Source organism: Streptopelia decaocto (assembly GCF_964273445.1).
Source record: "Streptopelia decaocto genome assembly, chromosome: 11".
In the NCBI taxonomy this organism is placed as follows: Eukaryota; Metazoa; Chordata; class Aves; order Columbiformes; family Columbidae; genus Streptopelia; species Streptopelia decaocto.
The window spans coordinates 7,303,236-7,587,094 of record NC_138666.1 but is presented as its reverse complement, the minus strand read 5'-3'; the positions used below and the strand labels follow the sequence as shown (position 1 = coordinate 7,587,094).

Sequence of the window (283,859 nt, the reverse complement as noted above, 5' to 3'; positions counted from 1 at the left end):
ATCCTGTGTGCCCTTAATTAACCACATACATCTTTAATGAATTATGCACCTTTTTTTTTTTTTTTCCCCAGCTTTTCCTCTCCTTGCCCACTTCAGGCTGCATCGATCCCTTGGCTCATTTTACAGCAACGACCTGGGGTGAAGTGGCAGCTTTGGCATGTTGGTCCCAAGTAAGGGGGTGACAGAGAAGGTGCTAAAATTTACCTGTACATCCCCCTGCCCTCCCCCACCACCGCTGGAAACAGCTGGGCTGCGACATCTCCCAAAACACAGAGGGAATATTAATACCATATGGGTAACCATGGGAGGTATTTTGAGGCCTGGAGATGCTTCCTTGAGATTCATGGTATCTTCCCCATTTCCCTGCATCTATTTCTAAAAAAGGAAATGCTAAACCCTAACAGAAAGCCCTCTGGTCATACTTTTTGGGTCATTTCCCTTGCTGCTTTCTTGGCTCTTTCTCTGCTTCATTTTACCCTAAATTCACCCTATTCTTCAAGCTCCTACACACGGTGGGAATTGACCTCACCCAAACCTCCCAAAAGGTGTCTTTCCCTTCTTTAGCAGGTATTTTTCATCCCGCTTAACCACCATTTGTGATACCTGGGATCTTCCTGAAAAGCCCACCACATTAACTTGCAAGCCCTACTCATCCTGACACCCTCAGTCATCCTAGAAATACAGCAGAGAGCTCATTTCTAACACTAGTTTCAATCAGTGTTGCACAATATTTTATAAAAAGGCACTTTTTCCTGTACGTGGTCGCACTGGGGTAGCAACAGCACCCTCCAAGAGACAAGTTATGCAGTCAGATATTTTATCAAACTGAATCTGGTAGATGCTGAACAAAACTCAAATGGCTTTAAGGTTCAGGGTCCCTTCAAACTCCTTTATTTTTTCTCTAGTCAAGGCAGAGAAAAAGAGCCATTTGTTAGAAAAACAGTGTCAGGGAAGTTATATATGACATTTGCCAACGTTACATCATCAAAGCTAAATCTCTGACAGATCTGTAAACAATAACTTTTCATATAAATGTCTACAGAGCCCAGAGTATGTGCCTTTCAGCACGGTGTTTCCACATTTGCAATGGGGAGAAAATGCGTGTAACTAGATTAGGTCTCCTCACATTGTTGCTGGTTTCAAACCTACATGACTTTTCATAGAAAACCCTAAATGGAGGGGCTGAGATTGTTCTTTGCAGGTTTTGAACTTGCATTGTGAAACTGAGGCTTTCCTTTAAAATCGGAATAAAATATTCCAGGCTAGGGCACATTTCCATAGGATGTTGAGAACATTCATGCTCCTCAATTCCAGATCTTGGGCAGTAAGGCAGGATTTGGCTGTGAAAGGCAATTTCCCTTCCGAAATAGGGTGGGGAGGTGTCCTGCGAACAACACTTTTGGGATGTCAGGGAGCACCCATGAGTTTTGCGGTGAAACAGTCACATTTTTGGCCGACACTCTGATGGGTCTCAGGGGCAGAGGCTGCAGCACAGGGCTGCAAAGCAGGGCTGGGGGGTGCAAAAGTGGGTTAAATCACCCATCACCTCCCACAGGACCCTCCCAACCCTTCACTGAAATGGGACCCAAACCAGGTCCCTTCTCTGCACATGCCAGTCGTGCTGCCAAGGGCAGGGACTTGGCTTGTTCTACCTAACCAAGGATCAGGTACATTTTAATTTGAATAAACAAGAGCTTAAGATATTACAAAAGTCTTCCAGCAAGCTGAGTGCAAGCAGCTTAACTTTATTTTCCATTTTTGCTTTCCTAACAGTCTACTTTTCCTACTTATCTCCTGTGTTCTCAGCTTATTTAAATACCGGCTAAGAAAAATACTCCCAGTCAAAGCTCTTACACCAGAGCAAATACCCAAATGCATTGCACATGAACCTGTACTGTAATTAAATGGATGTTGAAGAAAACACAGCCCTGTGTCCTCTTTCTGATTTTTTTGCTGCTTTTTTTTCCTTCTCTGCAGGATGCGCAGTCTCAGTCTGCTCTGAGGAAGAGGTGAGATTTTATTCTAATTTTTTTTTGTCCAAGGCAAAGTAACTTTATGCTCCCACTGCTTTGCAGAAGCGTCAAAAACTTGGGCCCAGTATCCCCAGAATGATTTTCCATGGGGTGGAGAGAACGTATGAGAAATCCTGCTAAACTGCTGTTGAAGTGACAAGCCCTCCACAACAGCAGATTTTCACTTCATCTATATTTATAGCAAAATGGAAACAAAATGTGCTTTAAAGTAAACAATAGTATTTCCAGAGTCGGGGTGATTTTCTTGCTTTGGTGAGCTCCCAACCAAAGCTTTTCATGTTGCAGGCAATGATGAAAAGCTAAAGCAGGGAGAGTGAAATCCCAGCCTGACTGAAGTCAGTGGGAAGGTTGCCACTGATTTTAACAGGGCCAAGTTTTACCCAAAAAACCTCTATAAATTGAGGCAGGGATCATTTGGGAACTGCAAAAGCAAGGAAAGCTGGTTGCTAAGATCTCTGCTCTTCGCTTTTCCATCTCAGCTGGTGGCATAATCACCGAGGAGCCTGGGGATAAAAACCACATCAGCTCTATTAAACATTGCAAAAACTTAAAACCCTAAAAACACTGGATTATAGAAGGAAACTTGATGACAAGAGGAACCACATACTTGCACGGTTTGTAGTCTGGTGTTTGCATCCTTCTGCTATTTGCACAGACTTAAGAAGGGACAATTTGCCCTGGCGAGCGTTAAGCCGTAGAACATATTTACCAAGAATCAATTAAAACAACAACGTCTGACGTCATTGTAGGGGGTTGTTGGGTTTTTTCCCTGTGTCGTATGAGGAAGGTGACAAAGCGCCTGTGACCACAAACCATGTCACGGGGATTATTTGGTTAGCACGCATTTTGGTTGCAGCAATACGGCGAGCATGCTGAGGGCAAGAGAGAGGTCAATGCCTGCACCGTGGGACCAGCTCGTAGAAGAAGAGTCTGGTGAAGAGACGAACTGAGAAGAAGGGACAAAGCAGAGATGATGGCCTCTTGACGTATGGAATAGCCCCCCTGGCCACCAGCAGAAACACAGGAGGCTGAACACGATGGATGGTTACAATGGAAGCTCTTTCCCCAGCTAACAGAAAACAGGGTCTGCATTTGCTGGGTTTGATTAATAGTATTGATAATACCTTCAGCTTCCATGAGAGGCTCTTTACAGGCTTCACAAACATTTATCTGCTGGTGCTACTCAACCACAAGGACAGACAGATATCCATCCCATGTCTTAGAGAGGCAGGAACCTCTGTAAGCAGTTCAGTGCTACAAACAATGATCTAAGCAAGATTTAGTTCCTGCAGACCTGCATTTAAATCCTAGAAACCATCAGGATTTACCAGAATTGCTTCAAAATTCAGTTGTCACCCTAGGATGAGCATGCAGTTGGTGTGACTGTGCCAGTAAGTCAGGTTATGGAGCACCCCTGTGGCCAACAGGACTCACCAGCCCATGCTGAGCATGTGGTGGTGTGTGACCTAGACACTTCAACATATCATTTTGGAAGAGATTTTGGTGGCTTCTTGATATCAGAACATTTTGAAGAAACAGATTCTTGCTAGAAAATCCTCAGTAGCAGGAAGAACCCAGAACACCTCTTTGGTTTCGAATCTCGTTTGGACCGAGAGAGTCTTCTTCCTTGTCCTGGTCAGGAGGCAGAAATTTCCGTGGGAAAAACCCTGTCTGTATAGATGCCAAGGAAATCAAGAAGGAAAAAAAAATAGTAGTGATAATAAAGGAAATGAGCAAATAAGCAAAGCCACCCGCAGCACCTGGAGAAGAAGGATGCCACCCCAAACTAGGGATAGGCTCTGCAGTCACCCATCTGCTTCATGGTGTCCCCTCCTTACTCATCTCTCTGATGCTTCAATGTGTCCTGTCCCTGGGCTTTCCAACGTGGCTTCAGGTGGCATGTAGGTTGGGGTACGGGGCGCAGCATCACTGACATGACCCCAAATATCATCTCCCCTGAGAGGATTTTGGGGAGACATGACCAAGGCCATGGTGGACAACATGAGAAAGCAGCAGAGCCGCTGGCTGGTGCCTGGTTTCGCATGCAGGGGAAGAGCAGCCTCAAGCAATTTGGGTTTTCCGGCCCAAAAGAGACATGTTCATCCCCCCCACATCCCAAACTCCTCAGCCCTCCCTCTCCAGCAGCAACCTTGCTCGATGAACCATCAGCCTGGCCTCACTTTTTGCCTTCCACTTCAGCCAGCCAGGCTTCAGGGCATGCTAAATTCAGATATGCATTTATTATCTTAAAAAATGTGGGAAATAGGAAGGGTTGTAATTTCCCAAATTACTTTTCTTCTTGCTAACAGAAGCTGGCAGCAAATATATTTAAAATGTAAATATTTAAATGCTTACTTGCAAGCACAATTACCTTCTTTTTTTTGTTCGTGACTTGATTCATTCAGAAGCTATAAATACCTACTCAGGAAGCAAATGTCTATGCTGGGTTTTGGGGAGCAATTTAAAAACCCTCGTCCACCGACTGGCTTTATAATTATAACAAGTAGGTGTATTGAGCGTGCATATGTGCAGGTTTTCCCCTGCATATTTTCAATCTGACAATACACATGGATATGAAATAAAGTGCATTGTTTTGTGACACACAAAAATATTGCTGTGTCCAAAAAGGACGGTACTTGTTTATAACACACAGATTAGCACGGCAAGGTTCCTTTAGCCTTTAGCTTTCCTTTTGGCTTATTCCGAGTGTGAAATAATTCCCCTGAATGCCTGAGAAACGAACAGGCTGCAGCATTTTTATTTATTTTGATGAGCAAAAAGCAAGGAAAAAAAGGTTCCTGCCTGCTATCGAGGCAGAGAAATCGCTGTTGCTTCTTTTCCCCACGCTGGCCGTAAAATGTACAGAAATGTAAAGCAATAAAAATTTTATTAGGGGTTGTTTTTATAATGTTTACCAACCTCATGCCTCTATGACGCTTTCCAGAAGATAGCATTTTAATAGGGCTTCTTTCAGTCAACTGAGATAACCATAAGGGAAAAAAAAAAAACAATTTTAGTTTCTTCAGTGCAGCAAAACATGGAGCCCAGTCCTACCTTTTTTTCCCTTTGCAATGCCTCTTTTTTTCAGTAATCTGCTCTCAAAATTTCTTCCTCCGTCCCTTTTGCTTCACTGCAAGGCTTTGGACATGTGTATGTAAAATATAATGGAGATGTAAAGTATAATGGAGATGTAAAATATAACCTTGGCATCTTATAGATAATTAAAAAGCTTAAGGGGGAAAATGAATGCCTGAAAAATAATTATAAGAAAATAGCTAAATTATTGATAACATTATTAGTTTAGCTCCTAATTTAAACAAAGCACAAAACAAGACGAGCTTGATTTTGAGAGTTCCTCTTAGCAGCAATTTTTTTTTTTTTTTTTTTAAATCTCTTTATTGGAAACGACCTCCTGTATTTTTCTAAATGCAACAAATTCATCTTTTCCTGGTTCGCCGTTAGGCTGCAGGGGCAGAGAATATCTCCTTTTCATAAAAGAACTGTTTATTAGTCTAAGGTTCATCCCCTGATTTATCGATTGGGCTTTGCAGAGCTGGGTGCACAGCAACCCAGTGTGCCTGTCGTATGTTCCCATCTGACGTGTTTACAATATTTTTGATTTACACCTTCCAGGTGTTCTTTTGGAAAATATCACTGCCTTTGGTTTACACATTTTTACAATATATTTGTGGTCATCAGCAACCTTCCACATTTGTTAGCGGGGATGTGCCAAGAAAGGGTTTTTTTTCTTTAACTTGCTAGTGTGATACGGATTTTTGGCTTTTAGTAAAAAACAAAACACAACAGGTAATTGATTGACTGAATTACCAAAATTCCCAAAATACGTATTTGAGATTAAAAGAGGTTATTCTCTTGGAGAACCGAGTGTCAGGCTTGTGCGCCTCCCTCAATTTTGATGCAAAGCAGCCACTTTACCCTAAAACGGGAGCTAAACATCTGTAGTTCTGCATCTTCATCTTTTTTTGAAGAACACAAATTACCGTCACACAGAAAATTTATGCTTCATATGCGGACTGAAAGTAATTTATTTATGCGACTGTATTTTGCAATACAAGGCTTTTCATGTAACCAAGTTAAAATTAAACAGATAGGGTGTATTTTGTGGTTGCTGAAATGGTGCAAATAAAAATATTTTATTTGAATTTAGTTTTTTAATACCATGTATGTTTAGTATAGATTTTTAACAGTGGCTTGACACTGCCTTTTAATTTCAGGTCAGAAGCCAGGCTTTGTTTCTAGAAGGCTTAGAAAGAAAAACTATCATTAATTAGATGGTACAAAGTAACTCTGAAAGTTATTTTTTTATTCAGAAGGAAAAATATTTTCTGGGGCTCAGTTTGCACTCACTAGCGTAGCACAATCTTACCCTTTAGCACGCAGATCACTTCTCTTTCAGCATAGTCAGTAAATTTTACACATTTTCTCCCTGTTTGTCTTTTACCTACATCGTAGTAAAACATTATTAACATGCCACACACGCTATTCAGCAGTATTCTCAAAAATAACAGGTTTCAATAGAAAATTACTGTGATCCTTCAGTGTTTTTTTCAGATAAATCTGCATGACAGTTCACAGGATTTACCTGCAGCAGATGACTCAGAGATTTTATCTGTTACTTTCATCGTTTTTGTTAAGGAAACACTTCACTAATTAAATTTTATTCACATGCACATAAAACATCGCAAACTTGGTTTGGGTTCCATGTGATGTACAAAAATCCAGCGCATATTAGAGGTGAGAAATGGGAAGAATGCGCATATCAGAAATGTGAATAACGTGGGATGAGCTGTGGGGAAAAACCACATTGTGGGTGCTGCCGTGACAAACCCATCCCAGAAATGAGGGGCAGTGCAGAACCCACATTGCTCAGAATCTTCAGCATCTTCTGTGGTGCCCATCGGGATATTCCTGTTCTCAAGAATATTACTGGGATTTTATCAGTCTTTTCTGCATGGGCTAAAATGAAGGAAATAAAAATAGCAATTATTCGAACCTCTTTCTAAGCGTGCAGTGCTGACAGGAGGAGGAAAACCTAGAAATACAGATTAATTTATCTTTATTTATCAGCAGTCAATCGCAAGTTAGACGTTGTTGCTTTTTGAGTGCATGTTGCATCTTGCAGACACAAACGCCATCTGCAAACGCCAACAAAGCTGCAGTTCAAAGTTTTATTCAAAATACCAGGCTGGGAGGGTTCATCTCAATAAGGGGTTTGCTGTATGGTAAACGCCGAGCTACTCTTTCCAAGGCAGCTTTGCTTGGTGTTAGCCCAGAAAATGAGCTAGTGCATAATAGCGGTTATTTTGCTGATTAAAATATATGTATATATATCTAGATAGATAGATATTAAGTAAATACCTAACTCAGCTCAAAATCCAGTAATGTACAGAGAAAAGCTTTGACAGTTGTCAGTGCCTGTTAAATGGGTAGGCAGATTAGCAGCCTTACTTTTTAACATATAAACATCTGAAAACCGTTTCCTGTTTAAAAAAAAAGAAGTCTAGGTGGATGACCTCAGGCAGATTTTTTTTTTTTTATTAACAAATGCGAATTGTACATCATCGTGAAAAAAAAAAGAGGCCACTCTTGGTGGTCTTGATACATTTTGTATATGGGAGAGTGAGCGAGAGAAAGGAGAGGAAAAAAATAGAAAAAATAAACTTTACCTTCTCACTTTCAGGGTGGGCAATGCCATTCCAACGGAGGGGTCCTCGGCTCTGGGAAGTGTTAACGCTGTCACTGCAGCCCTGGTCCCACCGTCCAAGGAAAAACATTCCCCAAATTCCTCCCCCGTGCTCCGATCTCCGCGGCGGATCCCGCGCTGCAGGTTCACGTCGCTACTGTCAAACTGCATGGGACGTGGTTAATCTAAACCAGTGCCGATCCAGAGTCCGGCTCGGCAGCAAGGAAAAACATTGACAAATTTGCTGTTTCAAACCCTTTCTACTCTTTCCAGTGTGTGTTGGCTGTTGTGTTTTGTTTCTTCTATTTTTTTTTTCTTAAGCTATAAATACACAGCACCAGCTGCAACATGTTGCCGAAACGCGCTTTTATAGATTGAGCCATATTCTGACATAACACGTTTTACTGGCTTTGGGTTCAAATTTGATATTGGAAGTGAGCGTTCTGATTTTTATGGCTTTAAAGGTGATGATGCAAGCTGGCTGCCGTGAGCTGCATGTTGCTCTCCTCCGGTAAGGATGCTCTAAAAGATCATAAAAAGCATCATATAAAGGTAACACAGGCTCAAACATCCATTTAGTTATTATATCATGAAAAAAATAAAAAACAGCTATCTTTATAAAGCAGTGTGTATTTCACTGAATTAACGCAATTAATGCAAGGTCCCTGGCAAACCACATAATCATTAAATTTGCCCTTTTTTTACTATCTCTGGAAGGGGGGGGTTATAAGTTTTCATTGAGCTGGGACATGTTCAGAACGCTAAGTTTCCTACTGTAATTTTGTCGTAAGGTCTGAGGGCTTTGCATTGAAGAAAAAGGCAGACCTCGACCTCAAAAAGAGGGAATACAGGGTAGATATGATCTAGTTAGAGCTGGCAAAATCCAACATTTTTTCCAGCTAAGCCTGTACCCACCAGTTTTTCTGTGAAATTGCAAGTCTGAAAAGTGCACCAGTGTAGGTTCATAATTTAATATGTTATTAAAAAGTGTAAATAAAAGGTCCACTTGGACTTGATGATCCTTGTGGGTCCCTTCCAACTCAGGACATTCTATGACTCACCCACTGGTGTCACTGGGCTGTGGATCAAAAACAGAATTTATAATAACACACTGATAATTTTATGTTGTTATAAATAATTTTCCCTTTATAATAATAAACTGCCCTTCTTCACCCAAAAAAACCCTTTCTAGGACACCACTTGGAGAGGGCATTCTGGTGTGCCCTGACACCCATTCCCCACAAATACCAGCAGTGATTTTTCTAATGAGTGATTACTCTCACATTAAGTAAATTAATCTTCTGTGCGCTCTTGCAAATGAATCCTCATATTATCTGTATACGCCGTCAGCCAGGATAGTTTAGAAAATACCAGCTCCTATCTTATCTTGTCAGCTCATACACTGATGTGGAGGGAAAAATAATGGCTGAAGGAGCCCCGGGTTGGGATAATTAGTAAAATCAAGTGACTTGCTGTTTGTTTGCTTTGCAAAATGAACTTTTACCCCTCCACTGCCACTCCTCCCCTCAATTTTCGCCGTCTTATCGTACAGCATTTGACATGACAGGTTAATGAGAAAACCCCCAAATTGGGCTTCTGCAGCTAATTGTAGCAGTGGTGGCTCTTTGCTGGGATGGCTCAATGATCCGGTGTCTTCCCCCGGGAAATCTGAGCTCTTGTGGGGCTGCAAAGGTTGCGATTGCAAACATATAGAAGCGCTCACGTATAGACAGTAAGTTTCTCTTATCCCCCTCATTTCAACTTCTAGGGGAGCAAAGTCTGCAGATTTTGCAAGATAGTGTCTTGCACAGTATGAGTCAGTTTTAACTTCTTTTTTTTTCATGCATTTGATAATTATTTTTTAATGTAACCTGCTATTACGGTGACATAAGCATCCCCTCAACCTCCCCCGCTGTGTGCTCCTTCAAAAAGAGCCATTTTCAGACTGCCACGAACTGAAAACTTCGGACAAGGGCAGACAAACAATTGCCATTTGGTATGAGTGGAAAAAGAACCACATGGTGTGTTTTTGTAATTAATAATCCAATGTCAGCATCAAGATCTGTCTGTGCCATCACATGCTGCGACCTCCCAGCTTCTCCCGTCGCTCGGGCTCTTTGCTATCGATTGATTTTTCCAGGGAGGGTGTTTTGGGGGAGTTTGTCTTTTTTAGGGCTGAGTATGGATAGTGCAAAATTTGGGGCTTTTTTGAGCAGAAAAGCCCTTTTGCTGGTCGTGTTTAAAAGTGAAACAGTAGTTATGGGTGAGCTGCGGGCACTCTGGACCCACCAAGCATCCTGTCCCGACCCCCTCCTCTCTGCAGGTCATCCCCCACTTGCAACTCCACAGCAGCTGTTTTTTCCCCAAATGATTTATTTCTTCTCTTTATCTGCTTTCCTCCCCAGCACCTCTGTATGCTGAAATTGCCACAAAATTGACATTTTTCCATCTCATGCCAGGAGGAAAATCAGCTTCATGTCCCACGGGTAAATGCTTGAAGCCCTCAGTGACTCCAGGACATGGAGGTGAGTGGAGATAAATCCCCTCCTGCAGCTGCCTTTTCTCCTTTAAAACCTTGATACCATTAAATGGCCACTCTTTGGTGATAGCCCATTTAAAAAGCTACTGCCTAGCCTTTTTTTCCACAAATAATTTCTGTTATACCATATGAGGCTCCTTAACGGCGTCCACTGCAATCCCATGACCAATGCACATGGTCAAACTCTCAAGAACAAACCACTCAGGCCCCCTTATGCATCAAATTTCATTTCCAGTTGCTGGATTTATTGACATTATAATGGCCAGCCCACACAAACTGCAGCCATACAGCCAATTAACAGGACAGACAACAATGGACATTTGAGAAGTTGCTAAACTTGATCTCAAAAATAAGCTTGCTTTCTCCCTGTAAAAGGATCTCGGTCTGTCATTGTGTATTAAAGTGGAAAGCTTCACATTGGAGAGCAGCACAAAATCACAGCCTGATAAGGCCTCACATAATATTTCGACAGATCACATCTTCTGCAGCTTAATTTCATAACTGCAATGTGAACACGAGGGTGATTTGCTGAGACAAAAGTTTCTGCTATCTATTTCTCGTGCATCGTATTTAAGAGAGTTTTCTGCCAATAACCCTGGGTCTCCTATCCAGGGTTGCAGGAGAAGACCCATCTCAAGGATGGTCTGAAATGGGACCTTTGAGCTTGTTTCAACCACCAGCTTGGAGATGATGTGCGTTTAAAAGCAATATTATGATCGCCTTCCCAAATGAGATACCAGTGTACACGTGTATCTGGAGATAAATTGGTCTATCATTAGCATGAAGACCACCCTGGCAAACCCATGACCTGTGTTTTCATAAACATAACAGCAAAACCACTTTAACCATGTCTTTTTTTTTTTTTTTGCCCCGAATTGAAATGCAGAGATTCAAATTGACCTAAACATTTCAAAAAAATTGTGTTGATTTCACTGAATTGTTCTCGCCATCAAAAGACTTTTGAAGGTCACCATCTTTCTTTTTGACATTAGATGAAACATTGCAAATAATGCAATGTATTTCTTTATTTTAAAAAGTTCAAAGGTCCATTAAGGCCTTCCATGCTGTACAAAAGGCTTAATTCACCGGAAACCATTTTTCTCTCCCGATTGTTTGGAGCGGCAAGTGAACCAAACAATCTGTTATTCACACAGATCTACCCAGAAACATGTTTCCCGTGCCCAAGACCTCTATGCTTTGACTTAACCAAAATAACTTTTAGCGGGACTGCTTTAAAACATTAAATTTGTCCATAAAGAAGAGTTTTGTGGGACGATCTGGGTAACATTTACAGGTACTTGCATATGTGGGAACTCAATCAAGACAAGGGGATGCAGAAGGAAGTAATGTTGAATCTCCGTATTTTGTACCTTAAGCTCATATCTCCAAGGTGACGCTATCAAAAGACAGAGCAAAATAACAGAATCAGTGTGAGCTGACCATTTTCTGGTGCAGTTGTCCATTTTTAAGCAAAATCTCAACTTTCCCACCATTGCTTTGGAAAATAACAGCTTTTGGCACTTTTGAAGAGACCTGCTTGCTATTCCTACATCCAGGCTGTCCAAGTTGCCCTGTGTAATACCAATGTTATTTCCTTTATATTATAAATAGGATTTGGGTTGAATATGAATAAACTCATACCCATTGGTATGCTTTGTAACTCTAATCAGCGCTTTCCTGAAAAAAAAAAAAAGAAAAAAGAAAAAAAAAGAGGAATGTTTATCTGAAAAATAAAGAGGTGCTAATTTTATCTTGTGAAAGTGGATATCTCCTTACGTCCCTCCAACTTGTAGGAAGATAACCAGAATGTATTATATCATCTAAATCCAGCATCCTATGAGATCAAACAGAATAATGTACACATATGCCAAAGCTGATTGAAGTATTGCTGGTGCTCACTTCCGCTTCACTAAGTATGTGTTTCATTGATATACGTAATTTGCCACCGCCATGAAAGAAATTCAAAGTCCTCTGTTTGTGCCAGTTGATTTCTATGATATCTGGAGGCTTTTAAAATAGGGATCCAAAATAGATGTGCCCTTGTCACCCCTGTGTTTAAGCTCTCTCCAACAGGAAATGGCACGGGTTCAAATTTTTTTATACTGGAAGCCACATGTAGCCAGATAAGAATCATGTCTTGTCTATGACTAAGCATTGACATTTAAATGTTTAAAATACAGTCAAAATGATCCATGGTGAACCCACCTGAGACTATTTTTCTTTGTCTAAAGTCCCACTTTCTAGCCTCTTGAAAGGGAAGGTGGAGCTCTCGGGGTTGTGACATGACGATGTTATGGTAAGGAAATGGAAGTTTGCTTTATTGTTGGTCTTCAAAGACCAGAGGAGGTTTTGCTACCGGGCAACGCGTCGTCTCCACCAGGAGAGAGCTTTATCTGTATCTTCTCCATCCTCACCAACAGGTTTAAAAGGCAGGATGGAGGAAAAAAATTCCACCTTTGCCAAATCACGGATGTCAGATTCAACACGCATGAAAAAAAAAATTATAAAAAAATGAGTGGTATTTCCTTCAAACGGCCGTTTCTCCTCGAGGAAGGGGGCAGCTGGAGGGGTGAGGAGGGCTGGGATGTTTATGAAGTGTGCGGGGACTTTTGAAGGAAGCTCACTGAAGGAGGACAGATGGTTTGGGGGGAACTGGCAATGTGATACTGAGCCTTTCACTTCTAGGTCGCCCGGTTCAAACGCAGCCGAGGTCAAGGATGGCACCGAGCCATCTCCAGCAAACAGCTATTTTGGTGCTGCATGAGAAAAATGACTGGTGGAGCTCAGCTCCTCGACAGCCAGAGGACAAAACAGGCTTTTTTCTTCCTTGTCCATTAGTGTAGACATATGGGAAAACATGGAGGGATGTGCAGAGACTTGTTCGGTGGCCTGGGTTTGGTGACATTGTCCAGGCATGTGGCATCAGTTTTCCAAGCTAAGGGATCACCATAGGATGCAGGTGTTGCTGTGGCCAAGAAGCAACATCCACCAAAGAGGAGGGATGTGCATCCCCCCCCAGCACCAACCCCAGATCAGGGAAAATCTCCTTTTATGCAGGTTAAATTTCTGATAATGTTCCCATTTACTCTAAGCAAATGAATGGACCAGTATCTTATTTCTGTTTCTAGCAAACAAGGAGAAAAATCACATTTGGTCACTCAGACATGAGCTCATCGGACCTGTGGCCTTTACAGAAATATTCGTTGCATGTTGGGAAATTACTCTGCGTTTTAGCCTCACTTTACTTTTACTGTTCACTTTCAGTCTAAATTATCCAGGGTTTTGAGTAGTTTGTTTGTTTGGGCTTTTTAAAATTGCAAAATAACTTTCCTTATTTCCCTTTGGTTCTGGATTTTATTGAGTCAATGTGAGAAACTATTTTGTTAGCAATATTGTTGCAGGGAAGGACCATAAATGAAAGGAAAGAAGATTTCCTTGAACAAAGAGAAAAAAACCTAACAACCTATCCGAGTTTGTAAGGTGGTTCATCCCAAATTAATTTTCTATAGGACAGCCAAAGGTAATTTTACACAGGGCTTGGTGATTTGTAATGGAAGGGATGCTGCTGGGCTTCCCCAGCTAAGGGACTGTGTTTTGGCTATTGAATGTAGAAAATACCAAGCTAATCACAAGTTTATAGCACAGCTGACAGCTGGATGATGTCTGATATGAACTGATCTTCTCTCAGACATGGCTGGTGCCTAAAGCATTCAGGAATGTCTACACCCCTGAGCATAACTAGGCAGATATATCTAAGAAATTAGGCTGCCAGGGATCTATGTTTTTCCAAGTCTTGCCTAGGCTGAAACCATTGACAAAAGTATCTGGTAGGACAAGGAGTGATCGTCCAACAAAATGCAAGCAGAAAGATAGAGTTGATTCTGAAATAATGGGCAAGAAACTCAAAACGTGACTTCTCACAGTTCTGGACTCCATCATTTTCACTTGCAGTGTCAGGCTCAACACCAAAACCACTGAAATCTAGAAAAGATTCAGTCAGCTTCGAAGTGAGCCACAGAGCTCGAACACATCTGTGATAACAAGCTATGGGTGACAGACACATGCCAATCTTAACACTAAGCATATATGTTTTTATTAGGGTCATCTCTTTGTTGGGAAGAAGTCCATATAGAAAGAAGAAAAAAGAAGAGAGAGATGTGTGACCTTGCAGGGGAATTTTTCTGTGCTAAGGGATCATCCCGCCAGCAGAAGGAGCTCCAGTTGAAATCCTGGCACTGCTCATTTGATACTGATGAAACACATAATCCTCACGAAAATATGAAGGAAAAAGGTGAAACGGCCAAGGTGAGGAGGAGAGAAAGGTGGAACAAAGCTCCAGGCAGAAGCAGGACAGATGATCACAGTATCACACATTATCACCAGTTGGCATCTCCTTGTCCACAGGAGCCATGACCTTTTGGAATGAGTTTTCCTTTTCCAAAGCAGAGGCTAAACTTGTTGGTAGGAGTTGAGCAGGATGGTATCATTCAAGGTGGGTCCTGCCAGAGCTGACTGGTGGGATCCTGCACTCTAGCAAGGATGAAGACCCAAGGTCTTGGTTTCCATGCGCTTTGGGGATGGATTCCAAAGTGGCACGAGGGCAGCATCACTCTCTTTTTGGTGGAAGGGATTATCTGAAACATCTCTGCTGGCTTTAACATTTGATATTAAACAATAGAGGAAAGATTAAAATTAAAAAAGAAAAGTATAGAGCTCAGGGGAAATGTTCCTCGGTATAAGCTCACAATTGTCATTACAGAGAAGTTCTCAGGTTTAAGGAGAAAAAATAAAGCCACAGGATTCCAAGCCAAAAACACAAAAATGCCTCCAGCAGGTCTTAACAATTAGCCAACCTTTATGCTTGAACAAAACTGAGTAATAGGATATGGGAAATACAAAATGTTGTTAAACAAAGAAACAAGAGTGCCTGCAGTGCTGAATTCCATAAATAAAATACACCCTTTAGTTTAAAGCAGATAAAGATGATCTCCTGCCACAAGCTGTTTTACAGGCTGCATTTTCCTGCAGAAAGTTAACCACACAAGGAATTAGCTTTCTTATCCTTTGTTTATATGTATTGATGATAGTGTAAAGGCACTAAAGAGCTTTGATAAGAGATTGTTACTTCTGGGTCACAGAGACACTGCAAAAATCTCCCCTAGAAGATGAGAAAACTCCATGAATTGCACAGTATTTTTTCTGCAAGTTCACACAGATTTGCTATTGCAATATTCTTGCCTTCTTCAGCTACAAAATGCTCTGAAGCATCTTTAAAGAGATTTTTTTTTTGTTAGAACTATTTAAAGAAGATAATAAATATATGTTCAAAATAAATAAATTTAAAAGGCAGGAGGAATATTCTTAATTATGTTACTAATTTATGATACCAGAATCCTTCTCTCCCTTATGGTAATGATGAACAGGAAAAATGAAAAATAAGGTACACATGAAAAGAAGCAATAATTTTGTAGTGTTTTGCTGATTTAAATACATCTCATTTAAAAAATATATAATATACATATATATTATATATATGCACATATCCGGAAAAGGGAAAATATCTGCTGGCTCTTGTGTAGGAAAAAGAAGCAATTGGAAGAAGCAAGTCTTGCTGCTATTACCCTCTCTGCAACACTTCTAAGGTTAAAGGAATAAAAATCCATCAATTTGTACAGCCTGACCTTGCAGTGCTGGTTTTTAGCTGGATTCAGATGTGCAGGATTAACCCAGCAAAGTTTACATGACACTGATTTAAAAGCTGTGTTACAGGACCTTCCAGCAAGTTACATTAATCGGAATCTTTAATCGGGCCTTGGGATGAAGAAAAAAATTGCTTATCAGACGTGCAACATATGATAAACAGATGTCTCTGTGCATCAGATAAATACAAATGCATTAGCATGCATTGCTAATCACTGCAAACCACAGCATGAGCAGCACTGAGGATGGGGCAGTGAGCAATTCTTTAGCCACGGTTTTGCTAAAATGAAGACAGGATGGGCATGTCTACATTGGAAATGTGATTTTTCACTTCGTGGTACATCCTCAGGAGTCGCCCAACGACACCAGTTTGAGCGATAGACTTCAGGTACCAACCCGGTTGCCATTCAGCAGCAGGTTTGAAGAAATGTTCATGTGCATGATTGGAGCTCTCAAAATAAGACAGTGGCTGGGATAGACCAGCAGAGACCCTGGAAGGTCCCCCAAACAGGGACTATGTTCCTGTGGCTGGTGGTTATGGCACTAAAGCAGAAGTGGAGGTGGCTTTGACCCCAGTGTGGGGTTCATTGATGCATTTTTCATTGAGCGGTTCTCCAGGAAAACACATTGGACTGAAACTTCATTCCAATTCTGGATTTTTAGTTTTATTTTTGACATTGGCTGCTCTCACCCGTATCTCATATCCTCTTCAGTCTGCAATCAAATTTAAAAGCCCTTTTTTGTTGTTTGTTTGTTTGTTTGTTTGTTTATTTGTTTGTTTGTTTTGCCTATCCACTTTTAGCCTGTATTTTGTTCCGATGCAGTTCCTCCTTTTTCTTACACCTTTTACACACCAGCCAGGCCATCTCCTTTACTAGGGTGCCTGGGGCCATACAAGACACTGTCCTTGATTTTGAGTCTCGCACCCGTGTCCTTGGTCTCCTGGAAACTTCCATCCAAACTCCCATGACCCCGGCTGGAGCACACCCAGCACAAACCAGTATCTCCGGGGAAATTAGCCGTCAAATCCTAGCAGATCTCCTATGCAAAACACAATTTTTCTACTGCTTATCATCTTGTTCTGCTGGGGCAGCTCTCGGCACGGACAGGAAAAGGGCAAACAGCCGCTAGGAAAGCCAACGGCTGCCAAATTCTTGATCATTTCCACAGCGTGGCGGTGCCAGGATTTCACACAGAAAAGCCAGCCATGGTTTTCAGAGGTGAATTTGAAGACTCATTTCCTGAGTTGTTAGGATTGAAATTTCCCAAAGGAGAATAAGAATATTAAATCAGGCTGAGGTAAGAGACATGTCTATGGAAGGATGTCACCCAAGGAGGTAAAGTTTCAACCAACTTCTGAATAACCTGATAAAAGGTCTTACAACAGGAGTTGTTATCAACTTAATCCACCTGGGTTATATGCAACCCCACTAATTTTATGGGTTTCTCTCTGAAAATCTCCATTTTCTGTCCACAGATCTCTCTTGGATTCACCCCGAGCAGTGCTCCAGGGTCCATATCGCAAAGGTTTACACATGGGAGCCAACTTGCAGCTCTGAATTTGGCCTATTTCTTTGGAGGATATGGCAGGAGTAGCCTGTGATGTTGTTTGGTCTCTGGAGGCAGCCCAAATGAGAGCCGAACAAAGCTTTGATGCAAATGAAAACCTACCAGTTAGTGCAGCTAAATAAAGAAAAAATGATTATTTGTTATGGAAACCAGTGGAGGAAATCTTGAATTAGTCAGTGCATCTTGACCTCCCTCTGCCCCCCTGAAAAATGTGTGTCTTAAAGCATTTAGACTTTCAACTGCCAAAAAGCAGAAATTGTGTGAGATTTCCAGCTGCCTGGTGCAAACTTCAAACACTATTTAGCAGGAAAAAAACATCCCTATTGTACAATATGTATTTTTAAAAATTAGTAGAAAGCATGACTTCTGCAAAGCTAGATAATTTTCAGTGGCTAAGTCAAATCACAGCACAGACAGGAAAAGCTCGAGTTGATATTGTGAATGAACCATGTGGTAATTGTTTCCGTACATCCTTGTTAAGATGAAAAGCTATACAAATAAACAACAACAAAAGCTGCTATGCGCCAATCAGTATGTTATCCTAAAAAAGAAAAAGGAAAAAAAAAAAAAAACTAAAGTGAAAAATCTGGCTCCAAATATTCCTTTCCATGTTTCCTACCAGGAGTATCAGACTGAACCGGGGCTACCCGAGGTGACATTGCACATTTTGCCTTGCTCCCTGGGTCACATTTAGGTAGCGACCGTCTGGCATAAGTCTTGGTTGCATATGAGTAAGCGGAAGGTGAGGAAGGACATGGAGAGAACCAGAAGTTAAGGGGAAACACGACAATTAACACCAGAGAAACTGCCCTTGAGGGACTCAACAGAGTCATAACATAGAGGAACCTTCTCTGTAGAGGTGGGTAATCATAGAATCATTTTGGTTGGAAGAGACCCTTAAGATCATCGAGTCCAAGCATAACCCAAATCTAGCACTAAACCATGTCCCTAAAAGCCTCATCTATAGGTCTCTTAAACCCCTCCAGGGATGGTGACTCCACCACTTCCCTGGGCAGCCTGTTCCACCACTTCATGACCCTTTCCATGTAGAAATGTTTCCTAATATCCAATCTGGACCTTCCCTGACACAAGTTGTGGCCATTTCCTCTTGTCCTATCACTTGCTACTTGGGAGAAGAGACCAACACCATAAAGATGTTGCCACCCACTGTGTTTTACCGGCATGACGATGATGGGGCTTATCAGAAAGGTCTTTTTGAACTTTTGCAAGGGACAAGGCAAGGGTGACCTCCATCTGAGAGCAGGATGAGCACCAGGATCCCTTAATGAAGAATCACAAGAGCTCTGTGGCACATTCCTCAATGTGACCTTGCCCCTGGCATGGAGACAGCTCTAATTTGGAGCTGGAGACCATCCACAGCTGACACCCAGTATACCCAGCCTGCTCTACTGGCCAAGGGCTACACAGAAGAGTGGTGTATTCCCCATAATTGTCCTGCTTATCAGTGTTGCAGTAGTCTAAATCACACAACTGTGACACTGCACATGGCTGAGCAGGAAGAGCCCACTTGGCCTGCGCTAGATTAGTCTAATCCCACCTCCCTTCTTCTGTCATAATACCCCTCCGTCCCTTCACTCCCTATAAAAATATCCAGCTGTTGATTAAAATTAGTGAGCTGTTGGCTTTAGCAATAGGGTTGGCAGATTGCACTGTGTATTTCCTAGATATCTCTGGATGAATTCCCTACTCAGTGGCCCGATCCTGTGAACAGACCAGGCAGGATCAACCCTTCGCTCTTGTATAAATCAGGGGTGAAATGTTTCTTCCTGTTTGTCCCCATCAACCTGCTCTCAGCATTCACATCTCCCCTCCATGGGTGTCAAGCTGCCTTTATAAAGAGAAAAACAAACTCTTTCCCGTCAGCTGGTTGCTCTCAATAGTCCAGTTTCTTTGAAAAGGTGACTCAAACAAGCTGCTGTGAAAGCCTGTAGGATGCTGGAGCAAGCACAGGACTCTGCAGCAATTCAGCTCCTTGGAGCTGTAAAGCTCGCCTGTGCTTGTAAGTCCTGATCAGCAATCCCAAGCAGGTTGCAGAAGAGCAGGATTTTGAGCAAGCTGCTGGGAAATGCTAAATATTTCTGTATCTCAGCCCAGATTTATATTGCAGAGCCTTTGCTGCAACAGTGACACTTGTAAAAAAATAAAAAAAAAAAAAAGGGGGGGGGGGAATAACCCGTGCAGAAAGAAAACAGATAAAATCATGGGTATAGTTGGAGGAATGTTTTGAAGATGAGCATTCATTTTTTAATGGTTTTTCTTTCTGCAGATTCTTTCTGGAGGGCCTGGAGAAATTTGAGGAATCCTCGTCTGGTGTGTGCTGTTGTGTGGCTTTAGTGCTGCTGGATTTATTTTCTACCAGCAAAGGATCTGCCCCCACCTCTGCACCCCAGGAGCCCTGGGACAGCCGGCAGGAGCATCTGACTGTTCCTGCAGGGTGGTGGGACTGGGGACACTACCACCAGCTGTAGAGCTGAACCCAAAAGTAGAACAAATCACGCATTTACCAGCCATTTGTGTCTCAAATCTAGTGTGCAGTGGGCATATAATCAATCTCATCCAGTCCTGAATGTGAGCACTTGAGTTGCACAAAGGCAAAGCAAACAGGCACTGCCCCACAGTTCCTCAAAAGCAATGCATCTCAATAAAAAACCACTGGTAGGACCATCTTCCCTTCATGCTTCACCCAACCTGAACAAAGACTAATTGTTCCGGGAAATTGTTGTTGTATTTAAATATGACTTTCGCATTTATACCACTTTCCATTAAAAAGGACCTTCTAGCTCTGGTTTATCAGCAGCAGCATTTGAAGCAAAGGTTTGCTCACTGGATGTAGCTGGATCCTCACCTACAGAGCCGGAGCTACAACTGGAGTGCAAGGTGGACCAAGAAGCATTTCACAGGTCTGACCAGTGGTCAGTTTTCCTATCATTGAGCCATGAAATCTTTATTAAAATTTTAAGAAGGGCACAAATTCTGCCATGGTCTTTGCAGAAATAAAATTGATCTTCAAGAGAAGTATTTTATTATTTCTTTGGATATATTTATTAGTTTAACCTGTTAAAAGCACAGAGCAGGAGTAATTTACAAAAAAAAAAAAAAAAAATTATTGGAGATGTTCTTCCCCAACTTTCCACTTCATTCAGTTTTAGGTGCCTCAGCCATGCAGAACAGATAGGAACGATGAGTCACAGTGGAGCTGGATTCAACCCACCTGGAGATATTTGTGTGGTTTGGTGCACTCCTTAGGTTCTCTAAGAAGCTTCTCTTTCCTCATTCCTCTATTTCTGACCTCATGGGGTTATTGCCAGGACAAATCCATGGCAGAACAGCAATTGCTCAGTCTGGTAGAGAGGTGTAGGATACCAGAGATATACTCATTTGCCAAAAGAAAATTGGCATCATACTTTGTTTGTGAAGGAGAGCAGGTGTGAGGAAGATGGGAATGGGTTTGAAAAGGAAGTCGTGTAAATTACGTCACAAAAGAGAAACACCAAAAAAAGAGACAGGAGACAGTCAAACAATCTTCTGAGTGAACGTGTGGATGCAAGTTCTCCCAGGACAATGAAGACATGAGCTAAGGGGAGTCAAGAGAAAAGACCCAGCGGTGCAGATGGACAAGGGAAGGACACATATTGGAGAAATCACTCAAGGAGAATTGGAGACTTTCAGACATGACTGGGTGAAGAAGCCTAAAAAAGAGATTTTGACGGGATGCTGCTAGCCATGTCCCTGCTGTGCATGACCGCGGCAGCTCCCTCCTTCCCGAAGGGAGCACACAACGTCAAAGCATTCCGTCCTTTGTCAGGATTCCAGTATTCTACTCGTTGGCTGCTTATTCTTTTAGTCCTCAAGCAATCTGGTTTTGGTATGTCATTAACTTATCAGCTAAGCCTCTATTTATCTGCATTCACCAAGATCTGAAGTTGTGATGTTTATTCCCACCACTCCGTGGGCGGAGGGAGATCCGCTGTGAAGATTTTCCAGTAATTTCCTTTTTTGTTCCTTTTTAACAAAAGCATTTGATGCAGCTGCACGACTGTCATCTGGTCTCTGGGTAGGAGAGGAGGGACAGCCGATAGCCCGAGTCCCAGCATGAATCACATTCAAGCATTAAAACAATCTGATGGGCACTGAAATAGTCATCGTTTCCAAAGGTCTCATGGAATTCGGTGCCGACGTACTTTAGCCTCAAGCATGAGACATGCATGGAAAATTGAACAGGCTTCTACTTCACACCCTTTCAAACCTGGTGAGAGCCCTGGAAAGTGGACATTGTCTCAAATACTTGCTGTGATGTTATGTAGTATTTAAAAAGAAAGTCTCCTAGAAACAGAAGAGCGCAATGAAAGTGTGGTTTCCACGATTTAGTGGGCATTTCAAAAGATGGAGGTGGTCATTTTGCAAGGAAAGGGTGTCCAATAGTTTGCTAATCAAGTAATAAAGGTGTGAAGGGAATGAGAAGCGATGCCTTGGGGTAGTGATGATTGACAGGAGATGGGGATGAAAAGAAAACTCTATAGCCCATGGCGGAGATATTTTTCCTTTATTTCCCATTCAACCCAGCATGCACAGTCCTCTCAACCTTTCTGAATTTGGTGAAATCAGCTGAAATTTCTGCTTGCATCCAGTGAGTGCAGCATGACCCACAATATTCCTGGCAAATGACAGCGAGCTGTGCTGGGTAAGAGGAATGCAGCAAGGATTTGCAGAGTAAATGCATCCTGCTGCCTCCAGATCCTATGGGTGGTTCAAGTCCAACACAAAACCCACAAAAATAAAAGCAGAATATGCAAAAAAGATAATTATTTAAACTCAGGCCCATTTTAACATAGACACTCATCTCTTTGTTCATCTCCTAACTTGCAGCAGGCTGAAGAAAGGGAGACTACGGGTGGCATGTGCAAGGGGAAGGATAAAAACTTTGCAGAGCGAAGGATAAGAGCTTTGCAATGCAATTCTGAGCTCAGGGTGGATTTGAAATGCCGTCATTGTTGCTCCCCTTGAGATCTGCACAAGCAGAAATGCATGAAGGAGCTGCAAAATTTCACTGAACAGACACAAGGGTGTGCAATGCCCATTGCTTTCCATCGCTTCTGGAGTTTCTTTGTTCCTCCATTTTGGATGCAAAATGCCAAATGTAGCAACCGTGTTACCGTAAACTGCCATGTTTGTCCCAAAACTTTCCTTTGGTGATCACCACTGGGGAGAATATAGACTGTTTTGAGACTTTTTTTTGGCCAAGAAAATGTGGATATTCAGCCTGGATTGGACAACGGTATGCAAGAGCAAGTCTAGAGTCGATTTAGACAGAGGGGGACAATCTAAACAGCTTGTACTCTATTACTCTGAGAGGTTTAACTTTTTTCCACCCTTTTTTAAAGACTGGAACTATAAGATTTGCCCTTTGCAGCTGTATGAACTATATGTTAAGAGTAACGGAGCAGTCTCAAATCCCTTTGTATTCTGGGGACATTTTTCCAAGGCATTTTGTCTTCGTAACAATACCCAGAGCTCCCTAAATTTTGGGAAGGTCATTTGTTTCCTAGCAGATAGATTCCCTTATCCAGAGCTTACTAGAGCCCAAACAACAATTTATAAACTCTAAGCTCCTTTCTCCTTCAAGATGAAGTGCTTTAGTGTTGAAGCCAAACTAAATCTTTAAATGGTATAAGAGGCATTTGGATTTTTTTTTTTCTACCCAGCTGACAGTAGGTTTACAGTTTATAATCTGGCCTTTGTAAAGGCATTTGTCAGCCTGTATATTTCATTTTAAAACGCGACCACCCATGAGGACGGACAGACAGGAAGCGTTTGTTCACTTGCACCAACATTTGAAGGTTGGCTGCAAAATGACAGAATTTAGTCAGAGCGGCAAACTTTTTTTAAACTTTTTTTTTGTTTTTTACTGTTTTTTGGCATTATATTGCTAGCATCTCATTTTAAAAAGCCTTTGTTTACGGGAAACTAGTCCTCCGCTCTAAATTTGGAAATTCTACGTATTCTCCTAATCCTCGCGGCCCAATGGGGATGCTGGCGATGCATCTTTGGCCTCACAAAAGACAGATCCGCTTTTATCTTCTCTCTCAGGGTCCCCAGTTTAACTGCCCCACCAAAGGAAGAAGCGTCTTAGCACTCAAGGGGCAGAGGGGAAATGTTCAACATAAGTTAACGATTTAGCAGGACGAGCCCAATTGGAAAACGCTGCATAGTCTTGCTTGCCGTGGTTTTTTTCGTGTGGGTTGCCATGTTTAGTGGCGATTTGGAACCAGTGGTTGTGCCAAATGTTGGTTGCTTTTGCAATTTGAGAGAAACCTGTCCAATCTGAAAAAAAGAAAGCCAAAAAATAGGATTGCACGCTAAAAATGAGTGGCCTCCACCTCTGAAGTAGATGCGTGTGTGTGTCTCCATGCTTGGAGAGTGGAGAAAGCAAGGCCGGAGGATGGGGGCTCTTCCAGGCAGGAACAGATAGAATATTGCATTCTTTCTCCCAGTATCACAAGTAACACTCACTTTTTATCTCTATTGCTCAAAGGTTTAAAGGGAGGAAATAGCACAGTTCCAGCAAATGATAAAGCTTTCAGGATTTTTTTTTCTTCAGTTGCAAAATATAACAATAAATAATGATTACCTAAAACACTCATGGCCTGGGATTTAGCACTGCAACACTATGGCTTGGGTAGACTCCCTTGCTACATCAGAAGCAGAGATTTTATGAGTATTCTCAGCCTTTAGGCCCCCCAAATTATTTACAATCCTCTTTTCTCCCTACTCTGCCCTTCTTACAGGGTCCCATCATTTGTTCATCACCCCAGAAAGTCTTTGCAACCCCCTTTTTTATTCCTTGGCTGCTGCTACTGACTTGGGTGCTCTAGAAATCTGCGTACATGGGGCAACCATAATGCAAATGGGCAAGGCAGCCAGTTTTCACCAAATTCCCTTAATTTCTCAAGCTAAGTCATAATAAATTGGTCACTCACCTCCATGGGGCACCAGCCCATTCTGGTAGGCTGAGTTGCATGGGAATTTGTAGGAGAACAACATTACACACAAGAAAAGTTGTATAAGTCACTGAAAGCACAAAGAACCACCTATATGCTACGAACATAGCGCAAGGAAACCCTTGGGATTGATAAAGGAGACAGAAAACATGAGATTCAGGCACTGGGATATGCTCGGTTATGTTAAATGCATAAGGTATAAGAGCCTTGAGGAGTCTCAAGGAACGACTATGAAGATAATTAAATTAATGTTCTGGGTCTAACTTTACTTTTTCGGACTCTTTTGGTCAGTGGAAGACAGGGCGTCCTCTCCTAGACTCAAGTCCCCAGGCTTTTGTATGCACAGAGCACCATCAGCCATGTGTTATACGGTTCAGAAGAGAACTGCAAAAATTGGCGATACCATTAGCAAATATTTGTACAAAGAGGTTTTTAAGTGAACTTTAAGGTTTGTAGGGAGACACTCAAAGAGAAGATTGAGAAAAATAATGGAACAACATTAAAAAGGCACAAGGAGAACACGTGCACCATGGGAGGGGAAAAAATGCATCAGCCGGGATATTTTAAGTCCTTCACAAGAGCAAATGTCACCATTGTTTTGCCCCAGGACTGCAGGTTTGTAGCATCGTGCTGCTACCAACCCCCTCGGATGCCAAGGCTAAACCTGCTCTGTGTCCATCTGTCCTCCCACTGAAAGCCTGGCTTTATTCTGCATGGATCTGGCAGTCCAGATCATTTTTTTGATGCATCCAGGCCTCAGTTTCTTGGCTGGCAGTGGCAGGATTCAGAGGGCAGGACTGCACGGCATGCCTGTGGTGCTAATGCTGTTTCTGGCCATACCTGATCCCCGTTCTCCTCCAAACTTGGGCTGCAAGCGTCCGCGGTCACCAGGTTGACTCTCTCACTGAGCATAAGTCTTTCCAGGCATCCTAGAGAACAAACATGCTTTCCAAAACAGGCATCAGGTTTCTGGTGGTGGCTAATGGCTTAAGCTATGCTTTTAGCAGTGGGGCTGCATAATGTAACATCAGCAGGAGGAAAATTGCCATATTCCTTTCTCATTTGGACATGTTGTGCTGATTTGCATTGTGCAGTGAGGGCAAAAATCACCCCTTGGTATTTTCAAAGTAAGTGTCAAGGTCTACAGATGGTTTACCTGGGCTTTTGCAAGGGAGGCAGGATCTGATGCTGCTACTGGAGATGCTCTCTTGGCCTGCAGTGCCCAGCCCAAATACCGAAGCCAAAGGAAAAATTTCCCCTAGATATCACACATATGCCTGTAAGTGAAATAAACCCTTGCTGAAACACTGAACCCAGCTCCAAATCTAGGAAAGGACTCAACTTGAGAAATATAGATAGGATTTCTTGGATGGTGGTCATATCCACACCTGCAAATATATTCCCACAAAAAACAGAGTATAACCTACGTATTAACTTCTCTTCACAGATTTCCGGGCTCTTTGCATCCTTGCTTTTGATTTTGTTTCAAGCTCTCTTGCATACCCCACAATGCCATGAATTTACGCAGCACCAGGACAGTGATGAATGTGGAACTTAGAAAGATGAGAAGGTTAAAGTTAGCCTGGCCCAGTAACCAGAGAGCTAAGTCATTCCCTGACCTCCCTGAGATCACAAAAGAAGTCCACAGCTGCATTTCTTCCTGGTACATAGATTCCATAATCAATAACCTACACAAACTTTGGAGATAGCTCAATATTTAAGTATTTCTTCCTTTTTCTGAAGACTCATACAAAGACAGTACATTTTGCTTTCTGTATCCCTCACTGAATTTGAATGTGAAACATTATTTTGCATTACCATGGAAGTACAACAACACCATAAGGCAGGATAATTGTATTTTTCTGCACCTGAAGATGATGCAAGCAGTTATTTTAGAGGCCGTGCTATTAATTGGGAGCATGTATCTGGGCTTGCCAGTGAGGATTTAAGGCCATGACCTGCTAAGCCTGGGAACATGCTGGGAAACCTGAGGAATATCTCTTGCTGCACGAGATGCACCCGCTGTCCCTCTCAGCCCCTCGTTTAACAGCTCCAGATGCGCTGCCTGACTTACTCTGAACTGGGACTTATTTTAGGGCAGGTCTGGACACATGAATTCAAACCTGGCAGACCAGAGAGGGCCAGTTCATCAGCTTGCATTTTCACCATTTGCTGTGTTTTGCAGGAATCTGAATTTCTCTTAGCCTTGCTGGAGACGTGATGAGCTGTCTGGACCTCACTGTGACTAACTTTTAGGACTGCGTTTAAGTTTTCTAGGAAACCTGGAACAGCCCCACTGACCCACATCTTCAGCATAAACGATAGAAATGATTTTATAACAACATCTAAACTGCTCTACAGTGTTTTAGTAAACAGTAAATTTATTTTGGGATTTCATCCCAGTCATAAGACTGCTTAATTTTCCTCAATAAAAACTATTACGTTATTAGTTTTAGCCTTATGAATCCTATTCCTGACACTCAACCTTTATTTATTATTTGTAAGGGACATATATCATCCTGCCTTACAACTGTAAATATTCTACTTACACAGAGCACAGCCCATCCTCTTTGTTTAAAATCTAAGCTGTGATGTTTTACATAAATTTGTTTCCTTTCCAAGTTGAAAGGTCCAAAAGATAAACCCACGAGTATCCTAATGCCACGAGCCTCAGCCTGAGCCCAGCCTGCACCCCAGCCCACCCGAGGGATCCCCTGCCAGCTCAGCCCATCGCAGTGTTAACACCCAGAGACAAATAATAATCAGGGGAAAAAAATATTGCCTTGAAGGCAGGCGGTTACTGACCCTAACTGCAGCCAGGGAGTGAGGAAAGAAGGGACTCCTGGAATACATTCTTGGGAAAAATCATTTCATTGACTTTCATGAAGGATCAGAAGGCTACAAAGTGTTTTATTATAGGGCTGTAATGTAGGGTTCAATATAGCATGGGTAAAATGGTAGGAGTGCATCACCCACAGGCATATAAAATGATTAATTCAAATAATTTGAAGGTGCAGGCTGGTAAAACAAAGGCAATGGAGTAGCTTTAAATGGTACCTGCACCATTTCTGTGTGAACAAATAAGCAAAATAGACTCATCGGGTAGTTTTTATACAAGCACAGCTTTGCGGCATGAGAATCACCTGCTTCCTCGGTCTGCAAAACCCCATCTACAGGCACCACAACACATGGATTCCATGCCAGTATTTCAGCTTTTGAAGCTTAATTTGTTTTTATTTGCTTCGTTTCCAGTAGAATGAAAAATGGGATCCTGCTGGCAAGCCTGGAGGAGGCTGATTTATTTTTCATTAGTTAAAAATTAGCCCAGCAATGAGACATCTTTTCAAAAGGAGAAGTTTGAAAGCGGTTCCTTTCAAAAGGAAGTTGGAATGAAGCACTTTGTGGTTTGTTTGGTTTGTTAATGGTTTCTGTCCCCTCACTGCCATCCCTCTGGAAGCTCAACACAAATTCGTGATTCATTTTAATCCAGCCAAAGGTGCATCTGAACTATTAATTTATGTAAAGCAAGAGACCACAAAGGTCTCCTCAACACTGGCATTTGCTGCGGTGATGGTAAAATGGTATTTTTACCTGGCTGGAGCTTTATTCAGTTTTCAGTAAGGATGGACAACAGGGGATGTGAATGCCTTCCCTGGAGCCCTGCCCCAGCCCTGGAGCAATGGTCCAGCTCCCAGATCCATAAGAAAAGAACTTGTCACCCTGATGATTATTTCTTCTCGCAGTAGTCCCAGTCCCAGTCCCAGTCCTTGCTGGAGCTGGTTTTAGCTGTTGTGTCCTCACCTGCTCCGCAAAGGGCTTTGGCATCCCTGAGTTGTAACAGCCCATCCCGCACTATCCATGATCCGTGACTGGCAATGGGGTTAACGTCGTCATCCCGACCGACAGGAAAGGCTTCGTCATGAACAGATCTGTGGCAAAACTGAGTCACCAGCCATTGGAGGTCACACCGGTGCGGTGGCCTGGCTGGTGGCCAACGAAGAGCAACCAAGGTTACATTGCCCTATTCAAGGTACTACCAAAACCCCGTAGGGAGGAGGTGGCCCCAACCAGGTCCTCTAAGCCACCGCCAGCCATGTGTTTTGTTTGGACCCCAAAAATGTGGGGGGTTTTTTTGTGTGTTTTCCCCATGTTTTCTTTCTTTTTGACACAACAGTGAGCATTGCTCAGTCCACACAGATGGAAAAGAGACAGGGCGAGAGGAATGCTTCACCAGTGATATCACTGGCGCTGAGTAAATTCTCGGACCAAAAGTTAAGACCAACAGAACAATTTGTGCTGCGTCCTTTAAATGCCAGATCTCCATTTGCTAGCAGCATTACAGGAACAATCAAGGCACTTAATAGCCAGCTGCTAAGTCATCAGGTATAAATATTTACAGAGACCTATTGCAACACGGACATTCCTCCCGAAGCAAGAGGATCCCAGTCATTTCGTGGCATTTTCACCTTATACAAAAGAATCCCATTTTAGACACACTCTGCCTCATCAGCCATAAAACTCCAGAAATAGCATTTTATGGAAAACACACACACACACAGGCACCCGCTCTTTAGTAGCCATTCCCTCTCTTGTCCTCTTACAGTAATTGTCAAATATCTCTGTATTTGTGTACCCAAAGAAGATATTGCAAAGCAAACACAGAGCTGGCCATTCGATACGTAGAGAGGCAGCATCCTGTGGCGGGGAGGTAATTGCCGAGAGCAACACAAAGGGATTAAATTAGTAGTAATGGTGGGGAATTGAGCAAAGGAAAATCCCTCTCTTATGGCAAAGCCTATCCAAGCTTGTCCCAGCCTGAGAGAAGGGATTGAAACCTTATCAATTAAGATACCTAATGCTCTACAAATCACAGCATTGGCAGAAGGGACAGAGGACCTAATGGGTAATTTTTGTGGTTACCAATAGACCCGAGGACATACAGTCCAAACACAGCGGAGACTTTCAGCAAGTAAAAAATAGACCTCCAACATGTTTTCTGCATGTATTTCCTTTCCTCGCTGCTGTTATTAAAACTACGCTTCCTTTTCTCTTCACCTTAATTGCCTTTTTCCTTATTCCACCAAAAGTCCAGATGCAAATATTCATTCAATAAAAGATTGTGGCTAAGATGCCGAGAATTACAGCTGAAGACTCAAGGTCTTTAAGGCCATTCCCTCTGCGTGTGTAAGGTACAATCAGTGAGGATGAAATTTTTACACTGAGGGTGGTGAGAGCCTGGCCCAGGTTGGCCAGAGAGGTGGTGGATGAACCATCCCTGGAGACATCCCAGGCCAGGCTGGACGGGGCTCTGAGCAACCTGAGCTGGTGAAGATGTCCCTGCTCATGGCAGGGGTGGCACTGGGGGAGCTTTGAAAGTCCCTTCCAATCCCTTTGAAGGTCTCTTCCAACCCAAACCATTCTATGATGATAAAGCAGCTTCAAGGAGGAGATTTTCCTTGATGGGGAAACATGGTCTTGGGAGCATGATGATGCTTCAACCTAGAGAGATTGACCATGGCCAAAAAGGACTCCACAGCTTTCCTAGTTGTGTTTTTTTTCTCCCCAGACACATATTTTCACCCAATTTGTAGGACTTTGGTTATCTCCTGTGCTTTTATCAGCCAAAACAGGCTGCAAGGTTCTGAGGTGGAAGGTTTACACCTGATTTCCCCAGGGAGCCAGGCTGAAGATGAGACAATTCAGGAGGCAGCAGGACAGCAGCTCACATCACCATTAGTAACAATTGCTAAGATAGCTTGCTAGGACCTAATACAGAGCAAACCCCAGTTTAAAAACAGCCAGTTTCTTAACTTCTCAGGGCCACCCTGCTCTTCTCCACCACACACTGACTGCATTCCTTCGGCATCAGCTGTTGATGCTCCGGTTTGTATTGGCAAGCCGGGCTGGCCATTTCTGCTGAAGCACTGATGTTTCCTCCTTTTCTATGTTCAGAAATTCCCCCCTTCGACTTTGGTGTGAAATGATTACAACGCAGTTCAGGCTGGAGCCAAGATCCAGGAAATATGGCAAGTTTTCAATGAAAATCCTATCGGTCGGTTTACAAAAAAATAATAAAAGGTGCCGATTTTGTGCTGGAAAGGGAACAGAAGTTAACTTGCAATATGCCTGACTGTCTCCTTTTACTGATTCCAGACGCCAGGCCAGGCAGGATCTGGCTATTTTCACTATCGTGTTATCACTCCGCAATATGTCAGCAAATTCTTGTACAAACATGATTTTTTTAAAAGCCACGTTTTATCACTTCTTTTACATAATCATGAATGATAGTGAATCTAATCTGAATTGGGCTTAGAGGAGGCACAAGAACAATGAAGTGCCGTTAGCAGTACGGTGGAGCACATCCCATCATTTTATTTTTTAAAGCCATGCATCACTTCATAACAGATTCCCCTTGATGGTGAAACAAGTGATAGGTTGGAGAGCAAAACACACATCTCTTTAAGCACCTGAAATCTTCAATAAATCACCTCTGTGCCATGCAGGGAAGTCAACAAGCAGTATTATAATTTTATATAGGAGTAAGCAGCCTATTGGAGCCTCCTGTACTGTTTCATTTGAGCAGAAATTATGGAGGTTAAACTTGAAGCATAGCACATTATGGATGGAATTAATGTGGAAAACATGGGGCTGGTCTGTAAAGTGATGAGTTTATCAACTCATCCTCTTAATCTGATCAGCATTTAAATGTTTCTTTCCTTTTCTCTCTCTTTTTTTTTTTTTTTTGATCCCTTCATTTATGTATTTTTGTGCTTTATTTAAAGAATAGTATTTTCATTCTGCAGCATTCCCTCCCACTTCATGTTTAGTTTTTAATTGGCTTGCTTTCTTAGGCTGAACAGGACAGAAATGTAAAAACTGTGGGGTTGCTTTATTTCAGAGGGAGCCAGCATTTGATAGATGGCAAAAGACAAACCTGTTGCATGCATCATCCCAGAAGTTTACATTTTCTTTTGAAAACTAAATGCTAAAGAAAATCAAAGTTCTTCTAGGCTATATCCACGGAACACAGGGCAACAACCCCGCTCTGTTGAATCCAGGGGCAGCCTCACTGATTACTCCAATAGTTTTGAACCTTGCGTTTCATTCCACAAATACTATTTTTTGAGCCCAGGCTTTGACAGCCAAGAAACGTGACCTTTTCTCCCTCAAATACCATCCACTTGTAACGACAGCTTCCCTAATTAAGAGAGATGACACCTCTCCAGGACTGAAGCCCAAACCAGCCCTCGGCAATCTGATTTTTGCCATATCCACCGTGTCAACACGGGTGCAAACAAACCTCATGTAAACGCTCGGTGAGCACAGCAGGCAGTTTCCTTCACCAGAGATTCAAATTTTCTGACAATGTTGCAGGGTAAAGGTGGAGAAAAAGCAGCATTTTGACAAACACAAACCTCTCCAGGCTGTCAAGCAAAATTAACCCCTCTCTCAATTTTTTTCAGGCTCTGCCCCAACCCTCCAAGTGGAACAAAGGTCTTTGAAAGGGGAATGAGCTTCGTGCTGTCACACTTGGGAGCAACTGAGACTTTTGAATGGCTGATCTGACTTAATCTTTCAAAAATGTGTCCAAATTGCACAAGCAAGGAAAACCCCATCCATCCCTGCCCTCTCACCAAATGGAGACGTTCGCTGGGGAGATTCTTCCAAGTGATGCCTGCATACCAGAGGTAATAACCTCCAATACCTTAAGTCAAAAAGCCAAGTAAAACTCGCTAGGTAATGCATTTGGGATTAAGTTTAAATAGGCTGCCGTCACTAATAACGCATCTGCTAGCGATGGAGAGATTGGGTAGGACTAACGCCAGCGTTGAGGGATGGAGGTCTTGCAGGGCTCACCAAACACAGCTCAGGGGTGCAAGAGGAGCACCCCAAACCCTTGTATACCCGCTGTCCCCTTCTCGGCTCCCACCCTGGCTCTGCAGGAGGGCAGAAAGGGGAAAAAAAACAAAAAAAAAAAACAGCTGGACTCGGTCCATTTTTAACTCACTAGATGTGTCTGGGATGTAGACAGATGCTGTTTAGACAGGCTGGTGCGGTGGGTGGCCGGGCGAGGAGACCATGGCTGTACAGTTTATAGAAAGCTCCCGGCATAAATGAACTGTTGAAGACCATTGGAAGCCTCAGTGAAATCACAACATGCAGAAACATGGGGGAGAGAGGGGAGAGAGAAAAAAAAAAAAAAAAAAAGGCTCTTTTTTGAAAAGGCAGAGTGAGAAAGGGATGCTTGGAGGGAGTTCGTGAAAATTACAATGAGGTGGGTTTCACTAAAGCCTGCATTCATTAGTCTCCTGAATCCCCCCAAATAAAGTAAACACTCCTATGTGGTACTGAAGAAAAAAAAAAAAAATTACCAGATTTAAATAGTTTCACTGCATCAAGGATAAGAAACAGACGTGGCTTTTCCCTGCTCCTGTCTAGTCCTGCTAGGTGGAAAGCTAATATTTGAGTTCATGCTTCAGTGAGGAACATTTGTATATTAAAAAAAAAAAAAAAAGAAAAAAAGCCATCCACACTGGTTTTCCCACTCACCACCCTGTGCAGGACAAAAAAAAAGGAGCCAATTTTAAGTTCCCTGGGTTTATTTAGAGATAAGCTCAAGATGACCTCACACTCCCACACACACACCATTTGCATTCGATCCCCAAGTCCTGTATCCAGAAAACTCCATAGTTTAATATGACAATTGTCCCAGAATCCTTAAATTCTGAGACTGATGGAGTCTGGGACTGGAAAAAAAGTCACCGAGACTGAACTCCAGCCTGTACTCCCCACTTATGTAATAGTGGTCTGTGTAAGCTGCTTGTTAAACCACAAACACCACAAGTCAAGTCATCATTTTGCTTCTATATGTCACTTCTACATTTCAAGACAAGGGCCAAGGACAGAAAAAAATTGCCCAGTATGTCCCAGCTCCTCTCCCCTTTCACTCCTTTGCTCTTAAAGAAAAGGGACATCCCAAAACCTTGACATTCAGGAAAGATCAGATAATTTTGCATGGATGCTAAGCATCCCTGTGAATATTTTTCCCTTCCTCACCGCAGGCTGGAACTGGACATTAAACTGCTGAAAATCCCATGGGAAAGGAACCTCCTGGTTTTATTCCTAAACTGAGCAGTGAAAGGTGGTGAGTGTTGGGGCTCCGTGGAGCATCTGCTCCCCTTGAGCAGGAGCATTTGGACACTCAGCTGAGCCCAGCCCTCAACCCCAGCCTGGCATTAGCATCGTCAAAGACTTTTCCTTATCCCCTGCATCCACCCCTTGCAGATGTCAACAACGTAGAGCAGCTAATAAATTCCTTTACAAAGCTTTTTGAGAGACTAAAGATGTTTTCTTCCCTTCCAATACAACCTCCTACCTCCTTCAGTTGCCTGTGACCAAATGTCCCCAACTCAATGTGAACATCTGGGTGGGCTGTGCTGCGGGTGACACTCAATGCAGGGAAGGGAACAAAATGCTTGGACCATAGTGGAGAGAAGGACAAGGGGATGCAAGCTCCTGGAGATCAACCCAAGAGCCAAGCAACAGCATTGTTGGCCAGACTTGATCTCAGTAGGCTGCGAGAAGAAGACTTCTGGAGCTCTGTCTTTATGACTCTGTGGTAGGACAAAACCCCAAAAGATTAAACAATTTTGATGTATAATATGTTAAACAAAATGCATAAATCACTGATTTTTGAGGGATTTCTCTGGCTTTGGGACTTTTCCATCAGCATAATGTTCAGAGATGTACTCCCAACATGGAGAGGAGAACTTGGAGAAGGCTCAGAGAACCATCCATAGGTCTAGATCCTGAACAAGCTCTGGCAGAAACCCAGATGCTCGTCTCACCAAAATGGACTGAAATGGCACTTCTTAACAGGCACAGCTTCTTGATGGTGGCTTCTTGACAAAAAGACAACAAAAGGACAAAAAACAGTTGAAAAATCTCAATATGATGAGAACCTGTACCTAAACCATTGCCTGTCCTGGAAGTGAAAAGTTTACAGGCCAGAAAAGACAAGCTAAAATTGATCTAAAAATAATTTACTTTTCTGAACCAAGTCATGACAAATTTATCTCTAGAGTTTGGAGGATTTCGCTCCCTTTATTACCATTTCAAGTGCTATGATGAAAAATACAGGCATAAAAAATAAACCCTGCTACTTTATGTTTAAATCCACATGCTTCTCCATACCCTGGACTTTCTGGACCTTTGAAAGAATTCATTTGCTTCCCAAGGTCACAAAATAAAACTGTCCAGCTACTAAAAAATGTGCAGCCTCATACTAATTAGTGACTGATAAAGCAATGGAAACTGTATTTCTCCCAGCTTTGGCCAAACAAAACTAAGATTAGAACATTTAACCATAAAAACTCCTTTTCGTAGTTAAAAGAGAAGAAAAAGAAATCAGAGCATATTTCATCTGGTAAAGGTCGACTTAGTTTAATTACATGTGCCACTGAGTATCAGAACCTAGAATATTAAATGATATTAACGCTGAAGAGGTATCTTCAAGGCCATGTATTATGCACAGAAACAACAGCTCAAACATGGTCTCATTTAATTGTCCTTATGTTTGAATTATCTCCAGCTCCCACCTTTCCCACCCCCAAAAAAAAGAAGAAAATCTGATTCATCATCCTGGGACCAATCCTGCTCTCATTTGTGCAACGGGAAAAGTTGCCCGCCTGCTCTGATCTCCGTTGCCTCGTTTAAATTGCTTGCAAGAAAAAAAGAGGCATATCATCAGCGATTTTTCTTCTGTCTCGCCCCTGCTGCTGGTACGATAAGGAGAGCACTCTCCTTGCGGGTGACTCCACATTTAATTAGCTCCAGATGCAGCCTAATTAGTCAGTCTGCAGGGTGAGCATTGTTCTGTTGTCACTTGAGCTTTCCCTCACGGCGAAGTAGAAGAGATGAGATTGAACATGAAAACCAGATGCCGTGTGTGCGCCTGGCTCTGGGCTGTCCATTGGAGGGATCCCCCTAATCTGGGGGGCGAAGGATAATAAATGTTGTGTTTAAAAGCCACGGGCACGGACGGAGCTTCGCATGGTTCAAGTGAGACGGTAGCATGTGCCGAGCGAAGGGGTCATAGCTTAAAACAACTGATTTCCACTAATTCTCCTTTTGAGGAAGGACTGTGCATCCTCCAGGAGGACCCGTTTGGGGTTTTGGTACAAATTGCTTTGACATCTCGCACAATTTTGCACATCAGGCTTTCAGATTGTACCTTTCTTCACCAGATTAAACACATTAATGCCTCTGCAATACCACGGAGATACCTACAATTGTAATGCAGAGGTTTTCCATTCCTTTTTCTAATGGAAAAGGCAGGAGGTTTCCTTGCTGGATCGGCATTTCACAGCTGGAGTGAGGGATATGGTGAAAGTAGCGGCATGCAGAAAAATTGGATAGGCAAAGGGGTTTACCATAATGCCATCTGACACACTCATAAGATTTACATGATTTGTACAAATCAGGAGTATGAAACTCTACCAGCAGCCTTGTTTGTGCTGTGGGAGTGAGAGGATGCGGGAGGGAGGGAATTTATGTCGATGCGGTTATAAAATTTGCATTGTCTTAGAGCATCGACTGAGCAAAGCTGGAAACGGTTACTCCAATCACTGCCAGGTCTGCTTGCTGGTCTCTACCTAGTTTTATTTTTCATATATCAGATTAAAATGAAGAAGAAAACAGTCTTGCTGGATGATAGGTGTTTCAGCACCTATCAGCATGGCCTTCTGCCAGATTCAAGGCTGCTCAAATATAACTTTAATACCACAAGAAAAAGCAATTTTCCCATATTCTGGGGACACCCAGAGGATATAATCAAAGGAAAAAATGGCAGCTCTGACTCATGAACCTTGGTGGCTTTGTTCTGCCTGGGCTTGCATTTCGCAATGTGCCCATGGACGTATGAATTGGAGGATTATGTAGGAGGTACAGTCAAGGTAATGACCCCAAAGTGAAGCAGTAGATGGATGAATTATTGAAGAAGAGAGACTGAATGAAGGTTGCTCGAGCCCAGCAGAACAGCTATGTGGTATGCATTGCCTGTTTATTATGATTTTGGATGAGGAACTAGCCTGACTCTCAGTAAATGACATGAAAGTCCGAATTGCTTCACCAGAAACCTCATCCAAACACCACAACTGTGTTATCACCCAAGCTGGAGAAAAAGCTATTTCTGTAAAAACAATATTTAGTTTAATTTGAAGTCAAAATTACTCAATCGACAAATCCCATAGCTCAAAGGGGTATGGTTGCAGAACAGGGTCCTTTCATTTCTCAGACCTTTTGAAAGCAGGTAAATAAAATAAATAGGAAATATTCCAGCTCCTCTCCACCCTCTTCCATACCTGCTGACCATGCCAATGAGATGTCTCTGCAGACCCCACCGCTCCACCTCACCCATGACTCACGCCACCTCAGCCTTGTCCTGTGCCACCACCATCCCTACGGACACAATGATGATCCCAGGAGAATCTTCTACCACCACAGTTCCTCCTGTGCCAGGGCTGACAATGAGAAGTGAGATCCATGTCTTGCAACCACTGACCCATCTCTGTAGACCTCATGGACTCATCTCTGTAAACCTCATAGACCTCAGCCTTTTCAATGGCTGTCTGTCCCTCCTCTCGCATTGGCAGCAGACTTGGTGCAGGTAACTCAATCCCAAGCAGAGTTTTTAAGCGTGATTACGTTTTTTTCATGCTTTCCATGTGCCTAATTATGGTGGAGCAGTGAAGTAGTCAGATATACATTTCGGCCTTTAAATAGCTTAATGTGGCAGAGGGATCGGGTCCTCGTTTTGCAGGGAGTTCAATGGAGATTGTCAGCTGCATTCGAGCACCAAGGGACTAGAGATAAAGCATCTTGTGGTCTTCAGTCCCCTGTCACAGAAAGTCTGTCTTGCAATTCGGCTGAACTCACACAAAAGGAAAAGGAAATTACAGAAAATGACAGAGCTGCTTTTTTTTTTTTTTTTTTTTTTAATTTTGGCTCCAGTCTTGCCCAGCACCGCAGCCTTCAAACCACAAAGCTGTTTAAGCTCTGAACTATTGCTGAGATCAATCAATGAGTATCAGGCACCAAATCCTCTCTGTGGCTCCAGTCCTGGATGACTTCTTCTCCCATGCAACCAAGGGAGCTGGAAGACACAGGCTGTCTAGGAAGCTTTTTGAGGACAAAAACTCTTACTTAGCAGCTTTGGAGAATACCTTTACGTGCTTTTGAATTGAAATCACTCAATCATTAGCCACCTCCTTGAGTCCGGAGAGACCCTCCCTGCTTCAAAGCCACTCACAGCACAGAACAGGAGATGGAGAGAGGAAGGTTGGTTCTCCCCCAGCTGAGACCTGCATCCATATGTTATCAGGTTTTTCCGTTTTAATATATTTCCAAATTTCTTCTCATTAGATTCTGCAATGAGTTCACCAGAGGAAACAAAATCACTTTCATAAAGTCTGGAAAAAAGAATCCATTGAACCTCTATAGTACGTCAGGTTAAGGAAGAGACATCTGGCTTTTATTATGTTCTGTAAGGTTGATAGCAAATAAGGGTATTAGAGTTAATTTACTTATTTAGAGAGAAACGACTCAATCACAGAAGCCGTGATTGGACTGCATGTTAAAAGAGCTCCAAAATCCTCTCCAGTCTCCTCCAGGAGTGAAACAGTGCCAATGGTAAAGCAACATTTATTTTCCACAGAGGTATTCCCAAAGGGATGCAAAGATTAGAGTAAAACCACCAAGGATAAGTCCTCCCAGACAGCCTGGCTGTGTAGGAAGACAAACCAAAGTATTATTTAGTGGTGTAGGTGTAGGTGTAGCTGGAGGCTGAAAACAAGATCCAGTTGTGGTAGTGCCATAATTAATGCAAATGGGGATCTCCTGCTGAAGAGGCTGAGATGTTAATTGGTGAGACAGAGGAAAAAGGGAAGAGACACAATTGATTTGAATGAGTCATAGACTCAGACATGTTACTTGGAAGTGATCTGGGGGGTCTCTAGTCCAAAGACAAACGATCACCTTCATGAGGTCACATCCACCTCTGAGGACAGAGCTTTCTTGACCTCTCAGAGACCTGTTCCAGGGCTGCACCACATTCCTGGTGAAGAATTTGTTTCTAAAGCACATCCTGAATCCAGGGCAACTATCCTTTATTGTTCTGCTATTTCCAAGTGGAGCTTGGCTCCATCATCTTCATAACTCCTCTTCAAGCTGCTGCAGGTTAGGAGCAGCTGGTCATGGCACTGCTCCCTCTCCAGGTTTTGGCACACTGTTTTGCTCCCTGCCTTTGGCTTTTTTGGAGGGCTGCTGCCTCTGGGATGGGTCCATGGGGCACGTCTCCATCAACCACAGCCAATAGCCTGGGAGGAGTATGATCCCTGCTCCCAGTACATGATTTACTCCCTGTGAGCCTGTTGAGCTGTGTGGTTTGGTAAGGATTGTGAGGTGGGATTGCACACTTCCCCAGAAAGATAGTGTTTCAATTACATAATTCATTACTATTTGTTCAGGGCCAGCTGCAGAATTCACAAAAATAAAGGCATCGTCTTCTCCGGGGTGGATTTTCAGCCTAAAAAGAGCTAAGCTGTGTGCCACAAAAGTGCAGAAAGGCAGCAGTGATTTATTTCGGTGTTAGGAGTTAGCAAATCACTGTCACTGTCAACCCAACATAAAAAAGAAAACAAAGGGAAAACCCCAAAATCTTTAAGGATATCGACGTGGGAAGCAAAACACGTGCCCAGAGGCCACTCTTGAGAGCCCCCAGGTCCTCGGCAGAGCCGGGTTTATCCCAGGATGCTGGAGCCCACATCTGAGCATCCTCACTTGGAAACGTCCCCCACAGAGCTGGCACCTTGACAGCCGATTAGCACCAATGTGCTTTTCTCCATGTCCTAACTAACCTAGGAAAAAAAAAAAAAAAAAGTTTATTCTACTCATAGAAGGGGTTTTAGAGTATTAGAGCACCAGGAAGATGTGAGCTACCCTGGAAATCTGGGCCCCTTGGGGGTCATTACATCCCTAATGGCACCTGATAGCTCCAAGGAAGATTTCAAGAGCCCTTTCAGCTCCTCTCCATCCATCCCCAGGCACTCTGTCATCAGGTCTCTCTGCTGTTAGTTTCAATGCAGAGGGGATTATTTTTTTTTCCTCATTTTAAGGAAGCAATAAATATTTTTAATCTCATTTTGGAGCAACACACCTGAGATTTCCAGAACATTGCTTATAGATACCATTCACGGGGATTTTTTTTTTTTTTTTTCCCTTTTACTTTTCTGTTTTACTTTTGGTGGAAAAAAAAATACTGCTGCCACCAGCTGGAGATTTTTGGAAATAGCATTTAAAAGTTTTGCATCCCACAGGCACACTTGCAGACGCTCGTACTTTATTCCTGCTCCTTGCAGTTAGCTGAAAACCAATTTAAACCCAGCTTACTTCTTGGAGGTAGAGAACAAAATTATATGAGATCTCATGAGTTTTGCTTGAGCTGGATTGTTCCGTGTCAGTAACTTACCCAGAAGTTAAGTAATATCCATTCTCAGCCATAATTTTACCAGTTAAAACAGGAGCTGTGAGCAGGGGGAAGTTTAGAGAGTCAAAAGTGGCTTGAGGAATTTTCTCCTATCCATAATTTTAAAAACAAAACAAAACCAAACCACAAACAAACAAACATACAACAACAAAACAAACAAACAAGAAAACCCAAACAAACCAAACCACACGAAACAAAAAAACCATGGAGAAATAGGTTAAATAAAATGCAGGGCTGTCTCTTCCATGATTAATGTACAGATTGAAACGGAAAAGCTGTGAATTTGAGAGCTATCAGCAATGTAGCTGGGGGTGACAGAGGTTGAAATTCCTTTTCACAGAGCTGAGCAAGAGATTTCTGGGTTTTTAAAGCCTTGCTTCCAGGCGCAGCCAGCGATGCCTCCGAAAAACCCGACCCAGCCAAAAAAATCAAGTTTTCCCCTTATTCAGTGAATCTCACTCGGATTTTCTACGATGGATTTACGACACCAATGACTGCGGAAGGTGCTGGAAGAGGCGATTTTTTCCCTAAAACCCAACCCCAGCTCCAAGCAAGGTGATTTATGCCCGGAGCGGCTGAGCTTTCAGATGGATATTCTGGGCTAGTTTGTGGTCCTGCCACTCACAGATAATTTTTGATTCAATCCATGCCACGGGAGGCCGTGATGGTGCTGACCCTTGGCTTTTAACCCCAAGACCTTCACTGTTCTGGCTGAAGGAACTACTGTCTGCCCCCTGATAACCCCCCTGACAGAACTCAGCTGGGTTTAATATCTTCTGAGCCTGTTTATTGATAAAGATGCCAAATCGACAGGTCATGTTAGCTGCTAGAAATGAGCACCCATGCAATATATTGTATTTAAACCCCGTGCAAGGTTTCCTCACTGTCTTTTTGGCCTTGAAAACATTCAGTTTGGAAAGACCCATAAATTTCAGCACAGCATATTTAAAGGTTGTCCCTGGAGGAGCATTTCTGCTGTTCCTCCTATAATGTTGCATTACCTGAGGCTTTTCAAACATCCTGGGGTTGTCTCTGAAAATACTCCTGTGCCACAAACCCCTTTCCTGAACCACAACATGCATATATCTTATTTGACTCTGTCCCAGTGCTGGCATAGGCTGGATTTTGCTAGGCTGGGATTTAAGAGAAGAACTTATCTTTTAAAATATGTTTCTCTTCCTACCAGCTCACAGCAAATTCGACTTTTTCAAGGCAGAAACATCACTGCCTCCTGCACCGGGAGGGTTTGCTGTGCCCACTTCCCCCATTAGCCAAAGTTTCTTGAAATAATCCTTTCTTTTAAGTATTGCTAAAGAAAACTACAGCCCCAGTAGTCTGATTTCTGCCCTATAAAACCTTTATCTGTTTGAGATTCATCTTGGCTACTAAACTGCAGTGTTGCAAGGAGCCTTGCCCAGCTTAACTGGAGAGGGGAGAGAAGCACTCAAAAGCTTAATAGGCACATAGATATGCGAAACAAAAAGGGTGAAAAAAATAAGATTAAATGATGGTCAGAAAGACTAGAAATCCCTTGTGACAGAGAAATACTTCCTGGGAGAGGAGGTGAACATGCATTACCTAGAGAAGAATTCGGGTCTCACCTACCCCTCGCCCCAGCAGGATTTACCGCTGAGACTGATGGATTCTCTGCGCTGCCTGGAAACCAGTAACGCTCCCACTGCAAATAGGAATGGCTGGAGCCTGCAAAGAGCCAGGACCATGTGGGGGCTGGATGTGTTTGCTGATAAAGGACTGGGTTTTTATCTTCAACAGAATTTTAGACTAATCTGGGCTTTTAACGAGAAACGTGTTTGGGAGAAGGCTGGCGAGCACACAGGTGGCTGCGGGGAGGGGAATGCTCGGCAGAGGGATGCTCGGCATTTTTCAGGGAGGTGGGTTTGGTGCCGGGGTCAGTGTTGCTGGTCGCAGGGTGGTCCTAGCGGGTGGCCGGGAAGGCAACCATGGGGATATAGAAGGTTCTGCCATACCTGGCAGCAGATAATGCCCAACAGGAGACATCTGTGAGCAGAGCTACCCTGCTCTGAGCAGGGATGCATGTCTGGGAGCAGACGGACAGGAGGGAGATAAGGTCCCTTTTGAAAGGGAGTACAGGCAAGGTTTTCCAAAGATCAGGTTTGCCCAAGCCCACAAAGAACTGTCTTTCTCCAAGAACTATGATGGTTTGAAGTCCACTGTCGCCCCATCCCTTCCCACCTCTCTTACTCCGGCTCAGCCAACAAAAGGAGGAACAGAGAGGAATGAAAGTGATTAAAAGTTACTATAAAGTGATAAATATCTATAAATCAAGTCTACAACTTCAGCACCGCTGTTTGCCTTTCCCTTGCAAAGATGACACTTAACAGTCATGTAAGAAAATAACATGCAACCTCAGCTGTCCTGATTGCAATCAATAAGATCAGCAATTAATTCTGGAACTTAGCAGGCTTAGCTACACTTGAAGCAGGCAGGCAAGAGGCATTCCAGCTTTAAACAAAAAAATGAGCCTGAACTCAGTCACAGAAGACAATGTACTTATTTATCCTTCCCACCCTCGCAGGTATAAATAAAACCATCAGTAAAAATAGGTCAGATCCCTGGATCTCAGGCAGTGAAATGATAAGGAGATCTGCAACTGACAAGGGGACCTGGGCTATGGAAGCTTTCCAACATCCAAGAAAAGACGGCCAGGCAGCTTACGTCTTCACGTATCTCCTGGCTGTTGTGGGAACTATTGTACTGAGGTCTATAAACATCCCGGGTTTTATCTGGGGCTGTGGAGGGGAAGGTGGAGGAAGGTGGAGGACTGAGAGAGCCACAGGCAGCAACTGCCCTCAGCTCCACATGGGATGCTCGATGCCAGACGTGAGAGTGCTCATTCCCTTTGGGATCAGCCTCCTCCTGCTCTCACTGTTCTCTGTGGCTTTGCACAAGTTCCCAAATTAAGATTTTGCCTTTTGACATGGACGTTCTTTCCAGCTGGAGCTTTAGACAAGCAAAAAAATTGTCAAGGATTGAACAAACCCTTGCTTCCATGCTGTTTCTCCAACCAGTCCTGGTAGCAAGGAACTGCCTTTTCTCCAGCTCATGGAATCATAGAATAATAGAATCATTCTGGTTGGAAGAGATCCTCAAGATCATTGAGTCCAACCATAACCTAACTCTGGCACTAACCCATGCCCCTGAGAACCTCATCTCTCCGTCTGTTCAACCCCTCCAGGGATGGTGACTCCACCACTGCCCTGGGCAGCCTGTTCCAATGCCCAACAGCCCTTTGGGGAAGAAATTGTTCCCAAGATCCAACCTCAACCTCCCCTAGCACAACTTGAGGCCATTTTCTCTCATCCTGGCACTTGTTCCTTGGGAGCAGAGCCTGACCCACCCTGGCTCCAACCCCCTTTCAGGCAGTTGCAGAGGGTGAGAAGGTCTCCCATCAGCTCCTGTTCTCCAGGTTGAAGAGCTCAAGGTCCCTCAACCACTCATCATCCCTTTGTCTTCCCCTCCCTGGGATGCTTTCCTCCAGGGTCCCACTCCGACAGATGCCAACATGATTCCCAGTTACCATCTTACATTGACAGAGAAGCGAGGAAGCTACAGTTGCCTTTTGCCTTTGCATCCCCCTGTGGGGGACCTTCAGGCTTTAATAGTAGCTCTTCACTCCATCTTTTCCATCCACACCCAGCACAGTGGAGTCTGGAGTCTGGATTTGAGCTCCCAGATGCAACAGCAAGATATACAAGTGCCCCAAGATAACAACAGGAACTTGGATGCAGCTGCTGTGCCCAGCACTTGCCAAGTATTTATATATACATATTAAAAAAAAAAAAAAAAAAAAAAGCCTTTTTCTTTTGTAAAGGTAAGCACAGAAGAAAAATACAAGGGAAACAGTTAGCAAAACATGGTGGCTGAGTTTTGTTGCTACACTGGAGGATGCCAAGGAAAATCAAAACAATAGTCTGGGAGGGACAAGGGCAGGGGCGGAAGATAAGGCTGTGGTTCCCCATGCCACGAGAAAGCTTTGGATTAACTCGAGAGGGGATCTTTTGGAGATGAACCCATAACTCCACTTTTGTGAAGGCCTCTGAAGCTCAAGCATGACCCTTTGGCATCAGTCCATGGCCCCTCACGTTGTGGGTAATGTAGGAGACCTGACCCAAAGTCTCCCTCTACAGACCAATTCCCACCCCTTCCACCATCTCAGGTTTTCGCTTGTTGGGATTTTTGTTGTGTTTTTGGATCTCTGACAATGTGAAGTTTGCATGTCAGTTTGCCTGTGCAAGTCTTTACTTGGGAACCATCCATCACATTCCTAGTTAAAACAGAGCTGCTTGTCGAGGGGAAGTCATTTGTCTCTCACGAAAGAGTCACCCTCCCACCCCCACCAACCCCTCTGTTGCGGTGCAAGCAAATCCATTAGCTTCCCTGGAAAATGCATCATCTGACATTGGGACTAAACTTTAGACTAACAAACCCCTCAAGAGGACATGAAGGAGCCATCTCTGTCACCCTGCTCAGTGGCCAGGTCAAAGCCTGACCTCTCTTTCCATTAAATCTTCAGCGTCTACATTTTAAGGGAAAATGTCGCAAATTGGCAACGACTCTACATTTGGCAGTCAGAGTCAGCGCCCGGATTTCCAGCCTCCCAGGTGGGCTCCTGGCTCTTTTTGAAGCCCATCTCCGGAGCCGCTGCCTCTCCTCGCTCCTCTCTTCATCCTCCCAAGTGAAACAGGGAGGAAATGTCTCTTTGAGGTGGATGGCTGAAACAACCCAGAAATAAACTCTCCACACAGGAGGGAGCCTAAGGGAGGAAACAGCCACTCATGCCTTGGTGGCCAGCAGCTCTGCAAGCTCTGCACTGTGCAGGAGCTTCATAGAAAACACCTCAAACTCATGTTCAAGTTCACTTTGCCCATGCTTAAGCCAATCTTCTGATATTAACCCTTCTCCCACAGTCAGAGTGGACTCAAACCCTCCCTATCCCAGACTCCCAAGCCTGCGAGAAGCACAGAAGATGCCCAAGGAGGACCCAGGATGATATTTGCTCCAATGAGCCCAGCCACAATATTTATAAATGTCTCCAATATCTTCCATTCGAGCAGGTGAGATGGGATATCTGTGGGTCCCATGGATCAGGCTAAGACCAGTCTTGGCTGAGAAGAGGAATGGCAGCAATGATCCCTTCTAAGAGGGTTCCTCCATCCACAACCTCTTCATTGCTGGACCATCGGCTTTCTCAGTTGTGTATGAAAAATAGAAGGAGCTACTAAGGGCTGCCCCTAATAAAATAGGTGTTTTGCTCACCAGACTATTTGGGGTTTTTTTTCCACTTTTTTTTTTTTTGGCTCAAGCAGCATACCCCAAAAGGGATTATTCCTATATGTCTAAATTCAAGAGGAGAAAGGGAAATTTTTCCCCTCTATCTGACTGGGAAGTGAATGGGCTTTTTATTATATGTATAGGGAAAAAAAAATCAAAAATGAAAGAAAAATAAAGAAGTGAAATGAAAAATAAAGAAGATAACTGTATCTCTAGCTAGTGTACTATGAGGCAATATAATGAGTTTCTAAATCCCTGATGAAAAATTAAGCATCTTTGAAAGTTCATTCCTGGACTTTCTGGGATAGAGCTGTGAAAGCGAATACAGCCAAACTCCAGTGAGGCAGAGAATATCACTGCTTTGAGACAGAGACTGTAACAGACTCCAGTTTAAAGACAATGGTTTTATTTTGCTATGGCCTTGAAAGGATAAAGACAGGAGAGGAGTCCTGCCTCGCCAGTGGAGATATAAATCCTGGAGGGTCACTACGTAGCAATCCGTCAAGCGAGAGGAAGGGAGGAGGCAGAGTAATTTTCAGTAGTAAATTTTGGTAAGAACAAGCACTAATGGCCTAAAATTAAGAAAGAAAAACATTGGGCTAAATAGTAGGAAATGCTTTATAATGGTGAGGTCAGGCAGACAATGGGGAAACCTGCCAGGGGAGGTCAGGGGCTCACCAATAACAGAGATGCTCAAGGATGGACCGAGGAGCCACAGAACAGGGGTTTTGCTGAAACCATTGTCTCTCAGGCCCCTCGGACAGGGGGATGGTGTGTGTGTCCCCCCCAAATTTGAGCTGATCCCCCAGAGAAATGGGGCTTTTGGGAAGAAATACAAGGTTTCTCGCAAGCTTTCTCACTCTCTCCTGCCCAGGAGCAACGTGCAGGGGGGCTCTGTCACATCCCATTCCCCTTGGAGCTGCAGAGATCTACCCCAGCTGTTCACCTTCCCGAAGGAAAAAGAGCAGCTGCCCCAAGAGGTGGGATCATCTGGACACAGAAGGAAGGGAGAAGCCTTTTAGCAGAGCCCTCCCAGCAGCAAACTGGGAGATGATGGGGCAAGACAAGCCCGGGGTCCGTGTGGATGCCAGCACAAGCCGCTTTCTTAAAGTTGTCAGGTTGATTTTGCTCCCGGCTTCTCACACGGACACCTGTGCTCTGTTACATGACACATCATTAGATTTTTTTGCAACTTCTGGTGTCCATCATCGCCCCCAGGCAATCACTGCGCAGCCTTGATAAATGATATACGGGCAGCTTAATATACACACTAAATCCTCTTCACTTGGTGGTCCAAAGGTTTACCTAATACATTTTATTCCTTTTCTGCTTAGATTTGTATCAAGGATCCATTTGATACCTTATAGCAAATGCTGAATAGGTGTTAGAAAACATGCACTCCACCAAGCATAATTATTTCCTATCATCTCCCATCCGGTAAGAATCCAGTTAGGGCTCTAATTTTTCTGCATTTTTAGAAAATCCGACCATGTTAGAAATATTAACTAGCAGAAGTGGGGAATGCCACTCTGACAGCCCGAATGTCTCAGTAGAAAGTTGCTGGAGATCTGGCAGCGACTGGATGGGAAGGAAAGGAGAAGAGGCTGTGACAGCCATTTGGGACTGTAGGTGGCATTTAGGGAAAGCCAAAACAACTCACTGCTATTGGAATATGACCCTGGGTTTGGTTTTTGTTGTTTTTTTTTTTTTTTTTAAAAAAAAAAAAAAGTACAGATAATTAACTTCCTTAAGAAATTAAATTTCCAACTACGTGTCTGGCCTGAAAGACAGCCCAGGAACACCCATCCATGTCCCCATGTCCGCCCTCTCCCCCGAGAGTCCTTCCTGCTTTGACGTGTTGTCCGAAACACCTCCCGAAGTGGACTGTTGAGGGCAAGGGAGTGTTTCTAATTTATAAGGTGTAATTAAGTGTCAGTAACAGATAGCAGAGGGCACAACACAAAGCAGCATGGATGCCTTCTTCCAAGTGCATCCTCCAGCACCATCAGAGCAGGTTTCCACCAGCCCACTGGAGACAGCATCCCACAAACTTGTCCCTCCTTGCCCACATGTGAACAGAAAAGATTTTTCCATGGCGCTGCTGTCACTTAGGCATTTGGAGAAGCTGTTCCCAAATTTCCCCATCCAGTACCATGTCCTTGCAGTCGGGCTGATCCCAGACAAATCCTGTGAGAAGATGCCTGGTTGTGGTTTCTTGGCTGGTGAAGGCAGTGGTACGATGGAGGATTTTGAAGGACGAGGAATGCAGAACTATCGCAGGAGGTCAAGGGAAGCCAGCGAGGGGAACCTGAGGAGGGTTGGACAGGATGTCAGAGAGAATTTGTGCAGCTGTGTTTGGACAAACCAAGAGCACAGAGGGGTGTCAGGGCACCGGTGCCTTCAGCTCAGGTGTAGGCATGGAAATGGATGGGTTTGCAGATGATAGGAGGTGAAAAACGAGCAGGGAGGGCATTAACCAGGAGAAGGGAAGAACTTCAGAGGAATGGCAGAGTTTGCTGGAATAAAGAGCAACTCTTTCCTCTCCCAGAGCTTTGTTTCTGTCCTGCTCTGGGGGGAGGAGAGCTGGCCTACAGCTCCAGCAGTAACTTTGAGTAACTCCTCAGGAAACAGCTTATTTAGATAGCACTGCCTGTTCTTCAGAGGAGAGGATAGAAGAACATATTGCCTGTTACTAATGAATGGCTGTTCCACAACTAACGATGTTTATGGGGATGAAAACTCTACAGTCTCCACAGTATCTCCACTAATAGGATGGATTTTGGCGCCAAGAAAGCACGGCTTTTTCACACACACCTCCTGGTAGGAGAGAGTTAAATATCTTCTCTGGTTCTAACGGAAAATTAAGCAGGCATGACGCATCTGTTTAGAAGACTTTTTTCCTTATCTCCAGGATCGAAAAAAATTCCAGAGCTCGAAGACCAGAAACTGAGAGCAGTTCATCCACTGCCAATGCATGCAGGCTGGAGGAGTTCAGGTTGAACACAAGGGTTGGAGTCTCTATCCACTGCAATAAATAGATTGTTTCCCCTCTCTGCATTTGGAGCAACTTTGAACCTTGATTTCTCTACTTGAGTTTACAGTAAATATAATAAAAGCTTAAAGCAAAACCCATTAAAGTTGTTTCCATTTCCAAGCTCCAGTCTTTCCAAAAGTTAGCTCTTATAAAATTAAATGTACACAAAAGCTGTTCGGGTGGTAGAAGGATTCAAATCATCAGATGTTCATTGTAACCTTCTAGGTCAAGGATGTCCTGCTAATGGGGGTCTGTGAATTTGCCGCCCAGTCAGGAAAAGGCTTAAGCAAAGTATTCCCAGAGACAATAAAGATTTTAAGGGAGAAAAAAAGTATATATATATGTTTTCAAGAACTTTGCCAAATTGTGGTGTCCAGGTCCTGCTCAATTTTTGCACAACAGCAACATAAGGAACTGATGCTCAGCCTTGCACCACAGTCTCCTTCGCAGTCTCATGCTCTTTAGGAGCCCATCTCATATAAGTCAAACCACAGATTCTGTGTTTTTAGGTGTGAACTGAGTTCAAACCACAAATTCTGATCTATGAAGGACCTGAGGGCTCTGGGTTAGGCTTCTCCTTTTGAGTGCATAGCTGCAAAGCAGAATTTAAGTTACCAATGTTAAGTTATCCCTGCAAACATGCCTTTGGCAGAGTCCAGCCACTGCTGCTGCTCTCACAGTCCTGCTCAGGAAGCATCTCTCTGCTCGGTATTTTTATGCACAGCAATACTCAGCCAAGCTTCTTTTTACAAAGCACAGTCCCCCTGAAAGAAAGCAAACAAAACTTAATAGCTACTACCTTGAAGCAGTTGACTCCATGTTCCAAGACAGGGTAGGTCCATAACTCAAAATTTTTGCTGCATTTGGTTGAGCAAGTTTTTATAATGTCATTTCTGATCAAGGTAGTTTTCAGTAACAACTTTCAGCAGATTACAGGTCAAGGTTAAGAGGGAAAGGGAAATTGCGAAGGGGAGGTGCTCCTGCTGCTCTTTGAGGTGGTAAGGGCTTGTTCAGAAACTAAAGGCGTTATTGTAATTCAGAGGAGCTGTTAGATAGAAAGGAAAAAAAACCAGCATTTGTGACACTGTTAGCAAATTACAACAATGTGCAGCTGCCTGGAAATGAACTGAACGCCGGCTTTAAAACCATCCATGGCGAATTGATTTCAAATCATCAGCTATTTGGTCCAGCCTATTACAGCAAAGGCTGGTTGTCTTGCGGAAACACACTGTGCTTATGGAAAGCAGTTTAACTGAGTCTGGAAAATGTCTCGCAGACCAGGACCGGTCTCCCAGCAGAGTCAAAACTTATTCAAACTTTTTTGCTCATGCTGGGCAGGTTGAGAGCAGTCCTGACGCGTCAAATAGTAACTTGAACCACGCTCATAGCACAATTCTGCAACATTGTCCTCTCCAAATTCAGGAAATCTGGGGGAAGAAGTTGTGTTTGTAGCTACTTATCATGGTGCCGGGGTGGGGCGGGTAAAAGGGATGACATAGGCTTTGCAAAACAAAAAGCCGCCTCCGATTTACTCATCCACAATGATATGGAACAAATGGATCAGCTGTCTGAGCTAGATCCCCAGGCTAAGCCAGTGTGGTGCATTTAGCTGCATCCAACAATTCCTTGCCCTGTAACCCTGCAATGCTTAAGAAACCAAACAGACAGCATTCCTCTAATTAATTTTCCTGTTACAAATTAGAAATTGCCTTTTGGCCAGGCAGAGGCAGGATCTCATGATTCCCCAAGCTTGTGCTCACAAGGCTGGAAACAGAGATTTAAAAAATCTGAAGGGTGAAAAGCATCCTCTGTTTTTAGGTTCTGGTTTATTGAGTTTCTTATTCAGGACACCTTGAACTTCATTTTTGAAGATGTCAAGGACTTTCAGCTCCTATTCATTTGATGCTGAGTTGTCACTGCTCGTCACTTTGGAGAAAGATGATGGTCAGGGGAGGCATTCATGGGAGTTTGTGGGAGTTTTGCCATTATCTTCAATGTAACCAGGACTTTGTCCTAAAACTCAGCTCTTCAAAATCAGCAAATTTTGATGCAGGACAGTGTTGCAGGGCAAAAATATCATAATGTAAACCTATGTTCAATCAGCTCAACTTTCTCAGAGGTGTGGGATGGAATTAGCTGTTGAATTTAGAGCTGTAAAGTAAATTCAGCAATGGAGTATTTTGTCTGGTGGGTATTCTCAAGCAGATTACTTTATATGTGCTATGCTTATGACTCCATTTTTTCCACATCCCGTCTTCCATGCACTTTGAGATATGCCCAATACTAAGCAGTGAAAAAGGATTTCATTAACATTTTTATATTTCCTTACTTTTATGCATCTGATTTCATCCAGAATCCCCAAAACATCCCAGAAATGGAGAAAACTCCCAAGGCAGAAGTGCCAGAAGCAGAAGTATACAAACCCCACACTTAATGGTGACATTTTTATGAATTACAATAAAGAATCGATTAATCCCCTTTGCAATTAGAACGGAGAAGTCGTTCAAGACAAAGCCTTTGCCCTGGCAGATGTGCTGCCATCAGCTTCTCTCTAAAGAGAAGTGGAGGAACTTTGGTACCCACAGCACAGGTTATTTCTCCTTAATTTGGACACTTTGCCAGTGGATTATTTGCATTAAGAGGAAATTATCAGTTAAACCTATTGAACATATAAAGAGACAGTAATTGAAACAGAAAAGCTATCATAGGAATAAAGGAATGCGATTTAGCAAAATAACAGATACAGCCCAAAGGAGGCAAACCAGTAAGTTATCAGAGTAGTTGATGTAATTTTATATAGCTATTATATATAATATTTAGAGATTATATTAGATATATAGATCTAGTTATATAATATTATATAATCTTATAGGTATATAATCTCTAGGGAGATACCTAGTATATAATAATCTATAGTATTTACATAAATTACATAAAACCATATATTTTTATGTACATATACATAACAAAATAGATAATTAGAGCAGAAGACATTGGATTATTTCAAGGTGAGACACCAGTCTGGACAGACCACAATAGGTTACAACAGAAAAATTCCCATTTCAGCACCTGGTGTCTACATTTCCAATAGGCTGGTCAGCACCCAGTGCACATCGCTCACAACTCAGTCCATGCAGAGATGCTAAAATCCTCATCCCTGCTTAGCAAATGAACCCTGAAAATCATTTGGGCCTCAGTAACCAAGATGCCTTCCTTAACAGTCTGCTATTTGTGCACTGCCTTACAGTCATAATCTTTCAGTTTCTGGGATCACCTTACAACCACAATTGGATTTCAGAAATGCTCTGCAACAGTCTGACTCCCAGCATTGTAGTGAGATGTTTTCTTAGCTGTATTTTCTGTTTAGTCTGAGTGCCACATAGTTTAGGGCTTAGGGGGGAAAAAAAAAAAAAAAAAAGGCAAAAATAAAATTAAAAAATCCTCAGGTAGTTCAAATAACCTCAAATTTGGAGGGGTTTTCATCTCTGTTGGCCAGCCGGCATGATGTTAGCATCACAGGCTGCTGTGCTCAGGGTATCGCAGAGCCCTGGAAACCTCCACCATGTTCCCAGGGGTCACCAGTACCCACCAGCAGATCCCAGGAACTTCTTAGCCAGACCAGAAATCTTTGAGACAGCCAGAAAAGTAGCACCTCTGCCCAAATATAACCCCCAAGGCATCCTCAGTGCCTCGGAGGATGCTCTTTCTGTATCAGAGGCCAGAGCATTGACCTGGCCCTGAACGATGTCCCTTGGATGCCAAATGACCCTGGGGCAACGTCCCCGCTCCTGCTCAGTGACCTGGTTTCCCCGGGTGTAAAAGGCAGAGCTGACATTTAACCTTCTGTAAAGTACTTGAAATTCTGCTGCAGGAAAAAAAAAAAAAAAAAAAAAACAAAAAAAAAACCAACAAAACAAAACAAAAAAAAAAACACAACAAAACAAAATCAAAAACATACAACGCTGCCTCATTGCTTTAGCACCACATTGCAAACTGGGGGCACGGCTGCCCATCTTCTCAGTCCCCCCGCATCCTCAGCCATGGCCATGGATGCTGCTGCCAGCCCAAAGCAAGATGGAACCAAGCGTTTCATCACCAACCGAGAGGTATTATACACACATGGGTTCACGCAACAGAGTTGATAAAAGATACAGAACAAGGGTCTTGCACAGGGAAGCACTTCAGATACCAGTTGGTGTGAATTTTTTGTGCACTCCTGAAAATTAATCTTTAATGCCTTCTGCTGCCTGCAGCAGCTCTGATTTTTAAGAGAAAAAGTAAGCCCAGAATTTAAACTCCTCTCCAACAGCTCACAGGTATGTGGAGGATTTCCAGGCAGCGGGCTGGAAATAACACACACTGAGCACAAAATGGCCATTTCTGTCACCAAGGCAGAAATCCCACAGCCAGACCCCTGTGGAAAACCCCAACTCAGGCTAATTAATCCCTACCCCAATCAGCCAAGGAAGACATTACCTCTTCAGGCTGCCAGGGAATTGCTGGAAGCTGGGAATGCCGGCACCAGCTATAAAGACTGATTGAGAACGACAGCAAAATTTGATGATATCCTTTCAAATTCTCCCTGTCAGCCCTGATGTGATTTAGGGATCCCCAAAGGGCTCAGGACGAGCTCCCTCTGCTGCAGCTCCGGCCTATGGGATGTGGAAGGCAGGGTTGTCCCCAACCAAGGGAACAGATCTCCTTCCCTGACAGCATCTCCAGCTCCATCCTTACATAGGCATCTTCCATTTGGCAAGGCTGAGCTGGAACAGAGAAAGACTTGAAAGACCACGAATATGTGGTCTGGTCCAAAGAGCTTCCACTGGTGGAAAATTCAGCTGCTGCCAGAGAAAACAGTCCAAAAGCATTGGAATACAGTGGAGGTGATGGGGAGAAAAGGCACTTTTAAGAGCAGAAGGGACAGGCAAGAGGGAGGATTCAGCTAGGAAGGGATGACTGACCCAGCTGCCACCTCTGGCTTCGACTTGGGATTGGTATCACCTTGCTGCCACCCACTGCTTTACCTCATCCCCATGTGCCACAAGCTCTTGGACCATGGTGATGACCAGACACCTTCAGCATCCCTAACGTGCCCCCCCATGCTTCCAAGCAGCATCCTACAGGACTGGGGGAAAAGCTCTGAACAACTATGGGAGGTGGTTTGGAGGCTGGTTTCAATCCATGACCCTGATTTCATGCCTCCTCACCTTCCCTTCAGCTGTTGCCTAGATCAAGCCTGTTGACAAAGCTGAGATGTTCAGAGCATGGGCTGCATCTCCAGGCACTTACGCAGCTAAAGCTCCTTCTGCGTCATCTCCCCCTTCCTCACCCATCCTCCCCAATGCCCCCTGCTTTTCTTTTCTCTCCCACAACCCTGAAAATGCCTTTTTTTTCCTTCTTGTTTTTAAGAGCTGTCTCATTGTTCCTGGCAGGATGGGCAGAGCATCAGACCGCACAATGCAAATGCCCTTTTCTCAGGATGTACGTTGGTCATCCCAGGGCAGGAAAATGCTTACAGTGGGGTTTCCTCAGCAAGCTGCCTTGTGCTCCTCACATTCCCTCCCCCTTCCCAGCAGACTCTCATGCTGAACCTGGTTGTCTGATTACCAACCACCTTTGGTAGGAACTCACCTTGGGCAACCGAAATGTTGTGCATCGTGTACAGCTTCGTGTGAGATCCCAAGAATGGTCAACACACACCAAGATCTATCACTTCTCTTCCTAGACCTGCATCCTACCCGGTGCTGGAAGAGTAACTCCATCACATCAAAAATGCTGTGTCCATCTCTTCTGATGACAGAAGCCTCCATCCTCAATGACATAACATGTGTAGACGCTGGGGCAGTAAACGAGTGCAGGAGTCCTTTCATCGCTTGCCAGCCTTTGTCCTTGGGTATGCATGGAACTCCTGGGCATCCTGAGCTTGGGGCCAGAACTGGTTTCCATCTGCCCAGCAGCCTGTGGAACAAAGGGATCTCTGGGTGTGCAACCCCCACGCCCTCGCTGAGCTCTGCAATTGACATTAAGTGGACATATATAATTAGTTATTAGTACCCCATGGCTCAGAACAGCATGTACCATTGCTGAGAGCCGCACCAGATGTCATAGACATCCTCCCTGGGGGCTTGTACAATGCAAGGCCCTCATCCTCCTCCCAGACATCAGTGCCCCTCATGAACCCGGATCCAAAGTGGCTTTTTGCATGTCAGCTGCTTTTTGCATCTTGATTTCCCATCCTAAAATGGCTCCTGGTTAATCAGGTACCTGCAGCCATGATCCCAATGCCCAACCGACACTTCATGGTGGGCTTCTGCTGTCACAAACCGATGTAAATCCCAGACACTGGGTTTCTACTAAGCTGAGTAAACTTCGCACCCTGAGCAGCTCAGGGTAAACCACAGGACATGCTGGGACAGTCAATTTTGCTTTGCAGCTAAAGACTTCTTCAAGAACTAGCTGCCAATGCACGTCACACCAGCCTTTCCAGAGGCCAAAAGCACCTTCATGGCCAGGACCCCGTGGTGAGTAGTGCTGGTGTGTAGTAATGTGAATTGCAAGATCCTGTGGAGCTTGGCTTCGAGCATTCAGACAGAGTCTGTCATGAAGATACCACAAAAATGCAGTGACTGCCTCACCACAGACTTTCTTCACGCCTTTGCTGCTCTTCTCCACACTCATCTAGGATGCATTTCCTGAGGAGGATTCATTTCCACATCAGGATTCATCCTCTTTCCCCCAAACCATCGATCTTTTGTTCACACCTCACCTTCATCGCAGTGTCACTACTGCTGCTGATGGCCACATGGGAATCCCATGAGCAGATCAAGGCATGATCCTCATTTGTGGTAGGGAATGCAAGCACAGATGAGACCACACAGTTCCCAGAAGTTCTCATTGACTTTATGTAATCGAGTATCTTCTATGGATCTTTGCAGGGGCTCAGCATCCTACACCTTCCTTCACTTCAAATCAAGTTACAGACCAGAAGACCAACAGGGGTGATGTCTCAGCAGAATATCTAAGCCTGCCCCCACCATTGGGAAAGAATCAGTTAAAAATACCAAAGCGGTTTGAATCCTTTTTCCTCTGAGGCCTGAATGAGCCGTCCAGAGGAAAGTGCTTCTCAGTGTCCTGACATCTGAATGTGTGGTTGAGGAAGAGGTGTGTATCACAACCGCAGTAATTCATTTGGGTTTGAAAGCTACAAGTGGCCTTTTGAATGACAATTTACTTGCAGAGTCCATAAATACATGACATGATTTATCAGGCTTTGGTTAACATGGGAAACAACCCAAGAAAGGGATTTTGTAATTGTGGCTTTGCATTACGCATTTAATAGATGTTCTGGCCAATTCATAAGCCTGAGGAAGAAAAGGTGTTTGGGCAGGGGGGAGCATATGTCTCAGCGGTGAAAAGTAAGAAAACGTTTGGAGTGCAATTAGTAACTTAACTTGCCTTCTGTGCTTACTTTTATTTGATTGAGTGGGTGCAATTGCCTTGGTGGAGTTCCCAGATTTTGGGGAGGAAAAGATGTTGGAGAGATGGGAGAAGGAAATAGGGAAGGGAGTTCATTATCTTGGGTATGTTCGAAGCCTTAAGTAACCCAGAGAAGCCCTGTTTCACTGGAGGGTGCAGGAGGCACGTTCACGAGAAGGTGCACCTAACTGGGGATGGAAGTTACTGGCCCGGTAGTGTCCAGGATGTTCCTCAGTTTTCCCTGAATAAATTGCTTTGAAAATATCCACTCAGATGAAATAATTCATGGCAAGAGTTGGTGGAAAGCTCTTAGCCAGGTCCCTAAACCAGGGGAGATTTTCCAGTGATGTCCATGCACCAGTCTGGTTAGACAGGCTGGAGAAACCTTCTCCCACACAGAAGAAAGGGAGCTCACCAGGTAACTCCTCCTTTTCACTGTAGCCTTGAACCTCAAGCTTTTGAACACCAGCTAAACACAGTTTGCTTGCAAAGCTACCAAAAAGGCAGAGGAGAAATCAAATGGCCACCGACTGAAATAATTTAAAAAAAATCCAAAAGGAAGTTTCAGATCCCTCCTCATGACTCATGCCTGCAGCATTATTCACCAGAAATGATTCAAAACGACTCTCCTGGCCCGCACCGCTCTTCCCCGCCTCTGGAGTTCCTGTGTGTCCTGCCTGATGGAGCAGCTGGACCCCCCAGCACCCACTTTGCTTCTGCCTCCTGCACAGCACCAACCCCTCCAAATACAAAATAACCCGGGGGAAAAAAAAAACCAAAACTCTCTGCCAGCTCTATAAGGAGAAAAACAGGGTACCCTTGTTTTTAGTATCTATTCAGCTGCTTAAAAGAGCAGGAAATTTGGGCCATTTGCTTTAACCATTGTATCTTCTGTTATTCATCAATTTTGGAAAACAGCCTCTAAAATTGTTTCCGGCTCCCCTTTCCCATGTAAATCACTCCAAGGTTTTGTGTTTTTGTTTAAAATAAATAAATAAATATAAAAAGGCTAGACATTCTGTTGTTCGCAGCAATATTTTTTTCACTTCTTTCTAATTTAGCAACTCGGCGGAGCTCTCCTTGCCCTACGAGCCTGCGAACACAGGAAGCAGTTCCTGCCTGCGCCTGCACGCAACCAGCAAATGCCACAGCTGAATGTTTTTTTCCTGTCCCCTTTTTAATGTTCCGAAGGGGCATCAGTCAGTCCAGGGTATAACTCAGGGAATAAACCCCCCCTCCTGGAGAGTTTTCCAAGTGCTGACTATGCGTCAGATGCTTTGGAGGGTGATGGAAAAGGCTCTTTGCAGCCAGCGAGTGGTTTTGCACTTTGAAAGTTGCAAGGGAGGTATTGCAGTGCTCAGGTTTGAGTTTGGGGAGAAAATCTGGATTTTTAATATTTTTAATATTTGTAATATTTTTGTTTTTAATTTATTTATCCATTTATATATGTTTATATCTGTATACTATGTATTTATATTATTATGTATATTTATATATTTTAATATAGATCTATAGTTTAATATTTTTTATTTGTACATATTTTTAAGATTTTTTTTTCCAGACTTCTCTAGGTTTTGGGGGGAGATGTGCAAAGGCAAACGAAACTGCAATATGACTACAACCATCCCTGACAGTGTGATAAGCTCATGAGACCCTGTTTCAGATGCTTGCCAAAGGGAAAAGCCAAGGTCGGTGTCAATCCGGTTTAACAGAGAATCCCTTTGTATTTACACCAGGCTCCTGCCCAGTTGATCTCAGACCAGGGTCTACACACAGCATGTAGATATTTCTCTAGACATTTCATGTGTCGTTTCCCTTGAAGCTCCAACCACAAGAGTCATCTGAAAACATAAAAAATTTTGTTGTTGAGGAGTTTTTTTAAGCTCCATTTAACTGGATACCTATTGATTCTCCCTCATTTCTCTTGCCCAAGGTGCAAGAAGACACCACGTACATCCATGAGGTACAGTGACCTCCTCTAGCCTTTCCCAGAAGGAGCAGAAGGAGGCTGGAATAACCCAGCTGAAGCGCTGCCAGGCTGTGCAGAGTCGTGCCAGATGGTTTTCAGAGGGTTCACACACAGGGAAAAAACAAAAATAAAACTGAATTGAATTTTAAAAAAAAAAAAAAAAGGCAAAAAGAAATATTCATGTTGCAGCTTTTGCTTCTGGAAATCCCCAGTTTGGTCCTAAGTGAGTCAACCGAAATTATGACCTTGGAAGTACGATGGGAATGTTGTCGGACATAAAAGGCACGTGGAGGAGCCCAGCTGCAGCATGGAGCAGCATGATGAGGCAGGAGATGATGAGCACAAAAGTCCAACCAGGCTGTAAATGCAATATCAGTGGCTCCCATATGAGAGAACTGCTGTTTTCCAGCAGGAAGGTGCAGACAAGGAAAACAGTTCCTCTGTGGATGCAACATGTATGAAAGCAGGTCATCAAACCCAGAATCCACAGGGATGGATAAGAAGCAGGTTGACTGAATGTTTTGGGATAGTATTCTGATTTTAAGTGGAATTTTTCAAGGTTTTGGGAAAGAAAAGCTAGTCAATTCTTTTTTTTTTTTTTTTCCAGAAAAATTTTATCAGAAAAATGTCCTGGCAAAACAGAGCTCATTTTTGGATCAGCTCCACCCGTAGGTGTGTAAGCATGTTAATAACAAATTCATATCAGAGTTTTTCCCAAAGGGAGAAGATAGGTAGGAAAAGGAGGTGAACCTTAGTCACTGTTGAGAGAGAAAGGTCAGACCCTGCAAACACCCATCCTAAGCTGGCCACTCACACAGAGCCCAGTTGTTGAAATATGGGCTGGTTAGGTCCACATTACCTCCAGGTTTGCAAGCCTTTGCTAGGCGATGACCTGTTGATGGCAGGTTACCCTTCTTTCCTTTTAGACTGAAAACTTCCCTTCTTTCTCAGAAGAGAGAGCAAGAATGGGGGTCCAGGAGCATGCAGAAATTGGGAGGAAATTGCAATGACTTTTTTTCCTTAAAAGATTTCTTTGTTTGTATGGGGAAAATCCAAAGAAAACATCCAAGTCAAACCTTGGTCAACACAAAAAAATTACATTATGGATGAACCCTCAAAGTTATCACCATCATATCTGATGTCAGCACTTCCCTGACCACACTACAGAGCGTGACTTCTTGCTGGAAAACCCCACAGACTCCAGTGACATTGGAGTACAGCATTGAGCATCTCCAGGGCTGAGCATTGAGGGATGAGGCCAGTCTCCAGCTGAGGACACTGCAAGAGAACACCGGTTTCAGCACGTTTACCCCACTTTGTCAATACACATTTTTATGTTTGACTCCTGATTTCCCAGGAAAGCAGAGGCCAGCAGCATATTCCATAGAATCACAGAATCATAGAACCGTTGTGGTTGGAAGAGACCCTCAAGATCATAGAGTCGAGCCATTAACTCAACATTGCCACCAAACCATGTTCCTAAGAACCTCATCTCTGTGTCTGTTCAACCCCTCCAGGGATGGTGACTCCACCACTGCCCTGGGCAGCCTGTTCCAATGCCTGACAGCTCTTTGGGGAAGAAATTGTTCCCAAGATTCAACCTCAACCTCCCCTGGTGCAACTTGAGGCCATTTCCTCTGGTCCTGGCACTTGTTCCTTGGGAGCAGAGCCTGATGCCCCCTGGCTCCAACCACCTTCCAGGCAGTTCAGAGATCAGAAGGTCTCCCCTCAGCTCCTGTTCTCCAGCTGAACCCCCCAGGTGCCTCAGCCGCTCCCATCACACTTGTGCTCCAGCCCCTTCCCCAGCTCCGTTCCCTTCTCTGAACTCACTCCAGCACCTCAAGGGCTTTCTTGTTGTGAGGGGCCCAAAACTGATGCCAGGATTCAAGGTATCAGGGCAGTATTTCAGAGAGATAAGGGCAAAAATGAGTCCCTAAAATCTCATACTGACCTCAGCAGCAGCGTCTCACTTATACCTTCTCTTTAAAGGATATATAGATGTTGCAACTGGCCGTCTGCTCTGCTCCGTACCTCCTCCGCTCCAGCTCTGTCTTCCTTAAGAGCAGGAGATAAGTGTTTAATGAATTAGCAGAGCACATAGTTTTCCTGCAAGAAGCATCTCACCGGGTTCCTGCCAGATGCCGCAGCTCTCCTCCGCGCAGACCGCCCTGGGAGCCAGCCCTGAATTATCGGGGGATTCCAGAGACTTCCCACGGCGGCACCAGCCCTGCAGACAAGGAACCTGCAACCTCCCCACCTCCCAAACGTGGCTGCAGTTTCTCACCCCTATTTGCAAGGAGAAGTGATAGAGGTTTGAAGGGAAAAGCTCCAGAAAAAGGGTTCTATTAAGTTTAGAGCCCTAATGAGGAGCCGGGTTCATTAACGCTGTGAGCAGAGGAAGGCATTGGCCTGTATTTCTTAGGTCACGGTGACAGCAGAGGAAGTCTGGCAGGGCCATGATGTGGGATGGAGATTGCTCTCCAGGGTGACTCCAAAAGCCAATAAAAAATAAAAGACAATAAGGAATGCCAGGCTTTTTAGGAAGGCCTAAAGTTTGCCTACAGATTTACTATTCCCCTGGCACAGGGTACAAAGGTGCAGCTGATGTTACTTGGCAGCTCCTGCAAAGGGCTGTGGAGCCATGATCGACCCAGCAGCGAGGACCAGCCAAGGCAGCTTTGCCATCGAGCTGGTCCAAAATTGGCCACTTGGTAGGAACAAGGTTAGAAATGTCCTTTACCTGAAGAGCCCTAAGAAAGGATCAGCTCACACAACGACCTTAAATCAAAATTATTCTGGCTGGTGGCTGCTTTTTGTCCCTACAACAACCACCAACTTGTTCTGCTGGGAATAGGAAGAGACCTGGACAATGTCACAACCTTGGGACATCCAGCTGGCATATCACTGAGCATCCTCAGGATGATAAAAGGTGTGGCTGGCTTCTCCAGAGTCCACAAACAGCTCCAGATGTTCTCCCTAGTCTCAACCACATCAGAGCCTCCAGTCCTTGATGCACCCACCACCCAGCCCTCAGCTCTGTCCCACAAGGTCACACTGAGCGCAAATAGAGGGTAAAAAGCTCAAATCCCAATCCAGCACGGAGGAGGATGGCTGATACACCTCACTTGATGACCATCACTCCTTGGAGGTCTTGGCTGGTCCCACAATGATCCCATTCACTGGGAGCCAGGGCAGCAGGACCTGATTTTCAGGGCTACTCCACAGGCCAAACCTTTGCAAAACAAACCTGTGGGTGAGCAGGGATGGCAACAAAACCCTCCCGAGGAAGTATCCTTAAACACCCCCACAGCTCCCACAGAGGTGACAGACCCGTCGAGCCACTGTGATGACAATAACTGCAGCAGCTCCTCTGTCAGCATGTTGAATTAATAGTGTTTGAACCAGCCTTAGCTATTGCGTCTCCTGGCAGGACCCACGACACTCAGCATAATTTATTATTTCTGTTGCATGCTCGTTTGTGTTCCCAAGCAGCCCTGGGGAGTCATTTCTCAACGAGTGGACAACTGCCAGAGGAGAGGAGCTGAGCTGGAGACTGAGACCCAGAGAAGGCGCAGGAAGCTTCAGCAGGACCCACAGACACAGAGAAGCCATGGGAAGGAGCCCCAGGAGCATTATGACACAAGACGCTATTGAGCAGCCAAATCTTCAGTGGTGGCATGCACCCAATTGCTTGAAGCTTTGTCTCTTTGCCAGGTCCACCCGGCTTTCATGGGACAACAGGGTCCACCAAGTAGAAACCCCCAAAAATAGGCAGAAGCTGAACTGGGTGAGACCATACAGGCCAATATTGTATTCAACAAAGTAGGGAATAGGAATAATACTGTCCGAGCCTCCAACTATCTCAGCCCACTTGAGATGGAGCATCTTGGTGGTTCAGAAACCATACTGGCTCTGGGAGTCAGGAAGCCAACAAAGCCTGATCTCATGGTTGGCTTCTCTGGTGGCCAGCATGATGCATATTTTGGACAGTCTTTTCCATGCTGGGCTGTTCACAATTCTCCTTTTCCTGCAGGGTCTCTGATATCTCGTGGGGCTTGTGGATCCCTGTACAGAAGGTGAAGGTGATGGTCTTTCTCTGTCCTTCCACTAAACGCCACTCAAATTGGGTACCAGATCTGAAGTGGTGAGGGAGGGTGGTAGGGTTGAGTCAAGCCTGGACACCAGGGCTGCACCAGGACAACTACTTTCTCTCATCTTTCCAAGCCCAGGCTGTTCAAATCTGGGTGCTGCACATTCGCACAGGGTGCTCCTGGAGGAGAACCAAGCTTGTGGGTCCAACCATTTGGTGATGCTGCTGCTCTGAGTCCAGCAACATGGAGGGGTGTTTTGGGGTGTGTGATGCAGAAAAAGCAAAAAACGTCTTCTGAGAGGAGTTTATGAGTTCTGTTTTCACCCTGAGGCAGTCTGAACAGTTGGCACTTCACTTTCTTCTCTTTTCTGCCTTGCAACAAGAATGCCTAAATATATATATTTGGAAACATTGGAATGTTTTGTTCCAGGGCAACTGAAATATTATGCTAATATTAGAGGTACTGTGTGCTTATAGAATTACATGAACATCCATATGAAATGAGAAGGCTCAAACACGTCTCTTTTTCATGTTCTTCTCTCGACTTTTTTCAGTGAAACGAAGGCATTTCCTGCAAAGGATTCAATTGCAACAAAACTATTTCCAATGGAAAGCTGCTCTGTCTGGCCGGCTCCAGAGACAGGGAAACACAGAATTAGGTAAATAATGGCCAATATCATGACAGCTGGTGAAAACACGGCACGTGGACTATCCAAGCTGGGCATTACTGATTGCTGTGGAGGAAACCCCTCAAACAGCTAAAAAGCAAACATTTGTCCTCACTCAAGACAAAAAGAATAATTCCTGGGTTTATTGTCCTCTATTGGATTTTTGGGGGATTATTTTGGTTGGGTTGTTTTGTTGGTGCTCTCCAACTAGCAACCATCTAATCAGAAAACAAAAATTCTTCTCCACCTTTCTTGCAAAGTGTGAGACACTTTGATCATTTTTGCTGGATGTCCCGTGACAAGATGCCTACACCGTGCCAGAAATGGCCTCATTACCGCACTCCAGAAATGCTGCCAAAAATCCTGCATAGCAGCAATTATTCAGAAATTGCTAAAAGACACCCAAGAAAAAAAAATAAAAAGCAATCCCTTTTAGCTAGATGGTTCTGTCTGCAGTTGAAAAACACATTAATCTTGCAGAACATGGCCAGCAGACAGGAGCCAAAAGGTTGACACTGGGGTGTGGTGGAGGGGAGACATATTTACATGCTATTGCTCAGCAGGTCACAGCAACAGGATGCTGATAACATCCTGCAAACTTCCTCCCCCAAACTTGCATGGAAAAAAAAAAAAAGAAAGAATAAAATGATGGCCCCGAGGCACATAATGACCAGCCAGCCATTCACAAATTCACCTTCTGGGAACCTCGCATTTCAGAGCAGACTGGCCGACACGGCGCTTTTCTCTGGTTATAAAAAAAGGCAACTCGAAAGCAAAGAAAACGGGACAGAGGCAGCGAAACAGGCGGGATGATGGGGTGATGGCTCAGGGAGCACAGAATTGGTACAGTCACTCCTTTTATTGTTCCTGATGTATTTTAAATTGAGCAGCACTAGAAAAGAGGGTTTTTTAATAGCTGAGTTTACACACTTTCCTTGACAACAGAGTTCAAAGAGGTTCAGCGTCACATTATGCTCTCAATGACACCGATATAAATTCAGATTAAATCAAAGCAACAGGCTTAGCAGGAGAAGCACTGTGGACATCTACAAAGGGAGAGGAGCAGGTTCTCACCACTTCCAATGACTTTAGAATCCATAAAATTAATTTAATTTAGACTATGACAGGAGATGCGCAGGATTTCTGCAATGCAGTCGGGCTTGAGGTAGAGGGCAGCAAGAGGAAAATTGTTTGCCAGCAGTACCAGGGGGATTTTTTTTTTTCCCTTTCCAAATGAAAACACAGAGACATGCTCAGAAAAAAAGAAACAAAACCTGCCTGCAAAGAAAAATGGCTGAGAACAAAAAATCTAAATTTATCTCAGATTGAGCAAAATTATTTCCTCTGACAAAGTCACCAAATCACAATTCACCCCAGTCATGACACTTGCTTGGTTGTCAGACCAAGGAAGGATGCAACAAGGATCCCTGAGAGATGCCAAGGACATTTGCAGACCCCAGGGAAGAGGCTTTTGCCTCTGACCGTGATTCATTTCCCCCAGAGCATGCACAGCCTGTTTCCAACCATTTATTCTCTGTATTTAACTCTCCCTTCAAAAAAAACCCAAAATTCTAAAGATCAGTTACAAGACATTTCCAGTTGCAAGAGCCCCTATTCAAATAAATAATCTGTCTTCTGGGCAGGTAGGAAAGCCAGAGCTGGTACTATGGATATTTTCGTTTTACTCCCACTAATTTTAATCCAGCCCTGCTGAGCCAGTTTGGTTACACCTGTATCATGGGCTCTGCTTTCATTTATTTGCTCTGATGACATGATTACGGAGGTGGGATGGAGTGGGATGGTGAGGTGGCCCTTCAGCTTCAGCTCACTCGTCTTCACTGAGACCCAGCAAACGTCTGCTCCCTACAGCAAAATAAAAGCTCGTTTGCAAATATGCATTCCCAGAGTCTCATTCCCAATTCTGGTCTGCTTTGCCAAATTCCAGAGAAATTAAACAGAACCACACCTCTTCATTATACACACAGACGCACATAATACACCTATATGTGTATATATATTTCCTTTCAACAGTAAAGTTGCATTTTGAAGCAGATCCAGGATGCCACCCCCAACCTCTACATTTTTGGAGGGGATGCCTGCAGCATCTCACAAAGCCCACTCTGTCATTTTTACTTGTTCCTCCCCAAAACTTCTGTGAAAGCGAAACTTGCCCTGGAGCAAATCTACCTTTTGCTTGGCCACTCAGAAGAAATGGTTTTTTCTTTGTAGGAAGCATGACTGTTCATCTTGGCAGGGTCTCCATCGCCAGCCTAGCAAACAACCTCTGCAAAATGATCCCTCGCTGCAGTCACACACACACAGTGGGGCCGTTTCGCCCATGGAGGGTTTCCAGTTCCACCTATGCTCCTGTATTTATCAATTTATCACCACCCATCTCCTGGGTGCTTCTGGTGCAGGTGCTAAAAAAACACAACACAACACAACACAACCAAACCCATAAGCCAAGGTTTGCAAGGAGAGAGGATTTTCATCCAAGTCAGAACTGGGTGGTGATACTGCACTTTTTCTTACCTTTGCAGTATCTTTTGTGTCCTCACACATCAGTTTTGGGGTTCAGGCAGCAGCTCCGCAGTGACAACCGTGCAGTAGGTAGAATAAACCCACCAACACATTCCCACATCTTCCTCCTCCCACCCATCAGTCCACATTGAGAACATCTCCCCTTGAGCTTATCACAGAGAATAAAAGACCAAATAAGGCTGATACCATCCTCTGAAGCCCCAAGAGATGTCACAATTTGCCCTGTTTCATTTTCAGGTCATCGTTCCTGGAGTAAAAAGAGGAAAGTGGAGCCCCAGGGCAGTCAGATCCTTTCACACAGACGCAAGCATGAGCCCTGGGGCACATGGGAACTGAGGTGACATCACAGGCTGTGGCCCCAGCAGCAACTGGCTCCCATCACAAGCCTGCGATGCAAATCCACCGAACACGGATTTTGTGCAAGCTGAATGTGAAGGTAACCAAATGCTTTCTCTGAACCCACACCAGTTTTTGATGTATTTCTGGTCACCAGCTTCCAACCATAGGGATTTTTGGAAGGACTTTTGTCCTGGATTCCTGCTCTTTAAAGGGCAGATCCTCCTGGATGCTGCATGCAATGAGATGGGAGCATCCAGCAGCAGGAGCAAGGAGAGCTATGGAGTGTGTTTTCTTGTTGTGGAAACTGGATTTAATAAAAATAAATGGCTTTGGCAGCTCAAACATCCCCCACTTGCTGCTTTAATGCCAAAGAAGGTGACATAAACAGTAATTTCATCTGCCTCCTCTCCCTGCACACACACCTACCCAGACTAAACGCAGCCAGAGAGGAAAAAAGTCTCAGTGCTGAGAAATCAGCTCAGATGAAAAAAAAAAGAAACATGGGTTTCCTTCTGATTTGGCCAAGAGGAAAGAAAATCCAGGAGAACAGAAAGTTCTCAGGGGTGGAGACTGGGATCTGCCTCCTCCCAGGTTTGAAATGGCCAAGAAAGGTCCATGCTGAGGGGTGAGATGTAATAATACGTGAGTGTTGGGGAGCTCAGGACCCTGGGGAGGTACAGGTCCTGGGGACTCTGCTCTGATACACCCTATAGGTGCCGTATAGGGGCAAAGCATCCCCAGTAATGCACAGGGGTAACTGCAGCACCAGGAGCTCCCAACCATGAGTTGGATTCCTGCCTTCACACTTTCCTCATGGAGAAGATGCTCGTGGGGTCCTCTGGCTTCACTGCATGCAGGTCTGGGTTTCCAGGTAGAATCAGAGCTTGGAAATCTCTGGCCACTGGCAAAATAACTGTCAAGAAAGGGCTTTTTTAGACGTCCGATGTTTGTGGACATGGTCATTCCAAAAGTAAAAATAAGGCTCTTATAGCACATCTATCCCTTGGGTATGTCTTTTTCAAGCACAGATGGAGAGAAAGGGAAGGTGGAGCCTTGAAGGGAGAACATGCCAAAGAAACCAGTCTGTGGACAAGAAAATTAGAATTAAAGGAGAGTAGAATAAAACAAAAGAGGAAGGTGGAATAAAAGGAGAAGGAACTTCTCAACCATCCTCTTTCTTTCCTGACCCAACTCTATCTTGTTTCCCTGGATCCAGACTCAAGAGGCAGAACCAGAAGATGCTCGTAAGCGCTGGTGTGGCTGACAGGAGCAGGGCAAGGGCTGCAGAGCAACCAGCCCTGGGCCAGGACGTGGGGAACACGGAAACCCTGCTTCACCCTGGCACTTCCAGCACATCAACGCAGTGAGGAAACGTGCAGCTCCTTGGGCTCGTTTCTGCTCTGGGTGAAGCAGGGTGAGAGTTTTGAAACCCCAGCAGAGAGTTCATCAGTCCTGCCCATCTGGTCCACTGTGCAGAGAAAGTTGCAGGGAAGGGCCATTTCCATCCACCTTCGCCTTTCCTCGTCCGGCTGGCAGCAGAGCAACGCTGCTCAGCTCGGTTAGGATTAAAACCCAGCTGATTAAAACAAAATAATAATAATAGTCTCTTGCACAACAACACAGTGCCCCAGTCCCTGCATGCACCAAAGGCGTTAGGTCTCTACAGCTGAACTTCAAGCTCCAGGAATGCGATTGTCACCGAAAGGGGAAACGGTTGGGGACAGTGTCCCGATTGCTATCTGGCTGCCCTAATTAACGCCTTTGAGCGGCAGCCAGCCGCTCGCCGAAAAGTGAACTTTGCTCTGAACTCCATTCCTCGCGCCAGAGGGAGCTTCTCAGCCCCTGCATCACATCCCTGTGCCCCTTATCTCCCCCCCCACCGGAGCTTTCCTGTTTACATTTCCCATTAGATTACTGTAATTAATGCAATAACAGAAGATACTGTTTGGGAACGCGGCCGGCTGTCCCTCAGCGGAGGAGGGTTCGGTGCTGCTCTGTGAGGATGACGCTCCTGCAACACTTCTCTGTGATGGGATTTGCAGCTGCTCACTCCTGCACCTGGAGATGCTCCCTGAGCTGCACCAGTGCATTTCTGGCCCCAGAAATTCAGAGTGACAACCCCTTAGAAAACTTCTGAGGGACTTAGGTGAAAATTTACTTCCAGTGGGAAGAAAGCAAGCAACCCAAAATGCAACCGAGCCCACCTCTGATGCACCTGGAGGGGTCTGGGTGGGCGGCAGGGGAACAGATGCAAACAGCCCCTTTGCTGGGGGTGCCTTTTTGGGTGCACACCCCAAAACCAGCACCAGGGCTGAGGTTAGCCTTGGCACTAGGGGAGCACCCTCAGGCAAGGCGGTGAGTGCCGTAAATCATGGCAAACAGAGGCTCCCTGCCCCCAGCCCATTAATCCTTCAGGACATGTAGTTAACATCCAGTGCATAAAATAGCACTGCAGATGTTTGCACCGCTGCATGGCATAACGCTACCTTTTCTCAGAAAAATGGCCAATTTCTCCCTATTTATCCCCTATCCCAATTTTGCCCTGCAGGCACTGGATATAGCTGCTGGGGTCTGTCCAGTCCAAGGGCAGGGGAGGGAGGACAGGAGGTATCGGATATTCGTATACAGCCTTTACACATTTTCTTCCACTCGTATTTACCCGACTACCTCTAATTTAAGCCAAATGGGTCTAGGAGTGGACCAGGCTTAATTACCCCCAGTAATTTTCTTGGAAAGACAAAGAAGAAAAAGAAACCTGCCTTGATTTCCCTGCACCCCTCATTTTCCTCCCTTCCAGGAGAAGACCCCGTCATTCCGTACGACTTCTGTGGGTCCCGATAACAGCCGATCCCATTCCCTCTGATGCCGAGGGGCAATTGTCTGGAGGAAAATGGAGTCATAAACCCTGTCCCTTGCCTTTAATTGAAGGCAAGCCGTGTGCAGATCACTATCTGAATCAAAGTCCCCCAGCTGATGTATGTGCTGGGCTGTGTGTCAGGGACCCTTTGGTGGAAACAGCCCCCTTGCTGTTATATGGCACCCAGGAGAACTGTCGCTATCAGCTTTCCAGACCTCTCAAATCCTGGGGAATTTAGTGGGGGGGTGGTCAGAGGGAGCTGCAGCACATCTGTGCTCCCCCTCATCAACACGTAGGTAGCAGGCTAATGAGTGCTATAGAATAGCCCAAAAAAGCAAGGGGTGGGAGATATGTATCTCCAAGGAGGGAGGAAATTTAGCAGGAGGGCAAAGTAGAACAAGCAGAAAAGGAGAAGGGGGGAAAAGAAAGAAAAGAAAAAAAAAAAGCAGACTTTGAAATCAAAGCTCTGGTTGGTGCCATCTCGGGGCTGGGAAGTGGCCTGGGGAGCAGATGAGGGGGAGAGGTGGGCTGGGTGGGGGGGAAACCTGCCCCTGGGATGGGGATGTGGTTATTATTAATACATCTTTTTGGTGGGGAACACCCAGAAATCAAGGCAGGATGGCTCCCGTGCCCTGACAGAGACAGAATTGTCTGCCTTGGTGACTTCCCAGCAGGTCTCCTTAAGGAAAATCCATTTGGTCCCAGCGTTTGTGAGCTCTTCTGCTCAACTAATTACCCCCAAAGTATTGATATTTGGTCTTTGTCAGCACAGGGCAGAAGCAAGACACAAATAGGCCCAAATCTGTAAAGAAAAGGAGAACACCTCATGCTTCAAAATCCAGAAGAGAGCAAAACTTCCATCTGTCCTTGGCCCACACTATTGATTTTCTCAGTAACTGGCCAAAGTATGCACATATACCCTGCAACACTACTGCTTGGCATGTGCTTCTCTCCAGACTCCATTTTTCTAGCACATTCAGCTCATTTATTTTTTGCCTTCCGTGGAATAAATCCTGCTCGTTCTCTAGGTGTGATCAAAGCAGATGCTGCAGCTGCCGCCGCTCCCCAGATCTCTTGTCTGTGGGTGATCTCTCGCTCCTCAATCACTCGGGGACCTTTTGCAGCCACTGCCACTCTCACCCCCTGCCGTAAACCTGCCGCCTTTCACTTCAGGCATTGAAAACAACATTTCCTTTTTGAAACCTCATCAGCTGCCAAGGCAAAAGGGCTTGGAAATACTGTGTATAATAACCCCTCTGGCTGCTGGCGTTTGCAGATGTTCCCCAGCTGGAAGATTTGCAGTTTGTATGTCAGCAGTGCCGACCCCGCTGCAGCTCCTGACTGAGCCCCCGCCGCCGGCGTGATTTGTGGCACATCGGCTGTTGTGTGGGAAGGGAATTAACCTATTTGCAAGGATGAGCAAGGGAATTGCTGATCATGGTTTCCCCTCAGGGTATGTGAGCAACACGCCTTCCCGAGAGCTCTGCCGCAGCCTTAACTCCTCTGGCTGAAAGAAGCATAAACCATGATCCTGGCTGCTGGGGCAATAAATATAATATTCCACCTTCCGTCCACCAGCACAGCAGGGTCAAGAACCTGCAGGTCAGTCCAGACGAGCTGAGGATGCTCGTAGCTCCCTGCCCTGCTTGTCCCCACAGCTCACATAGCATTTCTCCTGAACATTCCCCTGCCAGAGCCTGCTGCTGATTTCGAACAACATTCAAATCCTCTGGAGCCAACAGCTATGGCTGTGCCAGGAGCAGAGGAATTGCTGTAACAAGGGAGAGGGCAAAGGACCACGGGTGCAATGTGCTCATGTGCTGCCCGTGCCCTGCCCATCGCTCCGGGGAGATGTTCTTTCGGTTACAAGGTGTCATAGCTCGGTTTTGCCTTTGCTAGAGGAGCAGGAGCTGCAGGGAAGCCCTTGAGGATGCAGGGAAATTATCCAGCTCGTTTGATGAAATCACAGCCTTGCTGGCAAATGAAAAATCCAGCAGCACAACAAATCCTGCCCGGGGGCTCTAGGAGGAGATGAAAAACACAGCAGGCACTTGACGCAAAGCGCCAATTCAATATAAAGTCAGGCTGCTGGTTCACAGCTGCCCGCTCAGCTGCGCACTTGCAGATCTCCTGCCAGATCAGAATTGTCGGTACCACTCTGCCATCCTGTCTCGGGCATCACCGCTGCTCCCCGGGCGGCATCACGCCGCACGAAGCTGCCACACACTCAGGTCAGGGACTGCGGTTAGCCCAGCACCCGTGACGTGCACAGCACCTGCGGCCTGGGCAATATCACAGACATGCACCTGAGACACACGCAGCAGCCGAGACCTGCACAGCACCCAGGATGAGCACAGCACCGTTGATGTGTAGTGCAGCACCCTGAATGCATGCAGCACAGCACCCTTGATGTGTGCAGCATCCTCAGTGTGTGCGGCACAGCATCTGAGACATGCACAGCACCTGCAACATACACAGCACCCAAACTGCATGCGGCACCCTCTGGGTGCAGCACAGCACCCATACCATGCACAGAAACCTCAATGCGTGCAGCACAGCACCTGTAACATACACAAGCACCCTTGATGCACATAGCACAGCATCTGGGACATGCACAGCACCCTTGGTGTGTGCAGCACAGCACCCATAACATGTACAGCACCCTCGATGCGTGCAGCACAGCATCTGTAGCATGAACAGCAACTAATGTGTGTGCAGTACACTCGAAGCAGGCAGGCCAGCACCCGTAACATGCACAGCACCCTTAAAGTGTGCACCACACCATCCGAGACATGCACAGCACTGAAGACACATGCAGCACCCTCAATGTATGCAGCACAGCACCGAGAGGAGGCCGAGGCCAGCGTGCGATGGCTCTGGCTCTCACTAGAGGGAAGCAGTCTCCAAGAGAAGGAGTCACCGATAGAAGGAGTCTCCAGAAGCTGGACAAGCTGGACTAGGTTCTCTCTGGGTAGCCGGAGCTTTCCCGGTTACCTGGAGAGTGTCCACAGAGCAGCGCTGGAGTAGTCTGTGCCACCATCCCTGTGCAGAGACATTTCCCTCGGGTCTGCATCTCCCCAGCACTCACCAGGATGGAGAGAGTCCAGGATGGCATGAGTCCTGTAGAATCTCTGGGAGAGCTGGGCTTGGGTTGGCACAATTTTGGGTAGCTTGGTAGCCCACACCTCCCCAGATCTCCCTCAAGTCCCCTAATTCCTCCCATCCTCAAGGGCTGGTTTGTGCCAGCATCACTCACTCAGGGACCTTTCTCCAGATGCTGTGGACCTGCCATGGAGAAATACAGGTTTAGCTGAATCCAGGTTTAGCTGAGTCCTGTCTGAGTCCAATCTCATACCACTGCTCCCTTCCATTCCCTATTGCTCCGAGAAAAGTCACCAAGAACCAGTCCTATGTGAATTAAAGCAGAGAAGTGCGTTGAGATCCAGACCACGCTAACTATCGCTCAGATATGGTTTATACCAGCACAGAAAATAGCAACTCTCCTAAATTTATTACCAAGTGATGCACCCATTACAATCCGGCGATAAAACTGCAAATCCCATTGTTAATGGCAAACCAGGGCACGTGGGAACAGAGGAATTGCATTGAATAATGCAGCTTCCCACTGCATTGAGACTTTCTATAGGAAAACAGAACTGTGGAGCAGCTGAGAAATGTGTAAAAGACCATTTAAATACAGCAGCACAGGCACAAAAGCAGATAATTCAAGCTTTTGCCTTCATTTCTTCTCCAAATCAATTTAATTTGGGGCATGAATGTTTTAAAAGCTTCACATATTTATGAAGAGTATTTTTCATACCAACTATACAGATGTGCAGAACATGTACAAAATACAATATAGTTATAGCTAGAAATGGAATATAAATGCAACCATTTAAAATAAGTTTTTTAAATTGTTCCCTTGATTTTGGAAAGACAATATAACCTCTATATTAAGGTATAAGGTCAACTAGTTATATAGTCATTTAATAACTGTATGATAGAGAGATCAGCCAGAGAGATAGAGTATAAAAAGGTACAAAGACCTGATCCAAAAGCCCTTTCTTAAAGCAACCAGTTTTGCATCTAAATCCTGTGTTTTTCTGAAGCTTTGTAAAATAGTCTGAAATAAAACCAGGTACTTTAAAAATCAATATGGGTAGATGGTTCCACTTCCCCACTCGCCTTAGGGAAAGAAAGAGCCTGGTGAAGGAATAAGTTCAATTTTTAAGGAAGTTTGAGAAAAGGTTCGATTTTGAAACCCTGGAGTGCCTTCTCTGGGCTGATTTAGGGGAAAAAGTTGAGTTTCTGTTTTCTCATTTGCACTCAGGGTGACATTTTTGCTGCTCAGCTGCCAGGACAGTGATGTCTGTGCAAAATCCCTCCCAGCACAGCAGCCTCAGATGAGCTGCTATTAATAATTCGGGTGCCCCATTTGTGATACCCAGTGCCTTCAAACAGCTCCCGACGTGCTCCATGTGCTTCGGCAGCTGCATTTTGCTGAAAAACTGAGATGCTAAAATACACTAAAATACACCCAAAAGAATGCAGAAATAGCTGAATTAACACAGCCCTGAGAGAGGTCATTAGGAGGTGACTTTATGTCATGACAACTATTTATCTATCGAGACAGGAGATTGCCCAAAGCTGAACTCCTGGCAAAGGGCTCGGCACAGCTCCAAACTGGTGGTTGCCTAAAGGTATCACTTGGTGCATATTAAACATCCTTAATATCATGGTGCTAATCGGCAACAAGAAGTGGGAGAACAGGATTTAATCTCGACAAGGAACTCCCACAGAAACTGTGTTTTCTGACTCCCAAGGCGTTCACATACAATATTCCCCTAAATCACCGTGTTTAGGCATCCATCTGTTATGAGCACAGCTTAATATAAATGGCTCAGAAAATTCAAAGGGGGATTCGGATTCACATTCTCCCAGCTGTAAAGGGATTTCTCTCTCTCTCTGTGAAGGTCTAGTTTAATTTGAGGCTAAAAGGCAGAAGATTTGTTCCAAAAGGGACTCAAGCAGGTGACCCAAAGCAGGGCTTGCTCCATGGCTGCCTTCTCACCTAGAGAGTCTAGTCTCTACCCAGCTGTAAGTATGGACCTAAAAGAGGTTTTTGGAGCAAAACTCATCAAAAGAGGAAAGCCGGCTTCTTCAGATGCATTTTCTTGGCAGCTTAAGGCTTTTTGGTTGAATCTGGGCTGCAACAGAGCCTTTCTGCAGCACATCCACACCTTGTGCCTGCTCTGAGCCACACTGGGGATTCGATTCAGCCAAAAAAATAGTCATTGGTCTTTTCAGAAAGGTTATTTTCGGCAGGATTGGCTCCCTGAACCAGTTGACATCCTGTCCCCTGGAGCACCAGGGTCTGCAGGATCATGTCCCCAGGGAGAGACAGTGGCCCAGGACTCCTAATGCGACCCCGTGGCCACGGTCACTTCCCCCTGTCGCAGATTTCCCTCGTGACCTGCGGGGTTTTCGGGAAGCTGTGCCCCTGCTGTGGCCACAGAGGAGCTCTCCAGCTCCAACCCTGCCCCAAAATCCCCCTTGGAGAGCCCAGTCAGCTTTCGGGGCTCTCCCCACCTCAAACCCCTTCTTCTCCACTACTTGCATCCCACATCTTGCTTCATAAGGCTGAGGATGCCCACATTGCAAAGCTTTTGCTGCAGTAGCAATGATTGTGTGAGAATCTAACCTAGCAAGCTTGCACGTAGCTTGCACATAGCTTGCATGGAGCTTACACCAAGCTTGCACAAAGCTTGCACCTTGCACACAGCTCCCAGCAGAGCAGCAGGGATTTGCTTCCCAGGCTCGACTTGCTCCTGGGGAAAGGAGAAACCACAGGGGTTGGCATTGAGCATGCACTGGCCCTAGCAGTTGGTGAGGAGTGGGATGTTGTCCCTGCAGGAGGGGAAATCGAGTAATGGGGCCAGGATGCCACATCCTCACCCTCTTGCATACAACATGCAAGGCTGCCCTCCAGGTTACAAGCATCAGAAAATATCATCTGAGGTGCCTGGTTCATCCTGCTTTCAGCCAGCATCGTGCCTAAAAATCTTTTGGCAGCTTTTCTTGGAAGATACACACCAAGATACATGCTCAAGCTGAGTTTGGTACCTTCACTACCTTCTCCCTCTGCTTTTCTCATCCAGCTTTGGCCACAACTCTCTGCTTTAAGCACTACTGTGTTTGCTTTGGCACAGAGGTTTCATGAAGGAGCTCCCTTTCATGACAATGATGGGTTGCATCTCCTGCACCTTGTCCTGGGGAGATCTAACCTTTCTCCAGGTGAGATCTAACCTTTCTCCAGACTAAGGGTTCCACCGAAGTTTCTCTGTGGCCACATGTGTGTGCACAGACCAGGTTTTACCTGCTACAGTCATGATTTTTGTCCTTCCCCTTCATCTCTCCTAGCTATGGACCCAGCAGCTGAGATTTGTCACACCTACCCTACAGCCACCCTGGGAGCCACCAAAGAGCATTCACATCCCTGGGAAAACAAAACCCATAATAGATGCTCATAGGAAGGTCCTTGACCCCACTAACCCCCCCAGGAAAGCCCAGGGAATATTTCCCCCACAGGCTCTTACCTTCCCCACTGCTGCTCTGCCTTTCAGCACAGCAGGATTTATAGCAGCCCCAAGATATTCTATAGTAAAAAAAGAGCTGATTTCACCCCCCACTAAACCAGCCTAAAGAAGATGCACGGTCAGAGTTTGTCAAACCCCACAAGCTGTGTTTGTCCCCTGGCTCAGCAACGCGTTTTGCAGAAAGAGGAAATGGTTTGGAGGTCGCTAATTTTTTTTTTCTTTTTTAAATGAACCAAGTGTAAACTAAATGCTGACATGAAGGAGCAACAGGAAAGAAGTTTTGCATCAAGAGAAAGTGGCCAAGTAGTTCCCACGAATGCTCTCCTACAGGGGACAGGGCTTTATGTATTAAATATCAATATATACGTTCTGCAGCGGTGCCTGCAGTTACCAAAGCAGCTTCAGAGCCAGCCTGCAACTAGTGCTGGAACAACCAACACTGAGATTTTTATTTTTGCAAAAGCACCAGATGATTCCTTCAAGCAGGCACCCAAGAAGAGATTTTAGGTTAAGCCCTGTGCCTCAGGAGCACGATTTTAAAAAGTGATTTATTTTTAACCAGGGGTTTGCCCAGATCTCTCCCCACAAGACTGATGTTGCACAACTGACACCAGGGTTTGGTCTGGGGGCTCAGAGCAGAGCTGAGCTCAGCTCTTCTGGCTCTGGACACCCAGTATAAACCTACAGAAAGCACCTGGATCCTCCCAAAATTTCCCCTGATAAATAAACAGTCCTGGTCCTTTTCCAAAGTTTGCTTTGAAAAGAAAGATGTTACTGGGAAACAGCACCTGGAGGGAGTTGCTGGGTGATGGAGCAGCCAGATCCAGCAGCTGCCAGGACATAAAGACACCCCCCCCCCAAAAAAAAAAAAAAAAAAGAAAAAAAAACAGAGCAAAAGAGAGGGCACATCCATGCTCCCCCATGATGGGGAGGAACCCGCTGAAAATTAATTTAAAATGAAAATCTGGGAATACACTGCCCTAACAGCTCCAGCAGGAGCTATAAGAAAGAAAAGAACAAGCAAGTAGCTCAACCCCTTCATCTCCCTTCAGTAAACATATACAACCCAAGCATACAGGTTATATTGCCTACAACGAACATAATAACCTGTTTCAACCACTAACACAGCAGAAAGGAGAAGAAAGGAAAAAAAAAAAAAAAAGGCGGAGGGAGAAGGAGAGAAAAAGAGGGGAAAAAAAGCTGCAGCAAGAGCACTTCCTTTTCTTCTGCTCCCAATTAGCCTCATTAGCCGTAGCAAGGTCCGCCCTGCTGAATTTAAAGGGACAATGGTCAAATAAGCATCTTGGGGTGGTGTTTATATGAAGGTGAGGTTTGTTTGCTTGGTAGGTGATGGAAATATGGTTAAGAAAGCTTGAGGTTTGGGCAGCACTAGTTCTGCTGTAGGCAATAAGAGTAATTATCTTTATTGACTATGCCTTCTGTAAGTAATGTTAATGCAAAAAATATTAAATATACCTGGAAAAGATCAGTAGGAGAGCTCAAGCAGGGGAATGGAATTGCTGTAGGTGTTCTGCTGTTTATATTCACAGCAGAAAGTAAGAACAGAAAATGAGCTATGCCTTGGGAAGGATTAGCTGGAAACCAGCTTAAGCCCAGGACCTTGGTGACTGAGCTGTCTCTGACCATCTTCTCTGTGCTGAAAATTTGCAGCAGCCACAGGTTTAGGAATCACCTCTAGACTTACTGTTTGCCATGAGCTGAGCTGAGGAGCAAGCTCAGGGTTAAAAAAAAAAAAACCAAAAAACAACAAAAAGGGCTGTGGGGATATGAAGATGTTTGTCCCATGTCCCTGTTATGCTGATGCTGAAGGGTTTGAGGATGGGATCTGCAACCTGCGGTGGTGTCTCAGTCAGGATATAGCCTGAGATGTATCAAAAAGATTTTTTTCTGCTGTGCCAGAGCTGCAGAGTTTCCATGAGTGCCAGACTCAGCTAACCCAGCTGCTCAGCAGCACTAAAAAAGAGCTGATTTGTATCTCCCACACATATTCAAACCACCCTGCCTGTGAAACAGGAGCTCGGAGCACAGCAGGACTGTGCCATGGGCTTTGCTATTTGCTAACGACGATAAAAGCAACAGCTTCAGCTGCCGAAAGACCTGCATTTGCAGACACAACACTTTATTTTTAGGAAGATTGCAAGGTGGAAAGGCAGCACGATGCACACAGCCACTGGGTGGCAATCGCCATCTGGCTGCAGCACCGAGCCGGCGCCCTTGGGACACACTGAGCATCCCTTCCCTTCACCCCACATGCAAATGCGAGAACATCTGGCAGCTAGGACTTGTAAAGATAGCCCTCGGCTAGGCAAATACAGGAACAGGGGCTTAACCAAGCTGTCATGTAGTTAAAGCTTGCCTATTTTTTTTAATTATTATTTTTTTCAATGATCATTCGCCTGTTGTAGTTCACCCTGCTGCATCTTGCTTGGTTTTATCATCTGCCTGCAGGCTCCATGCAGTGTGTGGCACAGTGACACTGTCCCCATCCTGCTGGGGTAAAGTGACCCTTTGAGAAGGAATACTGTCCCTGAAGGGCCTGTGTTATCCTTAAAATCCTTAAAAGCTTCTTTTTCACTCTCCTTGGTTGCTTTTGAGCAGGACCAGGTATCTCTTGCAGAGGATCTGGGTTGTGCCTGGGATTCAGGCTTGCCAGCATCCCTGGGGCACCCAGACAATATTGGGGGCGTTTGTCTGAAATGCAGCCGAGGCATTTGTGCAATTCCCTCTTGCTCTCTGCAGGCTGGTTTGGGGTTAGGACTGAAGGGCTGGGGAGGAAACCTGTGGTCTGGGAGACTAGAGCCTGCTTGGGGTGGGAGCTGGAGACGATTCGATGTGCTTCTGCCACAGACTTCCTTTGCAGCCTTGGGTAAATCCCCATGTGTCCCCTGCCCTCCATTTGCTGTCTGTGCCATGGGAGATCAGCACAGCTATGCCCCGGGGAGGTATTCTGAGGACAAGGTTACATCTGAAATACCCAAAGTGCTTAAGCTGGACCTGCAGCAAGTTTTTTTCATGTGTACTGCAGAACAGCGTCACTCAGACCCAAAGACCTGATGATTCAACTCTACGTACCAAAACGTACTACGCAGCAAACCACCACACAGACCTTTGGCTGGGTTTGCTCTACCCAGGTTCCCACTGCAATTTTCAGAGCTGCTTACCACCAGCATTACCGTGAACCACACTGATAACAAACCTTCAAACAGCACCTTCATCCCTGCCCTGTAAAAGATGCTTTAGCCAGATGTTGGCTTTTGTAGCCCAGGTTGGTTTTGGAGAGCCCCGAGATGTTGGGTTGATGCCCATGGACAAGACCAACCCCCCAGAGCAGGGATTCTGCCCCAAAAGGAGCACAGCCGCCTCTTCCCCCTTTCCCCAAACCACTGCCCAGAGGGAAGGAGGCGATGGGGTGGCATTGCTCCAGTGCCAATGAGTAAGATACTGTGGTTCTCCTCTGGTTTTGTGGGGCCAAGCACCATGGCTTGCGATGCTGCGATAGGTCCCAGGGCTTGCCACTGCGGTTGCCACTGAAGAAATAGCTGCAGTGGCAACGGGGAGAGGAATTGTAACGGGTGGTGAATCAAGGAGAACCAGGGCACTGCTACAACGGGAGAGCAAAAGGTACCTGAGACTGGGGCAAGAGCAAAGGAAGGGGTCTGATGGAGAGGGAAAGGTCAGGTGATGTTGCAGGACCATCTACAGTGTTCCTGGTACTTATCTGAGATTAGCTGCCTGGGGGAAAAGGAGAGACTTGAAGGGAAGGGTTGATGCAGGGGGGAAGTTGAAGAAAGGGATGAAGCCACCTGCAAGGTGCATCTCTCCTGGACTTGGACAGACTCACCAAAGGAGCGGATAGTCAACCTGATGCCACCAGGAGCAGCCAGCGATGGAGGGACCAACACCCCATTTCAGTTTAAGGAAGGAACCAAAGGAACCAGAGCCACTTCTTCTGGGAGGTGAGTGATGCAAACATCCTCCAGCGCGATGGCCAGGCTGCTGGCTCATTCTGCAGGTGGTTGGGTTCGTCCTCCAGAAGAGATGCTCCCCATCACAGATGACCCCATTGCCACCCTGAGCATGCAAGGCAAGGCAGAAGATTGCCATTGGCTCAGTGACAAGAGCCTCTTTCCGACTCCAAGAACAGCAATAACCTTAAAACCATCTTGTTCTTATTGGATGAAGGCAACGAATGAAGAATTCACCTGGGCGCGGCCTTCCCAGAAGGGGTGAAACTGATACCTCCATGCCCCTGAACACAAATACCCTAATTCAGCCATCAGATTGCTCAGGCTAATCATTAAACAGGAAAATGCCTTTACAGCTTACAAGAACTTTGCTTGCCGCCAACATCTGCTTCCAACTCAAGGCTGCCAAAGTTTCCAGGAAACCCTCTCAGCCTTTTTTTTATCATATTTGTTAAATGTTGTAACTCAGTGCTGGTGGCACATTTTGGGTGAGTGTCTTGGGAGATTAAAGTCCCGGTTTTAACCATGCAAATGGTCTAATAAGTGTTGGCTGGAAAATATTTTCAGGCATGATGGGCCTTTGTTCTGCTGGTTTTCAGACATGGATATGCAGAAACTCAACCACAAGAAGCTGGTTCTTGGGCTTTCCCAACTCAGAAGGCCACCAGGTTGAGAGGAGGTATCTGCAGTTTTGGTTGCTGGCCAGCCTGGCCACCAGATCCTTCCAGGTCACCTCCAGGAGACGTTATCCTAGATGGCATCAGCTGGTCATGGCTGTAGAGATGTATTATGGGTTGAGAGGAGGTGGTTGCAGCTCTGGTTCCTGGCCAATCTGGCCACCAGATCTTTCCAGGTCACCTCCAGGAGATGTTACCCTAGCTGGCATCAGCTGGTCGTGTCTGCAGAGAAGTTTTACGGGAAGCAGGAGCTTGTGCGGCTGAGCCGCAGTGCCCACGCAGAAGTGAGGGCCCTGCTGCAGTTTCACGCAGGTGGAACCAAGAACAACAGGAGGCACCGACACCGAAAGTCCTGCCTTGGTTTCAATGGTGAACCACATGGTCTTCTTGTATTGTTTTTATTCTCGGCCCAAAAATTACTCCGACCTGGTTATTTCCCCCGAAACCATCGCAAATCGGCACTCAGCCAATCAGGGCAGGGCTCTTGGCCCAATATTCCATTCTTCCCTTTTATGGTCATAATCTGGGCTCTGCAAGGGGGAAAAAAAAAAAAAAAAAAAACAAAAAAAAGGTGAGAAGAGACCTGACCAAAATGCGGTTGGTTGGTTCCATGTGTCAGGTTGTCCCATGATCTGCGCCCGTCAACACACCACAGGGCCAGAAAAGGGGAAAAAGCCATTGAGCGGAAGGTGATGATGCTTGTGGGCTCAAAAAACCCAAGTCCCAGCAGGCACCTGAGATGATGAGACATGGAGAGCACTGGCGGATGTGCTGGCAGACACCCTGACCACCTGTGCTAATGACAATCAACTAATTGGAGCTCAGGAAAACGGTATTGGGCAGCATGAGTGGTACTGGTTGTGGTTCTGGGAAGACATCCAAGGCTTAACCTTGAGTTGGACCCTTGTTGCTCTTGTTGTTCAACTAACATGGGAGAAAAGCTAAACATTGCCCCAAAGAGACCCCACTCAAAGTGAAGGAAGGTCTTCCTTCTCCCACCTGTGGTGATGGAAGCAGATAGAAGTGGATTTCTGTTCGTGTGTACCAAATGATGTTTACAGATCTTGGCCTCAAAGCCTTTGGCATGGCAACACCTCAAGCTCCTCCATGGACCAAAATAAATCCAAGTCCCTGATACAGCAGCTTGATGGTTTCCACCACTCACAAATGTGATTGAACCTTGATCTGAGGGACAGGGTCTGCTTGAAAATTCACGCTGCAGAATTCAAACCCCACCAGCAAGTACCAACCCAGAGCTTCCCAAAACTGGAGATGTTTGGATCTTCAGCACTTTTTTCTGGGCATCTTCTGGTTCCCAACCAAGTAATCACACATTACTCTTTGCTCATTTTATGCTGCAATAGAGACGAGGTGGATAAAGCAGATAACTAACAAGCCATAAAGAAACTACTTTCCCACTCTCACCTAGAGCATGCTCTTGGGGGACCGTGGGCTTTTGTTCTCACCACCACCAAGATTTGCAATTACTGGGGTTATTTTGAGCGGGACAAGCTAGCAGAAGCGGTCATGAAGAATCACCCAAACCCTGATCTCTGACCACTGCAACCCCACCAGATCCCGGCGTGGGTGCAAATGTCTCGATCCACCCAGCACTTAACATGCAGCTGCCGGCTCTTGCCGAACATGCACAATATTTCACAAGTGGAATCTCTAGTCGTTATTTGTGACTCTTCTAATTCCATTCTCAGACGAAAAGAGAAACAAATTACTGGAAGAGGAAAAAAAAAAAGGTTGCTTGAAACTGCCTTAAAGCAACATTTGGCTCTCATCTCATCTGATCCTTAATCTGGAGCAGCCCTGTAAAATAAATAAGCTCACAGGGAACATGTTTATTCCCAGCACCCCAATGTATTTCCTCATACTGATCATATTAAGACTTCTCTCCTGACAAGAGCGCATTCAAGTATTTGGTTAGAAGGCATATTCCTCTGCCAAGCAAGAAAATGAGGTGGCTCACTTAAAGAGGATTTAACAAGCGTCATGTTGGACCCAGTTTGAGTCTTTTTCACGTAAAACCCCTGGAGCCAAGGTAGGAAATTTGGTGTTAATGCACAGGGGAACAGGCTCTGAGTTTCATCGCCCCTTCTACAGCAGCACCGTCACCCCAAAGCTGCGGAGGAGATCTTGTTTCCCTTGTGCGCCGCTTCTGACAGCCCCATCATGTAAAATTAGAACATGGGAAGTTTCGGGAACAAATTCTCAAATGTGCTTCAGTTGTAAGAGAAGAAATTAGTACCATGGGGAAAATTTCCTCCCAGGCTGAAACTCTTGTCTTGACAAATGATGAGAGAAATGCCCTGCCGAGTCAGAGGTGTAGAGAGTGGGGAAGGATGGAGGAGACCAAGCGTTTAGTCTCCAAAAATCTTGAACCAGCCTTTCATGACTTTTTATACCAAGTAAACAGCTTGTGCGATTTCTACTTTCTAATTTCTGCGTGTCTGCTCATTAAAAGGACGCAGCGACAGGAGAGGCAGGAACAGAAGAAGCATTTCTGGGCATCCGAATCAGCCCCAAGACTCATCTGAAAAGCCCGTGTAATGTCGCTGTATAAATTCATGAGCCTCTTCCTCTGGGGAGCTGTGCTTTAGTGCCAAAAGAATTACAGCAATCAGAAAACAATAAAGAGCTTGGGAAAACGCTGATGGGAGAAACTGGAAAAATTAGGGTAGTTAGAAAGACAAATGAGAAGGAATAAAATCCAGGTACTAAATAATTGGTGGGAGGCAGGAGGTAGATTAAGAGCTGTTTTCATGTCTTGTACTCCAAGCACAAGGAGCCATTAGATGAAAGGAATAGATGGGAAATTAACCCCCCCCAAAAGGCAGCACTTTCACTAGGCAGAGGTAATTAGAGCGGGGAGCTCACTGCCACATCCCCCTGCAGCTGAAGCCACCATCTGAAGAGGTTCACGTGAACGACAAGAATACCATGTGTTCTGCCATTACAGGAATAAAATCAGTGCTAGAAGGGCTTTCAGAAACCCAGCCTTCCCCCCCACCTCTCTTACTTGTTTTTCTTTTTCTTTTTTTTTTTTTCCTTTAAACACCTGGAGGGAAGCAGCCACTGGACCACAAAACTGAAGCAAGAAGTCTCGTCAAGTCTTGACATTGACCAAGAGAGACCTCAACCATGCTTGGGGCTGCTGATGCCCACATCTTTCCCCCTGAGGCTTGAACCAGCATATTCCAGGGATAATTAAAATAAACCTAATTATTCATATCATTCATCCCTTAAGGATGACCTTAGCTCACCAGATTTCTGGTAATCCAGCATCATGACAGCTCATTAATGTTTAACTCCAGATTGGGGGGTTGCTGCTATCAGTGCACAACGAGACCCATGTTCCCGTGAGCCCTGATAAGAGATACCACATCCTGCTATAGGGTTTAAATAATCAGATATTAAATAATCAGAGGTTAAATACTCAGAGATTAAATAACAGCAAAATGCTGTAGCTGATGGAGGTTTATGGCCTGAATTGCACACTCCAGATAGTTATAATAGTTATAATCTTATAAACCAAATCACATTCAAGAAGCAAACTGATTGTACCTTCTTGCAGAGCTGGTTTAACAAGACTGGAGGGAAGCACAGGTGGTTTCTCACCATTTTATGATGAGATGTATAATATTTGTTATTTTTTCCCCTATAAGTCTCCAGCTCCCAGAGTCCTGTCATTACATCAGGATCGTTCTTCCTTTTTTTGAAAAACAAGAACTGTGAAGAGTCTCCAAATGGAGAGATGAAGACACAAGAGTAGTTTTGCAAAGATTGTGCTTTTTAAAACAAGTTTCCTGGGTTCTGTGGGGTCTAACTTGTGGCGTTTTGCAATATTTTTATTTTTTTCAAAATTACTGACCCGGGCAAAAGCAAGATGACATGGTGACCAGAAAGATAAAATCACTGGGAGGATTAATTTTGCCGAGCTTTATAAACTGCTTGACCTCTGCAAGGCAAGAGCTCAAAAGTGAAAATAAAAGACAAGACAAAGGTCACTTATTTAATGCTGGATGGGGCACAGAATGTGCTTTGCTTTCACAAATATCCTTGCAGAAGTTTTATGAATGTCTTGTCAGACTTCTCGGCAACTCCCATGTCCCCAGAAGGCCTCCAGTATCTGGGACAAGTCCAGATCCAGCACCCAGGGATGTCAAACTGGGAAGGCAGCTGTGGGGTGTCCCCATCCCTGCGCCACTGGTTGAAAAAGAGATTTCCTTTCCATTTCCAGATGAACAAGTATTTCTTAGGGGAAAAGGAGGTGGCTGCAATCTTTCACTTTCCAGTCCTTAGACCTCCCCGGTGTCAGGGGGTGACATCTGAAGGAGAACAGCCCAAACACTCAGGACTTTGACATTCAAAGCTGCACTGCAGATGTCCTTCTCTAAACAGTATTTTTAGTTCAGAAGCAGCATCTCTGTCTGGTTCTTCCTCCTTTCCTATAAGTTAAAAAAAAACCACCACCAAAATTCCTGGAATCTCAGCTCCTGGTTCATTTAAGTGACTTGCTAGAAAAAGTGTCGAAACACGTAAGCAACAGCTGCCTTGCAAGTGGCCATGGGCCAGTTTTAGATCTCACCATGTTTTGAGTTTTCCTTCACATTGGTCTCATCAGTTTAACAGTAAGGACCAATTTTCTAGCAGCCAGAAGTACCTTAGAATTTAAGATCAATTTTTCCCCTCTCTCCAGTCAGCAAAGCTTTTTCTCCTCTGGGCTACGGGCAAATGTTACACAGCTGCATGGTTTCCATCCCAGCCTTGCAGGCACGGTGGCCAAAGGATACAGCTGAAGCAAGGTTTTCTAAGCAGGATGATATTTTTTCTTAGCTCATAACCGATTAAAAAAAAAGCCACAAGCATCATTAGATGCCCCTGATAGTCACAACATCTGATCCATCTCCTGGAGGGTGTCACCAGGTCTGGCTTGGAGATGGGTTTGTGTGGAAGATGTGCCTTTCTGTCACCTGATCCAAAGCGAGGCCACCTGATAAGCTTCACCTTCATTTTCAGTGGGTCTTTTTTCTGCCATTTAGAAGGTTTCAGACAGACCTGGTATGTCCTCAAGCTCAAAATGGGCTTTAAAATCTCCTTGTCTACATGCCTTGACTTCAGGATGCACGCAAAGAACTGTGTATCAAAGACACGTCCTCCCATCACCCCGGCACTGGCTTGGGTCAGCAAGTGAAAATGTCAATAAATCCGGGAAAAAGAAGAAATGGGTTGGAATAGGAGCCCAAAAACTGTCGTGCACCTTGGTGTAGCTGCTCTTAGTGAGTGACTAACTGGCAAGATGCTGATTTTGAATTAATTTGCCCTACTGTTGTTTTGAGCTGTGTGAGCATCCTTTGATAGGAAGCAGAGACACTCCTTCCAATTCCCTTCCCAGACCCTCTTTAATGGGATTCAGCCTGTTTTTTTGCAGCCTCACTCACTATTTTCACAAGAGCATCACTCAAGTGAAGCCCCCAAGCAGAGCAGAGCCCCAGCAGAGCCGTTTGCTCCTTTGCCAAGGACCTTTACGCATCGGTGGGGTTGTGTTTCCTTTCCCAGGGAGGGGAGATCAGCAATGGGGCAAGCCGATGCCAAATGCACAGCAAACGGTATTGCACAACACCGGGACAATGCCGGCTTCCAACCGTCAGGGCTGCGAGGCGGCGGCGGGAGGAGAGAACGTGCAAGCCGATGCTTTTGCGGCCCCCAGGGTCTTTTTATACTTTTAGAGAAGTTGGGCTCATCCTAAGTTCCTCTCCCACAGATTGTTCCTGTTGTTGTTGCTGCTCCGGCCCCACAGATCATGTGGCTCGGTGTGACCTGGGCGCAGCGGAGTTGGGTGCCAGGAGCTCCGAGTGCCACCCCAGTGCTGGGGAACAGCAGGGACAGTGTGGACAGGGATCCCTCTGGCTCCAGCAGCTGGGTGCTTTTGCCTATTTGTCATCCTTCTCACTCTCGGTCCATCCCTTTAGGGAACTCACTCCTCCTGTATCTTCCTAAATACGAAGCTCTCTCTGTTCCTCCACCTTGGCAGCTCTGCCAGGAGGTGGCTTCAGCTCCAGGACCCCACAAAACTGTGTGCAAGCAGAGAAAAGGGATCACCTTCCTAGGGAGCATCCCTTGAACATGAAGGTCAAGGTCATGTCTAAAGGTGAAGCTTTCCTACCCAGCTGCTGGGTCTCCTTTAGCTTTTGTCTGCTGCATCATGGCTGAGTCCAGACTCTGCATTGTTTGGATACAAAAAAGCCATCATTTATATGTGGAACTGGGTTTGCTCAAGGATTCGGCCAGGAAAGTGAGCTGTAGCCCTGATTTAGGCCACGCCTGGAAACGGCCACCCAACCAAAGTTTTTGGCCCTGAGGTGGCTGCTGCAGGGGACACCAAGTTGGGGACAGAAAGGACAGCACCCATGTCCCTTGCTCCCAGGAGCATACCCAGCTGGCACAGAGAGCTTTAAAACCCAGTGCCAGCACAGCTGGAGGCATCACTGTAAACCGGGTCATTAAACCAGCAATTAGGCAGCTTGTTGGGAAGGGGCTGCAGCAGCAGCTCCCCAGGGTGCTCTGGTTGGGTCTGTGCTCAGATGCTTCCCCTGAGGCTGCTGGCACCAAGGAGCAGCATTGGGTCCCATTCCCAGGAGCAACGGGGGGATTTTAGTCCAAAAATCAATTTTTCTAAGAGGGAATAACCCACGCAGCAGCGCAACAAAAGCCCTTGGCAGAGAACAGCTCAAGGCTGTGCCCTACAGATACAGGTGCAAACCAGCCCACTCCAGAGAATATTTTAAATTATTTGTGCCAGTGACTAGTTTCTGAATTAACCGTATTGATTCACTGCACAGTTCCTGCTGCAAACCCTCTGCAGAGGGAGCAGCCGGTGAGTCAAAAGAGCAAACAGCTTGTTTGGTTGTATAAGAAACAGAATGGTGAATAATAGTGAGACTCTGACCATGTCATTGCATTTATGGCTGGAGCATGTGAGGAAGGGGATCAAGGTGTGCAGGAAGGAGGGAAGAGCAGGGACAGAGCCACATCAGCCCTAAACCATATAAAAAAAACACAGCAAGAGGTGAGGGCAGCTTGTTTTCTCTGTCTCCCAGCCCTTGGTTGAGCCCCTTGGTGATGGAGGTGCTCTTGCCCAGCGTGTGCTCCAGCTCCGTTTCCATCTCTGCAAAGGGCAGCAGACACCACAAGCCCCAGCCAGGATCGTGCACCTATCTCACTAGCAAGGTTGTGAAAGCCATATTAATTTATGACAGAAAAAAAAAAAAAAGTCATGAAAACATAATTTTCAGGGTTCAGTGTAAGGGGTCTGGGGTACCAGCCTCTCCTTGCAGACCAGGGGTTGCACTGAGTGCTCGGGGCTCTCCATCCTCTGATTGTGCAAAAAACACGATCCAAAGCCACACAGAGCTGCATTCCAGGCTGCAGAAATCCCCCCTCTCTCAAGCTTTGCCTCTGCTTTTGCCATATTCCCCCCCAGTAAAACACGATGTGCCTGTCCATTTATTTTTTGCAGGGCCTCCAGCCCCTCCGAAGCCAAAAGAGCAGTGATGTTTTTGGGGAAGTGGTTTTTCACGGCCCCAAAACTTTCTCTGGAGTGAGGAGCAACCCAAGCAGGGCTGTCACCATGCACCACCGGTGAGGTTGGATCCAGCACAGGAGCTCTGCCCCAGGGATGGAGGAGGAGAGCTGCCAGCTGCTTTGTTTTACACCTTTTGAGGACAAGGGCTCCACAAGGAGTGAGGCCTTTCCACCCGTGTTCCTGTCTCCACATCTCTTGGGATGCAGGGACACGAGGGCTCACTTGCTCCACTCTGCAGAGCATCCATCATCCCTCTCCCCGGCTGCAAAACAGCTCGGTGCTGGGGACCAGGTGACACCAGCTCTGTTAATCACTCAGGGACATGGAAAATCCCACCTGCTAATATATTTATACATATATATATATACATATATATTTGTTTGTTTGTTTATTTGTTTAGCTCTAACAACTTCACACACGGCTTTCACAGTGACTCAGTCCAGGCCCCAAGGAGCCCCAGTGAGCAGAGCCGAGCTCAGGTCAGACTCTGTTTTTAGTCAATCAACCCTAATTAACACTGACTGTAATGGTTTTCAGTCGCTGTGGATTCTTCCTGTTCATACGTAAGAATATTTCCACTGTTCATTTTCCAGGCTGCCGTTGTTATTTCTAGTGAGATATTTTCCCCCATGATCCTCATGCACATTTTTCCAGAAGAATTCGAAACTCATAATTTCAGGGGCTGCCTTTACTTGCTTAAAAGTCATCTTTTCTTTCTGTGAGCCACACTATTGTATTTATTACAAACAGAAAAGCACGGTTTTCAATGGCAGCCACTAAGAATAAGAGGCTAAAAAGAAATCCATACACTGAATAAGCCATTTTATCTTCACATTTTTAGTAACATTAGGATTAAGATATTTGAATTTTGATAAAACATCTGAAAAAATTGTAGTTGTAAAATAATTCCCAGGCTCTCTGTAGGATTCTTGGTACAAACATTCACACTTCCAATGATTCAGAGCATTGTTTTGGGGGTGGAATTTAAAAGAATCCACAAAGAGAAATGTTTTCAGTCCCTTGAAGGGCAGAGGAAATATTGAATATAAGCAGAGGCAGTGGCTCGACTTGGTAAGTGCATAGCCCCAGGGAAATTGGATTGTCCGTGTGCCTTAATGGTTCATATAAATAGATGAAACTCCACTGGATTTGTTATTGGGGAGCCTCATCTTGTCTCAAGGAGCATTTGGTGTCTATAGGAGGTTTATGTGTATCGTCTATTGGAGCACAAGATTTAACAAGCTGATCATAACCTAGAAAAGGTTGTCGGGCATTGGAACAGGCTGCCCAGGGCAGTGGTGGAGTCACCATCCCTGGAGGGGTTTAAAAGGCATTTAGACGAGGTTCCTAGGGACATGGTTTAGTGCTAGAGTTAGGTTATGGTTGAACTCAATGACCCTGAGGATCTCTTCCAACTTAAATTATTCTATGATTTTTAAAAGGGTGTTATTTTATAAGTGATGCTGTGCTATTGCTGAGTATGCAGTCCCACTGTGCAGCTCTGCCCCAAAAAGACCTGGCAAAGCAAACTTAAACCAGAGCTCAGCAGCACTTGGTACCAAATGAACTCACCCCCTGGCCCTCGAACCAGCCCTCATGTGTGTCCCAGCCAGGAAACCGCTCGGAAAATGAAAATTAAGTTGCCTCAACCAGCAAAAATACTGCAGCGAGGCTGATTATTTTGGGTGATCGCTCCAGCCAAGCAGAACCAGGACAGGGCTGGTCCCCGCCTGCAAGCAGCACCCGCTGCTCGCTCACCCCTCTCTAGCGTGTTTCCTGCCCTCACCCAGCCTGGCCACTGCTGGGATGGTTTTTGTGATTAATCCCCAGCTGGGTGGGATGAGAAAACAGCCAACATGGTACCCAGACCTCCCACAAACACCCAACATCGTGCCCAAACCCCCCCAACAGCACCAGGAGGGAAGGGGGGTGATAGCTACAAGACTCTGACTGCAAGCGTAGCTAGAAATGGGCTTTATTTTCTTATAAACACCATTATTTCATTGCAAAGCTTTTTCTTTGCCCTGCTGTGGCTTTCTCGCACGCAAGAAGCCGCGGCAAAGACGTTTCTTGGGAAAGCCGCCCCTCTGGGGGAATTTTGCAGGGCGGGCAGAGTCCTCCCCGCAGAGGGGGGAATGGGGAAACACTCCCAAGATGCTGCACTGAAAGGTTGAACTGTTTTTTAATATATATATAGATACATTTATATGTTTTTCGTTTTTGCACTACCTTGTGGCTTTATGGGAACTCGTGGGAGTCTTGCGCTGCAGAGCATTTTCATTAAGGAACAAGAATCCAGTTTTCTTACAGATCTTCCTCATCACCAAAACCCAAAGGGAAGAAAGAACATTATTATTACCCAGAAGACAGCGAAAGGTCTTCCTAAATATGTGTTTCTCAGCTTTCTGCTCCTTGCAAAAGCTGCAAACAGCAGGGACGAGCCCCTGGGTCCTTTGCAGAAAAGATGGGGGAAAAGCTCCGGTGCTGGAGTCCAGCCGGGATCTGCTGCCCAGAACAGCATCTTCAGCTCCACCTGAGCCAGAAAAATCAGGTTTTGCACATGGTGCAAGGTCCACAATCTCTGTAAGCCATCCCTACAGCGCGCTTCTTCACATTTCCTAATTGCCTTTTTGCAGAGGTCATTATTGAGTAATGCCCATTTTGTTGAAAAATTGCAGTATAAACAGCCAACAGGGAAGGAAATAAATAATTGCTAATAAATGTCAAAGTAGGTTAGCAAACCAGAAAGGCCAGGGCAGAACAGCTTTTTTTCCTTTTTTTTTTTTTTTTTTTTTTTGTTGGGGGCGCTTGGAAAATAACTGTGGGGTTCTTGCAGAGATTGTATTTAATGGAAAATATTCCAGTACCTTGCAGGGGAGTTAATGCTTTGTCCTGTCCTCAGACTGGGTTAAAATGCTGTAGCAAGCCTGGAAAAGAGCCTTTTCTACTGTAAGACAGGGAAAAGAAGTAAAAAAACTGATGGGTTTCTTCTGAGCACATCGGGAGCTCAGAGTAGCTGGTACAAAGGGCTCTACGAGGCTCCAGTATTGGGAAAATTGGGGGCTTTATTAGATCTCCCGACTATGAAATGATATAAGATAATGTGCTTACAGATATTCAGCAAAAAATATGTTTCCAGGTCCCTTCAAAGCAAAGCAAAGCTGGGGAAAATAGAATTTAAAGCCTTGAATAAAGTCTAGAATTATACATAAATAAAGATCAACATAAGAAAAAAATCAAGTAATAAAGATGATTAAACTATTACGTCACAGAGGGTCAGTGTTTGGGAGTTTTCTGTATCTCTGTGCACCCCCAGCCCGTTCTGGAAGGAAACATGATGTTGGGTTTGGACACCACAGCCCTTCAGCCATCACTTTGATTTAAAGACTCATTAACATCGGGGCAAAGCTGCACTTTCCCAGATGGCTGCTGAGAGTTGTAAAAGTGACTTATGGAGAAGCAGAAAGGGGGAAAGAGAGGAGAAAACCCCCCTTGGTTCTGCTCGTGGAGCTGCCATCACAACCCCACTCCCTTTCCAGAGTGTTGTCCTTGCTGAGAAAAAGCTGTTGCCTCCGGTTTCTGCAATGACCTCGGCTTTCAAAGTTCAGAAAGCTGCTTTTTTTTTGACATTATGCAAAAAAAACGGCCCAATATGAACTACTTCAGCACAAATCCTGGGCAATTTTTTTTCCATTTTCTGCTCTTTACTCAGCAGAAACCCGTATTTCCTCGCTCTCATATTGAAGAAATAAAAACCTCAAGAGTGTAGAGGATGCAGAAATTAATCGCTAACCCTTCTCTTATTCCTCGCGGCTCCCCTAACTCCTGCCAGCTCAACTTGTGGTTGAGATTACAGCGATAAATCACAAGCTGCTCTTTGAAATAACAGCTCTGATTTCACCCAGCTCAAGGAAGGAGAAGGACCAGCAGGTTGTGCAAGGTTTGGGGGACGGGGACGCGATGGGTTCCATTGGCTCAGTGACAGGCTGAGGGGATCTGGGCAGGACCTCAGACCTTCAGACATGGCACTAGCTCGTGGTTCGTGTCTAGAAACATCAGAGAGAGATTTTTTTTCCCCTGCTCCAGATGGGGAAAATATGAAAGGCGGGAGGGCTTGAGCATCCTCTCAAAGCAGGATGGGGTTCAGTGGTTTGCACAGATGCTGTCAGGTTTGTGTGCAAGTACAGGGGAATGTTGGGCTGGATGCAAGACTTGAGACGAGGGGGCCAAAGCCCCAGGGTTTTCATCCTAAACAGAAGATTTTTTGGTTCAACTTGGCTTTAGCACCTTTGGTCCCCAAGAAGGCAGCCCCTTGGTGACCCCAAAGTGCAAACACGGGTGATACAAGGAGATGATGGTGATGCACCACTAAATCCAGACACAAGAGCTACCAGGCTCCCATATTTCTCCTGCTGAGCCACTTCGAGCAAAAATACACACTCAGCTCTTCCGTTAATCCCGACTGAGTTTCACCTTATGTTTCAAGATCTGCTGAAACTAGCACCACACCCGTATTTTTAGCCCGTCCTCTCTCTCCCAGCTGCTCTGGCTGCGAGACCTTTGTAGGACGCCTGCGGCCAGGCAGTAGTTTTGGGGTATTTTTAGCCATGTCCATCTGCAATGGGCCGGGCTGGGCAAAGGCGCGTGTGGTTTGAGCATCTGCAAGTGAGAGCAGTCGGGCAGGAGGAGGAGGTGAAACAGCTCCTGGGCTTTTTGGCCATGGCCGGCAGAAAATGTGGAAGTGGGTCCTCGGTCCTGGGGTCAGGGAGGGTTAAATAAAGAAAAGAGCCGCTATGGCCGGTGTGCGTTTTTGGGTGCAGCTGAGACCGAGCTCAGTGGTGGGATGTGTCTGTGCAGGATGGGGAGAGAAGGAGCAGCCTAAAACCACCCCTGCAAAGCCCAAAAGGGGCAGAGGGTGAGCATAAGGGAGGTTTCTCCTCTTCTGTATCATCATGCACATCCTGGTTCTGCCACAGAAACCTCAGCATCACTGTTGTGTTGCCCAAGCCCTGGTGCAACCCGGGGTTCTGGGGCTCAACCCCCATCTTTGCTGTCCTGAGGGGCACCCATGTGAGATGCACAACCCTGATGAGCCAAATGCTTCCCCTTTCTTAGAATAAAGAACAATGCTTCTCCAAAAACAACAACAACAAAAAAGCAATGCTGGAACTTTTACTTTTTTTTGGTGCCTTTTTAGGTGAATTTTGCTACTTTTCGGGTGGGATTTGGGAAGTTGCCACAGGTTTGGTAGCTTTCAACTTCATGTTTTCACTTTTTAAAGTCTGCTGCGGTGAATAATATCTGCCTGCGCATATCGCAGTACCTTGCCCTGGAAATACCCACTGATACATGGAAAATTAATAAAACACATCTCCAAAGGGGTCTCTGATTTCCCTGAAGATCTCACCAGAGTCCCTGGGGTGGGTGCGAGGCAGCTCCTGATGTTGGCCAGGACCTGAGCAGCTTCTCCAGAGCTGGTGGCCGAAGCCAGTGGTGATGCCTCCAGACATGGACCTGAGCAGTGGCCAGCTGACCTCACCAATGCCTGCTTCCCCGTCACCCAAACCTCCATGGAGACATGGAACCACCTGAGACTTCAGCTCCCACTGGGTGATGTGGGTTTGCAGCCCAGCATCACCTTCACCACCGTTGACCCAGGGGATGCCCATGAGATCTTTGGTGGAGTCTCCACCCCAAGAGTGATCACACAGAGCTGCCCAGCCCCAGCCCTGGTATTTGCACCATCTCTGCTGGCCATCACACCATGGACATCACCCTGTGCTATGATGTCCAAGCCTACTGTGACCCCACAACGCACTTTGATATGGCCACTCCATGCCACGACGGCTGCTCTTCCCCTTGCCCTCTCCTGCACACTTCCCACCCCAACAAGAGCGTGGGCTTGTCTTCAAAGCACAAGGCTCAGTATTTATAAATAAAAGAAATAAATAAAGTCTTTTCTTTCTGTTCAAAATTAGCCCCCCAGCAGACAACATGTACGCGCAGCGCAAGACTCGGTTTCCTGTCTGTTTGTCGAGGCTCCTCACAAGCTTCCTCTGTATAACAAACCCGGCTGGAGGGCGGAAAGGGTAAGGACAAAACTGAAAAGTGTAGGGTGGGATTGCACAACCTCCCTGGCCACCAGCAGGCTCTGGGGTTCATAATCCCAGGGGGGATACAGGTGGTTGGGGTTGCAATGTCCCTTCTGCACCCACCAGTCCATGATGGTTTAAAATCCCCAGCAAGACATTGCCTGCAAGCATGGCCTCGGGACTGCACCAACGAGGCGCACACTCTATCCCAAAATAGCTCTTCAGATCCACAAATGAGTCATTTGATTTCTTGGCCAAAAATATCTTCCTTTCTCGACGCACGGGTCTTAATAGGAAGAAGAGCCGGACGCTGTCTGCACCATTTGGCGATGCTGTAGCCGGTACCGGCGGATCTGGAGCCCGGAGGATTTTTGGGAAGACAAATCCCTGCTGGGAGTGTGGGAAGAGCAAAGTCAACATTGAGAGTGATGATGCAGCGTTGTTCTTGTGGTATTTCTGGCCCAGCCAGAAGTGGGAAGTATCAGAAATCTCATGAGATGCAGCTCGGCCTTGTGAGATTTCCAGCTATTTTGCAAACCTCCCCCAAGACCCGGATTCATCTCTGACCCAGTTTTCTCCCTCTTTTCATTGTTTCTCCCTGTAAAATGCCCTTTTGCCCTAAGGGGACACCCAGCTCTGCCTCACCACCCCTGTGCAGATAGAAGGGTGAAACAGGAGCAGAGGGGATAATTTGCCATCGCATCCTGCAACCTCCTGCACTAAAAAAATGTGAAAAAAAAAAAAAAAAAACAGGACAAGGAGTCCAATGACATTAGTAACAGCAGCAAAAAGGAAATATCTCTCTCATTCAATACAACAGAAAAAAACCTCCTCAGCCCTGCAGCATGGCTGGTGCAGTATTTATTAGATGAGCAAAGTGTGGGATGCAAGAGAAGCTCCTTCATTAACTGCTAAAGCTGTTAGGGACATAGATGGGTCCTGCTGTCCCCAAGCTCATTTCCCACACTCGTGCCTGGCAAGTTGGGGCTGCAGGAACATGGGACACAACCGCCTGCAGCACCCCAGGGTCAGGCCAGGGGAACCCACCTCCCAGCAAGCAGCAGCACAGCTGGAATATTTTCTCCCCTCCATCAGAGCACTTTTACTTCCTTCAGGCCCCAAAGATCAGCATTTGGGCAAACTGCTTTTTAGAGTTTTGCTGGGGATGGGCAGAGTTTGAGAACTGCGGAATTGAAGAGAAATCAGAGGGGAAAGTTATCTTCACTTTATATTCTGAATTTCAAGTGGATGAAGATGCACAGACTTTTTGATCGCTCTTAGCCTGCATCTGATGGGAGCATGTGTCCTAGAGACAATGCCCTGTTTTCCTTTTAATATCTCCTCTGCCTCTCATCTCCCTCATGCAAACAGGAATCTTATGCATGTAGATGGACGGATGAGACTGCAAACCCTCTATTTCCTCTCCAGCTATGTTTTTGCCACTGCTGAGCAACCCAGCCATGACAAAAAAGCAGCCCTAATCTCTGCAGTGTTAAGCAACCAGCCTGCTCAGGGTGTAATGCAATTATTTTGCAGGTGTCCCCACCAGGGAATGGCACAGAGCGAGCTACAACGCTGCCTCGAAACTGGGGACACACTGGGGACACAAGGAGCTTTGCAGCAAGACGATGTGTTACAACACCGATGACCGGGCTGAACTACTCAGAGCTTCTCTAACTAATAGAATCACAGTATGGCTTGGCTTGAAGGGAACTTCAAAGCTCCCCCAGTGCCATCCCTGCCATGAGCAGGGACATCTTCACCAGCTCAGGTTGCTCAGAGCCCCGTCCAGCCTGGCCTGGGATGTCTCCAGGGATGGGACATCAACCACCTCTCTGGACAATCAGAATATACTTGGAAACCTCCTGGAAATAGCAAAGATAACAGTAGAGGTGAAGAAGAGGCCGAAGAACATGCTCAACCCCATTAATAGACACCAGAGAATCCACCCATGAGAAAAAGAGGCTTAACAGCTCCTGCAGCTTTTTGGCCCCCGAGGTCTCGCTGACAGCCCTGAGAAAGATGAAGCAAACAGGGGGTTTTGGGTCGAGCTGGGCGCTGACAGGAAAGCGGCTCACGCCCGACTTCTCGCTCAGTGAGATGTAAATGAGCCCCGAGGCCACCAGCCCGGGACCAGCCCCATCACCATCAGTCACAAGGTCTCATCGAGTCACTTTTTCTGCCAGAATTTTCAGGAGGAAATTCAAATTTCTTTAAAGCAGGGGTATCCCCGCGCTCAGCATCCCATGGAGGGAAATCTAAGAGCTGAAATCTCCGTAAGAGCAGCGTGACACAGATTAATTAATTCCTGGCAGAGGTCAGGGCTAAAATTCAGACCCAAGGCTCAGTTTGCCATCAGAAATCAGATCTCATCCCAGGGTTGTGGCTCATCCCAGCAGGAAAACTCTTCCCTGTCTCTTTTGGCAGCTTCAGTCAAGCAAAATAAATATTTATCTGGTGAATTTGCCTTTTTGAGACACACAGTTTTTGTGCACTGGAGCTCATTTGTTTAATTTTTATCTATTTACTTTTCCAAATTTTGTCATAAGCCAGAATCTGTCTTTAAGTCAAGATACAGGAGCAGGCTGTAACAAAAGCACACGATAAATAGCTGCAAAAAGGGCAGAGGTTATGGGATGTGGAGGCTTTTTCACAGCTCCTTTCAGTGAAACTCCAGGTTTTGCCAGTGTATAAAACTGAGAGCAGCTCTCGGTGTCAGGGGAAAGGGGCTGGGGCTTTTTTTTTGGTTGCAGTTTTGTGGATTTTCAGAGCTCAAACTCTCGTCTGTCACAGGCAGTGGGGCTATTTCAGAGACAGCTGAAATAGCGGCACCTGAAGCCTCGGAAGCTGAAGCGTGTGACGGGAAGATGCTGGTTTTGGGGAGAATTGGGTCTGTCCCAAATCCACCCTGAGAAAAGCTGGTTGAACACACAGGGCAGCAGGGCTGGGTGAAAGCAGCTCTGACCCCACCAGCCTCCTGGCCCCCCAAAAATAACAAAATGGCCAAAATTGTGGAAGAGAAAGAAATAAGAGACGTACGATCAACTCACAAATATTTCTCATCTCAAGAAAAAACAGAGGTGTGCTAAAGCCAACTCAGATTGGGGTGATAGGTAGGTCCATGGGCCACCATGGACACAATTCCCCAAAAAAACAGAATTACCACATCATGCCCAGCTATCGGCTCATGAACATTTACAGCATGCCAAAAAACCAAAATATTGTGATTAATTCCCGTCGTCCTGTTTTAAGATCTGGCCCTGCCCTGAATATCAGATCACCTTCAGCATCCATCAGTGCTGACCACGCAAACCAAGAGCGACTTACTAAATTCCCGGGGCTCATTTCCAGCCTTACCTCCTCCAGGGATGATAAGCAAGCGATATCTCGAGGTCGTGATGCATCAGCTCCTGCTCCTGGTTGTTCGGAGATGAATGGAATCCTGGTGGTGCTGGAGATAACCAGCAGCCCCGGATGATTCAGCCTTCAGCAAATAAACCTTCATCTATTAAACCTTCAGCACAGGGAAGGTTTTTATCAGTCTGAACTGATCACCAGAAAAATGGTCCCTCAGCTGTAGTGATCATTGCTCTCATCTCTGTCCTTTCTCACTTTAGAAATAGATGGCTATAAACTACATCAGTTTCATAAAAATTAGGGTGAAATCCTCGTTTTCCACTGTTGTGCTTAAGTGTTTGAACTACTCAAGTTTACTACTATTTGAGTCCTCTGAACTCCCAAGTTCAGAGAGAGGACAGAAAAGACACAGCAGTCCATGAATATATCAACCTCCTTCCCTCCAGCAGCTCTAACTGATGCTATCCTTTTACTGCAAATATGAAATAACTTCTGAACAAGGCAAAAAAAAAAAAAAGGACAGGCACTAGCAAACCAGCCCAGATACCTGCCTGCTGCTCAAAACCTCTTGGTTTTTTTGTTCATCCTTGGGGTAAGAAGAAGCTTCCCCCACTTCATTGTTTCCCAGATGCTTGAAAGGGATTTGAAAATATTCTCTATTAATGTAAAATACTTGCCCTTCACAGTTTTCACAGGCATATTTGGGTTTTTGTGAAGATTATTAGGCTACTTCCCCCTCTAGGATTTTACACTAATTGTTTTCAACTCAGGGAATCTAGACTTTTCAACTCAGTTGCAAAAGGAAAGGAAAAATCTTGTCCTGGGTAAAATAAGCAACAAACTTTATCCCTATTCAGACAAAAACCTAAACCCATACTGAGGGTACTTCCAGATTTTTTTATTATGACTATTATATATATTTTAATTATTATTATTGTGTAGCATGCTTCTGTAAGTAAGCTGCAAACTGCCAGCCAAATAACTTTGTAAGAGAGAGAAGTAGGTAAAGGAGGTAAAAAATACAAGAAAAAGAAGAAAGGAAACCGAAAGAAAGAGGTTTCCAGGGGTGTAGTCGCATCGATCCTGCCCTTCTCCATGCCACATCTCAGTCGAGGTTCAATGTTTCTCCTGGGGGAGTTGCACACCGTGACTTTGACTGCCCGGCACAGCAACCTGTAAAGCCCCTTGGTTTCTCACAACCCACAGCGAGGTTATAATTATACCAGAATTTCCAGCCTCTTGTAAAGACTGAGAGTTTCCCACATACACCGTGAGGGCAGAGTCACACAGGTTGGGCACAATGAGTTCGTTTTCTCCCCCAACCTGGGCCTGACACTGGTCTCCTGCCTCATCTCGGCATCATGAAAAGAGACTCAGCATCATCGCTTGCTGTGGCCTGAAAGAGGAACCAAGCAGCACCATGCACCAAAGATGCTCTCAGGCTCATGGAGGAGAATCCAGGAGATTCCTCCTGGAAGTGACTGGTGCCGTATCATGCTGGACAGAGATAACCCCCTCTCTCTTCTCTCCTCCCCTCTCTGCATAGCCCACCTCTCGGCCATCATTTCTTAGGGCCTGTCCACCAGAGCCATGAGCAGATTAAAGGCATTAAAGATGTCCGTGGAGAAGAGCTGTGGTGGCAGCTATGACCCACCCCATTGTGGGCACAACCTATGGTCCGGGTTGTCACTCAGGTACTGGTTTTGGGGTTCAGCAAGCAAGATCCATCTGCCAGGCTTGCTCTATCATCTCCCAGGCTTGCTCTTTCATGTCCCAGAGATCTATTGACTGATGGTGGGTGTAGGACCTGGCCGGGGTGGACATTTGTCAAACCTTGATATGGCAGATGTTCACTCTTCTATGTTGTTGTCCTTCCACCAGCTCCTCCTTCACTGTATCAGTGATGAATCTTTCACTCCATCTGTCCTTATCCCTCACTTTCCCCCACGTTTTCTATCTCCTGCTTGGTGGTGAACACAACAGCCCATCTTCCCCAGCTTCCCAACCATGAGACCCTTCCTTCCTCCAGGCTCTCCTTGCCCTTACTGAGACATCTCCTGTTGCCTTTTCCTTCCTTGCATGAAGTGCATTAAGGTTTAGATTGTACATTAGGAAAAAATTTCTTCCTGAAAAAGGCTGTGGGGCATTGGAACAGGCTGCCCAGGGCAGTGGTGGAGTCACCATCCCTGGAGGGGTTGAACAGATGGAGATGAGGTTCTCAGGGACATGGGGTAGTGCCAGGGTTGGGTTAATGGTTGGATTCGATGATCTTGAGGATCTCTCCCAACCAAAATGATTCTATGATTCTAAGTGCAACCAAGTCATCCCTTCCCATCTCTACCTGAGAATTCACTGCTCCAGGAGACAGCGCTACAAGGCTTTGCTCATCTCTTTGTGGAGCGGGTCTCCTCCAGATCTCAACAGCCCTGAGGAGAAATGAGAAGGTTGCAGTGCTGGTGAGCATTTAGGAGCAAACAGAGAAAAACCCAGAGCAGAAACCTAGCTAGAAGCAGTAAAGCAAACCGGCAAATTCTAAATATTCAGGATTTTTATGGAAAATGTGTCCAGACCTTCCTCCAAAATAAAAACAAACTATATTTCTGGGGCAGGGGTCTGAAAACACTTCCCAGACTGATCCCTCTCTCTATTTTCTAGCTATTCTTGCTGGGAAGACCAACCTGCAGACGCGCTGCCATTTGTGCCCTGCGGACGTGTCCATAAGCCAGATTTATCTTGGGGAGAAGTGGTTACTTCTCAAGAGAAATACAGAACAGAAAGATCCAGGCAAGGGAATCACTTGTTTCGAACCACCGTGCTGCTTCCACATCCTTCGGTCCCCCCACCCCATGCCTCCCCCAGGGGCTGCAGCACTTGGCTGGTGGAGACCCAGCTCTGACAACACTCTGCAAAAAATGGGGAAACGCTGATTTTGGTAGGAACTTCATCAGGAGCCTCAAGAAGTTTCGGGTCCCAGGGTGGATTAGCATGGCGCTGTCCAAAAGTGCAAGGCTGGGTGGGGAATTGGGCTGTTTGGTGTAGGAGGAGACCAGGGTTGAACGAGGACAAGGACATTCTTGGATTAACCAGTGGAGATGGCATGGAGAGTCCAAGGTGATGGATAGTGGCCTCTGGACACATCCACTGCAGCGTGGCATGGATGAAAACCCACCTCTGGTGCACCAAGGCATCTGATGTCAAGGAAACGTGTTTCCTTTATGGTCTTGCTGAGCAAAAATGTTATTGTTGAATTAAAGCTCCAATTTTTGCATTATTACAAGCAAATCGCATGTACCAAAAATAGGCTCAAGAGCAGGACAGAAGATCTGGGCGCATGCAAACTTGGAGGAAGGGAGGGGATTTCAGCCTGGACTTTGGTTTCACAGACTTGGTCTCATAATAAAACCAAGGGTTTGACAAAACAGAACAAGTATCGCAGTATTTCTTCTTGTCCCAGTGTATTTTTGCAGCTGTGGCTTGGGTGACGCCTGTTTTCATCACCTTGTATTTGTTGTTATGGTGAAGACTCACTAGAGGAAGAGGTCATCTGTCAGAAAACGATTCTGAACAACAAGAGGTTGTCGTGTTTGCTGGAGTTTGGGATCTCCTTTCCTCAGCGTGAGACCTTTCTGCAGCCAAGTCTTGCCTGAGGAAACTGGGATGCTGGCTGTCTCCCCGAGCTCAGATCCTGCAGCTTCATCCTCCTCACCCTTGGCTCTTCCCACCACCTCCTCTCCCTTCTTCTCGGCCAGGCTTGATGGAGCTGGGATGCCCAAAGCTGATGAGATGCCTTCAGACCAATTCTCCTCTCCCATTCCCTGCACAGATCTGACTTCATGAAAAGTGTGGTTTGCAAGAACCACGTCCCACCAGCCACGTAGGGTGACCATCCAAAGCAACTGTGAGTTGGAAGTGCCACATAACACCAGTTTGTCACACCTTGAACAACAGTGTCAGTCCTTTGACCTCCACCAAAGACAACCCTAGGGGGGTTGTTCTGCCAGGCTTCCTTCACAAGGCATCACTGAGGTGTCCTTGGTGTTAAGATCAGCCAAGGGGGTACAAACTCCTTGGAGAGGGAGGTACAAGCCCCCATGTAGCTCTTCTGCCTTCCTGAGGGCAGGGAGGAGATGTCCTGCTGCGGGTGACCATGCGAAGGAGGCTGCTTCCCATATTACAACACGCTGGCAGGAAAAGCCCAGAGATGCTCGTCGTGGACAGGCTGCTATGCTGAAACAGGGCATTGAGCAATCAAACCAGTTGGAAACCCTGGTGTCTAGAAATAAAAAGTGACTGTTTGTTTTCTAACGCCCATAGGGGCCGGTGGGGGCCCAGGCCAAGCAACAGCAGGTTGGAGGAAGCAGCTGGAGCTGGTTTGTGTTGTGTCCCTGAGCAGTTCAACTGTGAGCTGGGACCTGCGACTGAATCGTGGTTGTCTCTCTGCAGAGCACTTGTCCTCCAGAGCTGGATGGAGATGGCTGCAGAGCTTTTCCTCTTTCTTCAAGATGACATGAGCTAAATCTCAGGAGCTTTAGATGGACCAAACCTCACCTTCCTTCTCCCCAGTCCTACAAACCTGGAGATTTGTCACCAGGTAACTCCTCACTCTGTATTTCAAACACGTAGCGAAGATGAGTAGAAGTTGGTTATCTTCGCAGACACTGAGTTCTGCTCCTTTTTGCATTTGTTGAAGGGCACATCATGGGAAACTACCAAAGCACATTAAGAAACAAAACTAGTAATGCTGCAGGATATAACCAAGCTCATTTTCTCTCAAGGAAAATGCTTCCCAGTGGCACAACTGCCTTCCAGCCATGACAAATCTCAGGACTAAGGTTGACTTTGAACCCAAATAATACCCCAAGCCAGTGAGCAAAACATCAGATGGGAGCTGCAGTGTTTATCACGTCCTTTGCAGCTCCTAGAAAGAAATCAAAGTGTTCCAGTGTACACCATGGAGTAGATGTCTTTATGTTGGAAGATCTTAGAGAAGGTGTCAGCAGAAAATTTCCCCACATTGTGTGCCCTGGCCAATATGAGGATTGGGTAAGAACAGTGATCCTTCCCAAACATGCCTGAGGAGAACTGTGTATCTCCTGCAATGAAAAGTCAGTCTTCCTCCATGGAAACCAAGCTCCTTCCCATGTGAAATCTTCACTCTGCCCTTCTGCTCATGAAGGCAGGACTTTAGCATGGATATCTCCCAGAAAATAACTTCCCATATCTGCAGGAGTTACAGCCTTCTCCAGGGGAGCAGCAGGACCTGGTACCTGGGTTGACTTCCTGAGAAGCGTAGAAATATTTCCACATCAGTTGGGAGCTTGAAGGCATACTGCTCCAACACAAGCACATGCTCAAAATGTAGGAAAGCACCTTTGGACAAGCAGCAGGCATTTTGGGGAGGACAACCTTTGAGCTTCTTGTTTAAAGAACTGCAGAATCATAGAAATATTTAGGTTGGAAAAGACGTTTAAGCTCATCAAGTCCAACAGTTAACCCAACACTGCCAAGTCCACCTCTAACCCATGTCCCTGAGAACCTTATCTCCACCTGTTCAACCCCTCCAGGGATGGTGACTCCACCACCGCCCTGGGCAGCCTGTTCCAATGCCTGACAGCCCTTTCCAGGAAGAAATTGTTCCCCAGATCCAACCTCAACCTCCCCTGGTGCAACTTGAGGCTGTTTCCTCTGGTCCTGGCGCTTGTTCCTTGGGAGCAGAGCCCGACATCCCTGGCTCCAACCTCCTTTCAGGCAGTTCAGAGATCAGAAAGTCTTCCCTCAGCTCTTGTTCTCCAGGCTGAACCCCCCAGGTCCCTCAGCCGCTCCCATTACACTTGTGCCCAGCCCCTTTCCCAGCTCTGTTCCCTTCTCTGAATTCGCTCCAGCACCTCAAGGGCTTTCTTGTCATGAGGGACCCAAAACTGACCCCAGGATTTGAGGCATTACCTGTGATCCTGCTACACCAGTGAGGATCACTCAGTGGCATGGATGCAGCCTGTGCCACAGATGCCATATGCAGTGCGGACTGCATGCCCAGGATTTAGGGACAGGACTCTCAGCTGAAGACATGGCACTGAGGTTTCACTTCATTGAGGACATAGAGAAGAACCCAAGTGAACAGAAACCAACGAAAGTATTTGAGTCCCCAGTTGCCAAAAACCACTAAAATTCAGTGCAGCTGCAACCACTAGCTCAACAGAGCTGCCTAGGGCCAGCAAGGTGCAGGGATGGGTGCCCTGGATGCAGGGATGGGTACCCAGGATGCAGGGAGGGGTACCTGGGGTGCAGAGATGGGTACCTGGGATGCAGGGATGGATACCCGGAGTGCAGGAATGGGTGCCCGGGGTGCAGGGATGGGTACCTGGGGTGGGTACCTGGGGTGCAGGCACAGCCCCGGTGTCAGGATGTTCCTGGACATCACCAGCACAGCCTGGCCAGGAGGCTTGCAGGAAAAAAAATGGGATGTGCAGAAATTCCTTCTGTTTTTTACAAAGGCCACTGTGAATCTGGGGCAGTTTAATGGGTAATGGTTTTAAACTAAAGGAGGGGAGATTCAGGCTGAACATAAGGAAGAAATTGTTGCCCCTGAGGGTGGTGAGAGCCTGGCCCAGGCTGGCCAGAGAGGTGGTGGACAAACCATCTCTGGAGACATCCCAGGCCAGGCTGGATGGGGCTCTGAGCAACCTGAGCTGGTGAAGATGTCCCTGCTCATGGCAGAGATGGGACTGGATGAGCTTTGAAGGTCCCTTCCAACCCAAACTATTCAATGATTCTGTGATCCCTTAGTGCAGTCTGGTGCAGCAACCTCAAAACCTGCTCCCATCTGCTGGAGCATCTGGTCCTTTGTGAGAGATCGTCAGCCTTGGAGGTTTCTCTTGTGTTGAATTTTGGGGTGGGACAGAGCCAGGGAGTCCAGCTTGGGCCTGGCATTAGGCGCAAACCCAACTGCAAGCCTTACAAGGGCCCTGAGCAAAAAAAGGGGCCACTGCCCACAGTCACACACATCACCACATTATCCCTCTTGCATCCCACCTCTGCCATAAGACCCTGTCCCACAGTTTCCCTCCCAGTACCTCCACACCCACTACTTGTCCCCTCTTGGACACAGCCATTCACAACATGAGCTTCGCTGCTGCTTTGATGGAGCAGGTGCAGCACAGTCCCAAACCAAGCTCTGAGGTACAATGGTAACACTAAAAATAAACAGTTCTGTTGAGTCCAACAAAAGGGACCTCTGCTCCCCCCCGCAATTCCGTGGTCTTGGGGTGGAAATTGAAAGAGCTCTGAAACAGGTGGCTCCAGGCGAACACAAGATGGTGGTTTCTGAGGAAGGACTTGCACCAGGACATCTGCAAGTGGTGTTTCTGGTGGCCCAGCCCACAGCCCATCATGTGTTTCACAAATGGGCACGTGTTGTTCCAGAGCAGACCGCAGCTTTTCTCTCATCTCCCCTCACCAGGCACCTCACCCATGAGGACATGAGTCTTCCTCACACTCTGAGCAAGCACCCAGGGCCGGAACAGGATTAAACCTCAAGGAGGACACCATGATGGTCCTCAGAAGGAGCGGGGAAAGGCTGGAGGTGAATGTTGATGATGCATCTGCAAGGTGCCATCCCCACTTCCATGACCAAATATCCTATAAGAGCTTAGAAGAATTGGGGACTTCATGGTACTTGGGATTCTGGTGCATCCCCAAAGCTCTTGGTCTTCAGCCATCTCCGCTTGCAATCACCAAAGCCACGAGCTGTCATGCCTGCAAGGGATGTGCACAAGGACACCCCACCAACATAGTTGGGACATTGAGAACAACTGGGCCATGGAGTGGGGTGCTCAGAGCATAAGAAGCTTGGGATACAGGTCCACCCTTAATACTAATGCAAAACCACAAAGTTTCAGCTGAGTCTCTCATCTCAGAGCACTTTTTGGGTGCTATAGGTTGTGTGTTCTCCACTGTGCAACTACTGCTCTTTGGGACAGATGCGGTAACTTCTCACCCTGGAGGGATGCAGAGGGATTAGCTTCAAGTGTCCCAAGAGCTGAACACTTTATTTTAGGGAGGCTTCACTGGGAAGCCTGAACTTCTCACCCCAAAACAACCAGTAATCCTGCAGACAGAACAATCTCCTGGCAGAGGTGAACTGTGGTCAACTCATCCCAGGTCAGGGTCCTCACCTCTGAACAGTGCCAACCACACACTCCCACTCGGGAACATCTCCATCATTGCTAAAAAAAAAAAAAAAAAAAAAAAAAAAAAAAAAAAGAAAGAAAGAAAAGGCAGAGCAACAAAGAAGAGGCTGATCTGCTTTGATACCCAAGCAGGGAACTGAGCTTTGCATCCATCACCTCAGCATCTCCCAAGGATACTCTCAGCCTCCAGCTGTCTGGATCTCCAGATATCCCCTCCACAAGTGCCCACAGCCCCTGTGGTACCAGGGTCACCCCACCAAGGCTGGTGCTCCCCTGCCTGCACCCCTGAGCCACTACACAGGGCAAGGAAGGAACTGGTGGCATTTGTCCTTCACAGAAGATAAGGTGACAGATCAAACATGGTCCTCGCAGCCTTCCAGAGCCTCTTGAGGTGTTGCCCCAAGACACAGGCTTGAGGGTGCAGATCCTCAGCCTCCCCTGCTGCAACATTGACCTCATTGTTTACCAAGGCAGATGTCCCCTTTTTGCTCACGGTTCTCCCCAAACACCACCCACCTCCACTAGACTGGGCCCCAGGACAAAGGTAGATGGAGAAGACAGTGGGGAAGGACTCCACCAGGCAATGAAGGGGAAAGGTACTACATCTTGGAGCAGGACCATAAATAACTGTCTCCTCCCATCCCATCACCTTGGGCATCACAGCCCATGTCAGTGCTGGGGCAGCTAAGCAGAGACTTATCTTCATGCTCCCTCACATAAAGGTCCTACAAGGTCCTCCATCACGTGAAAGCATTTTCACTCATTTATTTCCTGCCTCAGAGATGAAGCCAGTTGTGGGGCAGGAGGGAGGTGACAGGAAAGATTTAACACCCAACCTCACCACAGGGATGACCAGGAACAAGTCAGATACCAGAATCTCCCCATCAAATTTAAAACCCCACTCAACACAACCATTAAAAAAAACACATTGCAAGAGAAATACAAAATATAGCACTTTAATTGCAGGAAGATAAAATTACCAAAAAAATAGAACTCGGGCATAAAATAAATAGGCAGATCAGTAGCACACACACACGTGCAGTCCTGGTTTGGCAGCTGCAAAGCACAAGCCCTGTGGCCAAGAGCTCCCCAGTGCTGGGTGCACATGCAAGCCTGTTAATGAGGATTTACACGTGGATGCTGCTGCCTGGTCACGCCTGGGAGAGCCCAACACGTGCATTTGGGAGGATAAAGCCAACCTAAGTCACGCTATGCAACAATCTTTAAAATTAAAGATACAATATTTATATAAACTCTGTCTCTAGTTAGGAAAAATTAAGATTCCTAAGTTCTTATATTGAACATTTACATACATAATCTCTGCATTGTTTTCCAAGTTTCAAAATACTTTGGTAGATACTGATAAACTTTATAGCAAAAATAAAGAGGAATTTGAAAAAGTTCTCCTTGAAAGGTATATACTATCCTTCATCAACAGGACACTTTAGGGAAAAAATAATTCTGGAAAAAAATTCCTATATTTGAGCATTTTAAGGCTTTTCCAAAAGTCACTGCCTACCAAATCATTATTCTGAGCAAGGTCCAAGTTGCAGAGTGCTGGGACAGGTCGTTATAGCTGTAGATTTTGGGTTCTGATTGACTGGCCATTAACAATGGCAACAAAGCGCTCCCAGCCCTGAGCTTTCCACACAGCTCAGACGCTCCTCCTTCCAACATCAGCTACAGACACCAGCACATGGACTCCCTGCTCGGTAATAAAGTCTTTTTTATCAGTAAAGTGCCTGCAGGACAGACACTAAGCATCCAACCTACTTTCTCATGGCAATTTACTGCTGTATTTATACAAACTCTGGGCTGGAAACAGCAAAGAACAAAAACTGACTTTCCAAAACATGGGAATTCAGACACTAATAAAACCAAACTTGGTCTGAATCAACCCAAACCACCAGGCTGTATCTACAAAGGAGGCTCAAACAGCAATCTGTTGGTTTTCCCTGAACAGCGGCCGCTGGTGTGTCCCACAGATGTCCTGGAAGATCCTGTACACCTGGTCATGCTGGGTCTCATCAGCGATGGGGAGCATGGGGCTGCTGCTGCATGTCTTGCGAGCCTCCTCCACCACCTGCCTGACACACAGCTGCTCCACCTGTGCAAAAATTACAAACCATGAAGACACCAAATTAAGAGAAACATCTTGGTGTGTCTCTCACTGCTGCCATCCACCTCACCAGCAGTGTATGGGGGTGGGAGATACCACAGAGTGGTTGTGCCCAGCAGACCCAGGTGGCCACCACCAGGCAGGCCAACAGGTCCAACTCCACAAGTTGGCACATCTGAAAAAGGAGCAGTCACAAGAGCTCCTCTCCCAGCAAAGCTGGAGGTGAGGACCAGCTGGAGGATGTCCCAGCACATGCAGAGTGATCCTCTGGTATAGACACCCAAGGCAAGAAGATGTGACCAGGTCACAAAGTTGTTCCTGTCCCTCCCCACACAATCTCCAAACTTGTAAAATCCCCCCCAGGACCTCACAGCCTTGGTTGGTCTCTTTTTGCTCAAGGGTGGATGCAACACCCTCCCTGTACCCTCCATGCCATGTCTCTGCTGACCCAAGGGTGTCCCACACTGGATGCAGGCTCCAGAAACACCCTGCGCATTGCCCCAAAGCTTTGAGATCCCAGAATTGCTTCAGATTCTCCAGGAAGATGCTTCTGGTCAGAGCCCTGGGAACTGCCCCTCTCACCCCATCCCCTCCTTCACCCTCTGGAAGATTTCCCAACCCCATCATTGTCCACCACAGTGGTCCAGCACCTCTGCTGGCTGTTCATCTTGAGGCTGTCCCTTAACCATTCCAGGGATTTATTCCCTCATTTCCCACAGGAGAGAGCAAAGATTTTAGTGCCAAGGAGCCAGAGGAGGCAAACAGATTTTCTATAGGTTTAGAAAAAGCTTTTGCCATTTGGGAGCTTTGTTTGCAAACATGGTCTACTCACATCAAGGAGCCTCTAACAAGCAATAGCCCAAGCACCTCTCAGGAGGCTGTAGATAAGCAGATACTCATGCCACACCTGCCACCCCACCAATTCAGGCACCCAGATGGTCTGTGGCTCCAGGAATTGGAGCTAGAACCCCACTCTTTGGCATAAAGAAAAGAAATAAGGGGAAATATATGGTCCAGAAAAGGGGGGAAAATGTAGCAGCAGAGCTCTGAAGGGCAGCCGTCCATACCTGGACAAGGATGAGCTTGCACCGCAGTGGCACGGCGTCCGGGAACTCCTCTCCGAAGCACAACACAACTCTGCTGTCTGGGAAGTGGCCCTGGTTGTTGTAAAACTGCAGGTCTGCAAGGAGAAGGGAACAGTTGGAAGGTGCCAGACTTTGCTCCACAGCTTCAGGAACAAGCACCCTGCTGGGGGAAAGCTGTGGGCTCAGGAGAAGCCAGCTCTGATGTGCAAAGCCTCCAGCCAGGAGGAATTTGCTGATGACACAAGACACCAGGTTATTCCTTCCTAGATCTAGTAGCATCAGCTGCTCATCCACAGCATTTGGTGATAAGGACTGATGACTTCAAAGTGCTCCAAGACAAAGGGCTCCACCCTTCCAACCCCACAACACCACTCAGGCTCCACATGAGGAAGAATTTTTTTTTTTTTTTTAATACACAATGAGGGTCATGAAACACTGTCCCAGGTTCCCAGAGAGGTGGTGGATGAACCACTCCTGGAGACATCCCAGGCCAGGCTGGACAGGGCTCTGAGCAACCTGAGCTGGTGAAGATGTCCCTCCTCATGGCAGGGGTGGCACTGGGGGAGCTGGGAAGGTCCCTCCAACCCAAACTGTTCTGTGATTCTAAACAGACAAAGGGACAGAGGGGAACATTCCTACAAACCTCTAAAGAACAAGTTGGTGTCAAATATCTTCACCACCTCATCCCGATCCAGTTTGTTGGGCCTGTCCTTGTAGACCATGGTGTTCCCACTCCAGAAGACCCTCCCCTGGCACAGCCTCTTGATGAAGATGCCCTGCTTGTTGCTATGCAGCAGGACACCCCTCTCCAGGTGCCCAAAGAGCTTCCTGGTGATCTGCTTCTGACGGTCGTTCTGGATGGCGTCAGCCGAGGGGAACCGCACGTGCTCCAGGGCTTCTGGGGCATAGAGCTTCTCGCCATGGCTGGAAGGCTGGCCAACTGAGATGCGGCAGCCCTCGGTGCATGAGGTGGTGATGTGTCCCACCAGCCTCCCACTGTAGTAGAAGCTGATCACCATCTGAGAGTAACCTGGGAGTGGGTGGACACATACAGCACCCATCAGAAGATAAACCCTGTGTGCTCTTTCCTGCAGTGCCCAAACCCCATGAGAGCAGCAAGATTTCCTGGGAGCAAGTCTCATTTGATGAATATTAAGAACAATTTCTTCCTGGAAAGGGCTGTCGGGCACTGGAACAGGCTGCCCAGGGCAGTGGTGGAATCACCATCCCTGGAGGGGTTGAACAGATGTGGAGATGAGGTTCTCAGGGACATGGGTTAGAGGTAGACTTGGTAGTGTTTGGCTAATGGTTGGACTTGATGATCTTAAATCTCTGTTCCAACCAAAATGATTCTATTATTAGACCTCCTGCTCGCTAGAGGATATCTCTTTCAGCACTCAGCCTGGTAGCAGAGCTGATCAGCAAGCAAAAGCTCTTGGTTCTGACCCCATTTCTCCTGCCCCTGCTCCACACATCCCTTGCTGCAGGCAGATCTTCCCACCCAAAGCCATGGCTGATCCCAGCACCCCAGAGCAAGCCCCATGTGCTCGGGACTCATCCCCTCTCAGCGTACAAACCCCATGGACACTCAAGAGGGTGGCACCACCTCCCAAACCCAGAGCAAAACCTCCCCAAGACCAGGAGCAGAGTCAGAGCCACCTTCTGCCACCTCACATGCAAGGCCAAACCCCAGAGAGGCATTCGGTGGCCACAGCCAAGCAGAGGAGCTGCCTTACCCGAGTGATGCTGCTCGTAGCTGGAGTATCCATTCATCAGTGGCAACGCTGTGGGCAGAGAGAACACAGAGCTGTGCCTGGGTGCTCAGCTCCCAAGCCCCAAATTCCCCCTCTCCCCACCACAAGCACCCCAGGTTTTCTCTCCCAGGCACATCAGGCTTCCCAGCAAATGCTCCCAGGTGGATTTAATCTTATGCAATGCATTGTTGGGTGCCTGATACCAAGCACAGTGTCCATAATTAGTATTTTAAGCAGTTTTAATGTTAGGGAATAGTCTGCCATAGCTTATTCACTTAATAAAGATTATAAAATACAACTCTTGTTCATTATCCACTGCTGTACAGCAAGATTTTTTTCCTGCCCCCAAAAATCTCAGCACCATTAAACACCCCATGTGCTGTCAGCTTCTTACCAGGGCTGGGCTGCTGCACCCACCAGTCGGGTATCAGGGGGTTTCTGCAGGTCTCCTGAGGGGGTGAGGGGCTTCTCTTGATGATCCCCAAGTATTCATCTACGCAGGGGGGCTGTGCAAGACCAGACATAGAGATCAGAGCAGGTTTGATGCCTCAGGCAGTTGCTGCCCTGCACTGAGATGCTTACAGCACTCAGAGGGTCCAAATTGCAATGTCAACAGGATGAATGGATTTATTTTTTTTTTTTTGTTAGAAATAGCAAATTGGGCATTGCCCAGACTGTATGCTTGAGTAACACCTTTAAGAGCTACCAAGCAGAAGCAGCCCAAGGTGACACAGCCGAGAAGGGAAATAGAGCTGCAAAACCACCTCAGTCCCTCAGCGAAGGTCTCGCCTGCCCAGATGCAAATCAAAAGCACGAGCCATTCACCAGCAACCAGCTCACTGAATGAGCTGCAAAACACAGCATTGCTCACCAGGCCAGTTCCCAAAGCTTCACAAACTGAATTTTAGAAAGGCGACATCCACACCATCAGTCCACAGTGAGTGCTCACCTCTTTCATGAGGTCATCGATGGCCGAGGAGCTGCAGTCCATCTCCACCACATCAGTGAGGCTGCTCCCGTTGGCAATGCCTGCTTTGCCTGGAAGAAGAGGTCAGGATGCAGTGAGGACACCCACCCCTCCACAGCTCATCTCTGGGCTTTAGAAACCCTTTGCCTTGTGAAAGTTCTGAAACTGAGAACCACAGCCATGTAACAGCACCTCAGGGGGGCTCAGAGCCCCCTCCAGCTCCATGTAGAGCAGCTTTTTGGGACCAAAACCCCAGTTTGCAACCTGTTTCCCCAGTGCATAGTGAGCAGCAGCAAGATGAAGCAAAAATCCAGCTGGTCACAGAGACGGAGCTAGAGCAGAGGATTGTTTCTTGGGGTTTTTTTTTTTTTCCTTTTTTCTCTGAGCACCCCAGAGACCGGGACTGCTGCTGCTGCTTCTCCTTTTTCCACCGACCACCCCGCACACAGTCACGCTGCCGGTGGGAACCTGCAGCACCATTTGCATAGCAGCAGCGTGCCCCCTGTGTGAACGTGGATGGGGGAGACTGAGATGCTAAAGGCAGATTTCCTGACAGCAGGGTTGTTTTTTTTTGTTTTTACAAGTTTTTAACTTTAAAAAAAAAAAAAAGAAAAAGTACACATAGACCTAACCACAAACAGATATAATTAGTGCAACCTGCGCCGCAGCGGACATCGCAACAGCAACTGCTCTCCGTGAAATTACTGCTGCTCTAAACAGCGCTGGCAGGAGAAAAGGAATTTACTGGAGCTCCAGCCATCTGCCCAGGGCACATGTTGGGAGGACAAGGGGTTAGGGCTCAAACACACCCCTTAAAGGGGGAAGAATTTTAGATTTGCCCCTACGACATCCTTACAGGATGGCAGCTTACACTGTGCTGCTGTTATCTCCTGTTTCCTAAGCAGCTGTTTCAGGGAGTAGAAAAAAGCCCTGTCCTTCCCCTCCCCACCACCACAGTGACACAGGGGACATCTTCTGCAAAGCCAGACAAGTGAAGCATCACAGTGCAAGAGCAGCATCTGGCCAGGAAACTCTTCTCAGATGTGGGTCAGCAGCACAAATCGTGGTTTCTCACAGGACCAGGGGGTCAGCCCCTTCTCAGAACACTCACATTTCTGTTCCTCCTCTGGCACAATCCTGTAGACCTTGTAGGGCTCAGAGATGTCCAGCTGGGACCTGTCTGTCACCTCCTCAAAGTCAGGGCTTTTGTTCAGGGCACAGCGCAGGCGCGTCTTCCATGTAGCCGGTTCCGCTTTATCACCTTCTTTGAATTTGCCTTTGAAAACAGCCCAGGCCTAAAACAAACCAAAACAAAAAAATAAAATAATCCTCCACATCAGCTCTGCAAATGCCCCAAATCGCAGGGGTGAAGGAGATGGGGTTGCAAATAGCATTTCGCTCTCCTCGCCTCTCTGAACCCTCTCAACCATCCTGGGTGTATTTGCCATCTCGCTCCTCGACTGCAGACACATGTGCAGCTACCACACGTGGGGACAGAGCAGCAGCACCTGCCCCAGCCGTGCTCCTGGGCGCAGGAAGGGCTCCAGCACCCAGGTTTTAAAAAAGGAGATGTCAGGATGATAATACACAGCTTCATCTCCACACCAAGTGGTCAGGAGCTGCTGAGGACATGAGGAATCACTACTGAAGCAGCGATGTTCCTAATGACCTGCTAACACCTCAGTTAAAAATTCAAAATAATCATTTGCCATCCCCTGACTAATAAGTGAGAGCTTGTTTCTTTTTAAAATCAGAACATCATTTGTACTTTTGATAGGAAAATACATTTTACCACTGAATGGAGACTGCAAAAATACATATAATTTTTAAATATTTTTTTTTTATTTTGTAAGTGTTTATATATTTCCAGATGGCTGAACTCAATGCCATTCTCATAACTTAGTGCTCCCAAACCAGCCACTAACGAGCTGTCACTGATTTGAGAGTGAACTCACTCATCGGTACAGAGAATTGGAAGCAGAGAGAAGGGAACTCCTGAGGAAGAGCCTGACCTTTTTGGTTTAGGATGGAATTCTACAGTTTTTTCCCAAAACTGGAAATCCCCCCAATCAGTGAAATCTAAGACTTCCCTCCTGCGAAGTCCTTGGGGTTTTTTTTGTTTTGTTTTTTTTTGTTTGTTTGTTTTTTGGTAAATCCAGACTTTTATCAAGAACAAGTTTAGAGCAGGTCAAAAGTAACACATCAAGCTGTTTCTTATGTTAGGCCAGGATTCAAACATGCTGAAAACAAACCTAAACCTGGCACCAGCATTTAGCAAAGAAGGAAAAACACCTCCAAAAGAGCTTCGGAGACCAGTTGTGGGGTGAAGCATCTGCTGCAGGGGTTAAGGATGCAAAACCCACAGATGGCATGGACACCTCCCACCAGAAAGAAAAAAAAACACACAGAATTTCTGAGTCCAGGAACCATCAAGAAAGGGCATTAAGCAACTGTCCCTACCTTGAAAATAGAAGCATCCACCTCCTGGTTGTAGTCCTGCTTCCCAGCGTGTTTCCAGGGAATGCGGAACATGGTTTTCTCCTCATTCTCCCAGATGAGCCCAGGGTACAAGTCACTGTCGATCTGCTCAATCAGCCACTGCCGGAGCCGCCGTCCACCGTTACGGTCACACATCCTGAATGGAGGGAAAGATCCAAGTGCCGTGAGCTCCCCCGGCACCATCCCACCACAACTGGGGCACAAGGGGGCATTAAAATCCGCCCCCCCGCTTCTTTTATAATGAAAAAAAAAAAATGAAGGCAATTTGCTCTGAATTACTTCAAATTCTTCCTCCAGCTCTATCAAAGCTCCAGTCACAGAAACAGGCTGACCCGGAGCTCTGTTTCCTCCTTCTTTTTTTGCTAAGTCACATTGGAAGCAGATGGACGGGGATTAAAGCGCCTGGTTGTACTGTCACCTGAGCAAGTGACACTGGACAGGCCACCCCAGGGCAGACACCCTTTAGTGTCTGCAGGAGATGGAGCCAAGTGCTGTCCCCAGCTGGTGGTGGCACAAGGGTCTGTCCCAGGGGAGGTGACAACCTGCACAATCCATCCCCTCAAGCAGAAGGCTGACAGATGCCAAGCCATCCTTGCTGGGGACCTCAGGTCATTTTTAGCCAAAACTGCTGGGCGATTTCATAGAAGAGCCAGGAGAAACCTTCTCCCACCCAACAAAGGGCTCAACACCAACACCACCAGCCAGTGCTGGTACAGCTCTGGGTCCTGCTGCCCCAAATCACATACCACAGCTCATGCCCAGCAGGATGGGGACACACAGCCCCTCTGAGGGCCCCTGCACCAAACACCTTGCACCCAAGTCATGTCAATATGAAGAGCCTCAGAAACACTTGCTGAAATGAGACTCTCCTAAATCAGACCACTTTCTAGAAAGTTTGTTCCCATCAGTTTGGTGGGTTGGACTAAATGATCTCCAGAGGTCCCTTCCATCCCCAACCATTCTGTGATCACTGGCAGAAGCCAGGGCTCCAGTTCCCCTCCACAAAAGGCTGGGCAAGCCCTTCAAGCTGCCACTGGTGACATGAGCCAGCACACACAGGACACGTCCAAGAAGCCCATCCCATGCAGCATACTGCACATCCACCCCACATCAGGAGGGACAAACTGCCCTAAAATTGGGCTGGCAGAGGCAGCACCACACCATACAATCATACTGGTTGGAAGAGACCCTGAATCTAGTACTAAACCACACCCCTAAGAGCCTTATCTCCACATCTGTTCAACCCCTCTGGGGATGGTGACTCCACCACTGCCCTGGGCAGCTCCACCATGCAGCACATCACGCTCCCCACCCCAGCTCCAAGACACCACCAAGCCCACCCCACCCGGGAGTCACGGACATCACCTCCCGCAGCCCCAGCACCGCTCAGCATCAACCGAGCTCAGCCCTTGCGCTCCCGCACGCACGGGGCCGGGGGTACCGGGCTGGGTAGATGGTGGATCCCGCAGGCCCAGGGTCCCCCGTACCTCCAGCACCCCCTTCTCCCCGCACCCATGTCCCGGTTGCCCGAGGAAAAACCCTATGCCCATACCTGGCTCGATTCCACCCCACGCCACCAACCCGCCGCGCCCTGCCTTTTATAGCAGCATGGGGAGGTGGGCCCGCTAGCGCCCCCGCCCCCGCGCCTCTCTGCCAATAGCTATCCGCCCCCCGTGCCCGCCTACCCAATGGGAAGCTGCCCCTGTCTTCGGCTGTCCAATGGGGAGGCGACCTGTGAGGAGCGCGCGGCCGGCGCCGCTTTCTCCGCAGAGCGCGCGTTTCCGAGAAATCAGCCGGAGGGAGCAGGGCCGGGGGCGGGGGCGGGAGGCGGGGGCGGGGCCTGGAATGGGCGGGGCGGGGGCTCCCAGGTAGGGTCCTGCTGGGCCGGTGGGTCCCGGGTAGGTCCCGTGTCCCCCAGAGAGTCCATCCACGGGCAGAGCTCAGTCTCCCCCAGACCAGTCTCCCCAGTCCCCGATCGACACATCCCCAGTCCCAGACTGGTCCCTCCCCAATCCCAGACCAGTCTCCCCAGTGGCAGACCAATCTCTGCAGTCCCAGATCGACCAATCCCCGGTCCCAAACCATCTCCCCAGTCCCCAGTCGGTCTCTTCCCAGTCCCAGACCAATCTCCTCAAACCCAAACTGATCCATCCCCTGTCCCAGACCAGTCTCCCTGGTCCCAGATCGGTCCATCTCCAATCCCACACCAGTGTCCCCAATCCCAAATCGTCCCATCCCCAGTTCCAGACCAGTTTCCCCAATCCCAAATCGTCCCATCCCCAGTTCCAGACCAGTTTCCCCAGTCCCAGGTTATTCCATCCCCGCTCCCAGCCCAGCCCATCCCCAGGCAGTTCCCAGTTCCCTCCCAGTTGAACCCCTGGTGCTGGATTGGTCCCTCCCCTGCTGTCCCCAGCAGCCCCAACCCAGCCCTGACGTCCCCAGCTGGGGCCAGTGGCCACCACAGAGCATCAAGGACCATATGCAGCTCAATTTTAGAGGGTATTTTTTGGGATTACCAGATTACACACGCATTTCTTGGAAGAAAACCATAATTACTCCCATGTGGGTAATAGAGAAATGGGAAATGTATGGAGCTGCACAGATGGTAGAGTAAAAATAATGATCTAAGGTACACAACCTTTACTGCCATTTAAGATAAATAACGGCTGTAATAACCCTTGTTTTTAAACACCCAACTGATCCAAATCAGATCCCCCCTGTGAGATTTGGAGGGAGCCAAAAACATCTTTTGCAATCAGATGCGGTTAGAAGGATTCTTGCTTTTTTAGGTTTTTTTATAACCGAGAAACAAGCGTTGCAGAGGGAGTTTGCATCACTGTCCTGCCTCCCCACATCCTCCACTAAAAAAACTGTTTGTTTTGCAAAAGTTCTGGCAAATTTGGGGTATTTCCAAGGGGCTTCATATAATCAAACGTCTCCATCCCCTCTGGAGCCCAAGGAGCTGAAAACTAATTGCAACCCGGCTACCAGTGGGGTGATTCCATCACCTCTGGTTTCGTTTTGGCTCCACAACTTCATGGAAGGCAGCCTGGAAAGGCAAAAATCTCAATTTTGAGGTGCTAAGGGAATCCCAGAAGGAGAAGGATAAAATAATAGGATAATAACCCCCTTAAAATGGGGTTTTCAGCTGCTGACAGTGCTGGCGGCAGCCTCAGGGCTTGTTTTCCCATACCCAGAAGTCCAAAAGACACCACAGGTCCCACTGATGTAGGCCAGAGTGGAAAAATATATATATTCACCTGGGACACCCCTCCACTTCAGGGAAAAATGGGTTTAGGAGTTGTTATTTGAGAAATGGTTGCTGCTGTGATGCCAGGTGCAGGTGATGCTGCAGTTTATGGGGAGCATCCCTTGCAATTCTCAAAATCGGGGATTTTTCCAGCAGCTTTGGTGCTGCGGTTCCTCAGGGAATGTTTGAGTCTCAGGATGGCTGGCTGTGGGACAGAAGGGTCACGGCCATCCCAGCCGGCACAGCTCTCTGGAGAGGTTATCGCACCTCCTGCAAACTAATCTCTGCTTATCACACATCTCCAATGACTTCCTATTCATACCAGAAACCAACTTTCTTCGCTTTTTTTTTTTTTTTTCCGTGTGCGCAAGTTCCATTTTTTTGCTTCCTAAAATGATAACGGGGCATTAAACCCAAAACCGACACAGCTTACTTGACTTCACTTCAGTCCACTCCATCAACAGCATTTATGGTCCTTGATCTCATTAATTGCTGGGGACACATTCCCACGGACCTTTTCTCAACCTAAAAACATGGGGAAAAGCCTTCATATTTTTTTCCCAGTATCTTATGCATTATGGCTAGACATTGAGCCTTTAAAACTTTTAATTTTGTTGGTGGTTTTTACAAAGAAAACAGGAAACAGGGCACAGCAGCGGAGCAGTCACGTCAGTCCATCCCTCCATCTCCACCAGGAACACTGCAAATCAAGACCAGCCATCCTCATGGTTTTAATCACTCTTGCTTTATTAAGAGTTGGGCAAGTCACCCCAGCACTGTCAGACTTGGAGTACTCAGAAATTTTCATTAAGAGAATTCCTAGAAATACTCTAGGCACCTTTTTTTTTTTTTTTTTTTTCTCAGAATGGATTGCAGAGCAGATATTACTGAGAAGCCAGGCAAAGCATTTGTAGCAAAAGGCCAAGTTGGCATGGAAGAGTCAAAGGTTTAAATGTAGAAGGGTTGAGTTGATGAGCTGGGACCCCCCGCCCTTGTAGGAAGATGTGGGGAGCCCTAGCAAAGTAACCCACACCTGGAAGGCACGGTATGAGTTTGGGATGAAAAAAGGGATATGGTAATGGTCTTTTCATGTTAAAAAGGCTGTTGGAGAAAGACAGTGTTAAAATTGGTCTGTGGGTCCAACTGAGCTTCCTTTGCAACCGGGGACATTCAGGTTGGGCGCTGGTGGAAACTCAAAACTGCTCCAGCTCCGGGGATGGGGAGGTGATGAGGTCGGGCAGCCTTGAGCACCGCTGGATTTCCCCCTTCCCCGGGGGTTGGGTTAAGAAAAATGCCAGATGGACATTTGCCAAGGACAGGCTGAACCAGAAAAGTCCGAACATGGTGCCCAGGAGCAGCTCAGCCTCTGTCCCTTCTCCCATCCCATGAGAGACAGCAGCACACCCACCCCCGGGGACTGTCCCTCTCTCCTCAGGACATCCTCACAGGCTGCACCAGCCTCCAGCTTCACTGCAAAGGAGGCAGCAAGGTGTCTTTTCCCCATTTTATCCCACCGTGACTTTTCTCTCCATATCAGCATCCCCCTGTCCTACTTGGGGAGCACCCGGGTACTACATCACCAGGGAGAGGGACGGGGCTGGTGGCTGCTCCAGGTGATGGCAAAGGGGCTGTGATCCCCTGGAGAATGAGGGAACAGGACAGAGCAAGACCCTGTAATCAATTAACCAGCTTCCCAGAGGTTTAGACAGATCCAGCAGCCCAGAGGAGGGTCTGCAGGTCCTGACACCCCTGCTCCACCCCTGAGCCCACAGCCGAGCCCATCGCTGGCTGTTTTCTGCCCCAGACACAAACCCATGCCGGTGCTTGGCAAAGGGAAGAGGGAGTTTTCCAAGCCCAAGGGTCTGCAAGCAGCCAGCTGCTTATCTGTTCATCCATCTGCTTCTGCCGGTGCCACCTGTGCAGTTGGGGAGTGGGAAGGTGGGAGTCGGGGATCGGAGCCAGGACTGATCCCTGCTCCCCAGCTGCTGCTCCTGCCCAGCCAGCAAGCCCTGCAGCTCCTCTTGGTCTCGAAACGGGTTCCTGCCATAGTCACGACGGATCCAGGCACGATACTGCCAGGAAAAAGCCAAAAGAGGTTGTCAGGGCCACCAGGGGGCTGAGACACCCCCAGTTTGAGAACAGGGATTTGCAATGACTCTGGTGCACAATGCTCACTGCATCCCAGCCGCAGGCTCAGACAAAGCTGGGGAACCCCCAGCCACAGCCAGCAGAAAAGTCCCAGTTTCACAGGAGCTCCCACACCACACGACCCAACCGTGTCGTATGAAAGATGCAATAGTTCCCCCCGCCTGAGTGCTCCCACATCCCCAGCCTGGCAGAGACGCCGCCAGCTTGGCTGCCAGCCGGACCCGAGTGCTGGCAGCATCCTCAGCCTCCCGCTCCGGCTGCAGTCAGGATGGCAGCCTGGTTTATTTTTCATTGCCAAGAAGCTGCTGTTGTTCCTTGTGTGCACAAATTTCTGTAAGAAAACCTTCCCCACGCTTTCTCCCCACCACCATGGCAGTGCTGGAATGGGCTGGACTTGATGTCACAAGCTGCATGGTCAAGTTGGTTCTTGCACACTGGGCCAGGTTTGTTTGCAGAGCATCATGATCGCTGCCAGTGGTTTGAGGGTGCATCTTGTCCCCCCCATCGCTGTACAAGCTGCTCCAGTGGTAGGAACTTATCCAGCAATACCAAACACCTAAGGATGGAGGGCACAGAGTTGGGAATGCAAAATCTGCGGATGTGAAGGGTCCAGAGAGGGATGGACAGCATGACGGTGGACCACAAACCACAAAAGCATAAAGTCTGAGACTGACCCTGGTGGCATCTCCACCTTCTGAATGAGGGAAAGTCTGCTTGGGCAGAGGGGATTTCCACTGGGAATGTCTGGATTTCCCAAATCCACTCCCTCAGGCAGCAGGATTCACACAGCTGCTGTGTTTGCTGCCTGTGAGCTAGGACAGCTCTGGCTTGGGGTGGACCCCAAGAGCCAGACCTTATTTCTGTGCTAGAATACAACTGCTGGCAATGAGTCCCAAAGGATTTGGGATGGGATTTGGGATGGGATTTTGGGACAAGCATCCCTGCTAGCTTCTCATGGGGAGAACATCCCTCCCATGTGGAGGGATGAAGCTCCATGGGGAGACCAGCCTGACCACTGAGACTCAGCACCCATCAATGCTCAGCACCCATGGCCCAGCACTGCAGCTGCTTCCACCACCCAGCAGAGAAGGGCAGGAGCTGGTGGGAGGCCGGGGAAGCACCCAGCTGCTGCTGACAGGCATTTCCCTTTAAAGCCAGAGCAAGAAGTGGTTACAGCCCGTTTCCTCCAGCGCTGACCACCAACCCACTGCTTTCCTCCTCTCTCCGGGGGCCCGGAGCCTCCGTCCCATCAGGGACAGCACCCAGCAGCCTGGTCACGGTGTGCCAGCACCTTGGGGGATGGCTCCATCACCTGAATGTCCATCTGTACCCTCCCTCTCATCCACACTGCCTTCTCCACACTCGCTTACTTCCTTTTCTGATCTTCCCCATCATCCTGCTCTCAGTGCCTTCCTTCCTTCTTTATCCATCTCGCCCAGATAAGCACCATTTGCCAGCTGGAAACCACAGCTGCACACTCGAGGAGCCGGCTGGCTGGGACCAGAGAGCATCTTCCCCATTTCAACCTCCCTGAGTCTCATCTGAGGTCCCTGCTTCAGATCGAGGAAACTGAGGCACCGAGGGATGCTTGCCCACAGAGAGGAGATCCCAGGAGGTCCCAGGATGTTCCAGGAGGTCCAACCTGTTCCTCACAGCTTTTAACCAAGGAGAAATGAGGTATTTCCTCCCAAGCAGCCTGTCCATGGCTGCTGCCAACACTGTGTTTCCAAATTGCTGCTTACCAGGATGACAGTTGGGCTAAATGGGGAAATTTAAACTCTTTTGCATCCTCAGCAAGAGGATGCTCCTGCATCCTACCTGCACACATGGAAAACCACCCCAAAGTCACAAATGGAAAGACAGTGTGACCTCCCACAGCCAAGGTAAGTAAGCCAGATGCTGCTTGGCATGAAACAAGACACGGGACTCATGTGGCACCGGGTCCCAGGGAATCCTGGCCATGCAGGTGACACCAACCACCCCACGGGACCCTCAGCCACCCGCCTGGGCTGACCTGCCTGTAAATCCCTTCTTCTTGCAAAGGCCACAGGTGCAAGTGGGAGAAGAGCATCCCCAGAGGGGTTGGAACATCCATTCCGGCTCTTCCTCTTCTTCAAACGCAGCTGGGGGTGAGTAATGCTGGAGCATCCCCCGCTCCAGCACCCAGCTGTGTCCCCCAGGGCTATCCCCAGCTTCCTTTCCAGATGCTGCAAGCACCAGGAACGTGGGGTTTTTCAAGGAAAAGGCGGCTCTTGCTAAACCACAGGGCTCAGAACAATAAAAAAACACATCCGAGTGCCTCCAGCCTGGCTCTGCCTTTGATAATTTAAGAGAAACACTTGCAAAGCTGCCGGCAAAATTTTGAGGTGATGAAAAGGCAGCATCTAAGTGAAAGGGAGGCAAGTCCAGTGTCTGCTGAGCCCAGCTTGGATTTGGGGGAGCAGGAGGAATAGGGTGGGTGGAGGAGGGGGCACAGCAAACCACCCATCACAATCTGAGCATGGGAAGGGCTGGGGAGAGCCACCCAGCCGAGGGAAGCCCCGCAGGGAATCTCCAGTGCCAGGGAGGGTTTTGTAACCTCTTGGACCATTTTCCACCCTCCTCCGCAGGCGTTTTTGCAAGGACAGGGAAGGGTCACATCCCTCATGTGACAGCGCCTGCCCGCTGTCTCCGGCAAAGGGAACTCAGCAGCGGGAAAGGGGCTGACATTTGGGCCGATGTCACATGCTGTCCCTGCCTCACTCCTGGAAGGACAGAAATCCCCCTTTAGGGCTCGGCACGGCCAGCTCTCCGTCGCTCTTTGCCGTGGGGACGTCGCATGATGCTGGCGGAGGTTTCACTTGGCGCTTTGCCTCCAGGGATGGGACCGAGTTTAGGGGTGACGTGGGCTGCAAGATTCCTTGTAAAGGAATTGTGGGTTTCTCTTGCCTCACAGAGGTCCAGCTCTGTCCCATGTGCCCTCCTGGGGCAGTTTTGGACCCTGGTCCTTCTCTGCAGAGCCCAGGGCTGAGCAGAGGAGTGGGGAGGCTGGGGGACAGCTGACAGCTCTGGTGCTTTTAAAAGTTTTTCTCTTTGGTTTTGAAAGCTTTTTGGGTCAAAAGTGCAGCTCTGATCTCTGCAATTTGTGCTCTCCCTATTAAATGTGCCACTGTCACTCCCAGCATCCAGCTCAGCTACAACGACATAAGGACAGGAACCCACCCAGCCAGGTCTTCTGCTGTCCTAAAACTTGCTGTTCTGTGCCATTTGGGGAAGGAAAGAGAATAATTTCTCCACCAATGCTTGCTCTTGGCTGTCACCTGCTTTGAAAAGCAGAGGATTTGCTGTCAGAGAGAGCCCAGGCAGCTCCAAGCACGCCCAGACATCCCTAAGCCTTTCACAAGAGCCTTCCTCCCTCTCTTCTCCCTCTTTCCGCCTCCGGCTCTGCTGTGCTGCATTCCCTGGAACCAGCCCAGATCCTTCCCAGGGATCCCGGAGACTTGCTGCTCACCTGTCCCTCCCACTGTGTCCTAGAAAAGCACTGTGGTTTTATAGAACCTTTTTAAGTGCATTCGCATCATGTCTAGGCACTTCTTTTTTTTTTAATGCAAAACCCAAAATCCCCAGGCAATAAATAGCACATGCAGAGGTGAGCTCGAGCAAACAGCTGGTGCCCTGCAGCGAGCTGCATGCAAAAGAGCCGTGCATGTTTGCAAACCCCATAGCCACCTGTAGAAAGGGACGCCGGGTTGGGACGTACCTCCTGCAGCAAGGTGGCCTCGTACTCCTGCAGCTGCTGCTGGAAGCCAAAGTTGGGGCTGACGTAGGACCGGACAGCCTTGGTGGCAGCCAGGCAGCCCTCCCAGCCAAGCTCTGTCACCGTCATCAGATAAGCCACCAGGATGGTGGTGCTGCGGGAGACCCCAGCCAGGCTGGGAAGGAGCAAGGGAGCAGTGTCAGGGACAGGGACTCCCATCAGGGAGGTGAGGGACACCTATGGGATGCAGCTTCCCATGGACACCCCATTTGCTGGGTGCTGGCAGGGATCCTTGGACATGGGTGGGGTGGGGGTAAGGACAGGGAGCGGCTGACGGTGGCTCCAGGCTGGTGGCTTCACTGTGTCCCCCTGCTCCAGCCTGTCCCACCTCTGGGGAAGGGGCTGGAGCACAAGTGTGATGGGAGCGGCTGAGGGACCTGGGGGGGTCAGCTGGAGAACAGGAGCTGAGGGGAGACCTTCTGATCTCTGAACTGCCTGAAAGGAGCTTGGAGCCAGGGGGGGTCAGGCTGTGCTCCCAAGGAACAAGCACCAGGACCAGAGGAAACAGCCTCAAGTTGCACCAGGGGAGGTTCAGTTTGGATCTGGGGAACAATTTCTTCCTGGAAAGGGCTGTCAGGCATTGGAACAGGCTGCCCAGGGCAGTGGTGGAGTCACCATCTTTGGAGGGGTTGAACAGACATGGAGATGAGGTTCTCAGGGACATGGGGTAGTGCCAGGGGTGGGGTAACGGTTGGACTTGAGGATCTTGAGGGTCTTTGCCAACTAAAATGATTCTGTGATTCTTTGGATGCTCAGGGTTTCAGTGCATGGACCACCCATCCCCGCAGCTCTGAGTACTGGACACCTTCCCCTGTCTCCCTCCCGTTGCTCCTTGTCCTCTCCTCTTCTTCCTCCCCGCTGCAGGTGACACTTGATGCCAAGGACACTTTTTGGGGACCCCACCCCCACCTCCCAGAGGACCGATGTGACACAGGGACACGAGGTGGTGCCAGCATCTCTCACCAATGGACGAGGCAGCCTCCCCCCGCAAGCCGGCACTCATGGATGAACTTGATGCACTCCTTGAAATGCTGCAGCCTGTGAGGAGAGAGGCAGGAGGTGAGGATGGGGGAGTGACTGTGACTTCCTGGGGAAACTTCCTGCTTTCCAAAGCATCAAGATGGGAAGAGGGTGATGCTTGTGATGGAGTCACCATCCCTGGAGGGGTTGAACAGACACAGAGATGAGGTTCTTGGGGACATGGGTTAGTGCCAGGGTTAGGTTATGGTTGGACTCGGTGGTCTTAAGGATCTATTCCAACCAAAATGGTTCTGTGATAAAACAGGGCAGGTTAGAGAGCCACTGCTTGCTGGCAGCTCAGAAAGCTTCTCTCCTTCTGACTTGGATGCTCAGCAATATGAGCAGCACCATCTTTTTGAAGGCATGGGGACCTAGGAAATAGGATAAATAACTCTGTATGTACTCATAGGTGTTAGCAGGGGGATTACAGAGGCTCTGGTGAGACACATCTCTCCTGCCCATCGCTGCACAGGATGCTGGAAGCCACAGCTGGTCCCTCTCAAAGTCAGCAGCATCTCCAAGAGCTCACACCACAGTGGATATTCAGCTCCTCAGGACATCAAGGCTGCCCATCCCTGCTCACCCTCGAGGTCCCACCAAGCCCTGGGGGAGTTTTGAGTCAAAAAACCTGGTCCTGGGTAACTTGAGCTGCTGGTGGACTCGCTGACCACACAGTCCTGGCCTTTTCAGGAGGAGGAGAAGAGGGTTCCTGCCACCCGGCAGCAATTGCTGGAGCCAGCAGTTCCTCTGCCTCCACGTGATGGGGTGGGCGAGTGCCCGCACAACCTTCCTGATTTCTCAGAAGCCAAGGACGAGCTGCTGCAGGGTTATTCACCCTGTGTCCCTCACCAAGGGCTTGCTCCCAGCAAGGTTATCCTCCTCCAAGACCCCTGTGGGACTCAGAGCTGCCTTCCATCTGGGGACAAGGCAGAACCCTCCAAAATCTCCCCCACCCCTGTTGGCCCATCAAAGGAGATGCTCTTCACCCTATCCTGGCTAGAGGAATCGAAGGGATGATGTGCCTCATTCCTTCCTGGATGTGAAAAGCTCAAGTGCCTTCCAAGAAACCAGCCAAGGACAAATCCAGGCTCCACATGAGGAAGAAATATTTTACGCTGAGGGTGGTGTGAGCCTGGCCCAGGTTGGCCAGAGAGGTGGTGGATGAACCATCCCTGGAGACATCCCAGGCCAGGCTGGACGGGGCTCTGAGCAACCTGAGCTGGTGAAGATGTCCCTGCTCATGGCAGGGGTGGCAGCAGGTGAGCTTTGAAGGTCCCTTCCCATCCCAACTGTTCTGTGATTCTATACAATTCAAAAATAACAGGGGGTTCTGCTGCCCAAGAAGAGGAGAGGTGGAAGAGTCTCTGAAAATATAAAACCCTGGAAGATGTCAGCCCATCGCTCCTTGTGGGATACAGATGTGCCTCCTCCTTGACCACCATAGCAAATGGATCATCACACTTTGGGAAGCCTTTCCCTGCTTAAACCTTGTCCTACTTATCCTCTCAGAGCAACCAACATCCCACAGGACCTACACGTGGTGCCGACACAGCTCCAAGCTCTCCAGATCCCAGTTTTCCCCTTCAGCCCCCAGGCTGGGACCAGCAGGGATGCACCTTGCTTGTCAGCACACGATGCTTTTGCCTCCAGGAGCGATGCCTCTGCAGGACATGAAGCTCACCAGGATTGTGAAATCCAAGGCACAAACTAACAAGCAGAAAATAGTTCCTTGAATAAGTCTTCCTTCCGGCAGTCAGTCTTTTCTTCTTTTTTTTTCCCTTTCGGTGGACATGCCACAAATGCAAAGAAATGAGAGAGAAAAAAGACAGCCAAAAAAAGGCAGTTCTTGCTGAGGCAGAGTTTTCTTGTAAAGCTTCTCTTTCCGCTCAGCAGGAGGGTGAGTGAGCAGAATCACAGCCCCAGGCACGGCGTCTCCCAAAGATGTGGGAAAACCAGCAGCTCCACAAACCAGCTTCATTTTTAGGGTTTTATTGGTGAAAAAAATCCATCGGAGTCACCCATTTTCTGGTTGGAATGGGTGGTTTACAGATGTCTGATGCCCAAGCAGCAGCAGGTACCGGGACCCTCCCAGGGCCACCCCAGCACTGTGTTCCACCAAAACTGGGGCAGCATCTCTCACCAGCTTTGAGGACATTATTAAAGGATTTACAAGTACCTAAGCTTTGTGTGGGTAAAAAAACATTGATTTTAATAAATATGTTGTTATTCTTCTCCAGGAGAATGTCTGGAAGACTGACACAAATCATTGTCTTTCTAAACCAATTAAAAATGCTCAAATTTGCAACCTTGCCCAGTAGAATAATTCTGACACTTGATGGAAAATTAAATTTACTGACTGCAAACACACACAGGAACAGATTTTAAGCCCTACAAATGCTATTTACAACCTGAGAATGAGCTAAAACTTCGGCCAAGTACAGCGATGCTACAAAATTTCCATAGCACCAATGAACTGAACCTTCATCCTGCAGAATCTGAACTTTTACTGACCCACAACTACCAACACGCGCTGCTGGGAGGCGGAAGGACAGCAAACGACTTACAGGTTTTGACTGGATGAATCCGAAGCTGAGATGCAGAGATAAGTCATGTCCTGCAATACAAAAGATGGTTGCAGTAATAAGATACCTCCGAGAAACACAAAATCCACCTTTTTTTATTCTGTTCCTCACCCCAGATGACCCTGAGGTGAGGGGGAAACCTCAATCCACTTTCAGTGCCATCGTCCCGCTCCATGACATGTCACATCCATCCCACCCCAGGCTATTTCCCCCCATTTCAGCCCAGAGAACTGTGGGGAACCACCACAATGCTCAGGACCCCCCCAAAACTGAGCCACCCCTTTCCCGGGGCCCCAACCGGTGAATCCCATCAGGAAGACGTGTGCGAACACGCACCGATGAAGTCACTCATCAATGAGTTATTTCCTCCCCGTCCTTTTCATACGCAATAAATCATCCCGCCGCATGTTGGCGTAGGTCAGATTACTTTCTTTAAAATGTCGCTTCCTCGATCCTCCCTGTTCTGAGCTAAAATTAGATACTTTTCATCTGAGTTTTGGTTTGTTGTATTTTTTTTTTCTTTTCTTAGCAAAATGGGTGGAAATCCTGCCAGCCAGAGCTGAAGCGGTTGAGCACCTGGGATTGCCCTGTCTCCATCAGCTGCTGGAAGGAGCCCCCTTCGTTGATAAAGACCAACCCCCCAAATGATCCTCACTTTCCTCCAGCCCAGGGCAAACCAGGAGGCTGGAAAAAACTGATTATTTAAGGAAGGAAGGAGCAGAGTGGGATGGGCACGGGGATAACAGAATGTCTCCAGGGAAGGAGACTCCACACTCACTCTGGGCAGCCTGGTCCAGGGCTCTGGAACCTCAAAGTGAAGAAGTTTCTCTTGATATTCAGATGGAACCTCCTGTGTTTCAGTCTGTGCCCGTTGCCCCTCACTTTGTCAGTGGACACCACTGGAAAGAGTCTGGTCTATCCTCTGACACCCACCCTGAGATATTAGGATCGTAGAATCATTTTGGTTGGAAAAGGCCTTTAAGATCATCAAGTCCAGCCATTACCCCAACCCTGGCACTGCCCCATGTCCATGAGAACCTCATCTCCGCATCCGTTCAACCCCTCCAGGGATGGTGACTCCACCACTGCCCTGGACAGCCTGTTTTAATGCCCGACAGCCCTTTTGGGAAGAAATTGTTCCTAATATCCAATCTGAACCTTATATAACATAAATATATATATATAACATAAATAAGTTCTCAACTTTCTCTTCTCCAGCTGAACAGCCCCAACTCTCTCAGTCTCTCCTCATCAGAAAGATGCTCCAGACCCCTCAGCATCTTTGTAGCCCTTGCTGGACTCTCCAATAATTCCTTGTCCTTCTCAAACTGGGGAGCCCAGAACTGGACACAGGACTCCAGATGTGGCACCAGCCTGATGTCCCCATACCAACAAAACCACCATGCCAGCAAAGCCATCATGCCTAGCAGTGAAACAGTCGAAGTGACCCCACACCTCTCCAAAATGCAACCCGCACCCCAATCCTGGATTAACTGCCGGGCTCCCAGCAGCTTCCCCTTCCCCTGGTGCCTCCATTCCGCATCGGCCGCGCATGGGAACGGTGCTGGGCTTTGCGGTTCCCAACCCAGGGCTGTGATTGACACATTGCTCAACCCACCATGCTCTTCCTGTTCCTCTTTTCCACCAGCCTGCTGGCTTCGCTCCATGTTGTAAGCTCGCCGTGTGGTTAGCTCCCCATCTGGCCATGTCCCAAGCCCCATCAGCCCCGGATGCTGCCCCTTCTCCAACCACCAGCCATTTCTCTGCACCAATTTTCTGCAGTGTCCTCCTCTCCTCTCCTCTCCTCTCCTCTCCTCTCCTCTCCTCTCCTCTCCTCTCCTCTCCTCTCCTCTCCTCTCCTCTCCTCTCCTCTCCTCTCCTCTCCTCTCCTCTCCTCTCCTCTCCTCTCCTCTCCTCTCCTCTCCTCTCCTCTCCTCTCTCACATTAGTCAGTGCCTTTGTGGTGAAAATCATAGAATCATAGAATGCTCTAGATTGGAAGAGACCCTCAAGATCATTGAGTCTAACTGTTAACCCACCCCTGGCACTACCCCATGTTCCTGAGAACCTCATCTCCACATCTGTTCAACCCCTCCAGGGATGGTGACTCCACCACTGCCCTGGGCAGCCTGTTCCAATGCCCGACAGCCCTTTCCAGGAAGAAATTGTTCCCAATGTCCAACCTAAAAACCCCCTGGAGAAACTTTAGGCCATTTTCTCTCATCCTAGATGCTTGAGCTGGTGTTTTCCTGGGGCTCCCAGCCCATCATGGCCCCAAAGGATGAAGGGTCCATGCCATCCCCTTTGCCTTCTGCAGCATCCCAGGATTTGGGAGCCAGCAGTGGGTCCAACGCTGGGATGAAGTTGGACTCAGGCATTGGAACAGGCTGCCCAGGGCAGTGATGGAGTCACCACCCCTGGAGGGGTTGAACAAATGGACATGAGGTTCTCAGGGACATTGGTCAGTGCCAAGGGTGGGGTAAGGGTTGGATTTGATGATCTTGAGGGTCTCTTCCAAACAAAATGTTTCTATGATTCTATGAAACCTCCCCCTGTTTGCTAAGACAATATTTCCAGCAGCCAACACCTGGTTTTCTTACCAGAGCCCTGTGGGGAGTGGCGTGAAGCTTGGGTTTCCCCAACTAGCAAGGACACACCAGCCTTTACCAAATTAGCAGTAGAATTCCTGATTCTGGGAGTGTTTTTAGTAGTATGCAACCACGAGATGGGCAGCATGGCCGAGCATTCCCCTCCTCCTGCTGCAGCTCCACCCGCCCCACGGCTCCGTGGATTCGCCCACAAAAGACCCGACCGGTACCTCCAGCATCAACCCACAGGGCAGCTCCCCCTGCCTCAGTTTCCCGACTCACAGCCCGAGGGTTCCGCAGCTCTCCGGGGACCATCAGGTAGGGGGAACCGGGCAGGCGAAGCCAGGGCGGCCCAGGAGCCCTGTCCTGGGGGTGAGGGGTTGCTCGGGGTCCCACTGTCCCCCCTGCCCCCGGTCGGGGTGGCCGCGGCCCGGTGTCCCCATCCGCGGGTCACCGCCGCCCTCTCGCGGTTCTCCCCGCCGCAGCGCCGGCCACCCCCCCGGCTCCCGGCCCCGCCAGCCCCGCGGCGGCACAACTTCACCCGAACACCGTCGTTTGGGGTGGCCATGCCCCCCAAAAACACCAATCCCCCCTCCAAAGATCCAGCGCTGAGCCCCTTCGGGTGCAGATCACATACTGCATGGTGCAAACCGGTGCGAATGCGTGCAAATTCGTGCAAATCCAGCATTGCTTCTCCCCTCTCTGCCCCACACCAGGAGAAAATGGTGTGTCCCAGATGCACCTTCCCAAATGCTTCTACCCCGGAGTGAGCCCCCAGATGCCCCCAACCCAGGCACCCACCTCCAGCACCGGCTCAGCGCGGTTGTGGACGGAGAGGATGTGTGTAACCCCATTCCTCTGCAGGTTCTCCCGGTCCTCAGAGTCTGGAAACAGCAGCAGCACATGAATCACCTGCTCTCCTGGAAGATCTACTGGATCACGCACACCCCAGCATCCCTCATCCATCACCCCCGATCCCCGCGCCAGCCCCTTCTCACTGCCGCTCCCCCCGCATGGTGCAGAAAGGGAAACCAAAGCATCAGAATGCACCTCCTGCAAAGCAAAATCCCCCTTGGATGCACTGGGTATTCAACAGGCTCCTAAAAGCACCCCCAGAATCAGGAATTCTACTGCTAATTTGGTAAAGGCCAGTGTGTTCTTGCTGGTGGGTGAAACCCAAGCTCCACCCCGCTCCCCACCAAGCTTCAGTAAGAAAACCAGGAGGTGACCACTGGAAATAATTGTCTTAGCAAACATGGGGAGATTTCATAGAATCACAATCCTTTTGGTTGGGAGAGACCCTCAAGATCGCCGAGTCCAACTTTTAACCCACCCCAGGGGCTCCTCCAGCCCCCTCAGCTGCTGGGGGATCCCACAGATGCGTGGAGGCGGAGCAGGGAAAGGCACTCACCGCGGATGTTCCCGAGGTAGAGACCTTTGACAACCTGGGAGGTGATGAAAAAGAAAAATATTTCAGACAGTGCCAGGTGCAACGTGCATCCAATGTGGCAGGAGTATCAACGTGAACGTGTGGCACCAGCAGGACCAGGGCACCCAGCACCGAACTCCCCAGGCAGTGATAAACTGAACACCTAATCAATACAAACTTGAACTAAAACAAACACCAACTTAATTAGCAAACAGCAAAGGCTAAGCTCACTCAAACCACCAGCCCAAACCTCTCCAGGAGCGCAGAGCTCAGGAAAACTGATCACATAAAGCACAGAATAGTTTTGTTTGGAAGAGACCCTCAAGATCATTGAGTTCAACTATTAACTCAACTCTGCCACTACCCCATGTCCCTGAGAACCTTATCTCCACCTGTTCAACCCCTCCAGGGATGGTGACTCCACCACTGCCCTGGCCAGCCTGTTCCAATGCCCGACAGCCCTTTGGGGAAGAAATTGTTCCCCAGATCCAACCTCAATCTCCCCTGATATAACTTGAGGCCATAAACGAAGGGGTTTGCATTTCCTCCTGTTGCTATTGGAAAGGCAGTGCTGGGGGCTGGATTGCCCAAACATCTCAGCCCCCCCAGGCTCCTCCTTCAAGCAGGGGCTCCAACAGGGACGCCCCAAGGCCCCAGCTCCTGGAGGCAGCTCCGGTTTGTTTTGCTGTTCTATAGCAACCACCTCCCGCAAATACTTTCAAAGGTTTCCTGTGCCAGCTGGGCAGAGACAGGCAAACGCACGGGCTATTTATAACGCTTTTCTGGCCAGGATGTTGCAGTAAATGCCATCAAATATGCAAATATGGTCTCCAACTGGCTGCCACAGGTTTATGAAGGAGAGAAAGGGGGAGCTCAGCATATTTACGGGGTGTAATAACCCACCAGAGCAGTTTCCAGGGGCACAGAAAAGAAGAGCTGGTTCCTAATCAGCCTCGTTTGCACCCATCTGGCAGAAGATACGCAGTTTGGGAGGCTGCAGGGAGGGTTTCCAGCAGCTCTGGGTCACATCCAGCCCAACATGTTCCATCCAGCTGAACCCCAGCCCACTCCTGGGGTGCAAACACCTGGGCTCAGCAAATGGCTGTGCCCAGCACAAGCTGTTGCCATGGGAAGGGGGATTTCAAGTCCTGCGCCTCACGAAATCAAGGCAAGATCCTGGTGTCTGCACCAACCCAACCCCCAGCAAAGGCAACTCTGGCTCCCCAAAAGGTTTTGGTGGCACCAGGGAGGCTGTAAAAGCCACTTTGCAGGTCAGGCTGAGTCTGCAGGGGGTGAAATCCCAGTGTTGTACCACACCAGAGCCACGCAGAGAGAGTTTTGCCCTGATCTGATCTCTCTGCTGTTGTCCCAGAGTCTAATTTTAAACCAGAGAACACACATACCAAGTGGTTATTTAAGGATAACAACAGAAATCCATCCCCTGGGCCAGCCCGGGGGTTCAGCTGAGCAACAAGCACCAGTAAAACCCCAGTTCCTGCTTTGCAGCCCAGGGCTGTGGGGCACAGACATGACCCAGGGGGGAAATTTCCCTGCAGCCACCTCCATCAACCCTGAGGATTTAAATGCCATGGCCTCATCACCCAAGCGACGGGCACCCAAACCCAGCTGTCACTTCTCTAACACCCACAGACACTCAGCTCTTCGCCTCAGATACAAATCCAGGATCAGCGTTTGCTTTCTTAATTAATTCCCCTTCTTAAGTGCTCAAAGTTTCAAAGGGGAATGAGAAAAGGAAGAAGCAAATTGTTGTATTTAGGGCATCGGGTCAGTCTGGGACAAGCTGGGTTGCAGAAGGTCCTGCCCAAGGAGGACACACTGGCCACCACCCCCAATCCCCCCAGTACCTTGCTCATCCCATTCCCCATGGCTTTTCTCTCTCCAGGGTCAGAATTCTGGTATCCTCTTGTTCTCCGAGTCTGTCTGCAAATAAACACCAAAAAATCCCAGCTGGAGAGATCTGCCCCCTCCAACAATGCTGTGAGCAGGAGGAACGGGAACATGTGTCAGAAGGGGAGTGGGCAGAGCCCTGGCAAACTCAGCGCACTCACCACAGCGAGCTGCTCCGGCAGGCAAAGGGGAGCGAGGAGAGCGGCTGGTGCTGGGCAGGGGAGGATGAAATATGGATCTGGTGCCGTGGTGAGGCTCAGGTTTCTCTCCCCGGGGTTGTCACAGCCTTTTGGGGAGGGTGAAGAGGGGGACGGCTGGGCAGAATGACTCGCTCACCCCAGTGATGCTCGCCGGGCTTTGGTTGGGGTGCTACGGGCTGGTACAAGGCCCGCAACTCAGCTGGATTTCTCTTCCAGCCACGTTAATTCCTCCCAGTCACAAGAGTGGAATTGTGGAATTGAAAAGCCGAGCGTGGCAGGAGCGGCATGCAGCTGAGGGAGCGCTGAGAATAAATAGCCCAGGAAGGGAGATGAGAGGAGCTGCAAAGCAGTGCTGCAATTCCAGCATGTGCTTCAAATCCATCCATTTTCAAAGCAGATATAGCTCACCAGCCCCCTCCCAGATGAATACTATCAGCCTATGAGCTCTATGAAGAGCAGAGAAAAGAAAACCACAAGTAGGACTCAATGAGCTTATAGGTCTTTTCGAACCAAAATGATTCTACCAGAGTGAAAACTCCGCAGCCATCGCCTGGCTGCAACTCTGTCATCCTCCTAACACCCTGCTCAGCACCCCAGAGACAAACATTTCACACCAGGGATCTTCCAGATGCAGAAACCTCATCACTTAATTCCCACCAAATCATCCCGCCTTAAAAACCTCCCCTGAATTTCTCTGACTGGAAGGTCAGGTCATCATAAGCGTCTGAGACCCCCCGACCTTTCCACTAAGGCTGCTGAACACAAACGTAGATTTAAAACTGTGATGGTCTTGTAATCAGGACAGGAGCAAACTGAAGTCAAAGCTTGTTTTAGTTTTCAGAGGGGCGGTTTTAACCGAAGGCAGAAGTTTGCCTGCAGAAAGCCCAGGGGCTGATTAGCCAAAGGGAGAAATTTGGCAGCTACAGGCGGAGCAAAGCAAACACACCAGCCTGGGCTGTGAACAACATTAAATCACCAACCAGAACTTGTTCAGCCCACTGCATTTCATAAAAGCACCAAGATACTACCACTAAATGCAGCTTTTCTTTCCCTCCCCCAGCTGCAGCGATCCCCTCTGAACCCCGTCACCTCAAGGCATGAAACATGCTTCAGGGTTTCACTTAAAACCTATTCTTGGCTGAACTAGGCTTAAAAATTCTCTCCCTCGCTCGCTGGAGTCTGCAGGGGACACTGGAGCGAGGTGCAGCCTTCACAAGGAGGACAGAGCTCCCTTGGCGAGGACAGACAGACGGAGCAGCGTTGATCCCCACTGCATAATCTGTGCGGTTTGACTCACACCGCTGCCTTTTGGGGCACCAAGGTGCTATTTTTGGAGCACAGAGATGCTATTTTTGGAGCAGTTACGAGACTCGGAGCCTGCGCAGGAGTTGGGATCTGCTCACCTTATGTGGAGCTCACACCTTGGTGCAGCCAAACTGCCAGCTGTGACCCAAAAACACTAATTTTAACTGATTATACGCTAACCATGACAAGAATATTTTGGAAAAGCGCTGTCCCTCGACCTGCACTACACATTACCATCACAAAAAAATGCATCTAAAGACCAAGAGAAAAGGAAATTTTCAAGTTAACCAGACATTTATTAGCATCTTTGTAGGTGGAGAGGTCGTTCCAGTACATTAGCAACGAGGTCACACACAGGTGATGGAATCATTTCACGTTCAAGCCGAGCAGGTTCCGCTCAGTTGCTTCATTTCTTCCACTCGTTCTTCTCAAAATCCCACTGGGAAGAGATGCCCTCCACAGGGTTCATCCGCATGTCCAGCATTCTCTTGGTCTGCGACGCCACCCACTCGTCCGAAAAGGTGTGCGGGATGGGGCCATACACTGCAAGCCAAATGCGGGCAGAATTACATCGCGAGACAAAACTAGGTGAAAGTTTTGCTAATTAAAACCTTTTTTCCCCCCAAAGCGATCACGCACAGCCCGTCACTTCTTCAAACCTACACTTCCTAATTCCCATTTTGAAGAATTTAGCTGGGAGCAGATTCCTGCATTGGTTCTCTGGCAGTTTTGTGCGTCAGGAAAGGTTTGTACTGAGACAACTGCCTTCTCCTCGGCTTTAACAGCGGCCCAAGGGCTTCCCCAAGAAAGAATCACAGCTGGGAAGGAAGCCAAATGTGGCAGAAACCCAAATGTTTCCCTACAAAACAGCAATAAGCTTTTCCGACAGAGAGAGGAAGCTCTGGGATTTTTTTTTTTTTTTTACGGCCTGGACCCGCTGATCTCCATGAAGTTACAACTTCAGGATCGAATTTTCAGGGACTAAAACAGCAACTGCCAGGAATTCACTGCAACAGCTGTTGAATAAACTATTTTGAACCCCCCCGGAGCAGTTTACAGAGAATTCTCTGATTTCCCATCAGATATAGACTGATCTGGCTCATAATTTCACAGTTAAGGCTGTAAGGAGTTTGCTCACTGTAATGTTTCTGCCAAATGAGGATGAGCCCAGTTACGCCAAGGAAGAACAGAACTCCGCCCAGGACCGTCTTCCACTCATTTGAACCTTTGTTCATTTCTGCGTAGGTCTCATTAAATTTGATACGATATACTAAAAAAAAAAAAAAAAAAAAAAGTTAAAAAGCATCAAATCCTTTCTTTTACTTTTCCTGCAACTTGTGTTTCACCCTCCCACCAGGTCAGTGTCAGTGTGAACCTGTGCAAAAGTTGGTTTATAGATGGAGAAATGTCACTTTTCCTTCCTCCCCTCCCATCCCCAGGATGGTTATTGACCATAAAGCTCCCTAGCACAAATAATTCCAACAGGAATGCTTGTATCTCAAAAAGCTTCTCTCAGCTTTGCCACAAAGGTCCCCAAGATTTTGAAGATGCAAAGACAATGAGATTGGGAAAGTTCCTGTGCAGATTTGAGCAGTTCCTAAGAGAGTTTTACCCCTTCTCGCTGTGACATGGGTGCACACAGCGCTGCTCACAGAGCAGGTTCTCACCTGCACACCGTGATGGCAGAGAAAAAATGATGCAATTTTATTTGCAAGTCAAAATACTTTAATTACCTGAAATGGGTCATGCAAAGGTCAGTGCTCATTAACATTCAAATAAACTGCGTTCATTGTACTCAGCTGCACTAACAATCACATATTGTTATAACAAAAAGATTTTTTCTGGCTTGTTGAAAGCAGATGGGAAACAAGAAACAAATATAATTATTATTCATTTCCTGGAAGAGGACGAAATCTCTCAACTTTGACCTCGGGTATGTAACAGGCACAACAGGTGCTTCTGATCTTTTGAAACAGCACCAAAGATCCCCAGAACACAAACCACGAACCTCTGCTTGTGTACACACAAGGAGCTCCATCCAGCATAATTACAAAGTAATTACATCGTAATTACAAAGCTCCCTCACAGTTCCTGTTGAGGAGGCCATTAAATCCGTGGAGCCATTGGGAAGAGCAGGATTTAACGGCTGCCTCAACAGGAACCGCCTGTGGCTACTGTTTAGTGAAAGTCGTCAGTAACATACGTGTGAGGGATTAATTGTGTGGCTGTGAAGTTATTTATAGCCCCTGCTACCTACGTTCAACCTTCTCATCGACGGACAGAGCGGTCCAAGAGGCTTTTTCCTTCTCTTTCAGCGCCTTCTGCTGAGCAGAGAGATCCCTGACAAAGGCGACTTCAGGCAAGGGGACGTCTCTCCGGTCCACATAGGCTGGGAGGCTGAAATCTTCGGCTTTGACAACACCAGCTGCACAGGGGAACAGAAGGGACATGTTCCAACTCCTGCGCAAACGGCTCTTACTGGTTATGATATGAAAAAAACCCAACACTCAATGAGAAAGGTGATGACGGATCAGGAATCCAGGAGGGAAAAGATTTAGAGATGGAACATTCATCAGAAGAGGGAAGAGACAGAACCTCAAGCAGGTGCTATTTTAAGAATAAAGCAGAAAGGAATCTACAAAAGAGGTAATATCCAAAATGGCTTTACTAATGTCTCAGATATCTTTGTGTCCAGCTGGCACATGAATCCCCTCCCCTACTGACACCTTGGAGTCCCCCACACCTTTTCCATCCTAATTTCTGCCTGGCCCTCAGCTCCTGCCCATCTGCAACAGTATCTGCTCGCACAACCTGCTCAGATCTCCTGCCCGCAGGGAAGGCACCTGCCTCACCAGCCCCCCTCAATCCCAATTCCTTCCTCACCCAAACCCCAGCAGCAGTTTTTTGTGTTCTTTCACCTACCATGTCCGTGCGCTCTCAAGCAGATGGAGGTGGAAATGGTTCTCTTCCCAATGAGGCTGAAGACCCTCGAAGCCAACATCCTGTCAGGAGAAAACAACAGCAAGTAAATCAGTATCAGGTGAAGATGGTGAAAAAACATCATTTTCTATTTGTCTAGAAAAAGAAAAAGGCAGCCTAGAGGTTTCCTGCCCCTTGTCTGCAGAGCAGCACATCACACCCAAGCGTTGCAGGCTTTTCCGGGACACTCGCCCGCTAGAGCAACTCAGATGAGTATCCTTCTCCTCCTCCTTTTTCCCAGCAGCCTCCTGAATTTAGAATCATTTTGGTTGGAAAAGACCCTCAAGATCATCAAGTCCAACCACATCCCAATGCTAGCACTAACCCATATCCCTGAGAACCTCATCTCTGCGTCTGTTCAGCCCCTCCAGGGATGGTGACTCCACCACTGCCCTGGGCAGCCTGTTCCAATGCCCGACAGCGCTTTGGGGAAGAAATCATTCCCAAGACCCAACCTCAACCTCCCCTGGCACATCTTGAGGCCATTTGAACCCACAGGTGTTCCCTTGTTCGTGTCTCCCTTCAGAGATGCTTTCGCTCGGTAACAAATCATTACTGGGCACCAGCCTAGAGCTGCAGAGTCTAAACACATCTAAGTCTAAACACATCTAAGCCTAAACACATCTCACACCCATGCAACAAACACCTCAGCACAAATAACAGCACCACATCCAAGGGATGGGCAGACACCCAGGTAATGGCAAGGAAATGTGTCTTCCCAGAACGGGCTGCTGGGCATTGGAACAGGCTGCCCCGGGCGGTGGTGGAGTCACCATCCCTGGAGGGGTTGAACAGATGCAGAAATGAGGTTCTCAGGAACATGGGGTAGTGCCAGGGGTGGGTAATGGTTGGACTCGCTGATCCTGAGGGTCTTTTCCAACCAAAATGATTCTGTGATTCTCCTGCAGACCCGCTGCCCACACAAGGACTCACCGGCAGCGCCGCCCCCAGTCCCACAAACCCCCGATCTCCCCCTAAACCCCCCGACCCTCCCGCGGGGCGACCGCGGAGCCGACGGCCCCGCCTGACCTTGGCCTGGGGCTCAGAGAAGCGCCTCCACCCAGCCCTCACCGTGTCCCTCTCGGCGGTGACACCTCCCCCCGGCCCCACACGCCGCGACACCGGCGCGATGTCACCACAAACAGGCCCCGCCGGGGGGCGACCGCACTGCCCCCGCCCTCCACTTCCACCCCCCAACCCGCGCTGCCCCGGCCGCCCCCCATGGCGAGTGGAGGTAACGGAGAAGGTCGCCCTGCCAGCAGCGGGGGTCGAGAACCCCCGAGACCCCCCCATCCCGGCCCCACCGCCCAACGACCTGCCGACCGTCCTCTACCGGGCTGCGACCGGAAGGAGCCGCCGAGCGGAAGCGCGGGGCACGCTGGGAGGGTGAGAGAGACGCCTCAACAGAGCGTCCCCCAGCCGCGGGGACTGATGGGATGCGGGCGGATCGTCCTCATCCGTCCCACACACACACTTTTTAAAAAATTTATTTATTTTTTTTACGACAGCGCTTGGCGGCGTTTGGCGACACTTGGCGGCGGGCGGGCCGAGGGGAGCGGGCCCGGTGTGGCGGCGGGATGAAGCTGACCACCCAGGCCTACTGCAAGATGCTGCTGCACGGCGCCAAGTACCCGCACTGCGCCGTGAACGGGCTGCTGGTGGCCGAGCGGCCGCCGGGGGCCCCGCGCCGCGACCAGCCCGCTTCCCCCTCGCTCTTCGTCGATTGTATCCCGCTGTTCCACGGCACCCTGGCCCTGGCGCCCATGCTGGAGGTGGCGCTCACCCTGGTAAGGCCCTGGGGCTGTTCTTAGGCCTGGGAGAGAGAGACGGGGAGTCGTGTCCGGGCCCTGTCAGAGCTCGGGGGGCGCGGCCGGGGGTGCTGAGGGGATTTGGGGGGTTCTGAGGTGACTTCACAGAATCTCACAGAATGTCAGGGATTGGAAGGGACCTCGAAAGCTCATCCAGTGCAATCCCCCGCGCGAGCAGGAACACCCAGATGAGGTTACACAGGAAGGTGTCCAGGCGGCTTGGAATGTCTGCAGAGAAGGAGACTCCACAACCCCCCTGGGCAGCCTGGGCCAGGCTCTGGCAACCTCACCAGGAAGAAGTTTCTTCTCATATTTAAGTGGAACCTCCTGTGTTCCAGTTTGAACCCATTACCCCTTGTCCTGTCATTGGTTGTCACCAAGAAGAGCCTGGCTCCATCCTCCTGACACTTACCCTTTCCATATTGATCACCATGAATGAGGTCGCCCCTCAGTCTCCTCTTCCCCAAGCTAAAGAGCTCCAGCTCCCTCAGCCTTTCCTCATAAGGGAGATGCTCCACTCCCTTAATCATATTAGTATTTTATAACTTCTAATAGATTCAGATGGAACAAATCAGGTGCTTATCATAGCCCCAGTGTTTTTCTCCAGGGAACTACTTCATTTTCCTGGATTATATTGGATTTTTATTTTTGAAAAAACCTTCAGTGCTGACACATCTTAACACATCAAGGCACTTAGCATCATCCGTATCTTTTAAAATGTCTAGTAAAAGTATTCCTATCCTGTATATGAACTACATTATTTCAGACTTGAGAAAAAAGATATTTTATTTTTTTTCTCTACAGTGATCACATAAGAGTATCTACCTTCAAGTTCTCTTCTATCTAATTTCTAACATAATAAAGCTATTCAGTTCCTTCTGAGATCTCAGCTCCCTTAACCATTTCCTCAGATGGGAGATGCTCCACTCCCTTCATCATCTTTGTTGCCCTGTGCTGGACTCTCTCCAGCAGTTCCCTGTCCTTCTGGAACTGAGGGGCCCAGAACTGGACACAATATTCCAGATGCAGTCTCAAAGTTCTGAGATGACTTGGGGTGCTAAGGGGTTTGGGGGGCTTCAGAGGTGACTTGGGATGCTGAGGGAACTTGGGGGGCTTCTAAGCTGACTTGGGGAGAGGTTCTGAGGGGACTCAGGGTGCTGAAGTACCTCCCCCAGCCCTGTGCCAAATCTACAGGGTGAGCTGAGCATTTCTAATATGGAACCACCCCCAGGCCCATGTGCTGTACACATTTTTGCTGAGGACGCAGTAGAAAACTACAGAGCTTGATAGTTTCATATTACTTTATTTTTCAGCACGCAGAAACTGCTGTTTATATTGGTGTCATTATCCCCAAATAACTCCCAGAGGGAATGTCCTTATTCTATAGCAGAAAAAGCTTTTCCCAACTTCCCTTTAAGGCACTTTGAAGCAGTATCAGATAATTGGAAAAAGGCACACTCGTCTCCCAAGTACAAGTGTATAGACGCATATAAACATATTGCTTAATTCATTTTGGTGTACTTTCCCCATTTATTAGCCTAAATAGGAACAAAAAAATGAAGTTTCTTTGCACTGCAGGTCTGACTTGGGTGTGAAATCTCACTGGGTACATTGCAGTAACTGCAGGGCGGTCGAGGGCAGCTGAGTGCTCCCCAGTATGATATCATCATGGGATAATCTGGTTTTCTCCCTTTCGTGACATGAGCAGGACAAGAACAATGTCAGGATTGTAGGGCTGGTGCTTTCTGGTCTCGGCCCCCAGGACATGAAGAATATCTGTTGGGTCACAGCTCCTTTGTGCCTGACCTTTGGTCAAAACCAGGAGATGGAGGGAGCAAAACAGCCCTAAATTTTATCGTTATCAGGGAATTAGGGTGGACTGGAGCAAATCTGGAGGCAAAGAAGTGTTTGGGCACCTTCAGGGCAGATGTAGCCACCTCTGAAGTGGGATTTGGGTGTGTTGTGAGATCAGGACTTGCCGTTATTAGTAGGAGAAAATCCGTCCCCTTTTGGTACCTGTAAAAAGCAACTCGTTTCTGATTCTTGTAGGCTTCCTGCCCTTAGTGTTTTCCTGAGTTTAATCGATTGCTTCCTCAAAAAATAATTATTATTAAATAAATGCTGGTTTTCTCCAGTTGAGGTGACACCAGGGGAACACTGAGATCTTTCTGAGGCCGGGGTGTGATTAAACGCAGCCAGAGATGTAGGAACAGGGGCCTTGGCCTTTTAGATTTCCCATATTGCTGTGGAACACCCAAAATTTGTCACTCTTAAATATAATTACAGAAGCATAACAGCACAGGAGTGACACAGAAATATGTGTTGCTGCGGTAAATGTTTTCTGCTTATGGTTTTCTCATATTGCTGCTTGGGAAAATGTAATAATTCTGTTTGATAGTGCTTTAATGTTGGTAGGTTATTGACTTTACCTTTTTGAACCATAGTAATTAGTTTTTTTCTTTAGGAATGAGTAAGTAGAAGTCACTTGTGATGCGTAGAATATCACATACAATGTATTTAAAGTATCTAGAGGGTTTGTCTTTAAATCAGGATTTGACGTCTTTCTACAGGGTTGGTATTTTGATGAACTTTCAGCCTCTAGTGGAGTTTTCTGATGCAGATCTTGCTACGGGATCAGGTGATTAGGAGATAAACCCTGTTTCTTGCAACATCTGAAACATCTTATGGCATCAACAGTAAGCGAATCATTATGGAACCGAAGAAATGGCCCCGTCTTACGCATTTACTCTTGGTTTTTGATACAAAAATTAAAGATTGGAAACCCCTGGTGTTTCCCACATTAAGTCGGACTTGCAAAGAGATATTGTGGTTTGCAGTCACACTTGATGACTCCTGTGATACTTGGCAGCTTTAAAACAGCATTTGACAGGAGCCCAAAGCCTTTTGCTCTCATTTTTTTTTGTTGAAACAAAGGCAAAGGTGTCAATAAATACCAGCACAGCTAAGAAAATAGGATTTTCTTGTTAGAAGGTTTAACAGGAGAGCGCTCTCGCCTGCCCCACACAACGTAATATGCAGTTACTGAATAAATCAACAAAATTAGCGTGATTGAAACTCCACGTTTGTAGTGAAGCGCCTGTTTCTGAAGGATTTTGAAGGTTTGGTGCGTTTTGATGGAATTTGTTTCTCTTCCAGTTCAATCGCTGCTGATTCTGGGTCAAGAGAGGGTTTTCTAGAGCCAACCCCATGAGTTTCGCCTCCTCTTCTTTGACCTGAGTTATCCCAGAACATCAAACAGGAGCGATAGGCTCCAGATTTCATCTGAAAATAGAGGATACGCTTGCAAACGGGCTTGTCCATGTGGTAACTTCTAAAAATTGTGAGCAGAGTCAGCAAGATGAGGTTTTATTAAATACTCAGCTGTGCTTGAGGGTTTGTAACTCGTGCATTTAATTTGCACTTGGCTTGTTGGTTTGAAATCCCTTTCAAAAATGGAGTCATTAAAGAAAAAGTGAATTAAGTTTCACTTTGTTTTTTTTTCTTGACACACTTGAATTTCTCAGCTAATTGATGTGGTTTTGAAACCTCAAAAAAAACCCGAAAATACAAACGGAGCAGCTCTGCTGTGTGGGATCAAGACACGATTTGTCCCCCATCGGTGTCCCCTCGTCAGGGCTGGACGTGACTAAAAATATCAGGGGTTAATTGATACAAACATGATTGGCGGTGACAGAGCCACAGTTCGAGAGTGCTTGGAAATCGCAGGTGGAAACAGCTTTCATTCTAAAAACATTTTTATTTTTTTCCAGAAATAAATTTTAATCACCACCAGGCAGCTGAGAACTTAAAAATCACGCTCTTATTTTAAATTAAGACAATTTTCGGTACGCAAAGAAAATGATTTAGAGCTAAGGGTTTTAATTTTAAAATTAATGGACTTCTATTAATAATAATAATAATAATAATTTTAGTGTCTAGGCTTCTGGCTTTAATGCCAGGCTTTCAAGCCACTAACAAATCCTGGTTTTAAGCCCTCAAAATGGGTTTGTAATTGAAACAGCAGTTGGCCCTCAGCTGTAGCGGGGCCACGCAGCTTGTTGTTGTTTTATCACGTAAATCCATGTCATCCCTTGTAGAGGAAGGATTATTCACATGGCTTTGTTTGTTGATGCAGCCTAATACTATAATTACTGCGAAAAATGAGATTGGTTTGACTTACAGGATGCGACAGGTCAGCATCAGATGTATTTTTAGACTCGGTTTTAATGTCGCTGTTGAGGTTTTTTTGCTGCGTACTCTCTAGGGACTGTGAAGGAAAATTCCAGCTGCTTTCTTCACTTGTGTCTTTCAGGGCTCTCTATTGTGCTGACTTGATATCCTCAATTATAAGAAGAAACGTGGGATATATATAGATAGATATATAGATATCTTCAAAGCAAGACAGGCTGAGCAGGAGGAATTGAGACCCGGGATAAAGCAGAAAAAACGGCAGTATGTGGAGGCTGAAACTGCGCCTATAAAAAAACCAAACTACATAAACTAAACTATTGTAAATTACATGCAAATAAATGCATATGTTTAAGTATTTACATACAGGCGGTCAATAGGAGCTGCCTGGACTGACCATGTCTATAACAGAGAGGAGAGAATTTATTCCAGTCATCGTTTTAAAATAGTGTTCACTTTTGATTGAAAGTTGTTAAAATTAGTGGAGAATCCATCCACATTTTTTAATAAGTTCCTCCATTGATTGTTTGGCCTTGCAGATGAACTCTCAAAGTCAGTTTTATGGCAAAAGCCTTTTTGTAACAGAGTGGGTTAAAAAAAATAGTGGTAAATGGGACAAACTTTTTCTTCCTCACGTTTACCTTTTGCATCAAGCTTTATTTGCTAATAAAGGTAAAAATTGCTTCCGCTTTAAGCTAGAAATGTTACATTACAAATAAAATCAACAAACTCTTTTTGAAATGATGTACATCCACGTCTGTGTCAAATAAGCACCAACAGAAAATACCCACAAATGGCTTTAGTAGGTGAAACCCAAATTCCTGTCCTGGGCAGCGTTTCCAAAGCTGGTTTCAAGTCCTGTCACTGGGATTTAGGCCAGGCTTTGACTGAGATCACTTCTTGCTCTTTTGCTCCATTTGGTTCACATTTTCCATCATTTTCCAAATGCTCAATTTGTTTAATCTCTTCTAGCTAAATTAACCAAACTCTGTGTGTGAGTAAGTGCATAAATATATATAAATGTGTATATATTTAAGGAAGCGATTGCCAAAGATATTGTAATGCCTCAACTGCTGTTTTATTTGCAGGACACACACAAGATTTCCTTAATTTTGTGGGGGTTGTTTTTTTTTTCTTTTTTGTTTTTTTTTTTTTTTCCCTGGGCTTAATTGTTCCAATTACTTTTCCAGATTGACTCTTGGTGCAAAGAGAACAGCTACGTGATCGCTGGATATTACCAGGCGAATGAACGCGTGAAAGACGCCAGGTGCGTTGGGGCAAATATTTCCTTCAGTTTGCTCTTTTCTCTTGGACTTCGTCTTCTGCCAACAGAAATCAGCGACGGAAATGGTGCCTGTTGATTCACTTTGCCACCTGTCATCTGGTTTCTCATTGTCTGGGTGGCACTGGGGGATGTGGCCTTTGTTCAGGTGCAGAAAACCCTGACTTTCCAGAATTTCTCCTGTCGCGGATACTATAAAAGGCCAATATTTGAACACCTGCCAAGCGGTTTAATTACAGTTGCCAGGGAAATAGCCAAAATTTACAGCGTGTGTTTGCTTGTGTGGTGCAGTTCTTGTAAACTCAAGTGACTCCCAGTATCTTTTGGAAAATCTTTCAGAAGCGACCTAATTCATACTAAATTACTAAATTGTCTCTGAGTTTTATCGAGGCATTTTCATACGTGGTAAAGGGACACTCTTGAGATGGAAGATGATGTCAGTCAAGCAGAGATATCTTTTTTTTTCACTTATATTCCCCAGGATTAGTAATTTTTTTTCCCGCTAGCTAACTCAAATTATTGAATAAGCAATAAGGGAAACTTCCTGTGGAGCCACAATATATTTTAAATACATTTATCAAAATATTTTCAACCCATATCTTTTCAACAAATCCAGTATTGGAACTAATGAGAGTACCTCATACTTGCATTTAAAAATATGAACAGTTTGTTTAAAGTATTAAGCCATGTCCCAGTTATTTTGTTAATGTATATCCTTCAGTCACAAGTGCGTCCTTTAAGTAATGTGACTGTTAAATGTTTCTAACAGGAATAAGGACATTATTTGTCCATTTCTTATGAGGGAAATCAGTGTTTTAAAGGAAGAAATACAGTTTGTGTGTTTAAGGTTTGAAAGAATACCACAGGCTTGGGTATTTCTTTAAACTCCGGTTTCATTTGTGGAGATAACTGGCACCATGTAGAGATTGTCATCTTTGAAACACAGTAAAGGTTTTCCCTTCTAAGATACCTGATATTTTGGTAGAGAAACTGGGCAACGAGTGGGTTCAAGTGCAGACTGGGGAGCAAACTGGGTAGTTGGGTTTTTTTTAATACCTGTTAGGGCAAATGTGTCTGCAGCCTCTGGTCTGCTGGAAGAAGGTAGGAGGCCTAAAAATATTAAAAAATCAGCAGTGAGCATTTTGCTGTTCAAAAAAACTGTTGCCTAAACGTAGCTGAGATCCTGATCTTGTGCTGAAGAGGGTCGCTGGGTTTTCTTGGCCTCCTGACTTCAATCAAGTGTAGCATCAGCTTGCTATCTTGTTCCTGTTTGTAAGTGCGGCGTAATTTTCACATCTCTTTAAGCATATTTCCTGCCGCTTTCAGCCAAAATGTCACGGTTCAGATAACTCAGTTGACTTGTACCTTCTGCTCCAGTCCCAACCAGGTTGCGGAAAAAGTGGCCTCCAGGATCGCAGAGGGCTTTAACGATACAGCACTCATCATGGTAATTACTCTTTCTTTTTTTTTTTCCCTCCTTCTTTAGTGTTGTTACTATTATGACCATTTAAATGCCATTCTCTAGAATCTTTAATAGTGAAGTAACTAATTTTCTCTTTCCTTCCAAATGCTCTGGGGAAGAGATGCAATGAGCAACCAAAATTATTTAATGATGTGTAGCCAGTGAAGGTCTTTCTAAGTCTACAGAGAGACTCTGGTTGGGTCTCTGCCATCTCAAAGGATGTGGAGGCCTCTCCACTCATGAGGTTTGAGCAACTTTGTGACTTCAACTCTTGTTTTACATGAAGCAAACGATGCTTTGCCTCCTTGCTGCGGTGACAAAGGATGTTGGATGTAAAATTTGGCTCGTTTGAAGGTAGAACAGTGGACAAGTTAGTGTAAGGTGCCCTGTTTGTAAAAACTGACTTTTTAATTTCGTCTCTTTACTTGGGATCTTGAGGAGGGGACTAAGGTGGTGGTTTTGTGTTATGTGACAGGTTGACAACGCCAAGTTTTCGATGGAGTGCCTAGAACCTGCCATCCACGTGTACGAGCTTCATGAGAACAAGTGGAGGTGCAAGGACCCGCACATGTGAGTAAACTTCAGAGTTTTATTTCTATAACGGAAAAACAAGTTGCCCTGTTAAGGACAAAACTTGAATTGTGCTGAGTGACGCTATAAGGGTGGTGGGTGTAGCTGACGGTGCATTTAAAGCTCCACGTTGCAGAGTGTGTGGCTTAATTTCCAGAGCAGAGGAGGTGGTGGTGGTGATTTTCTTTGTGATGACTTTTAATTCCCGGTTCATTTTCCGTCCTAGTGATTTTTGCGAAGATTGGAGTGAAGCCCAGAGAATCGCCGCATCTCTCTTGGACAGCAAGTCCTACGAGACGCTGGTGGATTTTGATAATCACCTGGATGATATCCGCAACGACTGGACGAACCCAGAAATCAACAAGGCCGTTCTCCACCTGTGTTAGAGGGGTTTCTACTGACTGATTGATGGGCATTCCCGCTACGTACTGAAGAGAGAAAAAAAATGCTATTTTTGAATGTAAATAGAATAATATTCAGTACCTTGTGTGGAAACCCAGCTGATTAAAAAGGAGTGGCGCATCACACTGCTGAGAGCGATGTGTCCGTAAACCGGTGAATCTTTTTTGTGAGATTCCCTGGAAGAACTGTTGCTTCCAGCTGTCCTCGTGGGCGCCTTCCCAGTTCTAGCGAATGTTGCTGTTCCTTCGAAACCAGAACTACTTCTGCTTGTCCCTGCTGTTCCTATTACAAAGTTTTGACTAAGCTTTTCTAATCTTTAGAGAGATTACTTTTTAATGATTTATGGAAATACCTTTAAAAAAAAAGTCATTCTTGTCCTCGGATGAGAAATTTTAAGGTTAAATACATAAAATACAAGGTTAACGGTTTCTTTTGGCCTGGTTTGGAAATGTCATTCTGTCGGCGCAGTAAAATGCGAACTGCTGTATGTACAGTGCCCATGTGTCGCCTGTTTTGCAGTGGTTTAGTGTGACACAGCTACTGAGAACGTGTTGAAATGATAATCCCAAGCGCGACAGTGATTCCTGCTCTCCGTGGGCATCCAACCACAGTTCTTGCTCGAAAACGTTAAACCCAAGGTCAAAACAAATATTAATGTAATGATTTGTCACAGGGACTGGAAGCACGCTAATGAGTTTGAACAACAGTTCTAAAACAGTTTGAGTCTACAAAAGAAGAGGAGAGTGAAATACCTTATTAATTTTATGCAATCTTTTGGGGGTTTATAAACAAATCTGATTTTCAGCTGGTCCGTGTGTGTCCATTTAAGCAGGTCTAAAATGTGTCTCTCTGAGCTGAAGGCAAGTGATCTGAGTACATCAAATCAAGGAGCCTGGGTATAGTCTAGTTCAACTTCTGCCTGTCCTTCTAATTAATTTTTGTTTCTAATATTTAAGTTTATTAGGCAATGAAGCTTTAGATCAGACAAGTGCAGTTCTTAGAGAGTCTGGTTACTTTTCGTCAAACTCTAGTTAAACATGGTCTCAACCTGCAGTGGTTTCTCGAGATTTCCTTCTTTTCCTACCCAAAAATATCTTTATGAGGATCCAAATGTCTTTACAAGGAAGATCTGAATGTCCAGCAAGTGACCTGCCTCTGTCCAAGTTTTCCTTAAGTGTTCTTATTTTAAAACATGAGCGGTGGGATTGTCAAAATCTCTGTTTCTGTTTAAATAAGCACAAGTTTTCCTCTTGGTCTTAGTGAGAGATGGGACAAGACTCAAATCCCGTTCTGAACTGGTGAATAAAGCCGAGATACCTGGATGTGGATTTCCCTGCAGTTCAGGTTCGCAGAGGCGCGAGGTCTGATGTTCTGCTCCCTTTCCCGAGGAGGAGAGGAGGGTTTGAACGCTGGGTTTGTCTCTCTGCTGCGCAGGCGTGAGGTGTGATAGGCGTTACAGAGGGTTTGGCACTTAGTCAATAACCTTTCCTAACCATGAGTCAGATACCTGTGCAGGAAAGGAAAATGTTTTCACTTGTTGAACAAAAAAAACTTACCTGGCTCACAAGCAGCGAGATAAACACCTTCCAGTGGCTGTTTTACTGCACATCCACAGCTGCATGAAAAAAATATCCTGGAAACGAGAACGCTCTGGTAACATATGGAGCAAAATCACAGACGCTGCGGGAGGAGGGTTGTTGTCTTTGTACAAACACCTCCTGCAATCCAACCTCTTGTTCCCAAGGCAGATGTTATCGTAGAGAGACGCGTTCAGTGTGGTTGTCAGCCAGTGTAAGCTGCTGTATCTCCTGAGCCACAGGAAATGTTATTCTTTGTAACTTGGTGTCATAATCAAGCTTTGATCCTATATATGCTTATAATAAGCAGAATGTATCTCATCAGTCTGTAACCTGATGGAACCGCTCCCTGCTCCCCGTGACCAACCCTTGCTGGAACAGGAGCAGCTTTTAATGCTTTGTCTTTCCATTTCCTTATCTCCTCTTTGCTTTTCAATGAGGTCCTTTGAGTGTTTTGCCATCAGCAGAACCCTGGGCTGGCTTGGAGCAAAAAGGATAAGCCCTGCACTGCTCAGATCTTATCTCACCTGCCCTATTTGCATTGAAGGCTGGACAAAAGGCAGCAATTTCATAAAACATGGGCTCTTGTGAAAGAACGAGGAAGCTGCCGAGAAACACAGCCTGACCACAGGAGCAAATGCTGGTGGGATTCATCAGGGGCATTCAAGGTAACTCCTTTTAAAACTTCTGGGGGAAGAAATTGTGGGGAAGGCACCTGTGTCTCCATTGCTGGAGTCCTTATGATTGTTGCAAAGATGGTACTGGGCATGGATGTGGTTTTTTTTGTTTGTTTTATTAACAATTATTGACATGCAAGGTTATTATTTTTGCCCTGTTCACCGATATTTGGCATTTTCCTGCCCAGATGTTCAACTCCCAGCTCTTTACCTCATCCGTAGGACCTCAGGCTCTAGGAAATGCAGAATTATTATCCATGTAGGATGATTTTTTTTCCACTCTCAGCCCTGATGTTTCAAAATGGTGATAAACAGACCCTGCAGGTATCTGAAAATACCAGTACCAAGAGCTCAGGTTTGAGTGGGAGGATGCAAACTACTTGACAGTATCCATGTGTGTGTTCACCTTGAATCCTTTACTCACGGCAGAGAATGAGGAACCTTGAGCCTGTGTTGCTTCAGGCACCAGTTTGGTTTGAAATTGAAGGTCGGGGTGACTTGAGAGCCTGGCAGCTACGAGATATGTCCCCAGCGGTGCCACCAGCCCCTGGCAACTTCCAGCTGTGCTCAAAATCCCTGTACAGATCCAGCTTGAGAAACCCAGAGGGGAACAGAGAGTTGGGGGGGACTTGTAGGCATTATTTTAACTGAGAAATGAATCTGCCTTATAATTCGGAGAATCAGTGGCTGTTTGGGGCTGGATGGATGTCGGGAAGGGTCTCTGCTCCTCCTGCCTTGTGTGGCGTCACAAGTGGGAAGAGCAGATGGTGACAAGACCCAAGGGATGTTTTTGATCAGCTGCTCACAAGTGAGATTCCTGTTCCTGGGGAACACATTGGTGCCGTATTCTCTCTGAGCTCATTGCTCCATATGTATTATGAAGGTTTGGGTTTTTCCTTTATTTGGCAAGTGGAGCAGCCTACTGCTGGAGTTTCTCCTCCTTCCCCCTCCCGGCTGAGCTGCTCACGGGATGTTGTTCGCTGGCCTGTGTTAGCATGACAACGAGCCAAGACAGCTCGTTACCTGTTCAGCTCATTAGCGCTGACGCGGGTGCGCAAAGCGGTTGAGCTGTCAGGATGGAGGAGCCGCAACCTCTTCACCCAGCACAGCTGGAGGCCGGGCCAGACAGATGTGCAGAGCCCAGCCCCGCTGTGCATGGCCCTGTGGAGTTGCACCCTGAGAGATGACTCCCTTTCCCCCACAGAATTTCTTATTTAAGTGGCAGAAGTGCCCACGGAGGTTGACAGTGACAGATGCAGGAAGCAGAGCCGGGTCTCTTTGCTCCCTGGCTGGAGGCCTAATCGCTGCACTCTGCTGCTCTTTGTGAAACGTCTGGAGATGGCGGGGCGGAGGGCATCGCCGCTACGGAAAGAGCACGCCCGTGCTAATGGAAGAGGCTGTTAGCAGCATGGACTTGCGGTCGACTGCAGCTTGGAAAATGGCCTCGAGGGGAAATGCGCTCATTTGTGAGCTGCGCTTCTCAGCTGGGGTTGAATTCAGCTCCTGGAGCGGAGCTGGGTCGCCCGCGGGTGCCCGTAGGAGCTGTGGGGAGCTGGTCGGTGTCGGACAGTGGGCTGGACAAGCTGCTTATTTCCCATCCTACTCGGGCTACGTTACTCCCAACTGCAAACATCTCAACCTTGCAAACTCCTCTTTTTCTTCACCCATCACCCTTCAGCCAGCCCTCCCGCAGCCGCCAGTGATTTTGCTCTGCTGAAGTATCTGCCGAGGACTTTATTGATTTTTTTTCTTTTTTTTTTTTACTGTTGCTTTTAGACCACATTTTCACCCAGCCTTCTCCTCCAAAAGTCCACCCTTGCTGCACATTTTCCTCTCCGACTGTCGCCCTGCGAAAGGGCGGTTTAGCAGAGGATGGAGGCTGGTGGCTGCTGCGGGGTTTCCGATAACGGGACCGCAGGAAAGGTGGAATCGGTCCGTACCCCTGCGTGATGAGCTTTGCAACCTGTGATGAGGGAGGCAGGGAACTCTGCTCTTAAAAGTACCCGGTAGGTGGGCTGGGGGGAACTGGGGAACTCCGTGAGCGGTTCCAGGCAGCGCCGCACTGGCTGCAGCAGCACTTTGGCTGGATGCGGGCAGGACCGGTGCCAGGGATGTCCCGATCTGCGCAGCGTCAACCCACGAGGGCCATGAGAAACGACGCAGCCCTTCCTAGAAATGCGCTCCAGAGCTTAAAAGATGGATCTAATTGAAAAAAAAAAAAAAAATGTATCGAGGTTGTAGCAGGGGATAAAAGCTGGGCTGAGATTAACCTGGAGCTCGGCGAAGCGAGGAGCACGGCAGTTGTGTCCAGGTCCCTAAGCCGGTTCCTGCTGAGTTCCTGCCTGGCAGGGAGGGGTTTGCTCTGGATGCAGCTCCAGCAGGAGAGCCCAGCACCCACTGGTTTTGTGCTTCAGGTACGTCCTCTCTTCCCACTTTGCTTCCTTCCCTTCCCGCCACAGCCACAGCAGCTCCCGCTTTGCTTGTCGGAGCCACTGCCACGACCCGCTGGATTTTCTACGGGGGTGTTTTCTGCCCAAACTGTTCCTGCCAAGAGCCTGCGCCTGGGGAGGGCTGGAGCTGCTCCAGTTTGCCCAACGCCTGCATCTCCAGCTGCTTCCTCGTGACTTCTTCCTCCCTGCCCACGCCTGGCGTCCCCTCCGCGTCCCACTCTGTCTGGGGCGGCTGCGAGCCTGGAATGGGGGGTTCTGTCCCCCTCCCAGCACCTCCAGCTTACCCCAGGCAGTGTCCCCATGGCCCCTTCTAGGACAATTCCTGAGCCAAACTGGGATCAGTCTTTTCCTCTGTGTGGCCTCATCCCTCTGTGAGCGCAGAACTGGGGTGACGTGTCACATGCATTACCCTGGGACTCTGTGACCCACCAAGCCGCTTCCCCTCGTTCCTTTTCTCCACCAAGACCAGCTGGTGTTTGCAGGAGCCACTCTGATCTGTCAGTATCTCCAGCTGAAGCTTTTCTTTGTGGCTGGTGTTTGCTAAACACATCCCTCTCCCTGCGGTTCCTCTGGCAGCTGGGGAGCTGTGAGCTCACCCTTCCAGAGAAATTAGGAGGTTTCCGTCCATCTTCACCCACTTTTTGGTGATTCAGCCCCCTCCACCCTCCTCTGCACCCGGGCAGGATGGGGCTGATGGGTTGGGATGTGCTGAGCCCAGGGAGAGGGTGGTTGCCTGGGCTGGAGGGACAAATCCTCACCCACAGAGGTCATCCAGCTCCGCACCAACCCACCAAGGCAGATTTATGAGCCCATCTTCCCGCTGGCTTCTGGGGGGGTTGGCTGGTTGCCCTGATGTGATGCTCAGCATTTCGTAGTCCTGGCCCCACCACGGGCATCAGGAGCTCCTGGGAGGGATGTGGAGCAGGGATGAGGCTGCTCAAGGGTCTCACGGTGCCCGTGGTAAGGAAGTGGCTGCCCTGTGGGGCTGCTCGGGACTCAGATCTGCCCAACACTGTTTGTCCAGGGTTTTTTTCCACTAGTTAACGGGGCTCTGGGCTGTAACAGCCACCTCGAGGTGACTGACCCCCACCCTATGAACTTGCCCACGGGTCTTTGTGGCCCAGCCCATGGGGACAAGAGGAAATGAGGTGCGATGCCTCTCGGGTGTCCGCACACCAGCCGGAGCCGTGCTGCAGCCCGCAGAGCTCACCACAGGTATTTTAGCGGCTGATGTTGATATTTACTCCCTGCAGCAAGCCACGGCTTTCCACCGCTCACAGTTTTAACAGTAAATGCTGCTGCCAGGCGAATTCCAGCCCTTTTGGGTTCAGGGCTGTTTGTTCTCACCCAAGAGCAGCAAACAGTTTTGGAGAGAGGCATCACAAGAGCCGATGCTGCCGGTCCCGGGATGCTGCATCCACTGAGCTTGGGATGGGGTCTGGAAAGACCAGGCTCTGGCTCAGACCTTGTCCTCTGGCTCCTGGACTTTGCAGCCGTGAACAAGTTAATTTTTCTGTATTTTTCTGGGGCAAAACTGAAGCCACAGGTTGCAAATGTCCCTGCCCTGGCCTCTGTATCCAGGACTGGTGCCTGCAGCTGGGGCTGCAGCCTTTCCCCCGTGCTCAGCTCTTGAGCTCGAAGCTTTCCAATAACTCAGCTATTTTATTAAATCAGAGGAAACAGATTGGGAAGGAAATCAGCCCTTTCCACCTTGGTGATTTTTCACCAAATGTGGCAGAATCAGGCCAGCAGAAACTGGAGCAAAACCACCCGTTTCCACTCCCCACTCCCCTTTACGCAAGGTTCGGTGTCACACGTGGGGCTCTGATCTCCCTGAGACCTCCCAAGCTCCTGGGATCAGCTCAGTGCCATCTCTGGGTGAAGTTCAAAGCTTTTTCCCTTCGTTCCTCCCTGCAGCCGCAGGGTATTCAACACACAGTCGGCGCCCTGGATGTGAACCCCCTGCTTTTCAGCGCTCTCTGTAAAGGAGCCGTCTCAGGGCTTCACCTCTTAATTGCGGAGGAGGTGAACATGGGGAAAAAAAGCTTCTAGCCACTTTTAACACAGGAAAAGGTGGATGCTCTGGAGGCAGAGGGTGGTACCTGACCTGGAGCTCTTATCCTGGTGATACCCAACATTTTATGGTATCGCTTGGGGGGGGTGTGTGTGAAACCCTCTGCCTGGTGCTGCTTCTGCTGCCAGGCTGGTTTGAGGGCTGGGGGGTCAGATGGGAAGGGGAAAAGCCCCTTTCTGGAGACTGGAGGAGGTGAAGATGCTCTGGGAGCATCTCTGCACTCTAGAAATCAGGGATGCTGATGGGTCATGCCAAAGCTGGGTGTGGTACCCTCGTACCAAATCCCTTCTTGCCTTTCTAGGCGCTTGGTGGCCCATTTGACCACTTGTAGGGATGCTTGGTGATCCAGTGGCTTCACTTCCAGGCGAGGGGCCCTCCTGCCCCTCTCTGTCTCAGCACCGGGCTGGATTGTGCAGCCAGATGAGAGAAAAGCAGTGTTTTTCTCATCCCTCATCACCCCAGGGCTTGGATGGGGCTGGAGGGGGGAGGGTGGGTGGGAGGACCCAGGACTCCACTAACCTGATTCACCAGGTTAGAAACCAACCTTGCAAATAAAATCCTCCCACCCTCCCAGGGTTTGGTCCTGAGTGGGAATTCCACCCCCCAAACATCACGTCCCTGCTCCCCCTGCATCCCAGAGCAGCCAGGGAGGTGGGATGCGACGGGGGGTACCGTGTCACCGCCACCGGGTAAGCGTCACACCCTGGGCCCTGCTCCCCCTCCCCGGTGCACCCCCAGCCGAGCATCCCCCTCCAGTGACACTTTTGATGAGCGTCTGGGGGTTTTTGGAGCGTGAACTCGTTGGGAACGCAAGCGCTTCTCAGGCTGGTGCCAGCACAGGGGCAAAGTTGAAGCCCCAGCACCTGAAATCCTGCTGGAAATGCTGGGGGGAAGGGATTTTTCACCCAAGCATCTTCCAGCGCCACAAGCAAGGGATTTCTTGATATTTGGGCAGCTGTCATGATAGCTGCAAAGTGGGGGTCTTGGGGGGCTCTGTTCCCAGCCCTGGCACAGCTCCCCAGCCGTGGGGGTGTCACAGTTTGGGCACATTCTAAAAAATGCAGAATTAAAGCCAGTGACAGCAGTTCCCCCCTCCCCTTGCCAGCCGCTTGGAAAGGTGAAGTGAAGCGGTGGTGGAGGGGGAGCGGGGGTTTGCTCGGCTCTTTGCAGACCCCAGAGCTTGGAAAAGCCAGAATAAGTCACTGACTCTCATCCCAATAAGCTTTTCCCGGCAGCTGTGGACAAGAGGGATACAGATTTCCCAGTAAAGGGATTTTTTTCTTAGGATAATTTTAAAAAGTGACGTCTCATCTGAGCGTTCATCCCCCAAAAGCTCTTGGGGTGTCGGGGATGCCCAAATGGAGCAGGATGAGGGATGCAGCACTGGGTGCAATGCTGCAGCCAAGCATCCCTCAATTTCTCAGCGTTTTCTCTGAAATCACCCATTTCCTTCATAAATAACAACCTGTTTCCTCCTGCTCGGCACCTTCTCACCTGCAAATATTTCCAGCGTCGACCCCAGGAGCCGAGAAAGCGGCATGGGACCCCCCACCCGCTAACCAGCGCCTTCTCTGCTCTCCCAGAAAGTTCCTCCTGAAACTCAAGTGCCTGAGATTGAGTCACTAAAACGCTGTGACATCACCAGCGGTTTTCGCTACTGAGCAGCTGAGTTTCCTGTTATGCCCGCGCGCCTATAGATATAGATATACATACGCATAGGTGCACACTGTTAGCGATCGAGTTCACTCTCCTTCCTCCCCGCGCTGCTGCCCGCAAACATTTGCTTCTCTCTTCATTTTTTGCAGTGGTTGGGGCTGGAGATCTTGGTCCTGCTAAGAGGATGAAAACATGGGGCTCAAGTTTTCCTGCCTGAAAGGTAAGTTTTGGGGTGGATATCGTGTTTTCTTGGGTTTTTTTGGGGGTGGTTGGTTTTTTTCCTGCTCCGTGAAGGCATCTGGGGGATGGTTGTACATAGAGGAGCTTTAGTTATTTCTGCTGTGGGTGAGATTTGCCATCCTGGTGGCATTTAAATAAGTCCCACAGCTGACCCCGTGCATCACTCCGGAGGCGATCTCCCCATCTTTATAAAAATAAAAGGGTTTGGTCCTGCATCCTTCACTCCGGAGCATCTCAGGGGTGCTTGGGGCCAGCCCGGAGGCCAGGGTACCCTCCATCGCTCTCCAGAAGAATATTCCACCCCAGGAGCTGCTTATTTTCCCTCTAACTTTAATTTCTTAATGGTTTTAGGCTGGGGCTGGCGGCAGCGATGTCTGCAGGGAGATGGAAGTGGGAGCTTTTAGTGCTCCCGGCCCCGATGCGCTGGGGCGAAGGCTGGAGATCACATCTCCCATTAGCTCTGCACCCTTGGGCGGCTCCAATTAATCATCCTTCAGATCGTTAGGGGTGGGAGCTAATGAGCATCCCTCTCTAAGAGGCAGAGCTTCTGTTTCTCAGGCTTTTCCTGGCTATGATGGACACAGCTTTGGATGCGTCACCTAAAAATGAACCTGTCCCCATGTGTCACCTCCCCATATCAGGGATTTGGGGGTCCCACAGAACTCTCCCCAGCCCAACCCAGGGACATGTGGTGACCAAAGAGGGGAAACTGAGGCAGCCAGGGAGTCCCTGTCCTGCCTTCCATCCTCCCCAAAGCCAGGGCAGAGCCCCAAAATATCCCCCCCACTGCTCCAGAGCCCTCTGATGAGCTTCAAATCTGCAATATAATAAAAAGGGCTCCCCCCTTCCCCTTTATTCTGTCTCCCTTACATAAGGCAAAGCTTTACCCTTAATTAAAAAGAGATTAAAAATATCAGTGTCTGTCCCCTCTGGGCATTTTCCTGCTTGGGAAGAGCCGAAACCTCCCTGGCTGCTCTTCTCCCGATTAAAAAAGCAGATTAAAGAGATTTGCTCCCCACAGAGGGGGTGACTATGGTTTCTGCCTCTATCAGACACCCCAAAATTTAAGGTGGGGAGGGGGTGTGAGGCTGCACCTGGTTGCTGGGGCGGGGGAGCTGGTGTGTGGGTTCTCTAGTGGCTCATAAGGGGTTGAGCTGGGCGGGGAGGGGATTGATGCTGCACCCCCCACACCTGATTGTGTTTTTGTGTCCCCCAAATTTCCACAGGCTTGAAGACATGTGTGAGCAGCGGGAATGGCAGTGACAGGACCCCGGCGGCACCCGGTGACAAACACCTGCACGTCCCTTCCATCATCGTCACGCCACCCACACCCACAGGGACCGCGCTGGCCCGTGACGCCCGGCGAGGAGGGGACACACCATCCTGCAGCCAGTGCTGAGCATGGGGACCCGGGGGGGGACACGCCGGGATGCGAATCGGCTGGATCCTGAACCCTGGGGACATGCGGGGTGTTTTGGACATCGGTGACTGTTTTTTCTCTTTTCTTCCCAAAACCACCCCAACGCTGACCGTGTGACAATGGCGGGACAAAAGCAGGGGGGGTCACCCCACTGGCCCCCACCTCTCTGCTCGGATTGGAGAAGCAGGTTGAAAACAGCAGTGGAAAAATGAACTCGGCATCACCCAAAACCCACTGGATCATCCGCAGCCTGGAGCGGGGGGAACCGGGGGCGACGCTTCGCGGGAAGCAGCGGCACCGGGAGAGGCAGGGGTGTGAAAACAGATGGAAATTTAATTTTTTAACGACGGCAGCAGATGGCAAAAGACACGCGAGTGGAGTGGCAGCGTGGCGGGTGCTGGCGGCACCGGGGGGTGTGTGGCTGATGATGGAGGGGGGTGGTGGGACCCCCTGGTGTGGGATGGACGTGGGTCCCTGGAGTTGGGTGTCCCTGGGGTGATGCTCACCCCAAGGGTTGGGGTGAGCCTGAAGGGGCTGGGGAGGGGGTTTGGGGGGAGTTGACATCATTTGGGTCTTCCTGTTTCCATGGTGACTTGCAAAACGGGGTGCAGCCCCCTGAATTGCCCAGGGGGGTGGGTGCTGGTGTTTTCGGCTGCTCCACTGGGTTAAGGGGGTGGAGGGAGGGAGGGAGGGAGGGATGAGGAGACCTTCTGATCTCTGAACTGCCTGAAAGGAGCTTGGAGCCAGGGGGGGTCGGGCTCTGCTCCCCAGGAAGAAGCACCAGGACCAGAGGAAACGGCCTCAAGTTGCGCCAGGGGAGGTTGAGGTTGGATCTGGGGAACAATTTCTTCCCCAAAGGGCTGTCGGGCATTGGAACAGGCTGCCCAGGGCAGTGGTGGAGTCACCATCCCTGGAGGGGCTGGACAGATGCAGAGATGAGGTTCTCAGGGACATGGAATAGTGCTGGGGTGGGTTATGGTTGGACTCGATAATCTTGAGGGTCTTTTCCAACCAAAATGATTGTGATTCTATGGATGGAGGCATGGATGACGTGGTGCATGAACAGCCAGAGGAGGGCTGATCACTGCTCTAAGGCATGGATGAGCGGGTAGAGGATGGATGGAGCCATGGATGGACAGGTCAGTAGATGGGTGGGTGGGTGGATGAAGGTGTGGATGAATGATGAAGGTACAGATGAATGGGTGGATGGATAGATGGATGGATGGATGGAGGTGTGCATGGATGGATAGGTGGATGGATGGACGGACAGATGGATGGACGGACAGATGGATGGACGGATGGATGGATGGATGGATGGATAGGCAGATGGATGAATGAATGGATGGACAGATGGACGGGCAAGCCAATGAATGGCAGGAAGGAAGAGACAGGCAATGGCGGGTTCCTGAGTGTAGAAGGCTGCACAGGGACACCAGCACTGATGGACAGACAGGCAGACGGCTGCCGCAGGTCCGTGTCCAGGAGGGAAGGTGCCCAGCTGGGGCTGGGGGGAGCCCGGCCGGGCTCGGCGCCGCCCCGGGGACACGAACCGAGGCCACCGGGTCCCCACGGGCGACCCCGCGGGGCGCTGCTGCCTCCCGGCCGCCAGGGGGCGGCAGCCTCGGGCGCCGCGCACATGCGCAGAGGGTGAGGGCGGGGCCATTGAGGGTCCCGCGGCTCCCCGGCAGCTTGCTGAGCGCTGATTGGTCGAGCGCCGCTCGGGGAGCACCGGGATTGGTCCCTCTGCGACCGACCAGGCTTCTGGCCGCGGGGCAGAGCCGGAGCGTGGCGCGAGTAAGTCAGCCAATCAGAAAAGGATGCGCCCATGGTAACCAATGGCCGGCCAGTACCGCCCCTGGGAAACCAATCAGAGTGCTCCGAGCTGCGCCAGACCCCGCCCCCATGCGGAGACCGCGAAAACGCGCCCGGCGGCGGGAAGCGGCGCGCTGTGGGCGGGGCTTCATCGCCGCGCAGCCAACGGGGAGGGCGAGCCGGCTCCTGGTTCCGGTGGGTACCGGTTCGGGGCCGGCCCGCGGCCCCTCAGCGCCGCCGCCGTCATGGAGCCGGCAGAGGCGGAGTTCCTGGCCGAGAAGGAGCTGGTGACGATCGTGCCCAACTTCAGCCTCGACCGGATCCACCTCATCGGGGTTCGGCGGGGCCGGGCGCTGGGGAGCGGCTCGGGAGGGACGGGCCCTGGAGGGGCTGTGGGGCGGGGGCGGAGGGCGGGGGGGGGGCTGGAGGGCAGGATTTGGGGGCAGGAGCTGAGGGTTTGGGGAGATAAGGCGGATTGGGGACGGGGCTGGGAGGTGTATGGAGAGGGTTTGGGTGCAGGGGTGGGGGGGACAGGGATTGAGGGGCAGGAGCTGGGGGGAATTGGGGAGCAGGTACTGAGGGACGGGGCTGTGGCGGTTGGGAAGAGGGACAGGGACTGGGGGGCAGGATTTGGGGGTCAGGGGCCGGGGGTTTTGGGGAAGAGCCTGGGGAGCTTGAGGACAGGGGCTGGGGGGTTTATGGACACGGGTGGAGGGGCAGGAACTGGGGGGTTGGGGGTCCGGGCTGAGGGGGATTTGGGATGGGCTGGGGTGTTTGGGAAGAGGAAGAGGGGCGGGGGGAAGGAGCTGGAGGGCTTGGGGGCATTAAGGGATAGGGGGGTGGCCTGAGATGGGGAGGAGAGGGGGTAGTGGGTGGGGAGGGGGGCAGGACAGCACAGCCCCCCAGGAGGTTTGGGAGGGGACAATGCTGTCCCCAACCCCTCTGACACCTTCAGCCCTCACACCGAGCCAGGGCTGGGGGGTCACCTGGGTGCTGAGCCCTCAGTTCCGGCAGCAGGTGCTGGGATCCACTGTGCTTTTCAAACTCCCTTGGAAACTTGCTGAGATGGCTGAGGCCACATTAGCAGAGGAATTCTGCAGTGCCTGAGCGCTTGCTGTTGCTTTACTCTCACCTTCAACTAATTTTGCAGGGGGATTTGGGTCCCTTTAATCCTGGGTTGCCAGTGGAAGTGCCCGTTTGGTTGGCCATTAACCTGAAGCAGAGGCAGAAGTGTCGGCTGATCCCTCCAGAATGGATGGATGTTGGTAAGAATGGCAGGTTCCTCTTGAGCTTCAGTGGATGTAGGAGAAACATGTAAAAAAAAAAAAAAATCTGGTTTCCACCAGTAGTCAGAAGCTTAATTCAAGCAAAGTAACTCTGAGAGAAGGATCTGGTGTTCTGCTACTGGGATTCTTTATATTTACAGATGTAATCGCCCTGGTTAATTGGGTATTTAACTTCTGTTCCTCTACTGAGGCGGAAGAAGAAGGGTGAGATGGAATCCCCAGTCCTGACATTCATATTCAGCGCTGGTCTGTCTGAGCAGCACGTGCCTCTCAAGGCTTGTTCAGAAGGAGCTTTAGAGTCCTTGGGTGACACTTGTGAGGAGGGAAACCTTGGAGAGGGTATTTGTGTGTTAAACACCAGTTTATTTGCTCCATGGAATCATTTTCCTCAAGGCCATTGGAAGTGGGAGGTCATCTCGCTCTCTATGGGTGAGAATCGTGGCACCTTCCCTTTCATCATCTCAGGGGAAACTGAAAAAGAGCAGAAATAAATAGTAATGGAGCTGTGGGAAGGGGGAGGCTCGCACCAGGCGTTCCTGCTTGATTCAGCCAAGGGCACAGACACAAATTAGTGCAAGAGCTTTGTGGGTGAAGAGACCATCTAGATCAACAAGTGTCATGGGAGCAGCTGAGGGACCTGGGGGGTTCAGCCTGGAGAACAGGAGCTGGGGGGAGACCTTTTGATCTCTGAACTGCCTGAAAGGAGCTTGGAGCCAGGGGGGGTCGGGCTCTGCTCCCAAGGAACAAGCACCAGGATGAGAGGAAACGGCCTCAAGTTGCACCAGGGGAGGTTGAGGTTGGATCTTGGGATCAATTTCTTCCCCAAAGGGCTGTCGGGCATTGGAACAGGCTGCCCAGGGCAGTGGTGGAGTCACCATCCCTGGAGGGGTTGAACAGATGCGGAGATGAGGTTCTCAGGGACACGGGGTAGTGCCAGGGGTGGGGTAACGGTTGGACTTGATCTTAAAGGTATCTTCCAAACAAAATGATTCTATGATATCATTTGGGGGTCAAGCTGGTGCAGGTCCAGCCTCCTGGCACAATGTGACCTCTGTCATCACCTTCATGTGCTGCGTTACCAAAACCTTTTTCTCTCCACACATTGATTCGTGCTCGGGCATAGAGTTGGTCCCACAGAACCAGCGCGTGGCTTTTCCTGGGGGGTAAAAATGTGTCCAGAGCGTTGAAGTTCTGGCAGTGCCTGAGCCTTCCTGGTTGTATTTTAGCAAAACTGGAGGAAATCCGTGAGCAGGAACGTAAAGAGGACACCTTCACCCCGATGCCCAGCCCCTATTACATGGAACTCACAAAGCTGCTGTTAAACTAGTAAGTAGGAAATGAATTGTCACACTTTCCGCCTGAGTACATGCTCACGTAGACGATTTTTCAAGCTTTTGTTGGCAGCAGCCCCAGAGTGCAGCGGGAAAGGGAGAGTTAATGGAGGTTTATTTCACAGCGTGCCAAGAATCTCGCTGCAGCGGTTTTCTCATGGTAACTTTGCATTTCGGTTAACTCGGGGATTGCTTGTTCTGCTGCCTGATAATAGGGGCTGCGCCGCTTTATTGAGTGGCTGCTGAGCATGGAGGCCTCGAGGATCAGCAGCGTGTTCCCTGGCTGCGATCTGTTCAGCCCAAACCCCCCAGGCTTCTTCCTTGGCTCTCCTTCAGGAGGAAAGCTCTTCTTTCCTTGGCCAGAGAAGCAGGAGACGGGATATTCCATGTCTGAACTCCTGCCTGCTGAGGCATTTCACTTGTAAAATGTGCTGGCTGGTGTTTTTCTTTGCGCAGTCTGACTCGAAGCCCTTGGTCGGTCTTTTTAGTGCCGGCTTTTCCTCTGGAGGTGCCGCTCTTGGCGTGTGGCTCCTTCCCTTGCGCTGCAATGAGCCCGACAGCTCCATCCCTGTGAATTGATCTGATCCCTCGAGCTTCAGGCGGCGCTGAATCGCCGTAATGGGAGGATGTGGTACAGCTCGTACGGTCCTTTCAACTTAATTCTCTGTGAAAGAACCACGAGAGTGCAGAGCCAGGGCTCTAATTCCTTCCAGTTCCCTGCCCACCCAGGACTTTGGCCGGGTTATTGTTCCTCCATGTCGCTCGGACCAGCTGGGCAATTAAAGAGCAGAAGGATTCGAGTGCGAACCAGCTGCTGCGTCAGAGCTGAGCATTCCTGGGTAAATAAACCAACCCAGAAATCCCAGCAGTGCAAGCACCAGCCTGGATTTCCATGTCAAATTGCATTTTATTTATTTTTTTTTCCTCTCTAGCAAACTGTTCTGCTTACGCCTCAGAGGGCTGAATTGCTGCCAGCATCGCTTACGCTGCTGACACAACATACGCGTCCCCCGCAGCCTGTTCTGATCCTCTTCTCTCCTCTCCCAGCGCCTCGGACAACATCCCCAAAGCCGACGAGATCCGGACGCTGGTGAAGGACACGTGGGACACGCGCGTCGCCAAACTGCGCCTCTCGGCCGACAGCTTCGTGCGGCAGCAGGAGGCTCACGCCAAGGTGCCGTGGGGAGGACTTTCCCAGACGTGTGGGCTGGGGGCTGATGGAAATGCTGGTTGGGGCTTGTTTGTTGTTTCTTTTTTTTTCCTTGTCTTGGGAACTAAAGCCAAATGCTGAAAAGTCGTTTTATGGGCCGGTCGCAGCTCCCCGTGCCTGGTGGAAATAGCATTGTTGTTCCTCGTGTGCGTCTCCTGAGCGGGGCTGGCAGCTGGGCTGGTCCCTTGGGTGTCATCGAAGGAAATGCGTGGGCAGCCGAGCTGCTTTTGAGCTTCTAGTCCACGTCACCATCCTCATGTGCTGCGTTACCAAAACCTTTTTCTCTCCATGCACTGATTCAAGCTCAGGTGTAGAGTTGGTCCCACAGAACCAGCACGTGGGGCTTTTTTAGGGGGTAAAAATGCGCCTGGAGCATTGAAGTTCTGGCAGTGTCTGACCCTTCTGGTTGTATTTTAGCAAAACTGGAGGAAATCTGTGAGCAGGAACGTAGGGGACACCTTCACCCTGACACCCAGCCCCTGTCACACAGAACTCACAAAGCTGCGCCAGGGCCGTGTCCCCACATTCTCTTATTTTATCTTTTTTTATTTTTTTAGCTGGATAACTTAACCTTGATGGAGATCAACACAACTGGCACTTTCCTCACCCAAGCCTTAGATCGCATGTACAAGCTCCGGACCAACCTCCAGCCTGGTGAAAGCTCCCACTCCCAGGATTTCTGAGGCAGAAACACCCCCGGACCTTCACCTCCCAACATCCACCCCCCTGCACGCATCTCCTGAGGCCGCCCCGTGTTCCTCGCTGTGCGTCACCCCTCCCGGCAGCTCCTTTTTCGCAGAGGTGGGATTGTTCCTTGGCTCCAGGGATGTGGTTTTGGGACAGGGGGATGTTTTCCAGCGCTGGGCTGATGATCTCAGGCTGATCTCTCTGCCTGTACTTCACCGAGGGAACTTCTGAGGGCAGCACAGGCCGCACGCTGCCTCCAGAAGCCAGAAATTCTGAAGCGTTGCTGCTTCGCTGTGAATTTTATTCTCGGAGCCTTGAAAAAAAAGGAGGGAGAGGAAGATGTGGCAGTGATGGGAGATCAGATCCATCTGCGCTTTGCAGAAAGGACAAAAGAAAATGGGTTTTCCTCCCCAAAGCCAGGTTGGGTTGGTGTTGTCTTATATCTGCCTTTTAGGTTTTTTTAATCTGAAACTGTGTGTATAAAACGTAATAAGAAGAAAATATATAATTGCAGTTGAGTGAGCAGCATTAAACAAGTCCCTGTATTTTGTTGCACACGTACGTGGGTTAAACGCTGCTTGGAAAAACCCACAGCAGCGGTGTCACCCCTGGGACACGGTGACAATGTCCCCAGCCAGGCTGGGGGACGCTCAGAGCTGGAGCCGCTTCCCCATCACCCGGCGGGGAGAAAGAACCTTTTGCTGTCATTGTGGAAGAGTTTATTATTATTATTCTTATCCTTTTTTTTTTTCGATGTTTTCAGAAATTACATCAATATATTCATAAATAACTAATTACTACATTCAACAAATAATATATTACATTACAATTAATTCAACCAAGTACACTTAGAATATGCGTAGGGTTTGTTTGGTTTGATTTTTAATTTTTTTTTTCTCTTTTATTTTTTTTTTTCCAAAGTTTGTTTTCCTTCCCAGCACCGCGGGCTCTGCTTTGCATTTCCCCCCTCACAGCCCCCCTGGGCTCAACCGCAGCGATTCTGCACGGGGTACGTACAGACACAACCCCTCAGAATAATTCTGAGAAATTGGTCAAAAAAACCCCCTGATTATGGGGCTGGTGAGGGGGCAAAAATCTCAGCACAGGCTCAGGCAACATCCCAGCATCATCACGGCGAGGGATAAATTGTTAAAGTAGCTGATTTTCCACCCCTGGCTCCTTTCCCCCCACCCCAGCAGATGGGAAGGAAAACGCGACTCGAGCAGCGACCAAGGGTTTTATTTTTTGCCGCGTTAAAATTCACAGCGCAGGCCGGAGTTGGCAGCGCTGAGGCCAGAGGCTGGCGCTGCAATCAGGGATTTAAAAAAAGATTAAACTAATTTCTGTCACAAGGGCATTTTCCTTTTAATCTTGCACAGCTTTTTTTTTTGGGGGGGTGGAAGCCAATGGGAGATGGAAGGTGGAGCTTGGGGGGGGGTAATTCTTTCTTTGTGAGAGCAACAAGGGAATTTAAAGCACAAAGCAGAGGTCACCTTTCCCCATAGACATCAGCTTGTCTCGTGGCAAATTAAATTATTTATTTTATTTTTTTTTAATTAGGAAGTGGCCGGAGATGCCCAATCTGAACCTGTTCCCACATATGGGCAGGGAGAGCTTGGCCCCCCCCAGCTTGTCCCCGTGGTGCCACCAACCCCATGATTGTCTCGTTATTTCGGGGGGGACAAGGACACCTCTGTGTCACCCATCCCTGAACCCACAACCCCACTCGGAGCAATCGCTTCGTATTTTTTTTAATATTTTTAATTTGGCAGATAGAACCAGAACAAGGTGCCCGGCCCCACAACACCCACAACTGCACCGCTGGGGCAGAAAAAGGTAAAAAAAACAAACCCCAAAAGAAACTAAAAACCAGGAGAGAGGGTGTTGGGAAAGCAAGTGCCCCGCTGGAAAAGGGGATTTATTTTTTTCCTGGTTTTCAATTCTTTTAAAACACTTCAATGTGTTTAAAACAGTTCTCTGTCCTGACCAGCAGCAGTAGACACACCAAGAGCAAGTTAATCCTTTTGCCAAAAAAATAAAAGGGGGAGGGGGGGAGAAAGGAAAAAATAATAGTAATAAAAAAGCAAAAAAAAAAAAAGCAGAAACATATTAAAAAAAAAAAAGGGCAAACTTTTTATGACAAGAATTAAAGTAATAAAAACATACAAAACTTTTTTTGTTGTTTAATATATATACACAGTACAAGGCTGAAGCACCTTTTGACTCTTGAATCGCAAAAACCCTCGTGAGCGGCTCCGAGGGGGTGACACCCCCCCCACGTGTCTGTGCCCCGTCCCCCCAAACAGGCACAAATAGGGACCTTCAACCAGTTTATTGACTTTATTGGTTTCCAGCGAAGTGCATTTCCAGTGGGAAACCCCGGTGGGGGGGACACAGGGGGGCTCCTGGTGCTGTCCCAGCTCCCCCGGCTTTAGTGTTGTCCGTGGAGTCTTTAATTGTAATTTTAAAAAAAAAGAGAACAACAAAAAAATGAGGCTATAAAGTGTGGGTGGGTGGCGGGGGGGGCACAGCGCCCTGTCCCCCCCGGGGGCTGCTGGCCATGGGGTGGGCACCCGGCTCCCCCCACTCCTTTGCTTCATGCATGGCACATTCTCCATTTTATTTTCTTCCTTTTATTCTTATTATTTTTTTTCCTTTTTTTTCTTTTTTTTTCTTTTTTTTTTTTTTGTAGCTTCAAACCTTCCCGAGTGAAAAATATTAAATATTCAAGGTAATAAAATAGATTATTATTTCTAGACTATATGTTCGGCCTCAGCCCAAGGGGGCGTCACCTGGGGTACCCCTTGAAATAGCCCCTGGCCCATGGGGTGGGGGGCACCGCAAGGCACTTCCGCAGGTGCTCCAGCTCCGCCTGCAGCCGCTCGCGCTCCGACGCCAAATGCTGCTTCTGGCTCCGCAGCTCCTGCCGTGGGGAGGGGGAGAAAACAAAATAAACCAGGGGTTGGGATCCCTCGGGGGTGCTGGGGTTTTAGGGGTACCCCATGTTGGGGGACTGCAGGGGGATGGGGTTTTGCAAGAGGATGAGGCGCCGAAGGGAACAGGCACCGTGAGGACGGGATTTTGCGGGGAAAGGATTTAGTAAGGATGGAGTTTAGGAGGGGATAGGTTTTTGCAGGGGATGGAGTTTTGCAGGGACAGGGTTTAACTGGGGATTGGTTTTAGCAGGGGACAAGGTTTAGAAGGGACAAAGTTTAGCAGGGACAGGGTTTAGAAGGGACAAGGTTTACTGGGGATGGGGTTTAGAAGGGACAAGGTTTAGCAGCAACAGGTTTTAGCAGGGGATGGGGTTTAGTGGGGACAGGGTTTAAAGAGACAAGGCTTAAGCGAGGACAGGGTTTAGCGAGGATGGGGTTTTACAGGGGATGGGGTTTTGCAGGTGGCAGCACTTAATAGGGACAGGGTTTTGCAGGGCTGGGGGTTTAACGGGACAGGTATAGAAGGGACAAGGCTTAGTGGGGACGGGGTGAAGGGGACGGAGCTTAGTGGGGCTGGCCTTTAGTGGGAATGAGGTACAGTGGGGGACAGAGTTTTGCAGAGTTTAACAGGGACTGGGTTTGGCAGGGACAGGTTTTTGCAGCGGATGTGGTTTAGCAGTGACGGGGCTTAGCAAGGGATGTGGTTTAGTGGGGATGGGGTTTTGCAGGGACTGAGCTTAGCAGGGATGGGGTTTTGCAGGGATGGGTCCCTGGGGGTGTTGGGTGCAGTGGGTGCCCGGGGGTCGAGGAGCTGAGGGTCGGGGTCCCCACTCACCGCCACGCTGTGCGACAGCTGCTCGGCCGTCAGGCTCAGGCTGTAGTGCTGGGCCTCCAGCCGCCGGCACTGGCTCTGCAGCACTTGCCGCTCCAGGTTTTGTTCTGCAAAGACCAAAGGACAGGGGCTGAGTGCCGGCACCGCAGCGACATCAGCACCGCGCCGGCTCCAGCATCCCCAGGGAACCTCCCGCTGCTGCCGGGAATGCATGAATTTTTCACATATGCATCAATTTTTCACATATACACCAATTCATTTCCCCAGCGCCTGTTGCTTTTATGCCCTCGCCGCAGTGCTGGGAGAGCCACTGGTGCTTCCCCAGCTCATCCCTGGTGCCTGGTCAAGGCACAGAGCGGTTTCACCCAGGGGAAACTGAGGCACAAAGCAAGCGGAGGCTCACCCCCCCCCCCATCCCCTTACCTTCTATATGTTCCTGGTAAGCTTCAAAAATTGCCTCGATCCCTTGCCACTTGGGCCTGGGGTACTCCTCCTCCTCCTCCTCCTCTTCCTCCTCCTCTTCCTCAGAGGTCGAGTCGCAGGGCAGGGGGGGCAGCGTCCGGGGGGGCCCCTCAGCCGTTCCGTTGTGCGGGGGGGGGCCCAGGCGGCTGGACGCCTGCAGCTCAGGGATGTTGTAGTGGATGGAGGCATCGAGCTTGTGGTTCTGCTCCGCTGTCCCTGCTGTGGACACCAAGCATGAGCCCCTGGTCTCCTCCCTGTGTCCCCCACCCCACCCCTGAGGCTGCATCAGGAAAGATGCTCCCCTCAAAATATTAATTTCCATCCCGCCCCAAGCCACTTTTGAGGGGCTGCAACATCTTCTGTGGGTTTCCATCACCCTGCCCCGAAACTGGAGTAACTTTATTTTCCTCACTCATTGAAATAAATGAGTTGGGGGGGGGAACAGAGATGTATTTCCCAATGTATTTTCCTATGCATTTTCCCAACACCTTAAGTTTTATCTTCACCCCTGAACTCCTGAGATGTTCCAGCAACAAGGCTGCTGGTGGATTTTGTGCCCTCAGTGGTGCCAAACCCGAACAGGGAAACGAAGGGGTGTCCCACCCCCCAGCGATGGTCCCCAGCCCCCTCCCTGCGTCCCTGCCCTCACCTTTGTGCTTCTGCAACGCTTTCTGAGTGGACTGCAGCACTGACTCGTGGAACTGGTGGGCGAACTCCTCAGCGATGAAGGGCTCCCAGGGTTTGCTCTTGCCGTTCACGCTGTGGGAAAGTGGCACCGGGATGTCCTTGGCCAGGGGACCCCTGACATAGCTGAGGATGCTCAGCGCCTTCTTCCCAGGGTGCCCGTCACTCAGCCGGGGTTTCTCCACCGGTGCAGTGGCCGATTCCTTGGCCCTTGGGAGCTCCGGGGGTCTCAGCTGGTCCAACCTGCTGGGATCTGCTGTTTTCTGTGCCTCCGGCACGGACATGGCGATGCCCATGGGTTTATCAGGATCCAGCAGCAGTGGCGGCACCGGTGGCTCTTTGGGCAGAGGAAAAGAGTTGGTTGCAGATGGGGCTCGGTGTCCCCGCCAAAGCAAGCTGTGCTCCCCCATGTCCCCAAAAGGCAATGCTGTGTCCCCCGTCCCACTGGGCAGGGGATGCTCCTGGCTGAGAGCTAGGGAATCATAAAATCAGAGAATCGCAGAACGGTTTGTGTTGAAGGGGCGTTCCCAGCTCCCCCAGTGTCACCCCTGCCATGAGCAGGGACATCTTCACCAGCTCAGGTTGCTCAGAGCCCCGTCCAGCCTGGCCTGGGATGTCTCCAGGGATGGTTCCTCCACCACCTCTCTGGGAACCTGGGCCAGGCTCTCACCACCCTCAGGGGCAACAATTTCTTCCTCATATCCAGCCTGAATCTCCCTCCTTTAGTTTAAAACCATCAACCCGTGCCCTATCGCAATAGACCCTGCTAAAAAATTCTGTCTCCATCTTTCTTATTGGCCACTTTTAAGCACTTGAAGGACCAGGGGGGTTATTTTAGGACCAGAGGGGATGTTTTAGGACTGGGGAGACATTTACCAGTGCCGGGCCCGCTGGGGCTGTCCCGCGGAGAGCTCTTCACCACCACGGCAGCCGGTGTCGTCTTCTGCTTCATGGCCTGGAGCATCTCCACCAGCTTCTCCTTGTCTGTGGCATGGGAAGCTGAGCTTTAGTGTAGCCTCAGCTCAGCAGAGCAAGCTCACAGCCCCAGGCAGGACCCCCTCCACGACACCCCCAAACCACAAACCCTCACAGAGCACGGGGCATGGTTGTTACCTTTTCTCTTCTCAGCGCTGATGTGGGTGAGGTTGAAGATGGTGAGGAAGCGTTTCTTCTCCTCGAAGTTGGGGCTATTGTTCATCTCGTCGGGGCTGTAGCGGGTGGAGAGCGGGAGGCGCGGGGAAGGCGTGCGGCGCTTGTTCTGCACAGTGGGCGGCGAGGGGCTCCTCTCCCGCAGCATTCGCCGGCGTTTGCGGCGTTTCTGGCTCAGCAATTCTTCCTTTTGCTGCTGCGTGGTGAGGCCGAAGAGCTGCAGGAACTCCAGCTTCTGGGGCGCCGACGGGGAGAGCAGAGCAGGGTCACCCCCAGACCGCTCCCCAACCCCACCCTCACGTCCGTCTCCATTCCCCATCCTCATGTCCATCCTTATCCTGTCTCCACCCTCACCTCAATCCCCATCTTCATCTCTATCCTCCAATCACCTTCATCTCCAACCTCATCCTTGTCTCCCCATGCTCATCCTGATCCCCATCTTCATCTCCATCCCCATCCTTATCCTCATCTCCATCCTCACGCCCCATCCCGATCTTCATCTCCAGCCTCCTCCTCCTCTCCATCCTGATTCCCATCCCCATCTCCATTTCCATCCTCATCCTCACCCCTCTCCCGATCTTCATCTACATCCTCCTCCCCCTCTCCATCTCCATCTCATCTCCATTTCCATCCTCATCTCCATTTCCATTCCCATTGTGGCTGCCCCACCGTGCCAGGAGCAGGTGCCCAAGGTGGGGCTGCTCCCCAGGGGACAGAGGACATTGAGTTCCAGCTGTACCTCTGAGGACGTATCCAGCTTCAGCGGGGGCTGCTCGGCCACGCAGCGGAGATGTGCCCGCACCTCCTCCTCATCGCTGTCGTCGCAGGAGTCGTCCAGGTCATAGTAGTAACCTGGGGATGAGGAGAGACTGGTGTGAGACTGGGGAGATCCCTCTGGGACAGAGGGGCAGCAGGGTACAGGTGCAGTGGGGTGACATGCCCCTGGGGAGCATCACCTGCCCTGTGTCCCCACTCAGCATCACTTTGGGCTGGGTGACAGGGGCTCACAGCTGCGGCTGAACCCCCCCATCCCTGCTGTAGGGGGAACATTGACACCTGCCCCCCCATGGTGCTCCATCTCCTCCCCGACACTGTTCTTATCCCCACTTGCACAGCCTCATTAATATTTAAAAACCGCTTATTAGCCTCAGTTCATCATTTATTAATTGGCCACGTCTAGAGCGGAGGATTTACCGAGCTGCTTGGCTTTGTGGGCTGCTGGCATCCCCAGGGAGACCCCCCCGGCCACCCCCAGCACTGCCAGGTACCGCTGGGGGTGTCCCCGGTGCGGTGCCACCGCGGTGTCCCACCTTTCTCGCGCGCCTCGCGCCGCCGGCGCTCCTCCAGGTCCAGTTTGCTGATCAACCTGCGATGCTGCTGCACGAACTCGTCGTAGATGTACATGGGGTCCTGGGCGCGGGGCTGGGGGGTGCGGTACGGCGAGCTGGGCTTGGTGGCCTCGCCGAATGGGGTGGCCGGGGGTCTCTGCTGGCTCAGGATGCTTTGCGTGGATTTCTCCAGCTCGGCGAGGAAGGGGGTGTGGGGGAAGCCCCCGTGCTCCAGGGTGCTGGGTTCCCGTCCTGGGGGGTATTTCTCCAGCGCATCCCTCTTCCTCACCCCCTCCTCCAGCTTCTCGGGGCAGAAGCCCCTCTCCACCTTCACCAGCGGGATGCTCTGCCGGCCGGGCTCAAAGGGGGACGGGTGGCCGTGGAGGGTGTGGGGCTCTGGGAGGCGGCGAGGGGGCTCAGAGGGGCTTTCTATCAGCGAGATGGGGTTCCAGAGGGACGTGGTGACGGGGTGGTGCTGGGGTTTGGGGGAGATGAGGGGTGGGGGACCCCCGAAGTGCTGCCCCGGCTCCCGGCCACTTGGCTCGTGGCGGCTCGATCCTGACCTGTGGGGAGAGAAGAGGGGAGGTAATGCCAGAGAGACACCCCACACCGGGCTGCTTTTGGGGGAGAAATGTACCAGTTTGGGCCACCTGGAGCAGTTTGTGCATGTGGGGCCACCACATTCATACTCTCCCATGTCACCACCCCAAGGGATGAGGGGGCAGAGTTAGAGCTTGAGCAAGGACATGGCTGCATCCCCAGGCAGGGGACCCCAGGCTTGACACCCCCCAGCTGCCCACCATAGGGACAAAAGCCACAGCCCTGCTGTCCCCACCTTGGTGCCACCCTCCGGCAGCCGGGGACGGAGCCAGCCTGTTCACAAGATAAATATTTCATGCGCCCAAGCTGTACGTTTAACGCTTTTCCGCTCCAGCGCCCCGAAGCTCCGCGCACAAAGCAGCAAGTTCAGCTCAGACACCGCCCCGGTGTCACCAATGATGGGAAGTGTCACCTGCCCTGCTGGGGACTGGTCCTGGATGGATGAGAGCAGCCCCAAGATGAGGATGGGGATAGAGATGAGGATAAGGATGGAGATGTGGATGAGGATGGGGGAGAGGATGAGGATGCTGATGGGGATGCGGTATCCCCCCACTGCAGGTGTTTTGGGGTGACCTTGCTCTCTCCTCTCTAGTTTGGCACAGAAGGAGCGGATGGGGAAGGGAGCCTGCGGCAGGGACTCGCCTTTGTGCCGTCAAGCGATCTGTTCCTTATTATCCTTGATGAGCTGCGCTAATCCCCTGGATACCCAAAAATAACAAAGGGAGCTGGTGGCAGAGCTGGCTGGATGAGCCCAGGCTGTTTCAGCACTCAGCAGCAAGCCTCTGTCAATCCGGGGGTGCAGACATGCTCCTCTGCCCCCCCAAAACTGGGCATCCCACCGCCTGGCTCTGCTGCACGGCGGGGAGCTGCAATTAGCAGTGCCGGGTGCCTGGGCAGCCACCTGCCCGCTGGCCCTCGGCCACCTCCCGGGCTCGGCGCCTGCCGCCGCGCAGATGTCGGGCACCGGCAACGCCCGGCGCTGCCAGCGCAGCCGGGGCTGGCACCGTGTGACAGGGACCTGCTGGCACCGTCTGCTGCACACGGGGATGTGCAGGGAGTGAGGGGCACGGATGTGGTTCTATAGTGACAAGCGATAGGATGAGAGGAAACGGCCTCAAGTTGCACCAGAGGAGGTTTGGGTGGATTTTGGGGAGAATTTCTTCCCGGAAAGGGCTGTCAGGCATTGGAACAGGCTGCCCAGGGCAGTGGTGGAGTCACCACCCCTGGAGGGGTTGAACAGACGTGGAGATGAGGTTCTCAGGGACATGGGGTAGTGCCAGGGATGGGTTAACAGTTGGACTCAATGATCCTGAGGGTCCCTCCCAACCAAAATGATTCTACGTGAGATGCCGGCTCCCTAACGCGGGTGCAAAGCTGCAGGGAAATGGGAAAATCCTATGGATATTGCAGCAGGGCTGGCTGTGACACAGGAAAACGTAATTAAGATTTTAGGAGGATGCTCCGTGCCCAGATCAACATCCTTACCTGGGGTGCTCTGGCCGATGCTCTGGCTCGGGCTGGCTCGGGGTGCGCCCCATGTCCAAGTGCTGCTCCAGCACTTGCTGCCGGAATTCTGAGACTTGGGATTGTCGATCTTCCTTCTCCTGGCGCAGCCGGCGCTGCCGGGCCAGCCACTTCTCCTCCTCGTTGGTGCGGTGGATGAGTAGCGCCGTGGCCGCACTGCTCCCCGGCAGCGGGAACACGCTGTGGTTGGGGATCAGGCTGGGCACCGGGTGGTGGGCGCCGGGCGGCGGGTGCAGCGGGTGCTGGATGGGCTTCGGTGTCGGCAGCACCGAGTCCTTGAGTTTCTCTGGAGTGGAAAAGGGGGTGCCGGAGAGTTAGGGTACAGAAAGTGGGGGGCTACCCATGGTTATAACTGATTATTAGGGTGCTTTGGGGTGCACACGGTCCCTCCGAGCATGCCTGCATTTGGGAGCCATGGGGCAGAGCCAGATCCCGGCCCCCGTCCCGATGTGCTACGGCACTGGGTGCACTGCCACCATGGATGGAGTCAGATATCACTGTCACCACAGCATCTGGGCGTCTAGCAGAACCAGGCTCCATCCTCGCCCTGCTCCCAGGGCGACCGACCCTTCTGCTTTGCCATCTCAAGTGGAAAGGGGATGGTGACAAGCTGCACCAAAGGTGGCAGCACCCCTGCAGTATGACCCATGGGGACATTACCTGGCCTGGCGGGTGGCAGCGGCTCGGCCGGCTTGCCCCGCTCTTCGGCCGCGTGTCCCCGCAGCCCGTGCAGCTCAGCCACAGGGAGGAAGGGCCCCCCCTCCATGGCTTTCACCATGCTCAGCTCCTTCTCCCGGGCGCGTTCCCGCTGCCTCTCTAGCTCCCGTTCCCGCTCCTTCTCCCGCTCTCGCTCCAGCTCCTTCTCACGCTCCCGTTCCTTCTCGCGCTCCCGGTCAGCTTCTCGCTCCCGTTCCTTTTCCCGCTCCCGCTCGCGCTCCCGCTCCCTCTGCCGCAGCTCCTCGTCCATTTGCAGCCTGCAAAGAGAAACCAAAAAGACTCCGAAATTACCCCAAAAATGGCTGTTAGCATCCCCTGTGTCCCCCCACCCAGCCGTCGTCCCCCCAGTACCTCTCGGCGGCGAGACTGGAGATGCGCTCGGACTGCAGGGCGGAGAGGGAGGAGTGTGAGAGCTCGGGGGGGTACCGGACCCCGGAGAGGTGCAGGTGCATGGCCGAGGGGTGCAGGGGGGGCAGTGAGCCCGGCGCCGGCAGTGGGTAGAAGGGGGAACGCAGCGCCGACAGGCAGTACGACTCGTCCATCCTGGGGAGACGGGGATGCTCAGTGGGATGTGAAAGAAAACCCCTAATTTCCCAGACTGGATGGGGGCTGCTTTTCACATGGAGAGCCCCCAAACTCCCCAGTGCAACCCAGACATCTTCCTGATATTGGAGTCCTACCTCCCCAGCCCCCAAAGCTCTTCCTCTAGCCACTGGCATCCCCAAGGACCCCCCAATTCTCCCCCAGGAGTGACCCCAGGGGATTGCCTTCTGCTAAGAGAGGGTGGGTTTGGAGAGCCCCAAAATGCCCCAATGTGGCTCAACCATCCTCCCCAGATCGGGGTCCCCGATCCCCCTCCCCAGCTCCCAAGACTCATCCTGCACGTGCTGGCATCCCTCGGGGACCCCATAACTCTCCCTACAAAGAGCGATCTCAGGCTGCACGGGGGCTGCTTTCCACTAGAAGAGGGGTTGAAGAGCCCCAAAATGCCCCCGGTGCAGCTCAACCATCCACCCCAGACCCAGCTCCCACCTCCCCAGCCCCCAAAGCTGATTCCCCAGCCCCACGGACCCGCCCAGGCCATGCCCACCTGAAGGCCGGGTGTGGGAAGGGGTGGTGGGTCAGGTAGCCGGGGTGGTAGTAGGCGGCGGCGGTGGCGGGGTCAAGGCCGAGGGGGGGCAGCGAGGACATGCGGAGCTCCTCGGCGGTGTGGTAGGGACGGAAGCTGCGCAGGTAATCCTCAGTGACGGCGCTGGGAGGCACCACGTGGTGAACCGGCCGCTGCAGGCTTTTGGGGAGCGGGGGAAACAAGGAGACGGTCACCATCCCACCCTGTGCCCATGGGGAGGTGTCACCCACTGCCCCAGGATGCTCAGCAGGACCAGACTTTGCATCCTGTAACCCCCCCCATCACCCATTGCCCCAGGACTCACTTGAGCGGAGGGAAGCGGGAGTCCTGGACCACAGAGCTGGGGGGCAGCCCGAAGGAATAGGGTGTTCCCAGGAGGTGGGAGGGAACTGTGGGGGCCCCCGCTTTCTCCTGGGGAAGGGGGGGCTCCGAGATGAGGCGCTCGCGGGCACTGCTGCTGCTGCTGCCTCGTGACCCTGCTTCTTGCTGCAAAGCAAAGAGGCAGAAACATTGAGCTGGGCGTTAGGGACCCTGCAAAGGACAAGGAGGGTCCCTGCTGGCACCCCACCCCAAGACCTTCAGGGGGTTCCCAGTGTCCCTGCAGGGTCCCCAGCTGGCATGCAGTACCCAGAGGATGCATCCACTGGAGCATCCTCCTCCATCCAGGCTGTGGAAGGGAGGCTGGAGGGGTCTGAGGGCCGAGGTAGGAGAGGGGGTGCCGAAGCCAGACAGGTTACCTTCCTGGAGATTTACGGGCTGCTTTGTTCTCCAGAGCTATTAATCATGTGGGGAGGACACAGTCACAGACGGGGAAACTCAACAGCCTTTGATAGTGGCCATAAACTGGGCATCAACCCAGCATCCCCCCAAAAACAGCATCAGCACCCCCACCCCCTCGCAACACTTCAGTCAGCCCCAGGATGAAGGTCGCTCCCTCCATGTCCCCACAGTGGCTGGGGACAGACCCCCGGGCAAGAGGGGACCCATTGGGGTGACAAGGGACCCTGCAGGGTCCAGACATGGCACGGGTAACCCCCAGTAAGACCCGGCTGGGTTTAAAAATGATGACTTTTCACAGCACCTTCGCCATTCAGCAGCTGGAGGAGAAGAATGGCAGCTGCCCCCAGTGTCTCCCCCCACCCAGCCCTGGGCAGGTCACAGGTCCCTGGCCTTTGGGGACGGTCCCAAGGTCACCGTGGTGGCACAAAGGGCGTCCCCCCACTCCTCCCGCCTGCATCAAGGCTCATTGTGCAGTGCCAGGCTCTGCTCTAATTACCTCCCGTCCCGCTGCGAGCGGCTCCGCCAGACAATAACCCACGCTCGGTTAACCCCACACCGGGGGGGAGGTGACGTGGGGTGGGGGGGTGACACAGCACTGGGGAGCACCCAGACAACCCACACATCCCTCCGAGTGCCTGGGGGATCGCAGTTCTATTTATTTCTTTATTTATTTATTATTTTTCTCCTCTCCCCCCGCTCCCAGCCCTCAAGGTTTCGCATCCCCTCCCATCGCCTCTCCGCTCCGTGGTTTAATTAGCCTTTCCAAGTGGCATAATCCCCCCGGGAATCTGCTCCTAGCATGCGGAGGAGAGGAGAACCATTAACGATGCTTCTTAATTAGCTACTCTACCTCCCCCCTCCTCCTTCTTCTTCTTTGCGCTCCCCTCTGGACAGCAGCCTGGGGACGATGGCATCATGTCTCCCAGCCCCAGAGAAGAGAAGGGACAAAACAGGGAGCATCTCCTGGCGCCACAATCAGTGCTGTGCATGGCATCCCATGCTCTCCATCCTTTTTTTTGAGGTGGACAGGGAAATGGGCAGCCCCAAAACACAGCCATACCTGTCTGCCCTCGCTCCTCCAGACCCCGTTGACTGTTTTGGTGGGGGCGATGGTGACGACGGGCGGCGTGCTGGGCACGCTGTGCCCCCCCGGGGGGACGATGATGGGACCCATGGGGCCTCGCTTGGGCGTGCTGGCAGGGGAGCTGTGGTTGGTGGCTGGCGAGGAGACCGGGGACGACTCGCTGCTTATCGAGGACCCTGAAATTCAATTTGAAAATTGAAGTAAATTGGGGAAAAGGCGGCTATTAACAAGGTAAAACCACGCTCTGAACAACATGAAGCCATTCTGGGGGGATGCTCCACTGCAGGGCCCAGGGATGCAGGCAGGGCACTCAGCATCATTCCAGCGCCCACAGCTGGACCCACATCCTCCTATCCCATGGAGCCCCATCCCAAGGGAGGTTCCTTCTGGTGCTAAAAGGCTTTGCCCCATGGGACGGGCACCCGCTTGCTCCCATCTAACAGGGACTGAAACATCATCCCCACCTCCCATAAAGCCCTTTCTGGGCTCATCACACCCTGCCTGTGCCCTGGCACAAGTGACACCAACACGATGCCAACCCCAGGCAGCTGCATCTGCTCAAATTGAACTCGCAGAGTCCTTAATCCGGCTGCAAAAGTCACAGCACATGAGCTGGGACACTTGGAGATGTTGGGATGAAGCAGTCGCTCCCTGTAACCCTTGGGCAAGGCTTTGGCTTTATTTGCATAATATGTCTGTATTTTAAATTCTACCCACCCCGGGGATGCTGGCGATATTTGCAAGGGAAACATAAAAACGGAATTAAAGCAGAGAGTGGAAAGCAGAGCTGGGGCAGAAACACAAATTCTGCGTTAACTGAGGCAGACGGTGCCTGGTGTCAGCTCCTCTGGTACGTCATACCCTCCCAAAATCCGCCCAGGCAGTGGGAGGGGTCCTGCCCCCCAAAACCCTGTTCCCACCAGCCCAGAGTCTCATTTCCCACATGCCAGCAGGGATGGGCTACTGGTCACCAAGGGGTGGTCCGTGGCCACTGCAGGATGTCAGCCGAGAGGTGATGATGCCCCATGTCCTGAAACTGCACCTGGCACCCAGGGGGACCTTGTCTACCCCACGTGTGCAGCTCCCCTAAGCATGCACACCAACTCCTTGTCCTGCAAGTGCGTAATTTGGCTTTTCTGTGCGTTCAAGCTGGCTCCTCTAAGTGTGCAAATCAGTTCCTCACTCTACAAGCATGCAAGCTGGCTCCCCTGAGTGTGCAAGGTGTCTCCTTGCCCTCTGAGTGTGCAAACCAGCTCCCCTGAGCATTCAAGCTGGCTCCTTGCCATGAAACTGTGGAATGTGGCTCTTCTGTGTGTGCAAGCCAGCTCCCCGTGCTGCAAGCGTGCAAAGCTGCTCCCCTGAGTGTGCAAGCTGGCTCCTTGCCCTGCAAAGAACACAAGTCAGCTCCCCTGAGCATGCAAGCTGGCTCTTTGCTGTGCAAGCATGCAATTTGTCTCTTCCATGTGTACAAGCCAGGCCTTTGCCTGCAGGTGTGCAACCTGGGTCCCCTGAGTGTGCAAGTCAGTTCCTCACCCTGCAAACCTGCTATTTGGCTCCCCTGAGAAGGTAGGCCAGCTCCTTGCCCTGCAAGCACGCAAAACAGTTCCCCTGAGCGTGCAAGGCAGCTCCCCCAAGCATGCAGGCTGGCTCCTTGCTGCTCAAGAGTGCAATTTGGCTCTTCTGTGTGTGCAAACCAGCTCCTCTGAGTGTGCAAAGTGTCTCCTTGCCCTTCAAGTGTGCAAGGTAGCTCCTCACCCTGCAACCCATCTCCAGCCCCTCTCCAAAAGCCCCATGCACCCCTCACCACACCCCCAGCACCCTGGGTACCACCGGGAGGGAGTTGGGAATGCCAAAGGGAAGCAGGAGCATCCCCAGTGGGAAGGATGCTCGCTGGAGCAGAGAGGCCAAGCAGAACCCGCTGCCGGCCGCGCAGCTTTATTAATTATTCCCGAGTCGCTTCGAATCGCTTTCATTTCAAGACTCAGGAAAAAGAGAAAGGCTGGCCACCACAAAAGGAGGCCGCCGATACGGATTTGACACCCACTGAAGTCTATCTTGTCAGCGCAAGGCCAACAACAATTAGCAGCCTAATCCCCTCTGAGCTGGGAAGCCATTACTCACCACGCGATAGCGTTAACAATCAATACCATCACAATGAGCCCGGCAATTAATGAAGCTAAAGTCTTACTTCAGAACCTTAATTCTCGCTGTGTGGCTTTAAACGGGAGGGTTTGTGATCGTTATAATTAACTGGTGGTATTCAGCCAGGAGTTAGTCAATGAAACTAATCTGGATTGGAGATGACAAGAGGCACAGTGTGATGGTGTCACCTTTGTTTTCTGACCTCCCCGCTTTCTGCTCGGCGATAGCAGATTAGCAGCCTGGGCTGACAGGCAAATGTAATTAACAGCTGAGACCCTGAAGGAGGAGGGGGGGGAAAAGAAAGGAAGAGCAAAGGGAGGAATAAAACCCACCCTGCAGACAGCCCAGGGTAGGACAGGAGGAGCCCCCAGCCAGGCAATGCCTTTGGTGGCTTCTTGGGGCTTTGCTGGGATGGAGTATGAGGATGAGCTCCTGCAGCTGGGGATGCTGGGGGGGGCAGGACATCCCACATCCCCACAGCTGCTGGTTCATAAAGCTGGTAAAAAAGCCAGAGATGCTGGGGGGACACACTGGACATCAGCCCATCAGCTGCATCTGCACCTCCCATCACAGGAAGGGATGCGGGGTGAGGATTTGGGGACAAAGCAATTCATCTCCCAGAGCTAAAAACCATGGTGTGGAGAGAAAGCCCCTTCCTGACACGCACCCAAACCCACACCTATTACAAACCTCCGGGATGAGCCACTTCGAGCACCCAGATGGGCGTGTGGTTTTGTCTTGTCTTTTTGCAAACGAACTCTACAGTTGCTAAGGGGAAATCCAAGAGTAACGTGGCTGCTTCTCTCCAACACCATGAAACCCATGTCAAAACCCACTGCTGTCCCTTTGGGTGGGCTGAACAGCATGGTGGGGGCACAAGTCATGGGGTGCAGGGGAAAGAAAAGGCAAAATAATCCCCCAAACCAAACCGACTGGCCCGACAGAAGCAGATGGTCTCTGGAGGAGGCAGCCACGGAGAACCAGGGGCTCCCAGTGAGGCTGAAGCATCACTGAGAGCTGGTCCCCTCAGTGTCATGGAGACCCAGTGTCCCCGTGGGCTTCCTGAGAAGCAGCTGATGCTGGAGACTTTGGGTCTCAGCTGGGACCGAGCATTTTGTGGCTGGTGGGGTCTTGCAGAAAAGGTCTTCCAAAAAGAGCCTTGCAAAAGCACCTTGCAGAAAGGGTCTTCTAAAAACGGCCTTCCAAAAGTGACCTTGCAAAAAAGTCTTCTAAAAAGGGCCTTCAAAAAGCACCTTGCAAAAACCATCTGGGAAAAAGGGTCTTGTATCCTCCCCAAGGACAAAACTGCCCCGGCAGTGGGCAACAACCCAAGGGGGAGCACCCACCAGTGGAAACAGCAGGGATAAACGCTATTTTGGTGCAAATTGATGATGCCAACAGTCTCCTGCTGAAACGCTTTGCAGCCCAGGGAGAGGCTGCCTCCCTGCACACGTGGGATGGCCACACATCCCACAGGACACACTCCCCGTGGCAGTGGGGACCTTGGGGTGCTCCAGCACCCCAGCAGAGACGGGAGGTGAGATGGAGGATGCGGTGGCTGGGCCATCGCAGGGTGATGAGGGATGGGGACATCCCGGGGGCACACAAATGTGGCCAAGCAATTTGGGTGGGAAAGGAACAGATTTGAGGAACCTCCAGAGGAAAAGCGTGGAGAACAGGAGGCTGAGGGGAGACCTTATCGCTGTCTACAACTACCTGAACAGAGGTTGGAGCATGGAAGGTGTTGGTCTCTTCTCCCAAGTAGCAAGTGACAGGACAAGAGGAAATGGCCTCAAGTCGTGCCAGGGGAGGTTTAGATTGGATATTAAGAAAAATTCTTCCCAGAAAGGGTTGTCGGGCATTGGAACAGGCTGCCCAGGGCAGTGGTGGAGTCACCATCCCTGGAGGGATTTAAAAGGTGTTTAGACAAGGTTCTTAGGGACATGATTTAGTGCTAGAGTGAGGTTACAGTTGGACTCAATGATCCTGAGGGTCTCTTCCAACCAAACCGATTCTATGACAAAGAAAAACAAACAAAAAAACCACCAGCATTTCGGTGAAGCGTGGCAGGAATTGGAGGGGGGCAGGGAGGGACAGACCCCCCCTGTATCGCAGATTTTCTCCCAGGGTACAGCAAATGATACAACATTTGGATTACTCCAGATGAATTGAATTTCTAAACTGCCCACTCAAGCCATGACGCTGGGGAAAGACATTAACTAGGAGAACGGTGAGAAAACGCCGTCCACCGGCTCCGGGGCGGGGAAGGCCCTGATGCTCAGCACCTCCTGGTCCCTGTCCCCGTCATTGTCCCTACCTCTGGGCTCCTCGGCTTGCTTGGCGAGCTTGCGGAGAGCGGCGGCGAAGCTGGAGGAAGGTGCTGCCTGGACGGACAAAGTGCTGCTGGCGGCCGGGCTGCCATTGGGGACGATAGAGCCGTTGAGCGGGGAGGGGGTGAGGGGGCTGACGGTGGCGGTGGTGCGGGTGGCGGTGGACAGCATTCCTAGGGACGGCGACTTCGGCTCATGGCTCATGCCTGTCAAGGAGAGCAGCCCGCGTTAGATGGGGAGAGGGATCCCCAAATCCACATCCCCCTCCCCAGAACAGGAACATCAGGACAAGCAAAACTCTGGTTCATCACCCCAAAATGCACCCCCAGTGCATGCAACTGGGGTGAGAGGGTGTTTTGGAGGGACTTCAGCATCCTGATGGAGGTGATGGGAGGCTGTCCCCTGACTCGTGTGGTGCTGCCTAATTGCCACCATCGCACCCCCAAATCCCCAATATGGCATCTCTGGTCACCAGTACTGCAGCCCCAAATCCCCACCATTGCACCTTCAATCCACACTGTGGAACTTTCAAATTGCCACCACTGCACCCTGAAATCCCCCATAGTGCACCCCCAGTGCCCCCCACTTCACACCCAAGTCCCCACCATTGCACCTCCAAATCCACACCATTGCACCCCAAATCCCCACCACAGCACCTCCAGCTCCTCATCATTGCACCTTCAAACCCCCATCATTGCACCCCCAAATCCCCACCACTGCACCTTTAAATCCCCACCACTGCACTGCCAAATCTGCACGATTGCAGCCCCACTGCACCCCCAAATCCCCACCAAACACCCCACAGGTCCCTTCCCATTGCACCTTCCACTCCCCACCACTGCACCCCCAGTCTTCCCCACTTCACACTCAAACTCTCCCCATTACACCCCCAAATCTCCCACCACAGCACCTTCAAATCCTTCAGCATGGCACCCCCAAGTCCCCATCGCTGCACCCCAAAGAAGAGGTGCCACAAGGCACCGCAGCCCCTAAGGGTTTGGGTGCTGCTGGGCGGGAGGGTGCAGCTCACCCCATGCCCCCCACCACCACTCCAGGGCTCTCCAGCTCCCAAAACAGCAACTGCTGATGTCAGGGCCCTTAAAATAGATTTCCAAACGAGCAGCTTCATTAACACCTGCCTAAAATTAGCCCTGCTCCCAGGTGGGTGGGGGGGGTGAGGGGCAGCCCCCCAGCTTGGCTGGAGATACTGGAGGCCCCAGAGCCTCCCGCGGCCAAGGGCAGCCAGGCAGAGCGGTGGGGACGGGGGGGCCGCCAGTGCCACTCAGCGTTGATTAATCTTTGCCCCCCCGGGCCCCAGGAGAGGCGGCAGGCGCTCCCCTCTGCCCTCATTATCCAGCGTTTATTAACTCCGGTGCTCTCAGCCATTGACTGCCGCCGTGTCGACACGCTCGCCTCATGTAAATTCATTACCAGAACAGCTGGGAAGCCAACGCACCGCATCGGCCGGGCCCTGCACCCCCGGGCTCTGCACCAGACCCCAAATGAGTGTCTGGGTGCACCCCCCCGGAGACGGGGACACCAGGATCTGCCTGAGGCACTGAGCACCGTTCCAGGGGCTGCTGCAGCCCAGGTACAGCCCTGCACTCCCAAACACAGTCATGAACCCCCTGAGCACAGCCCCACATCCTCCAGACACAGCCCCACATCCCCCAGGCACTACCCCCTATCTCCTGGGCACAGATCTGTACCCCAAAACACAGCTGTGAACACCCCTTGGGCACTGCCCAACATCCCTCAGGCACAGCCCTGCATCCCCAAACACAGCCATGAACCCCCAAACACAGCCATGAACTCGCTGGGCACAGCTCCATGTTCCCCAGTCACTGCCCCACATCCCCTTGGCACAGCCCTGCACCCCCCAGGCACCTCCCCGTGCACCCCAGCTTCTCCCCAGCCATTAACCCAAACATAACACCCCCCCAGCCCCAACGCAAGGCTGGAAACGCGTTGCTAACCAGCCGCCGGGGTCGAGCACTCTGGCGCACGCTGGTGCACGCCGGCGGGGCACAAGGGCTGGCGGGGCATGAGGGCTGGCGGCGCAGCATTGCCCGTGTGATGCTCAGCTGATCTCCGCGGCCCCAAACGCCTCCCGACAAACTCATGATCCCGCCAGGATTTAGCGGGGCAGCTCCGAGCCAGCAGCTCGCCGGGCGTCCCCCCCCGGGGCTGGCTCGCTAATGCCGTGCCGCTGCCCCAGCCGGGCTCCAAACCAGTTCTGCCGCTCCTGCCCGGTGATAAAATCGGCGCCTCCACCTCGGCTGGGGCCTGAGCAGCGCCGCTCACCCGCCTTGCCCCGACCGAGGTGGCGTCCGTCTGTCCGGGCATCCCTGAGCTGCTGGGCAGGAGAACTGCCAGATGGGGAAACTGAGGCACGCCGCGGTGGAGAGCTGGCCAGGTGGGAGTGGGCGCAAGGGGATGTGGGACCATGCTGCATCCCCCTGTCACTGCAGCATCCTCTATGGGTGTCACTGTCCCCGCAGGGGCTGGGGACGCTGTGCCACCCCACAGTGAGGTGGGGCCTCCCCCCGTCTCTCTCTCCTCCCACCCCTCCCCAGTGCAGAAAAACAGGTCAAGTTCAGGGCCTGGCAGCAGCCTGGGGTCACACCAGCAGCTGCCTTGCTGGGGTGGGAAGCTGAGCCCCAAAACAGGGTGCTGCCTGTGCACCTCCCGCCAAGCCAAGGGTGGGGGTGCAGGGGCTGCTGGACCCCTGGGTCCCCTGCTGAGGTTGGGGACCAGGCGATGTGTCACCCTGTTCTATGTGGGGTTGGCATCCCCAACAGGGCAGGACCCCAAGCCCCTGGGGGGATGTCCCTGCGCTCCCAGCCCCTCCTCACCCCCTTGTCCCCCCGCGTCCCCGGCGCAGGGCTGGGAGCTGGGCCGGTGCCATCTTCTCTCCATCTGCTCCTGATGACGCTGGCGGGTTTTTTGGCAGCGAGGAGCCTCCTCCGGCAGCGAGAGCAGAACCAGTCTGGCTGCCTGCTGGGGCTGCAGACAAACCAACGCGCCCGCAGCCGCCGCCAGGGCAGGGACGGGGCCCCCCCAGCACCCCAAAAATCCTTCCCGGAATCGCGCTGGTGATGGGGGTTCGGTACCGCTGCCTCCCTGCCGCAGGCAGCTGCCGGGAAACGCGGCACAGGCAGGTTTAGCACCTTGGGTTCAGCTCCCCCCCCTTTCACCCCCCCAGCACCTTGAAAGGTCCCTAATGAGCATGAAGTGCCCTTCAGAGCAGATTGCCATTGAACTCAACCTGCACCAGCCGCCTGCTTTTAAAAGCAGCTATTTTGAGCTCCCGAGCGCTGGAACTAATAATTTATTACCAAATACGATCAGGCAGCAGCAGCTCCAGCCCCTGGCAAATGGAGTGGAAAAAAACCCCAGCGCGGCGGGAGGCCGAGGGAGCGGGGAGAGACGAGCATCCCTCAGCATCCCTGAGCATCCTGCATCCCCCCCGGGATGGAGCCGCATCCACCGCACAGGACCCCGGCTCCGGATGGATCCCCGAGGAATTTGGGGTGATGCTCCATGGCAGGAGGTCCTCCAGCATTTTTCACCACCCCCATCTCTCGTCTCCCGCTCCGGAGCCGCATCCAGCTGCACGCTCCGAGCGGGAACAGCTGCTTTGCATGGATTTTCCATGCTAATGGCATCGCATTGTCAAGTCCCCCCCACCGGCTCCTCGCTCTGCCTGATGGCTGCCTGTGCGGGCAGGAGGGAGGGCAGGCAGCCAGGGGCAGCACGTGCCCATCGTGTCCCCCCACCGCCATGCACCCCAGCAGGCGGGGGACAGGCAGGGAACAGGCAGCATCCCCACCTCCTCTCCCGCTGAGCCGCCACCACACATTTTCCACCCCTCATTACAACAAGCTCTGCCACAGCACCATCAGCACGCTCCATTAATTAATTAATTGATCGATTGGAGCCCGCGCTCCTGCCCTCCCTTCCCGCAGCCCGGCACACACAGCCGAAACGAAAGGAGGTGGCGGGGTTTGGTGTCCCCAAGTGTCCCTGGGGGCACATCCTCTGCTCATTTTTAGGGTCCTCAGGGCAGAGCCCGGCACCCATGCCGGGAACCCCCACCTTGGCTGGCTCCCCAGCACCCCTGGAGGGGTCTGGATGGGGTTCCCAGGGTGGAGACCACCTCTCTGGCCAGGGATGAGATTTGGGGCTCCCCGGGGAGCCCGGCACAGCACCGAGTGTCCAAGCGCACGGCGCTATTAGCTGTCTGGGTCTCCATCATCGATCTCTCCTCCATGGACCATTGATCTGGCAAATGACAACAAGCAAACTAATAAGAGCTCGTTTGGAGGGCACAGCGCCGGAGAGGGACCCGGCCAGCGTGAGGCGGGATTGTTTTTCTCCTTTCCTTACCTTCCCATGCCCCATGAAACCAGCCCTGAGTGCTTTTTAAACCTGTAGGAAATCAGACTGGGGAAAAAGATTCACTTCAAAGCAACTTTCTTCCCTGTTTCTGCCCTGGCAGAGCGAGCTAGGGGCTTCGAAAATAAAATGCCTGTGCTCCAAGGATACTGCTTGGCCCCAAGTACCTCTCTGCAACATCCAGGCTGGGACGGCGGCTGTGGATCTGGGTACCAGCTGCCTCTGGAGGCCCCCCCTGCTTTGGGGAAAGTGGGGTACAGCCTCCACCCCTCCTCTTTGCATCAGCTGCTGCTGAGGGCTGAATAGGGTGACAGAGGGTGCGCGAGTGGGTGCCAGGGATCACACAGCACCACTGGGCACAGCACGGGGCTGCCAGGTGTTGTTTGGTGCTGTGGGGCACCACATGGTGCTACTGGGCATTGAACAACGCTGTTGGACATTGCACAGTGCTGCCAGGCACTGTACAGTGCCGATGGGCTTTGCATGGTGCTCTTAGCCATTGCATGTGCTGATGAGCATTGCACGGTGCTGCTGCGCTTTGCACAGTGCCGCTGGGCATTGCATGGTGCCATTTGGCACTGCATGGTGCTGCTGGGCGTTGTATGGTGCTGCTGGGCATTGCACAGTGCCATCGAGCACCGCATGGTGCTGCTGGGCATTGCATGGTGCCATCGGCCATTGCACGGTGCCACTGAGCACTGCACGGTGCCATAGGCCATTGCACGGTGCTGCCAGGCATTGCACGGTGCCGTCGGGCACTGCCCGGTGCTGCTGTGCAAGGCGTGGATCAGTGCCAAGCATCGCACGGCGCTGCCAAACCCTGTGCGGCGCTACCAGGCATCGCAGGGGCCAGGAGCGGGCAATGCCGGTGCAGCCAGGCCACCCTCCCATCCGCGTCCCCCGTCCCTGTCCCCGTCCCCATGCCAGCAGCTCGGCAGCCCCGCCGTGGGCAGCCCAGGCTTTGCCGGCAGCGCCGCATTGTTCTCGGCGCGAGAAGCCCTTGCCCAGCAGATGGCAGGTATAACAAAGCAGCTTGCTGCGGCCAAGCCAATTATTTATCTAATTATGATTTACCACTTAACCACATGATCTTTCTGCAGAGTTGTGGGCAATTAAAACCGGGGTGATTATGTGGATTATGCAAATCGGCTGGAGCCGAGCGAATAAAATTGGGAGATTAGAGTTTCACGCAGGCTGGATCTTGCACAGGGGCAGGTCCTGGCAGGGCAGGGGGTGCACATAGGGGTGGGGGGGCAGGACCCAGCCGAGCCAGGGGCTCTAGGTCAGAGTTAGGGGGTGTCAGGGCCAGGCTGCTTTTGGGGTGCTGCCATCCCCCTCTGGCAAACCCAAGGGGGGGTCCATAGCCAAAACCTGCCCCCCCACCACGGGGATGGGTGCCCCCAAGTGACCCCACAACCCAAATAATGGGGATTTCCCAGTGCACATCCCAGCTGCACCCCAGAAAGGTGGTAGGGGGGTGCGCAACCCCCTCGCCCCATCCATGGGCAGCTAACGAAGGGCTCTGGCACCGGGGATTAATAATGAGTATTAATAACAGGTATTAATAACGCCGCCTGGCAGATTACTCTGCCCACCCGGCTTGATATGAGATTTATGCATGGCGCAAACTCCGGAAATACAGAAGTATTAATGGTAATACCTCGTGTCCTAGCAAAGGTCATGGGCAATCTCCATCAATCCCACCATGCCGCCTGTAAAGCTGGGGGGCCGGGCAGGGATGGGGGGGTCCCCCTCACACTCCTGGGGTCCCCACACACACACCCCACGGCGGTTTATGATGTTGCAGATGGCCCGGCACGGGCCAGAGGGAAGGTTTTACCTTGGGATAAGAAATTAAAGCTGGCAAACAGCAAATTTACTGCGTGTATTTTCATTTTCCTAATGCCGGCACCATCTGGTAGCAATCGGTGCCCCACATCACCAGCTTTTTAGTTACAAGATGCTGCGGAGGTCTCGGTGAAACCTTGGTTTCTCACCAGAGAGTCCCCTCGCAATGTCCCCATGGGGTCCCCAGGGGACATGCCAGGGTCCCACCACCACCTCAGTGGGTCTCACCATTTCCATGATGCCTCCAAGGGGAGGTGAACCCCCTTCCCACGCCATGATTTCGGGCGATTAATGCCGGCAATCCCATATGCCGGTGCCCCCACGCACGGAGCATTTTCCCCTTTCGCCTACAGTAATCCTCAGCCTTTCGAGCAAATTATTAAAATTCACTTATATTTAATCTGCCTGCTGGAATTAATTGAATTTTTACGCTCGGCAAATGTCAGTGGGTGCACGCTGCCTCCCAACGGGGACCCGGCTGCAGGTGCAGCGGGTGCAGCTCCAGGGTTTTACCCCTCTCTGGGGACAAAAGCCACCCCAGGGCAAGGGACAGGGCGTCCACAGCACCCATAGCTGCCATTGGCAGCAGGTGGTGGGATGTATGGGATGTATAGGTGCACATGGACCCCCAAACCTGCCTCCATGGGGTGCGCATTAAACACTCCCCAAACCCCATGGGATTCCCATGGTCGTGGCTTTGGAGGGGACATGAGGATGAGGGATCCCATTGCTTCTCATAGCAGAGAGCACCAGCACCCTGCCTGGTGGTGCAGTCCCTACCAGTGATGAGAACCTTCCTCCCTTCCCCATCATTCTCCTCCAAAATTGCCAAGGTGTCTAATTTTCCCCCCGGGAAGGCCAAGGGAAAAGAGCTGCTTTTTGCTGGTAATAAGCCCTTCAGACAAAGGCAGGATGAGCCTTTCAGTGGTGGGAAGGGGGAAGGGTCCAGCCCCACGCTGGAGAGATGCCAAGGGCTCATGGGATGGGAAAGGGTCCCTCCTGCCTGGGGGAGCTGGCACTGGGACATGGAACCAGGACACGGAACCGGGACATGGAACCGGGACACAGCACAGTAACCCAACGTCACCCCGGGATGTGCCAAGCCCACACACCCATGGGACACCAAACTCCTGGATGTGTGGTGGGATGCACAGCATCACCGGCCATCGCGCTGGGGACACTCCTGTCATCACAGCGGTGCGAGTCGTGACCGGTACCCAACTCCCCGTTACCCTGGTCCCCGCTTGGCGACACTCTCCCCATCCCCATCACCCACCTCCCACGTCCCTATCGCTGGCATTGCACCGGGACAGAGAAGTTCATGGGCGGGACGAGCCCCACGGGACCCTGGCGGGCAACTTCCAAACTTGCCTGGCGCTCGCCCCCCTCCACCGCCCGCCTGGGATTATCATAAATTAAGACATAATTACTCCATGGAAATTTACAGCACAAAGCTGCGGCGCTAACAAGTGTGTTTGGCGGCACTGGGGGCCAGGGTGCGGGGAGATACAAAGCGCTATTGTCTGGCGGGCGCCAAAAAATCTGCTCTGGCCCCAAAATGCCACGTCCCGGCGATGGGAAGGGGGACAGGCATGGGGACAGGGACAGGGATGGACCAACTACATGGTGAGCCACATGTGTGCCCCCTGCGCCGTGGGGTTGGAGAGTGGGACAGTGCTCAACAAGGAGGGTCCCAAGCTGCAGGGATGGGTGACAGTGGGTGACCCTGGCAGGATGGGCATCCCCCCACCCCACAAAAAACAGGGTCGTGGCTTTGCTCCCCGCCGGTAGGGGATGGCACAGAGCTGCAAACAAAGACATCTCATTTATCCCCTCGAAAAAACTCTGCACCCCATCAGTTCCCACCCATGGGTGCTCCCACCCACCTCCCACCCATGGGTGCTGCGCCCAGCCAAACCCCCACGGACCCCACCTCTGAGACCCCACTTCAGCACTCACGGGGTTAAAAATAAATCCCCTGAGGACCTGGGAGAGGGGGGACATGTGTGTGTGTCCCCCTCCCTGCTCCCGGCGCTGCCGCGCTCCCCCAGCTGCCACGCACATTAAAAAATAATAATCAATGTGGTTAAAAAAAAAAAAACAACAAAACAACACAACAGGAAAAAATTCAGGCGGCTAAAACAAATCCAGCAATAAAGGAGCCGGGGATCCTCGCAAAGCTGGCTGTGCAATTAAGCAGTTTTCTGCTGTACGCCGATAATCACCTAATTATACTATTAATGACAGTTCAACCTGCTCGGAAATAAAAGGACATTCTTCCATAACAGGATGCCAGCTGTTTGTTACAGATGTCAAACATCTTTAAAGTGTTATTATTAAAAGAAGGGGGGAAGGAGAAAGCTTGATGATGCAGAAATGCAGCCGCCTTCCCCTAAAAAGCCCCTTGCCGAGGGGGGGAGTTGGGGTGTCACCCCCACTTTTTAATGCTGGTGAAATAACCCATTGGAGGGGTGTTTTGGTGGGGGAGGATCCTTCCCATCAACATTTGGTGTAATAAATCCCCCGCGCTGGCTCGCAGCAAGAGGCGGCGGTGTTTAATTAAGCACGGCATTGGGAAATAAAGTTAAAAATTAATAATAAAATGGGGGGGGCCAGGGGGAGATATGCACCCCACTGCCAGCCTTGGGGCAGGGTTGGCCCCGTTCCCCACTCCCGGGCTGCCGGCGGTGCCTCGAGCGTGGCTGCTGCCAGCGGTGCCGGCACACGTGCCGCCGTGCCGTGCCAAGGAGGAGCGTCCCTGGCAGGTGCCACCAGCCGGTGCCAAGGGAAGGGAAAGAGGGGAGGGACACACCATATAGAAAAGAAGCACCTGCTCCCCCCCAAAAAGCCAGTGTGAGTTTGAAGGTGAGCGATGCCACAGCACCCCATTGACCCGCGGCCATCGGGATGCGGGATGCTGGGGGGGATGAGAAGGCGGTGGCAGGGGGGTGGAAGCTGTATCCCGCTTTCACCGCGGGCCAAACTCCTGCTGGGGTAATTACACCTCGCCTGCTCTCCCCCCCCAGCAGCACCGCGGTCCTGGGGGTACCCGGACACCCCCCACCCACTGTGGGGTTCTAACCCAGACAGCTTTCCATCCCGTCCTATATAGTGACAGGCAAAGCTGCCTTTAAAACCACCAGGAACCAGGCTTAGCCCAGGAATAAAGAGATTACAGAGCAGGGGGGGTGGGAAGAACAGAGGGAAAAAAAGGGGGTGCTTGGGAATAATTCAACCCCTCCAAGCCACGTGGCTCCTGATGTCCTGGGTCCCAGCGGGGCCCTGCCATGAGCAGGGTGGCTGCAGACAGGTATTGAATTTCGGGGGTACCTGCTCAGAGCTGGGGGGCTGCAATCGAGCCCCCTCTCCAGGGCAGGGCCCCCCAGCCTGCCCTCTTGGCACAGACCAGGCTGGCACCGCCGCTGCTCACCAGCCAGGGAAATAAAACCACGTGGGAAGTGTCACCCCTGCCCCCGATCCAGGAGCAATGTCCCCAGTCCCCCCGTCCCGCCCTCACCCGCCACCCCCTTCCCCTGGCTCCCTTTTTCCCCCCTCCCCTCTCCTCCTGAAACCATCACGGGGAAGCTGGAAAGTGGTTGACATGGTTGCCATGGCGACCGAATTTAGGACTGGCGAGAGGAAGAGGAGGAGGATGGCGGGGTGGGCGAGGGAGGAAGGCAGGACAACCCAGACGCCCCAGCACCCTGTGAGCATCACCCCCGAGCACTGCCAACCTCCCACCCAGTCAGGATGAGGACGGGCACCCCCAGCACCCAGCCCAGGGGGTGCTGAGCCCCCAGCACCCCAAACCCAGCCCGGGGGTGGCGTGTCCCCACCCCAGCGCTGCCGAAAGCCGCCAGTGACTCATGCCTCGCGCCAGCGGCACCCGCCGAGCGGGTGTTTACGCAGCATCACCCAGCGCCCTCCATCTGCTTTGATCCATGGGCTAAATATTCCCAGCCCTGGAGTAAAAATAGGAACCATTTGGGAAGGTCCTGAGTCAGCAGCATCCACCGCCGGCACCCACCGCCGTCCTCCCCAGCACGCCGAGGCACCCGGGGTCCCATCCCGCCTTGCTGGGGAGCCACAAGGTCCCTCCAGAATTTGGAGACACCCAAGGAAAGGGGACCCCACAAGGCTGTGTGCATTTGGGTGTCAGCCTCACACTTGCCGGAGCAGACAGACAGGCTTTCCGGGGATGCTCTGTGTCCCCAAGGGGTGCCGCTGTCCCCTAAGGATGCTGCTGTTCCCGAGGGATGCTGGCACCAGCCATAGGGTGACAACAGCACCCACGTATCTCCAGGCAAGGCAGCCTGAGCATGGCTCTCATATGTTGCCACGAGGAATGGGGTCCTCTCCCCGGCCCCCCCATTCTCAGCTGTGCTTTTGCCGGGTCCCCAGCACGCCTGGTGTCCCCTCAGAGCTGGCTGAGCCCCATTGCTCATCTCCAGCCCATGACCAGAGGGACAGAGGGGACAGAAGCATTGGTGACCAGAGGGACAGAGGGGACAGAAGCATCAGTGACCACAGGGATGCAGGGACAGAAGCATCGGTGACCAGAGGGACTGAGAGGACACGGGAGTCAGCTGGATCCCGTGCCAGCCGAGCTGGGAGAGCGAGCCACCAAGGAGCGTGTGACACGGGCCACGGCCGGGTGGTCCCCGAGGCGGTGACAGTCCCCAGCAGGACTCCGCTGAGTCACCGCCACCAGCCCAGCACTGCTGAAGCCCCCGCCAGCCCACGGGGGAAGGTTCACGGCTCCATCTGCTCCCACCCGCCCTGGCCCACCAGCATCTCCCAACGCCCCGGCAGCTGCCGCCGGTGATTTCTCTGCTTGCCAGCGCCTCCAACATAATTTCCCTTAATTGCTTTAAATCTCACAGCCTGACACTTCCATGCTCCTCTCTCTGTCTTGCTTTTCTCCTCCAATTTTTCTTTTTTGATTCCTCTCTGAGGTGGCTGGAAAGCCAAAGAGCCGGTCGGAACAGGGTTTGCCAGGGCGCAGGAATTAAGTGCATTAGCAACAATGGCAACGCCAGAAGTTTCACGCAACAGGAGCCGCCGGCGGGAACCCCCGCTCGACCAGAGTGTGCTAAATATGGAATTTAAGGGGAAAAACAAAATAACGTAAAACAACCCCCAACTCATCTCCCTGCACCTGCAGCCCTTGGAGGAGTCCCTGCCACAGGAGACAGTCACACATGTTCCTGCCGTGGAACAGCCCTGGGCGGGGGGGGGGGGATGTCACACCACAACCCCTCCCAGTGGGGGGGCCCCCCAAGTTCAACCCCAGCACCCCTCGGCCGCCCTTCCCGGCTCGCCTTCGCGCGCCCCGGCGCAGGCGCGTTCGCTCCTGTAACAACTGCCACATGCAAAAGCCATTTCCTGAAACAAACAACCTTCCGCGGGGAAACCGCCGTGTGGGGGTATGGCCCCCGCAGGAGAGGGGCCCCCGATACCCCCCGCCTCTCCAAGCACACCCCGAGCTCACAGCCAGAGCATGCACCCCAAGACTGCACCCCCAGAGCACCCTGAGCTCGCAGACAGAGAGTACACCCCAACTGTGCACCCCAAACATGCACCCCAAGACTGCACCCCCAGAGCAACCCAAGCTTGCAGCCAGAGCGTGCACCCCAAACATGCGCCAAGTGTGCGCCCTGAGTGTGCACCCCCAGAGCACCCTGAGCTCTTGGCTCGAGTTCACAGCCAGAGTGTGCACTCCAAGTCTGCACCCCAAACGTGCACCCCAAGAGCTCAGAGCCTCAGCTCACAGCCCGAGGCCGCACCCCAAAAGTACCTCGAGCTCCCAGACTGAGACTCCTGAGTGTACAACCCAAATGTACAGCCCAAGCCTGCACCCCAAACATGCACCCCAAGAGCATCTCAAGCTCCCACGCTGAGCACATATCCTACGTGTGCACCCTGAGTGCGTACCCCAAACATGCACCCCCAGCTCGCCCCCCAGCCCCCTTCACCACTGACACTCTCAAAATACCCCAAACCCCCCCAGAGGGAGAGTCCCCCTTCCTCTCCAGCCACCGCGGGGTCAGTGCTGCTGGCTGGGGGGTCACAGAAAACTTTGGTGCCCCAAGTCCCCACGCCCCAGCAGCAGCGGGGCCGCGAGTGGGGACCCCCACTCCAAAACACGGCGCACCCGGCGTTTCTCCGCGTCCCTTCTCAGTCAGAACCCCCGCGGCTCCTCGGGGAGGGGAGAACCCCCCAGGGTGAGGGAGCGGCAGCAGGAGCAGAGAGGGGGGTTCCAAGCACCCCAAAACCCTCGCAGTGCCGCGTCGGGACTGCCGGCTCTCCCCGCTAAAGCTCGCCGGACCCCAAAACCCCTCTTAGGTGTTGGGAGAAAGTAACTTCACCCCCAAATGAGCTACGGATGACGCTGACGGGGACAGAGAAAGGGGTGTCCCCGAGGTGGGGGGGACCCCGTAGGGAGACCCCGGAGGGGGGACAGGGACTTGGGGGCGAGGACACGGTGACAGCATCGCGCGGTGCCTTACCTGGTAAGTAATAGAGAGGTGGTTTCAACCCAAACATGATTTATGTTACAGTTCCATTGCGGCCAGGAAGAAAAAAAAAAATCATAAAAATAAAAGACCCAAGGTGAAGAGGATGTGTCAGGAAGCAAGAAAAAAAATAAATAACAAAAACAAAACCAAAAAAATTAGCACCAAGCCACACGGAGGGGGTTGGAAAAATAAACCAGAGGCGAAAAAATACGGTGGAGCGGGGAGGAGGAGGAGGAGGAGAAGGAGGAGGAGGAGGAGCAGGGGGGGAATCAAGTGCGTGGGGGGAGGAGGAAAAATAAAAATTGAAATAGCAGCGAGCGCAGGGCGCCGGCGAGGGGTGGCGGTGGCTGTCACCAGGGCAGGAGCGCGGCTGCCACGGCGTGTCACCGGCACGGGGGTCTCCTGGAGCCCCCGAGCTGCGACCGCGGGGACACAAAAAGCCGGCGAGGAAGAGAAGACGGCGGTGGGACCCTCGTGGCGTGGGGAGGAACGCACCCCCTGAGCTGGACGGTGCAGTGGGATCCCCCACCCTGGTGCTGGTGGGTGGGTGACCCACGGGGGGCTGCGATGTGTCCGTCCGTCCGTCTGTCCGAGCAGAACAGCCCAGGCTGCGCCAAGGCGGGCGGGCGGGAGGCGGCAGACTTGCCCCCCTCGATCAATTTTCATGCAAGAATCATTATCGGTAAATTGGAAATCTGGCTACTTGACAGCAGATTTGTCTCCCCTAATGAAGGGGAGCGGGCAGAGAGCGGCAGGCAGCTGCTCGCCCCGGCACCCTCCTCCTCCTCCTCTTCCTCGCATCCCGCTGCCCCCGGGCCTCAGCCTTCATCCCCGGGGCGCCCCGCCAGCCGGGGCCGGGAGGGCAGGAGAAACCTCCTTCCTCCTCCAGCCCCGCTCCTCCTCCTCGCCTACAGACAGAATATTTTTTATTTTTTCTTTTTCTCTCTCTTGTTTCGTGGTCCGTTCCGGGATGCTGTTTTCAAACAGCTGCCGCTGAGGGCGGGGGGTGTAAAAAAAAATATATAGAAGATCAAGCTCCCCCCCCCCGCCCCCCAATCGCTTAAAGAGGAAAAATAGGAAATAAAACAATAAATAACCCAACTTCCCTGCCTGCTGCTTCTCAAAAGGCAGGCGCTGGAAGGCTGGGGCTGGGGGGGAGGTCCTGCCGCCCCCCCCCGCACCCCCAAAGCCTCCATGCCTGGCCCTGGCGGGGGGGGCTGTAATCAGCCACCCGATAGGATCTCCCCCATTCCCTCTCCACTGATGCATTAGCAGATCCGGGCAGACATGCTTGCAGGCAAATCGGGCTAATAAATGCTATTACGGGGAGAGCGAGGGAGGCTGGAGATCCTGGCTGCACCATAGTAACGAGGGCCCGGCTTAATTTGCTTTAAGCAAACGATCAGCCAAGGCGGGGTAGAAAAGGAGGGGCGGGGGGAGCATTTCGTGCTCCAGGCACGCATGGGTACAATTGCATGGGTGCACACTTGCATGGGTGCACGTTTGCATGGGTGCAATTGCATGGATGCACGTTTGCATGGGTGCATGCATGGGTGCATTAATGTGCGCTGCCCCCCTCCCTGCCCCCTCCACCCCCACCTCCAGCCCTCTCTTCCCAAACTGCCGCCGCTTTTAACACCAAAGTTCACGGAGGCGACGTGTGATATCTCGCCCCTGCAAGAGAAGCCACATCCTGTATGATAATGACCAGCCCTTCAAACAGCTTTAAAGATACAGGCCATTCCCAGGGCCCGCTGCCTGCCCCTGCCTGCTCCCGGGGTGGGGGGTTCCTGGGGGGGTCCCAGTACCACCCCAAGCCCACCCAGCCCCATGGTGCCAGGAGGTCGGGCCTGGTGCGCGGTGCAAGTGAGCAGGAAGGTGTTTGCAAAAGGTTTTTCTGGCTGTAAATGCACACTTGTGCATGCTTGTATGCACAACTGCACGCACACGCATGCATGTGCTCATGTGCATGCCAGCACACACACATCTAAACACACAGATGTGCACACGCGAGTCGAGCTCCCCAGAGACCCATTTGGCAGAGGCAAAGCTGGTGAAAAACTGCGCCCTCCTCCTCCCCCCGCGTTAAATATTGCTTTTCTAATTCCAGGTCGGAGGATTATTATTATGTCTTTTCTTCCTTCCTAACCTACATCTGTCAAGATTGGCGCTCCGAGTATTTCTGGCCCATCCCCTGAGTCATCACTGGCATCCCACTCCCAACGTGGCAGCTCCCGTGCACCCCCGTGTGCTCCCCATGTGCACCCCTGTGCTCCCAGCAACTGGGTGCTGCGTGCTCCTGTTCCACTTCCCCCCTCCCCAGCCACCCTGCCCCCACACACCTCACTGGTGCATTAGGAAATGTCATTTATGGGGTGACACAGCACCCCAAACCCAATGGCTCCCCATAGTGTGGGTGAAAGGGGACCCGCCATCCTGGGTTGGAAAGGTTGGGGGGTGTCACCATACCACTCAGTTCCCCTGGGTCCCCAACATCACCACCCCACTCACAGCCCCCTCCAAGTTTTAGAGGGGCTGAATTTGCTGGGCTCACGCCAGCACTGGGGGACCCCTCCTCTGCTCACCTCCCCAACCCCCCCGCCATGGCATGAGCCGTAAAAATTAATTTGCAAACATGTCATTACACAATAGCTGTACAGGCAATAAACCTGTAATTACAGGCGGCTGGGGGAGCGGGCAGGCAGGCAGGGAGGGCAGGCAAGGAGGGCAGGCCTGCCTGCCTGCCTGCCAGCTCGGGCTTTGGGGTTTCGCCTCCCCCTCTGCTCCCTTTGTTCATTATGCAAACGAGAATTGCTTCACTCCTGGAAGTTGGGCTCCACTTCAAAGGGGCACCCTGCCTGCGCTGCCTGCACTCCCACCCCCCCCACTAAGAAAGCCCCAACCCCACCAGCACCCCAAGTCAGGAGCCTCCGCTGCTTCGCTGGGATGGGGAAACCAAGGCACAGTGGCCAGGCAGCCCCGTTGGGAAACCAACCCAGCCCTTTGCGACATCGGCCCAACTGAATTATCCACCACCCTCCTCCTTGGTTGTCCCCTCTCTGCGGGCAGTGGCACGCACGCATTGGCAGCAAGCATTGCCCTGCCTCAGTTTACCCACTTACCACCCCGCGGGAGACAGGACGCAGGGCACCGGCGCGAGACACACACCCAGCAGCCGGCTCTGCCGCACCTCGCCTCGCCCCTTCGTTAGCGGGAGAGCTTGACGAGCCTGACCCACTTCCCCGAGCGCCGGGAGGATTAATTGGTTCCTTGCTCGCGCGAAGCCGCCGGGAGCTGGGGCAGGTGCCAGGCGGGATTAGCAAAGCATGAGAGCGCAGCTCGCGGGGCCGGACCAGCAAGCGCGCCGCCGGCCCTGCCCATGCCGAACCAGCCAGCTGGGGTGATGGCGACGGGCACAGGGCGCTCCCAGATCGCTTGGACATGCAGTACCCTCACCACGGGGATGCCATGTGCCAGGGATGCCCATCTCCTCGGGGATGATCAGCTTCAGGGATGCTTGACATCCCCACAAGTGTCCCCAAGGAATGGGACACATCCATGCCTGTGGCATCCATGTTGTGGTCCCCAGCGGGATACCCACCCCCAAGCTGCCCACCCCTGAGCAGCCCACTCTGGGGAAACTGAGGCACAGCCAGTCTCCACTAACCGGCACCAAGCTCTGCCGTGCTTCCCATGACCCAGCACCCCAAAAGCATCCTCCGGTGGGGATGCACAAGCAAAAAGAGGAGCGAGCGGTCACCTCTCGCCGTAAATAAGCGTCTCAGCAATGATTTCCTGCTCTTGTTGACCTTTGACTATGCAGAATAAAGACATAAATCCATATTTTAAACCCATCTGAGCGCCAGCCAGGCCCACAAAGCCATTTACAGCCTGCGATTTGGATGGGGCAGTGAGCAGGAAAGCGATGGTTTCTCGAGGTGACATTCCCCAGGAGGGAAATGAAGTGTTTTATTTGCAGATATATAGGGCACGGTCGTTCCTCCGCTTCCCCTTCCCTCCGCCCTCGGCTCATAAATAAAACATACGGCCGCGTAACCGGCTAATTACGGGAGGATGGCAAAACCCTGCCGGTCGCTGGGAAAAGAAATCAGCTTTTTAATCAGCCCACTTGCCTCCCCATCTAAGTTAAGAAGAAACGGGCATTTCGGGTGCCGGGATGGATCCGAGACTCTCCGGCGGCTCGTAGGTTGTGCACCCCGATCCCTCGAGGAGGGTTTGGGCTGGGGTGGAGGATTCAAGCTACTTCTTTTTTTATTATTTTTTTATTTTTTTTAATTCCCTGGCTGGGAAAAGGATGTCTTTGAGAAGTCTAATTGTTCCTTACACATTAGATACATTAATGAGGTCTCTGATCAAGCGGCTGGCTCTCCGGCAAGGAGGCTTCAAGTAGCAATTTTCCATTTGTGTTTCAAATTTTAATGAATGTTCCTGTCTCCGGCTGCGATGCGCAGTGATAATCCGCACGGCTCGGGTCAGCGCCGGAGCAGGGGCTGCTGCGCGGGAGGGCTTGTACAAGGGTTTGATTTCTTTGGGGAATAGTTCATACAAAAAATGGTAATGGCAGAAGACAAGTCTTCCTTCCCCCTCGGCTGCCAGAGCCCGAGAGCTACAAATCAGAGGGTTATTATTTCTTTCCGATGTCCCTGAAGTATCCTATATCTTTAACGGGAGAGTAAAGTTCAGCCCTGATAAGATTGCGGCGCTGGGTGAGACGTGCTTTTTCTTTCCTCCTGCCTTTTTTTACCTCCACCTCCCTCTCCCTCCATCCCTGTGGTGACCTGAGGGGTCTCCCCAGCCCCCCCAGGGCCACCCCAGCAGCCCCCGTTCCCCCCCTCTCCTCCCAAAGACCGGATCCGGAACCCACCCCGCCAGGACAAGATTTTTATAACCTTGTTTTGGCATGCCTGCCATTAACTTAATTTAACATCCATATTGCCTCTACTTAATTAAATAGATGAACTCATTTTACATTTGCAAGTCTTAATTCATCCTGAACAAAATTGGCCGTGTTTCGTTCTTTCTACGCTACCAGCTCCCCGGAACAAATGACTGCCTTTTGTAGTTAACTGCTAGTACAGGTTAAAAGCTAATTAGCAGCCCGGGTTGGGTGTTAACTTCCTTATTTATCACCCGGCGCCACTTGATTAGCGAGGGGGCGCGGGTTGGCGCTTCCTTCTTGGTGCGTGGGCCCCGTTTCTGCAGGGCTGGTGCCCGTTGCTCCCGGGGCAGCGGTGCTGGGTGCGTGCGTGACGCGGGGCGCTCGGTGCATGGAGCGTGATGCACAACACAGGGTGCGCGGTGCTCAGCGTGTGATGCACGGCACTCAGGGCACGATGCACACTGCTCCGTGCATGGTGCTTGGTACGTGCTGCATGGCGCTCAGGGCATGATGCATGGTACTCAGTGCATGGTCCTTGCAGCATGGTGCTCGGTGCATGATTTATTTTCTTTTCCTTTTTTTTTTTTTTTTACAATGAGAGTGGTAAAACATTGGCCCAGGTTCCCATAGAGGTGGTGGATACCCCATCCCTGGAGACAACCCAGGCCAGGCTGGATGGGGCTCTGAGCAACCTGAGCTGGTGAAGATGTCCCTGCTCATGGCAGGGGTTGGACAAGATGAGCTTTGAGGGTGCCTTCCAACCCAACCCATCTGTGATTCTATGATTCTGTGATGCACAGTGTGCAGCGCATAATGCACTGTGCATGGCACCATCCCTGGAGGTGTTTAAAAGGTGTTTAGACGGGGTTCTTAGGGACATAGGTTAGGCTGAGACCTGAGGGTCTTTTGCAACCGTAATGATTCTATGGTACTCAGTGCATCACACTCCCACAGCACCCAGAAGCATTGTAGCACAAGCCCGGCAGCACCCAACCATCACCCAAGCACTCCAGGACAGCACCCTCCCAACCCCTCCATCCTCCCAAGCCACCGCGGGCTCTGCCGTGCCCGGCACAACCTCCCTGTAGATATTTGGGCATAGGCCCCAAACACAAGCGCTGCCCCAGGTTTTCCAATGACGGCTGCGGTGCTCCCACCCGGCTGGCTCAGGGGTGCCCATGCCAACCCAGCTGCCAGTGGGACACGGCGCTGAGGCTGCGGTGGGGGACACAGCAGGGCCAGGGGACGCGGGGGGACTCGCCGGCGGGGCGATGCTGAGCCTGGCAGGAAGCCGCTCCGGGAAGGCTCATCTGGTTTGACTAACAAATCGCTAACTGCTTCCCCCGAGGCAGGTGGAAGGAAACAAGCTCCGTGGCTGTAAACAACCCCCCTGGGCTCCCCGCTTCCCACCCACGGCCCCCCACGGCCTCCCCAGGCACCAACCAGGGGCAGGTTGAGACAGAAAAGCGCTTGTGAAACACCCCCCTGTGCTCTGACGCAAGCCATATGGGGGGACGGGGCCCCCCTGGGGACACCGGCACCGTGGGCAGGGAGTAGGGTGACACGGAGGGACAACTCGTTGGCACCCACCATGCTGGCGTGACTCAAGCTGAGAGCAAAGCCCACCACAGTGGGTGACACCGCGACCCCTCTGCCACCACAAGCCGGCAACAGGGACGGGTGCACTGCTGAGAGCTGCGTGTCCGGGTGAGGAGACCTGGGCACCGCAGGCAACCACCATCAACAGTGGTGCCCAGCCCCAGTAACGGGGCCATGGCGGTGGTGGCATGGCGGTGGCACAGGGACAACACGGCAGGAGGGGACCGATAGGCATCTGCCTGGCCCCGTAAACTGATCTGCCCCCACCTGCTGAAATAACAGCGAGGGGCGGCAGCTCCGGTTACCGGCGGTGCCGGGGGCCGGCGTGGTGCCAGCACCCTTGGCAGAGGGCCAGGCAGCTCTGTGGACGCCGAGCGGGGACCCCTGCGTCCCCTCCCTCCCTCCCTGCCGGCACCGCACAGAGCTGCTCGTCCCGCTCCCCGGCGTCACCGAGCTCCCCACCCAGTATTTCAGGTCTTGGCACCCAAGCCGGCGCCTTCAGGAGTCAGCGGTCCCATGGGGACATCACCCCTGCCCCAGGCCACTGCTGTGGCCACGTAGGAGCAGGAATAATTCCCTCCCCGCTTATCCCGAGCGGTTTCAGCTGCATCCCCTGGCACGCAGGGGTTAGAAACTGGCAGCACTGGGATGAAAAGGCAATGTGGCCAAAAGCAAAGCCTGAAGGCCACATCCAGCCCCTTTGGGAGGGGGAATAAGCACTACTGGGTCCCCTCTGTCCCCTCCCTGAGCCCCATCAGGACCCCATCCCCAAATTCATCAGCAGAAGCAAAGGAGCAGGGCCATAAGGAGCTGGGGTGATAACAGCCCTCTGCGCTGGCGAGATAAATAACCCCAGCAGCGCCAAGCTGTACTCGGCCAGAAGCTAATAGGGGCTGTCAGGGTGGTTTAGAGGAGCAGAGCATCGTTTCGGGGCCCGGCTGGGAGGACGCCGAGGGGAAGTGACAAGGAAGCTGAGCAGAAAAGCGACAGGCAGTACACAAAGAGCATGTCCTCTGTAAGTGGCGATAAACCTTGAAAAAAAAGAAAAGCTAAATCAGTTGTTTAGCCGATGTACCACATGCTGACAGGGCAAATGTGAAGGCTTTTATGGCCACATGGGTTTTCATTTGCAGTTATTCATAGCGGAGCCGGGCGCTTTATCTCACTTTACATTATGTGCAACCACAATGCAGACACTTGCACCGCAACGCATTGCCTCCCTTGGAAAATATTAATATGTAAATGTCAGGCTCGGGAGGGCAGCAAGGGAGCGGCGAGCTGCGGGGAGATAAAACCTGCCCTGCAAAGGAGGGGTGCGAATGGGACCCCCACCCTGCACCTCTGGGTGTGCAGGAGGTGGGGGGAGCCAGGGGTACATGTGTGTGTGCTCACCTGGACACCCCTGGTGAGCACAGGGATTCTGCAGAGTGGGGTGCGTGTGTGCACACGTGCACAAAATACACCCTCTGCAGAGGTCACACACGTGTGTGTGCACATGTGTGCATGAAATGCACTCTCTGTGAACAGCATGCATGTGTGTGCATGTACACATGTGTACATGACATACACCCCCTGTAAAGTGGGATGCGTGTGCACACACACATATGCACAACATACACCTTTTGCAGAGGGGGATGCATGTGTGTGCACACACGTGTGCACAGCATACACCTTCTGCAGAGAGGGGCACATGTGTGCACACACACACGTGTATGCAACACACTTTTTGCAGAGGGGGATGCATGTTTGTGCACACACATTTGAACAACATACACCTTCTGTGGAGGTGATACACATGTGTGCATGCACACGCCTGTGCGTAACACACCCCCGTGCAGTGCGGGATGCACGCACACACCACCAGCACCTCTGCAGAAGGACACACAACCAGCAGACCAACCCACGCATCGCTGCTACAACCAGAAGTGCACCCACACCCCTGCGTGCCCACCAGCCCTCGCAGCACGGGGACCCCCCAACCGGGGCACGTGTGGCCAGGCCACGGGCACTGCTGGTTTGGGACGAAGCCCTGGCAGGGCCGAGCGTGCCGGCGCGGCGTGCCAGCGCCTGCAGAGCCCTGTCGGGCAGCGCTCCAGCCATGCCGGCTGTTCTGGGCTCTGTTCCTCGCCGAGAGGCTCCAGCCCCGGGGGTAGTGCCAGACTGACAGCCTGGAGGCTATTTATTCGCAGGCAAAGGCAGCGGGAGCTGCTGGCAGATGCAGGAGCCTTTGTCCTACGGGGAAGCAGCCCCCCATCTCCCCCCAGCCCCTTGTTCTGCCTCCGTGCCCTAATGCACCATCCGAACCAACTGGGTGGGGGGGTCCCATTCACCACCATGCTACGGCAGGGACTTGTCACAAGGCCCTGGCACACGGGGATGCCAGACAGCTCCCCGCATCCTCAGCACCCCTCGGCATGGCCAAGGGGCTGGAGGTGACACCCCAAAGGTGGCAAGGGGCAGAAGGAGGGGGAGCATCCAAGCCTGGGCTTTGCCACTCAGCACCATGCCAGCCAGGGTGGGGGGTATCTCCAAAACGTGGCCACCTCAGCCGTTACCAGGAGAAGCACTGGCAGCCGGTGCTGGCACGAGGACAAGCCCGGGAGGGACGCTGCCCCCGAGCACCTCGGGCATTTCTTTTTTGGCAGGCCCCGGGTGCCCCCCTCTCCGCACCCCCCGTCCTCCTCCCGCGACCCAGCGCGGGGATACAATTAAATCAGTGTTCTGCTAACAATCTGCCGGCTAATAAGACATTTTCCTCCCTCTCCCTCCTCCCCCCCACTCCACCCCAATCCGTGTGTGATGGGAGCGCTTTGATATGAGAGTGGACTCTAATGGGTTCGGTGTAAGGGAGCCTTAATTTATTACGTGCCTGTAATTGATGTTTGTATAAAGTAGCTCTTACAGCTCCTCAGAGCGGGAGATGAAAAGCAATCAGTCAGCCATTTGCCTCCAAAGGAAGGAGAGAGGAGAAGACAGACAGCGAGAGAGAACCAGACGTACTCATCAAGCCTAGAGAAAAACCCAGAAAGCCAGGGAACAAAACAAAATCCCACCCCCCCTGGGCGCAGCCTCGCCAGAAGCTCTGGCACCGCTGGGTATCATTGCCAACATCCCTGGGTATCACCACCAGCATCCCTGGGTACTGCCGCCAGCATCCTCCAGTACCCGCACCAGCATCCCTGGGTACCACAGCCAGCATCCCTGGGTACCACTGCCAGCATCCTCCAGTACCCCCACCAGCATCCCTAGGTACTGCCACGAGCATCCCTGGGTACCACCACCATCCCAGTACCCCCAGAGCCAGATCCTGCTGGGGATACTGGTGGCAGGCAGCCTCATGGAGCCGCGCCAGGGCAGGATGCGGCCCCTTCCCGCACGGGGCTGATTAGGCAAGAATGGGCTGCGGCAGCCGGTGCTGAGCTGCTCTAATGACGGCGGGCGCTGGGGAGTCACGTGCCAGCCCAGCGCCGGCTGGGGAGCCGTACGTCACTGGCCCCAGCAAAGAAAAAAAAAATCGGTGCTAAATTGAATCAATCCATCTTGGAAATGGCTCTTGTCAGGCGGTGTCAGGGAGAGCGTCTGCGGGAGAGGGATCAGGCGGGGGCAGGCCGGCAAGGGCCAGGCGGTCGGCACCGCCGCCACAGCGCTGCCAGGGCCCTCCCGGCCTCCCACGGTGCTCACCAGCCTCGTACTGTGGGCATAGGGGCGTCCTCCTGCTACTACAAGGGGGCAGAGCAGGATGGGGTCCCCAGCTCTGAAAGCAGAGCCTTGAGCAGACTGTGTTACGCTGTGCCTCAGTTTCCCTGCACAGAGCATCTTGTGCCCCCCACCACGGAAGGAGGGGAGCCCCAGGAGGGATAGAGACCCCCCTAATGCCCAACTGCACCCCAACACCGTGCCCAGCGCCAAGCATGCCAGGCTGGGACGGACGATGCCCTGCCAGGGAGACAAAAGACGCCAGCGCTTGACACAAATCTAGACAGATCCTCGATGTACAAACCCCGCAGCCTGGCAAATTAAAACATAGTGTGAAAGGAGGATGATGGAAACAGCCCCCATGATTGATTTTCCACCCAGACTTTCAAACCCAACTGAATATGTCACCCAGACAAGCCCTCGGAAAGTCGCGGCAAGCCCAGATTCATCCGCCACTTGGACCAGAGACCATCAATCCCCATCCATTCCCGGTAAATGCGTTAACACCCCCGTCTTCCCACCATGGTACCCATCCCACCCGCTGTCCCGGCATCGCCACAGTGACGGTGTGATGGGTACTGCGGTGGGAAGACAAGATGCAGGAACTGTCACCGCCCTGGGAAAGGGGATACAGGCAAGGGGACACATACCCGGGCTCCTAACGAAGGCAATTAGAGGGGAAAGCATCCCTTGCGTCTCTTCTCCTAATTAAGAACCAAGCAATTCCCCAACCCGCCTGGTTCCCCGGCTCCGGTACAGCCTGTTATTTACCTGCAGCTAATAGGTTGGGCGCAGTTAATGATAGTCTTGTATCAAATGGCTGGATCTTGGCTTCTGACAGCTTTAAAGACCCGTCTCAGGGACACGAGGGTTTCTAATTACAGGGTTCGTCACGGGAAGGCTGGGTTCAACGCCAGTCACTCTCCCCGGGTGACATTTCTGCCCGGATTGGAAATCTAAACACAGCCCAGCCGGTTAAGGTTAAAAATACGGCGCTCGACAAGACAAGGGATCATAATTTGGGTCACCGCCGGGTTTAATTAATTGGAATGGAGCAATCAAAGCGCGGCGTGCGGTAATTACAGCCCGGGATGGAGCGGGGCTAGGGGAGGCGGTGGTACCCAGGCGAAGGGATGCGGGGGAATGCTGCCCACCGCAAGGACGGGCAGGGACGGGCAGGGAGGTGCCACTGGAACGGAGAAGATGCCAAGGAAGCGAGCAGGGAGCTCACAGGCACACCAGCCCAGCAGAGCGGGGTCCATCCCCAGTGTCCCCATCCCCACGGTGCCACACGGACACAGCCCAGGCTCCCAGCCACCTCCGCGGCTCTGCCGGGGCCGCAACGAGTGATTTATTCTCACCAATTACTAGGGCGCTTTTCCCTTTGCCGGCACCGCACTTAATTGATTGGAACCTATTGAAAACAAATTAACCGGCACTGGGGCACAGGGACCTGTTTACGGCTCCTCTGCAGGGCAGCGGGGACACGTGAGTGGCTCCGGCACATGGGTGACAGCAGTGAGGAGAGCAGGAGGAGGAAGGTGGGACAGCCCAAATGTCCCCCCACGCTGCTCTCCGGCTCCTCTGCAACAGTTCCAGCTGATGGAAGGGGAAACTGAGGCACGGAGCAGCACGTGGCTCACGTCTCGGTGCTTCCTCGCCAGAAAAACCCTCCATGGTACAAGCAGAACCAAAACGCTCATCCCCTCATCTCTGACCCCAAGGAGGGATGCTGGCGAGAAGCGAGCGACGGTGACCCCATTAAGCGAACCTTAGCGAGCATTAATTTGACCCCATCCGCCGCGCGCTAATCAGCTGTAACCGTGGCACCCAGCTCAATCCAAATTGATTTACCGAGCCTGGAAATGGATACAAATGTGATTAAAGGCTTTTTATTTTCCATAGGTCCTCTCTAAAATGATTTAAATCAATTGCTACGTGCAGGGTCCTCCCACTCCCCGGTCGACCCTGTGGCGCCACGGAGAAGCTTTGCCTCCCCGGTTGACCAGGGAGGGAAAAACACCCCGATTTCCGCCACAGACCCCAAAACACCCACCCAGGAGGGAGCAGCACCCTAATTTTCACCACAGACCCACCCACACCCCCCACCGGACCCCGAGCATCCTTCCACAGCGGGATGTGGGCGCGCCGGGCGGCCCTGGCGAGCGATCAAAGCCCATTAGGCTGAGCGCCGATGCGCGCCCGTTGTTCGTCAATTATTCAAACAATAATTGCACCCTTATTTAAAGTCTAGTCTTGCGTGCGCGGCACTGCAGGCTTGCCAAGGCCCTACGTTTAGATTTACACCCCCGGCGCGCTCCCGTCGCCAATTAATTAAGCAAACACATTCCTCGGCACGATCTCAGGTGCGCAACCTGCCCCGGCGCCATTCATCCCGGCACGGCACCGATGCCGGAGCCGCATCCCCACCAGGCCGAGGGGTCCCAGCCCCTCAGAGCGGGTTACAAGGCCATAATTAGGGCTCCTTGTTATTAGGACCAGAGCTCTCCCCAGGGATGGGGACAGCTGCTCTCGCCCTGTACTCCAAAAATGATTAAAGATTAAGCAATCCCCTTGTCTACACTTTCCTACAAATTTCCCCTTTGAAAAAAAAAAAAAAAGGAAAAAAGCAAGAAAAAAGGGAGGTGGGGAGGGGGATACTGACACCGGCATCCATTATTAGGGGCCTGCTCGTTCCCACCGGCACCTAACGAGGGGGGAGGCTGGGAGTGACAGTCACCAAGAGGTCAATTCATTCATCTGGCCATGTTATTACAAGTCCAAATTTATTGCCACCGGGCCACATTAGCGCTGGCACCGAGGACGCGAGGTTGCACCCCTACTGAATAAGCAGATAAATGAAAGACATCTGGAGAGCAGAATGAAGGGGCAGATTATTAATGCTGAAATTTAGAAGCCAAGGTCTAAGCCACGAATCCATCAGTGCAACCAGTTATGTCCAATAAATTAGAAGAGATAAGGATTGAAGGATGGTATATTAAAGGCAACATTCATTTCTGAACTGGCACGAGGGCTCGCAGGCATCCTCCCTCCTGGCGTTAACCCTCGCTGGCCAGGGCTGTGCCGGAGCCGGTGGGGCAGTGGTTTTAGTGGACAGAGCACGTGTCCCACCCTACCACCGGCTGCTTCATTCAGGTTTGTCCTTGGTGGCCACAGGTGGGTGTGATGATGGAGTAAGCGTGATGATGGAACATGCAAGATCTGGCATACGTGAAGATAAAGTGTACACAGCGATGGAGCTTGCACAACAGAGTGTGCACAGCAATAGGGCGTGCATGGCAATGAAGCGCATGAGAAGATGGAAAGCATGATGGAGTGCACACAATGATGGAGCACACGCACAGATGGAGCATGCAAGATGACGGAGCATGCACGAAGACAGCATCAATGGCGATGGAGCTTACACAATGGGAGTGCATGACGAAGCGTGCAAGATGCTGGAGCACGCAGGATGCAGCATACATGCAGACAGAGCGTGCATGATGATGGAGCTTGCACGACAGTGTGCACAGCTATGGAGTGTGCACAATGATGAAGATGCAGCGTGCACGATGATGGAGCACGCACAATGATGGAGCGTGCAAGACAATGGAGCACACGCAAAGACAGAGCATGCACAATGATAGAGCTTGTACACTGGAGTGTGCATGATGACAGAGTGTGCACACATGTGCGAGAGGCTGGCATGGAGAACAGGACACACCAGGGCCACTGCCCGGGAAGGGCAGTGGGTCCCCAGTGCTTCCCGCAGCCCACCCTGTCCCCAGTCAAGGGGCTAATGGGTCTGTGCAACTCTTTGCTGCAGCATCGGTGACCTTCAGCCCAGCCTCTCCACTCCCTGTCCCTGAACTGCGGTTCAGCTGGTCATGTGGGGACTCGTTACCAAGGGGGACGGGTAAGGACCGAGGGGACAGAGCCTCTCCAGGCACCCCAGTGCCTGCCTCGGTTTCCCTTATGAGAACGGCATGGGCTGACTCCCTGGGGATGGCTCAGTCCCCATCCTGCTGGCCCAGAGGGTGACACCGCAGCCTGGCACCCCCTGGCATCCCCAGCCACATTGGGCACACACCCCAGGGAGGTGAGGGGACATGGCAAGCCGGGGTGACCCGGCCTGCTCTGTGGCATGGCAGTGGCAGAGCCCTGGGGGCCAAGCACCTCCGTGGCATGACGTCTGGTACGGAAAAAAAAATCAAGATTTTTGCTCCCAAGCAAACAGCTTGGAAGGGTGACTGCTCAGCAGCAGGGACATGTGCGCAGGGCCCCCCACAACGGGCATTTGGGATGAGAGGTGTGGGCTAAAATGGGGAGACAATGGTAAAACAGGGGGGGGTCCCTGATGTTAGCCCCTCTCGGCACAGCAGAAAAAGGGTGTAGGACACAAGGCACGCAGGGCCCCCCCAAACGCGGATCTGGCTCCCACAACATCAGCCAAGCACCCTGCCCAGCCTCGAGCCCTCCCAGCACCCATGCAGCTCCAGCCTTCCCAGTGCTCCCAGTTCAGCAGTCCCAGTACATCCCGCAGTGCTGCTCCCGGGGGGTTCAGCATCTCTCGCCCTCCCCATGCCGGCTCCCGAGCAAATTTTGAACAGCCTCATCTGGCATCTGAGGGATTTGGGATTTGTTTAAGCTCTTTTCACCCGCTGAACTTTAATCAGCGCGTTTGCCCGACCTCCACCCCGGTGTAACCACATCCGTGCCGGCGGTGATGCCGGAGGGTCCCAGCTCGGGGCGATTCCCAGAACCAAAGCCCAGGGTTGTCCCCAGCCCCTGGACAGGATTAACTATCAAATAACTTTGCATTTAAACCCTTTTTAACAGGGCTGGAGGTCGGGAGGGAAAGGGCAGAGGTTAAGCCTGGCTGTGGCCGGGCACTGACCCTGAGGAGGGGGATGAGGAGGGGGGCGCCAGGGAGGGAACGGGGCGGCACGCGGGGCCGGGCGGTGCGGGACCCTCACCCTGGCTGTGCCACCCACCCTTTGTGTGGAGCTGGTGGAGGGGGCGGCCGGTGGGGAGGGGGTGACATCCTCGCAGCCCCAAATCACTTACTGAGGCTCTGCAGCAAAGACGACCAGCTCCTCATCTCCAGCATGGCGGGGGTCCCGCAGCCCCCTCCCCGTCCCAGCGCTCAGGCCACCCGTGGGACTCGGGCGCACGATCCGGTGTCAGGATGCACGGCACCGGTGCTGAGCCGCCGGCGGGAGCCAGCGACCATTTTATTCCCTTTTAACTCTGCTCGTGCGGCTTCGGCGCGTTCGTCCTCCCCTCCCTCCCCGTCGCCCAGGGCTGGTCCTGAGTTCGGGGGAGCTTTTGCTTTTTCCCTCCCTTCCCTCCTCCTCCTCCTTCCTCCTTGCACTTGATAGCAGCCTTGTCAAGCCTGCTGAGTTGCTGCTGACCCCTGCCCTGGCGCTGCTAATTAAGGCTGCACAGTGACAGTTCAAGTGCCTCCGCCGCCAGTTTGCAGCACCACCGCTTCTAATTGGAGACGCTTTTTATTTCTCAATAGCCGCCGTGATGGGGTTTTGGGCAAGGGGGGGTGGGTCCGAGGGGTTTGCACCCATCCTGGGTGGTGTTGGTGCAAAGTGGGGGTGCAGCACCCTGCCCACCCCCCGCTGGCACCCCAGACATTAAGCACTGATGTGTGGGCAGAAATTATTGCAAAGGTGATGCAGAACGGGATAAAAAGGCCCTGAAGTCAGGAAGAAATCAGGAAGGGGAGCGATTCCCCCAGGGAGGGTGGGGGGCACCTCATGCCAGCACCTCCCAATGTGCCATTTTTGGATGGGGAGGAGACCCTGCAAAAATCGTGATGCTTGTCCGCACCTACGGCTGAGCCGGGGTTGCAGGAGCACTCCAGGACCCCCCCGCTGTGTGTGTCCCCCCCGGGCTGTGCCAGCAGTGTGATGGATCTATTGTGTCGTGACAGACGAGCAGTTTTATCACAGCAGGGCAGCCAGCGCCAGCCGTCGCCCTGACCCCGCCGGCGGGCTGAGGAGAAACAGAAGAGGGTTTGTATCATCCCGGCGGGTCAGGGGGCAGGGGGGAGGCAGCTGGTCCCCCCCGCCCTGCCAAATTCCTGGGATGCTGCACGCCCGGGCAGGCAGCTGCCTGCCGCCCCTGCCCCACAGGTGGGGGGTGGCAGGGGGTGGGGACAGTCCCCCCCAGCACCCTGAGTGTCCCCTTGTCACCTCCTGCCATGTGGAATGGTGTCCCCAACCTGCCCCATCCCACATCACCCCCGAAATGACGTCCCCAACCTGTCCTGTCCCACAGCACCCCTGAAACAATGTCCCCAGCCTGCTCCATCCTGTAGCACCCCTGAACCGATGTTACCAATCTGCCCTGTCCCAAAGCACCCCCGTAATGATGTCCTCAACCTGTCCCGTCCCATAGCACCCCAAAATGATGTCCTCAACCTGTCCCATCCCACAGCACCCCGAAATGATGTCCCCAACCTGTCCTGTCCCACAGCACCCCGAAATGATGTCCCCAACCTGTCCTGTCCTGCAGCACCTTTGAACCCCGTCCCCAACCTGCCCTGTCCCACAGCACTCCCTGTGCCAGGCACAATCTGTCACCGCAAGGGGACACAAACAGGGACAGGACACTCACAACCACCCCAACCCTCACTTGCAAGAGCCACCCACTGACCCACCCCCATGTCTCCCCACCCAAACCAGTGAGCAGGGGGGGTCACCATCCTTCCTATGCCACCCCAAAACCCGGTGTCACCTCTGTGCCGGGGCTCTGGCAGGACAGGCTGGGGTGGGACAGCGAGTTCAGCCGTGACTCACACAGGAATGTACTGGAAAACATGTCCCCAAGGCTGCAGTGATGTCCCAGCGAGGCAGGGATGCTCACCCCAGCTCCACACCCAGCCAGAAACCACCTCGGCAGCTCCTCCTGCTACCTGGCAGCAGCATTTTGGGCAGCACCGGGTGACACTGTCCAACCCAATGTTGTCCTCAAAACACACATCTCTCTGGGACTGATCCCATCGGGCTGACGTCCTTGGTACCGGGCACAGCCAAGCTGCAGGAGCATGACGGTACAACCACGGGGGTCAGAGCCCGTCTGTGCTCCCTCACCCTGGCACTGGGGGGCCTGGCTGGAGCAAAGGCCCCCAGTCACCTCACCAAACCCCCCTGTCCCTTCCTCCCCTCCCAGCAGCCTTTGTGCCGCCTTCGAGCCGGCACCTCCAGGCTGGATGCATTAAGGCAACACAAAGCAGAGCCGAGAGGCGTTTCGGCTGCAATTTTCTCTGCTCCATTATTGACAAACAAGCTGCTTGGCGCAGGTGACAGCGAGGCCAGCACGGCAGCTGGGGCACCGCCGTGCGCGCCGGCACCGTGCCGTGCCAGCTGGCCTGTTCCGCTCGGCCCCTCCCGCCCCCCCCGGCACGGTGCCGGCGGCAATGCCCTCCCCAAATCGCTTCGGCTTCGAGCCCGCTCTGGGTCGCATGGATCCAGAGATGTCACCCCTAAAAAATAGGGGGGAAAGGCTCTGGGATGCAGCTGCGGTGCCCGGCCATGTGCCGGCTTCACCACCGGGCAGCCCTTTTCCCCCAGCCGGGGCGGTTGGGCACAACGTGCAGCGAGTCTGTCGTTAGCGCCGTGCCAAACCCAAAGTGGCTGCTTCGAAACGGCAATCCAATAAAAGTGCTACTTGTCTATTTATCATCCTCAGGGCTTTTTATCACAGTGCAGATGGCTGCTACCTTCGCAAGGCACAGCAGTGTGCTGGCACGCACCCGCCGCACAGAAGCTCGAGTGCCGCAGAGTCTGCGCTTACACCTGCGAGGAGCCGACGGGGCCGCCCGCTCCGGCTCTGCCGGCCGGTGAGCCGGGCAACGCCGCCTGCCAGCGCCGCGACACCCCTGTGCAAGCCAAGTCCCAGCCTGGGCAGCGTTTGCACCAGGCATGTGCACCAGCCATTGGCATGGGGGATTTGCACCAGGCATTTGCACAGGGTGTTTGCACCAGGAATCCGCATGGGGTATTTACACAGGGTTTTTGTACTGGTTGTCCCCACCAAGCATTTGCACCGGGAGTTTGCATCAAGCATTTGCACAGGATATTTGCACCACGCATCTTCACCACACATTGGCACAGGGTATTTGCACCAGGCATCTGCACTGGGCACCTGCACAGGGCATTTGCATTGGGTGTTTGCACCAGCCACCTGCACAGGGTGTCCACACCGTGCATCCGTACCGTCTGTTTGCACAAGGCGTTATTTGCACCGGGCATCTGCAGCCTGTTATTACCTGGCCGCGCGGTTTGTGGGCAGCAGCCGCGCAGCGGGCACAGGGCGGTGGGTGGGAGTCGCCGGAGCAGGTGATTAAAGCCGTATTAAATGTCTGTCTGCACGCGGGAGAAAACACACCTAATTATCCAGCCGGAGTCGGACGAGAGGGAGGAGCAGCCCCGATTGCAATCACGTAATGAAGTGTAACGCGGGGCCAGGCCTGGCGCAGGCAGTAATTAAGAGATGGCAAAGCCAGGATTGCAACGGCCATGGGCAGGGGCGGGCAGGGCAAACCCAAACACAGGTCAGAGACCCCCGGCTCCACTGGGAGCCCCCTGGCAAGCCTCCAAAGTGGGATGGTCGCATCCCCGTGCCGGGCTGCACCGCGGCCCCAAGCCCCGCCGCAATGCTGGCATGATGCCGGCATGCTCCGGTAAAGCCCGGGGGTGACCCGGGTGCGATGCCGGCACATCCTGCCCTGCCCGCAGGCGCCGGGGAGGCACCGTTGCATGGGCGTCAAAAGAGTCCGCTTGAGCGGTGGGGACGCGGAGGGCAGGCGCCGCTGGAAAAGGCGTCTGCAGGGCGGCGGGGGCAGCCGGCCCCACCTTTTGCACCCAAGCCAAAACCACCAACCCACGCCGCCGCTCCCTGAGCGGGTCCGGCGGGTCGGGAGAGCCCCAGGGAGCTGCCGAGCGCCGCCGCGTCCCGCCTGCACCCCACCACCCGGCGTCCACAGCACCGCTGCAGGGACCCCACGCCCGCGCCCGCCCCCCCGTCCGGCCGCCCCAGCCGGTTGGGAAGTGGCTGGGCTTGCCCGGGAACGCCGCTTGCATCAGCCCCGGCCCAGCTGGCACCGCTCGCAGGCAGGTACGTGCCGTGCTGGCAGGCACGAGGCAGCACGCCAGGGTCGGACCTGGGAGAGACACAGCGGGGACAAGGGCATCCCTGGCACCACAGCACAGGGACCTCCAGGGATGGTGGTACAGGCGACCCCACACAAGCAGCCACCAGGACCCATCCTCGCTCCCCAGCATTTCAACCCCAGCATGCCGCAGGTGCCAGCACCCACAACCCCATCCCTGACGCGGTGACGGTCCCCAGCTCCCCACTACAAAGTGCAGCACGGTGAGGGGGGACAGAAGGATGTCCCCTCCATCTCCTCTCCCTGTCTTTTTCTCAATTTTTTTTTTTTTTCCTTTTATCAAAGCTCTCCAGAACAAAGTACACACTCTACCTCTTCAAACCCACCACCATCTGTCCGTCCGTCTGAGCGTCGCCGCCAGAGCCGCAGCCCCGCCACTCGGAGCGGCCGCCTCCGAGCAGATGGTGCCAGGGGAAGAAGGGACAAGCCGCTGCCACGCAGGGCCTCGCCGGCGGCGGGTCACGGTGGCTCCGGTGGCCCTGACCCCACCATCCTCCCCGGCACGGTAATTACCCACCGCACCGAGCAAACAGCCTGCGCCGGGTCATTGTGCCGGACACCAACAAAGGGCGGGCGGCGGCGGGACCCCCTGACCCCTCCTGACCCCTGCCAGCCCCTGCCCTCTGCCGGCCCCTTGGCCAAAAGAGCAATAAATCAAAGGGTTGGGGACAGGCTGTGGACAGGGGTGGGGATGTAGACTCCCTGCACACCAGCAATGAACCCTGTCTCCTCTGCAGCCCCTCCAGAGTACCAAAACATGGGGGGTGTCCCCCTCCTCAGCTGAGGGGACCTATCCCCGCTGCCTTTGGGGACAGGCGCACAGCCCATGCGTGCTCCCAGGGAGGGTCAGGATGCGCATCGCCCCCCCCATACCCTCCGGTCACAGCCTATTAATGGGGAATTTCATGGGTGGGGTACAGGAGTGTGCTGGGGCCATCTGCTCGCGGGACCCGGGGATGTCGAGCTGCCCTGACCTCAGCGTGACAAACAGGAGCAGATGTCACACCCTCCCTCCCCGCTGGGGACATGGGTGTGTCACCTCCCACCCCCCGCCCCAGGCTCAGAGTCCCCAGCACCTTGGGGTGGATCCTCGCACTGGGGAACAGAACTCAGCCAAGGCGCAAAGACCTGGGCACCTCAGTGCAGGAGTGACACCTCACAAGACGCAGTTCCTTTGGGAATTCAGGGATGGGGCAGCATCACAGAGGATCCCCGGTCCCTCCTGGCACCCCAGGCACCGCAGCCGGTCGAGCTGGCTGTCACCATGTGTGTCACTGTCCCTGGGTGCCTGTTGGTGTTCCTGACAGGGACACTCCCGGGCTTTTTGGGAAAGAAGGTGCGGGCACAGGTCCCGGCCGGATCCAGCCCAGTTTCCTGAGAATGGCTCACACCGGTGTCTTTTGGACTGATTAAAATTCATTCTGCATGATTTAGGACCTAATCTCGGTGAAACTCCACAGTGCTTTATTAATAGCGCATTAGCGGATAATTCATGCATTCGGATGAAAAATCAGTCTGTGTTATTCTCAGGGAGGGGGGAACACGGTGTGGGGGGGACACACGGCTGCAGGGAGGGGGGCACCCGGCTCACCCAGCCTCCTGCATCCCGGCGAGGCAGCAGCCCCTTCTGACAACTGCCACCACTCATTAATCTTGACGAGTTTTCTGCTGAATATTCTTCCACGGGCTTTCAAACCGTTCACTAATTGCAATTAATCACTTACCGAAACAGATGTCAGGAACAATGGAATTGGGAAGTCTGGAGGCTTGATAAAGCTGTCAGAGGAGCGCGCTCGTGTGGCGGCGGGTGCCAAAAGGCGCCGGTGACACCTTCCCCCAGCCATGTGCTGGGGGGACCCAGTGACCCCCACTGCCCGTGCGGCATCTGTCCTCCCCGGGAAGGAAAAACGCGCGGTGACGAGGTACGGGCGGCTCTGCATCCCTGGCAGATGATGGGATGGGGATGTGGGTACCGGTTTTTGGTGATGGGAGCAGCTGCTGTGCTGCATGCACACCTCTGGGGGACATGGCAGACCCCAGCCGGTGCGGTGTCACCCCACACCCTGCACTGGGGTGGCTTGGTCTCTCCTCTCCTCTCTGTCAGGAATGCCACAAGGAGCCCCGCCGGGGTGTCGCATCCACGGTGCCTCGCGCAGGCGACAGCACGTTCCCTGTCCCCGCCAGACGCCACTTTAGCACCAGCGTGGATCCAAGAGCCTTCCACACGGTTTACACATCACCTGCGAGAAGTGCCGAGCTGACAGCTCAAGAACTCGCAGGGACACTGATGGGGCCGAGGCTCCCAGGTGCCGTCACCTCCTGTCCTTGGAGACTCCAAAGGTCACCCCAGAGGTGACCCCAGCAAGGGGCAGCCCCTGGGCTCTGCTCCCCAGGGAAGGAGCCTGCAGCTTCACCGGCTGGGGCTCTGCACACCCCCACATCTCAGCTGTCCCCCAGGCTTGGGGACATTCTTTGGGAACAAGGCTGGGGACAGGCTGGGAGCTGGAGGGCTTTCCCAGTCCCCCACAAGGCAGAGGATGCCGCACAGCCCAAAGCCACGGAGCACAATTAGCCCTGAGTCCCCCACTGCAATGGGGACACCACCACAGGGACACCACGGTGCTGACACCACCACGGGGACACACACACCTCCCCCGCAGAGCCCAGGGGGGACCAGAGCGCCCCTGTGGGGCTGGCATGGTGCGAGCTAAGCCCGGGACTTGTGACCGGCGCGGCCTCGACACATGTTCCAATAAATATTCCGCACAGACACCGTTCCATATGTATGATCCGGCAGGGTGATGATTTTTCTACTGATCACTGGAAGTGACAGCTGTGCAGAGAGCAGGAGAAACAAAGGCACCGACTGCTCTCCCCGTTACACTCCGCTAGCGACATGATGGTGTGACACGGAGTGGCAGCATCTGGTGGCACGGGGACCAGCAACCGGGATGGAACGCCTGTTAGCGGCAGGCACAAAGGGGTGGCAATGGGGATGGGGTGGTGATGGGGTGACAATGGGGACGGGGTGATGATGAGAACAGGGTGGAAATAAGGATGGGGTGGCAATGGGGACAAGGGGCAATGGGGTGACAGTGGGGATGGGGTAGCAATGGGGATGGGGTGGCGATGGGGATAGGGTAGTAATGGGGAAAGTGGTGGCAATGGGGACAAGGTGGCAACAGGGACAAGGTGGAAATAAGGATGGGGTGGCAACGAGGACATGGGGGCAATGGGGTGACAATGAGGACAAGGTGGCAACAGGGATGGTATGGCAATGGTGACTGGATGGAAATAGGGACAGAGTAGCAATAGGGTGGCAATGGGGACGAGGTGGCAATGGGGATTGGGTGGAAATAAGAGCAGGGTGGCACTGAGGACAGGATGATAGTGGGGACTGGATAGGGATGGGGGAGCAATAGGGACTGGGGGGCAATGGGGTCTCAGTGGAGACACGTGGCAATAGGTTTGGGGTAGCAATAAGGACAGGGTGGCAATGGGGACAGGGTGGCCATGGGGACGGCTCCCATCAGCCCTCTCGTGTGGCACAGAAGCACCCAGCCCCCAAACAGCCACGGGACGGGTCACCGGGGAGCGCCCGGCTGTCCCCGCACACCCAGCCCAGGCACGGTCAATATTTGCATTTGATTCCCAAGCGTTTCCTCCCCCCAGATAACAGCAGGGCCACGGCACGTACGGGAGGGAGAAGCGCTGGGTTCAGTTAATTATTAGCGAACATGCAAATTCCCCCTCCGTGAGATAACAATAAACACCACGATTTCGGCGAGATAAACAGGGCTTTAAATTTCCAGCAGCCTTTACTGGTGTAAAAATAAGCGCCCCTTATTTATTTAGCTCCTTTGAGAAACCACATCAGTCCCCAAACACAGTCTTTTACTGTCAAGCTACAGTAGAAGCCTTTATAGGCAGCGAAGATCCTGACAGCTACCCCTAGCACAACCATCTTTTATTCATGCTCATAATATAAACTGTATTGCCTCGGAAACAAAAGGATTTAACTCGCTGCTGGCCGGGTGGCAGTGGCCGAGTGGAGGTGTCCGATGGGGACACGTGGCTGGGATGGCTTTGCTCCGCGTAGGGACATCCCACAGGGTCACCAGCTCCCCCAAGGGACAGCCCCCTGCTGCATCGGCACGTCCAGGGTGAATATAAACCCAAATAAAAATCCCCCACCCAATCTCAAGCCATTAGGAAAAGCCTCCTTGTTCCGGGGCTCTGAATCCCGCCCTGCCTGCGCAGAAGCAGAGGTTCCAAGAGTGGTTCGTATTTAATAATGCAATTTATATTCCACTCTCAACATAAACTATTGTAAAGGCACACTAATGTAAAAATACATCTGGCTTGTCAATAGTTTATCTTCTGGATCTGCATCTAAATCCCTGGGCATTCTTGACTTATGGCTGCACCAGTGTCTAATGAATAAAAAGGTGCAAATTATAGGCCTTGCTTTAATGCTCATCATAAAATTAGATGATAGTTGCAAAAGCTGCATTCTCCTGCCCACAGTGCAGCAATGGTAAGCTATAAATAAAGTGTATTTAATGTATCCCAGCGCTGCGCGGAGCCAGGAAACAGTATGTTACTGCACAGCCTTCAATGGATCCGCCACAAGTTCAATGAAGTGATAACTGATCCATCATGTGAATTTATGTTAACTGTCTGCTCGCAAAGTCACGGCCCCAGCACTGTAAATAGCCGACAATCCTTCCAGCCCGCTCTGCCTGCCAATAAACCTGTCACCGCCAGCCCGGGAGCAGCCACCTTAGGACACCGCAGACAAACCATCAAGCTCTTGGGTTTCCTCTCGTTTTTTTTCCAGCCACCTCGTCCGTTTGTCTGGGCAGCACATCACCGTGGTACCCGCAGCCGAACACCCGCCTCCCCAGGGCTTTCCACCCCTCTGATTTAATTCCTGCGCCACATGAAGCTTTTCCACCTCCCCGGAGCTGTCACATCAGGGACGAGAGGAGCCCAGATGGAATTCAAGGAAGGGACATGGGTGGGATGGCTCCTGCTCGGGTGATGGGCAAACACTGGAAGCAGAGCCAAGGTACATGCACGGGGGGGTAGAAAGGCCAAGTGCCTGGAAATCATCCTCTTCCAACAGAGATGTGTCCCAGGGTGGCAGCAGGAAGATGTCCACAGCAAGGAGAGGTCCATAGGAAGGAGAGATCCCTAAGGAAGGAGAGGTCCCTAAGAAGATGTTGTCACTGGGAAGGAGATGTCCCCGGGAAGATGTTACTGGGAAGGAGACATCCCTGGGAAGATATGGTCCCTGGAAAGGAGAAGGTCCCTGGGAAGATGTCCCCAGAAAGCAAATTGTCTCTGGGAAGGAGATGTCACTGGGAAGATGATGTCCCCAGGAGGGATACATCCTGGGAAGGAGATGTTTCTAGGAGGGAGATATCCCAGGAAGGAGACATCCCTGCGAAGATGTGGTCCCCAAGAACATGTCCCCAGGAAGCAGATGTCCCTGGGATGATGCTGTCCCTAGGAAGGAGATGTTCCTGGGAAGATGTTGTCACAAGGAAGGAGATGTCCCCTGGAGGCAGATATCCCAGGAAGGAGAAGTCCCTGGGATGATGTGGTCCCCAGGAAGATGTGCCCAGGAAGCAGATGTCTCTAGAAAGTAGATGTCCCTGGGATGATGTCATCACTGGGAAGATGTTGTCCCCAGGAAGATGTCATCCCTGGAAAGAAGACATCCCTGAGAAGTTTTCATCCCCAGGAAGGTGTCCCTGGGAAGAAGATGTCCCCAGGCTGGATACATCCCTGAGAAGGAGATGTCTCCACTAAAGCAGTCCCAAGCCAGTGAGACCCTCATTCCTCCACATCCATCTTGTAGCTGGGGACACGTGCACATCACCACACAGCCCATGCATGCGGGACAGGCCCCAGATGAGGGAGCTGGCAGCAGTGACAGCCGAGGGGACACAGTCACAGCCCAGGATGGCGCGGGGGACACCAAGCCCACGAGAACCAGCGTTTGCCATCACCCAGCTCTCATTAACGTGGTGCTGAGCAGCCCTTAATAATAGCAACAGTAAATTCTCCTAACCAATTCGGGTCCATTTCTATAAATAATGTAGAATCTTTTTATTTACTGACAGGTTGTAAAAGTATCAGTGAGAATAATGTGAAATCAGGCACTGCTGAATAATTCATAGCAGCAGCTCCGCTCTCCCCGTCCCCGCACTCCCCTGGCCCCGGCGTTTACACGACAGCACCTTGCGCCCGGCTTTATCTCATAAAAACCAGGACTAACGACCTGGCACTAATTCTTTATCAACGAGGACTTTTACGGCGAGAGGAGGAGGGAGGAAATAGAAGGAAATAAAAATAACCCTGGGTGCACCCTATAAAAAATGCATAGGCCCATGTACTCGCCTCCGTGTGGAGCCGGTGATCCCCGCTCAGCACCTCACAGTGGCAATTCCCAGCCCCCAGAGCTTCATCAAAAATTAGCATCAATTAGCAGAGCCCACAGCTCCGCACCAGCATCCCAAGGCAGCGAGTGCAGGAAGGGTGGCACGACACTGCTGGGACATGGGGACATTGGCAGGACCCATGGGGACACCGGCAGGATCTATGGGAACAATGGTAGGACCCATGGGGACACTGGCAAGATCCACAGGGACACAGGAAAGACCCACGGGGACAGTGGCATGACCCATAGGGACACTGAAAAGACCCAAAGAGACACTGGTAGGACCCATGGGGACACCAGCAGGACCCATGGGGACACTGGCAAGACCCACAGGGACACTGGCAGGACCCATGGGAACACTGGAAAGACCCACATGAACACTGGGAAGACCCATGTCGACACTGGGACGACTCATGGGGACATCAGCAGTACCCACAGGAACACTGGCAGGACCCAGGGGGACACCAGAAAGACCCACAGGGACACCATTAGGACCCATAAGGACACTGTCAGAACTCATGGGAACACAGGCAGGACCCACGGGGACACTAGCAGGATGCTCGCTGTCCCCATGCCACCCCCAGGGATGATGGCCCAGGGCAGCAGACCCTTCCTCCCACAGGTTAAATTTGAGGAAAAAAAACAGATCCATGGGGCTGCTAATCCCTGTAACAACCTGATCCGGTGTCCCTCATCCCTTCTGCCACCGCTGAGGGTGACAGGGACTGCAGGGACCCCCCCTGCAGCTCCCCCCCATCCCCTCCCCAGAACAATACCTATCCGCCGCTGTTTTGATGTGCAGCACAAAGCCGGGAGAGCTTTCCATGTAACATGATAAAAGCAAGTCCCCAGCCAGCACAATTATTTGATAATTCTCCCTTAACACCCATCAAATTAAAGCAATGTCCAAGGGCTGCCTGAAGTGGCACTGATAGGTATTAAACTTTAATGAGATTTAATGGCACTGCCCTACTTTTTAAGCACTCGGGCCTACGTTTATGAACATTTAATTTCCCGGGCCCTGACCTCTTTTTTTTTTTTTCTTTTTCTTTTTTTTTTTTTTATTTTATATATTCCCTTCCCCGGCAGCCCCCCTGCCCGCACAGCTGGTTTCTGTTAGTGCTGGCGAGCGGCCCCGACTTGGGATGCTCGGGATGCTCGGCTGGTCCCAAGCCCATGGAAATCTCCTGGGGTGAGATGTTGATTCTAGCAGGGAGCCGAGATGGAGCGGGGAGCCCAGGGAGGGAAGGAAAGAGGGGAGAGGGGGGGGTTAGATGGATTCACCGGCAGCCAATGCGGCCAAATCTATGGAACAACTTAATTAATTTGCTCCCGGAATGACATGACACCGCGGGTCGGACTGGTTTGAGGGCCCTTGCCCTGCTGCTGGATGGAATTCAGTTTGCAAGCGAGTTTAAGTGTAAAAACAAGCAGCTCCCTTGCTGTAAACCCACGGTGTCTGGGCAAATTTGGGGGGTGAGACACCCACCTCCCCAGGGACTGAACACAGCCCCTGATCCAGTTTGTTGCTGCCCTCTAGTGTGTACAGGACAGGCCAGACCCCACTGTCACTTGTCCCCCTCCCCACACAACCCCACGTGCAGGATGCTGCATCTCAAGTGTGGATAACTGCTGAGGTACTCAGAACCCAAAGAATCGGGGTACCAGGGAGCATCACTCCGACAGTCCAGCCCACCGGCTCCCCAAAACCCCACTAATGGGGCTGCGAGATCGGCACCAGGGTGCAAACCAGAACATCACCTCCTGCCTCGTGAAACAGCTCTGGTGGGATGTGGGATGCCGTGTTCCCCTCCCCACCAGGATGCAGGAAGGGTTGGGGTACCTGGGTCAGCATCAGCATCGTCCAACAAGAGGGGGACGCAACCCGGATGTGCTCCACGGCATATGGGTTAGGGAAACTGAGGCACGCACCAGTGTGGCCTGTTTTTGTGCTGGGATTGCCCCTCTCCCACCTCCTCAAAGCCTCCCCAGCACCCACACCAACTGCAGGGAGAGCAGCCACAGGAATGCAAAGGGAGGGCAATAAAAGGGAGCGTTATCAAGCCCCAGCAGACCCGCCAGCCCAGCCCCGCGCCGAGGCAGGGAGGAGAACAGGAGGGAGGGAAAGGAGAAGAAAGGAAAAAAAAATCCACCCTTAACCCTGAGATCACTTATCATTCAGGCTGCATCACGCATCTTGAAAGTGCAGACACAAAAATGTAATGTCATAACATTCGCAGTTCAATAACCTTTGCTTCACGAGACGGCTTGAACTGTCAGAGGAGCTGGAAGGTAAATATTTCAGCGTGCAGGCACTGAATGCAAAGGCGTGGGGATGGGGGGGGTCGGCCTCAGCTTCCCCAGCTCGCCTCGACACGTCCAAATATCCCCCGCCGTAAATCCCGGTCAGCGCTGGGGAAAGGCCGTGGCACAGATAAAATACGAGCAGATATAAAACCAGACACCTTTATTGTTCGGCAAAGTCTTCCAACAAGTTATGAACCCACAGCTTGACCCTAACCCATCATCTTGTTATACGGTGCAAACAAAGCTGGTGCCGGGAGCCAGTGGGAAGGAGCAAAACCCGTCCTGCCTCCTCCACGGGGGATGTTTGGGTGCAATTTGTCCCCAAACATCCCTGCACCCCACATCTGCCATGCTTTTGCCTGGGGAAAGGCACCAGTTGTCCCTCAGGAGCAGACACAACGTTAATCCCTTCCGATGAGCCAGGTTACAGCCGTGTAAAATCCACTGTAGTTGGGGTTAAGAGGAGCAGGACCCCGGGAAATGCAGCACCTCACCATGGGGTTAATGGGGACGGTGGTGTCACCGTGCTGGGCGGGAGGAAGGAGATTGCACAGCCAGGGCGGGAGCAGCAGAAGCAACGGCTACATGGGGGTGGCAAAGAGGGTGCGGAGGGTATCAAGGCGAGCAGAGATAACCCCCAACGGGGAAAGTCCCCCAACTGCGCTGGAAAGGCGCTGGCAGCAGGGCTGTGTGTCCCTGGGGGATGCGTGGCACCGGGGGTAGTCCCTGTACATCCAAGGGGACTGTGTGGTATAGAATCATGGAATCATTTTGGGTGGGAGAGACCATCAAGATCATCGAGTCCAACCATTACCCCACCCCAGCACTAACCCATGTCCTTGAGAACCTCATCTCCACGTCTGTTCAACCCCTCCAGGGATGGTGACTCCACCACTGCCCTGGGCAGCCTGTTCCAATGCCCGACAGCTCTTTGGGGAAGAAATTGATCCCAAGATCCAACCTCAACCTCCCCTGGCACAACTTGAGGCCGTTTCCTCCGGTCCTGGCGCTTGTTCCTGGGGAGCAGAGCCCGATCCCCCCTGGCTCCAAGCTCCTTTCAGGCAGTTCAGGGATCAGAAGGTCTCCCCTCAGCTCCTGTTCTCCAGGCTGAACCCCCCGGGTCCCTCAGCTGCCCCCATCAGACCTGCTCTGCAGACCCCCGTGCACCCCGGGGCGCTGTGAGGCTTGGCACAGCATGGCAGACAGCAGCACCAAACAGCTCGCACGGCTTGTGCCTGGCACACGTTGCACAGATCCCCCCCAACAAACTCCAAGTGCGTGGCACAGCGTGGCACAGCCGGGGACAACCGGAGACCCCTGCAGCAGCTGGGTTGGCTCTGCCAAGCCCGCCCATGGGGCTCCACACCCCAGATGCTGGGGAGCAGCAGGGCCATGAAGCAAGGATGCTGGGGGGGGGGACACAGCACCCCGACAGTGCAGAACCCCAAGTACAAGCTCTGGCATCACCGCTACACCCCGGCGGGGGGAGCGGGGAGGGCAGCAAAGGAGGCACAGCCGCAGCCAGGAACAGTTAAACGGTCCCCACCCGCACAGGGCGTGTGGCAACAGGCACGGTCGCGCCCTCCCCGAAAAAACACCTGCTAATGCCGCGCTGGCACAGGGCGAGCGCCCGGGGCGGGCAGGAGCAGCGGCGGCGGCGGGGAGCACGCCAGGGCCCGCAGCAAGAAGCGGCATGTCTGCCGCTTGGCAGCACAACAGAGAGCAGGTGACAAGCGCGCCGGCGGTCGCTTTATTACAGGAAGCGAGCGTGCAAGCATCTGACGCCGCTCTGCCCCAAGAACAAAAAAAAAAAAAGAAAAACAACAAATCTTTGCTATTAACCCTCCCGCTGCAGGAGCTGAGCTGGGGGGCCCCAGGATGCTGAAGGTGCAAACCGCACTGCAAAATATGGGGAGATCAGGTCGTGAAGTCCCACCACCCCGATGGCATCACAGCCCGGCATCCCCTGTCGCACAGCGCTGCCAGGGCCCAGCAAAAAATCCCAAGGGAGTAAAAAATCCACATAAACATTTCTCCTCCGCAAACACTCCCCGAGACAACAAAATTAGCCGGCGCTGCCGCCCCTGCACTCACTCCGGCCCGCTCCTCTGACACAGCAATTAGAGGCAGGCATTAATATTTAAATATTGCCAGCTCTGGAGAAGGGAAATCAAATAAAAACTCTGGCGTGCCGGCAGCGTGTCGAGCTCTGGCTCCATCGGCCTCAAACCCCGTGGGGTGCACGTCAGCAGGGGGGTGCAGGATCCACACCGTGGGGGACACCAGGGCATCAATGACAGGGGGAGAGCCCCCTTTCTGGAGCAAATCAGTGTGAGAAACGGTGAGCAAGCAGCAAACAAGTGGCAAGTGAGCAGCAGGGATGCCCCTGCCAGCTCAGCGAGGCTGGGGGGGCTGCAAAGGGACCCCTGCCCCATGTTGGCCATGCTTTAGGGGGATATATGAGGCTCACCGCTCTCTCCCAGCCCTAAATGCACCCACAGCACCCGCCTGCAAGGGCTGCAGAGTACTGGTTTGGGGGGCAGCCAGTCTGGCCCCCCCGACCCGGTCCCGCGGATGCTAAGAGGCGGCGTCGGCACAGCAAAGAGGATTTACTGCTCAACGCAAGGGGCTTTAGCGGCAATAACTTTCCCTCCTCTTGACTTAAATGGATTTTAAACTTCAAAAAGGATAGCGGGGGCAGGCTGCCAAGCGGCCGCCCCTGAAGGGCCAACCCCGTGGGCGCTACGCCGGGTGCTGGAGGGGGAGAAGGGGGACTGCGAGCCGAGCCGGGGCCAACAGCCGGTGCAGATAAGGGCCAGAGGGGGCCATGCCACCCGTCCTTGCAGAAGGCCCCACGATAAGGCGGTTATCGGTGACGGGAGAGCTTCCTCCCGCGCCGCGGTGCAACCACCGGCAGGCAGCAGGGTGCCGGGGTTGGGGCGGGGGGGAGACATGGGGTGGACCCATGGCCGAGTGGCCGGGGCAGCCGAGGCACAAGGCACAGCAAGGGCTAGTTCAAGGGCAATCCCGCTGGCAGCCCGCCTGGGTGGCCATGGCGTGCCAAGCTCCGTCCTGGTTGTCCCTTCCCGGATGGGAGCTGGGACTTGGTGGTGCTGCCCTGCGGACCCCTGGCACCCAGACCCCTCCCAGGGACACCCACCACCTTGCAGATGGGTGATGGACCTAACCCTGATAACCAGGGTTAGGGGCAGTGCCTGGGGGAGAGAAAGGAGCAGGAAAGAGAGGAGATTAAAAAGACCAACCCCTCCTTGAGCTGCCCCCCAATCTGGGTGGTGGCACATCGGGAAGCGATAAACTGTCCTGTGTCCCCCTCACGTCCCCCTGCCAAAGCCACTGTCTCCACTGTAATGCTCCCTGCCCTGCAGCCAGCACACATACACACACCCCCCAACCCTCCCACCCGAAAAAGGCCCCTGGAGTGCACACTCGTGCGTGCACACACAAACGCAGGCACACAAGGGCATGCATGCACACGCTCCTGTGCACACACACGCGCTCGCACGCCCCGGCGTGCACCCAACAAAGCGGAGGGGGAGCGTGCTCCGCGCACGCTGCTTGCACCAGCAGCTGCCCGTGGCACCCTTGGGTTGTGCAACACATGCACATGCGTGTACACAAACACACACACACATCCCCAACCCTGCAGGAGCCGCTGGCCTTGGCCGGGCCAGCACTGCTACGCCGCCACTGCCACTTGCCATTGTCACACCCAACACCTCCCCACCAGGTTACACGGAGACGCTGCCAAGCGCACACCCAGCGCGGCGCACGCTCACCCACAAACCACACGGGCTCACCCCTGCGCTCGCACGGGCCGGTGCGCACGCGCGCAGCGGCCTCGCAGGAAAAGGCTCTGCCTTCCCACTGCCTTTTCCCTCCATTAACTAACTCCTTCTGTGGCTCCTGCTCGTGACCCCATGGGCGTCCCCATGGCACCCTGGCACCCACTGCAGCTCTGTCGGGATGCTCTGGTCCGAGGGGTTCAGTGCTCAGGGAGGAGGAGAGCCAGGCACTCGTCCTGCTGCTACAAGTGCTGGCAGTGGGCACTCACCTGGGGTTTGGGGATGGCAGCCGGGTACTGGCACTGGTTCCACCATGTGAAGCAGTTGCCAGGACGCAGCACAGCATAAAGGTGCGAGCGTGGCTGTGAGCATGGCGCGGTGAACCGCCAGGCCCCAGGGCGAAGGGCAAGGCAGGCAGGGGTGGAAGAGCCAGCATGAAGCAGAGCAATAAACACACGGGCAGACGATGAGTTGGGCAAGACGCCGGGACCGCGGCATCACCCCAATGTGGTGCCCGGGCTCCCCAGGTCAGGCTGCACACGTCCCCCCCAGCCCCAGTGGTCCAGAAAAACGGATAATACAAGAGTTGCCTGCAAGGGCAGAGCGGTGTTATGGGAAATTGAGGCACGGCCCCACAGCAGCTCCCCATGTTCTCAGCTCAGTAGAAATACAGATGGTGAGCCAAGAAGACATGACAAGGTCGGTACTGCCAGATGACCCCCAGCACAGCCCTGCATGCCCCACGGGCCAGGCTCCCCACGTGCAAAGAGACCCAAATGTTTTCTGTGACAACGTGGGACACAGGGACTAAGCACCCCAGCCAACACCAAACCCTGAGCCTGCAGCACCCAGTGGGTCCCATCTGCCCGCAACATCCCCCAGGAGATGCAGCAGCTGGAGCCCCAACTCCAAGACAACCTCTGTCCCCCATGCCATGTGGTCTCCTAACTCCAGGGTGACCTCTGTCCCACACACAATGGGGTCCCTGAACCCCCGAGCAACCTCTGCCCCCAACACAACGGGGTCCCCCAAGCCCAGGGTGACCTCTGGCCACCAAACCATGGGGTCTCTCAACTCCAGGGTGACCTCTGTGGTCCACACAACAGTGTCCCCCAAGGCCAGGGTGACCTCCATTCCTCAAATGACAGAGTCCCCCAGTCCCAAAGCAACCTCTGTCCCCCACACCATATGGTCCCCCAGCTCCAGAGCGACCTCCATCCCCCGTGCCATGCGGTCCCCCAACTCCAAGGCGACCTCTGTCCCCCACACCACGGAGACCCCCAACTCCAGGGTGACCTCCACCTCCCCAACCATGGGGTCTGTCAACCTCAGGGCGATCTTTGTCCCCCATGCCATGAGGTTCCCCAAGTCCAGGGTGACCTCCATCCCCCAGCTTCAGAGTGACCTCAGTTCCCCACACCACAGCAACCCCCAACTCCAGGGCAACCTCTGTCCCCCACACCATGGGGTCTCCCAACCCCTGGGTGATCTTTGTCCTCCACGACACAGAGTTCCGCAAGTCCTGGGTGACCTCTAGCCCAGGGTGATCTCTGTTGCCCCAGCCCCAGGGTGACCTCTGAGCCCCCCAACCCACAGCAGAGGCAAAGGGGCTGAGAGAAGGGAATCTGCCCCATCCCAGCCCTCCAGCGCGGGGGCAGCCCCTGTTCCCCCCCTTTCCGCGGCGCTGGGAGGTGTTCGGGGGTTTTCTTGGCGGGGGGGGGCGGGGGTGCAGCACTCACCCGTCGGCCGCGTTGTCCAGCGGGGGCTGCGCTCCTCCATGGGGAGGGCGGTGAAGGGAGGGGAGCGGAGCGGAGCGGAGCCGAGCTGAGCCTTCCCCCCGCCGCTTCCTGCTTCCCTCGGCGCCCGCCCGCCGCCCCGGGAGCCGCACGGCTGGAGCGTGACTCACCGGGGGCCGGGCCGGGCAGGGCAGCGCCCCGACGGGGGAGGGGGCCGGGCGGATGGCACCTTCCCCACCCTGGGGGAGGGAGGCACCGGAACGGGGGTCTGCTAGGAGGGATGCTGGGGAAGGCGGGGGGACCCCCACTATGGGGGTCGGGTGCAGCGGGGATGGGGGAACCCCCCTATGGGGGTCGTGATGCAGCATCGGGGAAGGTGCCCCCAAGAGTTAGGGTGATGGGGGGGTGACAGCCCTGAGACCAACGTACAGGACAATGCATTTGGGGGGGGGAAAGAGGGTAGGCAAGGGGCACCTATGGGTACGGCGTGGGGGACAGAGGTCACCCTGGGCTTGGGAAACCCTTTGGCATAGGGAACACAGGTCATCCTGGGGTTGAGAGACCCCATGGTGTGGGGGACACAGGTTACCCTGGAGCTGGGGGTTCCCATGGTGGGGGGGACAAAGGCCACCCTGAGGCTAGGGGATGGAGGTCACCCTGGGCTTTGGGAACCCCATGGCATGGGGGACAGAGCTCACTCTGGAGCACCCCTCGCCTTCCCTCTGTCCCCACCAAATGCAGCACTGGGGGCAAGAGGTTGGGAGTTGGCACCCAGCCATTTGACCCCCACCCCAAAACTGCTTGGACCTCTAAGCAGGCTCTGGGAATTTGGAAACACCAGCACAACGAGCAGGGTGGGGCTCAGCCCACTCGCAAGTGGAAGAAGTTACAGACCCGCCCACCCACCCGAACCCCATCTCAGCTCACCCTCGCCTCTGCTTCCCCTCCATCCTTCTCCTCCTCCTCCTCTTCCTCCAGTGGGCCCCAGCGCCTGCCCCACCACTGCTGCCCGCAGCCTGCTTGCCGGCACCACCAGCGCTTCCCCCCCTCCCCGTCTCCCTTTTCCCGTTCTATTTTAAATTTTTATTGCATTCTTTTTAAAGAATACAGAGGAACAAATGCCCTTATCAGCAATTCTCACAAGGTATAAAGAGCCGCTTTTATCTCCTTGCCTTTACTAATCTAGAGTGAGCCAATGCCTGTTAATTTTTTAATTTTCCTAGTGAATGCATTTGTGGCTTTGTCAGCATCCATCCGCACACGCAATGCTCTCCTCCGCGTCCCAGCCCGGTGACCCTGGCCAGCTGAGCGGTGGCAAGCACGGCTCATGGTTTTGCAACCGCAAGAGAGTTTCATGCGCCAGAAAGTCCCATGTGTCACACGAGGCTCACCGGGGCACCCTGGGACGCGCCACCAGCTGGGAAACCCTGAGATGTGGTGGTACCCTTGGGGACGCCAGCCACTGGAGCAGGTCTCCATCCTCAGCATGGGGACAGATTACCGCGCCAATTCAGCCAGATGTTACCCGCTCTGGCCGAGGTCCCCATGGGGGCACAGGGGGGGTTTGCCCCCATCCCCCCTGGGGAAGCGAGGGCAGGCACAGGCTGCCTGCACACCGGGGCTGGGAGCGCCGGCCGCGGCGCACAGATGAGATGTGGCAGGCGTGTAACAAGCCATTAGTCACTGTCACCTTTGCCCGGCAGCCACTGGCAGGGTAATAAATCCCGAGCTGACTCCAGCGAGCCCGTTCCAGGCCACGGCTCCCAGCTTGCCTCCACGCCGCTGCCGGCTGGGCTGTGAGCAGCTTGCAAATGCCTCCTGACCCCCCCGGGGGACACGGTGCCTTGCAGGGTCCCAAACCAGGGCCAGATCCCCACAGGGCTGATTGATGGCCGACACAGGCCTCCGCATCGCAGGGAAGCGCCCTTTCCGGGGAACTTGGGGAGGTCACAAACACCCTCCTTGCCTGGCAAAAGCGCTGCTGCTTGCACCATTTCCCTGCCCTCACCGGCTCCCTGCCCGCTGCACCTTGCGGTTCCTGGCTCTTCCCAGCCCAGCGCCAGGAACCAGCACCGGCAGATCAAAGCAGCCTAGCGTGGCATGGCACAGCGCGGCACGGCGCACCCGCCGGGAACGGCTGGCAAACAAACCGGTCCAGGGAGGCGGCAGGCGGGAAGCACGCGTGATGCCTCTCCCAAAAATGCTGCTGCTCCTGACGGACAGGGCGGCCAAGTCCCAGGAGCCGCGGCACAGCCCAGCCCCGGGGGCCCCCCCAGCTCCCTGGCATGGCCAGCCTAACACCGCGGCTCTCCCCGGCGCCCACGGCTTGACTCACAGCCCCAGAGACGACGGGCAGGTACTGGGTGCCATCGGGGTCAGCTCCCCGGTGGGGCTGTGGGTTTCAGAGCCCCAAACCGCTGGGCGCAAGCCTTTGCTGGGAGACGCAAACCACACACCGACACACCGTCCCTGATCCCTCCAGCATCACCTACTTGTGGCTCCAGCGTCTGTGCTTTCCACATCCAACGCCGATGTCCGGGGGCCGACGTCCGGGGCTGTGCCGCTGCCCGTCCCCAGGCTCTCCCCGGCGCTGGCTGCTCGGTGCCGGGGCTCACCGGCTACAGGCTTGTTGGCAGCTGTCTCAACGGACGAAGAGGATGCCTGGAAGAGAAGCAGGACAGAAACTCAGCACTCTTCCCTTCCCCAGCCCAAGCAGAGCATCGCCGGCACTGGGGGGGACCCCGGGGGGGCAGGGGCGCACAGACACAGGATGCTTTTGTTTTCCTGCCAGCCGGTGCACGTGGCGGGCGTGGGGAGCTGCACGCCAGCCCACGCCGCGGGGCTACAGCTGGATCTGGCCGATGGCTCCCGGCACGGCCAGACAAGAAAGGCTGGAGCAGGGGGGGAGAGGACATGAATCAAAGCGGCGTCCCCCGGCTCGCCGGTGGCAGCTGGCCGGTTAGGCAGCTCCCGATTACTCAACCGGGCAGTGTTTACCCGAGATCAACAACCCCCCTGTCGCCTTCCCTGCAGGGCAGGTGAGGAAAATGTGCCGCAAGGATGGGGACAGCATTGCCGCTGCTTCTTGCTCGGTTTGGGGACTGTCCCACCTCACCGACCCCCAGTGTCGCCGTGGCCCCGTGTTTGTTGTAGCTGTCACCCCCTAGGCATACAGCTTGGGCTGTCGCTGCTTCTATTTATCTTCAATAAAGTGACAGCCAGTGATGCTGCGTGCATCCCAGCACCACCACACTGCTCCAGGACAGACACACGGACAACCCGGCCTCAGCTCCGTGTGGATCCCCAGTATGCTACAGCCACCCCGGGCACAGCGGGATGCGGGCGACCTCCCCTACTGCCATAGGGGACACCCATAGGGGACGCCCCACTCTTGATTTTGGGAGGTTAGGGCCAGGGTTGCAGCACAGAGAGGATTTTATGTTGATCCTGTTTTCCTCAGGATTAGTCCTATAAATGGTAAGAGCTGAAGCGAGATGGATGGTAGGTGAATTTTTTGCCGGGAAGCCCTCAGATTCAATCAGCCACGCACACGAGCAGACGTATAAATTTACCGTTTACTTCCTGGAAAGGTTTAATTTATGGAATCCATATGGCAGCATCGCACAACCGCGAGCACTCGGCACATCCCATGAGTCCTCAAGTGCCACCACATACCGGCTCCAACTGGTGGGGTGGCACCGGCTGCCCCAACGACAGCAAGATGCTCTTCTCTTCTTCTCTTCTCTTCTCTTCTCTTCTCTTCTCTTCTCTTCTCTTCTCTTCTCTTCTCTTCTCTTCTCTTCTCTCTCTCTCTCTCTTCTCTTCTCTTCTCTTCTCTTCCCCAATGACTAACAGAAAGTGACTTTCACAGCAGGCAGGGGACATCCCCAAAAACTTGGTGAGGGGTCCCTGGAGATGACAGAGACATCTCCCTGTGGTCCTGGGGGATATGCTGTGACATCGCTACTCCTCCTAGGGTGATGCCACCGGTACCAGCAGGTAGCAATTCCCCCACCTGTGGGCATGGGAAAGGCCTGGGGTGCATTCTGATACCCAGAGCAACTAATCATTAATTAACATTAATCATCCCTCGTCATGCATCACAGATGCATTGAGCAAAGCGCAGCCAGGGAGCAGTGGGTCGGGGTCATAAAGGTGGATTTTGGCAGTGATTGGAGCCCCACAGCACCCCTGATCTCAACCCACCAGCCCCACATGGGTGCTGGCCCCTACCCCCTCTATTTTCCTTCCAGGGGATGCTGAGATACAAAAGCACCAGAGACGGGTTCTACCTGCCCAAGGGGCAGCTGGGATCCGTCCCCTCCTTTGCTGGCTGTGCCCCCCGGGACCCCCCAGGCAGCAGCCGGAGTGGCACGGAGCACCGGCCGCCTCCCTGCTTTAACTTCACCCGGCACTATCTGTCAGCAAATCATCCCCGGTTACACAGATAAGAAATAATTGATGCAAAGGAGCCATCTGTTTGCGAACACGGAATATCTGCTCAATTAGGAGGGATCTGTCCACCCAGATAAAGCATCGTGGCAGCCCCTTGGAGGTGTAGGGGGGGAAACCTTCCTCCCCGACCACGTCCTCAAAGACTCATCCCCAATTAGAGGCCAGTGGGTTGATCTGGGTGCTAATTTGCTAAGCAGCACCCCAAGGTGCTCAGGCAGAGGTGGGGAGAGATGGGTGCTCTGCCACTGAGCACCAAAATTCGAGGGGAGGGCTGGCAGCCCCCCCGAGATCCCACTGGTGTGATGCTGAGCCCAACCCACAGCTCCCACCCCAGTGAGGAGTGTGGGGAGATGCACAGAGAGGGGAGCAGCCAACAGTGCTGAGCTGAGGCTGGCCCGCTCATTGCATGAGTGGCTCTGCAGAAACACACCGAGGGAGCCTGCACAAGGACAGATGGACAGTGGGACTTGGGGACAAGGTTGCAACAGCTCACAGCACGCACCAGCTGTGCACAGCCCCGGCAGGGACCAGGGCCATGGCCCCCAGGGAAGGGTCCAGGTCCGAGATAGCAAGGTGACATCACTATGTGATGCTATTAACATGGGAAAAATTGAGCCAGCAGGCAGGTGAGGGCTGCAAGCCAGGGGAGATGGGCAGGGATGACAGAGCAGCTCCACAGGTGACAAAACCAAGGAGATAAGGGCCCAACCAGAGACAGCATAGACGGTCCCACGACACGGTGATTCCCTGAACCCCCCACTGTGGCATCTGCATCCGTCCCCCGCAGCGGGTCCTTGGTGTGAAGACAAGGAGTGCTCAGGCCAGGTGAAAACACAGTCGCTGGCCTCGAGGGACAGGCAGGGAGAGGCACGGCCAGACCCTGTGTCACCCGTGTCCCCCACCACCGGTGTGGCAGCACCGTGGTGCCCAGGGCAGGCAGCTTCACAGCCGGGGGGACACGGTGGTGGCAGAGAGCGGTGTCCCCACATCCATCCCTCCTCACCAAAGACACATTCCTTCTGCTCCGTCAGAGGGATAAATACCTGCTACGGCACCCAGCTCACCCCCTGGCTTGGGGATGGAGGTGACGGAGCAGGAAAGCAAAGGGCCGTGGCAACTCTCCAGTGAGGGATCTGGCACACAGGCGGCTGTGCCAGCACATTTCCCTTGCCTGCGGGACACCAAAAAAACGCAGCTTCCCTGTTCCACCCTCCCTGTGTCTCATCTGCACCAGGGTGGGCTGCAACGATGCCGCCCACAAGGATGCCATGGGCTCGGCCAAACCCCCCAACCCTGGCAGCATCACATCCGCGCACCCCAACCTCCACCCCCCTGGGTGGCAGCACCCTGGAAAACCCCAGCGCTGCTGGCAGTGGGGCTGTCACCGGGGGTGGATGTGGTCATGGCGTGTCACGTCTTGGCTGGCATCACCCCATCACACCAGCCACGGGTTTTGGCAAAACGTGCACATAAGCTCAAGGGCTGAGGTGAGGAGGAGGCTCAGGATGGAGGGGCCTCATCCTGCACCTCCTGGGGGATGCAGAGATCCAGCTGTGGAAGGAAGAGCCTCAGCACTTGGGGAGCAGTGTCCCCCAGCACCCAGCTGGTGGTTTTGCAGTGTTTTGGGCTGTGGTGAGCGGGCTCCGCCCAGGCAGCCTTTGCCATTGAGGCCACTGAGTCCCCTGGCTCATGCTGGGACTTTATGGTCACCACCACAGACACAGCCCCTGCCACATGTTCACGCTCCTCCTCCTCTTCCTCCCAGCAGCCTGCAAACACAGGGTTCTCCGCCAAAAACGGGCTGTGCCCAGAGACCTGGCACAATGGGGTCCCCACCGGTGGGACGGCATGGCACCCCGCGGGTCCCTGCAGGAGGGGCAGTGGCTGGGTCCCTGCATCCCCACCACGTTTTAAGTTTCTCAGCCCTGTTTGCTAGTGGAAAGTTGGAACCTGCAATTACAGCTGTGCTAACCCCTCATTAGAAAAGGGGAAAGGGGGCAGAATAAAAAAATAGGAAAAAAACAAAAGGCACAAGGTACCGTTAACCCTTCCCACACTGGGGATGCACCCAACCAGGGGGACCCCCCAGTAAATTAATATGGCTGTAGGGACACCGCATGGCAAGGATCAGCCCATCCCCGCAGCTGTGGGCATCACTGCCCACCTGGATCCCCTCCCCAGGTCCCATGGGTGAAGCCGGGGGTGCCGCAGCACAACCCAGCCCTCGGGTGGCGCCCGCGTGGGCACAGCGGCTGCGCCGGAGCCGTTTGTCACGGCGAGGCTGTGGTTCCCGCTGGCTCTCCAGCAGCGACACCGTGACGCCTGCCGCAGGAGCCCACACAATATGTTCACACTCATCTCGCAGCTGCCCCCAGACAGCCCGAGGTGCCGCGCTCCTCCCCGGCGTGCGGGCCGCAGCACAACGGCACAGCCGGGCAGGGACTGGCAGCAGGGCAGGCAGCGATGGATGGAGGGGACAGGGACAGGCAGTGCGGAGACCTGACACCACATTGGGACATGACACTGGAAATGTCACCGGGGAGGGATGCGCCAGCACCCCCCCCATGCCCCAGCACCCTGACCCAGGGGTCGGGTTGTGCCGCAAACAAGGGGACCCTGACCCCTGTGTCACCGCAGCGTCCCCTGCACCACATCAGCAAAGCGGGTTTGCAACCCCCCCACTTCACCGCTGCTTTTGGGGTGGCTGCATCTCCCCCCTCATACCCCAACCCTGGGAAGCAGTGGGTCCCCGTGTCCCCCTTCCAGCCACTCCCCCCCCACACTGGTGACACCATCTCACCCACAGTGGCTCTGACAGCCAGCTAACGAGCTGCAGGCAGCAATTTGGGTTATATATAGCCCCAAAGTGACTGCATCTAATTGCTCCAGCACACACCAGCCACAGGGTCCGGGTGCTGGGCACAGAGGGACAGGGCGGGTGGCACATGCTCTGTCGCCCCTCTGCCTTCACCCTGTGTGACCCACCGGGGCCCCTGAGGCTGGCAGGGTGTGAGCATCGCCCCATCCCACAGCAGCCCCAGGAAGCTGGGCTGTTCTCACCAGCTTTGTGCCGGGCCGTAAGCAGCTTTGCCTAAAGCTGCCAGCCCAGCTCGTCCCAGCCGGGGGCTCTAAGGAGCTTTTTTCTCCTCAAATTAAGGGGTTTTGGCCAAGGGCTGCGGGGTGCAGCACCCGGCACCCCCTCACCGCAGCCCAGGGAGTCCGGCCAGCTGCTCCAGCAGCCCCGGGAGAGATGGAGGGAGGGATGTGGTTCTGCTGCCACCCCCCTCCCTTTGTGGCAGTCCCGTCCCCCCGCAGCAGCTGCCAGGCGAGGCGGCGGGCGCGCAGATGCGGCCGGGAAGGGGGAGGTTGGTGGCAGTGATGATGCTGGGCGTCCCCCCACAGCGGTTCCCCACGCCGGCGGGGTGATAGGCAGACCCCGCTCGCAGCCACCGGCAGGGAGGGGGGAGCCAGAGCCGAAATTGTTTGCCAGCTTCCTCGAGACAGCACAATGGAGGGCGCGCAGGCGGATCCGGGGTCAGGGGTGAGAGCAGCAATAAGTGGTTTATGCCTTTTGTGAAGAGGCTGAACTGACAGCTCGCTGGATTAACAAAGACGTCCTCTGTTCCCGGGCAGGTCATGTGGAAAGCACTGCGCCGACCCCTGTCACTTCTTTTTTTTGCAAGAACAGACATTTGTTCGCCAGCGAATGGGGAGGTGATGGAGGGGGAGGCAGGGGGCACGCAGCCGCTCGCTCCCGGCTTCCCTCGAGCTCCGCCGGGGCTCAGGGTGTGGGGACCGGTGGCTGCTCGCTGCTTCGGCAGCCCTGGCCACACTGCGTCCCCCTCCCGTGCCTCAGTTTCCCCAGGCTGCGGGAAGAGCCACAGTTGGTAGCCTGAGGCCCTGGGAGATGCCAGCATCTCCACCACCCACCCAGGCAGTGCTGGGTCCCGCAGCATCTGCTTCCACACCAGGAGTCACCAGCACTCACCCCCCTGTCACCCCAGTCCCCAGGACAGGACCCACACCCTGCTCAGTGTCAGAGCAGCAACCGTCCCACGGTGGGGAAATGCAGCTCTTGCTTAGGTCTACCGGTCCCTGCCAGGCTAGGAAATGTTCCCTCCACCTCGATTTCAAGGCAGGGAAACTGAGGCAGGGGAAGATGTGAACATCCCATCCATGTACAGACAGCAGGGGCAGCAGCAGCACCTCTGCTCCTGGCACCGCAAGGGGAGCTGGCCCTGGAGGGACAGCCAGCCCTCCCAGATCCACAAGGGTTTCCCCAAAGCTGTGCAGCACAGTGCCCACACTGTCATCATTAGACTCCAGAGTGGACAGCTGAAACGGTGACATTGCACCCTGACACCAACCACCGTGGTGGAGCAGTGACCCTTCTGTCTGTCCCTGCAGCTCACTCTGCCACCACACCACAGCCCCAGCTCTGTTCCACCACTGCCTGTGTCCCCCAAGGCCCCAGTCCAGAAACAGGGAGGTGCAGCTCACCCCAGGGTCCTGAGCCATCCCCTGTGTCCCCTGTCCCCATCTGAGGGACACCTTGGCCCTAGAAGCCAGCATAGCACCCAGCTCACCCACCTCCAGAGCCACAGGTCGGTCTGCAGCCACCGTCCCCTCTGCACCCTAAACACCTGTGTCACCTCCCTGCCACACTACATACCAGCCACAGGGAGATGTGGCTGCTCCAAGGGGCTTTTTACTCTGGAAAATCCCACCCGCCCCACATCAGCTCATGTTTTCGGGGCATTCCCACACGTGCAAAGCCCCACGATATGCTCAGGGGTAAACTGAGGCAGGGAGGAGCAGCTGGGGCAGCGCAAGGCTTTGCTGGGGGATAGCACCATGTGAGGGGACCCACCTGGGCAACCCCATCCAACACATCACGGTAACGGCACCCACACCAAAATCCCTCATCCTCTTCGGCATGACCGAGCAATCAGCTTGCGACACGGTGGCATTGAAGCCTCAGTGTCCCCCCACCGTGTCCCCCTTCTTTATCCAGCTGGGCAGCTTAGCGAGCCAGTTCTCAGCTCCTGCCTGCCATCTAAAGACGGACTTACTGCCAGGTCCGGCGCTTCGTTAAGCCGCAGATTAAACGCACACCATCTGCAAGGGGAAACTTTAATACAGGATAATACCTGCGGCACATACTCCGCTGTGTCACCGCACGCCCCGGGCATGCCAGGAGGGTGGGCACGAAGCCCCTGGGTGGCACAATGTCCCTTAGCAGTGCCATGCTCCTCAGCGGGAATTTCAAGCACTTCGCATGTGCGAGCAGTACCCAGGCTGGATGTCCCCATCCTTCCCGCTGTCCCCTCCTGTCACAGCCCCTGGCCAGCTCGTGTTCCTCCTGGGGCAGCCACCCCTAGGAAGGGGACACCCAGGTCCTTGGGACAGTCCAATCACTGCCCCACCTCGTTAATTACTTCACATGATTACAAGTCTCTTCATCAGGACTGGAGACTAAACCCTGCAGCCAGGAGATGTATTCCCCCATAGCCATCCTCCCCCAGGGGACAACATGGAGGGGGGACACCACCCTGTCCCCATTTTTAGGAGCAAATCCTACCTCTCCAAGCCCACAAAGGTGGCCCAGGTGCCTTCTGCCTCCCCCCCCCAGAAAAGTGAAGGCCCCAGGGATGCCTGGGCCAGTAGCATCACCAGGGCATAGCGGGGACAATGGGTCACTCTCACTCAGGCTGTCCCTACCAGTGGAGGGGACACAGCTAGGCTGAGTGTCCCACAAAGGCAAGAGGGATGCTTCTTGGCAGAGCATTGGGATGTCGGAGGAAGAGGACAGCGCACCCCAAAGGTGGGGTGGAGGTGATGGGGCAGCCGACTGCCAACTCAGCACACAGATGAATTACACCAGATTACAGGTCCCTGCTCAGGTCAGCGGGGAAAGGAGCCAAGGAGGCTCTTTCTGCCTCCCAGGCTGCTCCTGCCGGAGAATTTACGGCCAGGTCTGTGACGGGCTGAGTAATTAGTGTCAGGAGGGAAATGGCTGAATCAGCACCAAGCAACCAGCATCAAGGGACTGATCTGGAGGAGGGGAGATCACGCAGCATCCCGTATCTGACCCCATCCCCCAGGACCAGCTCTGGTCCAACATCTCCAAGTCGATCCCTTGAGGTGACACTTTGGGAATGCTCCAGCAAACAAACAGCCCTGGGATGCAGCTATGGGCAAGCAAAAGCCTCCCCCCATCCCACTTGTTTAAACACGAGCATTGCTCTGGCCCTCCCTTCGTGGCCTGGAGAGAGATGCCACATCCGTGGGATGTTGGAACCCCAGGATGCTCAAGGAGCCACCCAGCCATGCCTGGGCAGCCCTCGAGTCCCCGCGGCTGCCATCGATTTCCCAGGATGGGGAATGGCAGGGCTGGCTCCCCGGCAGCGCCGGCCTGATTACAGCCATTTCCCTGCCCGTTCCCCCTCCCCGCTGTCTGCCTCCTGCCTCTGTCTGCTGCCTGGTTTTACGAGGGCCATTTCCAAGAGGTCGCTGGAAATAGATTTTTATCACCTCGTGATAAATATCGTTTACGGTGACATTACTGCTGGGAGCAGCCACGCGGAGGAGGGAGGAGAGGCGGGCAGGCGGACGCCCGCTTGCAGCCCCCAGCTCCACGGGGCACTGGCCCGGGCCCTTCTCGTCCCTGTCCCCGTCCCCACAGGTTCGGATGGCACCAAACCCTGACACCATCCATCTATCCAAGTGGTACGAACAGAGGGAGCCACATCATTAGCCCCGCGCGCCATTAAGCACTTAAAAAGCCATAGGAATAAGCCGGGCCATTAGCTGACAAGCGAGCTGGGAGGGGAAGGATACGCAGCAGTGTTGGGGGAGCTGAGTGCGTGCTGGGGGATCTCACCATCCCACATGCCACAGGCTGCCCACAAACCTCCTAGGAGAGATGCTCTGGTCCCCCAAGAGCTCCAGTGTGCCTGGGAAGGGTGGGGACAACAGCCCCCTCCTGGGATGGAAAATCAGGGGATTTCACTCTGACACATCACTTCTACAGGAGTGAAGCCACTGGGCACCTTTCCAGAGGGACTTTTTGGCAGGGCAGGGAGAACCAGCTCCCTGCTTGTCCCCTCTGAGCCTGTCCCAGCCAGGGACAGAGCTGATATAGAGAAAAGCCACTGCGGGGTTGAGAACTGCAAACTCGTGACAGCCGTGGCACCGGCCCCAGGTGTCGCAACCCTGCACAGAGGCGATGCAGAGGGGTCCTGCCCCGGCCAAGCCCGCAGGCAGGACGGCTGCCAAGCCGTGCCCACAGGCAGCTGCCGCTGGAAAAGGGCACGGCGGCGGGCAGGGGGCCAAGGCCAACCCTCTGCCCACGCCAGCCCCGCCACACACAGCGCCGGCCACCCCCGGGAGGGGAACAATCGCCCCTTTCAGCAGCGCCAAAGGGAGGGTGTCACCTGCACGGACAGAGCCACAGTCCCCAGGGTGCCCCTGTGCAGGGTGGCTCTGGAAAACCGGGGTGAAGAGCAGCCGTGGTGCTGGCAACACACAGCAAAAAGCAACCCTCGCCCGCCGGCAGTGTGCAACAGCGCCAGTCCATGCCGAGAATCCTGTTTTCTCTCCCCAGCCCTGGCACCGGTTCCTTCAGGCAAGCTGCCTCCTGCCCCACTGCCTCAGTTTCCCCAGCACCCAGGCACTGGCAGGGATGCCGAGGGCAGGGGTTGTGCAGCCACGGGGGGAGCCCAGCCCCATGTTCCGGCTGCTTCTTGCGACACGCAGTGCAAATTTGGCAAGCAGCCCTGTGGCGTGGGGCCGGGAGGGAGGGAGCAGGGCTTTGTATGGGGACAGGCCCTGGCAAGACAGCGGCAGCAGCCACCTGCCGCGAGCCACCGCGGCGGTACAGCCCCTCCTCTGCTCCCCATGCCCAGTGGGTGGAAAACAACCCCAAGAATGGACAGCCCGGTCACCCCAGCAGCACAGGGGCAGCCAGTCCCACGCGGAAGGACATGGGGCACTAGTGGAGCTGTGTCCACCCTGTCCCAAACTCCACAACAACAGGGATGTCACCCTGCAGCAGGGACGCGTGCATGGGTCAGCTAGCACCACTGCCGTGCCATCGCCCCAGCTGAGGTTGTGCCAACAGCCAGCACTGTCCCCAGGTGCCACATCCCACCCCAGGACATGCGACTCCCAAGACCACAGCATCCCCTTGCACCACCGGGGCTGAGTGGTCCCTCATCCATCCCCAGAGACCCCCACAGCAGGCAGCACGCCCGGGCTGCCTCCTGCGAGCATGAAAGGGGGTTTGTTCACCTGGCGAGCAGCTCGGTGTCCCCTGCCACCACCTCGTGTCTCCCAGCACGCAGGAACCAGCCTGCCCTGGCAGGGCCACCTCCCCGGCGGTCACAGTGACCTTATGCGTCACTGCAGGGAGAGCCTGTGTGCTGCCGCCAGCCCAGCGCTTGGCCCAGCACACAGCTCCTGTGGCCAAGGCTTGGCACCCACCCTGCCTGCCCGCGGCTTTAACCGCGCAGCCGCCCTCCTCGCTGCCGGGCTGGGGCAGCAGCTGTAGAAGATGCAGACAGACAGACAAGACCACAGACTCCCGTGTGCACTGCCCTGAGACCTGTGGTGGTTTGGGCATCCCCTGCCCGCCTCAGGACCCCACAAATCCCAGGTGCGGGGGCCATGGGCAGCTCCACAGGGATGCTGCCAGGTGCTGCCTGCTCCCACAGCCCCCCCGCCACAAGTATCCCTTGGGGACAGATGGCTCCAACCTCAGCACCCCAGGGTCAGAGTGGGGGAAGCTTTGCCCCCCATCATCCACAAACAGAGACACTCACGCTACCAGGGAGGCAGAGGCCACGTGGACCAAACCCCTTCAACCCCTCCCGAGCACTGCTGTGCCCCCAAAAAGCCAAACCAACCCCCCCACCAAGGATAAGCACATGTGCTGCAGCCCCTCAGTTAGATTTTCCCTCCCCATACACCCCCAGAGAGCTACATATGGGGGTGCAGAAAGACCACTTAATCTTTAAAAAAAAAAATAAAAATAAAAAGCTGCACCAGCGGATGGAGCCCAGCCCAACCGCCTGGCAGCGCGGCACAAAGTTTGCAGCAAGTTGCACAAAGCACCCCCCCGGGACACCCACAGCAAGTCAGGGTGCCGCGGGGGTCCCACTGCTGAGCCCCCCACCCCATATGCTCATACACACCCGAACCACGAGCAACCCCACGGCCACCCCCCAACCTCGCGTCTCCCCCCTACCTGGAGACTCCACCCCACCTTGGGGACCCCTCGCAGCTGGGGCGGGGAGCACACAACAAGTCCGGGGGGTGGTTACATCCCCCGGCACCACCCCGCTCCTCCCGCAAGGGCTGGCGCGATGCCCCCACCCCTCGGCATGGTTGGGGGGGGACAGGGACAGGCAGCTGCCTGCCCCCCACGTACCTGCGCGGCGGTGGCGGGTGCGGGCAGGAGCGGTGACCGGTAACCCCCGCGCTGCCGGCAGCGCGCGGGAGGAGGCAGCGCCGCGCACACGCGCGATCGAATCCCGGAGCTGCCGGCGAGAGGCGGATGGGGGGTGGGGGGGGACAGACGGATGGGGGACACGGTAGCGACGGGGGCTGGGGGGGTCAGGGAAATTAATAACCGAGAAAAAGGCACTTACCCCCTCCCCGGGGCTCGCCACCGTGCCGCGGGGGTGGCTGGAGGGTGGCGCTGGGGAGGATGGGGGGGATCAAAGGCTGGCGGGGAGAGAGCGGGGGTGTGTGTGGGGGGGGGGTCTCGCCAGCCCCCGCTGCCTGCCACAACAAAGAGCCAGACACAACAAAAGCAGCATATGGCCAGAGCCGCGCGGGGCTGTAAATTAAACATAAAGGGAAGATTAGATAATTAATGAGCGCTCCCGGGCCGGCCCCGGGGGGAGGGGGCTGCCTGCTGCGGGAAGCCCTTCGCCCCTCGCCCAACCCCGATGGGGAGGGGGGATACGACAGCCCCGGGGGGGCACCTGTTGGGAGGGGAGGATGGGCAGCGGCCGGATCCAGCCTCGCCAGCTGCTCCGGGGCACAGCCCCGCCGGACCGCCAGCGCCTAAGAGGATTAACGGGGACACACCTCCCCCGGGAAACACGCCTGAAGCTGCAGGGCTGGGGAGGGGGTTAGAAATGTCACCCGTTCCCCCCCTCGTGGGGTCCCACCTCCGTCTCAACCCTGGGCAGGGGCACCCAGCATCCCCGGGGAGGTGGGCAGGCATCCCAGCTTCCCACCGCCCCGAAGCAGGGTGCCCGCAGCCACACACGGAGCCAGTGCACGGAGGCACGGCTCAGTACGCCCCCCCCACGCGTGTGTGTGTGTGTGTCCCCACGCAGGCAAAGCAGCTCCTGCGCTGCCAGACGCACAGATCCTTTTACAATGCCCAAAACCCATCCTGCTTGGCAGGAGGGGAAACTGAGGCCGGCAGCTCAGATCTGCATTGGGCTTGTCCCCAACGAGCCCTGGGACATCACTGCTGGCATCTCCCAGCAGGCTGGCTCCCCCCAGGCAGGCGTGAGGATGGGGGGTACCCCAGGAAGGGGGTGCCAGAAACCCCATCAGGCTCAGCCGGGCCAGGGGAAAGAGTTAATCCCATTATTGGCAGGCTCACAGATGGCGACTGCACCGATTCCCCAGCTTAGCAGATTTAAAAGATAAGGCAGGAGGGAGGGAAGGAGGCAGGGGGATCCTACCCCCCCTTCTAAACACACAGCAGGGGCAGCCATAAACACCTCCCTGCTACCCACGGCAGCCTGTGGGCACCCATGGATGCTGCCCTGCTCCCCATGGGCACCGCACAGCACATCCACGGTGCCGGAGGGTGAAGAGCAGGCAGGATGCGGCCAGTGCGCACCAAACCCTTTGCAAACAAAAAATCCATCCATCCTGCCCTACAAGGGGTGGCAGGCAACGCAGGGGACTTGGGGACAGCCAGGCTGTCCCCACGCTGAACTCACCCCCCGCCCTGTTTCTCCGGGAGGTCAGAGGCCAGGTCCTGCTTCCCTGGTTTGGGGATATTTAAGCAGCTGCTCCCAGCACTTGGGAGGTGGCACCAGCGGCTGGGGCTGGAGCCTGAAATTAGGGAGTGTGGGAAAAGGCTGGTGGGAGGCCAGGGACAGAGATGCTGGAGCATCCCAGAGCAGAGAGGACAACTGAAAAGGGACGGATGGAGGAATGGAAGGATGCATGGATCAACGGCTGGACAGGAGCCAACCGCTCCACATCTCTACATCCCCAGCGTGTACCCACGAGACTCTACCCGAGCACCACCATCCCCACCATGAGCTCAGCAGGGCTCAGAAACTGTCACCTCGCAGCCGTTTCCCACCACAGCCCCCGCTCCGATAACCCCAGCGCAGCTGCCAGGTCCCGGCGGCGCCCAGCGTGGCCCCAGCGGGCAGGATGAGGCCAACAGCCTCCAAAGCAAACCTGCCCACTCTCCTTTCAAGCTGCTGCAAAACACTGCGCCTTTGATTCTGCGGCCAGCGAGTTGGCTGAGGGCAAACAGTGATGCCCAGCCTGGCACCCTGCAAAATAACACCTCCCGGTCACCCGCACCAGCCGCCTGCATCCCCACCCCAGGGATGGGGAGGGCACATGCGAGACATCCCCTTGTGGAAGGCTCCTTGTTGCCATGCCAGAGGTTGCCACGGCAATGGGAAAGCGGGAATCTGGGTGGAAAAGGCAGGAGGGACATGATCTTGCAGGGCTGCCGGGGCACAACACGGTGCTGGGGCTCCCCCTCCAGAGCCTCAGTGTCCTAAGGGAAAATGGGTCAGGGTGCCATGGCACCATCACCCCCCACCCCCCCCATCTTCTGCCCCAAGCAGGGAATAAGGATGCAACCACCCCCCCAAACACCCAGCCTGGTGGCTGGGCGCCTCCATGTTCCCCCTCCCGCTGGCACCTCTCCCTCAGGGATCCCCAGCAAGAGGGGACAGCCTAAAGCCTTAGGGACACATGGCACTCAGGGGTACACAGGGAAAGTCCCACTGGGCATCCTGTCCATGGGGCAAGACCCCAGCAGGGTCAGGGCTGCTCCCCAGCACTGCCGTGCCTCGGTTTCCCCACCCTGGGGAGCTGTGACCCTGGCAGCACTGGCTCCTGCCTCCATCCCGCACCTGGACTGGAGCATCCTCCCTCTGGGAGCAGCTGAGCCAATCCCCACTGCTCCCACAAACCAGCTGGGTGCTGAGGCATGAGGATGCTTGGCCACCCCTGAGCTTTTGGGGTGCCCCGTGCCCCACCACAGGACACCCCCTGCCGCCACATAGCAATTTCCGTACATTAGAGATGCGAGGATCCATCAGCTGGGAGCAGCCAGGTTCTGCCTTCCCTGTGCCAGCCCAGACAGCCCTCCCAGGGGACTAATACCGGCATGTAAATATTAGATACTTTTGTCTCCTCCGAGACCAATTACATGGCAGCTCCCGCAGGACTCTCTGCTTCTACTTACTGTATCATCATTAACAGCTTATTAGAGAACAGCTGCTCAAAGAAGGGGGAAAAAAAAATACAAAATCAGGAGGAGAGGCAAAAAGGAGAGGTGCATGTAGGAGGACAGGCTAGGAGGGGTGACCCCCACCCTGCCCCAGCGCTTGGGGACAAAAACACCCATCCCCACAGTGCCACCGGTGTGCCCAGCCCTCTTTGTAACCCCAGTGGTGGGATCAGTCCAAAAAACACGCTGGGACCCCTGGTGGGATTCTGGGGAGGTGCTGGGAAGGGGACAGAGGGATGGTCCCTGGGGGGCGCTGGGGACCTCCAGGGAAAGCAGGAGCCAGAGCAAAGCCAAAAAGCAGCCTGGCACTCCCCCACGGGAGGCATTTGGGGGCTGGATGGTCCCTTCATGCCTGGTGGGGGAGGTTATTCCTCAGCCTTTGGGTGTCTGTCACCTGCAGCATGTCCTCCCTGGGTGGCAGGAGGGGACAGGTCTTACGTGGGGGGCAGGCATGGGACACTAGAGAGGAGGCTGGTGGCTGTGGGATGAGCCCCTGCCTGGGGCAATGATGTCCAGTGGATGCTCCCTCATACCCCTACTCTGGGGACACATGAGGTTTGGGGTGAGCCCCCCCACCACAGCCCAGCCTTTCTGGGGGGGATACACTCACTAAGCATCATTAAAATGGGCAGCTAATTGGGAGCCCCACCCTCCTCTCAGCCCCCCAGGGGTGAATCTGGCTGGGGTGTTTTTTGGGGTACCATGTCCCACACCCCTCCCAGGTCTTACACTGCAATCAGGCAGCATCAATCACAGCCCTGACATCCACTAACGATGTCCCCTGCTGCCACCGAGGGCAGCTGGCATCCCCAGCAGGGTGACACTGGGTGTCACCCCAAGGTGGCAGCGGGCAGGTGGCCCAGCAGGTGGCCCAGCTGGATGCCGTGTCCCCAGGAGGATGCCACAACATGCTTCTGGTGCGCTCTAGCGTCAGCCAGCATTAATGCATTGCCGGCACCGCGCAGTGGCGCAAGGGGACACGCACACCTGTGGGGATGCCTGGCACGGCCACCAGACCCCCTTGCAGGATTGGGGGGGGGGGACAGGATACGGCCACCAACTGCACCTCCCCCCTGCATGGGTGGCTTTGCAGGGCTGATGTCCTACACCAGAGGGGGCAGATGTCCCATGTCGGGGGGGCAAAAGCGATGCAATTGCCCCACGTATGGGCAGATGCTTTAAAGGCGGCGGGGGAAACAGGGCTCCCCAGAGCTTTTGGGGGATGGTGCACGAGCGAGGAGGTAGCAGCTTCCCGTCTGATTGCTAATTATCCTCGTTATTTCGTGTCAGACACTTTATGAAGCACCAGAGTGATTTGCTCTTTCCCTGTAATTAGGCACGTCGCAATTACCACCTAATTCAAGTTCAAGCTCCACGTCCTCACGACCTTCCCGGCCTCGACACAATGTCCCTGTTTGTCTCTCCAGGGCTCCCCCGTGACATCCCCCCCTACCCCATGTGCTGGAGTGAAGGGGGTGCCGCGTCCTCGGCTGAGGACAGAGCAGGCCCACAGCCACCCCAATACCCCCCCCCCCCCCCCCCCCCGAGCTAAATAGGATGCCAAAAGCCCCAAGCCAGGTCTGGGGTTCCCTCCCCAGGGACAGGAGGGTGACAATCCCCAGCACAGCACTCCTGAGCATCCTTGAGCTCTTCAGGTTTTGGCCCAGCCACAGCAGAAGGGTAACCAGGGCTGAACCCCCAAATCCTGCCCAGGCACAGCTCCGGGTCAGCTGCCACCATGTCCCTGTTAGGGTCATTTTAGACCCCACAGGACATATTTAAGTGCTGCTGCCACATCCAGGTCCCACCCTCAGCTCCCATTCCCAGGGGGACAAGAGGACAGGAACAAGGAAACTACCCCAGCAAAGCTTTTTTTTTTTTTTTTTCCTTCCTCATGCAAGTGGCAGCTCTTGCAGCTTCCCAGCAGAGCGCTGGCTCGCTCTGGGGTTTCCTCTTCCCACCTGGCCCATGGCGTTTGCTCCAGGAAGAACTGTGGCTCCTTTCAGAGCATCCTCCCGGCACCCGCTCGCAAAATCACCGCCGGTGTCACCGCACCGTGCCAGGCTCCATGGCGGCACCGGAGTCACCGCGGCAGGCTGCCCTCCCTCTCCCAACAGCTAATTAATCCTTCTGCTCAGGCAAGAGCTCATTAGCACAGGGCTGCCCAGCACAGCCGCCCTTCCCAGCAAGGTCAGGGACAAGGGACCATCCAGCACCGATGCTGCTGCCACCACCACGCTCGGCCTTCCGTCCTCCTGGATAGCCTTTCCCGCAGGCTGGCAGTGTATTTTCAAGCTTATACTATAGGCAAAAAATTAAAGAAAAAAAAAAAGGGGAGGGGATGGAGAAAAGGCCCCCCCGAGTGTGAAGGAGAAGCAGCCAAGGAAAGCAGAGGAGTCAGCCAAGTGCCTCGCTCCGTGGCGGGCAGGGCGCGAGTGGGCCGCCCTGGAAATGGTTTGAATTTCCAAAACCGGAGGGAGAAGCCAAGAGCTGCCGAAGTTTCCCCACGCGCCAAGAGGGACAAAGGGCATCCCTGCACGGCAGGGGCATGGGCAGGCACCCGGTACCCCGGATCTCTCCAAATCCTGCTCACCCTCGCTGCCCCGGGATGCGCAGCACCGGGGTGACACGGCACTGGGACCCCCCCGCTTCGACTCTAATTATAACCAGGGAGAGGAAGCGCGGTGGTGCCAGACGAAGGCGGGTGCCAGGTGGGGGCTGGCGGTGGCCTCAACGGCTTGTCCCACATGGGGACAATGAGCGGCTGCAGATGGGACATGTGCCCACCGGGACAGCCCGGAGCAGAGCCTGGAGCCATCCGGCTCACCATCCCTTTGGGAATCTGCCCCCTTCAAGGGCCAAATACATTGGAAAAACCCTGAAACCAGCATTCTGGAGGCTGCAGGATGCTCTGAGATTGATCCCCACTGCACGCCAGAGGGAAATCCCGATGCCCACCCCAGCTGCTGGCAGGGATGCGAGCATGGTGCACGGGTGGTCCAGCCCCTCAGCGTGATCCCCTGTCCCGAGAGGCAATGCTGCCCCCCAAAAAACAGATCCTGTCCCATAGGAAAGAAGAAAGGGCTGTGGGAGTTGGGGCGACAGCCATGGGAATGCCAGCAGCACAGCACCAACCCCCAGGTGGACTCTATCCCCACCCCCTGCAGATTATAACCTTACACAGATTATAATCTTAAATTATAATCTTCAACAGCCCCAAAACTCCATCTGCTTCACCCTGCCCAGTATAAACCCCCACCAGTTATGGGGGGAGCCCAGGTGCCAGCTTACATACTGAGGAGCGGGGGGGGGAGGAGAAAAAAAGCTGTGGGGTGAGCCCCCCAGCAAGGTACCGCTGTGTTCGGAGCAGGCAGGGAGACAATATTGGGACTATGCGGCCCCCTCGCCGCCAGATGTGTGTTAATAAGGCAGCTGCCCCCGGAGCTAATAAGGTCACTTACTGGCTCCAGCAAGACGAGAAAACAAGCAGGGGCTTGGCTGCGGTACAGCCGCACTTGGCACCCGCTGCACGCCGGCTTCCTGAATTCTTGCCGCTTCCAGAACAGCGCAACGGGGTAGAAAAAAGCAGATATAACCCCCCACACACATCCCCCCAAACAAAAGCCCCAGCAGCCCACACACCTCCAGCATCCCTTCATCCCGGGGGCTGGGGGGTGGCTCCTGCACCCCGCTGCAGGATGAGCTGCAGAGCTTGGAAATTCAGTACCCAGCACGTCCCTTGTGGTGCTGCCGGGGGGGCCAGGACACCCCCAGTGGGTTGTCTTATTCCCTGGGGAAACCTCCCGGGAAGGCGTCAGAGGTGTGGGGGTTCCTGCAGATTTTCCCAGCGCGGCAAGCAGAGCAGCGAGTCCCCCCCACATCCCCTCCCTCCCTCGCCTGCCCCGATCATGGCGCCTACAACTCCCTTTGTTTTAATATTATAAAGCGAGCCAGATGCCGGCTTTAATCCCCTCAGCTGGTGAGGATTTGCAAACACATTAGGAGGCAGAGCCGCTGCGCGCCGGCCCCTCCGCTGCTGCTCCCCAGCCCCACGGCACATCCCCGCACCCCATCTGCTGCTTCCGAAAGGGGATCCCGGCCCCTAATTGCCTTCTCATGTTGGGATTAGGAGCCAACAAGGTGTCCGACAAGGGGGACGCGGGTGTCCCCTGCCACTTGTGGTTGGGGAGCATGGGGAGGGCATTTTGCTTCCCTTGCCAAGCCCCCAATGGGGAGTTTGGGGGATTTGCTTTGGGTGACACGACATCAGGATGATGGGCACAGCAGAGATGCTCGTGGGGTACCCCAGGCATCCCTTCTGGTGCAGGATGATGGATAGCACATCTGTCCCAGCAGTATCACATCCTGGCTGCCAGACTGGAGCACAGGCTGGTTCTCCCGCATCCCCAGGATGTTTCAGGCAAATCCATCCGAGTCCTTCCTGCAGCATTAACAGGGAAGGGACAGTCCTCCCTATCTCCACCGCTCTGCAATGCCCAAAGTTTGCAGCTGTGGCCGTTCCCCCCAGTTCCAGCCCAAAAGGCTGAGATTAAACAGGTACCAGCGGCATGAGCAAGGGGAGTCACTCCCAAGTGTCGCATCCTGCAGGATCAGGAGCCAGAAGCGTATTTACCTTCCTGCCTATGTTGGGAATCACATTTATCCCAGGCAGCTGACAGCATCCAGGCTGGCTCCCCTGCACCCCAACCTCACACCTTCCCAAAGGCTGGGGGTTTCCCTCCAGGCTGGACTTTGGGAGGGGGACCAAAGAGCCCCCAGCCCTGCAGGGACCAAGTGTCTCCCCCCGCAAAATGCTGCTCCCAGGGGGTCTCTGCATCCTGGGGAGGGATGAACAATGCTGGGTCCCTGCAGGAGGTTTCTGCTCCAGCTTCCCCAAGGAAACAGCTCCAGGAACACACACAAAACCTTCCTGAGCTGCTCCAGTCCCCATATTTGCACCGCAAGGGCAGTGGGGCTTTCAGAAGGTGTATTTTTTTTTTCCCCCCACACCAGGATCTCCTACATACCACTTAGCAGCCAGGAGTTCAGAGGGAGCAGAGCTCAGCGCTTTAAAATGACGCCTCATTTGCCAAGAAATAATCCCAAGAAACAAAAAAAACTAAAAAAAAAAAAAAAAAGACCAAAAACCCAGACTCAGAAGATAATTAACTCCACAAAGCAGCAATCCTGAGTAGCTCAAATCTTTGCTGCAACTACCAAACCTCTTCTCCAAGGGCTTATTTCTCACTGTCTGCAATACAACGGCACCAGCACTCCAAGGCCTGGGGATTTTACTAGATTCTTCCCCAAAACCCCACCGGCAGATTTCCCGCCCCCCCCCAGCACACTTGGTTCACTGCCCTGGCCAGGCATGGTGGGGGGCCTAGACTCACATGAGATCCCCCCATCTCTAAGCAGGGTTGCAAGGGGGTCACTCTCCATCCCTATGCAGGGGCTGCAATAGGGATGTTGAGGATGCAGGACACCATCCCTGGCTGCCACAGGAGGCAGGTACAGGAGCTAGAAGGGGGAAAAAAAGGACGCTGCCACCCCCAAGCACACATCAGCACACCCCAGCAAGGAAAGATCCACCTTTCATGCCCAACCCCACAGAGAAACAGCAAGAGAAAGCAGGGCAGCCCATATCTGGGGGTGCATTTCAGCCCACCCCATTCCCTCTCCCACCTTTGGGGCTTGGTGGAAGGGATGCTCCACCAGGAGCTGGCACAAGTAACCCTGGCAGCATCACCCCTTGTCCCTTCCTGTCACCCAACAGGGAGGGGAATAAAAGAAAGAAGAGCTGAGAAAAAGCATCACGGAGCCAGCCCTTCCCGCTGCCACCCTCCCCGGCATCCCCCTTCCCCTCCCAACTGCGAAAAGCCAACGTCTCCCCGCGCCCCTCCAGCCAGGGGATGGGAATGTGGAAGCAATTGCACTTGGCAAGGCAGCAACAGTGAGTCAAAAACAGTTGTTTGGCTTGTCAGCCACCCAGGCCCTGCAGCACTCTTGTTTTCCTTTGCCTGCCTTAACCCCTTCCAGCCCTGGCCCCTCTCACCAGTAGGACCCACAGCCCCCAGTCCCAGTGCAGAGAGGGGTCAGGCACCGTAAAAAGCCTCGTCCCACCACCCTGCTTCTAGAAACGGGATGAGGAACAATTCTCTGGCGTGAAAATCCACAGCAAGAAGGTTCAGCAGCCGTGCGCCGAACTGCCGCGGTGCCAGGAGGTGCACGGGGCTGGCGCGGGACAAAGGGGACATTCTGGGGCCACCAAGGAGCAGGATGCGCAGTGGTCCCAGAGCATCCTGCTTGCTCATCTCAGTAGAGGCAGAGAGGTCCTTGCCCCTGCTATGCAGAGCATCCAAGATGCCCCTTGGCACAGCAAGGGGACATGGCCACGTGTGCTGGGGACCCTGTGTGGCCCTGGGGTAGCCGTACCCCTGCACAGAACCAGCCTGGTGGCACGGAGCTATTTAAAGTCCCAAGCACGGTCTCCCCCGTCCCATTTATGACAGTTTAGCACATCCCAGGCTGCTTCCCACTGTCTGTTTCCACGCCAGCCACGGGGCCAGGAACATGTCCAGAGTCACCATGTGCTGCATCGGGGTCTCTCCTCCGTCCCCAGGTCATCCCTCACACCCCAAGATTGGACCCAGTCCAACCACTCAGTATCCCCCCTGATCCAGCAGCATCACACACTGCTGGGACCCGCTGATTTAGAGTAGGGTGTGGGGACACTGGGAGTCCTCCCCATCATGGAAGGTCAGCCACATGGGTCAGCATATCCCTCTCGCACTCCTACTCCTCTATTCCCCCCCAGCACCACACCCCAAATTGGACCTGGAAAAGGAGATGAGGAGGGAGCTCAGGGAAGCAGCTGCTCTCTCTATTCATTGGGGGGGCCCTCCCTGCACCCCCACGGTACAACACAGCCAGGGCAAGGGGGTGGATGGGGAAGAGTTAAACCCTCCCAAGCAAGTCTACGGGAGGAAAAGTAGAGGGAAAAGACAAAGCGAGATGCTGGAGCCAAGAGATGAAGGCGAGGATGCGATAAGAGGGGGAGCCGGGGTGTGTGCGCTGGAGCGAGGGAGAGGGGAGGAGGAGAGGTGGGTGATGACCAAAGTCATTGAACATTTTTTGGCACGCCTACCCCCCGAGTATCCTGGCCGTTGGCCCAGCTCGGAGCTGAACTTAAACAAACTCCTGTTGCAGCCATCTGCTTGATTTTAAAATAAATCAAACAATCTGTTGAGCCGTGGGTGATCAAATTTCCATCTGTGCGGACGCCTGCTCGCCTCCTCGGAGCCTCCGCTTGCCTCTACCAGCCAAACACTCCTGGCAGCATGTGGCCTCCCTAATTCCTCCAGGAAAGGGAGAAACCGGACCTCCCCCCCCGCACCCTGGCCCCCTCCCAGCCCTTCCCCGCCACCCTCCTAACTCAAACCAAGTGCTATTTTTACAGCCACCCACCAGAAACATACGCCGGGTTTAAACAGGAGGAAAACAGGGCTTGGGGGTGAGAACCCAAGAGGTCTCGAGCTTCTCCATCACTGCCCATGCTGGGGGGATTCCTCATCCCGTCCCTATCCATCTCGTGGGTGTCAGGGAATGAAAAGGAAAAGGGCGGCAGCTGCCAGCAGCGGGACCCTGACTGCCCCAGCACCATGGACCGCGGCATCAAGGCCACGGACGAGCCAGGAATAGCAGCTGTGAGGCCAGCACCACACAGCTGTCCCCAGGATGAGGACAACAGGCGCACATCACCTCAGGTCCCTGGGGGTGTCCAGCCCCTGAACCATCCTGCCTTCAAGCCCACCCAAAATCAACCTGTCCTGATGGTTTCCCTCCTCCTCTGGGAGCTGGAAACCCAAGGGGTGGCAGCACCTCTTGCATATTTAGACACTCACCCTGAGGTCCCCAAAGGGCCAAAAGAGGGGTAGCATCTCCCTCTTCTACTGTCTCTTTGGGTGCTGCAAGACCCCAGCTGCACCCCAGCCACCGGCTCCACATCTGGGACCCACGAGGAAGACAGCACCCATGATATCCACAGCCCCAAATGCCCTCTGATCAGCCGGTCCTTTCTCCAAACCGGGGTCAAACCTGCACTGGCATCACCCAGGCTTCACTCTCCTCCCTCTCCGAGCACAGGGCACCAGGTGTGGGACCAGTACAGCCAGAAATGCGGCAGCAAGTTGGGGGGAACACAGCGAGGGACAAAGAGGCAAGCAAAGAGGGAGAGAAGCGTTGCGCATGAAGGAAAAGCGAGTACAATAAAAGGACAGAGTGGGGTTCAGGCTCACTGGACCCCAGCAGCTCAGGTACAGGAAGGTCAGGATGCTGAGAGCAAGGGTTGCCCTTGCACAGGGAGGAAGGACATGAGATAGAACCACAGAATCATTTTGGTTGGAAGAGACCCTCAAGATCATCGAGTCCAACCTCAGACACAGCAGGATTTACTCCTTCTCAAGGGCTGCAAATATTGGGGTGATGTGCTGCTAAAGGTCCCCACGGCACAGTGATGAGTAAGCAGCAGCGAGGAAGAGGAGGTGCCTGGGCTCTGGGGACACAGGATCAGGCCCAGGGAGAACAAGGATGGGGGATTCACAAGAAAAATGTGGCTGGAATAAAGAAGCGATGCAGCAGCTGGTGTGATCCCAGCGCACCCCCAAGCCACCAACCTTGATGATAGCCCCATGGAAAAACCTGCTCTGGGGGAGTCTCTGTCCCCAAGTGGCTGCTCAGGGGGTGGCTGAGATGGAGGGATCCCCCAAAAAACGTCCCACTGTGCTGCACGGAGGCAGAGCAGCTCTGCAGCAGCTGCACGGAGTAAAATCTGGGCACGGTCCTGACAGGATACACCGTGGGGAGCAGGTTACATGCACAAGCAACAGAGGAAAAGGCTGCAGGGGGGGAAAAAAAAAAAGACACAAACCACCAAACCCCTTTTTGGAAAAGGAAAGGACTGACAAGACCTGGCTGAGAAGGAGGAGAAAGCCCAGATTTCCCAGTTACTGTGCAGATGTTCTGGACTGAAAACAGAAAACGACAGGAGTGAATTCATCTCCCACTCCAGAGCCGCCGCAGCCGGGGCATCTGGACTCTGTCTGCAGGCAGGAGAGGCAGCTTCACCCTGGCTCCCCAGGGAGCCCTCAGCACCGGGGACAGCCCGAGTCCCCCGGCGTGTCACCCACCCCCGGGAGCCAGGGTGGCAGCGGCAGCCAGGGCACCGTCCCCACGCCGGGTTGACCTTGGCACCGTCTCCTCACAGGAAAACTGAAGGGCCCTTGTCTGCACTGTGTTTTCACTTCGGGATAACTCATGCTGCCTGCTCAGAGGAGGGGGGAGAAGGGATGAAGAGAGGAAAATGCAGCTGTTTGAGCAGTGAAGACAAGGAGGGAGGGCAGGAGACATACATACATAAATATATATATATATATATTTATTCCTGGCCAGGGTAATAACTGAAATCACTAGCACTTGATCATCACTCGATGAAAAGCTTCACGGCCGACTGAAGTCAGCCCGCTCCCAGAAACATGCTGCGAGGCAGATGGGAGGTGACGGTGGCAATTTGCTGCTTGTCCCCACACCCCACGTGGGCCCCCGAGACGCCTTGCGCAGCTGGCCGTCCGTCCGTCTGTCTGCCCTGCTGAGGCTGCAAACCACAGAGAGATGCTGACGCCTTGGCTGTCACCAAAATGTTCCCGGCTCCGAGGTCCCTGTCAGTGACCGCAATGTCCTCAGGCAGCTCCCCAGGGACGAAGGTGGCTGCTGGTGGCCCCCAGGAGCTGCCAGCTGATGCGCTCCCCGCTTCTGAGGAAGTTAAAGCTTGGAGGGAACAATTAAAACCATTTTGGAAGGTAAACTGGGGAAAACCATCCCACACAGGGTGTGCGCCATGGGTGCAGAAGGTCCCACATGGGCTCCAACTGGCAAGATGTCCCCACAATGGAAGCCCCCAGCCCCAAAAGCAGCAGGTGCCAGGGACACAGCAGGTGCCAGCATGCCAGGACACAGACCTGAGGGGGATCACGGTGGGAAGGGAGACCCGGGAACAGCCCTGGCTCTGTGCTAAATCAGCCCTTGGCATCAGCCCTGGCTGGAAACCGGCACTGCACTCCTGCCCTCTGGCCACAGCGGGCAGCTGCCTGTCCCCGTGGCAAAGGGGGGTGGACGCTCCTGGCTGAAGGGTCCTCACAACTCATCTCCCACTAATGACCTTCTCTTGCATCCCAGCTGGGTCTCAGCCTTGTTTTAGCTCTAAAGTCAAAGGCAAAATTCACTGTGAGAGCATGAGGTGCAAACTGGTCCCTGCAAACTCTCCTGTGCCATCTGCATCCCTCATGGGGTGTGTGGGACCCTCCCCACACACCCCCAAAACCCAGCACTCCACTGCTCACCCCTGACACCCCCAGCAGCACCCAGCTCTCCCAGGTACCAGGGCAAGCAATGCCATGGCCGCACTGCCAAAATCTGATGGGAAGCGGCAGCACTGGGGCAGACAATGATTCCCTGACTTTGTACGCACAGGCTTGAATAATCCCCCGGTAAATCCCACAGCGGGTCCCTGCTGCAACCAGGAATGGCCCACCCAGCACCAGTGCTTGTATTTAACACCAAAACACAGCATCTCAGCCATTCCCCAGCTGGATGGAGCTCAGACACCTGTGGTAGGACAGCACCAACACCTCCAGCTCTGTTTTGCACGTGCAGCCGGCGTGCAACACAGCCGTGGCACTCACCCTGCCCCGGCACAGGTCACAGCACGTTCGGCACAGGCACCATGCCGCAGGCCGGCAGGTTGGAGGAGGAAAACCAGGGCAGCTGCTGCTCCGAGCACGTCAGCTCCACGGGTAAACAGATGACTTCAGTCTCCCGAGAGCTACTAAAGCCCAGCAGCACTTGCACTAACATGGAAGGGAGGAGGAAAATAAGGACAATAAAGAGGGAGAAGCAGTGTCACACTCATGCCAAGCTGCAAAGTGCACCCAGGTAATGTTCTCCTCCTCCCAGTCCAGCCAAAATTTCCTCCTGAAACAAGAGCTGGAGCCACCCCCTTCCTCCCCACTCCGCTACTGAATATCCATGGAGGGAAAAAAGTCCCGCCAAAGCCAGGCCAGCTGCACCAGGCTGTTTATCCAGCACGGCTCGCGTGTGCCGGGGTGGCTGGGGGCGGGGGAGATGCCAGGGGGGCTACCAGCACCGTGCTGAAGCAGCTGCTCACCCAGCAGCAGAGGCAAACCACAACCTGCCTGTGGCAGCTGGGGCTGGCAGCAGGGCTCCGGCATCCCCCCCGCGGCACCGGGAGAGGAACCAGGCTCTGACGGCCAGCGGGGAGCAATGCCTCTTGCAAACGGGGATGCAAGCAAGGAGCAGCACCACATCAGCACCTACCAGTGAGCGATGCAAGGAACCAAGGCACGCTCAAGGTGATGCTGCCACCTGCCTTGGGGACGGGGGACCAAGAGGTGTCAGAGCACTGGGCCAGGGAGGATTGAGATGCTAGAAGGTCTCTCATCGCCAGCTGCTCAGGGCAGAGGAAGGACCTGCGCAGCTGGGAACCTGCAACGCTCCGACGGCTCCTCCTCAAGGTCCCCACACACCGGGATGCTCCTGCCCCATCATCCTCCCAGATTTGCCCCTTCAAGCCCTGAGACCTGGCAGTGTCCTCCCCGACACATCAGGACATTTCCACCCCATCCTTTCCAGCCCAGGACTCCAGCCTGTGGTACTGGCTTTTAGCTGCAGGGAGGAAGGGCAACATCTGGCCAGATGCTGTCCAGCAGCATGGGACCAGTGGGAGCTGTTTGGGAGCCTCAAAGAGCACCCTGGTCTGAGCAGCATATGCCAAAGGTGCTGAAGGGAGCAAACAGAGCCCCCACCACCCCAAACCAGCATGGGAACAGTCCCAGTGCACCCATTACAAACCAGCTCTGTGCCCAAGTGGTCCCTAAAACCTCACGGGTCCCCAAAGCCTGTGCAGGAGATAGAGACATCTCCTTAGCCCCAGCTCAGCCCCCGAGAGCGATGACATCGGGGTGTTGGCAGAGGACCTGGCTGACATGCTGAGGGGCACGGGGAGGTGAAAAGCCAACTCCTGTCATGACCCATATAGATGCAAAACCCGCGCTGCCCCTGCGCAAGGTTCCTCCTCACTGGGAAGCAGCTGAAGAGCATCCCGGGCTGCTCTCTGTGACCGCGCTGCTTGGATGGCCGAGACAGGCCAAGTGTCTGGCCAAAACATCTGTCTGTCCATAACATCTGTCTGTCCAAAACAGCCAGAGCTGTCCTTCTACCCCGTCTCCTGACTTGGCCAGAGCTTCGCACGAGGCGCAGACGGGGAGGCTGCTGCAAGATGCTCCAGCGGTTGCGAAAGCGTTTTCATCGCGGGTGACAAGAGTGGAGCCGGTTCCTCTCCCAGGGGGACTGCGGGGGATATTTTTGGGGGTGCAGGTAGGGTTTCCCGGGCAGCACACGCTTCAGACCAACGTTTCTGGCAGGCACTGCAGAAGAGGAGCAGCGCTCAGGCTGCCAGTGCTCTGCTCCTGCTTTTGGGACAGGCAGAGAGAAGGCGAGAGGTGGCAGGGAGAGAGATAAAAAATAAATATATAGCAGCCAGCTGGTGAGCTGTGGAGTCAGCACAAGGTCTGGAGGACAGGGCGGCTGGTATTTTGGACAGCTGGGACAGCAAGGTCAGCCTGGCCAAAGCAAAAGGCCCCTTTGCTGTCCCCCCCCTGCTGCAGTTGAAGGACACACACCCCCAGCTGGAGACCCCAGGAGGAGACAAACCACCAGCCCCTGGGGTGACTCTGAAACAACCTCAGCAGCGGGTAAGGACAAAGAGGGACGGAGGGGAACAGGGTTTTTTTGGCACATACCAAACCTGCCCTGACCTCATCGGCAGGAAAAAGCAAGCGGCACATTTTCCTCATGTTGTTTCTTTGTCGGCCATCTGGGAACACGATTCCGCGGGAGGCCATGCCCCAAGACATGAAGTCATATCATGATTATATTTGCCACCTCCGTGCCGCGACTGAGAGCTCATCCAAAAAACGCCAGACCCGGATGGTGTTAGCCCCAACAAGAGCCGCAGAGGAAGCTGCTTTGCTGAAAAGCAACATGAGCCTCGCTAAAAACATCTTTACATAGGCATATGCTGCAAACAAACCAGGTTTAACCCAATAAAGTTGGCTTAAAATACCTTGGCCTGATTTTGCTCTGTATCTACTAGAATTAGTGATGGCAAAAATTGGCATGAGCACAGAAAAACCCACCAAAGCCAACCCAAGCTGGAAGCCAAAAAACAATGGGGATGAGTGAGACCAGCTCTGCTACTCCCATATGTTTAAGGGATGAGCAGAGCCCAACGCAGCCCGTGTCACACCTCTGCAGCCCCCAGCCCAGGCTGGGGACACGCTGAAGAGCCACCAGCTTGGCAGAGCAAGTACGACCACTCAAAAATACTGCCACAAGGTTTTGGGTTTACTTCAAAATTAATAAGAGGTGCAAACAAGCCAGAGGTCTTGCCTGCTCTGCCATGACCTGGGATGCTTCCCGCACAGGTTTCTTGTTTCTCGTGCTGGGATACATCCGAATATCCATACCCTCGGCTGGAATTCAGTCCGGTGCAATGCAAGAGGAGGGTCAGACACCAGCCTCCTGGGTTTGCTTTCATGCCATCCAGGAGTTTCTGCTGTTCAGCATCAGCGGGACAAAGGTCAGGCAAGAACACAAGAACTCTCTGACATTTGCCCAAAAACCTTTTTGAAAAAGCCACAAAGAAAATGCCCACCAACAGCTGTAAGCTCGACAGAGTGTGCTGGAAATGCAGCGTGAACTCTGGAGCTCGTAACCTGAAAAAAAGGGGTCAGATCCCCAGCTGAGCTCACAATACCACTGCCAAACAATAAATGCAGCAAACTCAGCCTCACTGTGCTGTAAGAAACAGCCCCGTGCAACAAGACCCCAGTGTCCCTTGCAGAGCAGGAATAGGACATGGAAAACACCAAGCAATGCTCAAAAACTGGCCTGAGGACACAGCAGCGAGCTCTGGGTGCTCCCACAGAGCAGGACGGCACCAGCTGCTGATTTTGCACAGTTCCACACAACACCCAAAGGAAACCCGAACAGCTTTGCTCAAGTTATGGTGGGATTTGAGAGCTTTCCAGAAAGCTGAATGTGTATGCAAAGAGTTGCATGCAGAGAAAAAAAATAAAATAAACAAAAAAACCCAACAACAATGGAGCTTACTTTTACAGGTACCTAACTAAAAAGTGGTGTCAGGTGAAGATGGGAAAAGTTGGAAAGGCAGGGGAAGCTTTTCCCAGGGTTGGTAGAGAGAAAGTATCAGCGCCAGCACAGAAAACCTCAGCCAGGTCAAACACCAGCAGCCTTTGACCCAGGACCGCGGGTGACACATCGCTTTGCCCCTTTAGAGAGGGCACAAGGGCTTGAGGGGCAGCTTCAGAAGCCTCTCTAGCAGGCATGACCAGGGACACAGGTCAGCATTGCCTCTGGACACCGGCCAAGCCTGGGTGTTTTATGGTTTATTCAAAGCCACCAGCCCCAACACCTGCTCTGCTCACAGCAGCCACCTGTCCCAGGGAGCCAGCTCCTCCAGGGCCTCAGCAGGGGGATACACAGGGGATTTTTCCAGATCTGAAGAACAAGACATCAGCACAGCCACCCCAAACCAATGCCCTGCACTAATGAATGCATAAGTCCACACAGGTCCCCTTGCAAGGGGCACAGCTGGAAAGAGTGCATGTTCTCACAGCACACATCTGCACAACTTGGAGAGAACCAACAACCCAAAGCCACCCCATAAAAGCCAAAAACAGCAGGATTTCTGCAGCTTACCTCCAGGAAACCCTCCTGCAGCAGGCAGGACCACAAGCACCACCAGCCCTCCACGGGGCATCACCCACAGCACAGGCACCACCCCACCCAAAATACCGGAGCCTCAGCCCTTCTGATGAGCCTCAGGTGTGAGGTTCCCTCGTTAGCACCTCTAAGCTGTAAGAGAGACAACCTGAGCCCCACGCTGCTAAGAGAGAGAGGCGTGGTTGCTGGCATTTTGTGCATTTGCTTAGTGCCCCCAACTTTAAGCCACCTGGGTCAAACCCCTATGGGCAGGACAGTAACAAACCACATGCAGGGGGTGTCAGTCCTAGGTGTGTGGAAAAACACATGCATTAAAAAAATGAAGTTGCAGAGCTGCACAGAGGAATAGGGAGATGGTTTTAACGCCTTGGGCTCATTCCCTCCTGCCTGGTCCCATCTGAATGGGGACCTGGGTGTCACACAAAGGCCAAAGGCTCATCTTGGTGACTTCCAGCAAGCAGTGTGGCTGAATGAGGGTACAGTTAAATTAGCCAAGCACCCTATCCAAGCATTAAACCATGTTTTAAATAAGCCTGATGTCTCTGAAATCTCAGCCCGATGTAAAGTGTGTGGAAACAGGTATGAAGAAGGCAAGGGGACCTTCTGGCCAGAGAGTCACCACCAGGACAGAGCAAAGTGAAATGGTCCCTGGACCAGCCATGTCCTCTCAGGCAGCTCAGCCTTGCCTCCTGCCATCCTGCCCCTTGTAGCAGCCCCTTAATTTGCTCATTAGCAAACCCGGGAACAAGAGGGAGGAACTGAATAGCATCCCTTCCCTAGGACACCCTCCGTGTCCTCCTCCTCCCCCTCCGCCTTTCATAGCCCCACACAAAAGCTTTTCAGAGCTGCTGGGGTCGGAGACGGGGTTGCAGGCAAGAGCCCAAGTGGGAGTTTGGGGCTGGGGCCAGCAGGAACGAGGACTGGCGCGCCTGAGAAATGCCGGGCTCTGGGGGGGCACTAACAAACACCACGGGAAGAACTACCAAGTCCCCAACACTGGCATCCACATCGGGACAAAATTGCTGTCTGTAATATCCCCATGATATGGCCTGGGGACACTCACGGGGCAGAGGCATGAAACACCAGCTGGGGACATGTGGATGCCACCCCATCACCAGCTGCACCCACTCGGGCTCTGCTGGAGCATCACCCCAGCATCACTCCCCGGGATGATCATCCTGCTCCTCCACGGCCACCAGCCAGCACCCTGCAAATACCAAGAGACCAGGGGATCGACAGACAGACAGCATGGCCGTGACCACATGGGCATCGTAACCCATGCAGCCCTGCACCACCTCCAGCATCCATAAAGTCTCCACCACCTCCGCATGTGGCAAGTTGTGCTGGCTGGAAGCAGAGTCCCATGGGGGCGAGCACAACAATAAATCATCTGCATCCATAAACGACCTGAAATTATGTCGGGACCGCCCAACTTGGGGAAAACTGCCTGAAAGCAACGGCTTCTGGTGGATTCTCATTGCCAGTGCCAGCACAATCTCCTGCGCTGTCCTGGCACTCTGTGCCGGTACCATGCACCGACCCTCCGGTGCGTGCAGCTCCTGGCCGGTGGTTTTCCAAGCACTGTTCCCCCAGCTCAGGAACCAGCATGGCTGAATGGAAAAATCATATTTGTAACCAGCCAAGAGAGAGCAAGCGGAGAGAAAAGGAGCGCTGTCTTGGAAGGGCTGGTTTACATTTCTAAAGAAAATGCCAGCGCTTCGGAGAGCCACAGGGTTCTGGCTACGAACAGAGCTGAAGAGCTTTGAAAATGAACTCAGGGATTTAGGATGCTGGCATTTCACAGAGCCCAGCCTGGGGCCTGGTTTGCAGACACAGAGCAGCAGCTCTCCGGCATGCTCCTGCAAGCTAGAAATTTGAGGGTAAAAGCAGTAATTTCCCTATCCCACAAGAAAGGCAAATGTGAGACTAGGAAACCTTTGCTCTGCCATGTTACTTTTTAGGTGGCATCCCCGAAGCACCCTGCGTAACCCCAGCGGAAGGTGCAGAAAAGAGCAACCAGGGAAACCAGCAGGACCTGGGCGATGACACCCGTGACACCCACTCCAGGACTGTGGGGTTTGGGGGGTGCAGGAGGGGTGATGCCTGGGGGTCCCTTGCTGCAGGATAACCAGAGCAGTGCAGGTGGGGGGCACCCAGCCACAAAACCTCAATTCCCCAGCTGCAGGATAGGCTGGAATTTCTCCAAGGGGAAAACCTTTGATCAAGGCGCCTTATAAAACCAGAGATAACTTTGGAAGTTTCCTACAGTGGTGAGTTTCCAGGGCTGCGAGCGAGTGGGCACCAACAACACAGAAACATGCCTCTGCAACAGGACAGGTCTTGGCTGTCACCATCTCTTGGAAGCTCCTTCACAGCTTGACAGCTCCGAAAGTTCATTGTTAAAGGCACCCCATCCATCAGCATTTGCCCCCAGGGACCAGAGCATCCATCTATGTCACCGCTCTACATCCTATGTCACCGCTCTACATCCTCCTCGATGCCAGAAGCGGGGAAACGCCAGGAGGGGAGGGATGGGGTGCAGGTCATGGCCTTACCTTGGGGATGTGAGCCGAGGGTGCTGCGGCCAGCAGCTCTGGCGGGGTCATGCTCTTGCCTGCCAGTACCACAGCACCGCACTCGGCACAGGCGCCGATGGTCAGCTGCTTCCCGTCATCCACCAGCAAGCTGTTGGCCACGCGGAGGGTGTAGAGGAAGATGGGGAGCCTGGCCACTTGAACCGCTTTTAATCCAAGGCATCGCTTCTTCTCCTGCCGGCAGAAGAAGCAGACGAAGGTCTCCACTTTGTACTGGCGGGACCAGGCGCTGCTGGGGTGGTGGGAGTTCCTGCCCTCATGCTGCAGCCACTGCCCCAGCAGGTCGTGGTAGCAGAGGACACATGTGGCCACCAGCCCGGTCGAGTCAGCCGGTCTGGCCCGCGGGGCGGGTGGGTAGACAGTCAGGAAGGGGAAAAATGGCTCCTTCTCCCCAAATCGCCCTGGCGGGTTGACATTGAGCTGGAACTCTTTGCCAGCTCCCAGCTCAGCCCCACAGATGTAGCAGACAGAGATGGGACCGGGTTTGATGGTGGGGTGGCTGGCCAGGCCACCAGGGTCACCAGCAGAGAAGACCTGGTGGTACCTCCCCAGGAAGCTCTGCACAGATGTGATGAGCTCCTCGTTGTGGCAGGCCCTGTACATGGCCCACAGGTCCTGCAAGACCCCAAAACACTTGCGGCAGCTGCTCACCTCCCAGTGTTTGTTCAGCCCCTTGGCGCTGGGTGGGCAAGGTAGGAGGCTGAGGAAGGGGAAATGCATGGTGCTCTTGGCGTTGCCATTGGTGATCTTGGCCGCCACTGGCCTTGCCTCCTTGCCGCACTCCTCCCCGCAGAGGTAACAAGCCTCAGGTGCCGACAGGACACCCACCCCATCCTCCTTCAGCCCTCTCCTGCCCTTGGCGGGCATGGCCCCGGTGTTGAGGGGCACCACGTAGAGCCGCTGGAGCACGGGGACGTTGGCCAACTCAAAGCTTTGCCACTGTTGCATGAGGGAGGCGAAGCAGCAGGGACACACTAGGGTGCTGCCGGTGGGCGAGAGGGGCTGGGCGCCCGGTGGAGGGCTGTGCAGCCAGAGGAAGGGGAAGAAGGGTGCTGGGGAGGTCTTCTCCTGCTTCTGCACGTGGACGCGGTGGTGGGTGGCGGGTGACAAGGGGCTGCCGCAGATGTAGCAGACGGTACCCGATGCCCAAGTGGGCCGCTCGCTGCCTTCCTCCTCCTCCTCGCTGGTGATGTTGATCTCGCTGTCCTCCGAGGAGCAGCACGGTGGCCCCCGCTTGCACCCCGCCGCCGGGGGGGTCCGCGCCGCGCTGCCCGCCCCCTCGGCCTCCGAGAGGGGCTCCGCGTCGGAAAGCTCGGAGAGGTCAGAGCCGGCTGCCGGCCCTTCCTCCTCCTCGTCTTCCTCCTCCTCCTCCTCTTCCTCCTGGCCGGCGGGGCGGCGCGGCGGCCCGGCGGGGTCCCAGCCCGTCGCCCCCCGCCGCAGCCCGGCTCCCCCCGCCGCCGCCGCCGCTGCCTCGCACTGATGGGGCCGCTTCAGCCAGTACATGCGCTTCTCCACCGGCGTGCGGCTGCGCTCGAAGGAGTCCCACTGCTCGCCCAGGAAACAGCGGCAGACGGCGCAGACCAAAGCGCAACCCTCTGCCGAGACGGCGCGGGCACCGGGGGCCGGTTCCTGATGCTGGAGGAATGGAAAGAAGGGTCGGTGATCGCGGGGGGGTCGGACTTGAAGCTTTAGCTCTTTGCCGCGGCTGATGCCGCCGCCGCAGATGAAGCAGCAAAGCGGAGGAGCCGGGGGTTGGGGAGCCCCGGGGCCACCCGCCGCCGCTACCGCCGCTTCGCCGGCCGCCAGCGCGGCCATCAGGCGCTGTTTGCGGGAGAGAAGCGGCGCCGCCGCCGCCCCCGGCCCCGCCGCGCTCATCGCCGCCCCCGGCTCATCCCGCGGCTCCGCCGGACACGCAGGCTCGGGGGGCGGGTTTGCGGAGCGCTTCCCCCCCCCCCTTACACACCACCCCTCCCGCTGCCGCCCGCCTCCTCCCGCCGTGGAGAAGGCAATGAGAAAGAAAAAAAAATAAAAACAAAACAACAACAAGGAAAAAAAAAAACAAAACAACCAACGGAATAAAAGTTCGGTGCGAAAAGTTTGGGTCCCGCTGGCGGCGCGGAGGAAGGGCGGCTGCCCGCCGCCTCCCGGCCCCGGCGCCCCCGGCCCGGCTCCTCCCCGGCCCCCCCGCCGCGACCTGCCCGCCAGGGGGGAGCCAGGGGGAGGAATGAGCCGCTGCTGCCGCCCCCCCTTCGCCCGCCCGTCCGCCGCCAGCCCGGCTCCGAGCCGCGGGCAGCCGCCGCGGGGGGTGCAGAGGGACCCCACGGGGGGAGCGGTATTTACAAACCCACCCCACCGAGGGGGATTATAACGCCCTCCTCCCCCGCGGCCCCCTCCGGACGCCACGGCCTCTTGTGCAGCTGCCCCCTCCCCAAAAGCGTGGAAAGGCACCGGGCACGGATCCCACGGCGCTTTGCCGAAAGCACTTGGCCACGTCCTTGCCCTTACCAGCGCTGCCCACCAGCCATTAACTCAGTGTCCCGACCAGCCATCAGTCCCCAAATAATTTATTTCACATTTTAAAAGTCTTGCTGCTGTTCCAGTTCAATACCAGATTCTATTTCCCGCTCGGTCCTAAAATGCTGCATCGCTTTGCCACTCACTGGTAAATAGCTGATGTGTTCCCAGCTGGAGTTGGCTGCATTTCAGCGACGCATGCAATAATCCCGGTATATCCTTACCTGCCTTGCAGCCTGCGATAAGATTTAATGCTTGTTAAGCACTTTGCTGTCCTTGGACAATAAGCACCGTGGAAGTGCAAACTGTACTGAGGTCCAGCCACAATTAAACCTGACTTATTAATCGCCCGAGCATCTAGTCAGCATACCCACCAGCTCGGCACAGCTCTCCCGATAAAAAAAACATATATTAGCACCTGTAAGGATATTTTTCAAGCAGTCATTTTAGGAGGAAGCCTGCTCCCAGCAGTGCTGTTGAGTTTGAGTTCATGGCAAGTCGCTGCAACATCCCCAGTCCTGTCCTTGCAAAGCCCTGAGCCTGTCCTGCTGATGGAGGGTGCTGGGCAGGATCAAACCCAGAGAGGCAAGCTCAGTAATTGTGATAGGACATGGGGACAGAGGGACAGGCAGGACCACAGGATGAACACCCAAGCCACGCGTCAGGACACCCGGCTGATGCAGAGAAGCCACTGTCCCCCCCACTCCTCGTCACCCCTCAGCCTCAGGGCACCCCACCTGTGTTCCCCTTGGGCTGGCCATCCCCTGAAGTCATCTCCCACCCCGACCGCCAGTGATGGACTCCTGTGCTCCCCAGCAACTGGCTGTGAGATCAAACAGATTGTGTGACATCAGCTGGAGCGCGGGTAGGGGGCAGGAGGGCTCTTCGGGGACACAGATCCAGTTTCCACGCAGATGGCTCCAGCAATAAAGAAGCAGGAGGGTGGGAGGTGACACACAAAGCGGGGAACACGATACCTTGGGAGAACTGGCTCTATGGGGCTTTTTTCAGGGGTTTCCAGAAGGCAGCAGGGCCTCGTTATATTTTATTTATTTATAGGCCTGATGTGACGGCGGCTCTATGTACCGAGGGCTTTGGGAGCGTCAGGGTGGACATGACTCAGATGTTCTTTAAAAGTGCACGTGGTCTCTCAGTGTCACCCCTTTTCCCTGATGGGACAGGGCCATTTGTGCAGGATGGGGTCCCTGACCCAAGCAGCAACACTGGACCAGGGAATGCTCCACCCCTCCATGCATCCTTCGCTGCTGCGGCCCCTGGGTTTTTCCTGGGGAGCAGGATCTTGGGCAGCCCCCGACTGCCCAGCTGCTCCCAGGGGAGACACGGCCGCCGGCTCAGCCCATCCTTCGAGCGCAGCCGACAGATGCTCTCCCGCCTGCTCTGCAGATGGGCGAGAAAACAACGCACTGCATTCAAGGACCAGAGCTCAGCGGGGCCAGACCCCCCCCCCCTTTCCCACCCTGCCCCAAAACACCAACCCTCCGTGCCTCTCCCTGGCCTCTCCAGAGGCGCCAGGAGCCCCCGGCTCCCCCCGAGCCCCGCAGGGACACAGCCTTCCCTTCCTCGGAGCGGCTTCCCGGGCCTTGGCTGCATACGGACAGAGCAGCTCATTTATCATCCCTGTGCCGCCCCGGCCCTGCGGTTGCTGTTTGCAACAGAGAAGCTGGGAGGGAAGAGAAAAAATTTCTCAAGTTGGCCTCGGCAAGAACTGAAAACATATGCACTGGCGGCAAACACATCCCCCGGGGCGCGCGGGGATCCAGGCGAGCCTAGCACAGGATTTTCCACCGCGGCTCCCGCCGGCGTGCAGCCCTCCTGCTGAAGTCGGTGTTTTAAAGTGACCCAAGGGCTGGGGATGGTGACAGCCAGGTCCCCTCCTCCCAGCCAGCACCGTAGGGACAGCGGGATGCAATGCAGACGGTGCAGGATGGCTCCTCTCTCAAGCTGGATGGCTGCAGGCCAGGTTCAAGAGACAAATATCTTCACTGAGCCCATCTTAGACCTCCTGGCTGGCTTGCGATGCAGAATTGGCCCCTTGCATGAAGGCAAACCCCAGGGACAGATGTCCCTTACAAGGCAAGGGACCAGACAGCCGCTGCGTGACTGTATTGCGTCAGGACTCGGCACTGGTTGTGCAAGGTGCTGTACAAACATCCCCAAACGGCCTCGCAGCACGGAGCTCCCCCGGCTTGCATCAGGCAGGGGCTTGGGATGGATACACAAGCAGCCTGTCCTGTGCTGGGGCCATCCTCATCCGCATCACTGTCCCCATCCGCATCCCTGTCCCCATCCTTGTCCCCTCAGGCTCTGTAGAACAGTACCCATAGCAGCACCCACGTAGCAGCACCCCTGTTGCCGCACGCCGGCGAGGTGCTGCTGCACCCTCCCAGAGCAGACACGTGCTGCAGATCCCCCTCGTCCCCAGGACCGGGAGGTTAATATGGAAATTACCAACTGCTTATTCCTTCCAGCTGTTGCTGTGAGTCATCAAGTGCCTTTAAGAGCATTTCAAACAACACAGTGCCTTCGAGACAGCGTGACTGTTCCCCCAGCCACCCCCTCTGGATAATCTTCCATGGGGTCTGGTGTTTGAAAAGGGAGTATTTCTCCAAGAAGGCGATTCCCAGCCATGCTGGGGAGGCAGAACAGCCCCAGCACCCGACTGGGCTCCCACCTCCGCCCGTGGGCTCCCGGTGTCCTGCCAGAGAAGGGCACGGTGCCAGGCAGCCAAGCCCTGCCATCAGCCCTGCTCAAAACCCAGTGCGGACATAGAAATGCTGCCACACACAGGCACAGGTGACGATCAGTGCTGTGCCAACCAGGGAAACTGAGGCACAGGGCAGTCAGCCTGAGGGCCGTAGTGTCACCTGCCCGGGGTGAAGCTGGCAGGACATGGCTGTGGCAGGGCACTGGCCTGGAATTCAATGATCTTGAACTCTGCACTCAACACTCAACAGCTGTATTTTTCTCTGCAAGCTCATTCTCTTTTTTTTTTTTTTTTCTCTGCACTCAATGCTGCTTTTTCAGATGGAAAAGATGGGGCTGGTTCATAGAAATAGTCAGGATATATATTTATCTGCTGCTTTAACCTTTCTTTGATTTTTTTTTTTTTACTTTCATAATTGATTTTTTTCCCCCCTTTATTCCTTTTGCTAGAAAAGCCCAGCCAGGTTTTCTCCTGCTTAGAAACTATTTCCCCTGGTCCTTTGCGTGGCCACGCAGGTGAATTAAGGGTGCTCTCGGCCAAGTTCGCAGCTGGCGGGAGCCCGTGCTGAAACCGCAGTGAGGGAGGACGCAGGGTGGTCCGTGCCTGGGAGGGAGGGACGCTGCTGGGACAGTCCCCACGAGGCAGGATGGAGAAAGGTAAGTCCTGGGGCCACCAACAGTCACTGCAGCCCTGCAGGGACACGCTGCAGCTGAGCCGGAGCCGCTCTGCTCTGCCAAGCGCTTTCAGAGATGCTGCGGCAAAGAAATTGCTGCTCCTGCGGCAGCCAGAGGACAAAACCATCATGGGGACTCTGGGCCAGCGGTTGCCAGCGGCTTGGTCCACACAGGAGCCCCAGGGCCAGCTTGTAGGTGCACAGGAGGCTACACGAGTGTACATGGAAGCACAGTGGGGACCAGCACCCTTGGCCCCTGCCCTGTATGGGCACCCAGCAGTGTTAACCTCACCCCCACCAGGGCTGGGCGCTGATTCACCCCGTGGCACAGTGCCCTGCAAGGCTGGAAGGAGCCACGTCCCCTGCAAGGCACAAGAGCTGGGTTGCTTTTTTATTTTATTTTATTTTTAAGATTTTTTTTTTCTCTTTTCCTTTCCAGAACGAGCTGCTCTGCAAATGCCAAGTGCTGATGCCAAAGGGCCGTGTCAACAAAGAAGAATGAGTGTGGCTGTTAGAGGCTGCTATTAAAAAAGGGTGGAGAGGAGAGGGAGAGAGACGGGGAGGAAAAAAAAAAAAAGGGTTTGTCAGTGCAAATACTAACAGTTTGCACAGCAGAAAAAATTCAGCCGGCGTCCTGCAGTGCCCTTGGGGGCTTGCACCAAGCAGGGACCTGCACCCCATGTCCTCCCCAGGGTACAAACCCATCCCACTGACTTGGCATCCCCCCCACAGGCACCACAAAGTGTTTTCCAAGCTCTAAGTATTTTCAGCTCCTGCTCGGCCATCAAGCCCCAGTGCAGGGAGTGGTGTCCAGGCTGTGCGTGGCATCGTGTCCCTGGAACACAGTGGGACGGGTCGAGGTCCTGAGTGCCAGGAGCTATTTGTAGGCACTGCCAAGCGGGATGAGAGGGAAGGAGCCTCTCACATGATGCTGAAGATGCAATGGGAAGACACGATCTCTGGTTTCAGCTTTCTATTCCTGGTCCCGTTATTCACCGGTCGAAGATGCCATCTGCCCCGCTGGGCAGCTGGGGCCGGATCCGCAGCTGGTGGAGCTCCAAGAGAATCCAAGGGAGTTTGATGCCCTCATTCCTTGGGGAGCAGGCAAAGGTTATGGATAATTCCCAGACAAAATTCCGCCTCGACGTTGCCTCTCCCCTCCCCCCTGCCCCAATATCTGGTACCCAGGATGTCAAACCCAAGCAGAAGCAGCGGGGCCTGGGATGCCAAGGAGCAATGCATGGGAAAAGGCAACACCAGCGTACAAATACAGAGAAAGATATAAGCAAAAACTGAATCTTTCTCCAAAATCCATACTGAAAGTCTTTCTGGGGCTAATATATCATTTTACTCCATATTGACTTTTTAGAAATTATTCTAGCTTACTGTTTTCGAAGCATACCTTGGGCTTTCCTTAGCACTGATTTTACTCTCACATCAGCACGCACCCTGCAACCCACCTTTTGTGCTCATCTCAAAAGCAATATTAGGAGGAGCTCAAACCTCCTCGAACAGCACAGTTTTAATGTATTTTTCCCCTAAAAAAAAAGGAAAAAATTGGTCAAAATTGAGATGTTCCCACAGAAATTGGTATTTCCCGATGGAAAAACATTCCATCAGCAAAATGCTGACCCGCTCCGGTTACAGCCTGGTCATGGCGATGAGGCAATGCAGCTGGGAAAGGAATTAGAAAAGGAGTTGGAGAGCTGCACAGCTTCACCGCATCCCCGGCTGTGGGGACCTCACTTCTCCCCAGTCATTCCCAGTAGCGGGATGTGGATGGGCTGGGAGGAGCCGAGCTGTCAGCACAGCACCCCGGGATCCCGGCACCCCAACCCCATCATCACCCCAACCCCACTGGCACCCCGGGATGTCTCACCCACAGTCCCTGCTCCCCCAAACCTGACTGCGGCTTTATCTGAAGTTCCAGGCAAGCCAAGGGGACCAGATGTCCCCAAGGACGAAGCTCTGCAAACAACCCCAGCCTGGCCCGCACTGCTTATTGGGAACATCTTGCAGGATTTAGCGAGCTGCAGGAGGAGATTAGCAGAGCGAGGGCTGGCAGCTCGGCAGTTTTGCCACCGGGACTGCAGACCAAGGGTTGTCATCTGTGTCTTTGCTCAAAGAATTGGTGGAAGTGCTCTTGTATGGGAGGTTCTCCTGTGCCTTCAGGTGGCCAAGCAATGGATGGGGTTTGTTTTCTTTCTTTTTTTGAAGGCACATTGGTAAACGCTGACTGGAGCAGAACAGGAATCAACCGTCCTTTCCACAGCCTAAGGGTGAGAAGAGAAATTTCTGCATGGAAAAGCTTTTTGTTGGCCATAATGGGGCAGAAGCAACCCCAAAATGGCAAGTGCAGCCCACGCAGGGTCCAGCCCCACTGCGGGAAGCACGGATGCACAGGAAAGGTCCCAACCATGCAGATGAAGCAGGGGCTTATCCCCACCACCCCGCACAATGCTGGATCTCATCAACTGCAACAGATACATCCCTCTGGACACAGGACACAGCTGTCACACCTTGGGAAACTGAGGCAAAGGGGCTAATCTGCAGGACCGTAAGCCCAGACCTCCCAAATTCCTGTCGACCAGGTTAAAGCACATCCCTGTGTCCCGCCAATCACTTTCCCACCAAAATGTGGGTTTCCAGCAGGGATTCGTCCTCCTCCAGCTGCAGGGATGCTCTCAGAGCCCAGCGGTCCATCCTGAGGGATGCGCTTGCCCTTCCAATGGGGATGAAGCTTGATCCCACCAGGCAAATGTACCATCTTCCATGGGGACTCCCGTGGGGACACCCCACCTCAAATCATGGTGCACCAGGGACAGGGTCCCCATCCCCAACATCTCCCCATTCCTCCCATAAATCAACACCAGCACCATGAACTAAAAGCAAGTTTATCTTAAAGGCTTTTAAAAAATACATATTAAAAAAATACAGCTTCATCAGAAAGGCTTTTTTTTAATTATTTTTGGGGGGGGAAAGGTTTATGCTTCCCTGGAGACCTCTTCAATAAAACGCGTTTTGGCTCTCCGAGCGTCTGACTGCAAATCAGGTTCCAGCCGTTCCCTTCCTGTGCCGACCTGCTGGAGTCGGCTGTTATTCTTGGCAGGGTGCCCCGAAGGAAGAAAAAAAAGCCCCCCCCCAAGCTCCCAGCGGCTGGGAAATGCTGATGACATGACACCTTCCAGCATTCTTCAAGGTCAAGAGGGGAGGGAGGGAAATGAAAGGGGAGAGGGGTTTTTTTTGTTGTTACTGTGGGTTATTGCTTCGCTCAGGCATTTCCCTTTGATGCTCGCTCCTTGTTACACAAGATGTTGCAGGCTCGCCGGGGGTATGAGCTCAACCCCTTCCCCACCAGCAAGGAGCTGCACCCCCAAAGGCATTTCAGCACCAGCACCATGTGGGTTCAGCTTAAACCCAAGCTGGTTTTAACCTCCTGCACAAGCTGGTTTTAACCTCCTCTCAGGGAACATTGTGTTTGCTCCATTTCTTGATGCTCCATCCTGACAGGACATGGGGTGATGGTTTTAAAGTAAAAGAGGGGAGATTCAGGCCAGACATGAGGAAGAAATTGTTGCCCCTGAGGGTGGTGAGAGCCTGGCCCAGGTTGGCCAGAGAGGTGGTGGATGAACCATCCCTGGAGACATCCCAGGCCAGGCTGGACGGGGCTCTGAGCAACCTGAGCTGGTGAAGATGTCCCTGCTCATGGCAGGGGTGGCACTGAGGGATCTGGGAACATCCCTTCAACCCAAAGCATTCAACCCAACCTATGATCCTCTGGGACTGCAAACACATGGACACCCTAATGGCCACTCCAGTACCTATTCCAAACCATACAAGCCAAAATCTGCCTCCATGGCATCTCCTTGCAGTGCTGGCACACGGGATACTCCTTGCACAAAGCCCTGGTGCCCCTCGACACGTCCTAGGTGCTGCAGACAGCTGATAGGGACACTCAGAATCCTTCAGTGTCCCCAGGAACAGGACTTTCTACTCCGGCAAATAAAACTTGGCACCTCTCTCCTTGAGATCCAACAAATCTCTGATAATCCCCCTGCTCTCAGCTGCCAAATCCTCCTCCTCCTCCCCCCAGCCAAGGTGCCGAGCTCTTCAAGGCAAGTTGCACGCAACTATTAATCCTCACAATGGGGAATTGCCCTTCTCAGTGCAGCCAGTGTGGAGGACAAGTGGCAGCAGCGATGTGTCCCTGCTCTCCTGCTTTCCCAGGCCACGCTGGAAGGAAGATCAGAGGCGATCCACACACAACCTTTCTATACTTAAAGAGGCCAATAAGAAAGACAGGAACAGACTTTTCAGCAGGGCCTGTTGTGATAGGATAAGGGGTAAAGGCTTTAAACTGAAGGAGGAAGATTCAGGCTGGGCACAAGGAAGGAATTGTTGCCCCTGAGGGTGGTGAGAGCCTGGCCCAAGTTGGCCAGAGAGGTGGTGGATGAACCATCCCTGGAGACATCCCAGGCCAGGCTGGACGGGGCTCTGAGCAACCTGAGCTGGTGAAGATGTCCCTGCTCAAGGAAGTGCTTGGACTGAATGAGCTTTGAAGGTCCCTTCCAATGAGAACTATGCTGTGATTCTATGATTATCAGGACCACAAGTACCCAGACTTGCCCTGGAAAGGAGCAGTGGGGGGTTCCCAGGTCACCCCAGCATCCCCGCAGGTTCCCCTGGAAGTCGGTGCACAGCCCCATCCTGCTCCCAGGGCTGCCAGAGGAAATCCTGGAAGGCTCTTACAATGCAGCCCTTCCTGTCCCCGAAGGATCACCGAGCACAGAAAAGGCACTGCAGGCTGACAGCACCAGCCAACCCTGGGGGACACAGACCCACCCCCCGGTACCTCACTGTCCAGCCCTCCCAGAGCCCGCTTCTCCCCTGGGCTGCTGGCCAGCAGCACCACTTTGTATTAAAAATACAGAATTACATTATGAGCAGTGGGTTGATTGCCCAGGACCCCACCGGAGGCAGGGACATGGGCACAGTTGCTGCAGTTTGGGAGAGATGCTGTCATGGAGGACGCGCCTCTGCACACTCTGGACCCCCATTGCTGCCTGTTTCACCTCCTGGTGACATCCCACCTGCACAGCAAACATCTCATTAATGCCCCCAAGTTGCCCTCATGCCACAAGCAGCCCTTATGCTGCTGCCAGCCCTGCAATGTCCCCATGGAGGCCATGCAGGGAGGCAGGGTGGCAGCGGGTCACGTCCTGCGCCGTGGTGACAGGCTCGGCGCTGGGGCTCCCGTGTTATTGTTCCCGGTTGTTTTCCAACGGGGAGGCTGCGGGGGCCAGCTGGCTGCCGCCGGGCTGGAACAGCCTGGCCTATTTTAAACCGCTTGCACAAGGAGTTCAAGCAGCTCCAGCTCAGATTTTTTCCGAACTTTATTTGTCCAAATGCTCCGCAGGGAGAGAAAGAGGGAAAGCAGGAGCGGGGGGAGCAGCTCCCGGGTTGTTCTGCCGCCAGCAGCTCACCTGTGCCAGGGGGAGGATGCCGCATGGAACATCCCCCAGGAACGGAGAGGTCCCCAAATCCTACATGGTCAGGACACATGGAGAAGCTGCAAGACAGAGCATCAAAGCCAGAATCTGAATTTAAAGGGCAGCAAATACCTGTCTAGGGGCCAAGCTACGGTTCTCGCGAGCATCCTGAGGGCAGGTGGATCTGGTATACACAAGGGAAGATGCACTGGGGATCCAGAATAAAATCCCAGCCAGACCCTGTTGAAAACACCAGAGACACCCAAAAAATGAGGCTGGAAAACCCTCCTGCACCCAGGGTGGTCCCAGCCCCATCAGGTCCCCTCTGCCATCCTGCCGAGGATACTGAGACCCTGTGGATGAACACACCAAGGTTACAATCACTAAACTTAGCCAAGTTTAAATTAAAATCCTTGGCTTGCTCTTTTCCACATCTGCCACAAAATTTTGGGAGGGGTGACCCTTCCCTGATGGTCCCGAACGACCCAGTGGCCCCAAAACGCAGAGCAGCAGCTCCTGCAGGGATGCACCTTCTCCCCAGCAGAAGACTTTATATTCCACAACATGACCAGGATATCCATGGCCCAGGACTTTTTTCCCATGCCATTTTCTTTAGACCAAGCTGCTCACTAAACCTCTTTATGAAACAACTCCTCCTCCCCTGGGCTGAGGTGAGCTCAGAAGGCCCCTTCCAGCTCTTTCGTCTGAAATCCAGCATCTCTCGCAAGGGTCACCAGCCAAAACGATGTAAAATACAATTTTCTAACACTGCTGGTGGGAAAACACTGTGAAGAACAGAGGGAGATGCCCACAGTTAAAAAATAATTTTGCTCAGAGGTATCTCCAGGGTTTTTTTACCTTTTCTCCCAAAGAAGTGGGAGGTGGTGTGGCCAGTAGAAATAAATTGCCTTTTTCCAGAGTTACCAAACCTTTCGCTCACTGGGGAGGGACCTGGAGCAACCTGAACACCAACACATATGTTCTGTAACTGCTAAACCACCCAGCTCACAAAACCTACATCTTGAATTTTAAGCTGTTGGCTGGAGGCCCTTTGGAGCTCTTTAGTTCGAAGAACAGCTCAACTCTTGGAAGAAAAGGGGAGTGGGGGGGAAGTTATCAGCTGTTGAGTGCTAGCTGGATGCAAGAGAGCCGTCGAACCGCACGCCGGCCGGGTGGATGGCCAGGGAGCTCCAGGGATGTCACATTGGCTGAAGGCAACATGTTTATGGCCCTGGCTGGAAGCCCTTCTGAGAAACCCATCGCTGTGATTTACGGCGCTTCCGATATACACAGGGCCGTTCCTCTACCACTGACCAGCCCCAAAAAGAAAAACATCTGCAATACATCAAAGTCAGCACGAGGGACAAAGGCAGAAATAGGCATGTGTGCCAGAGGGCGGGGTGACATGGGTGACATGAGTCCCAGCACATCCCCACACCTGTCACCAGCTGAGCTGGTGCAGGAGCAGCTGGTCCCGCTTGAGGATGCCTGGATCCTGCCCACTGCCCTTCCCGGTGTCTTCCCCTCCAGCAGCAGAGCTGAGAGGTACTAAAACACAGTTTAAATGAATAGGCTGCCTTTCCCAGCACAGGAAGTAGGGGGGATGGAGCCCAGCACTGTTTAATGCTGATTTACCCTGGAAAACCTGGTTCTGCTGAGCCCTTCTGCTCCAGCCAAACCCAACACCCCCAGCAGCACCTCAGGTGTTGAGAGTAGGTTGGAAACATACCAGCTGCACCTCCTGGCATCAGCCCCAGGACCCCTGGTGGGGTCCCTACCTTGATGACCTGGCTTTGCCATCCATCACAGTCCCCAGAGACTGGAATGCAGGAGGTAACAGGGATCACTTCACGCCAGTGATGGAGCTGTAGGACAGACAGTCCCCCAGCTCCAGGGCAGCAAACAGCAAATCCCACCATGAAAATGGGATTTTTCTGTGCAAGCAGATCCTGGGTATTGTCATACAGCAGGACAAAGCAGGACAAAGGTGCCGGTATCACAGGCTGGGGACAAGGTTTTGGGCCCGATCACCAGCTGTGCAGAGGCACTAGCATCTCCATTGCTAATGGTGCATGCAAGAACCATCACATCGGGGACAGAGCCAAGGACAAGCTCATCCCCAGGGAGACTGGGGGATCTCCTGAACAGACCCTGGGGTCATCTCCCATCCCACCCACTCGATCCCAAGACTGTGAGCTTCATCCCTCCTCCACATCCTCAACAAAACTAAGCAGCAGCCTGCCAGGCTGTGTGGTATCTTCCTGCATCCCCGGCCAGGTCTTCTCCTGGTCCATGAGAAGACATCGTCTTCGACAGTAGCATTAAACACGTTGTCCTGCTCAAGGGCTCCTTGGCAAAGCCAGCATTTCTCAACACCAAGAGGAAAAGGTGACCCTGACGGTGTCCTACATGAGGCCCAGAGCTCCCAAGAAAATCTAAAAGAGACAATCCATTCCCACCCAGACCTGCTGCATGAGCAGACAGGTCCTTCAGCCCTGCAGTGAAGGAGGTATGGGGAGCAAAGCCCATCTCTGCCATCTTCAGATATGCTGAAAGTTGGGTGTGCACCCAGAGCAAAATCCCCACGGGGAGTTTTTGGGGTGTATTCCCCTGCTCTAGCATCCCAGCAGCAGGAGGAATGACTTAAATCTATTTCTGGGCACCAGAAGTGAAAGAGCACTCTCATAGCTTCAAAAGGAGAGCAGGGGCGATGCTGCTGTCCATGAGACCCACCCCCCAAAAAACACACTAACAGCCACCCCTGTGTCAGCAAAGCAGCCAAGCAGCATCTCACCAAAGCTGCATCCCAAGGCTGCCGACCTTCACTGGGGGTAAAGGGGATGTGGCAGCTGCTGAGTGCTATTCCAGCCGAGCACAACTCTGCCCCAGCTACTGCCAGGTTTGGGGTTGGTTTTATTTTTGTCTTATATGAGCCTAATTCCATAGGAAGGAAAGAGCCTTTAATGCAAGTGGGTGATTGGCAGTTGGCTCCTGGGAACCCTGGGCTGGGGGCTGCCGAGGAGGAGCTCCCCCAGCATAGCAAGATGAAGGGGGGTCATCTTTGGCAACCCCCAGCCCCTTTATCTGCTTCAGGTCCCCATCCAGCCACTGCCAGCTCAGCCAGGTTGCAAACCCTGCATGGTAAGGCTGAGAAATGCAAGTGGGGAGATTACCCAGGCAAACAGTTCCCCCTCTAAACACTTTGGAAAAAAAACACACACAAAAAAAAGAAACAAACCAACCAACCAAATCACCAAAAAAACCCCTAACCACAACAATGAAACCCACACACATGGAAAAAACTGGATCCTACAAGAATCACAGGCAAATCACATCCCCATGCCCACCCAGTCGCAGAGGAGGAGTGGGCAGTCAGTGTCTGCTTGAGCTTGTGCCAGAACCTGCCCAGTTCACCCAGCTTGGTGCTCAGGAGCTCCAAGATGTTGCAAGATGCTCAGTGCGGGACAGCAGCATCACCCTCACCAGTGAGCCCAGCACCTTCCCACACAGCATCAGCCATGGCAGCCTGTGCCTTGCACAAAAAACACCTTGCAGAACCTTGACCTGCCTTTCCAAGCCCGCGCATGAGTGCGGATGACCTGAGCGGCTTCACCTTTGTGGCAGTCAGAGATTTGGATGTGGGTGGGAAGACGATGCTCCCACTCTGTGACCCCCTGCGAGATGCAGCCACTGACCTCTCCCCATCCCGGCTGGTTCCCAGCACAGGATGCATTAATCCCCTCACTGCAAATACAAACGGCCCCTATTTGAGGCAAACCAGTGAGCAAACAGGGCTCATCGCCTGCCCCCCCCCCAGCAATCCCGGCCCCGCAGCCCCCAGGCAAGGTGCAGGCCAGTCTGCCTCCCAGCAACACCCATATGGTTCCAGTCACACCATCGGTTCATACGCCATCAAATGACGAACTGTGAGACAGCAAGAGGAGCCCCAGGGGCCGCGACGCAGCCCCCAGCGCGGCCGTGGTGCAGTAAATGGTTATATTCTCCTTCCCAGCACTCTCCATTAAACATGCATGTGTTTCCGCCACTGCTTGGAGAAAGCGATAAGTCAGATTTGGGAGACCAGGTGGGGGATAAAAAGCACCCCCAGGCATGAAACAGCAGAGAGCCCCTGCTCCCCCATAGCCCCCCCAGCCTGGGATTTATGAATGAAAACACGCTTTGCCTTGGCACTGCAAATTTCCTCGATGCACGCGGGCAAGAAGAGGGGGGGGAAATCCTGGAATTATGAGGCTCCAGCACCAATTAGGGCTGTTTACATTGACGTAAAGTCTGGGTGAAGTCCCCACCCCTGCTCCCAGCATATTTATGGAATTATTCCTGCTGACACTGACAAATGCAGGAGGGGAAAGTCCCGAAGAACACGAATCCAGCCCAGCACCATGCGGGGTTTTTCAAACCAGTGCTGAGACCACCACTTCCAATAGATACCAACCCAGACTCCCCAGTACCCTTATCCCAGCTGAGGACCCTCAGTCCTTCCCACTGGGAACGACCAGCATTCCCCCAGGACCAGGGCTCCCCAAAAAGGGAGGAGAAACCAGCAGCACACCCAGGGCTGGGTGCACGGGCAAACCTTTAACATTTCGGAAAATCCTGGATAAATGTGGTCCAGGGTCCCTCTCCCCAATTTAGGGACATCAGGCCAGTGCCACCAGCAGATAGAAGGATGCTCTGGGGTCCTCACTCTCCCCCACCACACACTGTTGCTGTATCAGAGCAGCACATCCCTGGCTTCATCAGCATTGGAGAGTCCATGGAAAAGAAACAGCAGCTGGAAGAAGACAAATCCCCAGGGAAGTCTTTTTTCCAAAAATCCCCAGGAAAGCCTTCCTTTTTTTTTTTACCCCAAATAAAAGGAAACTATCTGAACCTGCTCCCCACCACCCACACGGCAGCCCAGACGCAGCGCTGGGCGCCAACACGGGCATGTTGGCTGCAAACCTTCAAAATGAGGGAGGTTGGCCAAACCAAGATATTCCCACTAACGGCTCCTGGCAGTGGAGCTGGCGGGGAGAGCAGGATGTGCACAGGGAGCAGACACCGCAGCTGGTGCATGGCCGGGGGGTTGGGAAAGGATGCAGAGCACTGCCAGGTGCTGGGATGAAGAGGGACAATGGGATGAAGAGGGACCAGAAGAGCTGCAGAGGAAGTATTAATATTAAGCAGGGGGAGCCGGCCCTCAGAATGAAAGTTATTTTCCTTTTTGTCCCCCAAACAGAGCTCAGTGCTAACCTGGGGAACTGCTCACTGCTGTGCAGCAGCAAATCTAGAAGCTTAACAGAGTTAAAGTCATGGAGTAATTAATTTTTCAACAAAAAAATAGATACAGGGCAATTATACAGACAGCAAGAGCATCTGTGGGTGCATTTATTGTGCTAAAAAGCACGGACATGAGAGGAAATCTCAGGCTGTAGAACCATAAGCCAGTCAGATCTGAAGGTAAGTTTTTCCCTGCTGCCATCCTGATACCCAAGCACTGGGAAAACCAGCAGGTTGGCTCAATTTGATAAGGAGAGAGGAGCCTCAGAGGAGGTTTTTACAGCCCACAGGCACCAGGGATGCTCAACAGAGCGTTCCTGACATGACACCCGCAGCGTCGCCTTACCCAGTACCACAGAGCTCGCTCTTGTTCGCAGATTATAGAGTAGAAATTATTTAACATAGACTGCAAAACGACACGTTTCCCACCTGGCAAAACCTCTCTCTTTTGCTCAGGCAGCTCCACGCACACGATACCCACACCACACTGAAGCAAACAGCCCACGCTGGGGGGAATAATGGGAACTGCCCCCCTGTGCAATGCCCTGACGACATCCCCAAAAGCAGAACTTCCAGCAGCTAAAACTAAAAATGGCAAATCCCCTTTCATCTCCCCAGCAGTATTTTTACCCGCTGTCCCAGCATGGGGACAGCACTGCCATTTCAAAGCTTAGACTTGAGCTCAAAAGCTTAGGGAAAGCTCAGCGGTGCCTGCGAGCTGTCTCAGGGTGAAAACAGAGCAGAGATGAGTCACTTGAATTTTTATTGTGGAATAACTCCCTGCAATGGGCCATGGGCTCCCTCCCAGGGCTGGACCTGCTGGATTTGGCACAGGCGGAGTTTTTGCTGTGGGAAAGCTCTCAGGTGTTCTTTACCCTGGGTAAAATAACGCAGCTTTTTCAGCAGCAAAACAAGCATCCAACAGGGAAAACAACCTTCCCCATCACTGCTTCCCTGGTTCATTCATGGAGGTTTCATCTGCCGGTACTGATGGATGCAGGGGGAAGGAGCTGCATCCTTGTCCTGCCAACCGGGGACAAACCTCCATCCTGGGGAGGACCTGGGGAGCCTATGAGCAAGAGGGACAGGATTTCATAAGCCAGGACTCAGGCAGGCCAATGACATCTGCCTGACAGGGCTTTGAGCCGTGGTGCTGGGTATTCCCACAACAATAAAGCTATAAGAGGAGAAAAAAAATTAAAAAAATATATTTTTTAAATCCCTTTTGTTTCTCAGGCCAGGAGCTGGAGGAGTTCCTGTTCCAGCGACAATATTAGCGGTTTCACTGTAACACTAATTACACAGCAGTGGCAATGGGGGAGGGCTCAGCCCTTGTTTTACTTCTTTTCTCCACCTAAATATCTCAAAAGTAAATAAGAAAGGTGCAGCAATGAGCAGGGAAGTCGTGGCACACATGCCCCATTAGCTCCTGGTAATGATCTCATTTGTATTAAAGCCTGGCTTTGGGATGAACACAGCCCAGGCAGAGCTCGGCTTTGATCTGGAGGAGGCTGGGGGCTCCCAGGAGCTGCTGCCCATCATTGCACAAACAGACCCTGGATAATTCGGCTGCTGACCCCCAATTTTACCTCCAACCCCACCGGGGAGGCAATACCAGGCAGCAACAAATAAACCACATTGCTTCAACACCATTCCCATTTAGCAGCCACAGGTGCAAGATTTGCTGTTACAAACACCATGGAGGGGGGGAAAAATACTAAATATTTTAAAACAAAAGAAAAAACAAACAAACAAAACAACAGAAAACAAGTAATCTTCTTCTCCTGTCTCCCAGATGAAGGGAAAGGAACCATAACAAGGAGAAATCAAGCAGTTGAAATAAGTGGCAGCAACCCAGACCGGCTCTGGGCAGATCGGCACCACCCGGGTGATCTTGTACTGTCCCAGCAGGGGAATGGACTGGGGAGGACTGGTTTTGTATGAAAAATAAACCCCAAAAGCTCCCGTGTCTCTGTTGAGGCAGCCCCAGCTCCGGTTTTCATGCCTGGCTGGAGTTTGGAAGAGCCAAGAGCAGATAAGTGGGTCAGAGCATCCATCCGTGCAGCAGAGCCAGCAAGGCTGGGACCTGCCGGAGCCCTGGGCCACCAGCCTGGGCAGGAACGTGTCCCCAGCTCCCACCCAGAGAGCAGATCTGAGCCACCTACAGAAAAACAAACTGTACTGAGCTGCCCACCCCAGCAGAGTGGGGTCCTTGTTCTGCCTGGGGCCAGGAGATGAATCCCCAGCCAGACCCTGCACTTTGCACAGCTCCAACAGCCCCTGGAGACCCTGGCCCACATCTGCTGATGCTGTCAGGTTGGGGGAGACCCATGGGTATCCCAGCACAGAGCCATGACATGAACGGCTCCCACCAAGCATCGTCGGTGGAGCACTGGTGTGCTGGGGGCATCTGTCTTCCTTTGGTCCCCAAACCCCTGCAAAGACACCATTGGCTTTCCCAGATGACACAGTGCAGGGAGGTGACACAGGTGACATTTCATCCCTTGCACAGGGATGCATTTTGCCCCATCACTGTGATCATGGCAGGGAGGGGGCAGAGCGCTGCCACCCCCTTTTGTGGGTGTTTTCCCCATCTAGACGGGGGTTTGGTGGCTCGCTCCCTCTTCCACCACCTGGAATGGTTTTGTGAATGGGCTGTTGTAACCGGAATGGGGAGAAGGGAGCAGATGGGGACCAGGCTTGTCCTCAGCACAGGCTGGTGGCCTGAGCCCCAAGCAGTGTCCCCAGCTGCTAAAGGACAAACTTGCCTGAAGGTGACCCGAATAGGAGAAACCCAAGATGCAAAAGACCTTGCAAAAGGGAAAATCCGTCCTTGCAGCCCCTCAGCACCACTAAAAGAGCAAACCTCCACTTCAGGTCTCACCCCTTCTTTAACACACATTTTACGGGTACCCTGGGGGTTGCAGGTTGGGCAGCAACCCCCCCACCTCTGCTTTCCAGGGCAGGAACAGCCCAGACCATCCTCCTTGGGCAGACGTTCAATTTTTCCTGTGCTTCACAGAAACCCCGAGCCAAGCTCCGAGCCCAAATATGGCAGCACTTTGGCCCCTGTCCCTCCCCTGCAAGTGCCTCAGAGCTGCCCTCACCCGGGGGGGCCAGTTCAGCACAGGGATGGGGAAATGAGGGCAGGGATGGGTTTGCACCCCAATGGCAGCTGCACCCTCGGGCATCACCTCCATCCCTCCTGCTGTTTCCCCAGACGGGATGTTGGGGGGGTGGGGGTGGGACACAAAGCAGAAACAACCCCCCCTCCTGATACACACACATTCCAGCGGCTTTACCCTTCGGAGTCACAGCGACTGGAGAATTCCAGCTATTCCAGCATCTTTATCTTTTTTGGCTACAATTTCTCTTTTGGCCACGTTATAAATTAAAAGCTGCTTTGCTTTTAACCTCCTCCAAGCTGCACCTTTTAACCTCCCCCCCCAGGCCACTGGCAGGGAGGGGGCTGCTCCTTGCCGGGGCGATGCTCTCGCCTTGGAGGTCTGCCGCAAGCCAGCCAGCCCGTTTTTTCCCCTCTCCCATGTGCCAACAAAGGCTCCTTGCAAAAAGGAGCTTGTCATCGCTGATGGATGACGTGGCCGCGCGGCGGCTGGAGCCGGGACGTGTCTGCGTGGGGGCTCAGCCAGCCACCTGGATGTCACCAGCGGGCTCCCCGCCAGCGACATGGCGGTTACCGTAGCTCCGCGGTGCTTCCTGGGCCGGGGGACAACTGGGGGACCATAGCGGGAAGGGAAGGACCACCCGCAATGGGAGAGGAGAGGTGGAGCGGGGTCCCATAGGGACACATCACCTGCAATGGGGGTGGCACAAAGCCATCCCAAACCTCAGCCCTGTGGGTTCGGAGGGGCCGGCTGGGGGATGACAGACAGGCAGCCCTGAGAAATAATTCTCTCCATCCTATGTGGCTTCCTACACAAGGTATCAGTGCTGCTGCTGATTAGAGAAAAGCTTCCCATATTACAGGCTTTTGGCTCTGGGGAGGAACGAGTTGGCCAATTGCAATTATTAAGACATTTAAAGTGCATTTAACCCAGGAGCCCTTATTTTCCCCTTTCAATGTAACCACTAATTCCTCCTAAATGGTCTGCTCCGCACTCCCAACCAGACAAAGGCTTTAATGTTCGCCTGAAGAGGCTTATGGCACAGGCACCGTGCACAGCGAAGGATAGGAAAATGAAAGGCTGGTGCAGGCTCTGAGGGGAAATCAAAGGCGTCAACAGGAGCTGAGGCGGCTCGGAGCCCACGGAGGGTGCAGGGACCAGGCAGGACCAGCGTGGAGCCAACTGGGCTGGATGCCCAGTGTGAAGCTCAGCAGGACAAGAAGAGGCAGCAGGAAAGGTTTGTATTGCTTGGAGCATCATCATAGGCACAGGAGAGCCTGGCCAAAGCCACCCCTGGCTTAATGCAGCAACACAAGGTCACCCCAGGGAGCCAGAGCAGCCGGAGGGGATGCTATCCACTGTCCCAAATGGCTGGTGTCGCCAAACATAGAATCACTATGGTTGGGAGAGACCCTCAAGATCGAGTCCAACCATTAAGCCACCCCTGGCACTACCCCATGTCCCTGAGAACCTCATCTCTCTGTCTGTTCAACCCTCCAGGGATGGTGACTCCACCACTGCCCTGGGCAGCCTGTTCCAATGCCCCACAGCCCTTCGGGGAAGAAATTGGTCCCCAGGTCCAACCTCAACCTCCCCTGGTGCAACTTGAGGCCGTTTCCTCTGGTCCTGTCACTTGTTCCTGGGGAGCAGAGCCCAACCCCCCCTGGCTCCAACCTCCTTTCAGGCAGTTCAGAGATCAGAAGGTCTCCCCTCAGCTCCTGTTCTCCAGCTGAACCCCCCAGGTCCCTCAGCCGCTCCCATCACACTTGTGCTCCAGCCCCTTCCCCAGCTCCTTATCTTCTCTGAACTTGCTCCAGCACCTCAAGGGATTTCTTGTCCTGAGGGGCCCAAAACTGACCCCAGGATTCAAGCTGGGGCCTCACCAGTGTTCAGGACATCACAGGGTTGCTCAGCCACTTGGCCACATCTTATTTGGATAAGGAACTGGCTGCTGGAGCAGGGGGAGCTCATCCTGCTGCTGGGGGGTCCTGGTCACACATCTGTGGGACACCAGCCCCAGCCACCCCACCAGCAACGCAAACCCGGGAACTTTGTGCTTTAATCCAGGGCCAGGGGGTTATTTGACTTTTTGCTGGCTGCTGCTGGATCCCATCAGGCAAGAGACATGGCAGAGCCTGGGAGCAATAGATTTGTACCAGGGACAGACCTGGAGTCACAGTCTTCCACAACATCACTGTGTCCCCATGAGCCAAACAGCCAGAGTGCTCCCCATCCAAAAAAAAAAAAAAAAAAAAAAGCGAAGCAAAGCTCTGGAAGGAGTGCAGCTCCATCCCCGCCTCACTAAAATCCCAAGCTGGATTTATCACCTTGAAAGGGGTCCAAGCCCCCAGTGGGATACTCAGCTGCTCACATACCCCCACATTTCTTCACACTTAATTCTTCAGAGCAAGGGGCTCTCGGAGGAAGGCTTTTTCCCCCCAACCCTATTTGCCTGCGGGATCCCATTCCCAGCTGAAGTTATCGCCGCGCTCCAACCCGATGGGTAAAACAGATGCAGCAGCAGATGCGAAAGTCATCGGCTCCTTCAGGGCGGGGGAGAGACAGGCCAAAAAAAGCAAAGCAGGATGGGCAAAGGGGAAACAGATTTTTTTTCCTTTTTGGCTCTGGGGTAACCAGGAGGCGGCACGGCAGAGCCGGTGCGAGTCCGGCTGCGCCGGATCCAGACCTTCTCCCTGGGGTTTATTTCCCAAACAACAACAACAAATTGGTTGCAGATTCCAAGGCGGGTGGGGAAATAAAAGGAAATCAAACCAAAATCCTTTGACTGCAGAGATTAAAGGGGATCAGAGGCCAAACACACAGTCAGCAC

The 283,859-nt window shown here is 52.3% G+C and overlaps 7 protein-coding genes across 13 annotated transcripts; 3 read left to right on the top strand and 4 right to left on the bottom strand.

The window, feature by feature from the left end:
• Nucleotides 1-105,823: 105,823 nt before the first annotated feature.
• On the bottom strand, nt 105,824-113,447 carry IRF8 (interferon regulatory factor 8). The gene is made up of 8 exons (XM_082062333.1): nt 113,269-113,447; nt 111,920-112,103; nt 110,791-110,879; nt 110,236-110,347; nt 109,824-109,871; nt 108,731-109,117; nt 108,070-108,182; nt 105,824-106,990 (listed from the first exon to the last, which is right to left on the bottom strand). The coding sequence occupies exons 1-8, from the start codon at nt 113,440-113,442 to the stop codon at nt 106,814-106,816; spliced, it is 1,284 nt and encodes a 427-aa protein (XP_081918459.1). The 5' UTR covers nt 113,443-113,447; the 3' UTR covers nt 105,824-106,813.
• A 3,316-nt stretch (nt 113,448-116,763) lies between these two features.
• Nucleotides 116,764-133,488, bottom strand: LOC309444476 (dual specificity protein phosphatase 22-A-like). 5 transcript variants are annotated; one of them, XM_082062335.1, is made up of 9 exons: nt 133,317-133,488; nt 132,189-132,673; nt 131,985-132,060; nt 130,102-130,135; nt 129,492-129,574; nt 126,086-126,135; nt 123,465-123,539; nt 122,445-122,616; nt 117,160-118,629 (listed from the first exon to the last, which is right to left on the bottom strand). In XM_082062335.1, the coding sequence occupies exons 3-9, from the start codon at nt 132,003-132,005 to the stop codon at nt 118,438-118,440; spliced, it is 627 nt and encodes a 208-aa protein (XP_081918461.1). In that variant the 5' UTR covers nt 132,006-132,060; nt 132,189-132,673; nt 133,317-133,488; the 3' UTR covers nt 117,160-118,437. The 5 variants fall into 5 exon arrangements, with proteins under 5 accessions (XP_081918463.1, XP_081918461.1, XP_081918462.1 ...); XM_082062336.1 differs by lacking the exon at nt 133,317-133,488 and having other exon boundaries at nt 132,189-133,278; XM_082062337.1 differs by lacking the exons at nt 117,160-118,629; nt 131,985-132,060; nt 132,189-132,673; nt 133,317-133,488 and adding exons at nt 116,764-117,082; nt 130,613-130,730.
• A 319-nt stretch (nt 133,489-133,807) lies between these two features.
• On the bottom strand, nt 133,808-137,903 carry COX4I1 (cytochrome c oxidase subunit 4I1). Its single transcript, XM_082062877.1, has 5 exons — nt 137,827-137,903; nt 136,455-136,534; nt 135,790-135,957; nt 134,671-134,802; nt 133,808-134,075 (listed from the first exon to the last, which is right to left on the bottom strand). Exons 2-5 carry the CDS (start codon nt 136,531-136,533, stop codon nt 133,939-133,941), a joined length of 516 nt encoding a protein of 171 aa, XP_081919003.1. The 5' UTR covers nt 136,534; nt 137,827-137,903; the 3' UTR covers nt 133,808-133,938.
• Nucleotides 137,904-137,935: 32 nt separating this feature from the next.
• Nucleotides 137,936-146,651, top strand: EMC8 (ER membrane protein complex subunit 8). The gene is made up of 5 exons (XM_082062876.1): nt 137,936-138,298; nt 143,698-143,774; nt 145,167-145,236; nt 145,727-145,821; nt 146,048-146,651. Exons 1-5 carry the CDS (start codon nt 138,089-138,091, stop codon nt 146,205-146,207), a joined length of 612 nt encoding a protein of 203 aa, XP_081919002.1. The 5' UTR covers nt 137,936-138,088; the 3' UTR covers nt 146,208-146,651.
• Nucleotides 146,652-158,268: 11,617 nt separating this feature from the next.
• Nucleotides 158,269-164,000, top strand: GINS2 (GINS complex subunit 2). Its single transcript, XM_082062986.1, has 5 exons — nt 158,269-158,464; nt 159,280-159,394; nt 160,642-160,741; nt 161,794-161,920; nt 162,514-164,000. Exons 1-5 carry the CDS (start codon nt 158,375-158,377, stop codon nt 162,637-162,639), a joined length of 558 nt encoding a protein of 185 aa, XP_081919112.1. The 5' UTR covers nt 158,269-158,374; the 3' UTR covers nt 162,640-164,000.
• Nucleotides 164,001-165,146: 1,146 nt separating this feature from the next.
• On the bottom strand, nt 165,147-264,171 carry GSE1 (Gse1 coiled-coil protein). Of its 3 annotated transcripts, XM_082062985.1 has the most exons (18): nt 264,156-264,171; nt 261,185-262,858; nt 229,273-229,441; nt 180,328-180,546; nt 175,845-176,044; nt 174,309-174,490; nt 173,966-174,163; nt 173,227-173,418; nt 172,819-173,132; nt 172,120-172,444; nt 170,017-170,597; nt 169,446-169,558; nt 168,671-168,941; nt 168,434-168,556; nt 167,523-167,894; nt 166,835-167,092; nt 166,415-166,518; nt 165,147-165,566 (listed from the first exon to the last, which is right to left on the bottom strand). In XM_082062985.1, exons 2-18 carry the CDS (start codon nt 262,724-262,726, stop codon nt 165,432-165,434), a joined length of 5,298 nt encoding a protein of 1,765 aa, XP_081919111.1. In that variant the 5' UTR covers nt 262,727-262,858; nt 264,156-264,171; the 3' UTR covers nt 165,147-165,431. The 3 variants fall into 3 exon arrangements, with proteins under 3 accessions (XP_081919111.1, XP_081919109.1, XP_081919110.1); XM_082062983.1 differs by lacking the exon at nt 264,156-264,171 and having other exon boundaries at nt 261,185-263,412; XM_082062984.1 differs by lacking the exon at nt 264,156-264,171 and having other exon boundaries at nt 168,434-168,541; nt 261,185-263,412.
• On the top strand, nt 211,982-213,418 carry LOC309444628 (uncharacterized protein; the record flags this gene model as incomplete). Its single annotated transcript, XM_082062617.1, has 3 exons — nt 211,982-211,997; nt 212,100-212,619; nt 212,772-213,418. The coding sequence occupies 3 exons, from the start codon at nt 211,982-211,984 to the stop codon at nt 213,181-213,183; spliced, it is 948 nt and encodes a 315-aa protein (XP_081918743.1). The 3' UTR covers nt 213,184-213,418.
• Nucleotides 264,172-283,859: the final 19,688 nt, after the last annotated feature.

Bases quoted from the DNA above. Each gene is read 5' to 3' on its own strand.
- IRF8 (XM_082062333.1), bottom strand. From the start codon at position 113,442: ATGTGTGACCGTAACGGTGGACGGCGGCTCCGGCAGTGGCTGATTGAG. The intron at 110,880-111,919 runs GTGAGTGTTCTG...CTCTTCTTCCAG, and splicing joins GCCAGAGGAGGAACAGAAAT to GCAAAGCAGGCATTGCCAAC. The intron at 110,348-110,790 runs GTGAGCACTCAC...GGTCTTGCACAG, and splicing joins TCGATGACCTCATGAAAGAG to CCCCCCTGCGTAGATGAATA.
- LOC309444476 (XM_082062334.1), bottom strand. From the start codon at position 130,714: ATGTTTGGGCAATCCAGCCCCCAGCACTGCCTTTCCAATAGCAACAGG. The intron at 129,575-130,101 runs GTGAGTGCCTTT...TGCTGTTTCCAG, and splicing joins CTACCTCGGGAACATCCGCG to ACTCTGAGGACCGGGAGAAC. The intron at 126,136-129,491 runs GTGGGTGCCTGG...TTTGTATTGCAG, and splicing joins GCGCTGAGCCGGTGCTGGAG to GACATGACTTATCTCTGCAT.
- COX4I1 (XM_082062877.1), bottom strand. From the start codon at position 136,533: ATGTTGGCTTCGAGGGTCTTCAGCCTCATTGGGAAGAGAACCATTTCC. The intron at 135,958-136,454 runs GTAGGTGAAAGA...TCCCCTGTGCAG, and splicing joins CTTGAGAGCGCACGGACATG to CTGGTGTTGTCAAAGCCGAA. The intron at 134,803-135,789 runs GTAGGTAGCAGG...TTTTTTTTTTAG, and splicing joins CGTCGATGAGAAGGTTGAAC to TATATCGTATCAAATTTAAT.
- EMC8 (XM_082062876.1), top strand. From the start codon at position 138,089: ATGAAGCTGACCACCCAGGCCTACTGCAAGATGCTGCTGCACGGCGCC. The intron at 143,775-145,166 runs GTGCGTTGGGGC...CTTCTGCTCCAG, and splicing joins GAACGCGTGAAAGACGCCAG to TCCCAACCAGGTTGCGGAAA. The intron at 145,237-145,726 runs GTAATTACTCTT...GTTATGTGACAG, and splicing joins ACGATACAGCACTCATCATG to GTTGACAACGCCAAGTTTTC.
- GINS2 (XM_082062986.1), top strand. From the start codon at position 158,375: ATGGAGCCGGCAGAGGCGGAGTTCCTGGCCGAGAAGGAGCTGGTGACG. The intron at 158,465-159,279 runs GTTCGGCGGGGC...CTAATTTTGCAG, and splicing joins ACCGGATCCACCTCATCGGG to GGGGATTTGGGTCCCTTTAA. The intron at 159,395-160,641 runs GTAAGAATGGCA...GTTGTATTTTAG, and splicing joins TCCAGAATGGATGGATGTTG to CAAAACTGGAGGAAATCCGT.
- GSE1 (XM_082062983.1), bottom strand. From the start codon at position 263,098: ATGAGCGCGGCGGGGCCGGGGGCGGCGGCGGCGCCGCTTCTCTCCCGC. The intron at 229,442-261,184 runs GTAAGGCCATGA...CTTCTCTTCCAG, and splicing joins CCTCGGCTCACATCCCCAAG to GCATCCTCTTCGTCCGTTGA. The intron at 170,598-172,119 runs GTAAGGATGTTG...CTCTCCCCACAG, and splicing joins CATCGGCCAGAGCACCCCAG to GTCAGGATCGAGCCGCCACG.